General features: G+C 33.1%; 11 protein-coding genes and 3 long non-coding RNA genes across 18 annotated transcripts in view; 6 read left to right on the plus strand and 8 right to left on the minus strand.

Annotated features, from left to right (window-relative positions):
- Positions 1 to 118, plus strand: part of LOC134280118 (uncharacterized) — a 3,675-nt gene extending 3,557 nt beyond the window's left edge. The window contains exon 5 of the long non-coding RNA XR_009994844.1: positions 1 to 118. This exon is cut by the window's left edge and continues 407 nt beyond it. This is a non-coding gene — a long non-coding RNA (uncharacterized LOC134280118).
- Positions 119 to 6,087: 5,969 nt separating this feature from the next.
- LOC134280131 (dual specificity testis-specific protein kinase 2-like) lies at positions 6,088 to 23,135 on the minus strand. Its single transcript, XM_062762558.1, has 10 exons — positions 22,517 to 23,135; positions 19,081 to 19,202; positions 14,202 to 14,250; positions 13,337 to 13,486; positions 12,184 to 12,266; positions 11,373 to 11,457; positions 9,714 to 9,797; positions 9,169 to 9,255; positions 8,919 to 9,027; positions 6,088 to 8,671 (listed from the first exon to the last, which is right to left on the minus strand). The coding sequence occupies exons 1-10, from the start codon at positions 22,745 to 22,747 to the stop codon at positions 7,824 to 7,826; spliced, it is 1,848 nt and encodes a 615-aa protein (XP_062618542.1). The 5' UTR covers positions 22,748 to 23,135; the 3' UTR covers positions 6,088 to 7,823.
- Positions 23,136 to 23,348: 213 nt separating this feature from the next.
- LOC134280128 (ribonucleoprotein PTB-binding 1-like) lies at positions 23,349 to 33,339 on the plus strand. Of its 2 annotated transcripts, none has more exons than XM_062762551.1 (16): positions 23,349 to 23,543; positions 24,717 to 24,786; positions 25,057 to 25,278; positions 26,514 to 26,764; positions 27,044 to 27,226; positions 27,640 to 27,754; positions 28,268 to 28,348; positions 28,717 to 28,832; positions 29,292 to 29,345; positions 29,591 to 30,088; positions 30,333 to 30,389; positions 30,524 to 30,556; positions 30,700 to 30,756; positions 30,965 to 31,246; positions 31,361 to 31,459; positions 31,899 to 33,339. In XM_062762551.1, exons 1-16 carry the CDS (start codon positions 23,349 to 23,351, stop codon positions 32,070 to 32,072), a joined length of 2,487 nt encoding a protein of 828 aa, XP_062618535.1. In that variant the 3' UTR covers positions 32,073 to 33,339. The 2 variants fall into 2 exon arrangements, with proteins under 2 accessions (XP_062618535.1, XP_062618536.1); XM_062762552.1 differs by having other exon boundaries at positions 23,351 to 23,543; positions 30,965 to 31,245; positions 31,357 to 31,459.
- Positions 32,796 to 37,942, minus strand: LOC134280137 (uncharacterized). The gene is made up of 5 exons (XM_062762565.1): positions 37,869 to 37,942; positions 36,923 to 36,971; positions 35,868 to 36,032; positions 35,677 to 35,793; positions 32,796 to 32,909 (listed from the first exon to the last, which is right to left on the minus strand). The coding sequence occupies exons 3-5, from the start codon at positions 36,003 to 36,005 to the stop codon at positions 32,796 to 32,798; spliced, it is 369 nt and encodes a 122-aa protein (XP_062618549.1). The 5' UTR covers positions 36,006 to 36,032; positions 36,923 to 36,971; positions 37,869 to 37,942.
- A 2,628-nt stretch (positions 37,943 to 40,570) lies between these two features.
- On the plus strand, positions 40,571 to 100,053 carry LOC134280124 (multiple epidermal growth factor-like domains protein 10). The gene is made up of 6 exons (XM_062762547.1): positions 40,571 to 40,776; positions 47,647 to 47,805; positions 57,341 to 57,586; positions 79,391 to 79,528; positions 99,194 to 99,346; positions 99,719 to 100,053. Exons 1-6 carry the CDS (start codon positions 40,713 to 40,715, stop codon positions 100,051 to 100,053), a joined length of 1,095 nt encoding a protein of 364 aa, XP_062618531.1. The 5' UTR covers positions 40,571 to 40,712.
- LOC134280119 (uncharacterized) lies at positions 63,859 to 69,518 on the minus strand. Its single transcript, XR_009994845.1, has 3 exons — positions 68,478 to 69,518; positions 66,560 to 66,751; positions 63,859 to 64,749 (listed from the first exon to the last, which is right to left on the minus strand). It is a non-coding gene; the product is annotated as an uncharacterized LOC134280119 (long non-coding RNA).
- On the minus strand, positions 89,163 to 95,569 carry LOC134280120 (uncharacterized). The gene is made up of 3 exons (XR_009994846.1): positions 95,506 to 95,569; positions 91,258 to 91,333; positions 89,163 to 90,034 (listed from the first exon to the last, which is right to left on the minus strand). It is a non-coding gene; the product is annotated as an uncharacterized LOC134280120 (long non-coding RNA).
- Positions 100,054 to 105,611: 5,558 nt separating the features above from the next.
- LOC134280125 (uncharacterized) lies at positions 105,612 to 113,519 on the plus strand. Its single transcript, XM_062762548.1, has 4 exons — positions 105,612 to 105,720; positions 112,792 to 112,865; positions 112,989 to 113,087; positions 113,361 to 113,519. The coding sequence occupies exons 1-4, from the start codon at positions 105,612 to 105,614 to the stop codon at positions 113,517 to 113,519; spliced, it is 441 nt and encodes a 146-aa protein (XP_062618532.1).
- Positions 113,520 to 116,424: 2,905 nt separating this feature from the next.
- Positions 116,425 to 118,606, minus strand: LOC134280132 (uncharacterized). Its single transcript, XM_062762559.1, has 5 exons — positions 118,508 to 118,606; positions 117,984 to 118,061; positions 117,620 to 117,668; positions 117,088 to 117,252; positions 116,425 to 116,570 (listed from the first exon to the last, which is right to left on the minus strand). Exons 1-5 carry the CDS (start codon positions 118,555 to 118,557, stop codon positions 116,442 to 116,444), a joined length of 471 nt encoding a protein of 156 aa, XP_062618543.1. The 5' UTR covers positions 118,558 to 118,606; the 3' UTR covers positions 116,425 to 116,441.
- On the minus strand, positions 118,598 to 128,218 carry LOC134280126 (uncharacterized). Its single transcript, XM_062762549.1, has 11 exons — positions 128,001 to 128,218; positions 127,709 to 127,834; positions 127,377 to 127,510; positions 127,127 to 127,259; positions 124,215 to 124,327; positions 123,415 to 123,576; positions 122,789 to 122,863; positions 121,396 to 121,520; positions 120,682 to 120,783; positions 119,048 to 119,123; positions 118,598 to 118,609 (listed from the first exon to the last, which is right to left on the minus strand). The coding sequence occupies exons 1-11, from the start codon at positions 128,131 to 128,133 to the stop codon at positions 118,598 to 118,600; spliced, it is 1,191 nt and encodes a 396-aa protein (XP_062618533.1). The 5' UTR covers positions 128,134 to 128,218.
- Positions 128,219 to 132,817: 4,599 nt separating this feature from the next.
- LOC134280129 (receptor-type tyrosine-protein phosphatase T-like) lies at positions 132,818 to 172,724 on the plus strand. Of its 4 annotated transcripts, XM_062762553.1 has the most exons (35): positions 132,818 to 133,058; positions 143,763 to 143,921; positions 145,056 to 145,301; positions 148,986 to 149,123; positions 151,429 to 151,581; positions 152,134 to 152,427; positions 152,811 to 153,143; positions 153,285 to 153,376; positions 153,833 to 154,091; positions 154,784 to 155,016; positions 155,218 to 155,287; positions 155,411 to 155,517; positions 155,681 to 155,855; positions 155,962 to 156,052; positions 156,151 to 156,427; positions 156,865 to 156,904; positions 157,342 to 157,453; positions 157,724 to 157,824; positions 157,927 to 157,947; positions 159,358 to 159,533; positions 159,624 to 159,711; positions 159,894 to 159,970; positions 160,075 to 160,111; positions 160,195 to 160,292; positions 160,398 to 160,520; positions 160,748 to 160,896; positions 161,148 to 161,283; positions 161,826 to 161,975; positions 162,131 to 162,230; positions 162,366 to 162,439; positions 162,545 to 162,679; positions 165,456 to 165,587; positions 165,996 to 166,153; positions 166,345 to 166,480; positions 172,161 to 172,724. In XM_062762553.1, exons 1-35 carry the CDS (start codon positions 132,995 to 132,997, stop codon positions 172,221 to 172,223), a joined length of 4,797 nt encoding a protein of 1,598 aa, XP_062618537.1. In that variant the 5' UTR covers positions 132,818 to 132,994; the 3' UTR covers positions 172,224 to 172,724. The 4 variants fall into 4 exon arrangements, with proteins under 4 accessions (XP_062618537.1, XP_062618539.1, XP_062618538.1 ...); XM_062762555.1 differs by lacking the exon at positions 151,429 to 151,581; XM_062762554.1 differs by lacking the exon at positions 157,927 to 157,947 and having other exon boundaries at positions 132,819 to 133,058.
- Positions 172,725 to 181,753: 9,029 nt separating this feature from the next.
- LOC134280122 (uncharacterized) lies at positions 181,754 to 195,787 on the minus strand. The gene is made up of 6 exons (XM_062762545.1): positions 195,638 to 195,787; positions 193,342 to 193,489; positions 192,801 to 193,054; positions 192,582 to 192,649; positions 183,944 to 184,278; positions 181,754 to 182,614 (listed from the first exon to the last, which is right to left on the minus strand). Exons 1-6 carry the CDS (start codon positions 195,669 to 195,671, stop codon positions 181,792 to 181,794), a joined length of 1,662 nt encoding a protein of 553 aa, XP_062618529.1. The 5' UTR covers positions 195,672 to 195,787; the 3' UTR covers positions 181,754 to 181,791.
- Positions 190,378 to 191,677, minus strand: LOC134280121 (uncharacterized). The gene has a single exon (XM_062762544.1). It carries the CDS (start codon positions 191,539 to 191,541, stop codon positions 190,843 to 190,845), a length of 699 nt encoding a protein of 232 aa, XP_062618528.1. The 5' UTR covers positions 191,542 to 191,677; the 3' UTR covers positions 190,378 to 190,842.
- A 21,523-nt stretch (positions 195,788 to 217,310) lies between the features above and the next one.
- LOC134280130 (prostaglandin E2 receptor EP4 subtype-like) lies at positions 217,311 to 233,363 on the plus strand. The gene is made up of 4 exons (XM_062762557.1): positions 217,311 to 217,822; positions 227,762 to 229,003; positions 230,622 to 231,382; positions 233,258 to 233,363. Exons 2-4 carry the CDS (start codon positions 228,188 to 228,190, stop codon positions 233,289 to 233,291), a joined length of 1,611 nt encoding a protein of 536 aa, XP_062618541.1. The 5' UTR covers positions 217,311 to 217,822; positions 227,762 to 228,187; the 3' UTR covers positions 233,292 to 233,363.
- Positions 233,364 to 261,189: the final 27,826 nt, after the last annotated feature.

The raw sequence follows: 261,189 nt of genomic DNA on the forward strand, positions 1-261,189 counted from the left end.
TTGCCTCTTGGTTATAAGCTTATTGTGGAATTGAATGCATTATATACTGATGTGACTAAATATGCAGTGAAAGAAATGGATGTAAAATTAATTTCATTTGAAAAATGCAAGATATTGATTTGCCTCTAAAAATGTTAATTGTAATTGGTCAATGTTAAATTGTGATTTTGTTTATGTTCATTTCATAATTTGAAATGTTAAAATATCATGATTTTTTAATGCAGTTGTGAAATGTTGATGTCAAGTTGTGAATTGTTAATGTGAAATTGTGAATTGTAAATGTTAAATTATTTAATCTCATTGGCAAGTTTTGTGCCAAAAAAACAAAACAAACAAAAAAAAAACAACAACAAAAAAAAAAAAAAAAAAAAAAAAAAAAAAAAAAAAAAAAAAAAAAAAAAAAAAAAAAAAAAAAAAAAAAAAAAAACAAAAAAAAAAAAAAAAAAAAAAAAAAAACAATAAAAAAAATCAAAAAAAAAAAAACCAAAAAAAACCAAAAAAAAAAAAAGGAAAAAAAAAAAGAAAAAAAAAAGAGAAAGTTACAAAGAAAAAAAATGGCACAAAACTTTTAATGCTGCCTGCTTGAAATAACATATTTACATGCTATTTCAAGCAGAAGGTTCCAAGCCCTTAAAAGCAGAGGAGAAGTTTTGGTGTTTGTTGTCTAATCCGACTGACACATGTGCAATCCTGTGAATTCCGAAGTTAAACTTCTTTCCCATTTCACTATTTTCCATTTTTTTACTCTGTGTAATTTGACACCCTGTCTATTCTGACACAAAATTGATCTCCCAGATAATGTCAGACAGGTTTCACTGTATGTACATCACTGGATGTATGGAGTGCCAATAGACTCAGCTGATCAAACTTTTTAAAAAATCATTGTAAAATATCAATTCATCTTGCAGTGTTTTGCTGCAATGAGTGCAAAATTATTATTTCCATATGCAACTTTGTTGCTCTCTTCAAATGAATATTAACAATTTTGAGTTGATGCTTATAAGTAGAAAAACAAGAGGCCCATGGGCCACATCACTTGAGTAACTTTGGTGAAGCAGTTCTTTACCAGATTTACCCTCTTCTTTGATATCTATTGTGGCCCTCTATCCCCCCCCCCCCTACGGGGTCATGATTTGAATAATTTAGTTCTACACTACCCCAAGATGCTTCCACCAAAGTTTCAGCTTTCCTGGCCCACTGTGTCTTGAGAAGATTTTTCCTATGTATTTCTATGTAAAACTTGGATTCCCTATTGTGGCCCCGTCCTACCCCGGGGGTCATGATTTTAACAATTTAGAATCTATACTACCTCAGGATGCTTCCACATAAGTTTCAGCTATCCTGGCCCACTCATTCTTGAGAAGAAGATTTTCAAAGATTTTTCCTGTATTATTATTATGTAATACTTTGTAATCTATGTATTACTATGTAATACTTTGATTCCCCATTGTGGTCCTGCCCTACCCCCTGGGGTCATGATTTTACAATTAAGAATCTACTCTACCCCAGGAGCTTCCACATAAGCTTCAGCTATCCTGGCCCACTGATTCTTCAGAAGAAAATTTTTAAAGATTTTTCCTTTATATTTCTATGTAAAACTTGGATTCCCTATTGTGGCCCTGCCCTACCCCTGGGGGTTATGATTTAAACAGTTTAGAATCTACACTACCCCAGGATGCTTCCACATAAGTTTCAGCAATCCTGGTTCACTCATTCTTGAGAAGGAGATTTTTTTTTTTAGATTTTTCTTATATATTTCTATGTAAAACTTGGATTCACCATTGTAGCCCCGTCCTACCCCTGGGGGTCATGATATTCACAATTTAGAATCTACTCTACCCCAGGATGCTTCCACATAAGTTTTAGCTATCCTTGCCCACTTGTTCTTGAGAAGATGATTTTTAATGATTTTTCCTATGTATTTCAATGTAAAACTTGGATTCCCTATTGTGGCCCTGCCCTTCCCCTGGGGGTCATGATTTTAACAACTTAAATTCTACACTACCCCAAGATGCTTCCACGTCAAGTTTCAGCTATCCTGTCCCACTGACTTTTGAGAAGAAAATTTTTCCTATTTATTTATATGTAAAACTTGGATTCCCTATTGTGGCCCCGTCCTACCCCCAGGGGTCATGATTTTAATAATTTAGAATCTACACTACCTCAGGATGCTTTCACATACGTTTCAGCTTTCCTTGCCCACTGGTTACTGAGAAGATTTTTTAATGACCCCACCCTATTTTTGTCTTTTCTTGATTATCTCCCCTTGGAAGGAGACCTGGTCCTTTATTTTATCAATTTAAACTCCCCATCACCCAAGAATGCTTTGTACCAAGTTTGGTTAAAATTGGCCCAGTGGTTCTTTAGAAGAAGTTGAAAATATAAAAAGTTTACAGATGGACAGACTGACAGCTAGACGGACTACGGACAAAATGTGATCAGAAAAGCTCACTTGAGCCTTTGGCTCAGGTGAATTAAAAAGGACGTACCACTATATTGTCTCTGGGGTCAGTTTAGCTGCAGATCTGTAGCTCTCCGAAAAAAATATATTGATAGACCGGAGAGCTACACTGCCACCCATTGAAAAAACTGTATATTTATTGCGCACGAAAAAGTGCGCTCGGTTCTCGATTTATTTCTCCATGTTTTTAAAACTGTAATCTCAAAATATTACTAACCGTGTGTTCCCAACATATTCTTTCGCTGTTTCCACAACCAAACATTCCTCATAATTGTTGTTAATAGTCCTCCTGACCCTGATATTGTAATCATCGAACATTTCGCTTATTTATACTGCCATTTTGGTTTCAAAGATATTCGATCCAATATGCTTCGTTCGGATGTCAACCACGAGAGTACTTGATAGAAGATAAAGGAATTTTTTGAAATCTTTCCTTCTTTGCAATTGAGGTAAGAATTTAGAAGAATTAATCAAGAACCGAGCGCACTTTTTTTGTGTGCAATAAATATACAGTTTTTTCAGTGGGTGGCACTGTAGCTCTCTGGTCTATCAATATATTTTTTTCGGAGAGCTACAGATCTGCAGCTAGGGTCAGTTTAATGGTTTAGAGCAAAAATTAGTAAATTCTGTTTTTCTTGCTTTGAAATAATTTTTTTTAATTACATAATACAAGCCTAATGACCTAAAGAAGATCCATATTAATGTTGAGGCCAAATGGTCAAGGTCAGATATCAATACAAGTGTATGTATTCATAATTGCAAAAAATAGTTTGTCACTGAAGTCAGAGAATTGTATTGTTTCCATATAATCCCCTAAGTTATACCCCTGCTTGAAAAGCAGTAGGGTATATAGTAATTGGGATGTCGGTCCTTATCTGCAACTCCTCTCATACCAATGAATGAAATTTGATGAGACTTTCAAAGAATCTTCCTTACATATTGCTATTGTGCACCTCCTATTTTACTTTTAATCCAACACATATTTAGGGTTCCCCATTGCAAAACAATTGAACGCTGCCATTATATTCATATGGGAGGCTGGCGTATCATCGAGTGAGCTCATTGCTCACAGTACCTTAGATCTAGTTTTATTTTATAATTATTTTTTAAATACAGTATTTTTTAAAGCTAACTTTTACAAAGAATTTTTCAATCAGAACTCACAATGTCCCCCGCTTTTATTGATTTTAAAGTCCAAGGGTCAAAAGTCATAAATTTACATATTGTACACATAGTTTCATGTGACTATTGCTAATTCTCTTTAAAAGAAAACTTGAGGTCAGGAATTTCTCCAACCTTTGGATGACCTCTACTGAAAGCCATATAAGGTCAAGGTTGACTTTGACTTTTCCATTTGCAAATTTAAACCATGAATTCAATCTTTTTTGCTAAAGGCAGGAAGAAATTTCCTGAATTTCAACTAGCTCATCTCATTTTTCATTGATCAAGGTTATTTTTGCTAGGAACAGACAACTGAGTGAGAGAAAAATGAGTGTTATCTCCCCTAGCTTTTGTAGGGAATAAAAAAATCAATCCAGTAATCAAAATAGATAGGTATACAAGTTAAAACAAAAGAATTCTATATATCTTTAATAAACTTTTTTTCTTCAAAAAACAACAATTATTGAATGATATTTGTTTAGTCTCATACAAAATTAATTAACAATCAATTTGGCATTGTGTATTGAACACATGATTATAATATATATATTTATATATAGGTATGTTACAACATAATTTATTGCAATTTCTATGAATTTTGCAGTAAAAAGTATCCTAACTAATGCAATATGCACATGCACATCAGATCTAGAATTTTACATAAACAAATACTTTTGAGGCTGTTGATTTTTAAATTTTATAAGATAATAATTTTGTATAAATTTAGTAACATTGGTTACAATTATGGCCTCAGTTGTAAACCATTATTAAGGGGAGAGGGGGGTTAAATGCAATCATAAGGATGGATTTATTCAAATGGTTTGCATCTTCTTATTTTTTTTTCCAAAGAAAATTTAACTTGAGGCAAACCTCAGCATAATATTAAACACTGTTAAATTGAGCAGTGTGCATGAAATGGAAGAAATAAGTATATCAAATAAGCATAAGTTTATAATATTAAATTAAAATTAAAAATGCCCATTCTCAAATGTTAATATATGAAATTATAGCACAAAACACAAAATGTACAGGAATTCTTTATGAATGCCAATACATCATTTTTTTTTCAGAAAGAAGCAGAGCTGTAATTTTTGGGAGTATAGAGGGGGTAGGGAAAAGGTGGTCCAAATATTGGCACCATAAAAAAATGTTGCACATAATACTGTAAACCAACTTTTATTCGCGTGCGAGAAATTTTCGCGAAGTTCGCGAGAGCTTTGCCATCGTGAATATTTCTCGCCGCGAACCGGTCCTTAAAGTGTATGTGTCTATTAACAACAGACCCAAAACGGTTTGATCGCGAAAATAAATCGTCGCGAACTAGTCTATCCCTGTTAAATCGCGAAATAAAGTAGTCGCGAATAAAAGTTGGTTTACAGTATATAGCACGTATGATAAAACTTTTGTGAACCTTGTCAGCAAACACTAGTTTTAAGCAATCATTATAATATAAAATGAACATATATTTATCTATATCTATCTATACTCTGTAAAGACAGAAATTTTCATGTGGTGTTAAAATTATGCAAATCATTGAAAGAAGATCTAATGCATGGACATGTCGTGGGGTAGAGGATTTTTTTTTAAAGACTGATATGTATATTATATTCAAGGGAGGAGAAAATATCTACATTTACATACAGTTCCTTTTGCATGATTAATTCACATCCACATGTAAATTTCCATGTTTACAATTATTCAAGTTTATCTTAAGATACACATAGAGAGAAATTATAAAACATAACAATGAACACATACAACAGTTGAACAAAAACAAGGGACAATAATTCGAAACAAAATGTATACATATATTGTAAATAGATTACCTATTACACCTGCAGCTAAAGCACACACTCTATAATATCAAATTTTATGTCAATATAATATTCAACAAACTGTCATAACTGTCAATATTATTACATAACTATCTAACTTCAAAAGATTTCTTCTATAATTACAAAATGTCTTATACATATACAGTGTACTATAATCACCATAGATTTCATCTGCAGATTAATCAATTTTTAAAATATTCATTTTAAAATGGAATAATCAAATATGTTATTTCCACCAAAAGATAGCACTTGTTCACATTAAGAAAAATGTTTTATGAGCAAGATAAAAAAAAAAACTCTCAAAGGAATGTATGGGATGAAAGACGTAGAATTAAACACAAAGTCAGACTCAAAGTAATGACAATACTTTTCAGTTCCTGAAAAAAGCCCTACTCTTTCTTTTTCTGGCCTAACAAAATAGGTAAATTTCCCTGAATTTTCAAAATGTTCAAAGAAAAAAAATTAAATAAATAAAAAAAGACTAAATTTCTTCATTATGAACTGGCTGAATGTACCTTAATTTAAATTTAAAAGCTGAAAAAAACCCATAAAAGAGGACTCATTAAAAATCATAATACATGTAGATTGTCTAAGAAAGAACCAAAAAAGGACACCACTTAATTAATCTAAAAAAATGTTAAATATATGAAGTCTAACCTTTTACCTATTTAACAATGAAAATCTCTAATCTATGATTCATATCATTTGATAAACTAATACCATTTTACTTTGACAAATCAAAATGAATATCTGAGGTGGATAAAGTTATACACAATCCCTAAATAGTTTCAAACAAAATCAAACATTGTAACACAGAAGTGACCTTCATAACAGCACTAATAAACCTTATTTTTGATCTAGAAAAAAGCTCAGTCAGTTATTGAAAAAAAAAATTCAATGCTCATTTCATAATGGACAATATGATATATATGAACTGTCTGACATCATATTAACTATACTAATATTGTATCACAAAGATTATATTTATAATATATAAAAGAACCATGCCTTGTATGTTCATATCAAAAAATAATAAGTAGTTTTCATCAATCTACCATTAACTTTAACAAATCCACAAATTTCAAAAAGGGAAAAACATTATCCTAACATTGAAATAAGTTCAGTATGAATCCAAAATAATAGTACATAGGCATGAGAAATGCATGCAATGTTTAAATGGGAAGCCACCAAGCTATTAAATGTTATATGTGCATTAAGAGTTGCTATAAAATCATTTATATTTTGTGACTAACATTCCTTTGGGGAGGTGACATTAATTTTCCTCCCTAATAGAAAAAAAATATTGCATGAAGAGGTAGACGAAAATATAAGGGAGGGGAAGAAAGGGGGGGGGGTTACAGGACCACCACACACACAGTCAACAAGGGGCTAAAGGGTATAGGTCAGGGTTGAATATCCTACCAACTACCAAGAACTGAGTACCCGGTAGATAATAAACAGGTATCACATTCTGTGTCTCGTAAACTCTGTACTATGTTCTTAACAGCTAAAAAATTTAGTTGTATTATGCACTGATCTAGGGATTTCATTTAATGATTTACAGAAACTCTGCATAAAAATTTTGTAGAAATATAAGTATTTAGAACAATACAGAATTGTAATCTAATGATAAGGACTAGAGAAATTAAATTCACACATAACTGGATTGATGTATAACATCTGGTAATGGCTAATTTATAATACATGCATCAAATAGCACTAAGTATCGGTACATATAAATGTCATACATGCAAATTTCATTTTAATTTTTTTTTAAAAATTTTACTTATTATTTCATTTACACTATATATTTAACAAGAGACTTTAAATTCAACAATGAGACATGATAGTCACTGCAATGTACTACAGATTTAATGATGTTTATAATGACAGATATTTGTAGAAAAATATTTCTAATAACAAGAAGCAATCTATAATTCGAATAACAAGGCAATAACTATCTATAACAGTCCCTGACATGATTTTTAAATCATTTTGAACAATTTTTTAACCAGCATATGAAAAAGTTCACGGAATTACATCATATAAATTTCATTTGTTACAACATGTACTGTTTCAGATATTTAGAAAAAAAATCCCTCGTAACCATAATTTTCATAATTCATTTATGCACATAATAGAATACAAGTCCATTGTCATTATTCATTACATATCACAGTTTAAACCTGATATTGGAGGTGATAACACACACAGTATTAGAAATGTCAAATGCTATGAACAGAACAAAAATAAATACTGATAACAGAATGGCCAATCTGAAATGGCACCAAAATGAAATGGATTGTAATACATAAATTAAGCAGCACTCGTCAACAGAAAGAAAAGAAAATAATAGCCCAATAAAACTATAAATGCGTTTCTAGTATTGCACCATCAGAACCGATACTCGTTTTCGAATCCTCCGATATCGTCTCTGAGATGAACGTCATTTTTGAAGTTTCTACCTCCACTATCTGCTCTTCAATGGAGTTGAACGAATCCGTAGAACTTCTCGACATCCGATAACCCTTGACGTCACTCTGATAAGTAGATTTATCACTTCCTCTGTCCCCAAGTCCGTTTGTTAAATCACCGTTGCTGTCTCTATTGCATCTATTAAGTGCCGTGTCCGCACTCAGTTGTCGCAAATATCTCCTCGATCTCTGTCCACTGTTTGTAGATTTCACTGAGTCCTCATTGTAAAATTCACGTTCTAATCTACTTGCCAATATATCTGGCATCACAGATGCACTTTTGGATTTTGGAAAATGAAGGGAATATCTCTTACTGTTAACAGCAGAATTCCGCCGACAGTTAGATCCATGTAAAGACTCCAGATGGAACTGCTCTGCTGCCTTACGTAATAAAACAGGTGAGGAGGGAAGAGACTGAGTCTGCTGAACTTTGCTGTGTTTTTTTCTGAGGGTCCCCTCAGGGGTCATGATAGGGGTCCCAGGAGGGGTATGGGGAAAAGACGGGGAGGGAAGTTCATAACTGTAATAAGAGTCTTTTCCATTTCGGGAATATCCAAGAATCTTGCCCCCATAGGACTCGTAAGCTGTGAATGGATTAGCTCCCACTGGGGAATAGAAGGGGTCATCCTTACTCATTACTTCACCTATCACTTGTGGGGTCATAGGTGTAATGTCATCTGTTGAAGCTGCCAAGATGTTGTCTGCTGACAATGACCTCTTGTGACCATGGCGTCCAGAATCTAAAAATAATTTTTTAAGGTAAATATACGGTAAGGTGCATGTATGCTTCACATTTTAAAGAATTTTTTAACCCAAGGTAAATAGCCTCTGTACTTTATTCATTTTTCATTCAAATTTCCACACAAGTACAAAAAGGCATATTGTTGTAACACAGAAACGATAATTATTATACTAATGAATTAAAGTCCTAATAAACTTGGACTATAGGATATGTAGATCCATTTATTAGATTTTAGATAAACAAACCTTTTCTTTTCCTTGATTTCATTTCTTCTGGATCTTCCTCCAGTAATTTCTGAATTTTTTCTAGTGACATTACAATGTCTGAAAAGGTAGGCCTCTTTGTTGGCTCAATCTAAACAAACAAAAGTTGTGATTACAGTACATGATATTCAACATTAATAAATTGATAAGTTATCATTCCCCATAGTATTTAAATTTACACCCCCCCCTTCTACAGATGAGATTTCTTCACTTGTATACATCTTGATCTTACCTGACAACAAGTGAATGCCAATCTTAGAAAGTCCAAGGGACAGTACTCCACCTTCTCACAGAACGCTATGTAGTCAACACCAAATCTCTGTAATATTTAATTTATACCAATAATACTTAACTAAATATTAATAATTAAATTTCAATTTTGTAAACAATTAATTCTCAGTAACAATTTTAAATATTATCAACTGGGGCACACTGATTTTGTGTACTTAACCCTAAAACGATATGACCTTGATCTTTGACCTTTGGGATACTCTTGGTGTTTTTCCTCTGCTAGGCATAAACTAACATTCTCGCAGGTTTAACTTATTTGTTAATTTATCTTAAATCTAAATATACATTGTATACACATTTCAATATCATACATAGAGAATTTGTAATATAAAGCAAAATTCAAAGACCTATAATGGTAGTGTTTTGCCTATGATCACCTGAAATATCTCCAGTCTTTCTTGACACCTCTATCGCAAAAAGTTACAATCCTGCTTTACAGGAAGAAGAGCAAGCCAGCATTAATTTGTGACAAAGTATCATATTTACCAGTGTCCTTGGCATAATGTCAGGGTCAGCATCTATTCTGGCAGTTATCTCACAGGCGATAATTCCAAAGGAAAACACATCAGCCTGAAAAGAGACAGGTGTGCTTCAAATACACATAAAACAAAGGTGTAATGGTCATCTCAAAGAATGTTAGGCAAGGACTTGCCTTAACAAATATTCTGGTGGTAAGCATCTGTATAGTAAAAGACCTTTCTTTGTTAGAAACCACAACTTTGACCCTTTGACCTTGACCTAGGAGTTAGACCTACTTTTAAAAATCTTTCACTTGGCTATAACTTTTGAACAGGTGGTGCTATGGCTTTCATATTTCACAATTGTATTTCTTGTGAGAAATTTTAAGGTCTTAAAAATCTCATGATGATTTCTATTGAATATATTTTCTTAACAACAGGAAAAAATCTTTCCTGACTGAGAGAAAACACAAAAGATACAAAGAAAAGTAACTGCAATTTTTTAACTAAATCTTGATTGGCTATCTAATGAGAACAATGACATATAAATTTCGTTTTCAAAAACACATCTTAATTTCTAGCATGATTGAGAACATGTGTTTTATCTGGAGATGTTTTTGTGCTACACGGGCCACACAGCTGGGGTGTGAAAAACTGCTTGTGCACGATACAGCTCTAAATGCAGGATAACTACCAACCAGAACAAAGGAACCTTCAGTAAAATAATAAATTGAAAAGGCAATAATTTGATTAAGTCTTCATAAATAACATCATTGGAGACAGAGAAATTAAGCATTCATAAATACCATTACTGATAATTATCAAATTAAGGTAACATTGACTTGAAATCAGGTGGTTTTGCTAACAGTTAATGGCATGCTCATGAATTACATATAATTTCACTGAATGACAGCAGACAATACACATAAATTAATTGTTTAGGCACAGCAGTAATGTTACATCATGCTTTTCCTTATGTATATCAAATTCATACTCGATCTGCTAGCATTTCTACGTTGCCGAAAAATGGAAACAAGTTTTGGTTTTGTAACCCAGTTATCTCTCTTCACTGGGATAGCTATAAGTGTTCATCTACATAAATTGATTCTGTCTTTATTTTTATATAAGCACAGTCCTTGCCCCACCTATTTTTTCCCTCAGATATATGTAATGAAAATCAGCTTTGTCAGAGCTTCCAATATCACAAAAAATATAGTAAGGAGGAGGTAGAGGTGCAACCTAGACCCTTATTGCTGAGATTTAATTCTTGTTTGAAAAGTTTTTTCCCCATTTTGTTTACTTTGTAAAGTTAAAACGATTTAGATCACTTGCAACATGCAGTAGAGAAAATATTTTAATTAAAATAGAAAACAACAGACATACTCATATAGTTTCTATAATTAATTAATATATGCACTGTACAATAAAAAAAATAATTAACCTATCTACCTACACAGAAATTTGTGGGTTCGAAAAAGGCTAACAATTTTTTTATTTTGTCCTTTAAAAAAAGGTGCATGCATTTTTTTTTTATCAAGTACGATATTGAGGAAATAAACTGGGTGAAAATATGAAAAGAGCAAAATTTATAACCAAGAAAGACAAAGAAAGCCATAAAATTTCTTGATGCTACATGAAAAATATCCCATGATTTTCAGAACTTCAGACAAGATATAAAGTTTCATACCTGTGGTCCATACCACAGACCATTCAGGGTTTCCGGTGCCATCCAGTATGGAGATCCCACTATTGGTAGTTTTGTGCTCTTATCCCTGAAGATGAAAATATTTTTGTTTTCGATGAATATAGCAACAAAGTTTGTTGAAATCAAAAACTGATATAGAGAAATCATGTTTCTAAGTACATGCATAGTCTACTTGTGTATGAACTCTTATTGAAATAAACAAAAACTTATACAGAGTTTTGAAAAATTATTAACATAACTGACAGACAGACAGATAGGCATTTTACTATGTAATTATCTGGTCTCTAACAACTTACAAGGGGTAAGCAAAAATACACTTGATATACATGTAATGATCATCAGACACCTTGAGGAAGCAATGATCTTGCTAAGTCAACCACAAATCTTACAATATAACTGTGATAAATAAATGTATGTGTAATTGTTAATCATTCCAAACTGTATACTGTAAACTAACTTTTATTTGCACCTTTTTTATGTAATTTTTCAGTTTGAACTCAAATCAAATGGCTAAATTAAATTTTCATGACTGGGCACACACTCTCCAAAAATAAACAACAAAAGGAATGCTTACCAGCAGTAGTGTTTATTAATAAAAGAAAGTCATGAAACTTGTGGACATATTTCTTGCACATAAGAATTTTTTTTATAGTATTCTGTGAATTTAGATTAAATGCTGTTTAATGGCCAAAAATTGAAAAAGAATCTAATGTTTGCCATATGTTTGGAATATGTATTACAAGTTTAATGAACTTTGCTTGAAATGATTTTCATAAGATTTTAGATATCTCACAAAGGATCTGGAACTTTTGCTGCCAGACCAAAGTCCGAGACCACTGCATGATACACGTCACCTTCCACTCGTAACAGAATATTCTGTGAAAAGAAAAAAGGCATTAATTAATGAATGAAAGCAAATTAATTTTAGTACCATAAAAATATTCATTGTTGCATGTTGTTTTTATCAGCAGAAATTGACCCCCACCCCAACAAAGAATTGACCCCCCACCCCGACCAAGAAATTAATTTCAGTCGTATATGGTTTTAAAAAAATTCTCTATGAATGAAAATAAACACAGTGATCACATGCTTGCCTCAGACAGATAGGATTTAAAGGAAATAGATACAGAGGAAAAGCCCGGTATTACATGGGTAAATCCTGCTCTGAACAGTAAAGAAAGGCTCTCAAGGAAGTTTAAAGAGGAATAGGACCTATTATTATCCATAAGACTTCCTACTGTACCAGACACTACAATAACACAATAACTAACAATTCCTACTTCCCTATTATAAGGCATGAGAGACAGATCATATCGTTATAACTTTACCAGCCTATGTTATTTTGTTCTTTATTAGATTTAATAAAAATATGTAAGGTATGTAGGAAATGCACAATGTAAAAAGAGCAAAAATGAGGAAAAAAATTCTTGAAAATTCATGTACACTAGAAATGTTTATGATGTTTTTCACACAAAATTTGGAAAAATCATCAATGTTTTTGGATATTGGGAATTATTTGAAAAACAAGTTTCTGGGACAGGTTGGGAAATTTCTGGCATATCAACAAAACTGTTAAAGAGGAAATTTATGCCTGGAATAATTTAGGCTATAAGTAAACTTAAAGAGATTTTTTATGTAAATATTACCAATTAGTGAATTACATCTATATATATATACTATCTAGGGAAACAGCCCCACACATATGACTACTTATTCACACAACCTCCTGACACCCTACTTATTTAACAATCACACAACCTCCTGACACCACTTATGCAAAAGCATATCTTACAGGTAAAAGATTACAAAATTTGCTTTAAAAATTTGACCATTAAACCTCATTGGAGATTTATGACACCATTTTTGAAATATTCAACAACTTTTTTTCAAGAGAACACAGCAGAAATTCAGCAGTAATTTTTAGGTATGAAAACCCCAGCAATTACCCTTGATGTGAGGTCCCTATGGAATATGCCCCTGCTGTGTAGATACTTCATTCCTCTGGCAATATCAGAGGACAGATTTATCCTCAGTGTCCATGGCATCTCAATATTCTCATCAGCAATCAGACGATCCAAACTTCCGCCATTCATAAACTACAAAAAATACATATTCATCAAGTTGCTAAAAATCAATTTTTTTCAAATTGTATAATAGACTTTATCATGCACATAGCTCTATGAATGGAAATTAGTGACAATTATTTTAAAGATTTTCATATTTTAAGTTGCTGATGTTTTGAAAGTTTTCAATTTATTTATCTTGAAAAAAGGGAGAGGGACAAGCTACATCTTCCCTTCCTTTCCCAGAGAATTTATCCAACTTATTTGGATTAAACACTAATAAACATAGGAGAATGATGCTCAGCCATTTTTATTAAAACTGCAAATGATAAAAAAATCTTGCATCTACATACTAAATGTACATCGTAATAGAACACTGGTTCTTAGACACATTCATCAAAGCCGTCTGTCTTCTGTGCATACATTGAGAGCAATTTGTGCACATCTTGCAGAAAACTTTGATCAATCAGGTAACTTAACAGTACATTCATCTTATCTTACATCATTCCAATTTTTTTTTCTAAAAGCTTCTACAATTTTGATAATTATAAAATCAGCTCACATTCAGCCCTTTTGTTGTAGTAATGTTTCTTGCGTAGTTGGATGAAATATGCAAAAAATGCTTTACTCAGTTGATGAGAATGCATAAGAGGCAACACATTAAACAGTTGCTTGCACCATTAAATACAATTTTCTCAGAAATAAAACTCAAGATGACCCAATTGATGAGTTGTGGAATTTTGCTTACCTCAGTCAAAGCATGTAGCTGGCCTTCATGTACACATACTCCTAGAAATCTACAACGAAAAAAAAATTATAAAGAGAATTATTTCAACATTTTTGTGAGAAAAAAAAACCCAACCCCCTCTCTGTTCTTTTAGCCTTTAGTTATGCCAGAGAGCATGGGTAAAAGAGTCACAGCTAGAGTGACAAAACTGTTGACCTTGACTTTTCAACAGGTATCATCTCACTGAGACCATGTGAAATGACAGAAGAATAGAATATTCTGAATATATATTTGTGTTAAAAAGTTACTTCTCCTAAACAGACAGACAAACAGACAGAAGACAGGAATTCTTATGTACCCCGGTATCTACTGTGCAGATGACACACACATATACAAACACACAATGTACCAAGTGTTTCTGCCAATTTTGAACAGTCACAAAGAATTTCTGTTAGTAATATATTTGTATGCTTCAAATATTGCATACTTCTTTTATGAGTGGTTTCTAGACAATTGTTTGAAAATAATAACAACAGACTTACAGACTGTTCTGAGCATGAATAATGGTAGGAAATAATGTATCCATGTGAACAATGTTTTACAGATACTTGCATGCACAAGAATATGGCAAGTGTCAAGTTAGCTTTGCAACATGCAAGGGAACTATGTGGATTGAGACAGTAATAGCCCTGAAAAACCTTTTGCTGTTTATAGCTAGCTTTCAAATGATACATCAGAACAACCTAGCATTTCTTTATCTTAAATCCCCCTCTCTGTTAAAGTAAAAAAAAAAAATCATATCTACTTTTCAGATATCAATGATTCTTCCCAGTTATTGTATATTAAGTTGTGAAATTCATTATTATTTTTTCTGCATAAAGAAATTTCATTCACAAGATTTTTATCCTTAAATACCCAGTGGAAAATGACTACTCTAATTTACTCAAATTCAACAAGTTCACCAACAGCTGTCCTAACAATATAGTTATAAACTTATGTATAGGACTTCACTTCCATAATATTATTACCCTTTAGGAGCTGCCAATGGCCTGTCATGATTTTATCTGCCCACAACATTCAATTTAGATAAAAGTAAGTTCTAAACCCTACATATTAAGTGGTAATTAAAGGCCTATAGTGATCTAGCATAGAAAAAACCATGAACAAAATGACCTCCTATGGCTAATAGACTTTCAACAGGTATATTGCTTTTCCATTTAGTGTTGTGTTCTGGGTCAGTGCATTCTAACGAAGAATGTAAAAAGGTATACAAATAATAATAAAAAAAGATCTAACACTTTTGCTTTCAATGTATGTACATATTTTAAAACAGGTGTCAGAAAAATTTCAATTTTTCTTTCTGTTTAAGCCCCTTGAAATGAATTCATAATACAACAAGCCTTTATAAAAATAATGCGTATTGGCGTTGATTAATGGTCAACATGCATAGCGTAAAACAAGTACTACATTCAATTTGAATATGTACAGTATGCATGTATATATAAGAACACACTTGATGTCTAAAGATGACATTCATTGCATCCTGTTTGTGTATATTTAATTCAAGATGAATGAAACTAGGTTAAGTATAAAACTGCGTTCACAAAACCTACTTCATAACTTAACACAATTTTTCAACATGTCAAGAGGGATTTTTCTAAACATGTATTTGAACGATTTAATATGTCCATGCATATCTTGGTGTTAATAAAATCTGTTTAATTGTTATAAAACCATCTGCATTAAAATGGTATTTTCATGCAAATCACCACTCTCAAATAATATTAACAATCTTATTAACATTCTGAAAGAAGAGAGGTTCTATCTTGTATATAAAATACTGAATTATGATATCAATTTTATCTCTAATTCTCTTCCATTTTGCCTTTTCGTATAGATTCACATCTGGGTTTCCTGAATTTATATTGCTTGATAAAAGATAAAACACACACAATCGCTACAATAACAATGAGAACTTCATCCCTCCGATGTGGATGTACGTAAAGTCACCAGTCTGATGTTTTTGTTGTTTGACCTTGACATGCGGAGGGGGGTTGTCTACAGAGTTTTCCTTCGTAATATCAGCCTGCTTTAATGTAACAATAAAGATCATCTACCTCCTCATCTAAACAAATTCCTAGCAGGAGCTGATGAGGGTACCGTACATAACAACACTATAACGCTGATCTAAAGACTGAGTGGAAAAAATGATTTCCAGTGTAATGATGAACAAACAAGATCGAGGCAATTTCGGTTATGGCTGCCTCTATTCAGGAATGATCATTCCTGCAACTTGCAAAATCAAAGGTTTCTGAGAAATACTTGAAAAAATAATTTTAGCACATAACAATGAAAAAAAAGACCAAGTCAATTCAGATATGACATAACTGCACGTGTTGAATCTGCAAGTTGCATGTAATATCCTCAAAGTGCAGATCAAGGCAGTCATTATAACTTACAACTCTCTCAGTACATGAGAATAATACATGCAACTTGCAGATTCTAAAGGTTTGTAAGAAAAATAGCTAAACTTGTTATAAAAAATTTTTCTGAGATGTTCAGCATAAAAACGAAAAAACAAGATTGAGTCAATTCAGCTATGGCTGCCTCTGGACTTTGAGAATCCTTGCAGAATCTGAGAAACAGAGGTATATACACTTTCTTGATTAGTAGTACAATGTATTAGTACCGGACCAAAGTACACCTTTAATGAATTAGTGGTACTAGTACTTGGGGGGAAACAGATGGTTGCTTTGACTGATTACTAAATGACTTACTACTTTGGGATTGATCTATATTTACACCCTCCAGTACAAGTACCGTCAACCACAAAATATATTTGTAAATACATGTACCATCATGTGAGAGTTCAAGTATCAATGTTCCAGATATACTTTAATACTAATAGTTACTTGTATTTGCAGTTGCCCAAAAATGTAAACACTCAACATTGATTTTACGGAAAAATTTCAGGTTACATATTTCAATTATTTAACATTCAAGAATTTACAAAAATGGTTTACACTTAAAACTCAATGGAAAAAAAACTAAATAAAATCTAAAATTCTCCTTGAAAGTGTCATTTTCTTAATGATGATTTTGCAAATGGAAAGCATTATTACAAACATGCAGACAAAATTGCAACTCTCCAGCCTTTACAATCAGATTGCAACCATAATGAAAAGAACTAAATAATTCTGTTGATATATGAACATGTATATGTACATAAAGTGTCTATCTGAATGTGACAAAAAGTGCTATTGTGTACATGTTCTGTGACTGCATTTCTATATATGCCTTCCTTACCCCTTCAAATGATTTCCTACCACACTTCATGACAATGAGGATGTGTAATTTAATTCTTCCACTGGAGCATGTGTTCAGATAAAAATTGAGGTGTCAACTTCCCTGACCATGTTCACAGTTGAAATTCTCACCAATCTTGTATATCATCATGATCAGAAGTAAAAGGACACATTTAATTTGAGATTTTCCATGACTTTTGTATATTTTTCTTCAACAAACAGAACTATCAAATGATCATTCAAATTGAGAGGAATGGTTTCATATATTTTGCAATCAAATAGGGTAAAACTTATTTGATACTTAGACAGATATATATTGAAAGCCAATTTATGGATAAGAGAAGTATTTCTTGTAAAAAAAAATCAATTACATGTATTACAAACTGGTTAGTCAAATTGTTTTGTGTCAAAATAAAGTTGAAAGCAATGAACACTACATTCTGACAGTTAAAATGTTTGAATCATATTAAACTTTTTTTTTTATTTTCTTTTTTTTTTAGTTTTCCCCCAAGACCAGCAGGGGCTACCTATTTAAAAAACACAAAATCTGTTTTGCTCATGTAATACAAATTGTTATTTCTGGGGGGAAAATAAAACACCTTTTTCTTGTTTCTCTAACTAATTATAAATTGTTGATAAACATGCCCCACTTAAAGATACAGTCTTATTCACATCAATGCAATGATCAAAGTCAGGAGCAAAGCCTCATGAATTATTGGCCTGATAGGGGAGGAAAAAATTATCAATTTTGAAGCATGCCAACAAGATATCACCAGAAACTGTCCAAAATTCGAGCTTCCATTTGCCCAGTTAATTGTTTGTGTACGAGCTGATAGGACAGATTAAGGGATATTTAGAGAATGGTGATCGATTAGTTTTGACTCCTGTTTGTATCCGTGTTTCCTGTTTAATTTGGAAACCTGTATATCACTCAACCTGTACATCTTGATCAACATTTGGTAACAAACCCCTAAGGATACCATTTAAGAAAGTGAATTTAGGCATTTTACTAACAACCCCTCCCCCCCCCCCCCAAAAAAAGTTCTAAAAGTGCATTCAATTATTGTCACTCCTATACAACAATTCTCCTTCCTCCTTCCTTCATGCTAGCTAATAAAATATTCAATTATAATACTTTTTCTTTATTTCTCTTTCATTGACATGGCTATATAATGAAATATTTATTTATTCACAAATCAAGGGCCCTCAAGGTTTAATATAATTTTGAATATAACAGGTAATGGCTGCAATTGGTGTACATGTAATATTGATCTGATCCTCACTTGCAAAAGTTTTCACTAACAAATTACTGGTATGGTTCTCAATGAAATATAAGCCTGAGAAATAAATAAGAATTATATCTTTATGTAAGTTGCAAACAATGTGCACATTCCCCCACCCCTATTCTTTTTTATGTGATATATACTCAATCAACGGTACTGTTCCATAGACTACATCTAAAATTTTTGAGGACTCTACAGATTGACGTATTTAGCAATCTCTGCAATTTCTCTGAAACTCCAAAGATTATCCATAGAAATTACTCCATGCATATTACATGTATTACATACTAATTGTTTGACTTCGAGTTATACCTGAGTATATTGGGGTGAGACAGTCGATTCATGAGCTGGATTTCCTGCAGCATGTTGTAGCGGTTACTGGAGTGTATGTTCATCTTTAGTGCCATCACTTGACCAGTCGACTTGTGGGTGACCTTTAGGAGGAAATAAACACATCTCTCATTAACGCAACAACAATTAATTATAGACATGATGAGAATACACATACAACGTTCATTTCATTGCCACCTTGCACACATTCAGATTATGTACACACCTTAATACATTACATGAACATGCACTCTTAACATTAAATAAAAATCCTGCTGATCTGTAACTACAATTCATGTACTTCAAAAATTCATTTTTTTTTTTTTACAATTCATTTGTGGTCAGCATCATTACAACATTTAATTGAGAGTGTGAATACTAAATGACTTTTATTATGTCCATCCAAACACATGTATATTAGATAAAGAAAGTTAATATAAAACTACAAGTTAAATGTGATGTATACTGTAAAACACTTTTTATTTGAGAGAACTTTGTTTTTGCGTAATTATGCAAGACAGTGTGCTTGTGAAAATATCTGATTCTTGCGTATTTTAATTTTGATATATAGATTATATAGAGCAATACCCACGATTCATGAAAATTATGTTTTGCTAATAAAGAGCAAATGACTTTTTTTTTTTGCGAAAATAAGGTGTCACAAAAATATAGTGATCTAAAGTATGTAAGGTACTTAGAGAATTCCTTTCATTTGTTTACATGAGATTTATTACCTGTATTAATTAATAAATGTGAAAGTTTTTGAGCCAATGACTTGATGAGCATAATGATCGTGTATCAACTTATGATAGGTGTGTCCAGTTTGCCTGAACCTTAGTCAGACTTTCAGCTGGTAAACGACCTTCTCAAACTGTCTAGTCAAATAAACATCTGACCCAGAAAACTCCTTGGGGATTAAATGTAATAAATAAAAGGCAATATATTCTTTTACTGGGTCATATCTGTCCTTAAAATTGTTTGTGTATGCATAGCTCTATCAGCCGGCAATGTAGACACACTTCTTACAGGTAGCAGTTTCTACAACGTCTATAGGCAGAAACCTGCACCTAGAAATGTTTATATACTTATGTACCAGGCCACTTTGCTCCAGTGGCAAAAACAGATACATCGGCACTGTGTTTGTCACTTGTCGGGGAACAAGGAGATGCCTGAGACAAGAGGGGGATTACATCATAAACATCTAGACACTGGGGGAGGGAAGAAAAATCTCTGACTAACCTGCTCTTATATAGAATTGTGTCAATAGCAGCATTTACATAGCCTGTGTTTTATGAACAGGCAATAGGTATCTAGTCACCGTTTAAGTGATATATATATGCATGTACTTTAAATATTTCCTATCAAAAAGTTATTGCATCTACCCATCTCATGGTCAAACTTGGAGACACAACTTCAAGTATATTGGCTTTACAGCTCTTTCGTATGGAGAGATGCACTGATATGTACATTGAACAAATATTAAATTTTTCACTATTTGAAGTCATCAAGTGGCTATTTTCCGTGCACATTTACAGTGTTTTACGTACATGAGGGTAAATGTTTTATGAAGCAGACTACAACCTAGTGAAATATGATATAATGAGTAACCTTGTTGGTTAATTAATACATGTTCCAGTAAACCATAAATCTGACCCATGGGAAGGGGGATATGACCCATAGTTCTTTATATAATCCTTTATGATGGCAAATGGGCAGAGAAACACTTAATACTTACTACATTAGGTATACTTTTTAATAGATATGATATGTGTTTTACTTATGAACTTCTGCTTTTCCAATATAGGTAGGTATGATATCAAAACCAATAGGGCTGGGACGATATATCGAGATATCGATATATCGTGATACGTGTTAGGACGATACGCATATTGATACATATGAAGAAATATCGGAATATCGCCCAAAAAAATCTTACTTCTGTTTTTCTTTGTTTATTTAACTTTTGGGGTTTAATATATAAAATAAATAAGCTAAATATAAATATAAATATGAAATAAATAATAATTAACACCACTTGAGTAAAATATTTTTGTTTTACAATATGTAAACAATTATTTTGAATAAATTATTCTTATTTGTTTATTTCAATGCAAAAAAAGAATTTATCAGCAATCAAACATATCGTGATACATATCGTATCGTGGCTCAAATATCGTGATACATATCGATATAGAAAAAGTTGTATCGTCCCAGCCCTAAAAACCAAATAATTGTTAAAACAGACAACTTGGATTTTATTACATGTACTCTATCATATGATATATTTCTACTCTCTGATTATCAAGAATTTCAGTCTGGAGACCCCCTCTAGTTCATCTCAAATTCATTTTGAGCATGAAGAGTTTATAAATCACATGTAAAGCCACTTGATTTTCATCACCGGGTTGCTCTTGCTGTGAAGTTGAATTTCAATATTCAAATGTGTTATATACTTGATTTTCAAGCTTTTGAACTATTACTAACAAAGTGAGTGAACTAAATTTTGAGAACTGGGTTTTTCTAACCAGACTATTTTTCAAATTTTAAAATTGATACCAAAAGAGATCCTTATAAATTAAAAACATTCAATATACTACATAATATGACAATTTATAATTATATTAAGATTACATAACGATAGATGCAGATAGCCATATACTAATGAAACTTTTTCAATGTTTCCTTTATATATCGCCAGTTTTTATAGACAAATCTGCATTTCTCTGATTTACTTTTACCCCTCTATATCTTAATACACTGACCCTTAACCCTGATCTCAGTGAGATTTGTAGAAAGTAGAAACTAAAAATTTTGGCTGGACGTCTCTCTGCCAGTCTGGATCTAAGGGAGAGACTTCAGACCACTATTTTTAGTCTTTACAAATCTCACTTAGATGACCTTCACCCCTAATCCTGATCAATCATCTTATAATCTTTAAGTTAATTTATATCTAATAATCTTCCAAGTAAACTCATGTCATATCATGAAAATGTAAAATTTTCATACAGATGATCTTAATTGTAAGTGTTTGTTGTTTTCTCAATTTACCCAGAACTTTGTGATTTATTTTACAGACTGATAAAAAAGAAAATTATAAATTATAAGAGTAAAAATAATAATTGAACTTTAGTCTCTACCGAGCAATTTATTTTTACATCATGGCTGCAGAAAAATGAAAATGGACAGTTTAAGAAACTGAAAGCATGCATTACGTATTAATGTTGCATACAATCCACTGCAGCAGCTACATGTGACAAGTTGGCAAAAACATACTGGTAGTCTGAATGTACATATTCTGATTTAGGAGATACTGAACTAAAAGTTGTGCAGATACATAAAAGGCTGAACCTATTACAAGTAAAGTGTTTTTTGTCAAAATTCTTTTCATTTGCATTGTAAATTGTTTTTAAAGTTATACCTTGAAGACTTCAGCAAAGAACCCCTGTCCGACCTTTTCTAGGACGAAGTCATCAAGTCTCGTCAAAGCCGACACTGCATGCTTCAGGGCCTGACAGGAGTTTGACGCGGGGCGGAACGATTCAGGAGAGTTTTCTTTTTCCTCCACCCCTGAAGAAACGTAATCCCCCTCCGCAATGGTCCGGGATCTCCGCAGGTTGGATTTCATGGATGTCATCTTCTCTATCAACATTATGACCTTTTCTCAAGTTGAGAAAAAGATTGAACACATGCACTCATGTCATCGCAGTAATTTTTGCAAAAATCTAAATAAATAATATTCCTAATCACAAGTTATTATGCTCAATGCATAATTTAGGGAAGCGAGGAAATGTCATTGGCCATGTGCCAACAAAGTACCCGGCAAAATTTCTTTTTCGTCATGATAACATCCGTCATCAATATAAAGACGGAGAAAATTGTGCAAATGTCACATCCATCAATTTGTTAAATCACTGTTTTTAAAATACTGCATGTTGATGCCACAGTGTTTGATATAACTCAGAACAAGTTTGAAAGCACTTTTCTTCGTAATGATGTTTACTCCACAAATGTAAACTTTCTACTGAATGATGGGAAAACTAAAAGCAAAACGGAAGGGACATAATCCGGATCCTGACATATAGATCATTAAAATTTTATCCACTGTCTGGTCAATATAAATTTATATGCGTGTCCATTTTGAAAAGAAGATGACTCAAGACTAAATCAACTCGGCTAAATATAATTAACGTCATTTAAACTTTTCCGGAATAAAAACATTTTTTTCTGGTTTCAAATCTTATAAATCCAACATGGCGACGGCCATCAGTGGTTCCCAAAATCCAGATATGGATAAAGAAAAAACAGAAACTTCACCGAAGATTTCTTCAAATCGCAATAGCAGTTCAGCGGGAAAATCTCCTACTGAGCTTCTCCAATTGTCTATGGAAGAATTTTACAGAGATCGACCAATATTGATCAGCAATTTGCCAGTTTCTGCAAATGAAGTAAGATGGTCAATCAAGGATTCAATGTTAAAATCTGCACCTTATCACTTAGGTTCAAATATATTCTATTGAATGCTACAGTGATTAGGAAATCAGACCTTCCAGAATTCTTAGAGAAGTACAATGCAATAGGAGAAATGAGTTGAATATTCAAAATGAAAGTAAGAGTTATCAAAAATGAAAATAGTTTAAGTCCAAAGGCTATTGTACAGATGTTTCCATATATGAATTAGTATGAAACTTTGTATGCATTTACAACTATTTAAGTAAAGTCTATCCAATCTAACTGCTGCATCCTAAAAAAATAATGTTTTACGGTTTGACAGTTTGGGCAAGTGCAGAATCGTACTGTTTACACTTAAGTTACTTTTATCCGACTCTTTAAACTTCAAACTGCATGAATCCCTTTGTGGTCATGAGTTCGAATCTTGGTTATGACTGACCTAAGTCAATAAAAGTAGGTAGCAACTGTTATTTCGCTATGCCCTCGAGCTCAGTACTTTGAACAGTACTTTGAAGTGGATGTTGTGGGTCCTTTGGATGAGTCCTTAAAAACCAAGGCCCCATAATGGCATGTCACTGTAGGGATTGGCACGACAAAGATCCTTATCTGCAGAATGCCTTGAGTGCAGAGTAAAGGTCAAAATTTTAAGCCCTTTATTGGGATATGGTGATGTCTTATTGCGAGTTAAAAATTCTCGGGTGGGATTTAAACAACATTTAATGCATGAATGAATCAAACTGTATGAGACAAAATATAATTTCTAATGTCACATGATGTGTTTATAAATTGCTTGTCCCTTAAAGAGTAAAAAGACCAAGTGCAATATTTAAACAAAAGCATGCATCAATTTTCAAGCTCCTTGCAAAAAATTTTAATTTTATGTAATTGAGGGCATGCTACATTTACCATTATTGCATGAAATCCTGGTAGTAAAGTAAATCTGGGAAGGTTTTACACATAATTTTTTATTTCAGTTCAGATTTTTTCTGTTCTTATAAGAAAATGTTAGTCTATTGAGCTTGCTGGATTGCTATAATGATACCTAATATTTTTTTTAAGATGAAACATATTATTTAAAAGATGAAATAGATATCTTATTAAGTTAAGCATAAATATGAGATAGACTTTTAAAGATATATATATTAATATTCATAACTATTATTTTTCAGGATGACATAAATGTGCTTTTAGGGGCATACATAGCAAAGAGTATTGAAATCATTCCAGGGCAAAGAAAAGGTAATTATAATTGTACTGAATTTACTTGTAATAACAACCTCATGTACTGTTTTTCTGAAGCTCTAGAGTAAGTGCATTAGCTCTGTGTACTTAGTCTGTTAGTCTTGGAGTCAATAGACTGCCAGTCGGATCCTGTCTCGTTGTGTTGACTATTTAAGTTATGCATACTGGATATGTACCAAAAAAAGTAAATTGTCCTTTTATTAAAATAACAAAATGATATTTATATAAGATTTGAATGCATAAAGATGCATGTTTTCTCTTTTTCAGCTGTGGTTGTACTTGAGAGTGGGAGTGAAATTGAACAGTTAATGTTAGATTTACATAACACCAAATTCCAAGACTGTGTTATAAGTATAGATCGATGTGAGACTGAGAAACTTTTATGTTGCGCTCATCTGCCTCAGGATTACACTCTACAAAAATTCCGAGCCCTTGTGTCTCCATTCTGTGCTGTCAAAAAGTGCTTTCTCTATCGAGGCCAAACTACAAGTAAGTTCTTTTCTCTTTAACTTATTAAATGTAATGATACATGAATGCAGAAATCAATTATTTCTAAGAACAGCTGATCTAATCTAATCTGGACAATATTGGCCAGATTAGAAAGCATTATGGAATTGGAAAACATTTTTAAACAATTGACTAAAAGGGACTTACCAGTAAAGTTTACTTCACATTAGGCAAGATTTTGAAATATGTAACATCTTGAAAAGACAAGTTTCACCGTATACATGTATTATACTCAGTGTTCGAAATTAGCGTCGGTCCGTCGGTCCTGCGCCGACGTACAAACGGAAGGACTCATGTATAGTATAACTAAATGGGTCCTTGAAATGATTTTGGGCCGATGATGATTAGCCAAGAAAAAAGCCTGAAAAATGTTTCTTTCCTATAACTCGACCGACACATTCAAATTACTACCATATCTGTGTCGGTTTCAATCAGCTGATGCAATTTTTATAAAGAATGTTAATTGTAGCTTAGTATAGTTGAAATATAAATATGTTATCCTTGTCAACCTGAAGAGGAATGATCATTTTTATATCGTCTAGCATTTCCTCCCCCAATATTTGTTTAGCTTCGTTTTCTATATCTTAAGACAGCCATGTTGGGTGTCTACTGTAAATATCCCACCTGGTTACTTCAGTCCTAGGATGTTTGGCCCTATTTATTTAGATATGTAGGGAAAGTGAAAATTAATGTTTTAAATGGAAACTTTATTTTGCTTCAATATCTGAGATCGTACAACAGGCAAAAAAAAACCCCTACATACAGACCCTGTTTTTTTTTTTTTTTTTTTTTTTTTGGGGGGGGGGGGGTTGGGGGTTACAGGAAACAAAAAGTATGTTTACATTTATACAGTAATATTAACTTTATTTTTAGTTAGATAACAGGATTTTTTTTTATAGGTAAGGAATTGATAAACTTACCAAGATTGTTAATGAAAGTTTATTTTCCCAAAATATTTGATGGTATTTTTTTGGGGCCTATTCTGCCTTGGAAGGACTTGTGTAGACCCTTTATCAGTGGGTCCTTTAGACCCACAAAAAATAATTCCGAATTTCGAACACTGATTATACTGGTACATAAATTATGGTAAATCACTTATATATTCATAAATTAAGAACTAAATGATAATTTTCTGAAGATCCCTTGAGGTGACTTATTTTTTGTGTAGAAAAACAGATGAAAATTTAATTCTTGATGTAATTTGCTTTGTTTGACAGATGACTTTAAATTCTGTGGAGTTGTGGAATATAGTGCTCCTCTCACTCAAATATCGAGTATACGTACAGAACTGGACTGGAAATTAGTGGAAGGACACCATATACACTGTGATTTTCTGGACAAAAGTCTCTCCTCCTACAGGAAATTAAACTCCAAGTGTTTGTTTGTGGACAATTTGCCTAAGGATTTCACTAACACGTCAGAGTTTAGGGATGTCTTTAGTGCTCTCTCTAGTCCACTCTACTGCCAGGTATAGTTAAAAGTTCCAGATTACAAAAAGGAATGATTACTTAATTGATTTAGCCTCTTTGTTAATTATAAGTTTCTGTCAGCAGAAAGAATTGGTTTACATACGAAAATATATCAACTAAATGTAGTATATTAGGATAAATTGTTTGTCGCAATGACTATATGATATCAGAATTCAGATATATCATTAACTACTTTTTGAAATTAGGGAAAAAATGACCATATTTAGGCATATGATTTTCTGTATATTCTTTCTCCTATACGTACTTCATCTTTTTAGATTGTGATGAAAGATGGAAAGTCCTTAGGTTATGGAATAATCGAGTACAGGTCTTGGCAAGAGGCAGAAAAGTCCGAAAGACACCTTAACGGTCACAAAATTCTGGATGTGCCAATGAGGATAACATATTGTATTCCAGGGATCTCAGCAGTCACAATATGTTCTAGGCTTATGAGTAAATTTGTAAGTTTTCCCAGTATTTGCATAGATATCCATGCATAAAATGAAGATTTCTGTCATAAAAGGAAACAATTTTCACAGACTTCATTAAACATATATTTATTTTTTCGTGAAGATTATAACTTTCAGTGTATTTTATGATTCATCAAACCCAAGGGCAAAAGCCGAAAAGAGGCTGTTTTCCCTGAAAAAAAATTTCCCAAAATTTTAAAATATTTTTCCAAATTTTTTTTTTTTTACATTTTCAATGTAAGATTCTTTTAAAAATAAATGAAAAAGGCTGCTTTTGAAATATAAAAAAAAAAGAGTTTTGAAAACTCATTAATTTGGATTTTAAGAACTGCAGCTATAATGAAAACAAGTTGTGATTTCTAATCTGGATTTATAGTTCTGTTTTTGTGTGTTTGTATATACAGGACAATCCTGCAGACAACGTGTGTAAGCCAAGCTTGTTACCAGACCCTGTACACCCCTGTAAAGAACTACTGTGTAACCCGCTCGTTCAGCGCCTCACTTCACAACATCCTACGTGTGAGTATTCAACTGAAACTGTCTAGATGGATTTTATTGAGTTGGACAAACTGAATTCAGTTTGAAGTCTTAACTGTTTTCTTGCCCATTACCAGTATGTTTGTAAACTTTTCTTAATTCTATTTTACCTGAGATAATGGTACCACTGCTTTTTGTCAGTCCAATTTTTAAGGACTTTGCAAATTTTCATTCCTAACTGTTCATACTTGGTGTTCTACCTTGATACAAGACAAGGCGTAGAATTAGTATAAATGAACAAAGAGAGATAACCTCTGAAACACTTGATCATGCAATCTTTTTATTGCTCTGAATCCCCACCCCATCCCTAATAAAGGTTCAAATGTTTCATTATATCAGATAAGGACAATTCTTTGGACTCTCGATAGAATATCCAATATTTGGTTTAATGATTTGCCCTGTCTGATTTTATTAGCTAAAGGGTATTTGAATTGTAATTATAATGAAAATATTATCTAAAAGCCAATGTTAATTTTTTTATGCTTCAAATTTCAGTGATGAAAAAGTTTGAAGAGGCATTAGAGAAGATGCACAAGACCTACATAAAACAGCTGACCTCCAACCCAGAGAAACCAGGTAGGCTGAAAAAATTAATAAACATAACTCAATAATTCAGACAAATTCAAATTCAAATTCAGACTTCTACAAATTCAATGAAAAATACAAGTATTTTTTTTTTTATTCACTCCATGACCTATGCATCAACTCTTCTAAAGAATTTTTTTTATGTTTGAACAACAGATGCTCAAATAAAGATTTAGCAGACATGATTTAGAAATCTTAAGATGATGTTGAAATTTCAGTTTTCCATCATTATACTTAATCTGAATTTAATACCATGCAAGTTTTGTTCTTCAAAAGTGACAAAGCATTGTAAAGATTTAATGTTAGCTTTAGTGTAAGCAGGGACTGAATATTGATGTGTATGCTGACATTTGTTACAGGTTTACTGGGACCTGCTCCAGCCATGCCATTAAGTCCTCTGATGAACGTGAATGTACAGCTAGGGCTGTTTATACTGCTAGCATTCCAACTCCAGATACAAGCTCCCAGCAGTCAGGTCAGAAAACAAGGCCAAAATATACCAGGATTTGGTGAATTCTTTACAAAATTGCCTCTTGAAATTGAATACAAACGTAGCTTTTGTATACAGAGAAATTTTTGTTGTACATCAATTCATGTAGAAATCATTTGAACGTAATTTGTATTCAAATTGATAAAAAGAAAACAAGTTAAAGTACAACTTGTCTAATCTTTTTGTTGTATATTCCAAAACCTTGCTTAGTACAATGTAAATTGCAAGTTCCAATCAGTAATTTCATATTTAAAATGTGATATTCAGAATGTTGTCTGATCCAACAGATTGCTATGAAACCAGTGATATCCAGACTAAACAAGTTGCACTTTGTATAGATTTGAAATTGATTTTTATCTTTGAAATGTTGAATGATTTTTTTTAGGCATTTTCCATAAATATTACAGAATTCTTCATCATTTGGGTTATATTGTATCTTTGCAGTTTTTTGATGTAGATCTTGCAACTTTAATGTCAAAGAAGGTCAACAATAACCAGGTATAACAGGAGCACCTTAACATGAAAGAAATATCAGTGTTGATATTAGGAATTCATCAACCAGAAAAAGATGTACAGCTGTACTTATAAACAGAATTTGTTATATAAATTTAAAGTTGTAAGAAAGAACAGTTCTTATTCCTCTGTTCTAATTCTCTGGTCCTAACATTTCAAGAGATTAACTGACTTTTTAGACCTGGATGTCTTATATATAATTTGATAAATTTTCTTTTCCTGAATTTCAGACCGAGAAGCCGTCATTGTTGGGGGACCCGTATGCCTCCCAGTCCAACATTATCCTCCACAGTCTCCTGTCCAAACTGTCCCCCGGTAAACCAAATCAGCCATACCCGGGCTCTGACATCAGTTCCATGTTATTATCAGTGTCACAAAACCTACAGAACATTGATGTCAGTGGCCTGACAAATATAGGTCAGATCGCAGTGCAATTAGGTCATGATCTCGGCTGCACCTCAGGGGAAGTTACTCCTCTCATGGATTTGAAAAATTCAAAAGAGGGATTGCTAGGGGCAGCTCCCCCAGAAATTCTTGGATTAGTGCATAGAGGGCTACCACCAAAGAAAAGTTTGTTTGCCAGTCAGCCCAATAAAGAGGGGGAAGTTAAACAGTCCCTGTTGGGAGAACCTCCTCAGAACCTGATGCCTGGCTGGGGAGGTAGACCAAAAGGTGGAGGCCTGCTGCCAAACCCAGACACTACACATACTCAACAAAGAAATCCACAGGTAATAGCATTGATTTACTATGGATTTTTATAGGTCATTTTATAGGTCATGAATTGTGAAGACAAAGAGATAGAGGAAAAAATATAGGAAGATTCAAAAAAGTTGGTTCTTGATACTCATGTGAAATATAGACAATATACATCTTGTTCATTTCTGAAAGATCTAAATTACAAATACTAGTTGTAATGTTACAATTTCTTTTGAGGAAGGAATTGTAATGAAATATGAATTTATATATAATTAGGGAGGAAAAGGAGAACTGAGTGAATATGATCAGTACTATGGATATACTAGTAACAGGGTAAGTTTGAAATCCCCCACCCCCTACTCCTTCTCATTCCCTGTTCCATAATCAAGATGAGTTTGTAAATATTTTTAGCAAAAATTAGAACTGCATTTTGAGGTACCGATTAATCCTCTCTTTACATATTTTAGGGTGATGGTGGATATTATAATTCTAGTTATCAGGTAAGACATTTTATTATTATAACAGAATTATTTTAATCATAACAGAATCAAGACAATGCTAATGCTAAAAATTACCTGAACTCTGAAGAATATGTCAAATAGTTAATACATTTGTTGCATCTAATTTCTTACATTTTTTGCAGAATCAAGGAAGCACTTATGATTATGCAGAAGAAAGTTTTAACTACAACCATGATCAGGTAACATCAGTGTTTCTCAAATTCAGATTTTTTGTAAATTTCCTCTCCAAAACAAAGTATTGCACTTCAATTTTGATGAAATTGTTTATAAATTGTGCTTTGTTAAATAAAAATAAGATCAAATTCGCTGCATCCTTGGAAAATATACTGTATTGTACCAACAAAACTCACAATTAAAACATATTGAAACCATGTGAATAAATTCCAGCATTACCAAGATATAGCAGCTAAAGCAGCGGCCTACGCCGCTTACAACCAACCTGGTTACAGTTACCATGGTTACAGTGGACATGACGAATCGTACAGCTCAGGTTACGGCAGTGTGTCGGGTCAGGATTATGACGACTCATACAGTTACAGCAGTTCCGATTATAGTTACAGAGGACACACAGAGGCCACACCCACTCATCATTCAGCGACATCGCCTCAGTCCAGCTACGAATCATATCACCCCTATAGCTCATCCTCTGCCGAACCACTTCCCAAAAAGGTGGGGCATAAATTCAGAAAATAGTGTCATGGTACAATGTTTTAATCCAAATTAGCATGCATTTCTGTTTAGATAAGGTATGATGCTCAGACAATTGTTTTCTTATTTTTGCAGACCATAGATTATTACCATCAGTCTTCAGCACAGTCCCAGTCATATAAAGAACCAATACAGCCTCCTGGTACATCTAGGACAGAGAATCAACCTTTACTGGTATGTTAATTAAAATAAAAATACATTTGACAAGTTAGCCTTTCAGGACAGCCAAACTTGCTTCTTTTTTTTTTTTTACTTACATGCAAACTACGATGTTTCTTTTTACATTTAATTCTATTAAATAACTATTATTTGAGACAACTTTTTTTTTTAGATAAATCGAGTGAAATTTGTTCAGGACTGTTAATTTTGTGTCCCAGGAAAATGAGGAAATACTCCTTATATATACACAGTTACTTACAAATAAATGGTTCATGGTGATGAATTTGAATCAAATAAGGTTGTCAAACTTGCCAATATTTCACAAATTAAATTTGGAATATAATATCTTAATGTGCAACACAGGCTGGTTAGTAAGAAACCAATAAAATGGATTCTAAAATCATTCCGCCTGAAGTTTGACATCAGTTAATGATGAACTTCTTTTAAATTTCAGAAGACCCCACAAGGCCAGAAGAGAAGTTACAGTCACTTGTTACCAGCCCCAGAGCCCAGTCCCGAGGGGGAGTATGTGGGGCAACATTCACAGGGCATCGGGGGGCATTACGCCGCATCGTACACCAATAAACGACAAAAAGTATCGCACACACGATTAATGATGCAATATTAATTACTACATGTATTTGTAGCATTTGAATTTCATCTCGCAAATGTTGTTTGTTAGGGAATCATTTTTTATGGGCAGGTACATCATACTAACTACAGGATATGTATATTTTTTAAAGTTTAATTTCATTCCATTGCATTGTGTACATTTTGAAGTGTTAAAAATCATTTTATTTATTTTTTGTTGATTAGGAATAATTACTTAATCATGTAAAAAGTTAATTGAGCAGAAACAAGATAAAAGATAACAGATTCAATTTTAAATCGTATAATAAAAAAGCAATCGGTAGTGCTAAGACATTATTCAGAAAGAGAAAGTGCCATCTATATTTTGTTACAAGATATTGACAAAATTTTGTTATTGAAGAGGTTTTATATTCTAAAATTGATTCTATCCTCTTTTTAGAGACCTGATTTAGGAATATCAATAATTTGTTGGTTGTTTTAACTGGAAATTAGGGGGTATTTTGTTTTGATATTTAAGGTGTGGCAGATATTGTTTTTGTTTATATTTTGTTAATAACCATTCCTAGCTTTACCCCGCACCCCTTCCCCTCAGTAAGCTTTAAAGAAATGGGCATCTCTTGAAGTATACAAAAGTGCTGAATAAAAAAAATTATGAAATTTGTAAAGGTTATTAATTTTTTTTTTTAATAAATTCAATATTTGTTTTAATGATTAGAAAATGTTACTGTTTGTTTTGTTTTTGTTTGGGAAATATATAGTTTCAAAATACACATCGTCGGTAACCCCTGGGTGATTCACGTCGATTCTCTCTATCATCACTGAGGAAGCTTGCGGACTCAAAATCCAGGTTTGCGACGATGCAAAATACACTAACCTATGAAATACACAATGTAAATGTATAGAAAAATAAAAGATGCTTAGAAAATGACTGTTCTTTTAATAAGAGTTTCATTTTTTATGAAATTCAAACAAGGATTAAAATATACATCTTCAAAAAATAAAATATATATTTTTCCCATCCATTTTCACATTGTTAAATATCTTTGTAACAAGATGCTCAGAAAATGACTGTTCTTTGGAGATTGCTTTTTCATGAATTTCATAGGAGGATTTAAATATTTCCCAAAAAAGAGAAGTATTTTTCCCTCCATTGTTATATTTTTTAAAAATTTCTTTGTAATTTAAAGCCCCCCCCCCCTCCCCACCATATTCTATATCACATGATTGAGTATCAATCATTGTAGAATGACTTGATATATAATTATTATGCACAGAGAAGGTGCTTTCAGAAATGTTATTATTGTATATACAATGGATAAGTATATTTTCATCTATGTGTGAGTGAAAAGGATATCTGTATGTGTTTTTCTTTCTTTCTTTGTCTTTTTAATTTTTCTTAGCATTGACTTTTTATATAAGATGTTATCTAGGAAGAAAAAAGGATTTTTTTCTTGGTGAAGTAAAAGCACCCCTCAGATTTAATTTTTTTTTTTCAATTACTGTAAACTTTCTTCTTGAATGGGCGAATTTAAGATGGAGCAAATTGAAATTACACAGGATAATTTCTTAAACAGAACTATGATTGGGCGAATTTAAAACGGGGCAAAACTGTTCACAAGTGCAAAAGTGCGAAAATAACACGGGGCGAAAATAACCCTGTATACAGTATATGGGGCAGCTCAATTTAGATGTCAGATTTTGTTGGTATAAATTTAGTTTTCGATTATAAAGAAAAGAGAGATGGGTAGAATAATTTTGAAAAGTAGACATAGACAAAATATTTGTATTCTTTTAGATTACTGTTCCCCTAAAAATGCTCTATTATACCCCCCCCCCCCCAAAAAAAATTATAACAGTAACTAGAGTTTCATTACATAAAAAATACACAAGATTAGGGCATTTTAAAGTTGTAATACTGCATCCTACAATGTGCATTTGGAAAGGAATAATTGCTTGGCAACGGTCTTAAATTCACTTGTTAGAATGGAAGAAATGATGAACACTTGCCCTATCAAAAGCAGTTGTGTAGTTTTATCATCATTTTCAATTTCTTTTAAAAATACTGTAATAATTTTTTTTTTTAGCTGAATTGTTTAAGATTTTGTTTATTGTTAGCAGAAGCTACACTAATCATCAGTTTGTTTTAACTGAGTGTATATATGTAATACTGAGAATCATTACCATTAGGTATCAGAGTACATGTATCAGAGATTTAGAGAGATTTATGTTTGAATGTAACAATTCGTTTACATTTACTTATCTTTCTGTTCAACAGAAAAAGTATTTATAATGGATATGTTTATAACAAACATTTTGTCCATTAAAATCATTGAGAATGATTTAATCATTTTGTTCTTTTTATAATTTTGATGATGAAAAGATTCAGAATGAACAAGATGTGTTTGTGAAACACTATGCTCTTAGCAGCAACATAGTTTAAAAAAAACTTATTTTTAGCATATAGGTTGTAGTCAAGATCACAAGGTCATTGATCTTGGTGTCATTTGAAAGAAATTGATTAGTGAAGTATGCATACCAAATATGAAGTCTCTATCTTACATGGTTCAAAAGTTATGGGGAAGGTTCAAAAAAGCTATTTTTAGCATATAGGACACAGAGAAGGTCGCAAAGTCATTGACCTTGGTGTCATGTGAAAGGGCTTATTTTGTGGAGTATGCATGCCAAGTAATAAATCTGTATCTTTCTCGTTCAAAAGATATGGACAAGGTTAAAGTTTGCAGAAAAAAACTATTTTTAGTGTATAGGTCACAGTCAAGGTCACAAGGTCATTGACGTTGGTGTCATTTAAAAGAGCTTAGTAGTGGAGTATGCATACCAAATATGAAGTCTCTTTCATTCATGGTTCAAAAGTTATGGCGAAGGTTAAAGTTTGCAGACAAGGACAGGCAGGACAAAAACAATATAGCCTCGGATCTTTCGATCCGGGCACATAAAAATCTTGGGGGTGGGAAGTTAAGAATTTAGTAGATTTGCAAGAATATTTTTAAAAATACCAACCTTGGGTATGCATTTTCATAAAGTGTAAACTGAGCAATGACTGTAACTAAAGGTATAAACAAAACAATGTATTTTCAATGTTCAGCAGCCTGTGCTGCTAGCTATATGGCTATTAAAAAAATTAAAAATGTATATCATATTGGCTTTATCATGCTGAAAAGTTAAAATTCTGGTGTTGGCATCCAGGATCCAAGGAATTTTATTAACTGATCTCAACAAATGTTTTATGACCTTGATCAAGAATGTCAGATTTATAAAAAATAACATTTAATATCTCAGCAAGGAAATGCAGGTTTATGGGAGTTATGATTCTTTACACACTCAATTCAAATGAAGTCCAATTCAATAATGGTGACAAAAGCTAAAAATCTAAATGACAAGTTTAAATGGTATAAAACAAGTATAAAATTGATATTTAATTATTTATTGATAAAAAAGTAAGCAAAACAAATAAATCAGTTTTTCATTATTTCCAGGAAGTGTTTAGAAATTACATTCATTGAGTAATGAACCTTTTTATGTAAACAATTAAATCTATCACAACCATGAGTAAATCCACTAAAATTCAAAATGAGGTTATATCTCTTAAAACTATAAATGAGGATTATTCCTGAAAACTCTACATATCTCCTTCTCTCTTGAATGACTTCCTCGTAAGTCATAGGGGCCGGTGCGACTTTGTTGTGTCGTGAATGCACACTTTCACTGGAAGAGCCTAGGTTTCCATCTAATGGAGTTATCTTAAAATGAAAAAGATGATAATTATGAAAAATAATGCAATGACAGAAAGGTCTTAAAATTGGGCAAATCATACCTCTTCAACTTTTTCCACTGGAGTAAAAAAAATCATGACCACCCCTATTAACAGTGTCAATCCAATACATCCCAGAACCAGATACTCGAGGGTGGGAGTGTTTGCTCCCAGGGTCACCAGGAGGGGTACAGACTGCATCAAACCTACTGTCAGGGTGGACAATATCTATGTATAGGAAATCAAACAATTTGTTTATTTATTATATATCCACAATAGTGTTGCCCTCTCAGATCTTATTTTAATCATGTCTTATTTGTGTAAAGGGGGAGGAGAAAAATGCAGCGGAACAGACCTGCATTCGAACCCGGCCCCTTAATCTCTAGTCATGTGCTCAACAGACTGAGCTATCTGTCCACTGGGGACCAAACCCAGCTGATTGCCACATTTCTCCCACCTTAAAGGTCTATGGTCCCTCAGAGACCCTAACCCAGGCTCATCCCCATCAGGCCTCTCACCTGTCAGTTCCAGGGCATGGTACGGCACCAATTGTAACAGGAGAGGAGAAAAATGCAGCAGACCAGACTGGGATTCGAACTCGGCCCCCCTGAATCTCTGGTCAGGTGATCTACCAAATGAGCTATCTGGCCACCTGCGTTCGAACCCAGCTGACCGCCACATTTGCTAGAAATTTATTATTGGGTAATTACGACAGAGTCAGAGAGACAGTAAGACTTTTTGCTCAAGGAAATTTTATTTTTGTAAATATATACTGTATTAGAGAACCTCTTCAGCTAACAAGTGTTCAAATTTAAAACAAGGTGAATTTAAGTTCTTTCACAGAACTGTCACTGGGCAAACTTATAAGGGGTAAAATTGTTTTTATACTGAGAGAGTGTGTGATTATAGTTTTTTATACTATTAAAGTTTATAATTATACATAATAACCAACTTTATGAAAATTTAATTGGTCTTTCTTATATATTCCAAATAACATTTCTCGTGAATATAAGGAAGGAAAAAGCCTGTTTAATAGTTTGTTTATTATGGTTCAACTGATGTTGAAACTACATATTTCATCATTTTGTGACAAAAAGAATATATTATAGAAATTTTACCTCAAAAAATGTGTGTATCTCTGTTTTTCTGGTACCCCATACAACTGACCTAACAAGAATCAGAGAAAGATAAAAAAATTAATCAGTATAAAAAACTAAGTAGTAAAAAGTTACAAAGCTAACCTAAATAAATGTTATCTATAAATAAGAAAAATGTCAGTGAAATTATTTTCTTAAATTAAGAGCATCCTGAGAGCAATATCCATCCATGTTAAAACAACAACTTGCAACCCCCCCCCCCCTTCCACCCCTCAATGTATATGTTCTGATTACGCCTGCATGTGTATTTATTCTAAATAATGTGAAATTGCCCACTATTTGATTTATTCACCTATAAATAAAAAGTAAAAGGAGACAAAAAATCAAAACAAACACAAGAGGCCTATGGGCCACATCGCTCACCTGAGAAGCTTTGACTATGCTATTCTTAGCCAGATTTCCCCTTGTAATACCTATTATGACCCCACTTTTCTGGCCCAGTGGTTCTTGAGAAGACTTTTAAAGATTTTTTCAAATATATTTCTATGTAAAACTTTGATTCCCTATTGTGGGCCCGCCCAACCCCCCGGGGTCATGATTTGAACAATTTAAAATCTACATTACCCCAGGATGCTTCCACATAAGTTTCAGCTTCTCTGGCCTAGTGGTTCTTGAGAAGAAGATTTTTTAATGACCCCAACTATTTTTGTCTTTTCTTGATTATCTCCCTTTGTGAGAGGACCTGGCCCTTCATTTTAATAATTTAAATTCCCCTTCACCCAAGAATGCTTTGTAGCAAGTTTGGTTAAAATTAGCCCAGTGGTTCTTGAGAAGTCAAAAATGTCAAAAGTTTACAGACAGACAGAGAGACAGCTAGACGGACGGACAACCAACAAAATGTGATCAGAAAAGCTCACTTGAGCCTTCTGCTCAGGTGAGCTAAAAACAAAAAGGATAGGTTGGTTACCTGTATGGCCTCAGTAGAATGAGGAGAATGAAATACACACCAGTTGTTGACAATTGAATCAGGCACTGTATAAAAATACTGAAAATATTAGAATAATTCATATTTTGAAATAAAACTTGATAAAAATGCTTAAAAAAAAAAATACTGTCACTTTGGCATGATTTCCTCATAAAACTGTGTTTCCCCCCAATAAATTGAAAAGCTTTTCTTTTAAACATATTATACATGTGTGTCACAGGTTCTATCAAATTATGTAGGCCTATAAAAACATAATCAAACGTAAAAAATATCTTTGTTTCCTTAAAACTAAGTTAAATGCAAATTTAAGATAAGTGAGGTCAAAATCACAGGAAAATTCAAGGTCAAAAGTTTTAATGCAGTTGAACAGGTCTCACTTTAAATTTTAAAGTAAGAAAAAGCATGAAAAGTTAGGTAGAAATATGATTTTTCATGTTTTATGTCAAAATTTAGAAAATTGAGGTCAAGGTCAAAAGAAAGCTCAATTAAAAAAAATGTTAATGCAGTTGAAAAGTTGACATTAGTAAACATATGTATCAACATATGAAGTTTGACTACACTTTCTTAAAAAGGCTCCTTAGAACTGAGCTAAACACTAATTTTAGAAAAGTGAGGTCATAGTTAAAGGAAAGGTGAAGGTCATTTTTTTTTTTTATAAATTGAATATATTTTATCAATATGTATCAGCATATGAAATTTAATAAAAATATCTTGAAGAGTTTCTTTGAAAACTGAGCTTTGAACTGGGCTGAACACAAAGTGCAACGGAAGGAGAAATACCGGATGGACGGAAGACGGACCTGATCAACTTTATATGCTTATTTATAACGGAAAATAAAAAGAAATCAATCTTGACCTTTCAGTTTTTGGCCCCAAAACCAACAGGACTTCATTGCGATTGCTTTAGAAAAATCATGAAAACGATATGAATTATGCAATATAAACCGGTATTACAGACCTTAAACTTTGGACCTTGGGGAGTTGTAAGGCCATCCTTAAAAAATTGTTTGTTTGGAATTGCCGCCTGAAGGTTTTCAGACAGAGGAGGGAGGGAGGGAAATTTTTTTTTGTTTTAAATGGAAGAAAAATTTTAAATTTTTTATAAATATCTCTGAGTAAACAGTAAATACATTTTCTGACTTTAAACAAAAATATCTACAATTAACAAAAAAAAACAAACATAATTTTACATAGATATCTACACTATATTTCAGTGTTTTGTATGGTGCATGTGTTACATGTAATGGGCAAAAAAAATTGATTAAATAAAAAAAAAATCTTCCTACTTTTGATCAATAAAATTTTTTCAGGAGGGGGCATTTCAATGAGGCGAGAGGCAATTCCAAACAAACTATAATTTTATTTTGGCCTAATATAATATTTTATTACAAAGTCTGGAAGTGTTTTAAAGTTGACCTTTTAATCTCAAAATCAATATGGTTCTTTTTATTCATAGGCTTATACATGTATAAAATTTCAATTGCAAAACCTTAAAGGCTTCTTAAGAGTTGTCCAGAAACAAAAATGTTTCACACAACATCGAGACGGACGGACAGACCTAAATTTTTTTCCAACATCAAGTAAAATGGGTGGATAAAGACTCTAAGAATCAAGTTGAAAAAAAAAGATTTGGGAATAAAATATATACGATTTATCATTTATCAATGATCGCAAACGGCTCTTTAAACAACCGTTTTACAGTGAAGACAAAAATCAATTTACTGTAAATCTTCCGTGTAAAGCTTGCTTTTAAAGAGATGACAGAATTAAATCAGTAATGGATTTTTTTCACAGACATTTACTTTCTAATCCAGCATCACCTTCTGTCCTGAAATGGTGTTGAAACGTCCAGCTTCTAATTGAGTTATATACTCGTTTCGGAAGCCATCTAACGTAACTGGGCTATCACGTGACTTTATTGGCAGGATCATACCATTATTTACATTTTTCTTATGCCCTGTTCACACGACGAGTTTAATTCGCAGTAAATTAATGCGAAGTAAACTAATGCGAATCAAATTAATGCGAATTAAATTGCGTTCACACGACAGCTCATGCGAAGTAAACTAATGCGAATTAAAATTCTACTTCTACGGCCAGGCGTCAGTAAGGCTATTATGACGTCATTTGCAAATCACGTCACCTTATGCAGGAGCAGATGCATTTGACATAATGTTACAGTGTCTGTACACACATTTTAGTGATTAACACACTTTTCCTTAGTTTTTCACTCAAAAATAGCACAAATACTCCAAGCTGACCACGGACATGTGGCATTTGACCTACTTTTGCCATTACGCATGCCTCAAAATTTAATTCGAATTAGCTTCGCTTAGCGTTCACACGGAGCTAATGCGAAGTAATTTAATGCGCAGTAAACTAATTCGAATTAAACTAATTCGCATTAAATTCTCCGTGTGAACGCTAAGCGAAGCTAATTCGCAGTAACTTTACGTTTAATTCGAATTAAACTCTCCGTGTGAACAGGGCATAAATTTCTCATAATCTACAAATTTATTTCCCATGAAAGATTATATGTCCCATATATTTATATATAAGCATCCTCTAAATCAATGTCGATCAAAATTTGCTCTGGTTTTCTGAACAAGAGTCTAGTTTTTAATTTTATATGGCTTTTTAGCACCATGACGCACGCGCGTTGATTATTTTCATGCATCTTTTTCATCCTGTCAGACTGAGGAAATTAGAATAACATTTACAATGTAGAGCAGGCTATCCTTTGGTGTTGTTTTTTGTACATGAAGTCAAGTACAATTCAGTATTTTTTGTGATGGATTTTCAAGTTATTTATGCCGAATCCTGAGTATGTTACATATTGGATTATTACTTTTCATGTTTCTTGTGAATCCTATTTCAACCGAAAACTCTGGTAAGTATATATTTTTACTTATCAGTTTACGGTAATGTATGTAAATCAGTGCTCTATCTGATTCTGGAAACCTTTTTCACTGGGGGTTGGACGAACTTCATCAATACATGGACGTTGAAATAATCAAACATCAAGTGGTTTGATTTGTTTATCCCCTTTGTAAATCATGAGAAAGAGAAAGGGGAAACATTGTAACATAACAAAGCACATACCGGGCCCAACTCCTAGTATAAGATAAAGTTGCCACCCGGCATCACGTGTGCCGACAGCTTCCCCCCTCCAACACTTTTACTGAACAACATTTCATTTTTTACTTTTTGGCAGTCAGTTTTCCCTGATAATACACCTTTCAAAAACCATTTCAAATTTATACGACTGGTAAGGTTTATTCAGATTTTAATTCTGCTTCTCTCTTGTATTTGGCTAGGACTAAATTAAATGCAAACAATTAATGAGCTGTATCATTTTATCAGTGAATCATATAATAAAACAATTACTGCTGTTTTTTCGGTCAATACAATAATTTAGCCATCTTTGAAGTATGTAATATTCACGTTGCCCTTCGGGCTCGGTGAATATTGTACTCCTCAGATGGCTAAATCATTGTATTGACCTCAAAACACAGCAATAATTGTATAATATTATAAAACTCGCGTACATTAAATATAAGAGAATTAAAGCAGTTTCGAAAATTTCAATTAGTTCCGGTTATAGCCACTTATCGGGATTATTAAATTGGAATTGTATCAAAATTCATTACAAATGATCAATTTGTAGAGAATTCCATACAATGAGACCTTAACATGTAATTTATGTTTCTATACACTTTCTCAGACCTTTTGAAATCAATTTAATTATTTACAAATATTTCAATGAAAAATTAAATTATATTTTTGTCCTTTTTAATTTTTGTTATAAATCTTGTATTAATAAAGCGCTTCTGGTACATAACATTAAGCTGTTAACATGGAAAGAGAGACGGACTTTATGATCTCGCTTAGGCTAGGGAAAAGCATGCAAAGCATATATCAGGAAACAGGTGGCTGTCAATTATCCAATACCCTACACAAACAGGACAAGTACCAACCATATGGAAAACAGCATCAGTATGTCCAATATACAAAAAAGGGAAAAATTATGAAGCGATCAATTACCGACCTGTCTCCCTAACCTGTATAACATGCAAAATAATGGAACATCTAGTTACAAGCAACATCATGTCACATGCAGACAGACACAATATCCTTAATCCTTTACAACATGGATTCAGAAAGGGCCTCTCATGTGAAACCCAGCTTGTGGAATTTATTGATGACATCACAAGAAACATCGATGAAGGGAAACAAACGGATTGTTTAATCATGGACTTTAGTAAGGCATTCGATAAAGTGAGCCACAGCTTATTAGTCATGAAATTGAGCCACTATGGAATTCAGGGTAAAACAAACAAATGGATTGAAAACTTCTTAAACAACAGAAGACAAGCAGTAGTTATAGAGGGAGAAACATCAGAATACATAGATGTGGAATCAGGAGTACCCCAAGGCTCTGTCATCGGACCAAGTTTATTCTTGTTCTACATCAATGACATGCCGGACAACATAACATCAACTGTCCGCCTTTTTGCCGACGACACCATCATGTACTTGACTATAAAATCACAGTCAGATAGCCAACAACTACAATCAGACCTTGACGCACTAGGAAAATGGGAAAAGAATTGGATGATGAATTTCCACCCGGATAAATGTAATGTCTTAACCATCACAAAGAAGAGGAAACCCATTAAACATCAATATACCCTCCATGGACATATCTTAGAGCAAGTTACATCGGCTAAGTATCTAGGGATCACCATAACGTCAGACATGAAATGGAACACACATATTGCCAACATATGTAAAAAAGCTAACAACACTCTCGGCTTCTTGAAAAGAAATCTAAACATCAGTAACCCTAGCTTAAAGGAAAAGGCATACAAAACGCTAGTCCGACCAACATTAGAATATGCATGCTCAACCTGGGACCCATATCAACAAAACAACATCAACAAACTGGAGGGAGTTCAGAAAAGAGCGGCTAGATACGTAAGAAACAACTACAACTACAATAGTGCAACATCAGTGTCCAAAATAGTGAAAGACCTAAACTGGGCAGTACTACAAGACAGAAGAAAGAACACACGACTATGCCTATTCTACAAGATCGTTAACAACAAAGTGAAAATAGACCCTAGTGATAAGCTAATACCAACAGGAAGAGCAAGCAGAGCCCATAATGGCAACTCATTCAGGCAACAAAAATGCTCAACAAATATTAGACGGGATTCCTTCTACCCGAGGACAATCAGAGACTGGAACGCCCTCCCCTCCAGTACAGTGTCCGCAGTGAGCCTTGAATCCTTCAAGACTCACCTGGCTGCCTAGTTTATTCTGCTCTGTTTTTAAACTCACTACTTGTATAGTTGCACCTTTTTTTAACGCGCACACCCTACACAGTGGCAGAATAATCAGCTTATTGATGGCGGCCGCTTTCCGGTAGAAGTAGAAGTAGAACAAACAACCAATGCGCTTTCTCTCATGCCACGTGCAGTAACTCTCCCAGCGCGACTAAGTGACGGTCGCCCCGCCCACTTCAAACGAATAAGTACAATTTGTACCACAAAACAAGACGAGCAAATGATTTAAGCTCGCACCTTGGAGAATATTAATTCTCCTTGATATTGTCTTATTCATTGACATTTTCAAACCATACAGCTTTTTATTCACAAAGCTTAATTAGTGGAATAGAAACAATACATGTCCACTACAATTATTGATCATTGCATGAAACACCATGCTAGAGATCTTATACAGCTAAAATATATTAACTTAATTTGGGTTAGACCTCTGACGAGTGGCAGACCCTGGAACATTCCTAAAATGTGCCCGAAACACCGATTCAGGTGTCAAGTCCTCTTCCGTCGGCACACGTGGTGCCCAGGTGGCAACTTTATCTTGCACATTCAGTTATATGGACTCGTTTCCGCCGGGAAAGATTAATAATTCGTTTTCATAACTTTTTAAAATACATTAACTTAAAATGATTTTATTTTTGTGATCTAGATTTGCTGGTCAGTGTTTTCAAAATGTTATTTCAAACCCTTTATTTGAAGTTCATATTTTTTCTATGATTGAATCAAAATAAAAATGTGTAATCGCTATGTCTTTCAATGCATGTTGGAAAACATACCGCCGTTCCCACATGAGAGTAAAATTACTTAAGTATGAGTGTTTAATTAAGGAATCACTGTCTAGTTAGGAGAGTATGCCAGGGCATCAACAATAGTGGAAAACATGGGATAATTTGAATAACGGGCGAAGCCCGTTATGCTAGAATTATCCCATGTTTCCCACTATTGTTGATGTCCCTGGCATACTCTCCTAACTAGACAGTGATTCCTTATATTTTCATTTAATTGTGAAATAAAATGATAGATTTAGACTTTAAAAATGCAGACATAGACTTAAATTACACGAGGACTTCCATGCCAGTTTCAATAGTCCTCACCCAATGACATCAAACACCTAGGCAGCAGCACGAGATTTACATGCACATTTTGCCTCCTTATAGCGTCAGACACAGAGACAGATGCGCACGAGATTTGCATGCATTTTAGGCCTCCTTAGCTCCTGACCTATCAACCTGCCTAATTTACATTCCGGCAGAATTATCAAGAAATAAACTCCGACAACTTTCAAAGAGATATCGCAGAGAAAAAAAAATTAGAAATGGAAATATTTATAAAGAAACCTATATATCATTACTGGGAAAATATATTCGCATGCATTGCTTTGTGTCTATCAATCCTCACCGACAAATCTGTTAAGAAATTATATATTTAAACAATAAAATGCTTTTATTGTTTGTTATTACTGGAATTAACGGAAGCAGCTGTTGCAGAAAAAATACATAACCCGCGTAAGCGGATTATATAATTTTTTTTTCTGCAATAGCTGCGACCGTTAATTCCAGTATTAGTAATAACAAACAAAAAAGCATTTTATTGTTTATATTTATATCTGTTTAAATAATCATTCAAAGTAGGATTAAAAAGATTAGTTATTGTATTAATGATGCGAACGTCTTTATATGTTACATTGATGGAACAGCGACTGATCAAGAAATCTTGATCTTTCTACAACTTTGAGTAGGGCTGATGCATGATGAAAGAAACTTTTTAAAAAATATTGAAGACAAAAACTAAAATATTGAAGGATAATATGAAAATCTTGCAAGGCTTGATAAAAAAAAACCCTATTATTTTTTTAAAAATATGTTTCTAGGAATTTGAATTCTAAAAATTGAACAATATTCCCTTTGTTAAAGAGTGAATATATAAAACGCGCATTATTAAAGATAATGAATTATTCGATTTTTATTCTAAATCAGATACCTTAATCAAAGTATACGTAATATTTTACCCAATATAACTAACATAAGACAGTAATAGAGGGTTGTATAAGTATAAAATAGTTCACAAATATTCAAGATAATGTGAGCATCATTTTCAGTAAAATATAATGAATTTCAACATCACCGTGCACTGCCATGGTCGTGGAGCATTAGTCCAGTGATCTATTGGTATCTGGATGTGTGAGAGAGGGTGGGGGTATTTGTGTTATTGCTTTGGTTCTCGATCCTTTGGATGATTGTTTTGAATATATTTTATTGTGTGATATAGGTATATACAAAATGATTGGCTACTAGTTCTTACTATTTAGTAGATCCTTTTCTTATTATGCATATATACACATGTACACACCAAATAAAATGAGTGTCCAAAAATACATCAAAAAATAATAATGCTGTAGAAAACAAGAGGCCCAAGGGCCTTGAATCGCTCTCCTGATAAATTATACAATCTACCCTAAGACCCAAGATGCATCAACTGACAAAGTTTGATGATTCTTAGCCAGTTAGGGCTGAAGATATTTAAATGTAACTATAAAATACTATAAGTAGGTCATGAGTGACCTACTTTTTGATTGAAATTTTCTGAGGACACAAGATGCATTAATTGACAAAGATTGATGATTCTATGCCAATAAGTACTTGAGATATTCAAAAGTGGGTCGCAGTGACCTACTTATTGGTCATCATTCTCCGAAAACCCAAGGTGCGTAAACTGACAAAGTTTGACAATTCTAGGCCAATAAGTACCCTAGAATACTTAAATATAGCCATAAATGTCACAAGTAGGTCACAGTGACCTATATTTTGATCATCATTCTCCGAGAAACCAAGATGCATCAAATAACAAAGTTTGATGATTTTAAACCAATAAGTACCCGGAATACCTAAATATAGCCGTAAATGACAAAAGTAGGTCACTGTGACCTACTTTTTGATCAACATTTAGATGCATCTACTGACAAAGTTTGATGATTCTAAGCCAATCAGTACCTGAGATATTCAAAAGTGGGTCACCGTGACCTACTTTTTGGTCAACATGCTCCGAGAATCTAATATGCATCAAATGACAAAATTTGATGATTCTAAACCTGAGATACATTAACTAGCCATAAAATGTCAAAAATAGGTCACTGTGACCTACTTTTTGGTCGACATGCTCCGAAAACCCAAGATGCATCGAATGACAAAGTTTGATGATTCTAAGCCAATAAGTACCTGAGATACTAAAACATAGCCATAAAATGTCAAAAGTAGGTCACCGTGACCTACTTTTTGATCGTTAATCTCCGAAAACCCAAGATGCGTCAACTGACAAATTTTAATGATTCTAAGCTAATTAGTACCCAAGATACTTAAAACTAGCCATAAAATGTTGAATGTAGGTCACAGTGACCTATTTTTTGATAAATATGTTTTAAGGCCTGTAGATGCATCAACTTACAATATTTGGTGATTCTAAACCTTTTGGTGTCTGAAATAATGGGATTAAATGTTTTAGGAAAGATTAGCCATAAAATTCAAAAAGTAGGTCACAATGACCTACTTTTAAGCTGATGTTGTTTGTGGACCCAAGATGCATCAACTGAGTTTTATCAAGTTTCATCAAGTTTTATGATCATAGGCCAAAATATGCCTCCAAATCAATTTAAAAACAAAAGCTGGTAAAATTTAAAAAGTAGGTCACATCAACTTACAAGATTTGATGATCCTAGCCTTTCAGTAAGCAAAATATCAACGTTTTTAATAAGTGTAAATTTTGGTCAACTTTGAAGTGACCTTGAGACCACGCCCTTTGCCCCAGGGTCATGCCTTGAACAATTTATAATCTTCAACATATCCCGACCCTTGTATGTAAGTTTGGTGAAAATCTGCCTGGTGGTTCTGGAGAAGATTTTTTAGCAACCAGTACTTTTGGTTTTATTTTCGTGATTATCTCCCCTTGTTTTAGGGTCCCACCCCTGATTTTAGCATAAATGGTAGCCCTTGGGCCAAGGATACTCTTTGACAAATTTGACAATAATTGGCCAAGGGGTTCTTGAGTTATGGCCCATATTCTAAAAAGTTAACGCACACCGCACACCGCACAAATGGCCATAGCATTAGCTCTTTGAGCCTTTGGCTCAGAAGAGCTAAAAATATTATACGTATTAAATGCACATGTACATGTATATAAACGATATTTTATAAACATATGAAAAGGATTTTTAATGGTAAATAGTTGATATGATCAAGATTTTTATATGTGCTTAATAAATAATTAAAATACCCAATTCATGGAAATTAAGCATACGTACTGCATTAAGCTTTTTGGCCATAAGCATGCAATCATCAATTTTAACAATTCTAGAAAGTGCTTAATTTTTTAATGATAATTTTTGACTTGCTAATATTAAAAAATACACATTTATTTTGTAGATTTAGAGGCCTTACAATTACAATGCAAAGACGGAACGTTTGGGTATCGCTGTTTGTTCACCTGCCGTTGCTCTAGAGACCGAGTCTGTGACAAGGAAACTGGAAGATGCCCACGTGATGAGTGTGCCAATGGATTCTGGGGACAGGGCTGTCAGTTAGGTTAAATGAGATTAATTCAAAAAAAAACATTATAATACAGATCATAGTCCATTTATTAAAACATATTGTTGCACTTTCCAAATTTCTTTACAAACTACATTATACATAACACAAAGAGTTTTTAGCTCATCTGAGCCAAAGGCTCAAGTGAGCTTTTCTGATCACAGTTGGTCCGTTGTCTGTCGTCGTTGTCGTCGTCATCGTTGTAAACTTTTCACATTTTTGACCTTCTTCTCAAGAACCACTGGGCCAATTTCAACCAAACTTGCCACAAAGCATCCTTGGGTGAAGGGGATTCAAGTTTGTTCAAATGAAGGGCCACGCCTTTTTCCAAAAGGAAATAATTATGAATTAGAGAAAATAAATGTCATTTTTAGCTCACCTGAGCCAAAGGCTCAAGTGAGCTTTTCTGATCAAAATTTGTCCGTTGTCTGTCGTTGTTGTCGTCGTAGTCGTTGTCGTTGTTGTAAACTTTTCACATTTTCATCTTCTTCTCAAGAACCACTGGGCCAATTTCAACCAAACTTGGCACAAAGTATCCTTGGGTAAAGGGGATTCAATTTTGTTCAAATGAAGGGCCACGCCCTTTTCCAAGGGGAGATAATCATGAAATTGTTAAAAATTAATGGCATTTTTAAAAAATCTTCTTCTCCAGAACCGCTGGGCCAGGAAAGATGAAACTCATGTGGAAGCATCCTCAGGTAGTGTAGATTCAAGTTTGTTCAAATCATGACCCCCGGGGAAGGGTGGGGCCAAAATGGCCGACCCAAGTTTTACATAGAAATATATAGGAAAAATCTTTAAAAATCTTCTTCTCCAGAACCACTGGGCCAGGAAAGATGAAACTCATGTGGAATCATCCTCAGGTAGTGTAGATTCAGATTTGTTCAAATCATGACCCACGGGGCAAGGGTGGGGCCAAAATGGCCGACCCAAGTTTTACATAGGAATATATAGGAAAAATCTTTAAAAATCTTCTTCTCCAGAACCACTGGGCCAGGAAAGATGAAACTCATGTGGAATCATCCTCAGGTAGTGTAGATTCAAATTTGTTCAAATCATGACCCCTGGGGGGGGTGGGGCCAAAATGGCCGACCCAAGTTTTTCATAGGAATATATAAGAAAAATCTTTAAAAATCTTCTTCTTAAGAACCACTGGACCAGGAAAAATGAAACTCATGTGGAATCATCCTCAGGTAGTGTAGATTCAAGTTTGTTCAAATCATGACCCCCGGGGCAAGGATGGGGCCAAAATGGCCGACCCTAGTTTTACATAGGAATATATAAGAAAAATCTTTAAAAAATCTTCTTCTCCAGAACCACTGGGCCAGGAAAGATGAAACTCATGTGGAAACATCCTCAGGTAGTGTAGATTCAAGTTTGTTCAAATCATGACCCCCCGCCCTGGGGATAGGGTGGGGCCAAAATGGCCGACCCAAGTTTTACATAGGGATATATAGGGAAACCTTTTAAAATCTTCTTTTCAGGTACTTCAAAGCTATGATTAGTGATATTTATATGGAATCATCCTCAGGTAGTGTAGATTCTAGTTTGTTCAAATGATGAACGCCTTGAAGGGGGGGGGGGGAGTAAATTCAAGCCCGATGTGCTCAGGTGAGCGCTGTGGCCCCTGGGCCTCTTGTTAAAAAATCTTCTTCTTAAGAACCACTGAGCCAGGAAAGATGAAACTCATATGGAATCATCCTCAGGTAGTGTAGAATCAATTTTTTTCAAATCATGACCCCGGGGGTAGGGCGGGGCCATAATGGCCGACCAAAGTTTTACATAGAAATATATAAGAAAATTCTTTAAAAATCTTCTTCTCAAGAATGACAAAGCCATAATTCATCATATCTATATGGAAGCATGCTCAGGTAGTGTAGATTCAAGTTTGTTCAAATCATGACCCCCGGGGGTAGGGCGGGTCTATAATGGCCGACCAAAGTTTTACATAGAAATATTTAGGAAAATTCTTTAAAAACCTTATCTCAAGAATAACAAAGTCATAATTGATCATATTTATATGGAAACATCCTCAGGTACTGAAGATTCAAATTTGTTCAAATCATGACCCCCGGTGGTAGGGCAGGGCCACAATGGCCAATCAAAGTTTTACATAGACATATATAGGAAAATTCTTTAAAACTCATCTTATCAAGAATAGCAAACCCATGATTGGTCATGTGACTACTATTGGATTTAAACTATTTAATAAACCAATTTCTACATTTTCATAACCACGTGCTCAGGTGAGCGATGTGGCCCATGGGCCTCTTGAATTCTTCATAGTTAATATACATTTCAATAGTTGTAATATTTATGGTGTTTCTTTCAAAATGCCAAATTTTGAACCAATATCTTAAAAATGAAGTGAAGCCATTATAAAATTCATTCAAATTTTGTTCCTTCTTAAAGACTTTTATTGTCAGTAGTCAGTTTGGTTTTATTGAATACCGGTACTTGTGACAAAAAATAGTAGTAAACTAAAGTCTTTGTAAATGAAAGAAATTCCTCGTGTTCGAACAAATTTCGTTTTCCTCTGTTACTTATATATAAGCACCAAACTTTTCCATAGTCAATAGAGCCTGAAAGAAACAGAAAAGCAGCTGTAGGACCTGTTATTTAGGGACTTTGAATAGGCTTAATCCTCGTCACCAATTGTCTGTGATACTTCATAATGTAACATTGATAAAATGGTAATCTGTGCCTTTATTCTCGTTATGACTTTGAATCGTGAAAGAAATAACTTAAAAAAAATAGAGCTAAAATTATCAAGAATGCCAGATGCTCTACCAAAAATATGAAAATATTTAAATATAGATTTGTACGGAAGCCCGTTGAGGCCAGTCCAGGGAAAGAAATATTATTTATTGCGTTTAAACGCAACAATTATTGCGTTTAATCGCAATACTAATTGCGTTTAATCGCAATAATAATTGTGTTTAAACGCAAACGTATTGCGTTTAATCGCAATAATCATTGCGTTTAAACGCAAAACACTTTGCGTTTAATCGCAAAAGATTGCGATTAAACGCAATAATATTGCGATTAAACGCAATAATTATTGCGTTTAAACGCAATAATATTTTTGCGTTTAATCGCAATAATATTTTTGCGATTAATCGCAATACTTTTGCGATTAAACGCAATACTTTTGCGATTAAACGCAATAATTATTGCGTTTAAAAACAATAAAAAATATTTCCTTCTCTGAACTGGCCTCAACGGGCTTCCGTAGATTTGCGATTCAATGTCAGGAATGTGTGATATCTTAAAATTGAAAATTATCATGATTCTTCTATAAAAATATAATCAGCATACCGTATAGTGGCTAATTTTAGCGGGGTGCTAATTTTGGCTTATTTTTGGCGTTTTGATGGCACTCCGCTAAAATTTTAATCGCTAAAATAGTCAGTCCTTTTCTTAGTGTTCATATGCTAAGGGATGAAACCCTGTGTCCGCTAAAATAAATTACGCCAAAATTATTGACATATCTTTGAGCAGGCAAAACACCAAATTTTACACCCGCCAAGAAAACCCGCTATACGGTATATGATTTGGTTTGTTTCAATGGCAGTCATAAAATGAGGGATTTATTTGATTGTGTATTAACTTGACTTCATTTCTGTCATTTCAATATTTTTTTATACCTCGTCTTAAGACGGGACGTATTATGTTATAGGCTTCATGTCTGTCCGTCTGTTAGCTTTTTCGTTTCCGGCTCATTACTTAAATACTATTAGGCCTAGGATTATCAAAGAAGTCGGTTCACTTTATGCATAAAATGGCCCTGTTAATATACCAATTAATTGATCAACAATTGATTTTCTATTTGAAGTATTAAATTAAAATAGAGACTTGGTGCTTTAATATCCTTTTAAAAAATTTCTTCTAAAAGTCCAGGTCTAGGAGAACTGGCTTTATGAAATTGCAATGTTCTTGAATTTGTAGGTAAACAGGTAGAATTGAGTACTTTCAGTAAAGAAAAATAATAAATATGAGCGCACTCTCTGATCTAAAAAATAGAACATGTCCATTAATCCTCAGAAACAGTTCTATCATTTACTAGTTGCATATTTTAGATCAGAGATTGCACTCTATATGAAATATAAAAAAATGGCTTTAAAAATTGGCCATTTTTGGAGACTTTTTCAGAATATGAGGAAATTGACGCATTTCGTGACGTCATAATGCATTGACTAACCAGAAAATGACGTCATTTTTGATAGATACGCACTCACCAAAGATCTAAGTGATATTTAATGCATTTTAACTAAAACTATGCAGTTTAAGTTTTTCAGAAATTCACAGGGCCAAATAAGGCAAAAGTGAACCTTGTTCTTTGTCATCTGATGTATCTTGGGTAGAGGGTGTGTCGCGCACAAAAAGTAAGTCGCTCTGACCTTTACTTAAAAAGTTATAGACAAGTAGAGCTTTTTAAAAAAGCTTACCGTCTTTAGCAACAATCTTAAACAGTAAATAAAACTGATCTACATATCAGGCCTTATCATTTTTAGCCGGGCTTATTGCTCAAAGAGCAATTGCCGGCTTATGTGATCCTGTTCAAGGCAGGATGTTGACCCCATAGTCGCCATTTTAAAGTTACGCGCAAAAATATAGTTCTTACTCTCAACCGCTTTTGAGATAATACAAACGCTAAATAAAGCAACAAAAATAAAACGAAGTTTTATCTATATAAAATAAACATTAGAAGTAATGACTTTGAAAACTTCATAAGTCAAAGAACATAGTTCATTAGCGTAAGGATTTTTGATAATCAGTGTTACCTTAGTTCTCTACACATACGAGGTAAAGCAGGAGAGGGGACCAGACTGGCCTGTTTGTTTACATTCAGCTGTGGTACCAGATTAATTCTGATTCTGACGAAATCGGACCGTGGTATTAGGATTGAAAAACTCACTGTCAGTGTCTTATCATTTATACTGATAGTTTTAAAATAATTTTTTCATCAGAATAGAAACGTGATTCATGTAAGAAATCCATTCTACTCTGTAAATGAGCCCGGCTCTCTGTACTTCTGAGTACTTTGATTTTTCTTGATTTTGTATTTCTATATTAGCTTTTTACTGGCATTTGCCCTACCGCAGTTGTCGCATGTTATTATTTAGCATGTTATTTAGAAGTAATTGCTGCTGATTTTGTTCTTCGTTTTGTCATTTTTTAAGATTGAAAATCTTGCAAAATTGTTAAGTTGTACGAAAATTAGATCATCAGAAAGTTATCTCCCTTGTTTTGAACAGCATTTCAACCAATGAAATAATTGAAAATTTTCACATCATGCAATTTCTACCAATCACAAAAGAGAGGAAGTGCATAGTCCGAAGACTGTAAAAAACTTCACCTATATAATACCGTCTTCCTTGGAAGACGGTAACAAATATGGAAAAATCCTTTCCGGCCCATAACTAGAAAACTATATGAGTTACAATCATCGAACTTGGCCAGTTTATGCATCTTAGGTAGAAGTTGTGTCGCGACCTATTTCAAGGTCACTGTGACCTTTAATTTAAGTGAAATTAAAAAAAAAAATTTTCTACTATTTGTTTACACATCCCAAATAATGTAAGAGTACTGCACTGTCCTTATTAAAACAAGAGGCCCATGGGCCACATCGCTCACCTGAGTAACTTGGGTGATGCAGATCTTTTTAAAAGATTTGTTCTATATATATTTCTATGTAAAACTTGGATTCCCCATTGTGGCCCCGCCCTATGCCCGAGGGTCATGATTTTAACAATTTAATATCTACACTACTCAAGGATGCTTCCACATAAGTTTCAGCTTTCCTGGCCTAGTGGTTCTTGAAAAGAAGATTTTAAAATATTTGTTCAATAAATTTCTATGTAAAACTTGGATTCCCTATTGTGGCCCCGCCCTACCCCCGGGGGTCATGATTTTAACAATTTTATATCTACACTACCAAAGGATGCTCCCACATAAGTTTCAGCTTTCCTGGCCCAGTGGTTCTTGAGAAGAAGATTTTCAAAGATTTGTTCTATATATTTCTATGTAAAACTTGGATTCCCTATTGTGGCCCCGCCCTAACCTCGGGGGTCATGATTTTAACAATTTAATATCTACACTACCCAAGGATGCTCCCACATAAGTTTCAGCTTTCCTGGCCTAGTGGTTCTTGAGAAGAAGATTTTTAAAGATTTGTTCTATATATTTCTATGTAAAACTTGGATTCCCTATTGTGGCCCCGCCCTACCCCCGGGGGTCATGATTTTAACAATTTAATATCTACACTACCCAAGGATGCTTCAGCTTAAGTTTCAGCTTTCCTGGCCCAGTGGTTCTTGAGAAGAAGATTTTTAAAAGATTTGTTCTATATATTTCTATGTAAAACTTGGATTCCCTATTGTGGCCCCGTCCTACCACCGGGGGTCATGATTTTAAGAATTTAATATCTACACTACCCAAGGATGCTCCCACATAAGTTTCAGCTTTCCTGGCCCAGTGGTTCTTGAGAATAAGATTTTTAAAGATTTATTCTATATATTTCTAGGTAAAACTTGGATTCCCTATTGTGGCCCCGCCCTACCCCCGGGGGTCATGATTTTAACAATTTTATATCTACACTACCCAAGGATGCTTCCACATAAGTTTCAGCTTTTCTGGTCTAGTGGTTCTTGAGAAGAAGATTTTTAAAGATTTGTTCTATACATTTCTAAGTAAAACTTGGATTCCCTATTGTGGCCCCGCCCTACCCCCGGGGGTCATGATTTTAACAATTTAATATCTACACTACCCCAGGATGCTTCCACATAAATTTCAGCTTTTCTGGCCCAGTGGTTCTTGAGAAGAAGATTTTTTAATGACCCCACCCTATTTTCGTATTTTCTTGATTATCTCCCCTTGGAAGGGGTTTTGGCCCTTGATTTTAACAATTTAAATTCCCCTTTACCCAAGGATGCTTTGTACCAAGTTTGGTTAAAATTGGCCCAGTGGTTCTTGAGAAGAAGTTGAAAATGTGAAAAGTTTACAGACGGACGGACGGACGGACGACGGACACCGGGTGATCAGAAAAGCTCACTTGAGCTTTCAGCTCAGGTGAGCTAAAAAGTGTTAAATCAAGAAAATACTTATTTTTTTAAGCTTATACTTGACAGCAATCTATAACAAATATAATGTATGTTAGAGAAATCCTACCTCTCCCCAATCTCTCACCAGAGGGCGTTTTTACGCTCCGCTCCGGAGCGCGCCCTCTGGTGAGAGATTGACCTCTCCCATGAGTGTAATTATCAAGCACTGGTCAAGAAGAATTTTGATAAAAGAAAATTGCATGTGAAATTAGAGAGAAATTAATGAGTTTTGAGTGTGAGGAGCTAACTGATAGAGCATCGGTGTTATCTATATCCCTTGAGTATTGGGCAAATGGGTAAGCCTGTTGGATTTCTTGTTGGCTAGCCTAAATTTTTTTTAAAATGAATTTGATGAAAAGTAATTAAAACTAATTTGATATTGCATAATATACAATCTGATATTATATACATGTAATATTATTAATTTAAAAACTAGTTTTATGGGGTGGGGTGGATTCAGCATGTCCATATGAATTACATATTAAAACCTGACATTAAATCTCAACCAAAAAAAAAATCTTTGTGTATTTTATGTTTTAAAAAAATCATGGTCGAAAGTGCAGACCCATTCATCTCTTCGTAATAATGAATAGACAAGCATCCAGTTAAAGATTAATTAATGAGTTTAATGTAGGAAGGCTAGCTGTCTCAATGACTCTGATCAAGCAGTCTTATCTGTATCCTTTGGGGATTAGACAGAAGAACTGCTGGTCAGTTTATAGCATATGTCACTTGATAGCCAGCCTTTTCTTTTTGTCCCCCCCCCCCCCTTGAAAAGTGGGGGATATTAATTTGGGTCTGTCCGTCCATCTGTCTTTCTGTCTGTCTTTAACGCTTTCGTTTCCACAGATATCTCGAGAACCTCTTAAGCTTTCGCAATGAAATTTTGCATAGCAACTCCCTATGGAATAAAGAAGAACACTGTTGATTTTGAGGTCAAAAAGTCAAAGGTCAAGGTCATAAATTAGCAAATTCTGTTTGTTAAAACACTTGCGTTTCTGCGTGATATCTCGAGAACCCTTTGAGCTTTTGCAATGAAATTTTACATAACAACTCCCTGTGGCCTAAGGAAGAACCCTATTGATTTTGAGCTCAAAAGGTCAAAGTTCAAGTTCATAAATTTATAAATTATGTCTGTGTGTATAACTACTATTTCTAGGCGATATTTCAAAAACATTTTATACTAAAACTCTCTAAGACCTCTCTCACCCCTCAAAGTGTCCCCCGTTTGTTTTATAAGTATTTATTGTATTACATGTCAGCACAGGGGCATGGGGAGAGTTATTACGTATAAAACAGGTTCTCGGCTGACTTTATATTCTTATTACATCTATTAGAACTGTTTAATAAAGGTTAAATTAGACACAATGCATTGTATAAAATTTTGACAATAGGGATCGAACGTGAATATATATATAATGAATGTGACTTCATACTTGCACATAATTTACATTGGTGTAAAGCGGATCGGTGGCGCAGTAGTATGTCTCTCGCTTCATGTGATAGAGGTCCCGGGATCGAATCTTGAAAGATCTGTTTTCTTTTTTTTTCGAAATACTTTTTTTTTAACTAAATGATAGTATTCAGCATGTGAAATGAAAAATTTATGAGGTCTGGCTTGTACAAACTCATAAAATCATCATTACAGTGTGATAAATATTCCATATGAAACGAAGCTTCTGTACATATAATAAAGAATAAGCAATCAATTCTTTATATCCATATTGGCATATTTTATTTGCTTCAGTATACATTTAATCATTCCACAAATTCAGTCAGGGTGATCCGACCCCCCCCCCCCACCCCCCGCCGAACTTCACATGGTTTACTTTTTTCCTAAGCGGGGGGACACAAATTCTCTGAATTAGCTTGTCAAAATTAATTTGGTATAGATTAAGTTGTTAAGACTAATTTGATATTGTTTAATATGATGGGCATTTGACAAGGTCTAGCACAACCAGTATAGAAATCTATCAATGATGTAATATTATAATTAATGCCTACATCACAGGGGATGCATAAATATTTTAAGGAATGGAAAAATCATGGAAATATTAGAATCAAGGTTGACGTGATTTTCTTGCACACTAAACTGTTCAAGAAAATTGTAATTTCTTGATGGGCGTAACATGCTGTGGCGCGGCACTTTATTCTAAAATGAATTACAAGAGTGATGGATACATGTATATTCTCAAAGAATTTATTTTGAAAAGATCAGTGCCATGATTATTGTAAATAATTTGATTGGATTTTAGGCTTTAATCAAATCATTAAAAAGTTGAAATATTTAAATCAATGACAAAAAAAAGTTTTTAAAAAAATGATCAAGTATTACTAGTATTTTAGAAAAACGTCCTCTGTAAAAATCATTAATCGTGAAGATCAACATTTTAAAATGCAAATAATAACAATTTCATGTAATCTTGTAGACAACAACTGCTTTTACAATGGCCGAGCACGGAGTTACATGGGGACTAAGTCGGTAACAGACAGCCAGTTCACTTGTCAACGATGGGATTCACAAGTCCCCCATAGACACTCGTATAATGGAAACGACTTCCCGGACCGCAGACTTCCGGACAAATTTTGCCGGGCAACAAAAGACGCCTCCAGACCTTGGTGTTACACATCAGACAAAGACAAACGATGGGAGCATTGCAACATCAACAACTGTAGTAAGTAACAACATAGAAACAATCACATAAACAACTCTAGTAAGTGACAACATAGAAACAACAACATAATTAAACAGTGTAGAAATTGACAACATAAAAACAACAACATAAACAGCTGTAGTAAGTGACAACATAGAAACAATAACATACACATCAGTAAATAGTGAAGACACAGCATAAACAGCTGTAGAAAGTGACAATATATAAACAACAACATAAACAACTGTAGTAAGTAACAACAAAGAAACAACATAGACAACTATAGTAAGTGACAACAAAGTAATGATTACATAAACTTTTGTATTTGTAAGTGACAGCTAAGAAACAACAACATAAATAGTAAGTGATAAGATAGAAACATTAACAAACACATCAGTAAAAAGTGAAGACACAGAAACAACAACATAAACTGTTGTAGAAAGTGACAATATAGATAAAAGATATTCAATGTTTTGTAGTTGAATATGGAATTTATTTCACGAGTGGGACAGGACGTGCTTCGCACTCGTAAAAATAAAAAAAAATCCTGTCTCACGAGTGAAATAAATTCTATATTCAACAACAGAACATTGAATTTTCTTTCCTTTGCCTCTGTCTTTTTGTAATACAGTCATAGGCTCGTGATGTCATAGTTGAGCGATTGAGACGTCATAGCTATGTGAAGTGAAAACACTAACCATGGATTTAGCAACATATTTTTGGTAATTTTACAGTTTTATTCGCTGTCAGAATGGTTTATCTATCTCCATCTATCTTATAATAGGTCAAGGAAGATTTTTTTTACAGCAATGTTCGTTATGGGAAGGGAAATCGAGAGTTTTCCCGCACTTCTGATATTCGTCACACTATGACAGGATATCATTTTGATATCCTTTCACACTGTGACAGGATCATTATTATTCAATGAATAAATTACAGTATTTCACGGGTAAAAATGTAATAAACACAACATACACAACTGTTGTAAGGGACAACCTAGAAACAAACAACAGCACAAACAACTGCAGTAAGTGACAATATACAAACAACAACATACATATCAACATACAAAAATGTAGCAAGTAACAATGTAGAAACAACAAATTAAATACCTGTAGTAAATGACATCATAGAAACAAAATTGCAAACAACTAGTCAGTGACAACATACAACAATAACAACATAATCAATTGTATTAAGTTACAAAATAGAAGCAAAAACAAATGACAGCTTTAGTAAGATACAACACAGAAACAACAACTAAAAACAACACTGCAGTGAGTGACAACACAGAAACAACAAATAAAATAGCTTTAGAAAGTGACAGCATATTAGAAACAAAATCACAAACAACTATAGTAAGTTACAACAAAGAAACAATTGCATTAATAGCTGTAGAAAATGACAACATAGAAACGACAACATACACAGATATAGAAAGTTACAAGATAGAAACAACAACATACACATTAGTAAAAAGTGAAGACATAGAAACAAGAATATAAACAACTGTAGTGAGTGAAAATCAAGACAACATACAACATAGAAACAAATGACAGCGAAAACAACTGTAGAGTAAGTGAAAAAGTAAACAACTGTAGTAAGTGTTAACAGAGATAAACAAACAACTGTTGTAAGGGACCTATTTAAAAAATGTTAAATTAAGAAAATAATATTTTTTTTCATTATATACTTTACAGCAATCCATATCAAATGTTATTTTATAAGAGATAATCTATCTCTCCCAAAGTATAATTTTCAAGCACTGGTCAAGGAGAATTTTGATAACAGAAAATTGCATGCCTTGACATTAATTAGTGGACATGCATCAGTCAAAGATTAATTAATGAGTTCAATGTAGGAAAGCTAGCTGTCTCAATCATCTCTGATGAAGGAGCTCTTATCTGTATCCTTTGGGAAGTAGACAGAAGAACTGCTGGTCAGTTTAAATAGCATATGTCATTTGATGGCCAGCCTTCTATTTCTAAAAATCAATTTGTTATAGATTAAGTTTTTAATACTAATTGGTTAAATTGATATATTAAAAAAATTAAAATATCAAGTGACAATTTTCAGAGCATCATGTCCCACATGAAAGATATATGCATATGTGTGTGTTTGTGGGGGAGGAGCATCTGTCAAGCTATAATGCAACCATTTGATGATTATTTGTTATAATTAATGCTTACACCACAGGAGATGTTTAAACAAATATCATAAAGAATTAAAAAAAATTATGGAAATCGTTTGAAAGGTTGCCATGATTTCCCCTCACTCTAAACTGTTTATAATAATTGAATGAACTAGAGCAAAGCTCGTTGCAAAGCAACGAGTAGGTCTTGCGTCCTGTTTGACCGGAAGTAACTTTTATTTAAAAAAAAGAGAGAGAAATGACGTCTCTTATGATTTAAATCTTCCAAATCTATGTTGAAAATTGCAAAAGTAAGCCATTTTTGGTACTTCCTGTTTGACCGGAAGTGACGCCGACGGACGGAAAATTAAGTTTTATGCTTCCAGTGACAAATATTTCCCCAAAACATGTCAAAAACGGCAAAAATATGCAGTTTCGAACTACTTCCGGTTTGACCGGAAGTGACGTCACAGGACGTATTTTGAGGACATCAGTAGATTTTACCAGAGATTTTCAACAACTTTGCTCCTTTGATGTATAACAAATTTTCAATACTTTTTGAGATATCTGGAAAAAACTTTTGGCCCCTCTAGATCCCTTAATTTAGGGGCCAGCCCTTTTTCCGTGATATCATTTGAAAGATCTTCTGATTCTGCACAAATTATGTTCTATATATTTTAACAAAATATTTTTAGTTTAGAAGATAAAAAGCAAAATATGAGTAATTTTTGGCTCCTTCAAGCGTTCTAATTTTTGACCCCTATATAGCGCCATTTTGAATAGAGAAATCGAAAAACAAAAACCGATGTGCACAACTTCAATCCTTCTATTGTCTAAAATCAGTAGAATTTCTGCTCCAGCTTTAGCCGTCTCTGAGCCTTTGTCTGGAAACGAAAGCCTATACATTTTCGTTTAAAGGGAAATAACTCAAAACCGGAAGTGACTTTTTGAAATTTTAGACAGCATTCTGATAGAGTTTAGTAACTTCTAGTACCTCTGAAAATTTGAACGAAATCAATTGAGAAATGAGTGAGATATGAGGCTTCAAAGTTGGCGTCTAGGAAGTAGAAGAAAAAAAAATCTTTACCAACAGAATCAGTAGAAGGTCTTCCGTTGGAAACGGAAGACCTTAACAATATTTGACGGGAGTATCATGCTGTGGTGGGGCACTAGTACTTTATTATTTTTAAAATGAACTTGATATAAAGTTATAAAGATTAATTTGCTTCTGTATTATATTTTTTTAACAATTAATTTGCAGAGTAGCATGACAAATATTTGCAATTTATTTTTTCAATGAAATAAAAAAAAAAAAAAAACAACTGTTACAGTGTATTAGTATTGATGTTTTATTTGGTTGCACCTTAGTTTCATAAATTAAAAAAAACATAATGAGCATGCAATTATATTTTCACCCAATTTGTTTTAAGACAATGAAACCTCTTAATAGATCCATAAAATATTTGTGAATTGGCACCTACTCTGAAAAACCCAGCGGGGGTATTTGTCCCTACTGGACAGTTCTAGTTGATTTTGATGAACGGTGTTGCCGTTGTTACTTGAAATAGAAATTTCTGTGAAAATCATTCAAATCACTCATCCTACAGTTTTGGTCTGATTTCAATATAACTTGGCACACAAGTAGACTACACTAAGATACATAATTCTGTGCATCGGTTTTTGTCATTAAGGTCTTCCGCTCTGGCGGAAGACCTTCTACTGATTCTGATGGTTAAGATTATTAAGGTCTTCCGCCTGAGCGGAAGACCTTCTACTGATTCTGATGGTTAAGATTATTCCTATTATTCTTTTTTTTTTTTACCTAGATGCCAACTTTGAAACATCGTAACTCGCTCATTTCTTAACGGATTTCGCTCAAATTTTCAGAGTTTTTAAACGTTACAAAACTCAATTAGAATGTTTTCAAAAATTTCAAAAATCCTCTTCCGCTTTTGAGTTATTTCCCTTTAAATGAAAATTTGGTACTGTTCGTTTCCAGACAAAGGCTCAGAAACGACAAAAGCTGGAGCAGAAATTCTACTGAATTCAAATACTAGAAGAATTGAAGTTGTGCACATCGCTTTTTCTTTTTCGATTTCTGCCCTCAAAACGGTGCTAGATAGGGGTCAAAAATGAGAATGCCTAAAAGCGCAAAAATTTACATATATTTCCATATGTATCTTTTAAACTAAAAATAATTTGTTAAGATATGTTGAACAAATATTGTGCATAATTTTAAGATCTATCATTTGACATCATTAAAAAGGGGCTGGTCCCTCAAATTAGGGATCTAGGGACCTTGAAAGACCTTGAAAGTTTTTGCTCTATAACTCAAAAACGGTAAATATTTCGATATGGTTATCGATATGAAATGGGTTCTTTAACATCTCATTGATCTCATGAAAACGTTATTTTGTTCTAGTGATGTGCTATTAAATGAGCAGAAAACTTTATAATCCATGTACAGGTAAGTGATTTTATACGGCAAGTGAAGAAGAATTCTATGTGCGTATGCGTATAACACGTATATAACTAAAATAAATGTAATAGGGTGGACAAGAATAATATACCTATAGCTAAATTGAATGTTTAACTTTGTTTAAATAAGTTTTTAACGTATTCTCTAGCTGGATGTTATACAGATATTCAGAGACAACTTTCTCCTTGTGTTTAGTTTAAATAACAAGACGGGGGAGGTAAAAAATACTTATCATCTTTCCTTCGATTAATATTCAATGTAGCATTATCATTATTACAAATGTATTTATAACTAGAGCAAAGCTCGTTGCAAAGCAACGAGTAGGTCTTCCGTCCTGTTTGACCGGAAGTAGCTTTCATTTTTAACAAAAATGAGAAATAACGCCCAAAAAATGCTTTGAATCCTCTAAAGCTATGTTAATTAATGCAAAAATAAGCCATTTTTTGCTACTGCCGGTTTAACCGGAAGTGACGACGACGCATGGAAAATTAATTTTTAAGCTCCCAGAGACAAATGTTACCCCAAAACTTGTCCAAAACGGCAAAAATACGCGTTTTCCGACTACATCCGGTTTGGCCGGAAGTGACGACGCTGGACGTATTTTGACGACTCTATTAGATTAAGCTTGACATTTTCAACAACTTTGCTTCTTTGATGTATAACAAATTCTCAATACTTTTTGAGATACCTGGAAAAAACTGTTGGCCCCTCTAGATCCCTTAATTTAGGGGTCAGCCCTTTTTCCAACATATCATTTGAAAGATCTTCTAATTCTGCACAAATGATGTTCAATATATTTTAACAAAATATTTTTAGTTTAGAAGATAAAAAGCAAAATATGAGTAATTTTTGGTTCTTTTAAGCGTTCTAATTTTTGACCCCTATATAGCGCCATTTTGAATCGAGAAATCGAAAAACAAAAACCGATGTGCACAACTTCAATCCTTCTATTATCTAAAATCAGTAGAATTTCTGCTCCAGCTTTAGCCGTCTCTGAGCCTTTGTCTGGAAACGAAAGCCTATAAATTTTCGTTTAAGGGGAAATAACTCAAAACCGGAAGTGACTTTTTGAAATTTTAGTCAGCACTCTGATAGAGTTTATAAACGTCCATAACCTCTGAAAATTTGAGCGAAATCCGTTGAGAAATGAGTGAGATATGAGGCCTCAAAGTTGCGGTCTAGGAAGCAGAAGAAAAAAAAGAATAACTAGAGCAAAGCTCGTTGCAAAGCAACGAGTGGGTCTTCCTTCTTAGCAATAAGCAAAAAGTGAAATGTTCAAATGTCAACTTTGCTACCATTCTTTATTTCTTTGACTCAAACAGCAAAAACCCTTTCTTAAAGTCTGATTCTGGAGTGAGCACAAGGATAAAAAATCTAATGGTAATCTCTCCAACACCATTGAAACTGTACCTACAAAATTTATACAACCTCATATTTTGACTTTGATTTGTAGACATATACTAGTATCACCTATGATGCAATCATAGTAGTGAAGTGTTTTATGCTACGGATATATCATCAGCTTAAAAATTGCTTCAAAAACATTTACACCGTATAATTAGATAGTATTATAATAGAATGTAATCCCAATGTGTTACTGATGAACTATCTCCATTTTTTGTCAGTCAGAAAAAAAAACCAATACTTTTACAAAGAATGTGTTGTGCATGTCTCTAATTTGCAGACCTCAACTGGCAAATGGTGGTATCTCAATAAGAGTGTAGTAAAGTTCTCTGAACAGGACATTCAACAAAGAGATCTCCTTTTAAAAGCACTGCCCTTCATATGAACAAATTTTATTCCCCATCACTAAAGAATGCTCTGTGCCAAGTTTAACTTAAATTGTCCTGTGGTTCTGAGAAGAACATGAAATTCTGATGAATTTAATTCAAAGATGATAATGGGTGACTTTTATTTAGAAAAAAAATTACTACAGCATTTAAGCTCATATGAGTTAAACTGTATACAGATTTAGTGCTTTGTTGACTTTGAAATATGACTGGACATCTCTTTGATCTTATGTTTGAAACAACATGTACATGTCCTTTGTGCTGAAAAATGCACATATGTTAATGGTGTAGTTGTTTATGCCAAAATAGTAACTTTCCTTCAATAATACTGTAAAAATACACATATTATATCTTAAATATTGCTGCTGAAGACAGAGCTTTATCATCTTAACCATTAGCATTGGTATGCCTTCCCTTAGAAACGGAAGACCTTAATACATATCTATGTAAACATGCAAGATCTGACACATTTAACAAGAACATTTATTCCAAACTAAACATACTAGATTCTGTAACAAAATCTATTTCTCTTGAAAAACTGAAAGCAATTGATATGTTCATATTTGTCAAATTGTGGATTTGTCTTTTTCTCAAATCTAAATTCGAATATGCTATATTTAAAGTCATCCTCTTAAACTGAGACTGTTTCACATGACAGTTTCAATTTCATTACGCTGTTTATACTTTGTCATCTGATCTCCCAACAGATGCTCTTCTGGCAAATCATGATCAAATCATTGCTTGGCAGCAAATTTCAGTACTCAGATGACAGTCACAGTCACACCTATCAAAAAGAAATTGAAATTTTTCATTGATTTTTTTTTTTAAGTGCAACTTATAAGATAAGATAAACCATCAAACTGAGTTCAAAGATAGTATCACATTTTCTGCATGTGTATTATTTGTAAAACTACTCTATAATAATTATGAATATAGGTTTATAAGCAGTCATTTGAGGATGTTTTAAAATAACACATTAGATTTTCATGATTTCAAATAAGGGAAATGTACATTACTTGTTCATAAAAATTTTTTTAGGAATGGTAATGGTTAACAGTTGTTTAATGATTAATCAATCAGAAAGATGGCATTTGATTATAATTTTTATGTATCAAGATATATCTATTTGTAAAAGTGTTACATTAGGCACAGTGTGCTAATGAAGTAACATAAGTCACAAAAATTTATCGCATAAGGAACGATGAGCTAGCGCAAAGTAAAAATGCGGCTCTAGCTCCTTTATAACACCATGCTATACAAAGTTTATGACAACATGCTAGCTGGTTTAATACACTTGCACGCTAGCTTGAAGTAAAAATACACTACAACGCTTATGACAATCGGCTAGTGTGTTTATGACGACAAGGTTTCAAAAATGTTTCAGCAGGCTGTTTACACCACACCGTCAACCTTACACATAATAGACTGTGTAAAGTTTTGTTACCATGGAAGCATGTTTTGTGTGCATGTTGTTTTAAGTTGCCTTTGCCTGACAGTGTTGCGAACACTGTGTTGGCACATTGTTCCTAACACGCTGTTACACTTTTACAAATCGTCTTATCAGGACACAATAATTTTCATAACTCCTTCATTATATGGCAAAAACATTTCCCAGACTGTAGACTGTAGTACATTTTTCTGCGTTATGTTAATTTACTCTATGTACGCGGTCACACATTTTCCTCGGAAATTTGTCCAAGCGTACTTAATGTAAATGTAAGGCATACAGTGACTGTCTAAAAAATCTGCATAATTTTCTACCCACAGATTAAACAGAAATTGAGATTCTGTGGAATTATGACCCCGTGGGAAAAAGTACATCTATAGTAATTTATGATAATTATTTCAACTAAAAAAACTCAAATTAATGATTTTTCAAATAGCGTTATTCAAATTAACGTCTGTCCTGTAAGCGTTCAATATAACATCATTCTGATGACTCAATTGAGTGATATGATTTGCTTAATGGGTTTAATACGCACAAAATTTTTAGTAAATAATTTCATTTTGTGTGAAAAATAAACACATCTTATGTAAATGCCACTAAATTTCGTTAATTTAGCTCTGAGGATTTGACTAGACAACTTTTTTTGTTTACAACGAGGCGTTCGATATTGAACGCTCGTATGCGGAATGTTTCGGGCATACTTATATACGCTATACAAAGTTAGCGTTCAATAAAACGTCAATGCTAAAATTCTCTAGATTGTTGGTTGTATTTTATTAGAGACTAATCATTAGCTATATAATAAAACCCAAATACATCATTGTCTGTTATGGTAGCCTAGTGGTAGGGCATTCGCTTTGCAAAATCATGAAGCTGGGCTTGATTTTAATTCACTGCATCAAATTTAAGACATAAACATTTACGCAGTAATGTTCCTTAACAATGCACCCGGCATATAAAGTGAACGAGACATTAAAAACCTCACAGTACATGTTCACTTAGGACAATGACCCTGAGTTCTAAGTAAAGGTCTAAATTGATGCTTTTCAACTGTTACAGTACATATTAACATCTCTAAATATGTGAATGAGTGAAATTCTCAAATAAATATTATCAATCAAAATATCAGTAAGAAGCTGAAACTTACGTCACAGGTTCCAATCCCATTGCTAAATGCTTGAGACAGGTTACTCCGATGAGACTGTATAAACCAAGATTCTGACGTGTCACGGCAGGTGTTGGCAGAAAGAGGATCCCATACTTCTCAAAGGCAATAAGTGCTGAGTACAAATCTATATTTGCAGCTAATACTATCCCAAGTGGTGGCACCATAAAATGACTGAAAAATGTTTGATAGGCCAATAAACAAATAAACCATTCCTGCAGTCTTATCATACAAAAAAGCAAACTTTCTATTATTACATTTTTTTTTTTAAACAAATTTCTTTTGCAATTTAACTGAGCAATATTTGTCCTTTTTTTGTCAATAAAGTATGATATTAATTAAGACTTTGAGAACATCTATTTATAGCGAGTCCAGACAGCAGAACAAATCCCTGCTCATAATGCGAGCTCTTATGATAACACCTTGGCAAAAGAAGATTGTGACTTGCACATTGATCCATATAATGTTTCCGCAGTTAACTTTGGACCCACAGTGCTTTGCTTCTTTAACATGTTTAAGCTACATTCTTGTAAGAATTAATTACCAAAATATTCCAAAAAATAAAACTCACCTTAATTTAATGGATAAATTGAGATAAATAGTGAATAAAAACATTGCTCTGACATTAAAATCAGCACTTATATTCAAGCTTTAGACTGGTTATGTAGTAAGAGTGGAACGATAAACCGTTTGACGGTATACCGCGGTTTATTTTTCCCCTGTTCGTTTCACGATACCTCAAACTGTTATCACAGTTCGGTTCAATCGGTCCGCAATTATATAAAATTGTCTGTTTTGGTTCCTCATTTACAATTTTAAAATGGCTTCTGCATGAAAAATGAGGTCAATGAAACTGCAGACATGGCAGTTAAACCTGTTTCCAGCCTCATATTAAACGGGTCAAATGATGTTATCACTTTCCCAGTGTTAGTTTAATAAACATTTGATGAAACCTTTGAGTTTAAAGTATATGATGACAAACCTCTGACTCTTTAACACAATATGTCACGTACCGTGATACGTATCGTGAACTGAATACCGTGATACGTATCATACCGTGGGGTAGGTGTATCGCTGCACCCCTATTATGTAGGCCTAACTTAGTCACTTACACTACGACGACATGTGACTTCAGAGTCTATTACCCTGTTCACAAGTAGAGTTGAATTCGCAGTAAATTATCACGAAGTAAACTAATGCGAATCAAATTAATGTAAATCAAACTGTGTTCACATGACAGCTGATGCGAAGAAAACAAATGCGAATTAAAATTTTACTTCTACAGTCAGGCGTCAGTATGGGTATTATGACATCTTTTACAAATCATGTTACCTACAGCAGAAGCAGATGTATTTGACATAATGTCACAGTGTCTGAACACCCATTTTAGTGATTAATACTATTTTCTTAAGTTTTTCACTCAAAAATAGCACAAGTACTTTAAGCTGACCACCAATATGAAGCATTTTGATTTAATTTTGCCATTACGCATGCCTATGCGGTTTGACAAGCCTGATCTAAATTAAAACTGAATAAGTATCTGCCCTCACCCGAACAGTCGCACTGTCAATATATTATTAGTTGAATATATACTGTAACAATAAGTGTAGTTTGAATTATAGAGTATGATCACTATGATAGATAGTATGACTGTTGTGTTGGAATTTTTGCATTTTTGGTTTTGAAAGCGAGACTTAAGTGGAAATTACATCCTCAATTTTAAAAAAAAAAATAAAATATAAAGCTGTGGGGATTGACAAGGCTAACAGAGAGCGTCTGAACAGTAAAACAGATAATATATCGGTGTGTCTGTGTATTTCTAATAATATCAATGCTCTATTACTAAGCTGTCATGTAATCAGTACTGTAGTGTAAATTTTAAGTAAAAAAATATTCTAACCTTCATTTCAATGGTCCAAGCCAATCATACATTAAAATGTCGCCGTCAGCTCTTTCAGCACTCGATACAATTATCACTGGGAAATCCCAAGCAGAGTCGAGAGTGTTCATCCTTGTTAATGTGACAGTCGGAATTTCCTCGTAAACAATTCACACAAGATTCTTAGAATATATGAATCGGGATAATTCTGCTTAGAATAATGTCCCAGAGGAGTGACAAAGTACTTCGTAGCTGCAGATTAAATGTGCGTGAATGCATGTCTACATACGGCCTCTATGATGAGAAAATGTTCAACTTCACAAATCATTTCTATTTTCAGTTTGTAAACATGTGTCGACTCGATGGGGCACACTAAAAACGGGATATACTAAAGATCTGATATTTACCTGGCGTTTTAATTTTTAATTAAATGATAATATTGAGTATTTTAAATAAATTATGTAAAGACTTTATGACTTTGATGCATTATGCTATACAAAAATTCAATTGTTTGGAATATTTACAGACAATTTTGAATCAGGTCAAATCAGTTTTTAGTACATCGCGTCTTTAGTACCTTCCTATTTCCCACAATGCCGCGCGTTGTTTACAAACAAGAGACCCCGAAAAAAATCCTCTAAACTAATTATTGTTGTGTACATCACCACACTTTAAAATTATTTGAATAAAAAGAAAACAGAGAAACACCGAATCAAAACTATATCTTTCAGATGCATCAACTAAAACTGTGCACATGCAGTAAAGGCTTGGCTGGCTATAGTAGACAACTTGTTCCTGAAGGGTTTCTCACATATTTGTTTTATTACAAAAAACAATTAAATATAGCTTGAAGTTTATTTCTTTTTATATCAAATGACAAGATTTAATAAGTTCGAAATTATTTCAGTCAAACTTTTTCATAATATACCAATATTTTTAGCTATCAGAAAAAAACGTGTATGAGCTATTAACCCCTAATTATAGGGGCCAGCCGCTTTTCATTAATCTAATATGAAAGCTCTCGTAATTACACACAACTTTTGTTATATATCTCTTACCAAATTATTCATGGTTCAAAAGTTATTACATAAAAAGTAGCAAAAATTCAAGGAAAAAAAAATTACTAAAATTTGCCGTTTTATAGCTTCCAAACTTTAAGAAATCATCTTATAATTTTATCGTTCTGCACATCTACAATGTATTGGCAACAAGTTGTCTAACTTTCGTGTAAATATCTTATTTCGTTCTTGAGATTTTTAGTGGAATTAACGAGACATCAAAAATTATCAATTAAAGGGCAATAACTCACAAATAAAGGCATGCATCAAAAAATTGAAAACAGGTGTAAATAGGTTTAACTACAAGGTATCTAACCTGAAAGTTTCATAAAAATCAGTCCAAAGGTCTTTGAGAAATCGCCGGTCAAAAATCGAGCGGGAAAAAAAAAGAATAATAAGAAACAATAGAATAACAGTAGGGTCTTCCGAAGGAAGCGAAAGACCCTAATAATCTTTACCAACAGAATCAGTAGAAGGTCTTCTGTTGGAAACGGAAGACCTTAACAAAAAAATAATTCAAGCTTAAGATAATTCACTGTCATTTAATTCATGCATCGTGAATTTTCCGCGGACCCTGACTGTTGTGTGTGTATACTGTTATGAAAGCCGTTGATCGATCGCACATTCGTGAGGTCAACATTATCGCTCTTTGATTTTCACTCGAGTCCTAGATTGTTAAAAAATCAAGAAAATATGTTATTTGCGTTAATCGTAAGAATATTTCTAGACACAAATATACAGGTTTTCTTGAACGTGTATGTGTATTCAAAGATTTAAAAGTGTTAAATGTCGGATTCTTTTCTTTGACGAATAAAATGTGCTGCTGCTCAGGTATCTGGACGAGTTCATTGGTTACACTGATAGGTGACACAGGATGACCTATCGATAACTGCCAATTTTGATAGTGAATTTAATTGATAGTGAATGTGTCTAAATTAATGTTAAATTCTACCCTTGTGAAGTCCATTATAGTCTCGTTATTTAAAAAATAACGAGACTATAATGGACTCGTTATTTAAAAAATCGGGGATATCAATACTGCAACTTGTTTTTGATTTGTACGGGTTATTCTATTATTGGAAAGGAACACATGTAGTACGAGAATTTTTTAGGCCCCGTCTCCCCCTCCACTTTGAAGTAATTGCAATCGTTACACGCATACGGGCCTATATAAAGTTATTCTAATTGCTTTATATCAGAAAAATTTGCGATGTTGTTTAAATTAGCAAATACAAATAAACATAGCAAATGCAGGGGCGTAGTATCAGGGGGGGGCCAGGGGGCCAGGCCCCCCCCACTTTTTCTGCCGACATTACCTTTAATATAGAAAATGTTTACTGAAAGGAAGGTTGGCCCCCCCACATTTCAGCAAAGGGTAGTGTTAGAAAGAAAATGTACCCCAAAAAGTTTGAATTGAAAGATAGTTGGTCTTGAAAAAAGTTAGCCACTAACCCCCCCCCCCCCCCCCCCCCCCCCCCCCCCCCCGAAATCGGATTTTCGACTTTGGGCAATTTAACTTTTTCCTTTTTTTTTTTTTTTTTTTTTTTTTGCTTGTCAACTTTTTCAGGTAAGTAAACAAAAATTTTCTCAGGTTGGCCCCCCCACTTCCAAAAACGATGCTACGCGCCTGAAATGCGCACCGTAAGTGGAAGTGACGTTTCCAATTCTCATGAAAATCGAAAATTAAATGTAGCAACTTTGAGTTTTGCATTAATTGATACATAACTTATAATTGTATTGTACCGAATGTATTTCTTTATTTCCTCGAATAAAAAGAATATCACTATGACACGTTTTACGGGTACATGATTGTAACTAAGTACATGCTGTTTTACACGGAAGAGCGCCTAAAATATATACATTCCGAGCTTTCAGAATACGAGAGAAAAAAATGAATAATCAGAAATTTTTTTAACAAATGCAAAATTGTTTCCGAGAAAGCCATGTAGTTGCATACAAATATTCCAAGCCATTCTTTCGTGTTTATTGGACTGAAAGAGATTATTTAAAATTTTCCTCTCATCGCGATACGTAACCCCCCTTCCCTCAAATGATATGTACAATGTTTTCCTTCAAAGTCGATGTTAATTGGTTAGTTTGTTCAGGTACGTACAGGTCAGGACTGGTGTTGAAATCCATGATTAATCCATAACCTATTATAATGTTAACCAATAATCATACGCGACATTTTTTTTATTCGCAGGTTAACAAATAAATGAAAAAAAGGTTAGTATGCGTCACTAAACTTTCATATATATATAAACGTTTTAATTTCTAAAACTTGTGCCGATTAGAGTGTACAATCGAGCATCGAAATGTGTACATGTACTACATGTATTAGTTTCTTTGGGTAAGTGGAGGTACCAGTTTTTGCTGCATTTGATTTCCGGAATTTTGCATTGCATTTCCGACAATTAATAAGTCATTTCTAACATTCTTTATTTTCATTCTGGATTTTTACACTATATTTCTAGCAATTTAAAGTTAACAAAGAAGATGGAATCATTATTTTAATAGAATATATTTGGTTAAAGTAACACAAGTTAACTTTTGATGAAAATTTATTAAACGTAAGTCAAGCAATAAAAAGTTAAAGTTTGTATTTTGAAAAATAAATCAAATCAAGTCACAGAAAACAAAGACATGTTGTAAAGCTCACACACAGACACACACACAAACGTATTGGTAACTCGGAATAGTCCAGAGTAAAACTATATTTTCTTGATGATGGAATGTCCAGTACATCTAATGTTTACGTCCGGGATAGTCCACGGCGGATCTAAAAACTGACTCTCTCACACAACATACGGGATTCACTCAAATTTCAGTTAACACATTTACGCAATTTATATCATTCATACAAGTCAGACGCTCTTTGATGTAGAGGATTGACACTAATTCCTTAGATTGATTGATTGTATACTATTTAACGTCCCTCTCCAGAATATTTCACTGATATGGAGACGTCACCATTGCCGGTGAAGGGCTGCAAATTTAGGCCTATGCTCGGCACTTACGGCCTTTGAGCAGGGAGGGATCTTTATCGTGCCACACCTGCTGTGACACGGGGCCTCGGTTTATACGGTCTCATCCGAAGGACCGATAAATACTGAGTGACAAATTCCTTTTTAAGCGGTTAGCTAGCTAACCGCTTTATGGCATGGGCCTCCAAAAACCGGAAACTTCCATAAGGCGCTACCTATCGACATCGCTTTATGGCACGTAACCTTATCCTTCTGCAACCAAAACCGGAAACTTCCACAAGGCGCTACCTATCGACAACGGTAACTTCAGCAAAGCGCTTCCTATGATTTGTATACTGTTGGCGTAATACGCCCCCTGGTGAGAGATTGACAATAAGCTGTGTATGAAGAGTGGCTATTATAACGATTATATCGAATTCTTATTAGTATTTACCAAAGCATTGACAATACTTAGAACACTAACTTCAAAGAACTGAGAATTTGGTCCTTATTACATGTACATCGTGCGATCGCGATTTATAGCAACTGTTAGTTTATTTTTGAAAGTTGAACGATGCGGTTAATTATACAGCAGGTTGAAGGTTATTACAGACTGCAAAAACATCAGCAAATCTCTCGATCGAGTTTGATTTTCCTTGCCAAAGTATTAAGAAACACCATTTATTAAGTTTAGTAATACCTGAAAAACGCTTTTATAAAAACACCGAATACATCTGTACGTTTTACACTTTTTGTAACGTTTTGGAAACAATAGGATTACCTCCACAATGAAACGTTTGTTTTCTTCTCTTTTCTTCTCTGTCTAATAAACAGATTATAAAAGCTCTGCTCCCAGGGGTAAATTCTCTACTCCGTCTTTGATAATTTATGACAAACGATCATAAGGGATCACTTACTTTTAGTTTTGAAAAAAAATAATGGGGCACTTAAAGTAGTAAAATTAATTTTGAAAAAAAATGGATAAATATATATTAACTTTAATCGGCATTGTGATTCTCTTCTAAAAATCAACCGATATTATTATTCACAGAAGAATAAGGTATGAAAAATCTTGGCAATCAGCAAAAATTTAAGATATATACTTAATGCTTATTTATAAGTTTTGAAAATTTGTTCAATTCCTAAGGAACGTATTATTAGCTGAGAAAATACTTTTTAAATTTGAATTTGTCCAATTTGTCGATTATTATTTTGAGTGTTTAAGAAGAATTAAATTAAAATACAGGTGTTTAGAGGCACATTGTTAGAAAAGAAATCAGTGTATATTGTTTATCCGACATATTGAAGAAAGTGACACTGATAACTTCTTAAGTTACACTGACTTTTAGTGTACATTTGAATTTTTAAATACTAGACTGTATTGATTGATTAGAAACTTTCCTTTTCACATGTTTTATTTGAGAACAATATTGCATGAAGAGTATATGGCAAATACACCTTATATGTCCTTATCTAGACATATTGTGCAAGGCTTCTTTTAAATGATTCTCATATACCATTTACTTTATTCGAACATTTACTTGTTTGAAAAGTCAGTAAAGTACATTTCAAAAAGCTTGATAATCTTGTTTACTCGCCAGTCTTCCCGTAGAAGTAGTAGTTCATAATATTACTAAACGGAAGTATTCAGTATCTGTATCAAAATACAGAATGATCAATGATCGATTTAAGATGAAAAGCTGATTCCTGAAAGTTCAAGAGATGGGATCCGTTGCCTAGAAGAAGTAAGCATCCCTCGTTTACAGGTTACACCCGCAGTGAGCCTACACATCTGGAGCTCTCTGATATCAATTCATTTACAAAGTCTCTGCTCAGCCATCCTTTTTTCTCTGACTAGCCAACTGTAGATCTACACTACTCCAAATCCATTAATCTAAAGAATTTAACTTGTCATTTTTTTAGTTGTTTGCTATAGTAGGCTTTACAATTACCTAATTTCAGATTCAACAGAGCATGAAAGACAATTAAATTTTCAGCATCAACATAATTGTTTTCATCCAGAGAACGATTGGATGCCACCAAGAGAGAACTTTTAAAAATGCACTTCCTGTCTTTCAAACTGAAGAAATCTCATGTTTAAATTTCAAACATGCATTTCAATCTAATTAAAATTTATTTAAATGTTCCAAATCCGCTACCGCTTCTCAAACATCTAACATCCCATTCGGGGTCACATCAGAGCGACCTTTCGATTATGAATACATATACTAGTAAACACAAACACTTTGGCCATGTAGATTCAAGCCTCGGTAAACAATTCTCAAATTAATTCCACGGCTACATAACATCGTTATTGATGCTGTCTTACGTTGAATTAAAGTAATTTTGGAATAAATTTCATGTATAGTCTGCAGTCTGGCATCTGAACGTGAATAATGCAAACGAAAGAGCACAAACGGGTGTTTTGGTTCGGTGGTGAAAACAAGAAACCCATCTGAACTATAAGCCAAGATTTCGGAGGAACCATTTTGTTTGGCTAATCGAAGATTCACTCTTACATGACCCCAAATAGGATGTTGTTAGATGTTTGAGAAGCAGTAGCGGATTCGGAACATCTAATTTTAATTAGATTGCATCCATCTGTGACATCAGTTTGGAATGTTATTGGTTTTACTATTAAGTAAAGTATTACAAAAACAGAATGTCTGTTTTTTTTGGTTCTCTGATGACATTGGACAAAGATATGCATACTTAAATATCATCATTTCATGCACATTTTCGGTACATATTAGATGAAAGCATGCTAAACGCTTTTCAGTACTTTCAGTACTTTGATTACTATTTAAACTCAAATTCATTGGTAAATAATTTAAGCATATGTCAAAAATAAGCATTTAAAATAATTCTTTTCATAAAATTAAATTCTGTTTAAACAATATAAAGCACTAGCAGCGCAAAGACGGACTTTAAAAAAAAAATCAGAGGTGGAATCAGGCGAATTTAATCCTTTTATGACATCACCTACCCCGTAACGAGACAGTTGTGTATATGTTCTCATCGAAATGACCGGTCTCCGCGTCTTGAACCTCCAACGTACATGTTTTGCATGTACTTGAATAATATGTATTAATAAGTCTTTCAGGAAATCTCATGTAGGAAACCTGATTTATATTCTAATATTTTCTAATTTTTTTTAAATTATTATTCGTATTTCTCAATTTATCATGTTCGAATTACATGTATTTATTTTTTTTAGAGAACATTAAACCTTATTCGTCAGCAAGTCTGTCCATCTCTCACGAGAACTTTAAACTTGATAATAACTATTGAATGAGTTGAAATAAGACTTTGATATTTCAAATGTGCATTATTTGTGACATCTGATTTTCAAATATACTGTGATTTTTGACCCTGTGACCTTGATCTTGGAGCTTGACCTACTTGCAAAAATAACATTATTACTTTAAATTGACCTAACTTTTGAAAGCTTCCATTTTATAAAAATGTATTAACTGTGTCAATACCTTTCAAAACTCACTGATTTTTTACCCTTTGACCTTGAAGTTTGACCTGCTTTTCAAAAACATTAACAATACTCATACCTTTTGAATGAGAAGAGACAGGGCTTTTATTTTATCCCTGTGTATTACTTAAGACAACTCTTTTCTAAATACACTGACTTTTGACAACTTGACCTTGAGGCTTGATCATAACTTTTTAATGAGAAGAGATAAGGTTTTCATATTACACAAACATCACATAATTATACGTAGCCTGTGATAAAATTATTTCAAATACTAGTCTATCATGAACTCTGACCTTGAAGTTTATCCGGCTTTTCCAAAATTTAAAAATTGCTTATAATTGACCATAACTTTTTACACATGTATATTAGCTGTGACAAGGTCTATCTAAATAAAAGGTATGGCTTAAATCATGCAAAATGTGTTATGGCCTTAAATCAAGGTCATTTATGATAAGATATTTTGGCTGGATGCGTTGTTTGAAAAAACGTGTGAATTTGTCAATACGGTAGCACACAAATGGGATATGCTCATCACCAGCGTGTGTCATGGTGTGAACCAAGGTCATTCTGACAAGGTCAAGGTCGCAAACATTCCTTTAATATCCTTTTTATAATAGTAAAACATAAGATGATATCTACCCTTAAAAGATTGCTTTAAAATTAGAACATGGCATGACCTTGACCCAAGGTCATTTCTCTCTGTCCGCAGCTCCGACGGAAGACCTACTCGTTGCTTTGCAACGAGCTCGGCTCTAGTTATTCTATTTATTGCTTTTGTAAAGTTTTAAGTCCCAACTGCTACTTTTCTCTTTCTTTATTATAAGTACAAACCAGTAGAGCTACAGTCTTGACAGCGACTTCTGGTTACATTTATATTATGTATTGCTATCTTATTTTGGTAAATTACTACATGGTCAATCTCTAAAACTGTTTATATTATTATATGAAGATATGTTTTACGTTTATATATTATATATAAATGGAAACATTTAAAAACTTAAAAACTTATTTAAAAACTTTTTGAAGCCACAGCCAGCGTTGTGAGTATTTTCAAACTGTAAATTTGAATGCCTAATAAGAATCTTCATGGCAATATTCCTTTCGAGTCTTATTTTCATTAATTAAAATTATCACCTCAGTAATCGAGACTAGATTATGTACATAATGATAAAAGAATAAGAAGTGAAAAACATCAGGGGAAAAACCACAGACACATGTAGGTGGCACTTGCGTGTCACAAGGCTGTCAAGGCTTCTTTCTGCAGTTTAAATATCCAGCATCAGAACCTAGCTTGATGCGTGTCTGAAACCATTTCTGTATGTCTGACATAAAAAATCCCTCTATCTCAGAAAGAGAAATAACTGACGTTTAATAGTGTTATTTTATGATCCCTGAATTAAATGAACATACTTTTCCTATGTGATGTATCTTCCCATCTAGTCTTTAACATCGTACTTGATAGCCTTTTAGGGAAGGTTTCACAGTAATCCTAACACATGGATCCGTATTTCACTTAGTTATTCACTCCTTTTCAATGGGATATTGCACATTATTAACTATTTTATCGTCAAAATGCTGAACCTCTCTGCAATTTTACATTAATAACAAACTGCTCTTATTTCCTTTTATAGGTCACCTGAGTCACTCAGGTGACCTATTGCTATTCGTTTTCGTCCGTCGTCCGTCGTGTGTTAACATTTGAACAATTTCAGCTTCTTCTCAGAAACCACTGAACCAATTTCAACCAAATTTGGTATACAGCATCTATGGGTGAAGGGAAACATAAATTGTGAATTTTATGGTTCCTGCCCCCCTGGGGCCTGAGGGGTGGGGCCAAAACCACCAAAATTAATGAAATCTTTAAAAATCTTCTTCTTTACTCCTGGACATCAAGCAGGCAAACTGTTGGCATGAATGTAATGAGCACTGAGTCCTCTACCAAAATTGTGAAATTCATGGCCCCAGCGTCAGGGGTTCTAGTGCTAGGGCGGGGCTATATAGATTATATGGTGAAAATGCATTATTTCTTTGAAAATCTTCTTCTCTGCTCCTGGATATTAAATAAACTAACTAAGTACAAAGTTATGATGAGCAAGAGTGCCTCTTCCAAAATTGTGAATTTCATGGCCCCAGGGTCATGGGTTCTGGTGTTAGGGTGGGGCACTATTGATTATATAGTGAAAATGCATTAATTCTTTGAGAATCGTCTTCTCTGCTCCTGGGTATTAAATAAACTAACTAAGTACATAGCTATGATAAGCAAGAGTGCCTCTTCCAAAATTGTGAAATTTATGGCCCCAGGGTCAGGGGTTCTTGTGTTAGGGCGGGGCTCTATTGATTATATAGTGAAAATGCATTAATTCTCTGAAAATCTTCTTCTCTGCTCCTAGGTATTAGATAAACTAACTTAGTACATAGTTTTGATTAGCAAGAGTGCCTCTTCCAAAATTGTGAATTTCATGGCTCCAGGGTCAGTTGTTCCTTTGGGGTGAGGTGCACAACTGTTTATAAAGTGGAAGTGCATTTTCTCTTTTTTACTCTGATCTACCTCTGGGTATTAAGTAAATAGAGTAAGCATGCTAAGTTTATAATTATGATAAGCAATGGTGCCTCTTTCAAAATTGTGAATTTCATGGCCTCTGGTTAAAAACAGAACCAAATTCAATTGTTGGAAAGTTGTTACATGATACTCAGGTGACCTATAAGGCCCATGGGCCTCTTGTATGCATTAACGCGTCTGTTGTTATACATGTGTTCCCATTTGTATTCGCTAACTATTCTTGTTGTGAATAATTTTTAGCCGGGCTTATTGCTCAAAGAGCAATTGCCGGCTTATGTGATCCTGTTCAAGGCAGGATGTTGACCCCATAGTCGCCATTTTAAAGTTACGCGCAAAAATATAGTTCTTACTCTCAACCGCTTTTGAGATAATACAAACGCTAAATAAAGCAACAAAAATAACACGAAGTTTTATCTATATAAAATAAACATCAGTAGTAATGACTTTGAAAACTTCATAAGTCAAAGAACATAGTTCATTAGCGTAAGGATTTTTGATAATCAGTGTTACCGTAGTTCTCTACACATACAAGGTAAAGCAGGAGAGGGAACTAGACTGGCCTGTTTGTTTACATTCGTCTGCGGTACCAGATTAATTCTGATTCTGACAAAATCGGACCGTGGTATTAGGATTGAAAAACTCACTTTCAGTGTCTTATCATTTATAGTGATAGTTTTAAAATAATTTTTTCATCAAAATATAAACGTGATTCATGTAAGAAATCCATTCTACTCTGTAAATGAGCCCGGCTCTCTGTACTTCTGAGTACTTTGATTTTTTATGCATTTTGAATTGCATAATTGTAATATGGCAAGGAGCATGTATAACCAAATGACATATCTTATATGTATCTGTTCTGTCTTCAGATTGTCCAACATGGCGCTTCGGACCAAATTGTGAAAAAGAGTGTCACTGCGCAGACATCAGTGAAGCGTGCGACAGTATCCTTGGTATCTGTTCCAGCGGCTGCGCACAAGGCTGGGAAGGCTATAACTGTCAAATTTGTAAGTCCTCGGACATTTTCATAACCTCATCATAACTTAACCTGCAGTCTAGAAGTGAAATATCTGTCAAATCTAATAATATTAGCCATTTTCCCGAGAAACTTAACTTCCTGAAATAATATGATGTGATAGGAGAAAATTTCAAATACAAAAACCACATGCCTGTGATTATAGGCAACAACGCTCTTACATAAGCAACGAATTATATTAAGCACATGTATTCTCTGATATATTCAAAAAGATGAGAATATAGTTTCTATGGGAAACTATAAAGTCTATTATTTATAGAAAATCTATTTTTGCGAAAAATTTATCAGAGATGTTATTTTATAGTGATATGTTTTATTATTGCTTTATGTAATTGGGCAAAACTCTTGGCATGGAAACTCTACTCTTTTTTGTTTGCATATTGTTTTGAAAGATAGTTCAGAGTTTGCCAACAAATGTCAAATGTTTTATCTGAGAAAGAAACTGTATGGTCAAGACCCCCCAACACGAATGTAGCATAAACAAGCAAATTCAGAGAATTTGTGTCCCCCGCTTAAGGAAAAAGTAAAACATGCGAAGTTCGGGGGGAGGGAGGGGGAGAGTTGGATCCCCCTCACTGAATTTGTAGAATTATTAATGTATACATGCATGTATACTGAAGCAAATAAAATATACCATTATGGATATAAAGATTTAATTGCTTATTCTTTATCATGTGTATAGAAGATTCTTTTTAATATCAGGTTGGGGGAAACGTAAATTCCGCTATAATAGTGGTATATCACTATTATAGTGAAATTCCGCTATATTTTCAGCCGTATTTACCCTCAATATCATCAAATAATATAAACTTTATTTTGGTAAAACCGATATGTCTCGTCTAAATGTATGAATCCGTATTAGGTCAGGCCAAAAAAAATAATAGTCTTGTTTCCTGCTACCAGCCTAAAAAAAATAGGGTAGGTAGGTAGGAAAATTATTTTATTTTATTTTTTTATTTTATTTTTTTCCGACGGCATTTTTTGGATATGAACTGAATACATGATCAAATTAAACATATCACAAGTCACTCAATATAATCTTTTACAATTAAATTTCATATCTTGATGCACAACAACTCAAGAGGTATTTTATAATATGCAGTACACTGTGTAGAAAGCTCTTTTAGTTTTCTCAGAATTTTTTTTTTCAGTTATGGAACATGAAGGTATTTGTCAAGTAGATAATCGAACAATCATTCCTTTAAAAACTCAGCGAAGGACCATATGTGTTACAGAAACCATGAACTTTGTTAGATTACACTGTATTTGATTTCTGAGCAGGTTAATTTTATCGTTGTTTACTATTTGAAATCTAAAACAAACAAAAAAAAAACAAACAAAGATGATGAATCTGAATACATGTACATTTGTAATTTAAGTGAAATATTTTAGTGAACAGGAGCTAAATCAAGTTAGAACAAATGTTAATTGAAATTTCTTTTTTAAAAAGTGGAAAATAGTATTTTGTTTACATTAAACAATATAGGACTATTGAAACAGAATGGAAATTAATTTTTTTAATAAAGTCCATGCAATGGGTATTTTACTGATATTAGTCCCACCTTTCATTTAATATATGTATGTATTTATTTCTTAAAATTAGTTTCAGTTAGTTGAAATTGCAAGTTGTAAAAGTAATTATCCAGAAGTTAGACATGTATTTATGGTGATAATTACGTTTAAAGATTGACTAGACTAATTATGTTTTCCTTTACTTGCAATATTACCGTTTCCTGGTATTAGTCTAACCCCATATTTAATCATGGCGGTAAAAGTATCTACAAGACACGGGATCCTTCCATGTTTTAAACATTCATCACTACTTTTATGCTCTTTGCACTTGGATTTGGTAATGAAATTAAAGTATGACAATTTTATTTTTTGTTAGCGATGTCGGCGACATTTATTTTTAATATAATCGATGAGTAGCATCGAAGAGCTTCTAACAACTGACAATCGATCACTAGCAAAGATATCATTTAAAGTGGTAGTACTCGAAAAGGTTGTTATTACGCTTGTTTTTGTGTCCTTGTAGCGACACCGTTCCAAAATAACAGAGAGCACATGAGGCTGGCCTCTTCCAATGGCAGCCGCAATTTTGTTTTGTATTTATAACATGGGAGCCAAAAACGGTGACAGAACGAATTCCGGAAATATTTCATTTTTTTTCCGAATCGAAAAAAAACTTTAGGGTCGGCCCCCAAAAATAGGGTCGGTCGGGTAGCAGGAAACAAGACTATTTTTTTTTTTTGGCCTCACTAACTGACTGTGTAACGAATTTATCCCGCTGAAGACCTTTTTCGACTTAAAAAAAAATATTTGTGCATATTATGAAAATATTAAGTTTTAATCCAATAACAATGAACATAAAATATCATTACAGTAACAAGAAATTTAACTAAACTACCTACGTAAACCGTTTCTTAGCCGCCATTTTTATTTACAACAACAACGCTTCGAACGGAATCGCGTGCCCGATTTTCATATTACGCCTCGACGGAGACGTAATACGGAAACGGAGACCTAATACGGAAAATTTCAGGGCGTCACGTGATTAGCTTTTATCCAATCAGTAATCGACAAATTTGTCTGAAGCGGGATAAATGTGTAATTATATATTCATATTCGGTATTGTCAAAATTTTACACAATCCATGGTGTTTGATTTATTTAGCCTTTATTAAACAGTTCTAATAGATGCAATAAGAACATAAAGTCCGCCGAGAACCTGTTTTATACGCAATAACTCTCCTCATGCCCCTGTACTAAAAATAGCGACATGTAATACTATAAATACTAATAAAACAAACGGGGCGGGACACTTTGAGAGGGATGAGAGAGGTCCTAGGGAGTTTTGGTATAAAATTACATTGAATAAGCTCAAAATCTTCTTGAAATATCGCCCGGAAATGATAGTGTTACACACAGACAGAATGTGTAAATTTACGACCTTGAACTTTGACCTTTTGACCTCAAAATCAATAAGGGTCTTTATTGGACCACAGAGAGTTGTTATGTAAAATTTTATTGCAATAACTCAAATGGTTCTAGAGATATCGTGTGGAAAGCGTTACAGACAGACAGAAAGACGGACGGACGGACAAACCCAAATTAATATCCCCCACTTTTCAAGCGGGGGACAAGAATCACTTGGCCACCACCGTGACTAAACAATGAAAAAAGATATCCATCATATGATAGATATGGCACGCGCCAAATTCACAAAAATGAGCTAATCGTAGTTTCACAATCGATAAAATAGGTTTATCGGTTGTAAACTATAGTTTACGGACTGTAAACTATAGTTAACAACGTTAATCTATATTTTACATCTGTAAACTATAGTTAACGCGATAATCTATGTTTCACAACCGTAAACTATACTTAACACCGAAAACAATCATTTGCGATTGCAAAACATAGATTATCTAATAGATATTAAGGGGGCTCTCTACAACGTCACAACATGGCGTACTTCCGTAAAAACGCCATTTTGATCCCAAATGATCAGATTCAAATTCACCTAACACCGATAAATCACTGAGTTATATAACACAACATGCGATATTGTGGATGGAATGTACATTATATCACATCAATTAATATGTAGTGTATTGCCCAATACGTATCCTTTCTTTAAAAATGAATTGTTTGTCAATTTATTCCATTTCTACTTATTTAATTATTAAATAATACATTTACAAACTTATTAGAATAAGATTTTTAGGTAAGAAAAAAATGATATAAAACATGGCTTGTCCATATGCTAATTCATTATTACGTGTCAAAACGCCATTCACTCAGAAATTTCTTTCTTCAATAAGCATATATGCTTTCCAGAAAAATATATCCACCCAAAAATGCAAATTTGATCAGAAAAGACATGTATTTTCTTCCTATAGACTAGAGGATACTCTGTTCACGATTTGTATACACCCGAATGAATCTTGATGAATGGTTATACCCGGTGAAATTTCGCATGACCCAAACGTTTGATCAACATTGTCAGCTGTTTACAAGTATGGGAAACGTGCAGGTTTTAGACGAAGTGTGCATTTGGTTATAGGAATTTCTTTTACCGCCTTTGGCCATTTACCATCTTAACTTGTTTTGTTATATATACCGGTAGCACTGGATAACACATGCAAGTTGGATAAAAACGGTAAGTAAATCTACCTTTCTCAATACCATGAATTCACTAAATACATGTCTTTGTCATTGACTGGAAACGCGATGATTTTCGCTTAAACTAATTGAAAAACAATATAAGTACAATACGAACTTCTTTCAATGTCCTTGCGTGACATTAATTAATACTTGTGCAAGTATAGTTTATTTGAAGTTTATAAAAAAAAAAACAGTACCAAGATATTTGAGTCCACTCTTAAAGCGGATCGCTCACACCTGAATTTTTGTGATGTTTATAAATTTTTGACAGTTTTTCATTTTTTTTTCAATTTCTTTTTTTCATTGTTTTTACCCTTTGATATTATATATCTTTTCAGATATTGAAGAGGATCCAACCAGCTATTCTCAAGAAAATGCTGTTTTACTTTTTCTTTTGTCTATTTTTGTAAATTTAAATAAAAATTATGTTGATTTTATTTTTAACTTTGTTGGTTATTATTTCAATATTTTATAACACTAAACTTTAAAGAGAAATTTAAAGCAATGGGCATTTAAAAAAATTGATATGAGGGATTTTAACAAAATAAATAAAATATTTCAAATATTTCTAAAAAATAAATTAAATACTTTGGAACCTTATTTTATCGGATATGGGGCCTATTATTAGAAACAAATGCATGCAACAAAAATCAGTTATACTTTACAGGTGTAGAGATCCTCCTTAATTGGTTAACAGCATCATCAAATAAGTCTTCCTCAAAGGTTTCTAGTTAAAAGAAAAAATAATACAACGAACTTTTGGGTTTAGAGGAATATAATTTTCCAATCAAATGACAGATACGGAATTGTGAGATGCACACAAAGATTTACAAGGAATTAGGAAATCTCTATCAATGATGATCTATCTCGCAAGCTCGTGCATTTGAACAGCCAACTCGTGCCAATATTCACTAATATAAGTTCAATAACCCTATATGATAAATAATGATAGATCAATATTAAATTAAATGGCAAGCTCATCTAGCAAGTTTATTTCAAATTTTACATTATATCGCTCATATTTATCATGCAGCACTTAAGAATCGCATTAAAAGTGGCAAAATTATAATTCTGTTTTTGTTGATTTGTAGCTTTACTGCTGCAGATATGATTTTTTTGAAAAGTGGGGGACATTAATTTGGGTCTGTCCGTCATTATGTCTGTCTGTAATGCTTTCGTTTCCACATGATATGTCGAGAACCCTTTGAGCTTTCGCAATAAAATTTGTCATAGCAACTCCCTATAGACTAAAGAAGAACCCTATTGATTTTGGAGTCCAAAGGTCAAGGTAATAAATTCGCAAATTCTCTCTGTTATAACACTTTCGTTTCTGCACAATATCTCGAGAACCCTTTTAGCTTTTGCAATGAAATTTTACATAACAACTCCCTATGGCCTAAGGAAGACCCCTATTGATTTTGAGGTCAAAGTTCAAGGTCGTAGATTTACGCATTCTGCCTGTGTATAACACTATCATTTCCGGGCGATATTTCAAGAGGATTTTGAGCTTTTGCAATGTAATTTTATACCAAAACTCCCTAGAACCTCTCTCACTCTTCTCAAAGTGTCCCCCCCCGTTTGTTTTATCAGTGTTTATTATACCCCCCGCTTGAAAAGCGGGAGGGTATATAGTAATCGTTAATTCCGTCCGTCCGTCTGTCTGTACGTCCGTCCGTCTGTCCGTCCGTCTGTTACGCTTTAGGGTACCCATCTCTTATCCGCAACTCCTCTTATACCACTGAGTGAAATTTGATGAAACTTTCACAGAATCTTAATTACATATTGCCATTGTGCACCTCCTATTTTACTTTTTGATCTGACACATATTTTGGGTGTCCCGGCCACGGCAAAACATGGACTTTGTCATCAGTTATAACGATATGGGAGGCGGGGGGTATCATTTAGTGAGCTCATTGCTCACAGTACCTCTAGTTGTATTACATGTCGCTATTTTTAGCACAGGGGCATGAGGAGAGTTACTACGTATAAAACAGGTTCTCGGCGGACTTTATATTCTTATTTCATCTATTAGAACTGTGTAATAAAGGTTAAACAAGTTGCTGTCCTTTAAAAAAAGGCTACAATACGTGGACCATATGCATGTGTTTCTAACCGAAATTTAATTAAAGAAAAAATGTCTAGGGTTAGTGAATATTCATGTAGGTTCGTTCATATTTTCTATTATGATCTGCCCTCTTTGACTGACAGTACTTCATAGCAAAAATTTTAAATGTTATCTCCGATTGGCCTATATAGTTTTGTAATCTGGCATTTGTTTTGTGCATCAAGGCTCGCAAAAATAATTTGATATAGAGCATTCCAAATACAGTTTGATACAGGCCTGTTGCAACGTTTTCCATGTGGAGGAAGGGGGGGGGGGGGTCTGAAAATTCTGCGTACTACAGAGCTGTGCTACCCGTGTATTATGAGATCCATTTTTCCAAATATAGATTTCTTCCGTATAAATCCAGAACAGATGTAAAGTCCCAGCCATTGTGGGTTACATGTATAACTAGAGGTACTGTGAGCGATTAGCTCACTAAATGATACCCCCCGCCTCCCATATGGTTATAACTGGTGAAAAAGTCATGTTTTCCGGTCGCCGGGAAACCCAAAATATGTGTCGGATCAAAAAGTAAAATAGGAGGTGCACAATGGCAACATGTAATAAAGATTCTGTGAAAGTTTTATCAAATTTCATTCAGTGGTATGAGAGGAGTTGCGGATAAGAGATGGGTACCCCAAAGCGTAACAGACGGACGGACGGACGGCCGGACAGACAGACGGACGGACGGACGGAATTAACGATTACTATATACCCTCCCGCTTTTCAAGCGGGGGGTATAATAATTAACGATTACTATATACCCTCCCGCTTTTCAAGCGGGGGGTATAATGAAGACATTCTATATTTTGAAACCAAGAACTATTCGTTAAATGAAGTTCTTAATTCAAGTAGATATTCTATATTCTGCAAGTCCTTCTTATTTTTGGACCATATGCATGTGTTTCTAACCGAAATTTAATTAAAGAAAAAATGTCTAGGGTTAGTGAATATTCATGTAGGTTCGTTCATATTTTCTATTATGATCTGCCCTCTTTGACTGACAGTACTTCATAGCAAAAATTTTAAATGTTATCTCCGATTGGCCTATATAGTTTTGTAATCTGGCATTTGTTTTGTGCATCAAGGCTCGCAAAAATAATTTGATATAGAGCATTCCAAATACAGTTTGATACAGGCCTGTTGCAACGTTTTCCATGTGGAGGAAGGGGGGGGGGGGTCTGAAAATTCTGCGTACTACAGAGCTGTGCTACCCGTGTATTATGAGATCCATTTTTCCAAATATAGATTTCTTCCGTATAAATCCAGAACAGATGTAAAGTCCCAGCCATTGTGGGTTACATGTATAACTAGAGGTACTGTGAGCGATTAGCTCACTAAATGATACCCCCCGCCTCCCATATGGTTATAACTGGTGAAAAAGTCATGTTTTCCGGTCGCCGGGAAACCCAAAATATGTGTCGGATCAAAAAGTAAAATAGGAGGTGCACAATGGCAACATGTAATAAAGATTCTGTGAAAGTTTTATCAAATTTCATTCAGTGGTATGAGAGGAGTTGCGGATAAGAGATGGGTACCCCAAAGCGTAACAGACGGACGGACGGACGGCCGGACAGACAGACGGACGGACGGACGGACACACATTTGGTTATATATTGGGTACATCAAGTCCAAGTCCTATTGGATACTGCTTATTGGATACAAAAAAAGTGTACACACGAGAGAGCATTATTTGGGTAGTTACTGTTCAAATATTATTGGATATTAATCCTCGTGTCCGTATTTTATTGGGTTTTTTCTTATTGTTTTTTATTCATTTCAAATTTATTATATATTTAATATTTGCTGGTAAATTCAGACAAGACTGAAAACCTTTGGTTTTGAACCCATATTTTTGTCAATTTCTGTTATATAGTTCTTTTATTGTAACACCTAACTAATTTGTTCTTATCAATAAGGATATACACCTGTATATTTCAAAATAACTAATATTAAAATATATGAATACCTAACTGCAAAAAAAACTGAATTGTGAAAACACAACTCAACACATCTCAGACTCTGTTCAACCTTTCTTGAATAACAAAATTAAGTATTCAAGGAGAAACCTTTTTGAGTCATGACCAATTAATAATAAGCAAATGCCCATTACATGTTGGACAGAATGAAGGTATCCAACAGGCATTGGACAGGTGTCCTATACCTGTTGGGTTGTATTTTGACGAAGGGATTAAACTACCCAATTACAATTGAACATGTGTACATTGTCCAATTCTATTTTGGGTTTCTTGAATCTCCTCATCAAAATACAACCCAACAGGTAATGGACACCTGTCCAACTCCTCTTGGATATATACATCCCACCCAAAAGGTAATGGACACATGTCCAATTCTTCTTGGGTTTCTTGAATTGTTTCATCAGAATACCACCCAAAAGGTAATGGACATCCGTCCAACTCCTCTTGGATATATACATTCCACCCAACAGGCAATGGACACTTGTCTAATTCTTGGGTTTCTTGAATCTCCTCATAAAATACAACCCAACAGGTAATGGACACCTGTCAAACTCCTCTTGGATATCTACATCCCACCCAACAGGTAATGGACACTTTTCCAATTCTTCTTGGGTTTCTTTAATCGTTTCATCAGAATACTACCCAACATGTAATGGACATCTGTCAAACTCCTCTTAGATATCTACATCCCACCAAACAGGCAATGGACACTTGTCTAATTCTTGGGTTTCCTGAACTGCATCATCAAAATACAACCCAACAGGTAATGGACACCTATCCAACTCCTCTTGGATATCTACATCCAACCCAACAGGTAATGGACACTTGTCCAATTCTTCTTGGGTTTCTTGAATTGTTTCATCAGAATACCACCCAAAAGGTAATGGACACCTGTCCAACTCCTCTTGGATATCTACATCCCACCCAACAGGCAATGGACACTTGTCTAATTCTTGGGTTTCTTGAGAATCCCCTCATCAGAATACTACCCAACATGTAATGGACACCTGTCCAATTCCTCTTGGATATCTTCATCCCTTCAATAGTATATAAACTAAAAGGTATTGGACATTCTTCTTTGGTTACTCAATTTTTTTTTCATAAGAAAGAAAACCCAATAGGTATTGGACATTGGTTCAACTCTTCTTGGATATTACATCCCAACATTAGAATAAAACCCAACAGGTGATGTTTACCTGTCCAATTCTTCTTGGGTTACTTATACCCTTCATTAAAATTGTCAAATTTGTCTTGGATATTTATACTTTTGCATTAGATTGCAAACGCAATAAGTATGACATTTACCTTCCCTAGTTGAATTCAAATTTATCTGCATAAGCATACATAAGTCCCAAACATATTTAATACTTTAATTCTAACATTCCACATCTCATTCAGTGTACACATTACAAATGATAGGAAATATATAAAAATTTTGTGCCTAAACTATTTGGCTTTTAAAGAATTTTATAACCATGTTTGCAAAATTTAAATTTAAATATTGGAACTTGGAGCAAGTCATTACAGGTAGAGCAAGATGCTGAAAACCATATTGATAAATAGATCACACCCTTGATAAAATATTTGCCTTCAGTTGCTAAGATTGTGTTGTATTACATGGAAAGTTCCTATAATCCTGTTTATTACAGATACATGTACAATGCATATTTTCCCTGTAATAATAAAAATACTTCTGAGATGTAAAAGAATGGATTAAATAGTTCATGTTAAAAGATATAACATGATCTCATTAATCTGGTTTGGAAATCACAAACTTAGTTTTGAAGCCGATAAAACAGTGTCGCACCAGAAAACTCAGTTCAGGTACAAGTACAATGAATGAATTCGTTGTATCAAAACTTTAAAATAATTGATGCACTATGTCCAAATCTTTTCGACAAATCGGGATAAAGATATTAAATCAAATCATCACTGTTATAAGTCTTAGAGCTAGAGAAAAGTCATTACATGCCCAAATTTTACATGTAAGACTTTGATCCTATATTTCAATAAATGTCAAAATTCTTTTATTTTTGTTTCTGTTCAATACTTTCTTCTTCAGGGTCTCTCATGGCCTATACTGTTTGATACCCCCATTGACCCTGCTCTTTTATATTGCCATATGTTTATCCAGTAGCAGTGGTTATGCTCCTAGTGACAGGCAATCTTTGAAATATTCCTCATTTCATGCATCTCCTTCAGTTCTGCCTCTGTCCATTTTATTCATTCTGCAATTAGATAAAGGCATTTCTTTGCTGTATGAAACATGTTTTTCTTGACTACAGCAAGATCACCCTTTATGTTGATCAAACCAAACCAAGAAGTAGAAGTATATTTCTTATTTAGAAATATGTATTGATAAATAAAATGGAAGAAAAACTAAATTCTATGAACTCTTTTTTTTCTTCTATGTCTAACTGCATCTTCATCCTACCCCCCCCCCCCCCCATCTGCCATAATTTTATCAAAATGGAATCATCATTCAACACACAAAACAAACGATGTTGCATATTAATTAGACAGTATGTTAGTTTCTGATTGTTAAGAAGTAGATTTTAAAAAGATTTTACACCTATTCCTTGCAAATTTTAGACTTCTAATGTAACACTATCAGTACATTAGGGGTACATAATCTTCAAAAACATCTCTACACTTAATGAAAAAGCTTTCACATTAGTATTGTTTTTAGCCCAATGGTTCTGCTAAAGAGGATTTAAAATTGACCCAAACCTTACTAACTGCTTTGAAAATATATTGACAGGGACAGAGACACACTTGACACTCCATCCCCCCTTCAAGGGGATTGCTTTGCACAAAATTAAATTAAAATTGACTAAGCTGGATAGAAGTTGAAAATATGAAAAATTACAGTAAAACAGATTATGAATAACTTTCAGCACATCAGCCATGAAGTAGTGATCCTTAAATAAAGTACACCTACAAGATGAAGCTGTTTTATTCCTTTGAAGTGATATCTAGTATTGTTTCTTTTCCTGTATGCCACCTCTATCAGAACAAAATGTTATACATGTATTAACATAACCTATGACCGTATAGTACCCCAGCATTTACTTTACAATTAATTAAGTTCTGGAACCAACCCTCAGATGCCCTTAAAACAAATGATTCTAAACTGGCAAAGGTAAAGGGCATCTGAAGAATTTAAAATAAAATGATAGTACAAAAAAGCAAACAGTGTGCATGAAAATGTTGGCAAACACTAGAAAAAATACTAAGGTACTTTCTCAAACTTAACATGAATACTAAAGAGGTTTTATGTAGCTATATTGCACATACCAAAAGCTTTCCTGCAGTTAAAGGTTGGTTGCCTAGTAGTTATGTAGTATGTACAAGTTTTTCCCTCTATCTCTTCTAATTTAAGAAGCGAAAATGTCTCTAAAAATCTTATGGTTGACATGAAGTAATCCTGTTCATTTTACTGATTACTTACAATTGTCCTATTTCTGAGGGTCATCTTCTGATGGGTGTGTTCTCTGCAATGTTCACAACTGAAGTTCCTGTTTGACCTGTTATATATTGAAAATCCTCAATGAACATGATTATGGTTTTAATTTCCATTGTAATTATTGATTACTTTTATAAAAAAAATCTAAGCAAATTTATTGTAACATAATACTTAGGAAAATATTTATGTAATATCAATGGAAAAAAGGAATCATTACCTCCAGTTATCCTAAAATCAGTACCCCGAGTAAAAAGTGAAAAGCCCAAATATAGAGGCAAAAATTAAAAAGTAACATTGAAAAAAAGTTCATCGTGAAAAAAGTCAGGGGCCCGTTTCATCAAAAGTCGTAAAGTTAAGCCTTAACTTAGGCGTACTTCCGGGGATTCCGCCAAAATTTAGTCGGGCGTAATTTGCGTTTCACCAAGTGGCGTAAGTCTAGTCGTAAAAGATACGCTTAGTCACAGAACTAAGTCCTTGACAACGTTGCATTGCGCAGGCGCAAAAACATAAACATTGTCCAAAGCGTACAAACATGTTTAAATTGTAGCACGTCAAAGTACAGAATAACACAAGTTATAGATAAATTAATACTTGCACTAATTGAAACATGCATGGGTTTATAGTGTTATGTAAGAGACATGCATCTTTTAAGAGACAAATTTTAGTTTTTTACTATATTTAAATAATAAAAGTCTAATAAATTGAAAGGATGAAAAGGACAGTACATGTACTTGTATTTCGGAATAAAGCAAAACTATTCATTTTGGAAATTTAATTACAGCCATACCCCCTCTTCCCGAAATTGATACAGGTTAATAACTTCGCCTTTGATAATAATTTCATGATTCGATAAATACTGATTCTACTGTAAAATACTAATAATTAAGTTTGAGACAGAATAAGATTTAAAAATTTTAATAAGAAATGTATATGCAAGCAAAAATAATGAAAACAAAATGCAAACGGTTTACATATGAACACATTTTGAGTCAAGAAATATATTTTACACGTTTACTACTATGGTACATGTAAGATAATCCTCTCTGTATTTATTAATTTTTTGTCAATTCAATTGATTCATAATTGTTCAGATATAGAAAAAAATTCTTTACTATCTGCAGATTAAACATGATGTACCGTTTTAAAAGTACGCAGAGAGAGAGAGAGAGAGAGGGTTTGGAAAATGACTACAAAGATAGTCTTACAAAAATTCTTTGCTTGTGTGGTCTCTGTCTTTAAAATTTAGTTACATCTACTCTTTATTTCGTTTTCATTAAAATGTAAGTAATGCAGGAAATCAAAAACATGTATATTTTCATCTTATATGTGCTTTATTTGCGCTCAGATTTTCTTATACTATGTAAGATTTGCTCTTTTAAACAAAATTGTGAAAATTAAAGATGTCTTCTGCATCAATGTTTGTCTGAGAAAAAAAAAATTAGGAATAATTCATTCTTGAACTTAACTGTGTAATTATCACCGTCTTACATCAATATTATAAAAGCAATAATTTATTACCACTTTCAAAAATCTCTTATTGTCTATGAGACCCCAAACCCCTCCCTGGGTTGGGGTCTATGATTCGCCGGGAACATCACTTGTCCCAGATACCTAGGAAAATAATTACTTTCGTCCTTAACTAATTAATCTACATTCAATGTTAATTAATCTGCAAATTCGGGAGATTCTGAACCCTCTCTCCGATCCCCTCTGGATCCACGCATGTGGACGAGAAGTAAATAAGAAATGGACTCTTCAAACATGACAAAAACTATTTGGTTTTAAGATTTTTTTTTTTTTTTTTTTGTAATTTTTGTTTTTCAGAAAATATGCTGTTGGAAAATATTTTTCAAAATAGACAATTTTAATGGGTCTCTTTTTAGTAAATGAAAAAGAAACTAGAGGTACCGTAAGCAATGAGTTCAATAAAAGATATCCCCCCGCCTTCCATATAAATATAATGGCAGTGTCCATATTTTGCTGTGGGAAACCCAAAATATGTGTCGGATCAAAAAGTACAATAAGGCACAATGGCAATATATAATAAAGATTCTGTGAAAATTTCACCAAATTTCAATCAGTGATTTGAAAGGAGTTGCGGTTAGAGATGGGTACCCCCAAAGCGTAACAGATGGACGGACGGACATCCCGATTACTAAATAGTATATACATGTACATATACATGTACCGTCCCGCTTTTCAAGCGGGGTGTAGAAATACAGTTATATATGTAAATTGATTTACAATACCTTAGACATACAATACCATAATCAAATGTGTATGAATGCATTGTCAAAACGTAAGAAATCTCTAATAAGACAATCTTTTCTTCTCAGCAGAAATTTATCAAAATATTATTTGAGTACGTTATTACTCAAATCAACTACGTCCCCAAGTAGTTGTAACAACCCCCCCCCCTCTTCATAATATGTATAATTAAATAATGCATTGTTTGTATTTTAAATTCTTCTTAGAACCTTACTTTTTCTTTAGAACTCGCTAAATTTAATATTTTAACTTTACGCTCTAACTTACGCCTACCCATGAGTAGACGTAAAATTTTGGCCTAAATTTAGTCAGGAGTAACGATACGCTCTTTAATGAAATGCAAATATTCGTGCTAGTCCCGACTTTACGCCGGCGTAGCGCTACGACTGGGTGTACGACCTTTGATGAAACGGGCCCCAGGGTATTAACTACAGATGATTCTTTTTAAAATTAAAGTTTAATTTAATTTTCGCTAGTAAAATTTGATCATATATAAATTAATGATTTAAAAAATGAAAGAAAGATTTTAAATATTCCTTTTCTGGTCATTCACTAGTTCGTCTAATTAAAACGAAGCAAAAATCATTTTGTTTTCATCCTGAATCATTTAAAGCCATATATGGCTTATGTACAATGAAAATTATTAGACTAGAATTATAAGAACTTATTATTTGTATCATTTCTTTATATAAACATGATTAAGATAGAAATTTCCCGTAAATTACAAAATCTCAGTCAATTTCGTTATAAAGATATTAAAATTTAATTTGGATTCTCGCAATTTTCTCCGACTTGGAAGAAAATACAAAAAATTTAAATAACACATTACAGAGAAGATAAAATCGTGTTATTAGATAAAATGAGGTGTTCTCCGGGTTCCGAATTGTATGAAAAGCTTTAATTTAAATGTATTAACTATATTTCTTTACTTAATTTTGTATGTTTCAAAAATAAACGCTACATAATTGCATGACACTTATCATTGAGCTGATTTAGTGAATGTATATAATTTAATAATGAAATATCTGTGAGGCATATATGTACAAGCAAATATTGCTATATTAAACAAAGGAAAGGGGGGAATTCAAATTAGGAAATAAAAGATCGTTTTTAAGTAAATCAGTCTTGTAGTACTGCAAAATGGATGCAGTTGTGGAGATTTATGGATAATATGAGCATGCTGTCTGGAATTTTTCCATATTAGGGAATTTAATAGCAAAAAAGAGTGAAAATACCGGTTGTGCTTTTCATGTATTACATGTGTATTTTAAAATTCCTAACAGCCCAAGGGGATTCCTCAGTGCAGAAAACCACTAGCCCCATCCTCAAAAATGTTATAGTAACCCTATATAAATTTCCGTATTATTTTAAATTAATTGAAACAAATGAAAAAAACAATAATTTAAAAAAAAATCAAAATAAAGCTGACATTCAGTCAAAATCAAAGACAGAAAGAAGCACTGTTTTGACTGAAAGTTTTTCAGTAATACAATGAATCTCTTAAGTTACATATCAGATGAGATAAACTTACATACAATTATTAAGTTGTTGTCAATTATCCCATTTATCATCATCTCAGCTCACTTTGCGATTGTAATACTGTCTACATGAACCGATAATTTACAGCTGATTTATGAACACACAATTGTTAAAATTTTCATTTCCCTTTCCAATATACATTGTAAGAGCATACTTAGTTGGTTATGATATAAAATCAAATAATAAACACTTTCGATTTATTAAAGGTTATCTAACAATATACGATCATTTACTATAAATACTTCTCGCCCTCAAGAGAGTTAAAAAGACAGAGAAAATTCAAAATACAAACAAGTGCAACTTAGGATTAATTGTTCCGATATATCTATTTTAATTTTTTGCACAATTGTTTTCAAAATTACATTAAAATTTATTTTCCTTAAACAAGAACCCAGCAATGGACAAATATTAATCGAATAAACTTACCTTTTCTTTTGTCAATCGGAAAATCTTGTTGACATATTACGTGTTTCTTAGTCGCCATATTTTTTTCCATGAAAACAAACGTTGTCATGATCAGGATCAACGGAAGTTGATTTTCGGAACTCTCGAGAATTTAGAGTTCCGAATGTAAAACTGAAACAACAAAACACGGTGCGTCCGTGAAAGCAACTTTTTTGGACACTTTTTTGGACAAATCGTCGTGTCCAAGTTTTGTTGGGTACTAACCTGCAAATACCCAATTAGGGCGTTTTAAGCATATTCAGCGACACTTCTTATTGGGTATACCCAATAAGCAAAAAGTACCCAATTAGTACAATCTTGGCATGAAAAATACCCAATAAATGCACTCTCGTAAACACGGACGTACAGACAGACGGACGGACGGACGGAATTAACGATTACTATATACCCTCCCGCTTTTCAAGCGGGGGGTATAATAATTAACGATTACTATATACCCTCCCGCTTTTCAAGCGGGGGGTATAATGAAGACATTCTATATTTTGAAACCAAGAACTATTCGTTAAATGAAGTTCTTAATTCAAGTAGATATTCTATATTCTGCAAGTCCTTCTTATTTTTTTAAAAATGCATCTGCCATAGAATCGTTGTTTAGTTTGTATAAAAATGTATATGTATGGGAAAGAAATTCGAATTCTGCAATAAATTAATAAATGCGATATGCAGATTCAAAAGCGAGATTTGCCGATGAACATGGTATATTCTAATTCGTATAGGACATTTTGAATTATTCTACGGGTAAGCAGTCCTAGTGTGGCAAACTCTCCCAATCGCAAATTCTCGGGCCTTTCCGACTGGCGGAAGATGTTTTTCCGACTTCTGACGGAAAGACCCGAGATGAAACAATAGCGAACTCTCCAGCATTCTCGCGCATGTGTAGCCTGACGTATGCCCATGGCATCCGGTTTAGCTTCGCTTATATATTTACTGCGTGGACCGCAGGGTCCACGCAACAAGCAAATTCAAAGAATTGTGGTCCCCCTTTTTCGGTGTCTTTGTGGATGAGATGTCATTTTTAATGACATATTGTGTCTAATATGAACAACCTATCATATGTCATTTACTAGTATTTAGAAATTATCACTGACAGAAGTTATGTGAGGAATAAAAACCCTAACCCTAACCGTTCAAAAGTTATGGCAAAGATAAAAGTTTTTGAAAGTAGGTCAAACTCCAAGGTCAAGGTCAAAGGGTTAAAGTTTTTTGGTATCCAATGAAAGGTCTTCTCACAAGAATTACCGGTACATATTTGAAGTATAAAAGCCCTAGCCCTTACCATTATGTTATGGCCAAGGTTAAAGTTTTTTCAAATGAACGTAAATCTCCAAGATCAAGGTCAAAGGGTAAAAGTTGTTGGTATCCAATGAAAGGTCTTGCCACAAAGAATACATATTTGAAATATGAAAGTCCTAGTATCTACCGTTCAAAAGTTGTGACCAAGGTTAAAGTTTTTAAAAAGTAGGTAAAACTCCAAGGTCAAGGTCAAAGGGTAGTACGTGAAGTATGTGAAGTACGATAGCCCTAGCCTTAATTGTTAAAAAGTTATGGTCAAGGTTAAAGTTTTAACATAAGTACGGAAATCTCCAAGGTCAAGGTTTAAAGGTCAAAGTTGTTGGTATCCAAGGTAAGGTCATGTCATAAAAAATACATATGTAAAATATGAAAGTCTTAGTATCTACATGTACCGTTCAAAAGTTGTGACCAAAGTTAAAGTTTTTAAAAAGTAGGTCAAACTCCAAGGTCAAGGTCAAAGGGTCAAAGTTTTTGGTATCCAATGCAAGGTCTTCTCACAAGGATTACATATTTGAAGTATTTGAAGCCCTAGCCCTTACCATTCAAAAGTAATGGTCAAGGTTAAAGTTTTTTCATGGGAGAGGACTATCTAAGTTTTGGAAATTGTGTCCAATCCCTTTGACATATTGTCAATAAAATATGTTCAAAACAAAACAAAGTTTTTTCATAAGTACGGAAATCTCCAAGGTCAAGGTCAACAGGTCAAGGTTATGGGTATCCAATGAAAGGTCTTGCTACAAAAAATACATATGTGAAATATGAAAGTCCCAGTACCTACCTTTTAAAAGTTACGACCAAAGTAAAAGTTCAGAATTTTTGTGTAAAAGTGGGTAAAACTTCAAGGTCAAGGTCAAATTTGGTGGTACCCAAAGAAAGGCCTTGTCACAAGGAATACACATGTGAAAAAAAAGTCATAGCTCAACTAAATCAAAAGTTATGGGCAAGGTTAAAGTTTTTGTGACGGACAGACTGACGGAAAGACGAATGAGAATTTAATGTCCCCTCGCTTTCGTGAAAGCGGGGGACAATTACAATGAAGCGCATTGAAGTGGTAAAATTTTCCGTTTGGATGAAAAGTTATGAGTCATGTTTTGAACTTCAATTGTAACATAATGACACGCCCATATTTTTTGAAACGAGAAAGAAATATTCGTCGTAGTGTTAGGACACCCCATTCTTCGCGACAAGCATCATGAGTTACACTGAAATGGAGCTTTTAAAAAAATTAGAAGAGGGAGATAGAGACTCCCCGCTTCTGTAAAACACAAATTGCAACGAATATGTACATATTTTTTTAACTAATCATGTCTATTGAAGTCACCACAACACATGTTTCGGTCGAACACGTGTTTACTCGGTGCTTATTTAGATCCTCAATTTGATTGGCTATTATATTTATGGAAAACCTGTTCTACAGGTATTTGAAGAAACAACTTGACCGTTTTATCCATTTCTAAAGAAATGGGCGTGTCATAAGATGACAATAAACACTCTAAATATAGCTCAAAACGTTCCATTCGAACGGAAAATTTTACCACTTCAATGCGCTTCATTGTAGACACCATGAATTGTGTAAAATTTGACAATATCGAACGTTAATATATAGATGTGTGTGACTTCATTTTTAGCATATATTTTTAAGGAATGTAAAGCAATTCAGTGGTCTAGTGGTATGTCTCTCGCTTCACTTGTGAGAGGTCCAGGGTTCGAATCTCGGATGATCCATTGCCTTTTTTTCGAAATATCTTTTTTTTTTTTTACTAAATGATAGTATTCAGCATGTGAAATGAAAATTCAAACTCATAAAATCATCATTACAGTGTGATAAATATTCCATATAAAAAGAATCGTATATACACATAATAGAGAATAAGCAATCAAATCTTTATATCCATATTGGTATATTTTATTTGCTTCAGAATATATGAATACATTTTACAAATCTACAAATTCAGTCAGGGTGATCCGACTCGATCCCCCCTCCCCTCGAACTGCGCATAGTTTACTTTTTCCCTAAGCGGGAGACACAAATTCTCTGAATTAGCTTGTTTTTTTTTTAACTTTTGAATAGAAAACTAATAGAACATGATCCATTAGATGCTGTTGTTCAGTCAGTTTTCTTAGATTTTTCATTTTTGCATTTTACTGAATTTTGTTATTGTTTGGAATAATCCAAGTACAAGTATCGTCATTTATCAAATGCATGACAGATTTTTAATCATCATCTAAATGAAACATGCTTGAAACACAACAAAATTCACAGCAACTGGTATGGATCTTTAGATGAAGAATTTTGATGTGTGCAAATTGGCTGAAGCTTTAATTAGCAAATGGCTGTGATTTGATATTTTTATAGCTACGGCATGTGCAACTAACAAGTATGGATTGAACTGCACCAAAACCTGCTATTGCAAAAATCCACTCCACTGCAATCGTTACACCGGACCTACAGACAAATGTGAATGCAAAGAGGGCTACTTTCACCAGGGGGATGGCTTCTGCCAAGCAGGTAACCCCCTTCGAGTTTTCCCCGTTATCAATTCTCTTCATTATTTTTTGTACAAAAAATTGAAATAATTGGCTAGAGCTCAGGACAAAACTATCATTATCAATCTTTAATCAGTAGTAGGATTTCCTTTTTAATGCTTTATTACTTGATGTAAATTTCATTGGAAGATTATAAAATACATCTTCGCACGAAATACATCAAAACAAGGAATAAATGAATTCCACCCAAAAGTGATTAATGTAAAAGTTTTTCATTTTATTATCATTAAAATCGGAACGTAAACCCTAATTTTAATGCCATTATTTCCCTTGAAAATCTATTACATTAAGACTATCAGAAAAATCTCTAAATTTATAATCTGATTTCATACAGTTACGCCCCCTGAAATCCTTTATTTTAACAACGACAAGGTCAATCCCGGCCAGCCAGCTATATTTAACTGCACTGTCACCGCCTACCCCACCCCGGGGAAAGACGAAATCAGATTAGAAGGGATTTCATCCGACCGAAAAGTGGAACGTCTGCAATCCAAAGAGCTGAACCCGTATCTGTACACCCGGTTCAACGTCTGGAAGGTGGACAGCGTTAAAGAGGAGGAGACAGTCACCTGTGCCGTGTCAGGGAAAGCGGGGACCAAGACTCGGACCATCAAGGCCAATGTTTACAGTCTGTATCTTATCGTCTTCTCCCATCTTATTAGACTTTAACTAGAGAAACACCGACATCTTACGAACGATCGTAACTCTCGATAACTTCCCGTATCTCGATAGTTTTCTCGGGACCAGTGATTGTACCCATATAATTATAAAGTTTAAAATCGGAAGAAATAAGTATATGTGTAAAATAGAACGGATAGTGTTTTAACCACTTTGTATTTGAAAATTGCTCATGTCAAATTTTTGTAATCACTTAAAATGTTTTGAAAAAGCGAACAAATAGAAGAAAATACACCATAATACTTTAGACGGATTAGGAAACATGTTTGTCATGCGTCAGTGATTAAACGTATACAAACTACTCGTAGTGTGCGCCTAGTTCATATGGGGAAAAGTTACTTAAAAAAAGAAATCCATGCAATCAAGTAAATAGGTAGTGCGCTTTATACAGTGTCTTGTAGAGAGAGAGAGAGAGAGAGAGAGAGAGAGAGAGAGAGAGAGAGAGAGAGAGAGAGAGAGAGAGAGAGAGAGAGAGAGAGAGAGAGAGAGAGAGAGAGAGAGAGAGAGAGAGAGAGAGAGAGAGAGAGAGAGAGAGAGAGAGAGAGAGAGAGAGAGAGAGAGAGAGAGAGAGAGAGAGAGAGAGAGAGAGAGAGAGAGAGAGAGAGAGAGAGAGAGAGAGAGAGAGAGAGAGAGAGATATTCTTTTTTAAATTTATTAAAATATCACTTCAAAGAAATAAAAGAGCATTCATGGTAGACAGTATCTTCTTACTAGATGATGACTGTATATTAAATGGTGATCTTAACTAAATTATCTTGGGCCTGAAGCAAGCAATTTCAGTTGGGGGGCTACAACCGGGGCATCTTATCCACTCTGTTCTCTGCTTCACATATATATTTATAAAAGTTATGGTAAAACACGTGTTTTTGTTATGTATGCAGATTAAGTCCATCGGTAATGGAGATCGACTGGTTGCTCATTGTTTACGGGTGAATAGGTTGAATCCGTGCTACGCATGATTCAGTCACGTATAAGGTAGATTTTCGGGTGTTTTAAGTCATTCGAAGTTCGCTACTACATTGCAACACACCAATGATCGCTTAGATCGGAGATAGAAATCAGTCTATACCAGACGAGCCTAGTTTCTACTCATGAAGTCATGCAGAAACAGTTGCTGATTATGCACAAACAAACAGAGCCGAGGTTCCGGACATCTCTGACACGTTGGGCCCCATTTTGGGGGAAAATTTGAAGGTGCAGCTACAAACTGGTAATTTTCGACGTTCTCTAAGAAAGAAACGACCGTCTGTATAAAAATAACATTTGAATTTGAAACACTGTTTTATACGATTGTTTACGACAATGTAATGGGGACCATATAAGCACCCTCTGTGTTTTTCACATTGAGGCAAAAGAATTCATTCTGTTAATTGTAATTTTCTGAAAGCTTGAGTGATTGAAACATTTGTCAATTTTTCATCTTCTACCAGTATTGTTTCTGTCATTATTACTAAGCTACGACTCTAACAGCAGATAAAGACACGCACAGAATATATAGAAAATCTGGTAAGCACTTGGACACAGATTATGTCCGCATTTCAGCTTGAATTTAGCTCCAAAAAAAAAAAAAATAAATAAATAAAATAGTACGTGTGTAACTTGAGAATGAGTATAGTTCTGGGAAAGTCATGGTAGTAATTAATACACGTATGTACATGGTACATGTATTATATAATTTTATATCCATATGATGATGGGTTCGAATTTGGTAGAAATTATGAAAGTTCCAATGTTTCTAATTCATAGTTACGAGACACACTATTTTGGAGAATATTTGTATTTGAATTTCATTATATGGTTTGAACAGTTCTAAAATTTTACAATTCTAGGTTGCATTGTGCCACATTGATGCATATAACTGCATGTATAGCTAGTTCATTGCTCTGAAGCTATTTTCAAATCTTGGAAATAATGTAATTGAATATATAGTTCCTGATATTAACTCGTAAAGTGATGAAACATCGTTTTATTTAGTTAAAATTTTTATTCGATTGAAGTTTTGTTTAGCCACAGTGGTTTTATGCTCCTATTTATAGACGTTTTAATACATAGAAATGAAGAACATAAGGTAAATGCATGTTATTGATGCTACATAATCTGTGCATTATGTATTTCGATGCTGATAATTAAATATGTGCCTGATTCGGTTAAGATCATTTGTTTAAGAGTATTGGTTTGAGAGAGTTTTTAAAATAGCCTTGATTTTGCATATGGCATGACCTAATTTATTTAGTGTTTTCTATCTGTTATGAAGAAAATGTGACTCAAAGTTTGATATTTTGATGATTTTTTGTAAGACCTAGTACTATTGATGTAATGCAGACAAAACCGTACCAAAGTCAGTAATTAGCTTGTTGAAGCTACATGTCATGGTCTGAGATGTTATATGATGTAGACAAGGCCCTTTTCAAGTTCTGTAAGTAGCTTGAAGAAGCTGGCATGGTCTGAGATGTAGTATGATGCACACATGGCCCTTCTTGATGAAGCTGGCATGGTCTGAGATGTAGTATGATGCAGACAAGGCCCTTTTCAAGTTCTGCAAGTAGCTTGAAGAAGCTGGCATGGTCTAAGATGTAGTAAGACGCAGACAAGGCCGTTTACAAGTTCTGTAAGTAGCTTAAAGAAGCTGGCATGGTCTGAAATGTAGTATGATGCAGACAAGGCCCTTCTTGATGAAGCTGGCATGGTTTGAGATGTAGTATGATGTAGACAAGGCCCCTCTTGATGAAGCTGGCATGGTCTTAGATGTAGTAAGATGAAGACAAGGCCCTTTTCAAGTTCTGTAAGTAGCTTGAAGAATCTGGAATGGTCTGAGATGTAGTAAGATGCAGACAAGGCCCTTTGCAAATGCAAGTTCTGTAAGTAGCTTGAAGAAGCTTGTATGGTATGGTCTGAGATGTAGTATGATGCAGACAAGGACCTTTACAAGTTCTGTAAGTAGCTTGAAGAAGCTGTCATGGTCTGTGATGTAGTATGATACAGACAAGGCCATATAAAATTCAGTTAGTTTAGGAGGCTGACATGGTCTAAGATGTAGTGTATGAATGCAGGTTAGACCATTTCAAATTCTGTAAGTAGCTTGAAGCTGGAATGGTACATGATGTACATTGTTCATACAAGTCTTTTTTGAGATTTTAAATTTTCGACAAAGTTTGCATTTTTGGAATGTATTATTTTTAGCCAAAGACCTTTACAAGACCTGTAAGTATCTTGATTCTTTTATTTTTTGGATATGTAAGCATTTTATGAAGTTGTTTGGGAACTGACATATCTGACATATGAGCTATTCATGATCATGTATGCATGCATTCATTATGTTGGTATGGTCTGGGAGAATGGGCCTTGTATATTCAGAGAGGGGATGTATTATTCACAAAGTCTCTTTCAAATCAATATGTATCTTATCAACGAAGTTGGAATGGCCTTAGATTAAGTTGTCTTCTTGCCTTTTCAACATTTGTAAAATTACAGTATCTAATTGAAGCTGGAAACCCGTTTTAAATACAAGTACATTTTAAAACTTCAAAAGATATACAAAAGTATACTGCAATTTGTTCCGAGATGTATTTGCAGACATAATAATTGAAATTTTCAATTGATAAAGCGACACTGCTGTACGTACGTATTCATTTTTTAATAGCTTAACTACTAATAAAGCATTTTCTTCATTATTCTGTAGAGAAGTCCAGATTGTAACGGTGTGTTTAATAGGCTCAAGCTATGTTGGATTCTAAACGTGTAAAAATGTTTTGGGAATAATAAAGCAGTTTTAAATCATAATCTGATTTTGAAACTTTGGAGCAAAGTTTTTTCCAGATATCTTTAGCCAGGACAGACATGGTTTTGCAGAACTTTCATGGAAGGATTTGTCTGAAGAATTCCAAAGCTCCGTTTAAAATCAAGGTTCGGACAAATCATCTCTATAGTCAAAATCAAAGAGGACTAATATTTCCATTCTGGTAGGTGTGGTTCAGTTCATTTGTCCTATTGCTAATTGCTATTGCTATTGGTTAATAATAGTGTTTGATCAGATGAATATAATTTATGATTGTATTTAGATTTATTTCGTATTGTAAAAGGAACCTGGAATATTGTACCTGGAAGTCAAAGTCTTGTACAAGAAGCAGAAATTCTGTATGCACTCAAAGTTATAAGTTTTGACGTATAAGTAATTTTATTCTTCATAGTTTTTTAACGAGGTTGCTTTCTCAACTGCCTATGTTAACATGTATGATTCACTGATCAAAATCAACGTAGAAGGCTTTTTGAGTTCATCTGAAGGCGTTATGGTAAAAAAAAAAAAAAAAAAAAAAAATCTCTTCAGCCGGGAAGGATAACTCTTTAACTGAATGTTTATTAAAAAGTAATGAAAGTCTCAAAAGGAAGCTTGAAATTGAAAACTTTATAGACAACAAATTACATTTCATGTATCTTAAGGTTCATTGATACTCTGATAAGAGAGATAACTCTGATTGACATAAATGTCTAATATTTCTATATATACTCGCAAGTTGAAGTGTCTTTTTTGTCCATTTGCTTGTATTCTACTTATAAATATACATTTTTTTTGGAAAATCATTAAGGTTCAAGCAACATTTCATATGAGTGAGCAGAGAATTTATGAACCTTAATGTACTTGAAGTTTTTTGAACATATGTACAGAAATGTACTCGATCCAGCCTGAAATACTAATTTTTCAAATTTGATACGAATTTACAAGTGATTTATGAAGTTTCGCATTCATAGCAAATGCTTTATAAACTTCATGTATGAATAATAATACCAATTTTTCAAGTTTGATATGAATTTACAAGTGATTTATGAAGTTTCGCATTCATAGAAAATGCTTTTTAAACTATGCATTATAATAAATGTGCAGTATATAGAAGACGTTAATTTACCGCAGAATTCAGGTATAAAAATCTGCAGTTTTTGTCAAATGCTTGAAAACCTATAATTTTTTAACATGAATATAATTGTTCAAACATTTTCAATTGGAAAATGCTTGCTATATGTGGATTCATTTGCATTCCTGAAAAGTTATATATATTTATACTGACACGCAAAAGAAACGCAACTAGCAGTAATCTACAAATGTTTGATTTTTTATCTCATGATTTTCAAAAGCGAATAAAGTAAGGATTAACTCACTTTTCAGAACATCAGAGATTTGATAAAAATCATAAATGTTTATCTGTTTACTTTACTAAAAAAAATATGACTGTTAAAACACCTCCCTCCCAGCCATTCAAGTAAAACGCGCAAGACTGCCCTAAACAACAATTGCAGCTTAATTTCTACGATACAATAGGTTCATTAATATCGAGTTCTGAGCGAGGGAATTATCCTTTGGCATTTTTAAATGCCCGTTTTTCTGATGATTAGGTCGAATTTTCTCTAATTTAGAGCAGTGTGGCCACCCTTGGACATCCGGTACAAGGATGTCCTTAATGCATATGATACGTAAGACCCTGTTGAGGCGTAATGTAGTGAAATTTCGCATCAGCAACTCTCCATCACCTTTACATTGAAATTTTCAAGCTAGAGCAATGGTAGTCTCGTTTTCCCCAGATTCTCGCTCTCGAGACATTGCCCGAGCTCGGGCAAAGTCTCGAAAGCGAGAGTCTGGGGAAAACGAGACTAGAGGAATGGAAATGCGTACACAAGCCATTTTCAAGTAGCCTTAGCATCGTTACGGGAAACGAAAGGAGAGTTTATTTTTTGAAATATTGCTGCATTACTTATGATGAACAGTAAAAAACCCTTAAAACTCCATTATATTGCCAAATGTTTTGTTAAACATGAAATTTTTGATTTCTGTTAAGCAGACTCTAACTTGACTTCCGGTTATGGTATGGAAATCGTTCAACCGTTAATTTACTGATGTTTCCCAAATTGAAGATATTCATAATTTTAAGATACAAAATTCTTTACTTTACATATTTATTTCCCCATAAAGTCGGGTGCTGCGTTTCTTTTGCGTGTCAGTATATTTTCCTATATAATATTATTTAATTTTCATTATGGAGTTTGAAGAATGACTGTCGGTAAATACGCATTACTTTGAGAATTCAGAGACATTTTTATGATAATTTTCAATTAACCAAGGCCTGGTTTGAAAAACGTAATAATTTGATTACCTTGAAGTCTTGATATCTGGGGTGGGGTCATATACGTTTTTATAATTTTATGCCAATGCTTTCTTTATCGTCGAAATCTGTTGCACTCGCGCATGCGAGCTCATCCTATTTAAAGTGTTTTTGAGTTTTATTTATAAATAATTTATGTTCGTTTGAACTGGTGAATTTAGAACATAAATATATTTATAAAAGTTATGGTAAAACACGTGTTTTTGTTATGTATGCAGATTAAGTCCATCGGTAATGGAGATCGATTGGTTGCTCATTGTTTACGGGTGAATAGGTTGAATCCGTGCTACGCATGATTCAGTCACGTATAAGGTAGATTTTCGGGTGTTTTAAGTCATTCGAAGTTCGCTGCTACATTGCAACAGACTAATCCCCCGCCCCACCCACCCCTTCCAGTATCGTTATTTCCTACATGTTATTCGTATCAACGTTGACTTGTCGCTTTATTTGAATCTTTTTCTTTTGTAGAATGATAAAGATTTCAGAAGATAAATTAAAGACTGTGCTTTGTATACTGTATACACTTCATTAAAGTCTGTTGCACTCGCGCATGCGAGCTCATCCTATTTAAAGTGTTTTTGAGTTTTATTTATAAATAATTTATGTTCGTTTGAACTGGTGAATTTAGAACATAAATAAAAATACACTGTGTATTTTTACATGTGAAGTAGAGAACAGAGTGGATAATATGCCCCTGTGCTACAACCAAAGTTTAGAGTCACTAGCAACCAATTCCTTGGGAAGCCAAAATGAAAGATTTTTTTATTGAGGGGGCACAAGTATACAGTAGCTAAGTTTTCTATAATACCGGTATTACATTGTTTCTTTATCGACTTCATTGGGGGGGGGGGGGCTTATCCCCAACCCCGTTCCTATATACGACCGTGTGTACATGTATATCTGTTTATATGTATGGACTATAAAAAAGGCTGAAAATATGCGTTTATGTAGGTTGGTGCATTTTTCTTAGTAAAGTTCTTTTCTTTGTCTTAATGTTATGCTCCACTATGTCATTGTTTGTTAACCATGCAATATTTATCAAAATATAAAATTAGAAGATACACTTTATACTTTTGACCACACACAGAGTTATTTTGACCGAAGGTCCAATACACATATAATAAAAACTATAACCGAAATTTTAACTTGCTTCCTTTGTAAGGAAAAATATATATTCACCATCCTGTTGTAAATCAATAAAAAAGATTGATTCCAGAATACGGACAATAATATACGGACTTTTAAAAGTGTGAATAATATGAAAACGTAGTTGTCACTTAGTTGTCAAGGCATCCTTCAAAAGTATGTGCACACATCATTAGTAATATATATAAGAATAGTCAAGCATGTGTGAAAATTGGGAGATTCTTCTCGGATCCATTTCAAATAGCTATAGGCGTCCGTCAAGGGGATAATTTGAGCCCCTCCCTATTTAAAATATTTATCAACGACTTTCCATCATATTTAGATTCATGTATTGATGAAGTATCGCTTCAGACACAAACTGTTAATTGTTTAATGTATGCAGATGACATTGTTATTTTATCCTCATCAGCTAAAGGTATACAAGCAAGACTCGCTAAACTTGAAAAGTATTGCTCTGATTGGTGTTTAAAGGTAAACATTCAAAAAACAAAAGTCATGATCTTTAATAAGGCTGGTCGTAATATTACACAAAAACTAATGTTTCAAAATAATATGTTAGAATGTGTGCCTAGCTACAAATATCTTGGAGTCCACCTAAGTATTTCTGGAAGCTTTCATGTAGCAAGATTAGAGCTTTATAACAAAGCATTAAAAGCATATTATAAGTTAAGAAAGGATTTTATTGATTTGAACCCTGGGATTAAAACCAGTATACATGTATTTGACTCCACCATTAAACCAATTCTTTTGTATAATGCAGAGGTGTGGGGTGCAAGTAATATAATTACTAAAAAATTCCTAAACTGCCAAAATTTAACAGTTGAAGACTGCTTTAAAAATCTACCCTGTGAAAGAATACACCTTAAATTCTGTAAATATATTCTCGGCGTTCATAAGAAAAGCACGAATTTTGCAGTACTGTCTGAATTGGGAAGGTTCCCCCTGCATTATGATATTGTCAGGTTGTTGATTAAAAGTTGGTATAGATTTGAAAATTTGTCCATAGAATTTCCTTTACTTAAAGATGCATATGAATGTAGTAAAAAGCTTTTCGTGAATGGAAAGAACTCATGGTTTGCATTTATACAGAAATTAAGAAAATTACTGAATATTAAAGATGAAGTTATTTGTTAGGGGAAATATAAATTTAAGTCATTTTGTCATAAAATTTTATTAGATTTTTATGTGAAGAAATGGTATACAAGTCATAAAAGTTATACTGATGGCAAATTATCCACATATGTGAAACTCAAACAAAATTGGGGTTATGAGAATTATTTATCAGTTGTTAAAAATTTTCATCACAGAAAATCTCTATGTAAATTAAGAACTTCCTGTCACAGATTACAAATTGAAGTGGGAAGATTTACCAATATTCCTCGAGAAAATCGATTATGTAATAGATGTAATTCTAACAACATAGATGATGAAACTCATTTTTTAATAACATGCAAAAAATTTGATCATCAAAGAAAAGAAATATTTCAGTTAATTAATCATAAATTTCCACTATTTTCAGCTTTAGATGATGAACAAAAACTTTATTGGTTACTCAATACAGAAGATAAGGAAACTCTTAATTTTGTGGGCAAATTTATAAATGATAACATGTTATAGTAGCATTAGTCTTTTACACATACATGCATATTTGATGTATTCCTTTTAGACAGGATTATTGTTAAAATGATTTATGTCAATTACTAATTGTATAATTGTTTTGCTATTCATTGGCTTATCTTTTCCTTATTATTATAACAATCTCATATTTGTCTGTTATGGGCTCTAAATTAGTAATAAAATGTTCTGTTCTGTTCTGTTCTGTTCTATGCTTATCACAAGTGCTTGTAGACCAAACAACCTCCCAACCCCAACCCCAACATACATACCTGGTCCCAAGATATTCATATTTGTCTGCTTTCATAAATTAACTAGTACATATTTACAGTGTATTTCATATGAAAAATCCAAAAGGTACATAGAATTTACTTTTTATTTTAAAAAAAGTTTTATATGTTGTAAACTGTAAATGTTATAAATGACAGAAAGCCAAAAAAATATCTTTGGACCCGGATTTATATATATTCCAGGGGTTGGGGGAAGGGGGGTGGCATAGGTACTATGATGGCATGCTAATATGGAACTTGCTCTCATATATCTTAAATCATGTCAAAAACACAATTCACTAAACATTAGTCTGTTACACATACATGCATATTTGATGTATTCCTTTTAGACAGGATTATTGTTAAAATGATTTATGTCAATTACTAATTGTATAATTGTTTTGCTATTCATTGGCTTATCTTTTCCTTATTATTATAACAATCTCATATTTGTCTGTTATGGGCTCTAAATTAGTAATAAAATGTTCTGTTCTGTTCTGTTCTGTTCTATGCTTATCACAAGTGCTTGTAGACCAAACAACCTCCCAACCCCAACCCCAATATACATACCTGGTCCCAAGATATTCATATTTGTCTGCTTTCATAAATTAACTAGTACATATTTACAGTGTATTTCATATGAAAAATCCAAAAGGTACATAGAATTTACTTTTTATTTTAAAAAAAGTTTTATATGTTGTAAACTGTAAATGTTATAAATGACAGAAAGCCAAAAAAATATCTTTGGACCCGGATTTATATATATTCCAGGGGTTGGGGGAAGGGGGGTGGCATAGGTACTATGATGGCATGCTAATATGGAACTTGCTCTCATATATCTTAAATCATGTCAAAAACACAATTCACTAAACTTCCATTTTTGCGCTGACCCCCCCCCCCCCCCCGAAAGTTGGGGATATTAATTTCGGTCTGCCCGTTCGTCTTATAATTCTGTCCGTCTGTTACACTTTTGTCTAGAGCAATATCTCTATAAGCCTTTGAGCTTTTACAGTGAAATTAAAAAATTGCTTTGGGTCTGGGGTGTAAAAGGGGGGGGGGGGGTCCAGTCCACTATCATCCGTGAGAATTATATGAATATTTTTAAGATACATGTTTGTAACGACAAATAACGAACGGGCATCCCCCTGCTATGAAATGGCTATAATACCTGTGTATTAAAGCCATATTAATTTTATTTTTCGCAGCATATAGTATTTTGAACAAGAATTTCTTTAAAGTTTTTGGGTTTTTGCAATTTAATTTTAGACCATACCTCCTTATTGTCCCGACCGCCCTTTGTAAAGTACCCCCCTCCCCCCTTCAGCCCCTACTAGATCCGCACATACTATTATTTTTAATTTCATGCCACAGAATGACATTTTTAAAAAAAAAATTTCCTTTCATTTCCCTTCTCGAACCCGGGGGATGTATCTGGAAAGTGGGGTTGTTAAGCCAATGACCCAACAATCCCCAAAACAATGGGTCGGGGGTATGGGGGCCGCCTTAGGCCCCCATTGGGTCCAGGGCAACGCCCTTGATTTTACAGTTTTGACAGATTCTCCAGTTTATGTAATTTTTTCTTCAGTTTGAAATTCCATGCATTTATTGTACACGTGTGTTTATATTCCAAATCATATTGACCATGTTGACAGTATATAATTTATACTCAAGTAAGTTGAAAAGCACTAGTTAGGGGTTCTGAAAAGAATTCAATTTTTAATTTTTTTAGTGTTTAAAAATTTTGCACATTAGTTGTATCTTGGAAGTCAGCTTGACATTCGAATAGATTAATTGTAGGTGCATTTAAAGTAAAGACAACTTGAAGTCAACTGCTTGTATTCCTAAAATTGTCAGATTTAACAATTTTTAAAAGCAAAGTCTAGAGTCTAATGTTCAAGTTAAATTAAATTGAAAATATTTTATTAAAAAATTGTGATGATCGGCCTTTAAAAAAGCTACAAAAAGTACCCCAAAATGCTGGAAAATGCACTAATTTGAACCATTAAAAACAAGCAAATTCAAGGAATTGTGGTCCCCCGCTTTCGGTGTCTTTGTGGGTGAGATGTCATTTTTTATGACATATTTTTGTTTCATATGAACACCCTATCATATGTCATTTATTTAGAAATCATCACTTAACTCCAAGGTCAAGGTCAAAGGGTTAAAGTTCTTGGTATCTAATGAAAAGTCTTCTCACAAGGATTACATATGAGAAGTATGAAAGCCCTGCCCTTACCATTCAAAAGTTATAGTCAAAGTTAAAGTTTTTTCATAAGTACGAAAAATCTCCAAGGTCAAGGTCAAGAGTTCAAGGTTGTTAATATCAAATGAAAGGTCTTGCCACAAGGAATACATTTGTGAAATATGAAAATCCTAGTATCTGCTGTTCAAAGGCAATCTAATTAAAATTAGATGTTATGTTCAAGGTTAAAGTTTTTTCATTAGTACGGAAATGTCCAAGGTCAAGGTCAAAAGGTCAGAGTTATTGGTATCCAATAAAAGGTCTTGTCACAAGGAATATATTTGTGAAATATGAAAGTTGTAATACCTACCATTCAGAAGTTATGGCCAAAGTAAAAGTTTGGAATTATTTTGTAAAAGTGAGTCGTACTCCAAGGTCAAGGTCAAAACGTCAAATTCGGTGGTACCCAATGAAAGGTCTTATCACTAGGAATACATATGTGAAATATGAGAGTCATAGCTCCACTAAATAAAAATTTATGGGCAAGGTTAAAGCTTCACCCCCCCCCCCCACCACCACCACATGAACTTCTGGATCCGCTACTGCTAAAAAAAAAAACCAGGTAATTTTATACCTACATTAGTATTTATATCTATAAGGCTTGCATGAGTAAGAAACTAAACAGAAAAATTGTACGTTATTATAAATGTGAGGTGTATGAATTTAGGCCGGGGAGCATATTTTATTTGTTTTCTTTATAAATGAGCACAATTTCTCAGAAAACAGTGTTTATTGTTATTCATAATGTATTTAAAACTAATTACATCAAAGTAGTGATTCTGTTTTGGTACTTGTGAATCAAAAGCCATTTCTGCTGATATTTGCTTTCATTTCCTGCGCTCTCTGTATTAGTGTGTAAAACTGTATTTTGTGTTGCCCCGACATTATTTCAAAGTGCGCCATTTAAAAAAAATATTCGTGAAAATCGCGATGGTGCAGTTCAGATCAATCCCAATGAGTGGGGTAAGAGAATTCGTCATAACTTGGCGGCACGTCGATTTACCCAAATGGAACCCAAATGGAAACACAAATGGACCCAAATGGAAATCAAACTGACCCAAATGGAAATCAAATGGAATATTAAATATGTATCATCTTATTTTATTACTTATTTAAAGTGATAAAAAAATAAATGAACTTATATACAGTTAAAATGGAGTTTAAATAAATTCCAACATTGAATTTTGAGACATGAAATTGAATTATTTTTTGTCTATATCATAAAGAATGACTGCACTTAAGCTATGAGAGTTGGATCCCGATGTTTTGCGCAAAATAAAATTCCAACATTCATTTTCTCATCATTCAGCGACATTGCCTCAGTCCAGCTACGAATCATATCACCCTCATAGCTCAGCCTCAGCAGAACCACTTCCCACAAAGGTGCATGGGCATAAATTAAGAAAATAGTGTGAAGGTACGTTTTAATTCTGTATTTCGTTTTATTTCTGTATTTCTGTTTTGGTAAGTTTTGATGCCTAGACAATTGCTTTCTTATTTTTGCAGACCATAGATTATTACCATCAGTCCTTAGCACAGTCCCAGTCATACAAAGAACCAATACACCCTCCTGGTACATCTAGGACAGAAAATCAACCTTTACTGGTATGTTAATGAAAGTAAAAATACATTGTACACATGAAATAGGCTTTTAGGAAAAGTAAACTCACTTAATTTTATTAATAAACATGCTTACTTCAGTGTTTTCATTTAAAAATTCTATAAATGAACTATAATTTTAGAAAACTTGGATTTGTGATCAATCTTTTGAATTGTTTGAAAAATCATCACAGATTGGTTAGTAAAGGAACATTGGAATGAGTTTTTTGATAAGCCTTTTGAAACCAGTCAATGATGAACTTGTGTTTTAAATTTCAGAAGACCCCACAAGGCCAGAAGAGAAATTACAGTCATTGTTACCGGCCCCTGAGCCCCGTCTGGAGGGGGAGTATGTGGGGCAAGATTCACAGGGCATTGGGGGGCATTACGCCGCATCCTACACCAATAAACGACAAAAAGTATCACACACAAGATTAATGCATGATGCAATATTTATTACAATTTGTAGCATTTTAATTTTATCTCAAATGTTATTAGTTATGGAATCATTTTTTATGGGCAGTTACAATGTACTAACTACAGGATATGTCTACTTTTGAGGTGTAATTTCATTCCATTGCATTGTGTACATATTGAAATATTGGAAATCGTTTTATTTATTTTTTTTGTTGATGAGGAATAATAACTTAATCATGGACAATTTGGCAGGAATTACATGAAAGCTGACAGATTTAAATTTTAAAAATTGTATAAAGATAAAAGAAATCTATAGTGCTAAGATGTTTTCAGAAAGAAGAGTGCCATCTATATTTTGTTACAAGATATTGACAAAAGTCTCCTTATTGAAGAGGTTTTAGAATCTAAAATTGATTTTATCCTCTTTCTAGAAACCTGATTTAGGGGTATTAATAATTTGTTGGTTGTTTTATCTGGAAATTAAGTGGTATTTTGTTTTGATATTTAAGGTGTGGCAAATATTGTTTTTGTTTATTTTTTGTTAACCATTCCTAGCTTTAACCCCCCTCCCCTCAATAAGCTTTAAAGTCCTGTCTATGATCAAGTTGAGTTTTTGAAGTACCGAATGAAAAAGTGTCCCAGGCAGGGATCCAGGGAAATAGGCATCTCTTTAAGTGTACAAAAGTGCTGAATTAACAAAAATTAAAAAAAAATTGTTAGGTTATTGAAATTTTTTCTATAAATTTCATATTTGTTTTTATGATTAGAAACTGTTTCTGTTCTTTGGAGATTGCCTTTCTCATAAATTTCTTAGGAGGATTAAAATATACATTTTCAAAATTAAAAACAAGAAAGAAAGAAAATATATTTTCCCCTTTACATTATTTTAAAATTTCTTTGTAACCCCCCCCCCCCTTTAATCTGTCTCACCTGATTCAGTATCAACCATTGTAGAATGACTTGATCTATAATTATAATGCACAGAGAAGGTGCTTTCAGAAATGTTATTATTTTATATACAATTGATAAGTATATTTTATTGAATTTATTCATCTATGTGTGAGTGAAAAGGATATCTGGATGTGTTTTTCTTTCTTTTTTTGTCTTTTTAATTTTTCTTAGCATTGACATTTTACATAGATGTCGGGATGAAACACAATTTTTTTCTGGTTGAAGTAATATCATCCATCAGATTTAATTTTTTTTTAAAAAATTTATGGGGCAGCTCAATTTAGATTTTTTTGTATAAATTTAGATTTAGGTTATAAAAAAACAGAGATGGGGTAGAATAACTTTGAAAAGTAGACATTGACCAAAGAAAAGTATGTGTTCTTTTAGATTACTGTTCCCTTAAAAATGTTTTATCATACCAAAAAAATAAAATAGATGAATAAACAATTATAATAGTGACTAGAGTTTCATTACAAAAAAAAAAAATAAACAAGATTGGGGCATTTTAAAGTTGTAATACTGTATCCTACAATTTGCATAATTTTGAAACGTATAATATCTTGGCAAACAGTCTTAAATTCACTTGTGAGAAGAGAAATGATGAACACTTGCTCTATCAAAAGCAGTTGTGTACTTTTATCATAATTTTCAATTTCTTTTCAAAACACTATAATAAATTGTAATTTTTGTAGCTGAATTGTTTTAAGATTTTTGTTTCTTGTTAGCAGAAACTATACACAAATCATCAGTTTGTTTTAAATGAGTGTATATGTATTTTGAGAATTGTTACCTTTCGGTATCAAAGTATCAGAGGTTTCAGAGATTTATGTTTGAATGTAACAAATCATTTACATTTACTTATCTTTCTGTTCAACAGAAAAAGTATTTATAATGGATATGTTTATTACAAACATTTTGTCCATTAAAATCATTGAGAATACTGTAATCATTTTGTTCTTTTTTTTATTTTAATGAGGAAAATATTTGGAATGAAAAATCTTTGTGGGGGTTCAGACTTTATGAGAAGTGCAAGATTAAAAGAATATTTTAAAGAAAGTGTAAACTGAGCAATGACTGAAACTAAAGGTATAAACACATTTCATCAAACAGTGCATTTTTAATGTTCAGCTACTTTTGATGCTTGCTACATTATTAGACTTGCATTATTTTTCTTTTTAAAAATTCACATCATTGGCCATATCATATGAATGCTGAAAAGTTAAAATTCTGGTGTTGGCCTCCAGGGTCCAAGGAATTTTATAAACTGATCTCAACAACTGCTTGATGATGATCAAGAACATCAGATTTATTATAAAGAACAACATTATCTCGGCAAGGAAATGCAGGTTTATGGGAGTTATGTTTCTTTTCACACTCAATTCAAATGAAGTTTAAAGCAACAAAAATGGGTCCTATTTGATCTCATGTTTGACAATTTTATTGTTCATTATATGTTCAGTAATTGTGAAAAATGATGAATAATTATTGTAGTATAAAATTTAGGGCACTGAAAGTGCATGTTTATGCATACTTGTATATCTTTAGAAACGTTGATGAATATATAGGCTAGATTTAAATGTTTATTTTTAAACTAAAAATCTTTTTTCTTGTGCAGTATGCACTCTCCTCTCATCCAATGTTCATAGAAAGCTAAATGACAAGTTCAAATGGTATAAAACAAGTATAAAATTGATATTTATTGATAAAAAAGTAAGCAAAACAAATAAATCAGCTTTTCATTATTTCCAGAAAGTGTCTAGAAATTACATTCACTGAATAACGCACCTCTTTATGTAAACAATTAAATCTATCACAACCATGGGTAAGTCCACTAAAATTCAAAATGAGGGTAATCCCCTAAAATTCAAAATGAGGATAAGTCCCCTAGAATTCTAAATGAGGATAAGTCCCCTAGAATTCTAAATGAGGATAAGTCCCCTAGAATTCTAAATGAGGATAATTTCCTTAGAATTCTAAATAAGGATAAGTCCCCTAGAATTCTAAATGTCCCCTTCTCTCTTGAATGACATCTTCGTAAGTCATGGGGGCTGGTGCCACTTTGTTGTGTCGTGAACGCAGGCTTTCACTAGAAGAGGCTAGGTTTCCACCTGATGGAGGTATCTTAAAATGAAAAAGATGATAATTATGAAAAATAACTGTAGAGCATATCTCGATGCAATGGCAGAAAGGTCTCAAAATTGGGAAAATCATTAGAAATACTTTAATTATATACTGTATACAGGGAAATTTTCGCCCCCGTTTTATTTTCGCCCCTTTCGCCCTCTTCTTGATTGGGTGAATTTAAAACGAGGCGAATTCAAATTAAACAGCATGATTTCTTAAACAGAACTATGATATGGCGAATTTAAAATGGGGCAAAATTGTGCAAGTGCAAAAGGGCGAAAATAACACGGGGCAAAAATAACCCTGTATACAGTATATAGATATACTAGTATAAAAAATAAAATGATATAAGGTTCATTCATAAGCATGAATTTCTACATTCATTAGTTCTTTTCATGCGAATCATGACAAAAATGCAAAGCAGAATTACCCAGTATTTCTGCATTTTTCCCCATAAATATGAATTAGACAGCAAGAGTGAGCCATTAGGAACATGATGTTAAGAAGCATTCACCTCTTCAACTTTTTCCACTGGAGTCAAAAAGATCATGACCACCCCTATTAACAGTGTCAATCCAATGCAGCCCAGAACCAGATACTCCAGGGTGGGGGTGTTTGCTCCTAGGGTCACCAGGAGGGGTACAGACTGCACCAAACCTACTGTCAGGGTCGACAATATCTATTTATTGGAAACCAAACAGATTTGAATTCATTTACATACATGTATCAGCCATTGTACTAGTATTTGCTCTCCAGTCTTATTCGCTAGAAATTTTTATTGGGTAATCACTAGAGTCTGGTTGCTCAAGAAATTTTTATTCTTGCAAATGTATTTTTTAAATGTATGCATTAAAAACAACTTAATGAAAATTTTATCTTGCTTACATATACATATGTATGTGTATTCCAAATAACATTCTTCAGGAAAATAAGGGGGAAAAAAAGATTAGAGCTTAAAACTATTGTTCAACTCACTGAACTGATGTTGAAACTATATATACATATTCCATCATTTTGTAACAAAAAGAATATAATAGAATTTTTACCTCAAAAAATGTGTGGATCTCTGTTTTTCTGTTACCCCATACAACTGACCTAGCAAAAATCAGAGTCTGGAGTTTAAAAAAAACATAGGTAAAAAAGTTTATCAAGCTACCCTCAATTAATGTTAAATAAGGAAAATATCAGTCCAATTATCTGGTATTGTTTTAAGTTAAGAGCATCCTGAAATAAATATCCATTTCCACCCCCCCCCCCATCACAAACACACCTGTAATTGTTCTAATTACGCCTGCATGTGTATTTATTCTAAATAATTTGAAATTGCCCACAATTTCATTTATTCAACTTTAAATAAAAAGTAAAAAGAAAAACAAACAAAAAAACCCCCAGAAAGGACAGGTAGGTTACCTGTATGGCCTCAGTAGAATGAGGAGAATGAAATATACACCAGTTGTTGACAATTGAATCAGGCACTGTATAAAAATACTGAAAAAGTTAAAATAATTCATATTTTGAAATAAAACTTCATAAAAAAAATTGCTTTTATAAAAAAAAAACTATTGTCACTATATATTTCCTCATAAAATTGAAAAGCTTTTCAATTCAACCTAGCATGTAATGCAATTTATAGTACATGTAGTACTAGTATTTGTCACTAAATTTAAATCAATACTGAATCACAAGTGATGCAAGTAACAAACATTCTCCAATTTTTACATTTTTTTTTATCAACAATAAACTGTTTTTATATAAAAATTCAAACTTTTTAACATTTTTAAAAAACAACTAAAATTTTGCACAGATGTAGAGTGTTCCGATGCATCATATTAAACCCCAAATTATTAAATTCCAAAAGATGATATGTATTGGCATATAAAATTTCAGATAGATGTTTTACACTTTAGCTAAAACCTTGAATAACTTTTTATCACCTTAGTGGATAAACATCTGTGATCGCTATGCTGACCAGTTTCCGGATCATCGGAAATGCTTCCCAAAAGCAGCAGCGAGGGTGATAGGACTCATATAATGGTCTGGAAGTAACAATTCAAAATTTTTATTATAGGTACTGAAGAAATTTAAAATGAGAGAAAGTGAGAGAGAGAGAGAGAGAGAGAGAGAGAGAGAGAGAGAGAGAGAGAGAGAGAGAGAGAGAGAGAGCATAATTCAAGTATATCATGCATGTACAATGTACATATTACCAGTAATAGGGCTTTGGACAATTGGATAATGTGTTGCATTTCCAAACTTCTATTAATTGTATCAGAATTTTAAATATTTTGTGCCAAGTTTTGTTGAAATTGGAATTATTTTATTTTTGGAGAAGAAGATGAAAATGTGAAAAGTTTACGACGACAACGACGACAACCAATACTACGAAACACACGAACAACGAACAGACAACGGACAAATTTTGACATAGAAAATATTACCTGTACAGGTGATTAAAACAGAAAGGACAGGTAGGTTACCTGTATGGCCTCAGTAGAATAGTGAATGAAATATACACCAGTTGTTGACAATTGAATCAGGCACTGTATAAAAATACTGAAAAAGTTAAAATAATTCATATTTTGAAATAAAACTTCATAAAAAAAAATTGCTTTTATAAAAAAAAACTATTGTCACTTTTGCATGATTTCCTCATAAAATTGAAAAGCTTTTCAATTCAACCTAGCATGTAATGCAATTTATAGTACCGGTACATGTAGTACTAGTATTTGTCACTAAATTTAAATCAATATCAGGGCCGTAGCTACCATTGAGGCAACGGAGGCAATTGCCTCCTCTAGATTTTCTTTTTTTTTTTGGTTTGTTTTGGAAATAAGAAACACAACACAAGCAGCTGGATCAAGATTGTTCATTTATTTGTCTGATTATAGCCACCTGAGCAATTTTTCAGCTATCCAGTGAGTGTCACTATTACTTATGCTCGGCATTCAGGGCCTTTGAGCAGAGAGGGATCTTTATCATGCCACAGTTGTGACACGGGGCTTCGCTTAACTTTATGCGGTCTCATCTGAAGGACCAGTCCCCATGTCCCATAACGAAATTCGAACTACGGCTATCGATTATTTTAGAACTGCATTTAGTACAGTGAAAACTGATTCCACAGTGTAGTGACGGGTAGAATATTCCCAGATACCCCTATTGACTTAAATAATTTTATCTTTTTCTTGGGAAAAGTCAGTTTCGTATTTATCATTGTTTATACATGTATTTACATTCAGAAGTGAAAATTCAGTTGAAGCATCAGATGAGTATTGTGAGTTAACGTTAGTTGGTTGGTTATTGACTCAAGAATTTTTCACTTATATGCCATAACAGTGTATTGACAAAGAATATTACCTATGCTCGGCGCTCTGAGGGCCTTTAGTGAGGAAGGGATTATCGTGACACACCTGCTGTGACACAGAACCCGTTTTTGATTCCACAGTGTAGTGACTGTAGAATATTGCTTCTTACAACACGTCATATAAGTGAAATATTCCACAGTGTAGTGATTATACAATATTACCTGGACAGCTGATTAAGTAACTCAGGAGGACCACAGTGTAGTAACTCAGATCATTTCGGGTCCCCATTCAGTAGCCTTTTACGATACACACTCCCCATTCAGTCGCCCCTTACGACACACAGTGTGAATTACGATTGGAATTTATTTGATCATATCTATCCGAAATAGTACATAAATAGGTAATATAATAAAGTGGTAAGCATTCCAAAACAGGAAATGGTAAAATTAGCCGTTTACAGCAATTTTTTTAGGGCTTCGCCCCCCGACCCCCACATCTCTGTAGTGACATAGAATATTACCCCGCCTGAACCCCTGATTCCACAGTGTACGGACCCAGAATATTGAATCACAAGTGATGCAAGTAACAAACATTCTCCAATTTTTACATTTTTTATCAACAATAAACTGTTTTTATATAAAAATTCAAACTTTTTAACATTTTTAAAAAACAACTAAAATTTGTACAGATGTGATTAACTTCTATTAAACCCCAAATTATTAAATTCCAAAAGATGATATGTATTGGCATATAAAATTTGAGATAGATGTTTTACACTTTAGCTAAAACCTTGAATAACTTATTATCACCTTAGTGGATAAACATCTGTGATCGCTATGCTGACCAGTTTCCGGATCATCGGAAATGCTTCCCAAAAGCAGCAGCGAGGGTGATAGGACTCATATAATGGTCTGGAAGTAACAATTCAAAATTTTTATTATAGGTACTGAAGAAATTTAAAATGAGAGAAAGTGAGAGAGAGAGAAAGCATAATTCAAGTATATCATGCATGTACAATGTACATATTACCAGTAATAGGGCTTTGGACAGTTGGATAATGTGTTGCATTTCCAAACTTCTATTAATTGTATCACAATTTTAAATATTTCTTCTTCAAGTCTTTCAATTATAGTCAGGAATAATTTTATTTGGTTTCTGAAATCAATGAAACCTTATTTCTGATTTAGCCCTTCCACTGAGTTTATCAGCTGTGAATACCAATATCCCTGGAAACACACTGTGAGGAAAATGAGGAACTGAACCCCTGATTCCACAGTGTAGTGACATAGAATATTACCTGTACAGCTGATTAGAACTGAACCCCTGATTCCACAGTGTAGTGACGTAGAATATTACCTGTACAGCTGATTAGAACTGAACCCCTGATTCCACAGTGTAGTGACATAGAATATTACCTGTACAGCTGAACCCCTGATTCCACAGTGTAGTGACGTAGAATATTACCTGTACAGCTGATTAGAACTGAACCCCTGATTCCACAGTGTAGTGACGTAGAGTATTACCTGTACAGCTGATTAACTTCTGACAATAAACTCCACTTCTTCTGCCTCAGTGTTATAAAGACGATTAGAACCGGAATGAGTAGAACGTAGAATATCAGGAAAATGGTGCCGAAAAACTGAATATTCTGCAATAAGAAGATGATAAAATCCATTATATATGCAGAAAAGTTTATCCACTTTGCACCCTCTTTAAAAACATAGGATTTATATGTAATCGCTCACCTGACATACACTAGAAAAAAGTAGAAATTGGTTTATTATTGAATTGAAAAGTTTAAATCCAAAAGAAGTCCCATGACCAATCATGGATTTGCTATTCTTGAGAAGATGATTTTTGAAGAATTTTCATATATATTTCTATGTAAAACTTGGTCAGCCATTGTGGCCCCGCCCTACCCCCGTACATGACTTGAACAAACTTGAATCTACACTACCTGAGGATGAATCCACACGAGTTTCATCTATCCTGGCCCAGTGGTTCTTGAGAAGAAGATTTTTTCAAAAATGCCATTAATTTTTCACAAATTCATAATTATCTCCCTTTGGAAGAAGGGGTGGACCTTCATTTGAACAAACTTGAATCCCCTTTACCTAAGGATACTTTGTGCAAGTTTGGTTGAAATTGACCCAGTAGTTCTTGAGAAGAAGATGAAAATGTGAAAAGTTTACAGACAGACAGACAAACAGGCAGACGGCGGACAAATTGTGATCAGAAAAGCTCATTTGAGCTTTCAGCTCAGATGAGCTAAAAATGAATGATTTCAAGAGCAGGGGCCACAATCTTTATTATGACTTGAATGAAAATTTGCCCCCCAAAAAAGAGCTTAATTTCCTTTCTATTTTAATTTGTAAAAATAAATTTCATCTTAAAAAAATATTAGGACATTTTTATGCATGCAATATTTAACAGGATAATTCATTCTGCAAGATTTTTCAGTCAACAGTTTTTTTTGTCAACAATTTGTAGCGTTACTGTTCAATGACATTTTAGCTTGTTTACTATTTATTTTCTCTGAATTTTATAGGATGCTCTTTTGCAAAAGGTGCCCCGGCCTGTTTAAACCAGAAATTCAAAAAATATTACAGAACTTTATTAAATTGACACATTCTATAGTTCATTCCACTTTAATTCCTTCTTTTTAGGGTCATTTACAATTTAAATTGGTATAATGTAAACTCCCCTGGGAAATATGACCTTTTTATGACAGAAGTGTCTCCTTGACACATTTAACTAAGATATAATTGCTGATAAAACAAGCAAAACCTAACATTCTAATGTAAATGTCAAAAAAAAAAAAAAATTAGAAAAGATAAATATATATTTTTTTCAAAATGCCTAACCAATCATAGATTAACTTGACAACATTTTGATATCTAATTGAAAAATGGATACCTGGAATATAATCTGGTCACAAGATTCATCTTGGAGGTAGAAAAATACATTTTTTTCTGCATTTAGTGTAACTTTCTAGGGAAAGAAAATTAGAACTACGGTATATCAAAAAGAATTGTGTACCAAAAACTTTATAATTTGCATATATAGCTTTTCATTCATCATCTCCAAAATATAATGTGCAAATATTCTTTGAAACTTTCAAGTTAGCACAATCGTTGCTAAACACAGCCAAAATGTACAATCCGTGAAATTTTCGCTCTGTTTTACTTTTGCCCCTTTCACCCTCTTCATGATTGGGTGAATTTAAAATGGGGCCATTTCAAATCACACAGATAATTTCTGAAACAAAACTTTGGGTAAATTTAAAATAGGGCAAAATTGTTCTCAAGTGCAAAAATTACACAGGCCAAAATAACCCTGTATACAATTTCTTGTGGAAAAGAAAGTGTTACAGACAGACAGAAATATAGATGGATGAAATGACAGCTAGATAGATTGACTGACAGATCCACTTAAAGTAACGTCACTAAAGCATGAACATTTTTGAAAATTGTAATTGACAGCTCACATCTTTGACAACAGATAATATTTTCTCCTCTAGAATTTTATGAAATTATACTAACAGCAGGAATTATCCCAGAGCAGAGTGAACTATGGACCACAGACAGAGTTACAGGCATGTACATCACTACTACCACAAAGAACGCCATCCTCAAGAAAGTCACTTGATAACGCCATCTCTTCTGTTTTCTGGCTTTATTTGTTTTCTTTTGAATTGCAGTACCCTGTTGAAAGAAAAAAGACTGTCTTTCTAGTTTTAAATTCATAATTTCTTGTCCTTTACAAAGAGCATGAAAAGACGAACATATTTCTGTATAAAGTTTCCTTTTTTTATTTTACAGATAATATAAAAAATACATGTATGTACCAAATTCTTTGATTAGATATATCAAATATATAATTAAATAATAGATCCTATTTCTGATTATTTTTATTCTAATATTCTATTACAAAGCTAAGTTGGAATTCACCAGTAAATTAAAGAAAATGCCAATATTATTCATTCCCTTCTTCAGAAAGGTTGAAATTCAATGCAATGGTTTATTTCACATGAACATGTATATATTTGGCAGTCTCTTAATAAAATTTTGTCAGAAACTGTTAGAATTCAATTTAAAAAATGACTCTCACTTATGAAGATTGAAAATATCAATATAATAATATGAAGTTAATTATCTGATTTAATTACAACAGTATATTAATTATTTGTTAATCAGTTCATAATGCCCTCATTGTCATTGAACAACTCAGACCAAATCGTCAAATCAACCCTCTCACTCAACCTAAATCTCTTACATCTGGTCAAGTTATGAGGATCAATAAATATTCCTTGATCGAGGGCTTAATAAACAGTAGGGCTCACCAAACTCCTGTCCACTAGGACTGTAATGAGGAAAATAATGACCACAATCAGGAAGGAGCTGGTCCACTCTAGGTAGTGGATACTTAGGAAAGAGAGAGATGGAATCAAACATTCTGTAAATAATGAAAATACAGTGAGATCACTAAATTTTGGGGGTGGGGGATGTGTGTTAATTATGTTCCCCAAACAGAGTTTGGGAACATATTGTTTTTACTCTGTTTCTTATTATTATTATTATTATTAAGGTCTTCCGACTTCCTTCGGAAGACCTTATTGTTATTCGTCTGTTTTTTATTATTATTATTATTATTCTTTTTTTCATAGTTAGGGCGATATCTCAGCTGTGCGTGGATGGATTTAAAAGATTTTCACAGGAATGATGCATCATGAGAAAATCTCCAGACGTGTTTTTCATTTTTTCGAAATTAACTTTCGTTCGCGATTTTGGGGGATTTTTGTTTTTTTTAAAAGGCATTTTGTCCAGCAGTTTTCTCGAGAACGGCTAAAGCTATGAAAGTGAAACTCACTGAGGTGATAGAACATTGAACTCCATTATGGGGAACGACCTTTATTTTCCGTCATCTGCACTTCCGGTCTCAAACGGAAGTGAATTCAAAAAGTCCCTTTTTTCAACTTTTTTGTTTTTCAATATGTTTCTTCAGGATTTACAGGGTTTATAGTGTTTCTAATGAGAATTCTAAATATATGTTCAGTATCTTGATGAGTGCATTTATTGAAAAGATATGACCGAACCAATCTTTGACCCACTGTCGAGGGTTCGAATCCCGCTGTGGGCGTTTCCAAATTTTTTCTTTGTTTCTCTCATTTTTCAATTGCAAATGACTTTTCTCACTTTTATAACATGTATGAAATATTTTGCCGATTTTTAAAAGCTATATTGAAAAACATTTTGAGGTTTACCTGTAATAATCATGATATATGTTGAGAGACTGCTGTAAATGAATGTAAACGAAAAGAAAACATTCTGAAATCTATTTCATGGAATGATGCAGCATAGATCTCTAACGAAAAGTCGGTCGGAAGACCGCTTGTTGCTCTAGCAACAAGAACGCATCTAGTTATTATTATTCTTTTTTTTCTTCTTTGTTCTCCGGTACTTTTTTTGTCCGCGAGTGTTCTCAGAAACTGTTCACCCAACTGAGCTAAAACCTTTTTAGGGTTAATAGGTGTGTAGTGTAGGTGTGCAACACGAAGGTTATTTTGCGCGCATACGCATGCACGTGCGGGCGAGTGAAATGAGTGAAATGACGGATATACTTTATATAGCCATAACTTTAACATTTTTTGATGAAATATTTTAAAACTCATTTAATAAGGATATATTCATAGTGTAGATAATGTGACACTGTCAAATTAGCACGAACTCACGCGCATGCACGTGCGCTTCGCTCTGATTGGCTGAAACAGAAATCTCAATATCTTTTCTGTTTTTTGACAAAATGCTATGAAATTTAAAATATAGGCATACTTTAGGATGTTCTACAATATGATATATAACAATTGTCATGTAAACATGCGCATGCACGTGCGCTGCAATCTGATTGGCTTAAACTTTAAATGGCTATAATTCCCTTGTTTTTCAATGAAACAGCATGGGATTTAGAACATAGACAAACATAATGGACTCCCACAAGGAGGTATGGTCGTCATGCACAGGCATGCACGTGTGCTTTGCTGTGATTCGCTGAAACAAAAATCGCAATATCTTTTTTTTAGTTTTTGACGATATGCTTTAAAATTTTAAACATAATCATGCATTAGGATGTCCTACAATATGATATATAACAGTTTTTGTTAAAACATGCGCATACACGTGCGCTGCAATCTGATTGGCTTAAACTTAAAATGGCTATAACTTCCTCGTTTTTCAACCAAACAGGATGGGATTTAGAACATAGACAAACATAACAGACTCCTACAAGAATATATGGTTGACATGCACATGCACGCATGTGCGTGCACGTGAAATGAGTAAAATAACAAATACACTAGATTAAAACGTATTTTTTAATACTTGTGGATAAAACGCTGTAATTTCTAGTATATAAATAGTGTAGACAAGATTATAAGGTCATTACGCACATGCATTCAAATGCGCATGCGTGCAATGCATAAATTTGAATATTCTTAATATAGGGAAAACATTGTTATAGTCTAAAAGGCATAGAGTTCGTCTTATTTAATGAAGCTTACAGGGAGTAAGGCACTAACAGGGAGTTGGGGAGCGTTTGGGGAACATCTGTAACGGTTCCCGTTACAATTAGCCCTAGTTTTTGTTGTTTTCAATGTAAGAAGAGACACACAAATTTATGTCTGCCATGAAATGATAAATTTTATAAGCAAACCACAAAATCAAATCTCCACAAGTAATACTAGTATCTTTTCCTCAAAACTTGAAAATTTGAACCCCATGAAAATATGTGATTTTACAGTAATCTTAGATCTGTAGCTTATGACTTCAAACACTACATGGATATCAGGGATTTGGATGGTTTGTGTTTTTCTAAATCATACTTAAATCATACTACTACTGATCGTTCAAGGTTTCATAAACATATACTTCTTGAAATTTAAAAAATGATACAATGTCATACCTTTTTCTATCAATTAAGTTCCACCATGACACCAGTCATTGCAAAAAGACATTCTTAATTTGATTAAATCCACTGTTACCCTATCTCTTAACCTCTATATGCTATCAGCAGAAAAAATGTCAAGATCTTTGATTAGAAAAGAAATGTTTACTCTCTTTAATATGTCTTTATTGGTGGTCCCAAGGTAATGATTATTCTTTTACCACTGTGTTTGATTTATATCAAAACATCATTATGTATATCAGTGGAAACAAAGTCATAAATAACTACTTAAGACAAAGGTTTGACATTTCTTACTAAGTGGAATGATATTGGAATTGAAGGTAACAAATGCCAGGCCCATCACTGTTTTCTGAATAAGCACTGGCCACTGGAGCTTGATGAGAAATGTCAGGTACAGCATCTGGAGAAAATGGCATATAACTTTGAGCTGTAAATAAAATAAACATATATGTCATCTATCTTTTTAAACCCTTTTCTCTCAGGAAAACATCATGTATTGGAAAAGTCTGTTTGGGGCCTTTCAAAATGTGGGATGAATTATTACCTTTGTACAGAGAGAGCAACTGAAGCCATTGGTAATGACTGCCATTATGAAAAGTATGACATAAATTCCGAATGCAATGGTGGTCACTGGTATAGCTTCACATGAAATACAGGTATTCCCTAATCTATAATTGTCTGAAAATGAAACAGCCCAATTCATTAATCATTATCAATATTCTAATTATCAATATTCTAATAATGCAATATACAAATATCATCACCCGTTTGATCTTTGTGTTCAGATAAAAATTATGTTTTACGGGTATATAAAAGAATAATTGGTTTCAATAAAAAAGCAGATTGCACCTTTAAAAATTCAGGAATCATACATACTCATAGCACTGCTTCCAAAACTAAAAGTGCACTGTTCACATGTATTCCCTTTGGTTTCTTCTTTACATGTGTTGTTGGCCAAACAGTTTTGTGGAAAGAAACACAGAGTACATTCTGTTTGGTTTTCTAATGAAGTAGAAAAAATCTACCTTTACTGTATACTTAGTGTAATGCACATGTATCTCTAGATTGAAGTCTCACTTTTCAATTGTAATTTTCAATTAGAGTAATGCACATGTATCTCTACATTGAAGTCTCACTTTTCAATTGTCCCGAATATTTATTTGCCTACCATTTCCTGTTTGGTTGAAACAGTGTCGTCCTGCAAGAGTAGTTTCATCTCCTCTATAGGCAGCTGTGTTTGTGCTATGCCACAATACAAATAAATGAATTCTAGAAAACCACTTTTGATATCGCATGTTCATTTTAGCATTAGGTCTACATATCAAATGTATCACTGTTTTACTACTTTAATGTTATCTTCATAAAAGCGTTCACTCGGCAAGTTTTCATATCTTTTTACCTCTTTCTCGAAAGAGCGATTCTTCAAGGTCAAATTCGAGTTATCGTTCTTTGGTTGTCCAAGACGTTGTTTGCAATGTCTCTACTCGAAACCAAAAATAAGAAATATTTGACATTTTTCGTGTAAACTTTTATTATGATTTAAAAATTGTAAAAAAGAGACGCGAACCAAGCGCCGATTTAGAAGTTTTTCAAAAAAAAGGGGGGGGGGGGTTGAAGGGGAAAAGCGTTATTACAACGTGTGTTTTACACATACATGTAGTGAAATAACTCAATAGGATACCGGGTGGAGTATGATTTTTAAAAGTGGGAGGTTGATCAACCTGGGAAAAAGTACTTGTATGAATTACTTGAAAGTTTTTGAAAAAGAAACTGAGGAAAATATATCTCCGAACCCGAAAATTCTATTTTATAAAGGGGGTGGTGTTTCATTTTGTATTCACAACCGAATTTCTTTATATACATGTATTACAACATAAGCCTTTCACTGAAAATTTTCTTTAGAAAAACACAACAAAAATTAAGACTTTCTTCTTTCTCTTTTCTTTCTTTCTTTTATTTATGCAAATCCAAAGAGGGGGGGGGGGGAAGTTGCAACCCCCATAACTCACCCTCTGGATCCGCCACTGCAAACATTTTCCTGCAATCAAATATCAAAATTGAGAAAAACGCCTCGAAAACGTCAGATATTTCATGCTACGCTAGCACTTACAGGTGCAAGGTACCTGCAGGCCTGGTAAATATAGTCAAAGACTAAAATACTAGTATATCTTAATGCAGGTAGATGGAATGTATTCTCTTTAGAGAAGTGGACATTCATATTGATGTAGGCGAAAGCCTGTCCACTTCTCTACAGAGCCTCGGAGTATGGAACTCAGCGCCACTGCTCAGTGAGGGAGTATTCTGATCTTTTAATAGCCAGCGCTGGTACTGACCTAAGTAGTACTGGACGCGGGATTTTAAAATAATTGGATAAAAACTATCAAAATGTATAAGTAAATAAACTTACATAAAATATCTTTGTTTCTTTAAAACTTGGTAAAATGTAAATTTAAGAAAAGTGAGACCAAAGTCACAGGAAAGTTCAAGATCAAAAATTTTAATGCAGTTAAGGTATTTCCATCCTCCTGTGATGTCAAAGGTTTTTGCAAAAACTGTTATCAATTTAAATTCATACCCAGTAGAACATTTTTTGATATATTGCTTCTCAATAGGTGTAATTATAACTATTGTTAAATGATAGAAGTTTAAAAATGCATATTTTCATTATTTAATCAATTATTTAGTCTTTGAAAAAATTGTGACAAGGGCAGTAACTCCTTCTCAGATATCTTCATTCATTTTCTTTATTTTCCTTTTAATGTATTTAATATTTTCCCTGATATTCATATTTCAAAATCATCTTATAAGTAGCAAGTATTTTGGAACTCTTAGTATCATAATTATGCATTTGAACGAGTTTTTACATAATATATACAATGCTATTTTCAATAAGATTAGGATTTTTCATGTTGACATACACTTCTGTTTATTTATGTCCCCCGTCTTAAATAATATGGCGACCTATAAATTTTTTGCGATAACTGGTCAATTAAAACTATAATAAATGAAAATAAATGCAGTTTTTGTACTTTGAATAATTAAAATTGCGAGGTTAGAAAAACCTTAATTAGGTCTCACTAATAAGTATTAGCTTTATGCAAGCTGGATATAAATATCTTTAATGTTTTATTTCAAACTGAACTAACACTAATTTAGAAAATTGGGGTAAAGGTCAAAGGAAAGTTTAATGTCAAAAATGTTATATAAATGCAGTTGAAGAGCTTATAAATATCAGTATGTACTAGTATCTGTATATGAAGTTTGATTGCACTTTCTTAAAAGGATTCTTTAAAAAACTGAGCTAATCACTCATTTTAGAATAGTGAAATGAAGGTTAAAGGAAAGGTCAAGGTCAAAAAATGTTGGTGCAGTTGAATAGCTTACTTCAGCATATGATTACACTGGAATCAGCTGAATGGTTTAATTAAAACTGGGATACTAGTAAACACCAATTTAAGAAAAGTGAGGTCAAGTTCAAAAGAAAGGTGAAGGTCAAAAAATGTTGATGCAGTTGAATACCTCTTATCGATATGTATCAGCATATGAAATTAGATAAAATATGTTGAATAGTTTCTTTGAAACTGAACTAAGAACTGAACTAAGCACGAAGTGCGACGGAAGGAAAAAGATCGGATGGACGGATGAAGGACATCAATCTTAATTTTTGGCCCAAATTCCACGGGACTTTTTATAAAAAAGTTAAAGTAATTTATTGCAATCGCTTATAATTTTTTTTCTATGAAAACTAGCTATACGCATTATGCAGTAAATACCGGTATTACAGACCTCGAACGTAATTTGGACCGTCAGTTTTTTTAAGGCCATGAGGAGTTTTAGTATAAAAAATCAAATTTTAATATCAAAATCAATATCGGTCTTATTATACATAGGCTTATACATAAAATTTCATTGCAAAACCTTAAAGACTACTTAATATTTGTTCAGAAACGAAAATGTTTTACTCAGACATAAATACATCGAGACAGACGGACAGACCAACTTTAATATACTCCAGCTTAAAGTTAAATGGGTGGACAAAAACTTTAAGAATCAAGTTGAAAAAAAAGGGAATAAAATATAAACGATTTATCAATGATCGCAAACGGCTCTTTAGGCAACCGTTTTTCAGAGAAGACAAAAATCGATTTCCCGTAAATCTTTCGTAAAGCTTGCTTTTAAAGAGATGACAGAATTAAATCAGTAATGGATTTTTTTCACAGACATTTACTTTCTAATCCAGCATCACCTTCTGTCCTGAAATGGTGATTTAGTGTTGAAACTTCCAGCTACTAATTGAGTTATATACTCGTTTCGGAAGCCATCTAACGTAACTGGGCTATCACGTGACTTTATTGGTCCCAAGAAAATACTTTACCGCCTGAAAACCAGGATCATATCATTATTTACATTTTTCTTAATTTCCCATAATCTACAAATATATTTCCCATGAAAGATTATATGTCCCTCATATTTATAAGCATCCGCTAAATCAATGTCCATCAAACTTTGCTCTGGTTTTCTAAACAAGGGTCTAGTTTTTAATTTTATATGGCTTTTTAGCAGTATTTGGTATATCGATTCAAACTTGTTGATTGCTATCTGGAAAAATTTAACAGCCCTTGCCATATTTGTAAAAAGATACCTCGCAGCTTGATTCTGTTTATCAACCACACGCCATTATAGTCTCTGTCACTTGTCACGGCTAAAGGAATTTACCGAGTCTTGGGAGAAAAAATTGATAACCTGCGTTGGCATGTTGGAACTGTAAATAAAGATGAACGAGAAAACTCGACAAGATTTCTCCAACTCGACGGGATCTTTCTCTCTCTCTATCTCCATCTTGACAGGTTTTTATTTCTGTCTCCAAGATGGATATTGTTGCATGGGCATTGGCTTTATTTGGCTGTTTTTTTTTTAAGTCCAAGTTGTATTGTGAATTTAATTAAGTTCCATTCATTAATTTATTTTGAATATTTTGAACATTTTGAATTTGATATTTAAGTTTTTCAATATTTTCTCTATGAAACTTAAAATTATTAAATTAAATTTATATATTATTTTTAAATTTATATTACATTTAAATTATAAGGCAACTTTTTTTTTTGAATTTTAATTTTCATTTCTGCATACAAAAATTCTTTTCGGGATTATTTTCCTTTTTGAAAATATATAACATTAACTGTGAAACCACTTCACAATTTTAAATACATCAAATCTAAAATTTGGACCAGATTATGATATAATCATGCATATGATACATTTTCTGCTTTCTTGATTCAGCTAGCTTAACAGACAATATGAAATAAATATGCCATGGTCAAATAAATAGAAATATTAAATGAAATAGATCTAGATAATTTCAATTCATAACGCCAAGGGAAAAAGTTTTATCCTATATTAAGTATTCTAGTGGTCGACTGTATTTAAAATCGACGTTTAGTGTAACACTAGCAATTATAAATGCCTCATTTAATTGCAGCCATATCATATCAATCGATAAAGTAAATTTTAATAGTACCAGTTACTTAAGAAGGCGGAGCATTGATTAACGAATTAACGATTTAATCTCTGGCCATGCATTTTTTTCCCTTCAGCGTAAGCATACAGTGTCTAAATACTCGACATGATTTTAAATGGTGAAAAGAAATTAAATAACCTTATAGTAGTACAGTCTCACATTGCAAGCATATTTTAAAACAGTCAGTGTGAAGAAATTTCAAATGAAAGGTGAAGAGGATTAAACAAAAATTTCAGTATCTCTGATCAAATAGGACGGACGCATTTGATATTTATCAACTACATTTTTTAGTTTTCGGAGTAAAATATTATTTGTCAAAGTTGATCCTGTAAAATCAATCGATTCTTCGAACAGATGCTTGTCTGTGAACAAGGTGCGTGTCCGGTACCTACAGCGCGCGCTCCAGCGGTCGTCTGCTGATAACCAGTTCCTCTTTTGGTTTTGGATGCTGAGGAGGAAGGTCATGACGCACGCGCGTTGATTATTTTCATGCATCTTTTTCATCCTGTCAGACTGAGGAAATTAGAATAACATTTACAATGTAGGACAGGCTATCCTTTGGTGTTGTTTTTTGTACATGAAGTCAAGTACAATTCAGTATTTTTTGTGATGGATTTTCAAGTTCTTTATTCTGAATCCTGAGTATGTTACTTATTGGATTATTACTTTTCACGTTTCTTGTGAATCCTATTTCAACTGAAATCTCTGGTAAGTTATTTTTACTTATCAATTTACGGTAATGTATGTAAATCAGAGCTCTATCTGAATCTGGGAACTTTTTCATTGGAGGTTTGGCGAACTTCATCAATACATGGACGTTGAAATAATCAAACATCAAGTGGTTTGATTTGTTTATCCCCTTTGTAAATCATGAGAAAGAGAAAGGGGAAACATTGTAACATAACAAAGCACATACCGGGCCCAACACCACAGTTATAAATAAAGACATTTATAACATAGCTTTCAACTAGAACGGTATTAAATATTCAAGATTTTACGATAGCCACGGAGTAAGATTCAATCTTTATATGAGCAATATAATGAATGGAATTAAAGAATTTTCTGCGCAATTAAGTAGGTTACCCACTGCGATACGATACAGCTGTTGGTATATTATGTGTTATGTGCGTTGCACAATGTAAAATTATAGATAGGAGTAAATGGAGATGATAGTGTAATTGAGCAGGGAATATCGAAGCAAGTTCACATTTGACACCGCCCAGCTAGAATGTCGATTTACTTAATGTTTTCCACGTGTTTAAGTACATTCTATAAATCTCTAAAACCCTTCTAAAGATATGTCCAGAGGCTCCCGTGCTCCGTGCATCTTCATGGTCCAGTTACAGGCATAGACAAAGTACTGCGCCCCCGGGACGTAGCAACTGAAGGCCATTTGTTAAAATGTCGGTTTGTTTACTAGACAAATATTTTTTGTCTGTCCATTCATACCACATAAATACCAAAGTTAAGAAGATGAAACCTTGACCAAAACTCCAAAAAGTTATCACACAGGTGCGTTTATTTCAAAAGAGTGTACAGCGACACATTAGTGAAAAAAAACATGAAAACACCATTAATCACTTTTCTAAGGATATGAAGTCTTCGCCGTTAATGGGTGCGTTCACAGTTCTGCCGTTGGTAGACAAAAGTTGCCGTTGGTAAAATTAATTACCAATGGCATGCCACCGGTACCAATGTTTTTTGCCAATGGTATATTTTTCTGCAGACAATCTAGAGTGTGGTTAATGTTGGTAAATGATGTCACAGCTAGTTATCGACATGGCAACAAGCTAGAAAGACTTGGATCTCGGATTCACAATGATATAAACAATTTTTCCTCTAAGCCATTTTAACAAATGCCAAAATCACATAAAAATCATATCAAACACTTAAATTCATGATTTTGAAGTATGAATTAGACATGATCCATTAAATGGATTATATAAAAATCATAGATATGGCAACTAAAGAAGTGTGATCCTGATGTGGTTTGTTTCTCGGCTATGAGTCTGTTATGATTTTCTTGCGATTCTGGCATGTTTCAATAACTTAGAAGACAACGAAATCTGTAATTCAGTATTACCAACGTTTTCATTGGACTCCCATAGTTAACATTGGTAAAATCGTTACATTTGTATGCCAATATCCGTTCAGGGTTTATTGGTACAGTTGTTACCATTGTCAAATTATTGCACCAATGGTATATTGAAAGTTGGTACTAATGGTAGAACTGTGAATGCACCCATTGTTTAATTGTGTACACGCGGAATGAAGGGCTATTTATATATTGATACAAGTTATAAACAAGCTGGCTTGAAGGGTTCTGTCAGCATGCGGCCGAACAGTGCAGGCATTCTGTTCTTTGTCGGTTCTTCACCATCAAGAATCTCCCTCTCTATAACAGTTGTCTGGGTTTATTTACCCCCGCGATAATTGACCAGTAAACACTTCGGAAACATGTGCATCTGACAGGCAACAGAACCAAGTGATACTTCATCAAAATGAATAAAAACGGGTACAAAATGCACCAACTAGAGTGACTCATGAACCCTCGATCAAGTATAGGTCTCGCTGATTGCACTGGTCATTAACACAAAAACTCTTGTCAGTGTTGAAACGATGGGGGCCCCAGAATTTTGATGAGGCTTGTCATACCCCTCACGTCCAGAGATAAGAGAGATTAAAGAGGATATCTTGTTTCAGTATCATAACATGTGCAGAATCGCCGGTATTAGCCAGGGTATCGTCAGGGGAAGATTGAGTTACATGGGCTCGTTTCCGCCGGGAAAGATTAATAATTCGTTTTCATAACTATTTAAAATACATTAATTTAAAATGATTTTATTTTTTTGATCTAGATTTGCTGGTCAGTGCTTCTCAAAATGTTATTTCAAACCCTTTATTTGAAGTTCATATTTTTTCTATGATCGGGGGTAAATTAAATCAAATGAAAAATGTGAAATATATATACATGTATGTCTTATAATCGGTATGCATGTTGGAAAAATACACCACCGTTCCCATACGAGAGTAAAATTACTAAAGTATGAGTGTTTAATTATAAAGAAACCTATATTATTACTGGGAAAATATATTCGCATGCATTGCTTTGTGACTAACAATCCTCACCGCCTCTTACAAGTGAACGCTTTACAAATCTCTTAAGAAATTATATCATAATATTGTTAGTTCTTTAAGTTACTACAACTTTGAGTAGGGCTGATTCATGCTGAAAGAAACTTTAAAAATATTGAAGGCAAATACTTAAATATTGAAGGAAAATATGAAAATCTTGCAGACTTTAACCTTGACAAAAAACCCTATTATTTATTCTTTTAAAAGACCGTTAAATTAACTCACCCAAAAATATGCAATTCACTTTTATGCTATTGAAATTAACTATTTAACACATTTTTCTAGAAAAAATTTATTATATAGATGTTTAATTCTTATTTGTTAACATTTGTCTTCTTATTTGTTAACATTTGTCACATGTTTCAATGAATTTAAGCCTAAAGATTGAACAATATTCACAATATTCCCATTTTTAAAGAGTGAATATAAAACGCGCATGATAAGATAATGAATTATTCGTTTTCTATTTTAAATCAGATACCTCAAAGTAAGTATACGTAATATCTTATCCAATATATTTAACATAAGACCAACAGTTATAGATAGTTGTATCAGTATAAAATAGTTCACAAATATTTAACACAATGTGAGTATCATTTTCAGTACAATATAATTAAAGTCAACATCACTATGGTCGTGAAACATAAGTCCAGTGACCTATTGGGATCTGGATGTGTTAGAGAGGGTGGGGGTATATGTGTTATTGCTTTGATACTCTACCCCTTGGATCATTGGTTTGAATATATTTTATTGTGTAATATACGTATATATAGTATGCAAAATGATTTGCTACAAGTTTTTTTTTAATTTAGTAGATCCTTTTCTTATTACACATACACATGCACACACTAAATGAAATACAATGAGTGTCCAAAAAAAAAATAATAATGTTGTAGAAAAAAATGCATGTATATTTTATAAACATGTAAAGGACCATTAAAAAACACATCAACGTCCTTTTCTTTGTACTTAGTACATCCAAATATTATAAAATTCTGTAATTTGATGACAAGTACTGATCCAGCAGTCTTACGAAAATTGTGTATATTTATCACCAAAATTTTTGACACTGTCTGTCCTCCTGTAATTTCTGCTCGTTCATATTTATTGTAAATTTGTATATATGTACCTCTTGTACCATACACATGGTTTTTGAGAGAAATAAATGAATGAATGAATCTTTCTTAAAAAGTAAAAAGGTAAAGGGAAAATGAGAAAGAAAGCGAACGTCGTTTTCCCCCCTTCTCAATGTATTTAATGGCCGTCATGTCCCATTGATTTACGCTTTTCTTTAATCAGCAGCTAAAACACACCGCGGTTGTCATTTGCTTCTGTAATTACGTCCACAAAAGCAAATAAAGTGTAATTTGAAAGGATACAAATAGAAATCACATCACGTGACAGTGGGTCCTCGGACCCTAGAGATTCCAAGAGGTTTCTCCAATAGCCCGAATCAAAGAACAGGTATTGATGATATTGAGGAATCGACCATTCACGCATCCGTTCCATTGTTTCGAAGATTTGTCTTATGGCTTGTGAACCAACAGTTCACACCAAAACACCAGTTTTTTTCCTCTTTTTTGTGAGTGGAAACAAGAAAGAGAGTATTTGGTCAGCTTTCCGAAATCAATATTTTTTTTATATATCGAGTAACATGAATGAATAGTGCATTATCTCTATTATGCTGTAAATGAACACCCAAGTCCTTTTTTTCTGTCTCTCAATATAGCCCAATTTCCATACAAAGCACATCTGGAAAGAAGGCGCATCGAGTTACAATGAAATTCGTTTACATACTTTATTAGCGCATGGGACTAAGGCAGGTTCGTTATTGAAATCAATAGCGTTATAAAATGATGTTTTCATGATTAGCTATGGTAATTCCTAATCCCTACTGAATATCCACTTAACAAGAAATAAACTGGAAAATTGGCGCCCCAGACAAAGAGCTGTGGAAGGATGGATTTATGGTCCCCTGCATGTGATTCTTCGTCTAAAAAAGATTTTTGGTCGCAAATACTTGTTTTCAGGAACTGATTTGAAAGTACATCTTGTAATAACTATTCAAATTGCAGGATAAGTGATATTTTGTGATGTTTTAGTATAAACATTTCTTTGAATATGAGTAGAAGAAAAACTTTTCTGTTTGCAATTTTAGCTTCATTAGACAGAACGTCAAGCACACAGTTACAACTTTTCTTCTAAATAGCAGTTATTAGAAACACTAAATTTTTCAATGAATCTTATAGAAAAATTCTTCCTTTATCATTGTTTATTCTAATAGAATATTGTCTCATATAGTATAATAAAGAATTTAAAAATGATTACCGCACGGTCATTGATTTATGACAAATTCTTTTCTTTGACGTTCAAGTTATGATGCTTTATAACCAGTAGTGACTAGTGAGGACCATCTACAAGTTTCTGTTTTTGATTTTGCACCGGTAATCGGACCCTCCATGATATTTGATAAATCTCCTGTTTCTCTGTAGAGGTAAACCGTAAGGTACACACGCTGCCTTAGAACAAGATAACCTGGTGCAACTTCTTCGGAAATAAAATCATGTAGTTGAGAACTCGTTGAATTCTTAGATAAGTCTAAAAACTCCGAAGTTCTACCCTGTCAGTTTGAGAAGTGAAGAGGAACGAACCTAATCTGAATTCTAGAACGATGATGCACCTTCTCTTAATAAAATTTACATTTTTATACAGACTTCTAAGATAAGACAGAGATTCCTCTAATACCAGAATTGAACTTAACTGCTCTGCCATGTTTTTGTAAATTTACCTGAAGACTTTGTGGTTAAAGTTATGGGGAAAGAAGAAAGAATTTGAAAAAGAGGTTGCAGGGTTTATTAATAACCCATCCAGTATTAGTCATATTTTTGAAAGGAAAAAATGAATTTGCTACATTAACCAAAAATCAATTAATTTTCGATTAACAAGAGACAGGTTGTCATTCGTCTCTGTGTGTCGCAGGAAAACATGATTGCATTGACTCTTGGCATTCATCTTTGACATATACAAAGAAGCGCTGAGCATTAATTGTGCTCCGTATCTTTTCACTGTCATGAACTCTGCATGGTTGTCATGAAAGCATCAATAATGTGTTAAAGAAGTAAAAACCAGGGTATTGATAAATACATGAGGAAATTAGAACGTTAATTGGTGTGATAAAATCAACGATGAATCATAGAACCTATACACTATGGGACCATAACCTATCTGTCCAAATCCACGTTTTTCTTTCCGCGTGAGTAGTTCTTTGATTCTGAAGCTCATGATATTGCATGATGGCCTGGTGATGGAAAATACAGAATAACAAAGACAGGTACTATTAACTGCGGAAATAAATTCTAAAAAATGACCTCACCAGCTCTCAGCGGAACAGTTGAAAATATGGTATTATTACCAACCAAGAAAAAAAAGGAAAAATGGTTACAAATGAATTTTTCATCAGACCCCGGTTTTGGGGATAATATCATATTGGAAGTTCGTAGACGTCAGCTATGATATAGGAGGCAATACATCTGTCTCGATGTTTTTCATAAAGAAGAAAAGAAAAGCTTAGTCACAAAATGCAACATATGCAACAGTGGTTGTCAATACTGATTCAACGAGACGTTTTCGTCCATTATACGCTAAATTATAGTACACGGTTTGGCGTTACGATGCGTGCTACTTATAACCCCAGATGTTATATGCATGTTATTTCAGATGTATTCGATAAATGTGTGTGAAGATGGAATGGTGGTTCTTGTTAATATGCCTAATAGATTTGTTTTTCTGATTAATTGGTTCCCAGACCAAATAATCCCGAGATGGGAATACCTCAAAGACTGAACGTATTAGCATGTTGCAAATAAATATGGTTGTCTCATTTACATGCACTTTTTCGATGAGTTTTCATTACCACAAAAAATCTAAAGCCTTTGATAATCTATACCATACAGACTGAAAAAGCGACAAAAAATTCATTTCAAATCGTAAATTTTGAATTTGCTGGTTTGAGGCAATTTGATATTATTTTACAACAAGATACATTTCCGAGGAATTGACATTTCTTTCCGTTTAAAATGTACCTATTACCATTTGCATTAAAGCTGGGCCATATGGTCACAGTGTACATGTACCGCACACTGTAGTATGATACCTTTGTAAATGTTGCTTTGTCATGGTCATTGTCAAAAAGAGTCGGATCGATTTACATGAAACATACATGATGTTCAAATTTCATATTCAAGTGCTCTATTGTTACAGAGAAACGGGTACTTGTTCACTGAAACTAAATATTTTACTTGGTTTGGAGTTTCAGAAGTTACCTCTTGGTCGGAATAAATATTCAATTATGAGAAAAAAAATCGTATGGGTTTGAATTCACCCTATATGACTCAGTGTGCAACATATGACCTTTCAAAACACCAGAGTTTGCCGGAAGTTACAACCATTTCAATGCTTTATTGACATTACACTAGTAATCATATCATTTTTTGCTGTATTACTGTAATTTCACTCACAGTAAAAATGATAAGCTATAATTTAAAAATCAATAATGTTTAGTTTAGCTTCGATACAGCGAGAAGAATCTGGTATATCTGACGTTTCTAGTTGGGGGAAAAAGCTGCTGAGAAAATTTAGCAGAATTTCGATGTTAATATCTGATTGAAAACCATTTACTGATCAAACAATATAGAAACTATTAAGACTGCTATGAATCAGTAACGACATAAATGACCGCATGATTACGGGCTATGTTTCAAATTACGCAAGATATCAAATAAAAAAAAATCTCTCTTCAGATTTATCATTTCCATGCAGAAGAAGCAATTAATGTCAATAAAACAAACAAATTCGGTTTGACAACAAACCCTGTCCCCTGCCACATGTTTGGTTCAGAAATCTCCTGGGAGAACCAAATCCTTAAGTTGATAATACTGTAGCGGCAGCTTGATTGAGGGGCTCAATTGTGACTTTACGTGTTGATTCAAGATGTCGTGCTTTAATTGCGCTTCTGCCAGGCCTTACGGTCGCATTGGGTTTTTTCTTAAGTTGTCACATTGTCTTTTTTTCCCTGTAAATGAATTGCGAACCTTAGGTGGCGACACTTTGCCGCAGAAAAAAGCCAATATCTTTGACGTTCCAATTAATGGAAGCGATTAACTTCAGACGACTTTTAGTCAGATCACGAAAAACACAGAAGAAGAAATGTAATTGCATCTGCATTTGATCTGCAAACAAATTGGAACCTTAATATGCTCAGTAATTTAAGTCTCTTCATCCAAACTCAAAGAAAAAAAATAAATTTTACACTTTTCAGTATGCTGTATTCAAAGTAAACTAAATAACCTTTTGTAACTTCAGTTTGGGTGTATATAAACATTTTTTTTTCAATACGAAGAGACAAGACAATGGATAATTTCCCTAGCGTACGTTCTACCAAGAAAATGGCACTTCGGTAAAAGTGGTTGAAGGTCGATATATTTTTGTCTACGAACTAAGACACAAGGTTATGGTGAACTTTTACTTAGATAAGCTATTTAAAAAAAACCCAAACTCCCTGAACACATTAATGATCATAAAATCTTGCCGTGTCTAGGGAGCATCCGGAAAATGAAACGGTTGCGCTGAATTTTCCCGCAAGTGTTACTTTCATACATTCCAAATACGAATGTCATATATGCCCATGAGTTACTGAGTAATTTAAGCGGGAGTCAAAACAGCATCAATAATTTCAAACGGGGGATTGTTTGAATTTTATGAACGTGATTTATGGACAATAATTTTTTCTTTTTGAAAAAAGTTTATCTTTTTAGTAGTTAGCAGCTAACATTTTGATATCAAAACATAAATGTCTTAATTCCTGAATTCAAAAAGGAAACATTTGCAAAAGTATAAATTGTGTATGATATCTGATGATAGAGAAAATGTATCCATAGTTGAGACCAACCTGCAGGAATATGTCGGTATCGTGACGAGTCTATAGTGTAAGACCAATGGCGTTAGTTAATAGCAAAATGAGGCAGGGCAGAAAGTATGGATTAAGAATATGTTATTGACAGAAAGGACAAATACATTGATGTATGACTGAACCTATGCAAGCGCAGTGCCAGAGATTATTCTCTGTTTGATACACAGTAACAAAAAGGTTCATGTTTGTTCATGACAGTTAAATATAGCATGCTCTTCTCCACAGACGTAGGTTTGAGTACCAGAAGAACTTTGTGCATCCCTTGCCAATTGTACTTTTCGAGATTTTATCTTTTGGATATATAATAAGTGTACCTTCTGTACAAAAGTGAATTGATTAATTGAAATGTTTTAATATTCTTTTAATCATCGGGGAACTTGTTTTTTTGCTTTTTCAAAATAATTTTGGCAACTTATTGAATGTACATGTAGACTTGCAGCTCCATCAAATCGTTTCGAATATAGAATAATCACATAGATGATTAAACTTTTAGATGAAATTTAATTTATATAAAATAGAAATTTAAGAGTTAAGAAATATTAAAGAACTAAAATGTAAAGTAATGTTTCCTTTGTTTTGCTTCCTCCCATGCATAAAAACTTCTTCTTTGAAAATTATTGCAATTTCAGCTCTTTAGTTGCTTGTGAAAAATATCCAAAATCAAAGTTGTAGGACAAAATAGAATCTTCAGTCGCCATTGAGTAACAGGAGCTGGGTTCTTTCAAATAAATTAGTGATTTTTCGTGTTAAGTCTGTTTCTTTGAAACTTCATACAGTCGTGTACTTTGATGCACTATTAATTGCACAGAGCAATTCCAGCGCAGCGGCCCCCATCGAATCTTCTATGTGGCATCATTGTGATGGTATTGCGCGATTTAAATTCATTTCAGCCATAACGCAACAGAAATATGCCGCAAAAGCAGTTTGCCAATGATTAAATTGCCAGAAATTAACAGTTGAAATATGTAAAATGCAGATATTAAGGCCGGTTTACACTATGCATCTTGACACATGCATCTAAACTCATGCTTCAATTTTGCCTCATGCATCTTCTTATTTACACTATGTGTCTTGATGCATGCATCTTTAGAATACTTTGTAAAGATGAAATTTCTCTGCTTAAAAAAATAACAATACCTTCAAATTTCATTTCCAGATTTATTTTAGCTGAACAAATCATTCTTAATTTCCTTTTTATGATAGTTCTTGGAAGATATAATTTATATTTATTCCAAAACAAAAACTCTGCTATATTATAATAATCAAATAAGTTTTTCTAATTGTAGTTTTAATCAGTATTTTCTGCTTTTGTGTATCTTGGGAAGCTATTTTTGAAAATATATGAAAAAAATAAGGCTCATGATTCAGTATCAACTCTGACCTTTCTTTTCATTGGTCAGTTCCATGCATCTTGAAGCACGGAATAGAACAAGTTCTATTCCATCGTTCAAGATGCAACACCCATTTAATTTGACACAAGGGGCTTTTACACTGTGAATCTTGACACATGCATCCAAGATGCATGTGTCAAGATGCATAGTGTAAACCAGCCTTTAGAGCTCCAAGATAAAATCCCGCCAAACATATGTAAGGGAGGACGTTACAGCTCGTTGACAAGATTGAAGCGTGAGTCCTTAAAATAGAGCACCGAACACGAAGAGAAATGGCTTCATGAAATAGATAAGAAAAATTCCAAGATAAATAGAAAAGGCAGAAGACCCATGCGCTAACAAAGAACCTGATTCAGAAAATTCCTCCACGGGTTTTGTTTTAATCACCTGGCTTTTGACTCTTGATTGAAATTTCGGTTGAACAGGTGGAAAATCTTTCTTTTTCCAAATCGTTTTTTCTCTTGCACAGTTTTTAAAAATATGGTAGATAATTTAACTGGATTTGCGTTGTTTTAGTAGACAATTATTGTATTTTTTAAATTCAGCTTTTGTCCCTTGAAACAAAACAAGTCAATATTAAATGTTGAAGAAACACCCTTGGTGCAATTGGTACAGTAGTCATGGTAATATGCGACAGACACTGAATTTTGCAATTCAGCGAAAAATGATATGTGCTATACATGTATATACAATATCCTGTCAATACTTACATCAATAGTTGATATGATCAAGATTTTTATCTGTGCTCAATAAATAATTAAAATACCCATTTCATAGAAATTAAGCATAGTACATTAAGCTCGAAACATTTTGGCCATAGGCAAGCAATCATCAATTTGAACAATTCTAGAAAGTGCTTAATTTTTTAATGACAATTCTTGACTTGCTAATATAAACAAATACACATTTATTTTGTAGATTTAGAGGCCTTACAATTACAATGCAAAGACGGAACGTTTGGGTATCGCTGTTTGTTCACCTGTCGTTGCTATAGAGACCGAGTCTGTGACAAGGAAACTGGAAGATGCCCACGTGATGAGTGTGCCAATGGATTCTGGGGACAGGGCTGTCAATTAGGTAAAATAAGATTAAATAATTAAAAAATAATAAAATATTCTAAATACAGATCACGGCCAATATAATATTAGAATACACATATTGTTCAGCCTCCCAAAATTCTATGCAAACACAAAGTATTTTTTTTTAGCTTCAAATAAAATTAACCTTAAAATGATTTCTTCATAGGTGAAAATATACATTTTTTATTCATCGGGTTACTATCAAAATGCAAAATGGTTTTGTACCAATATCTTAACAATGAAGTGAGGCCATTGTAAAATTCATTCAAATCTGTTCCTTCTGAAAGATTTTATTCTCAGTAGTCATTTTAGTTTTATTGAATACACTTGACAAAAAATATTAGTAAAGTCTGTAGGAATGGAAGACATTCTTCATGTTCGAACAAATTTCGCTTTCCTCTGTAACTTATATAAGCACCAAACTTTTCCATAGTCAATAGAGCCTGAAAGAAACACAAGTATTTTTGGAAAAGCAGCTGCAGGACCTGTTATTTAGGGACTGTGAATAGGGCTTGATACTTCATAATATAACATTGATAAAATGGTAATATATGTCTTTATTCTCGTTATGACTTCGAATTTTGATAGAAATTACTTTTTAAAAAATAGAGTTAAAATTATCAAGAATGCCAGATGCTCTACCAAAAATATGAAACTATTTAGATAGATTTGCGATACAATGTCAGGAATGTGTGATATCTTAAACTGAAAACTATCATGATTCTTTTATAAAAATCTAATCAGCATACATGATTTGGCGAGTTTCAAAGGCAGTCATATGCATAAAATGAGGGATTCATTTGATGTGTATTAACTTAAGTTTATTATTGATTTTTAAATATATATTTTAAAAATGCACAAGAGTGATGCACGTATTACATTGAAAAGACCACTGTCATGACCATGGTAAATACATATGTAATTCTTTTGTAAAGAAAATTACAAAGAAAAAATAATTTTTATGCTTTAGGCAAATAATTTAAAAGTTAATGTAGAATCAGTGATTGAGAATTAGAAGTAAAAAATATGTGGCAAAGTATTATCAATAACCGTTCCTTTTAAAAATCATTCATCTGGCATGAAGATCGAAATTTTGATATGCAAATAATAGCAAATTCTTGTAATCTTGTAGACAACAACTGCTTTTACAATGGCCGGGCACGGAGTTACATGGGGACTAAGTCGGTAACGGACAGCCTGTTTACGTGTCAACGTTGGGATTCACAAGTCCCACATAGACACTCGTATAATGGAAACGACTTTCCGGACCGCAGACTTCCGGACAAATTTTGCCGGACAACAAAAGACGCCGCCAGACCTTGGTGTTACACATCAGACAAAGACAAACGATGGGAGCATTGCAACATCAACAACTGTAGTAAGTAACAACAAAGAAACAACAAGATAAACAACTGTAGTAAATTACAACAACAACAACAACAAAAACCAATCACATAAACGACTGTAGAGAGTCACAACATAGAAACAACAACATAACAACTGTAGTAAGTTACAACCAAGAAACAACAACAAAATAAGTCTAGTTAGTAACAACAAAGAAATAATTAAATAAACTTTTGTAATATTAAGTGACAAGATAGAAACAACAACAAACACATGTGTAGTAAGTGACAAGATAGAAACAACAACATAAACAGATGTAGAAAGTGACAATATAGAGACAACATACACAACTGTTGCAAGGGACAACATAGAAGCAAACAACAGCACAAACAACTGCAGTAAGTGACAATATACAAACAACAATATTCACAAATGTAGTTAGTGACAATATATAAACAACAAATTAAATACCTGTAGCAAATGACATCACAGAAACAAAATCACAAACAGCTATAGTGAGAGACAACATACTAAACAGAGATATTAAAACACAAACAATTCTATTAAGTGACAAAATAGAAACAAAAAGAAATAACAGCTGTTGAGAGACAACACAGAAACAACAACTATAAACAAGTGTAGTGAGTGACAACTCAGAAACAACTCTATTGAGTGACAACACAGACACAACAAATAAAATAGCTTTAGAAAGTGACAACATAAAAACAAAATCATAAACAATTATAGTAAAGTAACAACAAAGAAACAATGACATTAACAGATGTAGAAAATGACAACATAGAAACAACAACATACACATGTGTATAAAGTGACAAGATAGGAACAACAACATACACATTAGTAAAAAGTGAAGACACAGAAACAACAACATAAACAACTGTAGTGAGTGAAAATATAGAGACAACATACACAACTGTTGGAAGTGACAACATAGAAACAAATGACAGCAAAAACAACTATAGAGTAAGTGACAAAATAGAAAAAATAAACAACTGTTGTAAGTGTTTACAGAGATAACACACACATTTGTTGTAAGGGACAAAATAGAAACAACAATTAAAGTTACATGCTTGAATAAGAAGTATTGAACAACAACAATTAGATAAAGTCAATATACTCAGGTTTATCTATATCCAAAAACAACAATGCAATAAAGTTATCATATTTAGATTCACCAGTATCCAACAACAACAATGTAGTCAAGTTATCACATTATGGTTAACCAGTATCCAACAATAACAATGTGATGAAATTATCACATTATGGTTAACCAGTATCCAACAACAAAAATGTAATAAAATTATCACATTATGGTTAACCAGGATCCAACAGCAACAATGTAATAATGTTATCACATTATGGTTATCCTGTATTGAAACAACAAAAGGGTAATAAAATTATCACATTATGCTTATCCTGTATCCAACGACAAAAATGTAATAAAATTATCACATTATGGTTAACCAGTATCCAACAACAAAATTTTAATAAAGTTATCTCATTATGGTTAACCAGTGTCCAAAAACAATGTAATAAAGTTATCATATTTAGATTCACCAGTATCCAACAACAACAATGTAGTCAAGTTATCACATTATGGTTAACCAGTATCCAACAATAACAATGTAATAAAATTATCACATTGTCTTTCACTAATTAACAATTTTCAATTGTCAATGAGTACATGACTAATTGACAATTGAAAATTGTTAATTAGTGATGGTTAACCAGTATCCAACAACAACAATGTAATAAAGTTATCTCATTATGGTTATCATTTAATGAACAACAACAATGTAATAAAGGAATCTCTTTTAATATGGTTATCCTGTAGTCAACAACAACAATGTAATACAGTTATTACATTAAGGTTAAAACATAGAAACCAAATTATAGTTTTAGAAAAAAATAGGATACGTTACTTATTCATTATCTTTAATAAGCTATCCTTACATAAACATTTATAATATATTAAAATATATTACAAAAAGAATACAATAGCAATGTAATTACATGTAAATTATTGTATGACAACACAAACAATAGTATAGTTAGTTATTGTATGTCAGCATCAACAACTAGTAGTTTAATTTATATCTTTGACTGAATGTAGGCAATGTTAAGCTTGAAAAACATTGATGACGATTTAACACTCCGAAGCCAATGAAGGCAAGAAGTCGTGTTATATGAACTCAAAAGTGAAAATTAATACACACTTCATCGAAAATAGTGTGATTCTGTTATTATTAAGCCATCGTAAGAGATTGATTTTGCTTTTAATACCGTAAAAGTAATTGAAATGAAATTTCAAACTCAAACACGGTTCCAAATGAACAACAGGCAGATGTTACCAGACAATTATAATGGTTCATCTTAACTGTTAGGATTCCATAAAAATTCCAATGAATATTAAATAAACACAGATGCCACCATATAAAGAATTAAACCAACAAAAGAATTTTTTTAGAGTTAATTTTAAAAAAATACAATGTATGTTCTTTTATGAATTTTAAATATGTGCTTTTAACAAAAGCAGGCTAGCTAGAAATTTGTTACTTTCTCCCTGTTTCGTGCCATTTAATGAAAACCGAAACATTGTACATTTCCCAGGGGACTATAAATTGTTGATACAAAGTGCATTTAATTTGATCAAGGCTTTTAACTTCCTATTTATCATTGACAATGTAATTTAATTTGCATTTTAATCTAGAGAGAAAGTTACGAAAAAGAATCATGACAGCACTGACTTTATTGCAATTTGCTGTTGGGTTAAACGTTGTTATACTCTAGTTCTACATTTACATAATGTATTGCTATTGTTTTGGTAAACTACATGGTCAATCTCATAAAAATGTTGATACAATTAAATGAAAATATAGTTTGCATGTACGATGCATAAATGTAAAAAAAATATTATAACTTATAGAAGCCACAACCAGCGTTGTTTTTTTTTTTCAATCTCCGTTCGAATTCTGAATGTCTAATAAGAATCTTCAGGGAAATTTTTCTTTATTCTTATTTTTGTATAATTAAAATCATCTCCTCAGAAATCTAGATTATGTACATAATGATAAAAGAATAAGAAAAATATCAAGGCAAAAAAAAAAAACAAAAAAACCGCAGACACATGGAGATGGCACTTGCGTGTCACGAGGCATCTTTCAGCAGTTTAAATATCCAGCATCAGAACAAAGCTTGATGCGTGTCTGTAACCATTTCTTTATGTCTGACATAAAAAATCCTTCTATCTCAGAAAAAGAAATAGCTGGCATTTAATAGTGTTATTTTATGATCCCAGAATTAAACGAACATATTTTTCCTATGTGATGTATCTTCCCATCTAGTTTTTAACGTCGTACTTGATAGCTTTTTAGGGAAGGTTCCACAATAATCCTAACACATGGATCCATATTTCAATTAGTTATTCACCCCTTCTCAATGAGATATTGCACATTATTAAATATTTTATCGTCTAAATGCTGAACCTTTCTGCAAAAGTACATTAATAATAAATTGTTCTCATTTCCTTTTCTCTTTTTATGCATAATGGAATATATGCCCATGTGTACATGTATTATCTACAATATTCTTGTTCTTAATTAAATCCTTTATATATAATGAAATGCTTAATTGTACTATGGGCAAGGACCATATATTACCAATAAACATGATAAAGATGTGTCTGTTCTCTCTTCAGATTGTCCAACATGGCGCTTTGGACCGAATTGTGAAAAAGAGTGTCATTGTGCAGACATCAGTGAAGCGTGCGACAGTATCCTTGGTATCTGTTCCAGCGGCTGCGCACAAGGCTGGGAAGGCTATAACTGTCAAACTCGTAAGTCCTCGGACATTTTCATAACCTCATCATCACTTAACCTGCAGTCTAGAAGTGAAATATCTGTCAAATCTAATAATATTAGCCATTTTCCCAAGAAACTGAACTTCCTGAAATAATATGATGTGATAGGAGAAAATTTCAAATACAAAAACCACATGCTGATTATAGCAACAGCGCTCTTACATAAGCAACGAATTAAGCACGTAGTCTCAGATATATTCAAAAGTGGAGGATAGTTTCTATGGGAAACTGTAAAGTCTATCCGTTATAGAAAATCTATTTTTGCGAAAATTTATCAGAGATGTTATTTTATCGTGATTTGTTTTATTATTGCATAATGTGATCGGGCAAGACTCTTGGCAAGGAAACTGTACTCATTTTTTGCATATTGTTTTGAAAGATAGTTCAGAGTTTGCCAACAAATGTCAAATGTATTATCTGAGAAAGAAACTGTATGGTCAAGACCCCCCAACACGAATGTAGCATAAAGAATCACTTGGCCACCACCGTGAGTAAACAATGAGAAAAGATATCCATCATTTGATAGATCTTAAAATTGGTTAACAGCATCAACAAACAAGTCTTCATCAAAGGTTTCTTGTTAAAAGAAAAAATAATACAACGAACTTCTGGGTTTAAAGGAATATATTTTTTCCAATCAAATGGCAGATACGGAAGTGGAAGATGCACACAAAGATATGCAAGCAGTTTGGAAATCTCTATCAATGCAATAAATTACATCATAAATAATGATAGATCAATATTGCATTAAATGGCAAGCTCATCTAGCAAGTTTATATCCAAATATTACATCATATCGCTCATATTTATCACACCGCACGCAAGAATCGCATTAAAAGTGGCAAAATGATAATTCTGTTTTTGTTGATTTGTAGCTTTTCTGCTGCAGATATAACTTTTTACTTTTGAATAGAAAACTAATAGAACATGATCCATTAGATGCTGTTGTTCAGTCAGTTTTCGTAGATTTTTCATTTTTGCATTTACAGAGTTTTATCATTAGGCCATCCTTAAAAAAATGTTTTGTTTGGAATTGCCGCCTGGGGGTTTTCAAACCCAGGAGGGAGGGAGGGATTTTATTTTCTTTTTTTTTACAAATTGAAGCAAAATTATATAAAATAAAATTTCAATGAACAGTGGTAATTTCCATTTACTATCCTCTTTCTTTTATTTTATTAATATTATTTGGTCCGATTTTGAAGAAAAAAGATATACACAGAACGGTACTCAAATATTAATCTCGTTTAGATGTTAAGATTATGTTCATTTATTAATAGTTATATTTCAACATCAAACTTCTAGTTTATTTAAAGAATCTTATTTAAACAATACTTTTATCAGACTATTTCGTAGTATTTCTCTTTGAAATTTACCCCTTTGTTAAAACAACGCTTGCAAACAGTTTGAACCACAAAAATTTCTTAAGAATAGTTGGGATGTTTTGTGTAGAACTGGGAGGGGGTACTTCATACGTTCTCGAGTTTTCACCATGCATGCAGCATCAGTTTTAACATTACGTTTCAAAGACTTGTCATACTGACAGATAACATTTTTCCTTTAGTATTTGGGATAAAACGTTTTTGATCCATGTAATTTTTTAAGTGGGAACTGAACGATCTTTTTTTTTCAACATGACGGACTTAACTTATCAAGTTCAATGTGCAGTCTATTACAATAGCTCTTTCAAGATATCGATGTATCATTCCATTTAATTTTTTATTCACCTTTATTTTTATAGAGATGCATAAAAGTTCAGCTCTTCAAAACAACGCTTGAATGTTTCCAACATCTTGAACAAGGTGTGACATTTTGGCGGCTTTTATTTTGTGAAATCGCCACCTATAATCGCTATATCATAAATACTATGAAGAAAGCGTTTTATTGACCCGAGTTCTTAAATTAATGTGAGCTCAAACCCGACTTTAAAAAGCTATTTCGACGAACGAACTAACTTGTACTAAACAATGTAAGACGATAAAACGATAAAAAAAATATTATCAATATTTTGCCAATAAATTTTTTTGAGCGGGGGGTATTTTAATGAGGCGGGCGGCAATTCCAAACAAACTATAATTTTATTTTGGCCTTATTTGGTATATTAAAAATACAAGTAACATCATTTGTCAAATAGACAGATTTTTAATCATTATCTAAATGAAACATGCTTGAAATACAACAAAATTCACGGCAACTGGTATGGTTCTTTAGAAGAAGAGTTTTAATGTGTGCAAATTGGCTGAAGCTTTAATTAGCAAATGGCTGTGATTTGATATTTTTATAGCTACGGCATGTCCAACTAACAAGTATGGCTGGGATTGCACCAAAACCTGCTATTGCAAAAATCCACTCCACTGCAATCGTTACACCGGACCTACAGACAAATGTGAATGCAAAGAGGGCTACTTTCACCAGGGGGATGGGTTCTGCCAAGCAGGTAACCCCCTTCGAGTTTTTCCCGTTATCAAATTCTCTTAATTATTTTTTGTACAAAAAATTGAAATACTTGGCAAGAGCTCAGGACGAACTATCAATGTTGTGCGCAGATAGGATAGCGGCGTTATTGACATAGCAACAGATTGTTTGAACTTCGTCTGTAAATTTCTGAAGCACTTCCTCCAACGGGGAAATATACAGTTTGATTTGGGTTTCCAAACCACTGTTCATGCAGACATCATTATCAATTTTTCCGGAAGAATAATTGAAACCCTGCATATTTCATTATCAATCTCTAATCAGTAGTAGGATTTCCTCTTTAATGCTTTATTACTTGATGTAAATTTCATTGGAAGATTACATCTTCGCTCGAAAAACATCAAAACAAGGAATAAATGAATTCCACCCAAAAGTTATTAATGTAAAAGTTTTTCATTTCATTATCATTAAAATCGGAATGCAAACCCTAATTTTAATGCCATTATTCCCCTTGAAAATCTATTACATTAAGACTATCAGAAAATCTCTGAATTTAAAATCTGATTTCATACAGTTACACCCCCTGAAATCCTTTACTTTAACAACGACAAGGTCAATCCCGGCCAGCCAGCTATTTTTAACTGCACTGTCACCGCCTACCCCACCCCGGGGAAAGACGAAATCAGATTAGAAGGGATTTCATCCGACCGAAAAGTGGAACGTCTGCAATCCAAAGAGCTGAACCCGTATCTGTACACCCGGTTCAACGTCTGGAAGGTGGACAGCGTTAAAGAGGAGGAGACAGTCACCTGTGCCGTGTCAGGGAAAGCGGGGACCAAGACTCGGACCATCAAGGCCAATGTTTACAGTCTGTATCTTATCGTCTTCTCCCATCTTATTAGACTTTAAATAGGTCTCTCTCTAGATCTGGTACTGCGATAAGTATACGAATTCAGACACAAAATGGTATACATCTGTCATAACCTTAATCTGAATTTGCTAAGATAATGTCGTTACAAAAGTTAGTTGTATGATCCAACAATTTCAGGATTACTTAAAACTGATAAAGAAACTCCTAACATCATTGCTGAATGCATTTGCTACTCTTTGTTTTTGGAGTAACTTTGCTGTGTGCAAAATTGCAACATTATAAGCATAATTGTTTCGCTATTGTTTCATTTTCCCATCAATTACATTTATTTACGAACTAGCATATAGGATATTCATGTACAAAACTATTTTACCTCACAGAATTACCTGTTTTGTCCCAACCCCCCAAAATTGCAAAAGAAGGCCCTGGGGTAAGAGAAGTCGTCATAACGTGGCTCCCGTGGAGTAAGGCTAACGGGGATGTGGGGGAACCGCCCATCATGTGGTACAGCATCTGGCTCCAAAAACTCGGCACCGGCCGGGAGGAGAAAGTTGGTATAGTGACACACTTTAATTGTGGCAAAGAGTGCAACTTTACCATAGACGAATTAGAACCAAATACGGAGTACGCGGTGAGAGTTTCAACACGCAGGGACGGAGAGGGAGGCGAAGGACCCCCTGGGCCGCCAAGGAGGTTTAGAACGCTTTGTGGAGGTACATCTTCTTTTCTACTGCTAGATAATTTGGATGAGTAATTTTGAGTTATCAATCATATCTGTAGAAATGTTTGTATAACTTTTTTGAAGATTTATCTGGGGTAAATAATTCTGCTATTACTGTCTCTTTGTGTTGTAGCTCCCAGTGAGCCCCCGCTGATCGAATCGGTCACCAGTACCTTTGAGTACAATTCCTCCTTCCCGGAAACACAATTAATAGTCATGTGGAGGGTATGTTTTCATTAAAACTTGAAAGAAGTGATATCAATCTTTATACTGATTTATTCTTCATTTCTGTCTCACAGATGTGAAAGAAGATTTCTTTTAAAAATTGTTAAGATTATGTCTAAGCTTTTCTTGAGGGTTTACTTATATCTTATGCAAACAACATTTGCTTACATATTTTATATGTCGAACATTAGAATTTTATCCACCGAAATGTAGAATCCATAATCATTGACAAAAAAACTTGGTTAATAAATATCGTTTTATAAAGAAACACAAGAGAAAATGGAATATTTTTTTTACTTCAGTATTAAAAAGCATTTCATACACATTCAGTTGTAAAGGTATTCCTGTTGTGTAAGACGTCATTTTAAAGTCACTTAAGAGACATTAAGAATATAAAAAATATTCATACTTTTAATTATATAATAATAATAATATTTTTTTCAATTTAATTCAAAGGATCCTCCAATGCAGACCTGGAATTGTAACAATATCAGTACCTACCTCATTCATCTAAACAGTAAATCTACCGACTACGGACAACGTAACGCCATCTTGGTTTCTGGTGATACACCGGGAAATTTCAAAAATATCAAGAGTGCTGTCATACCTGACCTAATTCCTGCCACGACGTACTGTGTCACAATGAGCTTTGCTAACGGTCAGGAGATGCATAGCCCGAAATCCGAAGAAAAGTGTTTAGTTACTTTACAAACAAGTAGGTCGTTATGGTTTTCATTTGTCATACCTACACAGTTTTGAATATACAGTTGTAAATGCTAAAATTCTAATAGCAATTTAGCAAGGAAATGTTTAATTTCTTCAAGAAAATTTGAAAAATTCGAGTTTTCCTTTCACAACTGAAGTGTAGAGGTATCAAAATTTGACTATAAGGAAGTAATTCAAAATAAATAGAATGGAATTCAGAAACGGTTAAACCAGGGACCGATTATCTTAAACTGTTTTAAATAATTATGTTTTATTTCAAATGTACCGTTTTAATGTAGGTGTAATACAGTAACGGACTCAAATTTTGATGTTAAATAATTCCATTTTTTAGCCCCTTAATGATTTGTCAATTTTTTACTGTAATAATATCATAAACTCATTAGGATTTTATTATCAAAGATTATTTTAGTTATAGACTCTTTAAATAATTTTATTATCTATTTTTGAAATAAAAAAGACACGGAACAGATTTTTTTCTTGAAGTTCACGTCATGAAAACAGATATAGAACGCACTCTAGACACAATAAAACGCATAGGCATTTCATGTATGTCACTTTTATCTAAAATATAGACGTCTAAACTTATAATTCCACAAATCATAACAAAATCACACCTGTGGGTATCGCGTTATCCCAGCTTATCTTTCACAATGTCAGTGACCATGTCATTCTTTAACATAGCACCTGCTGCCCCCCGAAACCTGAAGTTAGTGAGGCGAAGCAGTGCCTCAATAACAGTCACGTGGGAGGCCCCATTGAGGAGTTCCAAAGGAATAAAGGCCTATATGATTATCCTGTGGAAGGGGTTCTGGAAAGAAATGGCCCAGAATACGAAAATAGAGGTCCGCCCTATCTCCAGTAAAATGGAATATACGATTGAAGATCTGGAATCAAACACACAATACAACATACAGGTGCATTTCATTAAAATTGCCTCATTTTAAAATGGAAATACCACATGATTGCTATGATTTTTTTTTAATGGAATTTTTTTTCTTTTGGAATGGGACAATTTTTAAGGCTATGCATGAAAAAGAAATTTCGTATGATTTATAGAGTACATCTCTGTCTTTTATTCTGCCCAAATTTGCATTTAAAAAGTTCACCTTTTATAGGTCATGGCCGTTAATTCTGCCGGTGAAGGTGACCCCACGCCCACTCTTTCCGTGACAACTTCAGAAGGAGGTAATAAAAAAGCAACAGTTGAATGTTCTCCCTCAATGCTAGCTTTTTCTTATGCACAAATGTAAAATGTCAGTCATAAAATCTTCAAATATTATTTACTATTATGTCTGGTTTCCATTCTAGTTCCTTCTGAAGTTACTTCCTTCAAAAATGAATCTCGGACTGATAATTCCATATCGCTTGTTTGGAAAGAGCCAACCCTTAGTAATGGGAAAATCAAATCCTATTTGGTGAGTTTAAAAAGTTTATGCAATCGACCATTCATCAATGAGTTTTATCAACTTTTCATGAATTACATACGTTTCTGAGGGTCAAAAACCTTATAAAAGATATTGTTTTACCGTGTGCTAAGAATAGATTATTCAAGGTTATTGCCTCTTATACTCTTTAAAGGTTTCTTGTGGATATGGGAACTCTAAACTCCAAGAGAAAATAGTCCCGAGCACCGCCAACCGTGTTACTATAAATGGATTAAGGAGTGGGACCGTGTATAATTGTAGCATCAGCGCCGCTACCAACCAAGGATACGGACCTACCAAATCAGTCTCAGTATGGACCAAGAGCATAGGTACATTCTGTCATTTCATGGATTCTTTCTCTCCGACAGCAGCCTCTAGACTACCAAAGTTTAATTCTTGTAATTTATTTTTAATGCGTAATTTATTTATCAACAGATCCTATCCAACCACCTGCTCCTGTTATTTTGGAACGAACGCCTACCACAATGACTATATCCCTTCAGCCTCTTAATGAAGAAAACATAAGGTCTGATTTGCTCTAAATGTATTAATGTAACATGAATTTCTTTTGAAAAAATTCAATAAATTCTTACATACAAATGTATATTTTTTTTCAAATCACAGTTTTTACCGAATCATAGTAGAAGAAACATCGTCCGCATCATCCTACAGAATTTCAAAACGAGGCGTTGCAGATGGAATACGTGACGTCAGATTGGATTTCAAACGTGCAAAAGAACGTGATATCAGAGCCTATATTGCTGCTCAACTACCACGTGATCATTCCTACCAGTTGTTTATTGTTGGTGACAACAACACATATGAAGGCTATTATAATGCACCGTTGGAGCCTCGTCGCGAATATTCCATTTGGTATGGCGCCTACACCATACTGGACGGGGTAAGATTTGTCTTGCATCATTTTCTTTTGGATATGTATTGGCAACAGAAAGCAAAAGTCACTAGTTCTGGTACATAAATCGCCTGATGGATTTTTTTGCGTCTGCTAGAAATCATTAAAAAGACATGTTGATTGTTAAGACTGATGTATTAGCCACGAGTTGAAAGGTTGTATCAATAAAATGAAATCTGATTATCGTTCGGGGAATGTTTCGAACGGTACAAATGCAATTTTCTTGTAATTACAGAAGTCATGACAAAAATTGCATTCGGCAGCGTATCAATCTTTTTGAAATGCAAAGTGATAATTGTCCGACTTTTAAGTTCTTATTTGCAAGGATAAGACGATATGCGTTGGCATTATTATTGGCATGGTTGTCTCAAAATCATCTAATATGAAGAAAACTCGATTGTTCATTCTTGTTTTTTGTATTTCAGATGGAGAAAAAGTCATTCTCGCTTGCCTTAAGTGAAGAGGGTAAGTTGTTGGTTTTCCCCTCCAAAATACTTGGACATAAAACATTAAAATTCCCAAGACCCAAAGCAATTTCGTCTACAGCAATTTAACTTAGAGTATAACCCGTTCTCTGTGCTATTGCTCATTACACCAACTTAGAACTATTACAGAATTTTCCTCTGAAAGCAAGAAAATTGAAACAAAACTTTTGCCATTTTTGACAAATAACCAATTACTTTAGCCATCTTAAACTGTGTGCATGGCCTGATCCTATTTCCCCATAGGGAGCGTTAACAAGCCCAGTATTTTATCATTTCCATTAAATGACTGTTTTTGAAATGCACACAGTGTCTTAAAGAGGGTGAAAAATGGGAATAAGAATTGAGTCAATTTATAACTCCTGTTTTCTCGTGATGCGGGGCATACTAATGACCGGGATCCTTAATTGTGTTTTGCAGCACGGCGAGTTACAACGGCTCCGGAGAACAACCATGTCCCGGTCATTGTCGCAGTCATCGTCGTTTTCATCTTACTCATTCTCGTCTTTGCTCTGTTTCTCTTCTTGTGGAGGTAGAACTTTTAATCTGAGAATTAATGCATTATTTTCAATTTTTATTTTTAAAAGGAATTTCGAAAAATCTATTTTTAACCAAAAGTTGACAAACAAGGGTTATTTAAAAGTTACCATTTTTGTTGTCATTCTGTTTTGGGCTTTTGAAGAAAAAGTATAAGTAGTCGTAAAATTGAATTACTTAATTTAACTTTAAGAAACGACAGCCCTAAAAATATAACAGTTACATCCGTTTGTTTTTGAAGTAATTTAATGTACAAAATATTTAGGAAACGACATATTGCATCCGAGAGAGAAAAAGCAGAGATGCCCAATTTTGGTCCCACCATCATTCCAGAACCCGACACTTCCACCCCGTCTACGCCCGTTGGTAAGAAACAAACTTTATATGTTGTCATAAATTGGCTTCTTTTATTTAATTCTACAAACTGGGACTTCAAAAAAAAAGTAAGAAAGTGTTTGTGAATTTTAGAATTAGCACAATGGTACAGAAGTAAGTATATATTTTTGTGAAGGTGTATTACAGTATACCAGAAATGGTTTCCGTCCTTTGGAAGTTCCCATTATGCTTGTATTGAAACAAAACGCCCCCCCTCATGTTCCTTTTTCTTTTTCAATGCATGCTGATTTTTGAAATAAAAAATCGTTATGAGGTGAGGGAATTAGTTGTTGTATATTTAACTTTTACGGGTGTTGTTTTTCCTTGCCCAGGTCAACGTCGCAAACATGTTTTTTTCAAGTTTTTTTTTTTCATTTATTTATTCAGAGAAATTAGGGCATGTTGATAAAAGACACCTTGATTAAAAAAAAAACTTTCGTTACAATGGGAAATACAAACAGAGCGTGAACTTTTACTTCCATGCAGATAAAATAAGCTTAGAAGGAACTTCCGATCTATATGCACCCATTGTAGAACATTAAGTAATTATCTAGGAGAAAAACTCAACATCTGTGAATTAAGAAAAAAAAGACCGATTAAATTTCAACCATGGTTGTAAACTTTATTCGTTTAAATTGCTTTCAGTCAGCCTTTTGTGCAATTAAATATTTTTCTAAATGTTGTTTTTAGCATGAAGAATTATTAGTTTACTCTCTAAACATAAAAAATGGGGAAAATTTGCACCAATATGTTTTTGATGAGTGTATAATTGCTTTCATATTTACCATTTCCTTCGTGTCATTTCGTAACAAAGAGAGCATTACGAGTTCAAAAGGTCAAAAAACGAAAATCTGCTAGAAAGAAGCGAACAAACGTTTGAGAAATGAGAGGCATGCGTGGTGTTCATTTCTGTGTACATTTTCCGTTTATTTTGCATGTGGTTTTGTAGCGGGCACGGGAGAAATAAATGGGATCGCACGGGAGTAGTGGCAAGCAATGTCGCCTGCGATCACAAAGCATGGAGATATCTCATCAGTTTTAACGGACAAATCCCCATTGTGTTCTTTCCGAGATCGATGTTGTGTGGCACGCTTTATGAACAGCATTTGAAAATATTGAAATTTATGTTTATTTTTTAAGGAAATAAAAAAGTATATTGCATTTATTTATGATTTATTAATTCGTATTGGAATGCCTTTATTTTTGTTTCTAGTAGAATCATATTGTACTACTAATATTAAAAATTAAATTCAAAATTCTTACAAAAATATTTCCATAGTTTACTTTTAATTTCAGTTTAAAATGTATGCGAATGATGCACCAAGTCTTATATATGTAAAAAGCTATCGAATAGATTGCTTGACACAAAGTAATGAATGTATAGGTTAATTTGCTACATAAACTCTACATTTAATTCTTTTCTCATTCATTTGTACTTGCATCTTGGATTTTATTTTTCGTTGTACATGTACACTTAAAAATGGCCAGAAACATATCTGAATATCAATTTTCCATATGTTGCAGACGATATAGAGATAGAACCATTAATTGAGCCCAGTTCCGGTACGGACGGGGACTCAGAACCAGTTTATGGCAATGTAGGTCTCTGTACGATTGTTCCGGTCAAGGTCGAAGATCTCTGGGATTATGTCAAGGCCAACAAGATAAACGAAGCAGAGGGCCTCAAACGCGAATACAGAGTGAGTAGTCAACAAGAGACCTATGCAAATTCAAACACTCTCTATTCTACGGAAATAAGCTTATGAAGTGTTTCCTGTTTCTATTTTTAGCTGATTCCTGCTGGTTTGACGGCAAGCTGTGAAATTGCCAAGAAAACAGAAAACAAAGACAAAAATCGTTATGGAAATATCATTGCTTGTACGTGGTATATATTTAACCCCTGGAAGCTATAACGGAACACAATTATTTTAAGATCTTGCTTGAATCTCTGCCTGAAAGTACATCTGATTCAGTCTTTTTGATCCCAAACCATTATGATTCAGCTATTAGTTGAAATTCATTCAACTCTCTGTTCAAATTCGTTCAACCTTATATTTCAGACGACCATTCACGTGTGATACTGAAACCTGTAAATGGCGATATCCATGACGATTACACAAATGCTAATTTTATCGAGGTAATTGGAAAAAAAGTTACGTTTAAACACTCTAGTATGAAAAATCTTTCCTATTATAAAATCGTATTACTCCGAAATTGAAATTGTCTAAATTCAATTTTCAGGGTTATAAAAAACCGAAAGCTTACATTGCAGCACAGGGTAAGATGTTCTCTCCTATTTTATTTGTTTCTTAAGCTTAATCTTATTTTAGATATTTGCTCATAATTTCTCGTTATTTTAAGGGCCAACAAAATCTACAATGAACGACATTTGGAGAATGGTTTGGGAAGAGAAGTCAAAAACAGTTATTATGTTGACCAACCCAACAGAAACGGGAAAGGTAGTGTCTTGTTTTCTGTATTCTAAAACTTCAAATTTTTCTGTCATCCAGGATTTTTCCTCATTTCATAGATATAAAAACTTTGTATATTATTTTTTTTTACAGAAAAAATGTGAGCAATATTGGCCAGATGCTGGGGAGACAAAAGAGTACGCCGGCATTAAGGTCAAGCAAGTCTCAATCGAGAGTCTACCAGATTTCTCAATAAGAACATTCCATATACAAAAAGTAAGTACATACGTTTTTTGCTCTCTTACTATTTATCTTAAAGGAAGTACATTCATATGTCAATTTTAGTTAAGAAAAGAAAGGGTTTTGGTTGTTTGGGGTTTTTCATGCTCCGTGGCTTTAAAGATGTTTGATATTACTTGGAAGAAGGAATATGTCTCTCCTTCTGATTCAAAATCTGAGGCGAATGTACTAGTATATCATTTGTTCTAATCTTTCTTTACAAGGATGGTGAGAATCGAACCATTAAACAGTTCCATTATACCACTTGGCCAGATCACGGAGTTCCGAGGTTTGGACACTCCTTATTGCTGATGAGACAAAAGATCCGCGCCTATGATCCATTAAATAATGGACCGCCAATTGTCCACTGCAGGTTAAATTTTTTTTAATTTAGGAAATATTAAGCATACATCTATTTTATAACGACAAAGCATAAAATTGACCTATGTTACTTTCGTGTTGATCTGTTTTAAATGTACTTCCATGTTGACCTATTTTACTTCCGTGTTGACCTGTTTTACATGTACTTCCATGTTGACCTATTTTACTTCCACATTGACCTATTTTACTTCCGTGTTGACCTATTTTACTTCCGTGTTGACCTATTTTACTTCCGTGTTGCAGTGCGGGGGTGGGGAGGACAGGAACCTATATAGCTGTGGACGTGAACCTAGAGGAAGCCAAACACGAGGGAATCATAGACGTTCACAATTTTGTCCAGTTGATGAGAACACAGCGAGTCAACATGGTTCAAACACTGGTAGGCTTATACAGGTCCTAAAAAGAAGATGAATTTAACTGTAGTAAACACGGAAGGAAAAAGGTTTTGAAATACGAAACTATTAGTCACCAATTTCATCGTGTTGAGCCATGTCAAACCATTTGCAATGCGTAAACCTTTTTATATCAAATCAATTATTTCATAACTTGATTTGAAACCGTTTCTAAGTTCTGGAAAAGTAACCTTTATACAGGAGAGAATTTCATATCGTTATATTCTTAGGGGAACAAACAGAATATGATATATCGTGAATTTGGCAGAATGCATGGGAATTGCCAACATGCTATCAGTTAATGTTAAAAAAAATTAGGGAAAAAATAAAACATTCAGTTTTCCCTTATGATCTCTCCGTTGGTGAAAGATTGCAAAACAAAAAAAAAATCCCAAAATTAGCACCATTTAATAATCGAGGAAATGCTAATTGCTTTAGTTCCAATCACTTGTTTTTTTCTGACATTTAGATGATAAACGCGTTTATCTCTCGCTCAACCGTAACTCGAATGATTCGGTTTTTTTTGCAGGAACAATACATCTTTGTGTATGACGTTTTGCTGGAAGCCTTAATATGTGGGGATACTACAATCTCCACGTCCACTTACCCCGAGGCCTTGTCAGAAATGTTGGAATATGATCAAAGCATCGGCAAATCTAAACTCGAGGAGCAATACGAGGTTCAAAAACTTTCTGGCACTTTTTCTTAGAAATTGTTTTTTGGTTTGCTCCATGTTTATCAAGGTTTTTGAAATTATACGTTGCAATAACTGAAACGTTGTTTAAGTATTTGTCTATAATTTGATAAAAACTGGGGCATCCTGTTTTTCTGTAGGTATTAAATCTGATATCATCTACAATGGAGAAAGAAGACACATCTGCTGCCTTAAAACCAGAAAATATTTTCAAAAATAGGGACAAAAACGTTGTGCCAGGTATTGTATTTCACGAAATAATTGCTGCTGCTGCTGCTGCAGAAGTGCATAAGTATTTTAAGTTTCTGATTTATTTTTCATGGAAGAGCAATTGTTTTTATGCAGTGATATAACTATGTTTTTGTTGTGTCTTAGCCAACAGATGTCGCCCCTACCTAGTTACACCCGTGGAAGATTATAATAACTACATTAATGCAGTCTTTCTGAACGTAAGTCACGCGCACCTGTTACTTTTTTCCTCATTCTAGCAGTACTGAATCTCTCTGATCAAGATAACAATGTTATGAATTTTTGTCTTCTTTTTTCTTCTTCAGAGTTATCGGCGTAAGGATTCCTTCATTGTAACTCAGATGCCCTTGCCAAACACTGCCGTGGATTTTTGGCGAATGATTTACGATCAGAATTCTTACTGTATCGTCATGTTGAATGAAATTGAGGAGAGCGATGAAGTACGTCTTGGCTCTAAGAATTGATAAATATAGTAACAGAGCAGGAAGAATAACACAGATAAATCTTATACTTCCCTCAAAAGTTCAACTGAAGAAAGAAACACAATGAATAAGAAAACAAACACACAAAATAAAAGCAAACACAATTCACTTTTATTCCTTGTTTTGTCTACTTTTCTTAGAAAAGGAGTGAAGAACGAAAATATGAAGCATATCAAACATAGCAAATTTTATGAACGGTGTAAACCTCTTTGCCAAGAAAAATACTTTTCAATTCTTGCAAAACATAAAGTGATTGGTTTTTTTTTTAAAATGCTAATTAAAACATGATCTTGTGCACGTTTCTTAAAAATATACGGAAGCACTTCGATGACCTTTCAATAACGTGAATTTGATAAAATTAATTGCCCAATTTACTTAAACGAATTTAATTCTGTTACACATATTTTTGATTTGGTGATAACGACTATCATTCATTCAACGAGACCGGTTTCAAGAATCCAAAAAATTGTTGCAACAAATTTAAATTATTTTAATGGATGTAAACGAACTCTAGAATTTATCATTCAGATACGAATTGAATTTTTTTAAACAAATTTAACAACTCGTTCTATTGAAATCATGAATATTATTCTAAAGGTCAAGAATGATGCATTAAATAAAATGATTGTTATTCGTAATAATATATTTAAGAATTTGATTTGGAAAGGTCCGAAGTGATAAACATAAAACGTAGGAAAACATACAAACAATAAAGAAAGAACAATAACTCTATCTACCCTAACCCTAACGAAAGTTAATTCAATCTAAGTATATATTAGTGTGTTATTGCAAAATAAAATGATGAATTTACCTGTTTCCGATAGACTCTTGTTGTTCTGTACTCACAATTGGCAGAATTCCTTTATTGCATTGCGCATTTGCTTTAGCTGACAAAAACAAACACATGATGAAGAAAACGCAAACACAATTCACTTCTTTTATATCCGTATTTTGTCTTCTTTTCTTGGAATAGAAGCGAAGAAAAAAGATGAAGAATATCAAACATAGCACAATTTATTCAGGTCAGACGATACGTTCCTCGGATATCTGTTTTGTAGATCTTCGTAATATAAAAACAAATATTTAAAATTTTAATTACCTTGTGATTTCTAAACTGGTTTCTAATTGTCTTTTCAATTTACAAAGTTAAAATTATTAAATTTTTGCAATTTAAATTATTTCCATAAGGATTATATAAGCAACTTCATCATCTGTTAGTCACCGTATATTGTACAAAGGCCTGGTAAGGTACCTCAATTTTTCATGAACTTAAGCTTGTTAAAGTAGCATTGCTTTATTGACAAAATCTTGGAAAATTTTATATATTATTATACCCCCCCCCCGCTTGAAAAGTGGGAGGGTATATAGTAATCGGTATTTCTGTCCGTCCGTCCGTCTGTCTGTTACGCTTTGGGGTACCCATCTCTTATCCGCAACTCCTCTCATACCACTGAAGGAAATTTAATGAAACTTTCACAGATTCTTAATTACATATTGCCATTGTGCACCTCCTATTTTACTTTTTGATCTGACATATATTTTTGATTTTCCAGAGCAAAACATGGACACTCTCATTATATTCATATGGAGGGCGGGGGGTATCATTTAGTGAGCTCATTGCTCACAGTACCTCTAGTTTAAGAACGTATCGTCTGCCCTTCACAGCACTACTCTTTGCCAAGGAAAATTAACTAAACATAAAGGACCTGGTCTTTCAATAATACTTAATAAACTTGATCTTGCATACTTTTCATAAACGTAGCACTTCTAGGTCTCTTGAAAACAATTTATTTTCAAATTATCATTTTTTTTTTTAAAAAAAAAACGACTATAGTGCGAAAAAACATTTTTTTTCGATTTGTGATAATGAATTTCAATCTTTTTATTACATGTATTTTTTAAAAGAATTCCTTTAACAAATACTAAAAGTTGTTAACGAGTTCTTGAATTTTATTACGAATTAATTATATCAATTTATACTCAACGAAAGTAAAGCCACTCTAAGTACCACTAGTATGCTAGTAGTACAAAATAAAAAGTCCAACAGAGATAACTTTACCTGTTTCTTATCGTTCTATAATCACAATTGGTCAGTCTTTTCATGATGCATTGCATTCTCGCTTTGGCTATATATCGCCCAGATATACTCATTTTCACGAACAAATTCCACCCTTTATGACTCATTTTGAGAAACATTACTGTCTTTGAAATTATGAAGACAATAACGAAGAACGATTTGAAGACACTCTTATCTGCGAACCGAACATAACATGTAACTTGAAGTTTTTACATCATAATCCAAATTTGGCAATTTATAAATATATTTTGGACCACAGGTGCTTGATGTTTTTAACCTTTCTTTTCATTGATAAAAATATCCCCTTTACTCAAATAAATTATTATTGTAATATATGGGATACTTTTATTTATGAAAGAAAGGTTAAAAACGTCAAGCGCCTTTTTTAATGACATATTTAAGATATTGTCACTTATTTTGTTTAAAAGTCACAATCAGGCAAATATAAAAGTATAAGTCACAAATGTAAATATAAGTAATAAGGTATTTTAAAACATCTATCGGGCTATAAATACGGGTTGGTACTAGATTAAATTCATCATAAAACTCTTCGGGCTTCATGGAATTTTATCTCGTGACCAACCCATATTTATATCCAGATAGATGCTTAAAAATGATACATTATTTCTTAAATAAATGTAATGCATGTTTTCGTAGATGTGTCAACAGTATTGGACATTAGAAACCTGTGGTGAGAAGTTTGGACCTTTCATTGTGGAAACGACAGCCGAAATCAAATCTGATCCAAGTATTAGTGTGAGGGATTTCACCATCACAAATACTCTAAATGTAAGTTATTATAAAAATTATATATTTAATGTAATATCTACATGCAAAATTCACACATATCGCAAATTCTGCACTTTTCTCTTCCATAGTACATTTAAAATTACCGACGACGATAAAGTGAAAGTAATGGATATATGCCGAATATGGCCTAAAATGAAGATTTTCTAAAAGCACATTGAGAAATGAATATTAAATATTTCAACACATAGAATTAAATTGAAAAAATGTTGCGTAAAATTATTATAATAAAATTTTCTCAAAGTTGGTATCATTTAAATATTTTAATAATTGCATTTAAACATTATTTAAAAATGTCTGAAAAGAGATTTAAACAAAGAAGTTACCAATAAGGATTTTAGAGTATCATCAACGATATTCTTTGATATCAATACGGGTCTTTTTTATCAGCCACAGGAAGTTCCACGTGTGGTCCGTCAGTTTCACTTCCATCGCTGGCCCGAGGGTTCCCCCGTCCCTAACACCAAAGCTTCTCTACTGGACCTGCTAGAGAACGTGGAAACGTGGCAGAAACAGTTCAAAAACACTCCCGTTACTGTCCATTGCATGTAAGATTTTCTTCCTGTTCTTCAGTAAATCATTTAGAGAATGCTCAACGATCGTGTACATTGCACATGTAGATAGATTAAGAATTTTCTTTTTTGATAATGTAAAGTTCATAATGTTTATTGCTGGAAATTAATTATTCTCAGAAACGATATACATGTATTCATTTTTGGAGTAAAATGTGGATTATTAGGAATGGGGTTGACCAGAGTGGTCTGTTTGTGGCGGCCAGTTGTATTGTGGAGCGGATCAAAACCGACAGAGAGGTGGATGTATTTCAATCTGTCAAACAGATGCGACTTAATCGATCTCAACTTATTTGTAACATGGTAAGTGTAATAGTCTCAGTCTTTTGTCTGTGAAGTCAACTACTGGTAGGTGCTTTCCTAAGACAAAAACACTCCTACATAAGAGTTTCCTTTGAAGCCTATCCACTGAGACCAAAAAATTTGATGAAGCATGGATTCTCTATAAAAAGGAGGATTTTATTTGTTAAAAAAGATATTTTAATTTTTCTGCTCACAATTGGAATACTCGATGAAAATTCTAAATACACTGCACATCGGACACAATTTTTTTTCATAAGATGACTAGCAGGCGCGTAGCTGCCTATACGCAAGTACGCAAGTGCGTACACATCATTTTCAAAAAAAAAAAAAAGAAAAAAAAGAAGAGAAAAAAGAAAAAAGAATAAAAAAGAAAGAGATTTATTCGGAGAAAAAGAGGCACTATATCTGTCTTTCAAATTATTTTACGTCTTATTGTTTCTATTCAAATTTTGTTCAGAATATTGTTAAAATCCAGTCTTTTATAAAATGAAATCCAAAATTCTTTCAGCAAGAAAATATTGTTGCACCAAAATTTTCAACTGTTAATCCGCGTAATCCTGATTATCCGGACAAATACACGTATATATTTGATGAAGGAAAGCGATCTAAGTGACATTGATCTAAAGAAAAAGTTACAAGGGTTTTGGACAACTATACAAGAAATTCCGTTGAAGTAATGAATAGATATCGATAAACCAAAAAAAAAAAAAAATGGCAAAATTCAAATTACTGAACAAAGTATATATAAAAATATAGATCATTTATGATTGTCGCATATCTGCGGTGATTTTCTTTGATCTTTGTGTGGTGATATATCCCATATCACATATGCGATAATACTTTCCACGCCCCTTCATATATCACTGCAGGAGGCAGAAATCAGGTCATGAGAAAAAAAAACTAATTTTATTTCACAAGTTCATAACTACAGAAAAATGAACATGTTATGCTTTTTCTTTGCCTTTAACTAAATTAAAACACATGTATTTAACTCGGTTGAAAGTTCCCAGTCGTTCAGAAAATTAATCCATTTTGAAATTTTGAAAGTTACGGAAAAATTGCCAAACTTTATATCGTTAAACTCCTTGATAATTGCTTCTGTGATTTCACATTTGTCGAGTGCTAACCTCAAAAATAAATTGTCAAAATCTTCAAACTCAATTAAAAAGTCAAAGACAAATTCACTAAGCTGCTAAGAACGTCCGACATGTTGGAGAACTAGCTTGAAATGAATTTTAAGTTTATGACTCTGATTACATTTTTTAATTTTGACACTCTCAGTGAAATTTACGTCATCAGACATGCGACAAGTTGCTTACATCATAGATGCCTCGTACTATTGGTTATATCGTTTTCATGGGGCGTGGAAATCTCGGGCGCTCCGCGCCCTCGATTTCCACGCCCCATGAAAACGATATAATCAATACTACTCGGCTTCTATGATGTAACCTATACATATCTTCTTTTACTGATGTTACCAATTTATAGAATTTAAGTACTCTCACATTGTTTAAGCTATCAGAACATAAAGGTTATCAAAAGACCCATATCCCCGTTTACTAGTATATTTTGAAATACTTTAACTCCAATGATAACTTATTGAATTACTTCTCTGTTTTATCTTGTCACACTTGGAAACTTTTTTCCAATACCAATATATTCGTTAATTAATTTGATCAAATTATCCTTCTCCTCCTGAAGTATCCATGGAAGTATAACTTAGCTAAGTGTTTGTTTGAGAAAAGAGATGTAGCGTGATTTCTTTTAAAGGAAAATGACTGAATAATTTCGTAAAATCCAGAAGCTTCCGGGGGCTTCGCCCCCTGGCCCCCCACCAGGGCTTCGCACTGGACCCACTGGGGGCCTCAGGGCGGCCCCCAGACCCCCGACCATTTTCTGCGTACACTTCATTTCGATGCTGGCTACGCGCCTGACTAGAGTACTTCGCGAAGTGTTATTGGAGATGTGAGAACATCGTTTTAGTAGAAAAAACTGTTCTTTTTTTATCCCATGGCCAAGTTGTCCCTTAGGGAGAAAAAAACTGAAATTACAGAACATTGCGCCCCCAATGATTTGACTACCGTTTAAAATATACGAAGAGTTTTGACACACCATTTGTATAAAATAAAAGTCATTTTTATACGCCCGTCTTAAGACGGGACGTATTATGTTATAGGCTTCATGTCCGTCCGTCCGTCTGTCCGTCTGTCCGTCTGTCCATTCGTGTCCGGCTCATAACTTCAATACTATTAGGCCTAGGATTATCAAACTTTGTCAACTGATACTTCTTGGGTAGACGGTGTGTCGCGCACAAAAAGTAGGTCGCTCTGACCTTTAATAAAGATGCTATGGCCAAATATGGAAAAATCCTGTCCGGCTCATAACTAGAAAACTATTAGACCTAGAGCTATCAAACTTGGCAAAAGTATACATCTTAGGAAGAAGGTGTGTCGCGACCTATTTCAAGGTCACTGTGACCTTTAATTTTAGTGAAATTTTTTAAAAAACTAAGTTTTTTAAATTTTAAATTTCATAATCCTAAAAATGTAAAAAATAGAGTTGTATCCTTATTAAAAAGTATTAAATCAAGTAAAAACTTATTTTTTTCATCATATACTTTACTGTAATCTTAAACAAATTTCAGTGTTAATGAGAGGAATTCAGTTTGTCCCATGGGCATAATTATCAAGCACTGGTCAAGAAGAATTTTGATAGCAGAAAGTTGCATGTCAAATTAGAGAGAAATTAATGAGTTTAGTGTGAGGAGGTAACTAGTAGAGCATTGTTGTTATCTCGTTCCCTTGGGTATAGGGCAAATGGACAGCCAGCCTAGCTGATTAAAAATAGCTCTTGTTGGCTAGCCTAAGTTTTAAAATGAATTTGATGAAAAGTAATTAAAACTTATTTGATATTGCATAATAAACTAATAATCTGATATTATATAATATTAATTAATTAAAAACTAATTTTATGGGGTGGGGTTGAATCAGATTTCCTACTTGTCCATATGAATTAAATATAAAACCTGTCTGGTATTAAATCTAAAAAGAAATCATGATACCTCAGAAGTATTTTATATGTTTTAAAAGTGTTTTAGGATAAAAAGTGCAGATCCATTAATATTTAGGGAGTAATGAGTAGACAAGCATCCAGTCAAAGATTAATTAATGAGTTCAATGTAGGAAGGCTATCTGATCAAGCAGCCTTATTTGTGCCTTTGGGGATTAGACAGAAGAACTGCTGGTCAATTTATAACATATGTCATTTGATGGCCAGCCTTTCTTATCAAAGTTAATTTGGCATAGATTAAGTTGTTAAGACTAATTTGATATTGTTTATTATGATGCCAGCATTTGACAAAGTCTTAACACAAACAGTATAGAAATCTATCAGTTATGTAATATTTGTTATAATTATGCCTACAGCACAGGGGATGGATAAAGAAATATATTTTAAAAAAAAAATCATGGAAATCTTAGAATCAAGGTTGACATGATTTTCTTGCACTCTAAACTATTAAAGATAATTGTGTAATTTTTTGACGGGCGTATCATGCTGTGGCGTGGCACTTTATTAAATCCTAGTACCCAATTGTAAAAAATATAAAAAAAATAAGCTTTCACTTACAAAGAATTACATAAAGCAGTTATTAAGAAAGATGATATTAGCTGCTACAAAACTTTTAAGAGAAACTATATTTTGTACAAAAACGTTGTATTTTGACCCCAGTTAGCATTAGGACGAAGATTAAAACTGTTAAAATTTATAGCACATCTTCAGAATATAACCATTTATATGTTACATTTTGACGAAAAAATATACTGACATTCAGACGGACACACGATCTAGGATAGCAATTATACTAGAACTATCTTTTGATAATTGCGTGTATAATAATGAATAAAGATTATTCTAAACATGTTGGAGTTGCACTGTAAAGTACGACGTCGTATTCATGCCATTTTAACAATGTCGAAAATTTTTTTTAAATCGTTTGAACGATTTAAGAAAACGTTTGTACGATTTAATAAATCGTTTGTACAATTTAATAAATCGTTTGTACAATTTGTTTGTTAAATCGTTTGTACAATTTATTAAATCGTACAAACAATTTTTTAAATCGTACAAACGTTTTCTTAAATCGTAAAAACGGTTTCCTAAATTGTTCAAACGATTTATAAAAATCGTACAAACTATTTTGATAAATCGTATGAACGATTTAATAAATTGTACAAACGATTTAACAAACAAATTGTACAAACGATTTATTAAATTGTACAAACGATTTATTAAATTGTACAAACGATTTACTAAATTGTACAAACAATTTATTAAATCGTACAAACGACTTATTAAATTGTACAAACGATTTATTAAATTGTACAAACGATTTATTAAATCGTTTGTACAATTTATTAAATCGTACAAACGTTTTCTTAAATCGTAAAAACGGTTTCCTAAATTGTTCAAACGATTTATAAAAATCGTACAAACTATTTTGATAAATCGTATGAACGATTTAATAAATTGTACAAACGATTTAACAAACAAATTGTACAAACGATTTATTAAATTGTACAAACGATTTACTAAATTGTACAAACAATTTATTAAATCGTACAAACGACTTATTAAATTGTACAAACGATTTATTAAATTGTACCAACGATTTATTAAATCGTACAAACGTTTTCTTAAATCGTTCAAACGAATACGCCGTCGTAGTAAAGACAATACTTATTGAATATTTATTTCCCAACTAAAAGATTAATCTAACGATTTCTCGCAATGCTTATCTCTCATCTGTCATTTACCATTCATACAACTTGGTAGTCATTATACCTGCACTAAAGAAAGTTCAGATTTTGTTATTGCATTGTCCTTTCCTCCGTCCGTCCGTCTGACTGTCTTTAACAATTTTAAAATATCTTCTTCTTGTAACTCCTCTTACGTTTTAAGTTATAGTCAGTCATCTTTTGAAATGTGTTTGATGGATTCTTGTAGATGCGCAATAAGTTTATGCAATTGGAATATTCTTTTTTAGTCAGATCATTTTTGACTGACATAAATGATCTGACTAAAAAACTTTTTTTACATTCCATGACAGAATATTCTTTTTCTTTCTATTCCTCTTATACCGTCAACAATTAAGGTGAAAGTTTCTGGAATTTTTTTTCCAACCTACTTACCGACAAAGGAATTCTACAGGGAGTCTGGCGAGCTAATGCAAACAAACTTTATTTTAAAGATGGTATTATTTATAAATTGTATTATACAATGTTACTCAGTACAAAGATCACTTTGTATCCTTATACCATGGCTAGAATCTTAGCCAGTTGAGAATATGGAAGGGTTTGAGCTCACATCGTGTTAGTTTGTTACAATGTCTTTTTGTCATATTTAAAGGTCAGTCTCTAAGATCAAGGTTAGAGAACTGATTTGTTACAATTTTCTATTTATATTAGACCAAAGTAGTCTAATTTTAGTCATCTGTTTCCAATATCTGAGACATAATATTATCTTGATGCAAAGTCAAGGACGATAAAACCTGATTGAGGTAAAAAGAAAAACTATAAATATAAATATAGAAATATATATATACACAACCAATTATACAAGATCAAGGGAACAATAAATCCACATCAGATGTTTTGCTATTATTTTTATTAATGAATTGCAGGAACAATACCGATTTTGTCACGAGTTGGCACTGGAATACGTACAGTCAACGTCGGCATCATGACGTTATTTGTGACGTAAGGGGATTTTTGCTGATCAAAGTTGAAAAAGTGGTGCTGGCGACTTCAATACCAAAAATTCAAGATTTCTGAGTCGCATACTTGGAATATATGGTGCTAAGTGTCAAAGAAATACAACCAAATTTGGTTCCTATTTTTCTAACCAAAAGGATTTGGTGACTGTAAGCGAATATTTCTTCATGAAAATCGTAATGAATGTTGTTTATGTGTTCTCTTCTGTAATGGATCGAGAAATAAATGACAATGGTTTTATGTGAGGAATAACATATCTCTCATCCTTAGAAAAAATGAGAAAATGTTCATGATATTAAATCATTACATTGGTAACTGCTGTATTTTAATGAATGCTTTGTATCATCGTTCAATATCTGTGATATATTTTGACAGAAAATGTATTTAACTCATCAAATCTAGTCGAGAAAATGTGCAATATATTACAACACGAAAGAATGATATTGTAAATAAAAGAAAGTGACGTTTGTGAAGAGTATGTTTTCAGTCAAGAGTACAAAATTACGTTAAAGCATTTTGCATATATATTACTTGTATCAGCATTATATATGACAATTTTAATTTATAAACGGTTTTCGCTAATGAGTTTTTGCGAAACTCTAAGGTAATTTATTTATAACACAGTTGTATATTTCCTGGGTAGCTATATTCAAATGCTGCAGTTGGGCAGTAACTACAAAATCGTAACAATGGACTTCATAAAATTGAATTTCTGACTTATTTCACCATAAAGATTTAACGTTGTAATTGAATGGATGATTAGAATTTATCGTTGAGCTTTCAGTTATTTCGATATGTACATTTACATGCAATATTGTAACACTGTACAGAGTTTAACTATTATACAATATGATTATGTACATGTATGTACTTTGTTTTATCATGATCTATTCAGTATTGTGTAAACGAAAATAAATAGATTTAAAAAAAATATATGCATTTTATTGTTGAATTGTGTATATATTTATATATAATTTAATTTTGCTTGTATTCTTGCCTCTCATTGGTTGATTTCCAAAAAGGAACGCATAGACGTCGCGCACGATGTTGGTGTCAAAAGGTAAAAAAATTACTACTGCGGCGGCATTTGCCCTATTTTCATAATTTTAAAACAATTCACCATATGAAAATTATATATCATTCGGTCGGTAATTGTATACTTAATACATTTTAACAAAAATATTTTACAAAAAATTCCATTTATCCAATATATCAATTCGTTTAATCAGTCAATTACGTCAAAAAACGCATGTAGACGGGTAACAGGAGCGTCGCACATGCAATAACAAAATGTTGATAACTTCCATAAAACAAACAATACAAACATAAAATTTGGCAGAAAAATTCGAAATATGATGTAAATGATGTAAATTCTAACTATTGTGATTTCATTCTATCCGTATGCTCTCAACGCGTCGCTCAAAATCCAAGACAGAGGTGTAGACGCGCGTAAATCGACGAAATATGGGATACACATAGAAAGTCTTCGGGTACTTCAAAAAATAATTTCATGAGCTTAATCAATTTTGAAATTGCATCTTAATGATCCTTTTTGTGTGCAAGGAAGTATATTTTAAATTAGACTGATCGTTTGTGTGGATATGTATGTTGGTTTTCTGCTATTAAGCCGATTAATTTTGAATATATGGAATAAGATGGTGTGTCACAAAGTTTGGAGGTTCAATGTCACAAAGTTTTTAAGATTCGTAAAATCCCCAATTTTGTAATGCTGGGTGAAAAATTAATGTTGAAATTTATTCTAAATTCTACAAAATGTTGCCATGTTATTAAGGAAAAGATCTCTAGACAGAATTTTAACTTGCGGCATCTTAAATTTTGATAATAATTGCCATGTCACATATATGTACAACATGGAGCTATATGTCACAATTGAATTTTACGGCAAAAACGTCACATTTAAATGCTTCACTCCATGAATTACTTTCATGTTAAAAATGATTTTTTCTAATTTGCTGCAAAACAACATTTATTACAAAATGTGCAAAATCAAAACTTTACGTAGATATGAAAATGAATTGATTCTATAAAGCAGTATTTGTTTTAGAGGATTTTTACAAAGTCAACAATAAATGTCACACATTGCCCAAAAGTAATAAATATAAGTATAATTGTATAAATGTTGTGACATAAATCGTATGAGTAGTCATTAGAAATAGACATATTGAAAATTAGAGGATTTTCATGAAATGTGCATCTCTTCAAAACGTTATTGGTATATTCCAAATCAATTTCAATGGAATGGTGACAAAATCCTATCAAAAAATAAAAGTCAACATGTTATGTCACAGACGTAAAAATATGGCGTTTTGGCGTACGTTATTACGTTCAATGCATAAAATGTAATCTAAAACGTAAGAAGATTTTTTTCTCTCCAAAATTTTACTCATTGCTAATGAGCCTGATATGGATAAAAGAAAACTATACCAATAATGATTAATTTTAAGAATAATTTTAAGTTTTGAAAGTCGTATTTATATATAAAAGCAAAACATGTACACTGTATACTAGTACACTGTATCAGTATATATCCTAGTCAAAAATCTGTACAATAGTACCATTCAGAGTTCGAATTAAGACACCGGGCACTTCATCAAAAATTCTTTTCATGGACAAGTTAAAGTGAGGGAGGGGTCAATTCTTAGATTCGATTCCTCTCCTTTTTTTAAACTGAATTATTTGAAATATTTAGATCTACTGTTAGATACAGGTACTCAGTATGTAAGGGTCTAAGTGATGGCAAAGATGGGATGGGAATAGGGACTTGAAACGGAAAAAAAAATTCAATGTTAAATTAGCAACATATCTACAATCATATAATTTACTGAAAATAAAGGAGTGGTTCTAGCGCCTACTGATATGATATGGAATTGTTTTGAATTTATATCCATAAAATAAAAAGCATGTAAATTTAAATTGCGATGTCGAACAAGTTTTATTATTCCTACCAAGCTTTTTATTAACTGAAGCAAATTATGCCTATATTTCCTAGATTCCGCAAAATGCTTGCAAAAGGGCAGAGAATTTAATTACATTTAATTTTCAATGAACTGCATTATATAATTGGCGGCATTACTGGATTATTTTTTCTTCATAAAAATGTAAGCAAAAAAGTAACGTCAAATTTATTTTCTAGAACTTCACGTAAAATAACGTCATTTTGACGTTACCGAAAATGACACCAACACCGTGCGCTACGTCATAACATTTTGTATAATCTGGTTTGGTATGGGAACACACCCCCTTGACAACCAGCATAATCAACTGTATAGATCTATCAATCCCCTCATTTCCAGTCCTTGGGATTCATGGAAAATTCCAGATTTAATGAATGTACCTTTAATTTCAAACAGTTACTCGATCTTACCTCATGTAAACAAGCATCATGGCTGCTAGATCTATGTATCAGTTTTTACCTCCCCTCGCTTCCCATCACTTCCGTTACTACGGTTGTATTATTGCGCGGTAAATTTGAACTCATAAAAACAACACAATTTTACATCTCCAGTTGTTTGATTATTTTGAAATTAAATTATAAGGAATGACTCTAATTCTTGGCCAAATTATCGAGTATAATATGGTTTGGGTCAGTTTACGCTTTTTTATAATCCGCTTCGCGGATTATAAAGCGTAAACTGACCCAAACCATATTATACTCTATAATTTGGCCAAAAATTAGAGTCATTCCTTAAGAAATTCAATGTTAAGAAAATTTGGTAAATTTTCGTTCTTGTGCAGAGCATTGCATACAATTTCAGTCACGGGAATTAAAGTTCATTGTAAATACGATAAAATGCATATGCAATGTAATTTCCTGGACATTTATATTTACCCAAGGTAAGTTACGGAAAAAAATCTTTATTAGGCAAAATACAAGGGCTGTTCGGAAATTATTGAGACATTTACTTTAACTCCATATTTAGGGCAGAGATAAATTCGAAAAATCGTCAACATTTCATAAAGAACAAATTAAACAATTATGCAAAATTTCTAATTTATAGAATAATTAGATGAGTTCCGGTGAAGTCAAAAACATGCATATGCCTATCGACCTGGAGCAGCATCGCTACGTCATTTTAACGTCACGTCAGACGGAGTTAATTTTGCATGTGCAACGATCAGAAAGCCTTTACTCTTCTTTCTTTGTTATAGATCAAACTGTCTTTTTTCTTAAACGATTATTTGAAATGTTTGCTGTTGCTACACCAGCGTTAAATTTTTATGTCATAGATATACAGAATGCGTTAGCATCATGCACAGTTCCGTTTTATACTACACGGGTCAACTTCATTATTTCAGTTAGCCAAAAATTGATGGTCGTCCGGGGTTTTTGATTTTACTCTGGTTGAATTATTGGTAAGAAAAAAATATAACACTGAAATAACAAATCCTTCAACTTGATTTTTGTCGTTGTTATTTTTTAAGCAGGTTGGTCATTCTGGGAAAAGAGTTCTTCATATCACTATGCAAAATTTTAGGTCTTTTGTACCCTACGGCTTTCCATACTTTTGCTGCTCCGCCTTGACGTTTTTCGTCATTATCAGATTTCTTTACTGCGATTAATTTTTTTTAATGATCTCCGTATTTCTGATCAGAATTCGTACAAAACTTACACAACATGAAGTAAAGAAAAAAAATGAAAAACTATATACATAAACTAAACTATTATGGGTCCACCGGGAGTTTGAACGCTGGTGTTACATATTTTCAGTATCTGATTTCGTGACTGCACCGGATACCCCTACCATTGACACATTTATAGACCATTGAAGAGAAGGAATTTAATGTTTGTAAAATATTTTTTGCTTTTATGAATTCTTAATGTTTGTCAATCGTATATTATGCAATTTTTCACTGAAAGACATTCATTAGAAAGAAAATATATAAAATTTCCCAATATTTTCCGAACAGACCTCGTAGTGACAAATTGAAAAATATAAATAATATACTTTTCCATGTATATCTTTGTGAAAGATAATGGATTATTTGGTGGCGTCGATAGAGCAGAGTTCGACCGTCTTCTACATCTGTACCCAGCATCCTATCGAAATCAACATTTTACACATCCAATGGTGTCAGTTGATGCATATACGCACAAAGAAAAGAGAAATCAATATATTTCTTTGCAAGTGCTTATATTTAGTCATAGCATAAAAATAAATTGCATCACATATTTACAACTAGGGCTAATTGTAACGGGGACCGTTACAGATGTTCCCCAAACGCTCCCCAACTCCCTTTTGGTGCCATATTTCCTTAAACTCTATCAAATAAGACATACTTTGTGCAATTTAGACTTAAACAATGTTTTCCCAGAAGACTATGAAATATATTTAAATTTTAGCATTACATGCGAGCTCATGTGAATGCATGTGGGTAATGATCATATCATCTTTTCTACACTATGTATATATATTCAAATAGACTTAATATCAAAGCATTAAATCCAGAAGTATTAAAAAATACACTTATTCAAGCATATTTTTAAATTACTCATTTCACGTTACAAGCATGTGCATGATGACCATACCTTCTTGTAGGGGTCCATTATGTCTATCAATATTCTAAATACCATCCTATTTCGTTGAAAACCAAGGGAGTTATAACCATTTAAAGTTTAAGCCAATCAGATTTCAGCGCACGTGCATGCGTGTGATTTAATGACAATTGTTATATATCATATTGTAGGACATCCTATTGTATGCTTATGTTTTAAATTTCGTAGCATTTCGTCAAAGAACGGAAAAGATATTGAGATTTTTGTTTCAGCCAATCAGAGTGAAGAACACGTGCACGCACGTGCATGACGACCATACCATCTTGTTGGAGTCTATTATGACTGTCTATGTTCTAAATCCCATCCTGTTTGGTTGAAAAACAAGGGAGTAATAGCCATTTAAAGTTTAAGCCAATCAGATTGCAGCGCACGTGCATGCGCATGTTTTCACGACAACTGTTATATATCATATTGTAGGACATCCTAATGCATGACTATGTGTAAAATTTCAAAGCATTTCGTCAAAAATTAAAAAAGATATTGCGATTTTTGTTTCAGCCAATCACAGCAAAGCACAAGTGCACGCATGTGCATGCATGTGCATGACGACTTCACCGCCTTGTAGGAGTCCATTATGTCTGTCTATGTTCTAAATCCCATACTGTTTGGTTGAAAAACAAAGGAGTTATAGCCACTTAAAGTTTAAGCCAATCAGATTGCAGTGCACGTGCATGCGCGTGCTTACATGACAATTGTTATATATCATATTGTAGTACATCCTAAAGTATACCTATGTTTTAAATTTCATAGCATTTCGTCAAAAAACAGAAAAGATATTGAGCTTTTTGTTTCAGCCAATCAGAGCGAAGCGCACGTGCATGCGCGTGAGTTCGTGCTAATTTGACAGTGTCACATTATCTACAGTATTAATATATCTTTATATAATGAGTTTCAAATCATTTCATCAAAAAATGTAAATGTAATAGCTATATTAAGTATATCAGTCAATTCACTCATTTCACGCGCACGCACGTGCATGCGTATGCGCGCAAAATAACCTTCGTGTTGCACACCTACACTACACACCTATTAACCCTAAAAAGGTTTTAGCTCAATTGGGTGAACAGTTTCTGAGAACACTCGCGGACAAAAAAGTACCGGAGAACAAAGAAGAAACTAGTGCTAATTTTAACGGGGACCGTTACAGATGTTCCCCAAATGCTCCCCAACTCCCTTTTGGTGCCATATTCCCTGTAATATCTATTAAATAAGAAATACTTTATGGAATTTAGAATTAATCAAGGTCTTCCCAGAAGAATACAAAATATATTTAAATTTAAGCATTGCACGCGTGTTCATGTGCGTTTTTTATCTTGTCTACACTATCTATATATTTTTATATACTTAATATCAAAGCATTCAATCCAAAAGTATTAAAAATTGCACTCACTCGAGTGTATTTCTAATTTAACTCATTTCACGTGCACGCACGTGCATGATGACTACACCTTCTTGTAGGAGTCCCTTATATTTATCTATGTTCTAAATCCCATCCTGTTTGGTTGAAAAACAAGGGAGTTATAGCCATTTGAAGTTTCAGCCAATCAGATTGCAGCACACATGCATGCACGTGATTTCATGAATTTTTATCTTTATCATATTAAAGGTTATCTTAATGAATGACTATATTTCAAAATTCCAAACATTTCGTCTAAAAACAAAGGAGATATAGCCATTTTAAGTTTCAGCCAATCAGATTGCAGCAAACGTGCATGCGCGTGACTTCATAATTTTTTCTATAACATATTGTAGGATATCCTAATGCATGACTATGTTTTAAATTTCAAAACATTTCATCCAAAAACAAGGGAGTTATAGCCATTTGAAGTTTCAGCCAATCAGATTGCAGCACACATGCATGCACGTGATTTCATGAATTTTTATCTTTATCATATTAAAGGTTATCTTAATGAATGACTATATTTCAAAATTCCAAACATTTCGTCTAAAAACAAAGGAGATATAGCCATTTAAAGTTTCAGCCAATCAGATTGCAGCAAACGTGCATGCGCGTGATTTCATAAATTTTTTCTATAACATATTGTAGGATATTTTAATGCATGACTATGTTTTAAATTTCAAAGCATTTCATCCAAAAACAACGGAGATATAGCCATTTAATGTTTCAGCCAATCAGATTGCAGCACGCGCGCATGCGCATGCTTTCATGAAACTTTTTATATATCATGCTCTAGATCTTCATAATATAGGACTATGTTCAAAATTTCAAATGATTATGACAAGAAACAAGAAAGATATTGAGACTTTAGTTTCAGCCAATCAGAGCTAGTCGCACGTGCATGCGCGTGAGATCTTGCTATTTTGACCATGCCATCTTGTCTATACTACTAATATATCCTTACATTATGAGTTTCAAAACATTTCATCAAAAAATAGAAAAGTTACGGCAATATACATTATATTGGTCATTTCACGTGTTGCACGTGCGCGCTCTTGCAAGCACGTGCGCGCAAAATGACCTTCGTTGGGCAAATCTACATAACATGTCTACTGACCCTAAAAACATTTTACCTTAGTCCAATGTGTAGTTTACAAGATCACTCGTGGACAAAATTTTCCCAGGAAGAAGAAAAATAATAATAATAATAATAATAATAATAATAATAATAAGAAACAGAGTAAAAACAATATGTTCCCCAACTTCGTTTGGGGAACATAATAATAATAATAAGAAACCGAGTAAAAACAATATGTTCCCAAACTCCGTTTGGGGAACATAATTAATACTTTTACAAAACTGTTTATTTTATATAAGAAAACGTGGTTGCGAATGAATTTTTCTGTGAAAGTATGAAAATGTTTATGACAAGAATTACATTTCGAAAAGATAGCCATGTAAAAGAAACAAATCAGGTGATAAAAAAATCACAAAACTTGTAACAAAATCTATCAAAACAACGAATTTATCGACATCCACTTCTGCTTTTTTCCATTCCCTCCATTTAGTAGTATAGCGTTTACCATTACCGATTATAACTCGTAGTTGTAACAGAGACTATGGTTGCAGCTAAGTTGGATCACTTGAATAATGTTTTAATTGACACTGACAATTAAAATGAAGTATATGGAGATTACGAGTTTCAGCTACCTGTAGCTCAAAGACAGTTTGGGAGTAAAACAAACACGGAGCTCCAAACATCAGAGGCGGGATCAGGTGCCATTCAGAAGTAAGCATATTTAATATATTATAAATTCATGAAATTCTTCGCCATCGACATAATTTATTTCGACATCTGATCCCACTTCTGGAATTCCAAGGGCCGTGTTATAAGCCCTCTTCACATATTTGTATTGTTTGTGGATTTTTCTTTTAGATTGATCCCTGTTTGTTTTCTTACCTTTTATATCAACATTTTTCAACTGAGGTAGCAGAGGACAGGTCTTTTTGACAATCAAAGCGTTAAGCTGACGTTTTCCCTTAATATTAAATTGCTTGAAAAATGTGCACTGAAAATGTTAAATTCTCTCTACAAGTAAAAATAGTGCGGAGTAGTCCTTTAAGGAATTTGAAGCTTTTTCATAATTAAACATGTACAACTTACAAAATGAGCCAAAGTGATCAGATAGCACAGGGACAATCTGAAAAAAAAATATGAAAATTTAGCCTATTTTTACTATTTCGCCTGATTCGTAACGGTTTCTAGGCCCGTACTTATGTCATCAGCTACCACATAAAATGAAGACCAACACCTGTATATACTATTGAACAACAAGAAATAATGACTCAACCACCACCTTATGAAACTATAATTCATCCCATTGTCTTCGGAAATCTTTAATTTTTAGTTTAGTATTCCTAAACCCTATCCCATGATCACTAAAGTGTCATATTTTCAATAAAACGGCCACCTGTTCCCTCAAAATAAAAATATAAAATATATAAAAAATATATAATTGATTGCAGTCATCTGAAAACAGTATATTTCTTGTCACAAATATTCAAATTAAACGGAGTCCAAGTTTAAAACTTGAAAGTTTTCATATCCTTTCTTAAAACGTTGAATTGCATGATTAAGGCTAACAATAACAGTTGTTTTGGGCGATACTCTCTGGGAGCTATCCCGAGATTCCAATTTTCCACCATACACAACACCAATTGCGAAATGTTGGTCCTTGATTCTTGTAAGCACAATGGCACCGCTATCTCCCTCTTCCGCAAAGTTTTTATCGTCATCTTTATGTGCTACCAGGGCTACATCGGTTGAGTCAAATAAAGACATACTATCAATATCCTGTATAAAGCCACGTGTAAACTGAGTTGCGGCAACATATTTGAAAACTCCTCGATTTTTCAATTCTAAAAGCTTTCTTGTACAAATTGCAACATCATTTCCAATACGGTAAGAAATTCTATCCACCATATTTCCATCCAATTCAATGACAGCAATATCTGGAATATTCGTTTGGGATTGCGTCACAATTGGCCAAATGCATGTTCCCAACTTTGCAAGTATGTCGTCGATATGAACCTGGGCGAGCTGGCCCTTCTCAATAACGTGCCCACCTGTAACTGCAACTGGCGAACCATCTAAATGACCAAACATTCCGAGGGTTCCGCCGCCTTTTGGAGAAATTATTTCTCCACCAGGCATAATATTTGAATAACCTTTAGGGAAACCTTTGTCAACAAAAATTTCCTCGATCTTACCATTAAAATTATCTCTGATATTCTTGATCAATGACTTCAAATCATTACATTGCTTGTCTATATACAATGTCAAAACTCCATCCATAAGAACATGGCCAGTCACACCTAGTTTTGCACCTCTGAAAATTGAGGAAATTTAAATTATTTTCATAATTCAAACTTTACCAGAATACTAGTATGTTATGTACATGTAATTATATTCACATTTTTATTTGTAAAAAGACAAAATTCAAGGAACATTTATTTACTAGTACATGGAATCAGTTATGGTTACTTGTTCGGTTGAAATTTATAATTAAATTTTTATTTAAGATAAATAAGATATCCAGATAAGTTCAGAGATAAAGGACAAGGTAGGGTAACAGTTAAATCTGACCCCTTATTTGATGTAAAAATCAGAACACTGTTAAATTGGTGATAGTTTGCAGTTTAGAACTCAAAACGATTCTTGCTTAAAATCCAGTACTAACCTGGATTCAAAGCTTACATTGAAGCCACTACAGGAGGCAGAAGTAGGACATTTTCCCCAATTTCCTAAATTCTGGTAAAATTTCATCATACTGAGTACTGTAGATCACTAAATTTTCGCGAGATTGTCCTTGACTCTTTGTAAGCGAGACCTAATTTTCACGAATGGTTGTTATTCATTTATATAATCATAAGGAATACTTTTATACGCGAAAATTTAACTTTCGCGAACGCATTGTCTTTACGCGTAATTACGCGAAAATAAAGTTCTCGAGAATAAAAAGTGATTTACAGTACTTTGAAATACTTTTCTCTTCGTAAAACATAGAACACAAGCTTGCCTATCTGAGATTTTTACACATAAACTGCATCTGATACTAGTTTATAAAATACATAAATTTGGTAGGTTGGCAAGCTTGTGCTTTATGTTTTCCGAAACAAAATGTGCTGTGAAATCAATGAAAATTTGCATCAATTTAAAAAAATTTTTTTACCTCTATGTGACCTTTATCTTTATCAAAACCAATACTCATTTTGTGACATGGATGACAACAGTTGTTTATGGGTAAACTGTTGCATCATTCTGAAAGACCCCCAAAATCAGGGACCAAATTTGGGTCTTAGCCTATCTTGTCCTTCTTAAGATATCGATAGAATAAATACAAAATAAATAACTGCATTCTGTGAAAACTACTGTTCACGTTAGTTCAATGATGATCAATCAAACGTGATGTAGCTAAAAATACATCGTCGCATACCATGACAATTCTCTCTCATTCTGATATAGGAAAGAGCTATATACAATCCCAGACTGTGGCTTGAGACGATGCTTAAAATAGAAACTTGTACAAAGCAAAAATTTCAAATACATGTACCTAAAAAAACTAGTATATTCGATTAACTATGCACACCAATCGGAATACAATGTACTTCAAAAAGTGTGCAAATTATACATTTCAAAATATTTATGAAAAACATACTTTCGAACAAAATCCATGCACGCCACTGAAAGAGTGCGACAAGTCTTTTCTTCCCCTTTGTGTAATCTCCCTTTTAAAACTTCCAGGCGGTCAAAAAGGTACGAAGAATCTTTTTCTGTCATCAGGGTTAAACTTCGTTCCAAGTTACCAATGCAATCTATCAGAAACCTGTGACAGGCACTGCGCAGATAAGTAGTTCTGCCACCAGACAGAAAATGATTTGCAGGTATAGTTCTGAGAAGATTACTAGTTTGTTGCTTTGGGGGTGAATTATTTTTGTCCATGAACGCAAATAGGTATTCCTTGGGAACTTCAGAAATGCTGTGTACAGTAATCTGTTATAGAATCATGCATTTCGTAAGTTAAGTATAAATGACAGACATTGCATACATTTATTTTTGTATGATCAAATGAATAATGAAATAAATTATTATGTCTTCGATCTCTTCATGGTTGCTTCTGATGTCAATTATAGTCACCCTAAACCCATTATCTTTTTCTAAAACAGGAAAGAAAATTTCGTTACACTATTTATACTTGTATTGTCAACAACTCATAAAATGCTTCATTCTCATAACAGCAAACAAATGTTAAGATTTGGAATGAAGTAAAAATTTTTTTTCTTCAGGTTCCTACCTTTACATGAAATTGGCTCATTTGGCTCATGCACATTTGGGGTGCATTCAAATATAGTCTTGCCACAAATAGTTGCTCTGTTTTCGTCGTTGGCGATTATGCAAAATCTAAACTCTGGATCCTCCAGGCCTGTGACATGTTTGATTAACTTTGTGGATATATTGTGTAAACGGCGGTAAATATGATTAATTTCATCCAGATCTGCTGGTTCATATTCAAATGAAACCATATACTTCTTCATTTTATTTCTCTGTTAAAGAGAGAACAGTTGAATAAATTATATCCATGTTGTTTTTAGTAAATATTAAAAACGTTCGAAATACAGACGGTTGCACACTTTCTACTATTTTTACTTAGATAACAGAATTGCCTATTTGTGCACTGCGATTGCTTTTGTTTTTGCTGCATTAATTAGAAGAACTTTTTACGAAGTCACTGTGTTGTTAAATGAACTCTAAAATCTATGTGAAAAAGATTTCACTTTACTTGCCTTGAATCTTTGCTGTTGTTAATTCTGTCGATAGATCTAGGTATGAGTTAATGACGAAATTTTTTTACATTTTGTCTTCGTCAAAATCTGATGTTTGACTTCTCTGGAAGTATGGTGTTTTGAAGTAAATTCTGATATACAACATTATATAGTTGTGGACTGGGGTAATTTGGGGAAGGGGAAACAATCGATCCATTGGTGGGGAGTGCAAGCTGTTTCCCAAAATAATTTTTACTGATATTGGTCTATACTAATTGACATCATCTGCATTTCTTTTTTTGAACGGGTGTAACCTGGGCAATTTTCCAAATATATGGCGTGTTCCATTGTTAACTGATATGTAAAATAGTTTTATCAGAGGCTTGTTGATTGATTGTGCAGTGTTTAGAATTCGACGTTTACATACCCGGTATATTAATGATTTATAACTAGTCTAGTACTTCATCATCTTTAACACCATATGGTGTTAGGGGGAACCTGGCCCCGGGATCATGAAACAGACTTAGACTTAAGTCAAATTTTCAATTTTCTATAAAATCTTTAAAACTTGTTATAGGAAACTCATAATTTGCATGTAACAGCAAACTGATGATACAAAATCGGAAAGCATTTTCGTTTTGGGCTGCTTGACCTCTAAAAAATTTCAGCATCTAAGGCATTTTTTGACTTAAGCTTAAGATGCTTCATAATCCCGGGGACAGGTCACAATTAAATGGAAATATAAGGAATCAATGTCTGTAATCACCGCCCGTTATGCAAATTATCCAACGTTTCCAACTATCGTTGCTGCCCTGGCATACTCTTCTATCTAAACAGTGATTCCTTAAAGCTGGAATGCTAGTAATAATCAAATCTATACATGTACCCGAATTGGTTGGACAATTAATATTCTTTTTAAATTTAATTTTAGTAGCATTGATATGAAACTGCTTCTTTGATCTGACAGAACAAAAGCATTAAAATCCCCTAGAAAGAACATTAGGACATTACATTCAAGTGCCTAATCGAAATTTAAGCAAAATAAATATCAATAGCTGGGCAATATAAAATACATGAAAAACAAGGATATTCAAAGAGTTGTGATCCCCTGCTTTCGGTGTCTTTGTGGGTGAGATGTCATTTTTTGTGACATATTGTGTCAAATGTGAATTTTAACGCCCTATCATATGTCATTTAGAAATTATCACTGAAGTTAATTTTTTTTTTAAAAATAGGGTCTATCGTAAATGTCAGGATCAAGGCGTCAGAAATCATAGCTGCTAAGCATGCTTTGAAATATCTTGTCACAGGTAATGTACATGGCAAATATGAAAGCCCTATCTCTTCTCAATATAAGGAACAAGATGTGTTTGTGAAAAACTGATGACCCCGTATGGCAACATAACTAAGATTTAAAACTTTTTTAAAGCAAATTGAATATATTATTACCCAAGGTAGGGTCTTCTCACAAGAAATACAATTGTGAAATACGAAATCATTAGCACCAACTGATCGAAAGTTATGGCCAAGCATAATTTTTTAAATATAGGTCAAACTCAAAGGTCAAAGAGTCAAAGTTGTTGGTTTCTTAAGAAAGGTCTTCTCACAAGTACCGGTATTACAAATGCGAAGGATGAAAACCCTAGCCCTTACCGTTCAAAAGTTATGGTCAAGGTTAAAATTTTGGAAAATAGGTCAAACTGCAAGGTCAAGGTCATTCTTGATATCCAATGAAAGATCCTGCCACAATGATTAAATATGTGAAATAGGACAGCTTTAGCCTTAATCCTTCAAAAGTTATGGTCAAGGTTAAAGTTTTTAAAGTAGGTTAAACTCCAAGGTTAAGGTCAAACGGTCAAAGTTCTTAGTATCTTATGAAAGGTCTTTTCACAATGATTACATATGCAAAGTATGAAAACTCTAGCCCTTACCATTTAAAAATAATGCCAAGGTTAAATTTTTTTAGTACAGAAATCTCCAATGTCAAGGTCAAAAGGTCAATGTTGGTATCAAAGGTATTGCCACAAAAAATACATCTGTGAAATACAAAATTCCTGGTATATACCGTTCAAAAGTTGTAGCAGAGGTTAAAGTTTTTTAAAAATTAGATCAAACTCCAAGGCCAAAGTTCTTGATTTCCAGTAAAAGGTCCTGTCACAAGGATTAAATATGTGAAGTATGAAAGCCCTAGCCCTAACTCTTCGAAAGTTATGGTCAAGGTTTGCTTTTAAAAGTAGACCTAATTCCAAGGTCAAGGGCAAAGGGTCAAAGTTCTTGGTATCCAATGAGAGGTCTTCTCACAAGGATTACATATGTGAAGTATGAAAGCCCTAGCACTAACCATTCAAAGGTTATGACCAAGGTTAAAGTTTTTAATGAAAGTATGGAAATCTCCAAGGTCAAGGTAAAAAAGTCAAAATTATTGGTATCCAGCAGATTTAATGTCCCCTCGCTTTGGCGAAAGCGGGGAACAATAATTCTAGGGTTATTTATCGTTCGCGGCATATCCCGAACATCCATTATTATGCTTATTATAAGTACTTGTGATATTATGCTTTCATTTTGTTTGCTGCTGCTTGTTTTAATTTGGGGTTGTCCTTTACGCTTTGCGACCCCTTGCTGATTTTACAAATGCAACGACCATTAAAATCATGTTTATTCTATTTTTTAAATATAAATAATTCAATTTACCGCCATTTAACGTAAGCGGACATGTATTTTTTAGCAGGTCCTGGGCCGACAGTCGGGGAACTGTTGGACTTTTGAAATCTAGAAATTATATAGAGACTGTTTAGTAGGGGTATAACAAATGATCTTAAAAAAAGCTTTTCACAATTGTTTTCAATAAGTGATTTCATATTATATTTAAATTAAATTGATGTATACTTCTTTATCAGGTAGGGTACACTACCTTATGTGGAAGGCAATTTTCAACACATGACTATATTTTCGTCACACCTGTTCTCCATTTAACTAAATCAACTTATACAACGGGTAACGCGGGGGAGTCGCTAAAAATATGGAGGAGTCGTTTTCAGCAACTGGGGCCCCCGAGGAGTAGATTTTCGCCGCTTCGGAGTCAGAAGAGATGTGGGTCACGTCTTTTTTCCGGTATATGTAAGATGTATTTACAAAAACAAATACCCTACGGAAGAAGGCAATAGTTGAGCTTTGTATTGATCATTGTCCGGTTATGATATACGTGTGGTATTCGCAAACACTTCGAAACTATTCGACAGATTTCATATTTACGTTGATCGAGTAGTCAAAACATGCATCATTTGCACAATCTACGACTCCCATAGGGCTTCTGACAGTTAAAACAGTTGCTTGATGTTTCTGAGGTCCGTTTTTGCTCTGCTCCTATATTGTATTGTTTGTGGACTTTGATTTTGAATACTGTTCGTTATCTCCATACACTCATCTTGCAGGAACAATGCCGATTTTGTCATAAGTTGGCACCGCAAGGTTCCTGCTGAGTCAAAGTTTTCAAAGATGTGCTGGCGACATTATATCATACCAATTAAGATTTCTGAGTCGCATACTCGGAATATATGGTGCCAAGTATCATTTGAAGAAGAACAACCTTATTTGGATCCTATTTTCTAACAAAAAATGATTTGGTAACTTTTAGCGAAAACGTCTTCATTAAAATCATAATTAATATTGTTTATGTGTTCTCTTCTGTAATGGATCGAGAAATAAACGACAGTGTGTTTTTAATGGAATAACATATCTCTCATCCTCAGAAAAAAATGATAAAATGTTCATGATATTATATCATTACATTGGTAAATGCTGCATTTTTAATGAATGATACCACATGATAGAATTATATTGTAAATAAAAGAAAGTGACTATTGTGAAGAGTATGTTTTCAGTGAACAAAATTACTTCAAAACATTTTGCAGATTACTTGTGTCAGCATTATATATGGCAATTTTACATAATGAATGTTTTTTGCCAATGAGTTTGTGCAATACATTTTAAGGTAATTTATTTAAAATACAGTTGTGTATTTCCTGGATAGCTATCTTCACATGTGGCTGTTGGGCGGTAACTGTTAAATCGTAACAATGGGCTTCTTAAAATGAAATTTCTGAATTACTTCAACTTGAAGAAATAACGTTGTACATGTAATTGAATGGATGATTAAATTTATCGTTAAGCTTTCAGTTATTTCGATATGTACATTTTCGTGCAATATTGTACCACTATGTATGATTATGTATGTACTGATGCCCGATTTTCATATTACTCCTTGACGGCGACGTAATGTGGAAAATTTCGAGCGTCATGTAATTAGCTTCTATCCAATCAGTAATCTACAAATGTCTGAAGCGGGATAATTTGTTTGATCATGATCTATTCAGTATTTTGTTCGATCGAAAAAGAACTTTATGCATTTTATTGTGCAATTGTGTTTATAATTTTATGAAAGGAAAAATTTCATATAATTAAATTGAGAAATTTTCATCTTAGGACAGAGCATTGGATGCAATTTCAGAAAGAGAAATTCATAAATAAATAAAAACGAGCTTTGCAATGTAATTTCCTGGACATTTATAGTTATCAAAGGTAAGTTAATAGAAAAAAATCTTAATAAGGAAAAATATATACTTTTCCATGTATATCTTTGAAAAGGATATTGAACTTTTTTGCTGGCGTTGACCGAGCAGGGATCGAACGTCATCTACATCTGTAACCAACACCGTATCGAAAGTAATATTTTACACAGCCAAACGTGTCAGTTAATGCATACATGTACGAACAATGAAATAGATATATTTATTCGAAAGTGCGCATATTTTATTATAAATTGAAAATAAAATTGCATCACATATCTACAATTAATTCTGTTACAAAACAGTTCATTTTACACAAGAAAAATATGGTAGTTGTTGCGGATGAATTTCTGACAAAATATGAATATGACATTGAATATGACAAGAATAACATTTAGAAAGATGACAATGTAAAAGAATCAATGATACGGTAAAAAAATCACAAATCTTGTAGGAAATTTTATCATTACAACTCAACAACCGAAGTTATCGACACCCACCTCTCCTCCATTTCGTAGTATAGTGTATAACATGCCCGATTGCAAGTCCTAGTCGTAACAAACACGATGTTTGTAGATAAGATGGATCACTTGAATAATGCATTGACATTGATTATCAGAATAGAATATGAATATTAAAAACAGTATTCAAGTCTATACAAATTACATGGGAACCTAGCAAACACGGAGCTCCAAAAACATCAGATGCGGGATCAGGTGCCATTTAGAAGCAAGTATATTAAATACATAAATTCATAGATGAAATCCTTTAACTGTCAACAGGATGCTCTTCTTGGACACCTGATCCCACCTTTGATTTCCCATGGATCCGTGTTCTGTTCCCTCTTCAGATATTTGTATTGTTTTGGAATTTTTGAGACTGTGTTCAGTGCAGAATTTAACAACTTAAACATAACTGAGGACGGACTGACAACATCGAAGTGACGAAATTTGCATTGGGATCAATGTCGAATGCCGCCATTATTTATAAATATGCTCTTTTGCAAGGGGATGCTCCGCTTTGCGGTGCCCTTGTTGTCTACGACTTTGTCGGTTTACCGAATTATGGCATACGATACTTGTGACAGAGCGACAGGATCTGTTTACAGATGCTTTAAAATGACTATTGCAGTAGATTATTGCTCGTTTACTTCATAGTTTCCCTCTCCGGAAAAGTTAAGAAAAAATAGGAGTGGCTCACAATATTTCATCTCAAAAATTAACTGCAGATTACAAGGAGTCTAGGCTTAGAACTTGACAATTTTCGTATCCTTCCTTAAAACGTTGAATTGCATGATTAAGGCTTACAATAACAGATGTTTTTGGCGATACTGTTTTGGGGCTATTCCGTGGATTTAAACCCCCACCGTACACAACACCAATTGCAAAATGTTGGTCGTTGAATTTTGTAAGCACAATAGCACCGCTATCTCCCTCTTTCGCAAAGTTTTTATCGTCATCTTCATGTGCTACCAGGGCTACATCAGTCGATTCAAATAAAGACATGCTGTCAATATCCTCTACATAGCCATGCGTTAAATTAGTTGTAGCACCATATTTGAAAACTTTCCGATTTTTCAATTCTAAAAGCTTTCTTGTATGAATTGTAACATTATTTCCAATTCGATAGGAAATTTTATTCATTATATTTTTATCTATTTCTATGACAGCAATATCTGGAATATGCGTTTGGCATTCTGCTACTAAAGGCCAAATGCATGCTCCAAAGTTCACGCATTCGCCATGAATATGAAACTGCGCGAGCTGGCCTTCTTCTATTACGTGTCCACCCGTTACTGCCACTGGAAAACCATTCAATTGACCAAACATCCCTAGAGTTCCACTACCTTTTGGAGATATGATTTCTTCACCGGACGTAATTTTTGAATAGCTTGTAGCGAATGTTTTGTCAATCAAAATCTCCTCCATCTTGCCATTGAAATTATCTCTGATATTCTTTATCAATGACTTCGATTCGCTACATTTCTTTTCTATATACAAAGTCAAAACTCCATCCTTAAGAACATGACCAATCACACCAATTTTTGCCCCCCTGAAAATTGAGGAAATTTACATTATTTTGATAATTCAAACTTTACCAATATATGTTATGTACATGTAACTATATTTATATTAAATTTTGTAACAAGACAAAATTAAAAAAAACATTTATTTAAATGGAATCATTTAAGGTAACTGGTTCGGTTTTAAATTTATAGTTTTAAAATTGTTATTTAAGAAAAACCCGGACATCCAGATAAGTTTCGAGACAAATTTAAAAGGTATCGATTGAATTAGTACAAAATAAATATTTGCAATCTGTGAAAACCACTTTCCACGTTATGTCATTGGCCAGTCAAACGCTAAAAGTAGAAATGTGTACAAATCAAAACTTTCACTTACTAGTACTTGAAAAAACAAAGAAAGTACTCGTATGTAGGTATTCGATTAACTATGTACACCAATCAGAATACTTCAAAAAGTGTGCAAATTTTATATTTCAAAATATTTATGAAAAACATACTTTCGAAGTAAATCCATGCATTCCATTGAAAGAGTGCGACAAGTCTTCTCTTCCCCGTTGTGTAGTCTCTCTTTTAAAATTTTCAGGCGGTCAAAAAGGTACGAAGAACCCTTTTCTGTCACCAAAGTTAAACTTTCTTCTAATTTAGCAATGCAATCGAGTAGAAACCTATGACATGCATTGCGCACATTAGTAGTTCTTCTACCAAACAGAAAGTGATTTTCAGGTACATGTATAGTTCTGAGAAGATTACTAGTTTGATGCTTTGAGAGTAAACTATCTTTGTCCGTGAACACAAATAGGTATTCCTTGGGAATGTCCTTGACCAATGTCAAAATGTTGTATATAGTATTCTAAATAACAAAAGCATAAATGTCGTAAGTTCAAAATATGAATGACAGAGATACATGTACTATTTTGAAATATGAATAAAGAATTAAATTACCATGTCTTCGATCTCGTCTTGTTTACTACTGATGTCAACTATAGTCACCCTATACCAATATTCTTTTTCTAAAACAGTAAATAAAATTTCATTTCACTAAGTACATGTATATTGTAGACAACTTAAAAATTGTTGCATTCTCATAATACCGGTAACAACAAACAATCGTTGAGATTTGTAATGTAGCAAAATGTTTTTTATATTTCTTCAGGTTCCTACCTTTACATGAAATTGGCTCATTTGTTCTTACATTATGCAGATTTGGGGTGCATTCAAATATAGTCTTGCCACAATTAGTTGCTCTGTTTTCGTTGTTGGCGATTATGCAAAATCTAAATTCTGGATCTTCCAGGTCTTTGACATACTTGGGTAACTTTGAAGATATATTGTGTAAACGGCGGTAGATATGATTAATTTCATCCAAATCTGCTGGTCCATATTCAAATGAAACCAAATACTTCTTCATTTGTTTTCTATGTCGAGGAAAGAACAGTTAAATAACTAAAATAAATCTTGTTTTTAGTAATTATTTAGACATACTGATGCATCATATGCTGAATTAATAAAAAAATCGAAACACAAAAGCTTGCACATTTTCAGCTAATTTTTTACTTAAATAACCGAATAGCTAATTTGTAGATTGCAATTTTTTGTTTGTTTTTGCTGAGACAAAATCATTAATAGAAGAGAATTTTAAGTGGTCTTTACATAGTTGAATGAACACTATCTAAGTGAAAAGGATAAATATCACGAAATTTACCTTAAATCGTTCATGTATATTTCATCGGCAGATCTACGTATAAGTTGATGACAAAATTTTTCTGCATTCTTTGTCCTGTCTCCATCAAAATTTAATGTTAGACTTCTATGGAAGTGTGGTCTTTGTGTAACTCCTTCTGAATCCATTTCTGATGTGAAACAAATGACTTCAGTTAAACCATTTATCCAGTTGTTTTTAATTAGCGATTTGATATGATATACAATTGCAAAATACATTAATTTCTACTTCTTTGTATCAACTGTTTTGTCCAGTTTTGTATTAATCTTTGTTTTTTTTTTTACAATAATTTTAATATATACAAATTAAAAATTTGTAGCCGTATTGAGCTTTTCTAATCACCCGTCGTCCTTCTTTTCATCCATCTATCTCTCCGCCTGTAAACCTTTAGCATTTTTGAACTTCTTTTTTAAAAAACGTGATACAGGGCATCTTTGGGTAAAGGGGGACTTAATTTGTTAAAACGAAGGGTCCAAGGTGAGATAAGCAACAAAAGACCATAATCGGTTGGGGCCATTTAAAAAAAAATCCAGCCTTCCCAAGCACCACTTGGCAAGAAAAACTTGAACTTGATGTGGAAGCATTCCGGAGTCTGAATTGTTCAAATCATTATCCTCGGGAGTTGGACGGAGCCACAATAAGAAGTCTTAATTTTATATTGAAATATATATGAAAAATCTTTATTGAAAAACTTCTCAAGAACCACTAAGCTGGAAAAGCTGAATCTTATATGAAAGCATTCTTGGGTAGTGTTGATTCTAAATTGTTTAAATCATGACCCGTAGGGGTAGATCATTGCCACAATACGGAATCATGTTTTATTGTAAAATATTTAGGGAAAATCTTTAAAAAGATTTTTCTTCAAGAACCTTAGGCCACCAAAGTTGAAATATCATGACCCCCAGGGATCGGGCGGGTCACAATAAGGAATCCAAATTTTAGAAAATTTCTTCTTTTCAAGAACACCTTGGTCTGAAGAGCTGAAACTTTAGTGCACGTGGAAGCATCCTTTTGAGACATGAAACCTTCGCTTCTGTCTTTAGGGTATTTAGATACAATTTCAAATTATTTCGTGCGAAAGGATCTGATGACCCCTTATACATGTATGAATTATCGTCCTTTAACGTCTTTGCGCTTACCATTACATGTAAAGCTTAATATATTAAAACTATACGTCGAAAAGGAATGGGGTTATTGCAATATGACCCTTGACCTTTGACCATAAAAATTTTCTCAATGTTAAAGGTCAAGGTCATTTTAAAATTTTCATTGTTATCTTTTGAGCCATTTCTGTTTTTTTTAAAATGAAATTTAATTTTAAAGAGATAAATATCAATTGAAATTCAAAGAAGGTAGAAAGACGTTTAATTGTTCGAAAACAATAATCATTAGTCTCCTAGTTGAAAAACTTAATAGTTCTGATACTGGATTTTAACGTTATTCCAAAAAACGACCCCCTATGTTTGAACTTTTACCCTTCATGCAGTTATTGCCCCTTTTACCATAAAGCTTGTCATCGCTACTCCTCCAAAACCTTTACCAATGTCTTCGACTAATTAAGAAGACTATTCAATCTAACATTGTGAAAAGATTCGTAAGCCCCTTCAATGAGTTGTTGCCCCTGAAAGTTTTTGAATTTTACAAATAATTAAAAATTTACAAAACGCACCAACTGCATAAGATTCATTGACCGTCACTAATGTCTTCAGGGTCTTAAGGCAAAGCTCCAATCTACTGGAGTATTCAGTGCGAAAGGATCCGATGACCCCTTATATGAATTATTGCCCTTATTGCCCTTATTGCCCTGTCTGAACTTACAATTTACCCATAAAACTTTAAAAGTAAGTCCTAGAGGCATGGATTAAATTGCAACGTGACTCTTGACCTTTAATCTTGATTATTTCACCAAGGTCAAAAGGTCAAGTTTAAAGTTTTCAAATTTTCATTTTTATCTATCTTTTAAGCCATTTCTTCTTTTTTTCATGAATTTAAAATTTTAAAGAGATAATTATCATTTGAAATTGAAATTCAAAGTAGGTGGAAAGACCTCTAATTGTCTCCTAGTTATTCCGGTTTCTTAATAAGATGAATTATAGGCTGTAGTATAAGTTTTGCGTTTAATAAATTATTTTCAAAATAGTCTGACACAGGAAAAACTTCCAACTAGAGAAAATGACGATTTTAACTTTAATAATTTTTCCAACTTTGATACACAAACAGTTACATGTAATATTTTGATTTAAAAAAAGATATTTGTTTTAAAAATGTGTAGACTTACGGTATACATGTATCGCGTCATCCACTTTTGGCATAAATATAACCCACACAATCAACTAGTGTAATAATTTGAGCAGAAGAACGATTTCAAATCAGAACATAATCTTTAAATCATGACATCACGTACATGTAAATTAATAAATCCCTCTGTAAAATGAATATATTATATATGATTTAAACTCCCTAAAAATCACTACGAGCACGACAAAGGTTTCTGTAACTGTTAAAATAATAAGGTAACTAGACTACATTAAAGCGTAGATATATATTTCAAATTAAATTTGTTATCTGTTATTTTTATCGAAACAAACTTTGTTTGTCCTCTCACGACTCAAATATTGGGTCGATAGATACAATGTAAGTAAAAAAAAATTTATCAGAAAATTTCAACATACGTGTATTTGTTGACTGGATAAAAGGAAGATATTGTGTTCTGAGTCGAACGTTTTAGTTATAATTTAGTGTTGCGGGCGAATAGTTCATAAAGAAAATAAGACTTCGGTAGTAGGAGTACTACTATTTTCTTTAATATTTTTGAGACAATTTGCATACTTGAGACAATACAGAATACCCAGTCTCTTATTGTGTGGGACTTGTATCTAACAAAGAAGATTGGGTATATAACCAAACATTTTCACTTTTCGGTTTTGACAAGCAAAAAATAACGGAGAGAGAGAGAGAGAGAGAAAGAGAGTCCAGCGTATGTTTATTAGCTGAAGGCTCTTGTAAGTGAGCTTTTCTGATAAAACTTTGTCCGTTGCCTTTCGTCGTCGTTGTTGTCGTCATAATTTTTCCCCAGATTCATCTTCTTCTCAAGAACCACTGGGCCAATTTCAACCAAACTTGCATATAGTATCCTCATGTGAAGGGGATCCAAGTTTGTTCACATGAAGGGTCACGCCCTTTTCCAAGGGAGATATAATGAATTAGTGAAACATTTACAGCAACTTTAAAAAATCTTCTCAAGAACCACTGGGCCAGATAAAAATGAAACACATATGGCAGCAATTCCTCATGTAGTCTAGATTCAAGTTTTTATCTATCTATTTTCGTCCGTCGTCGGGTGTTAACATTTAAACATTTTCAGCTTCTCTGAAACCACAGAACTAATATCAACTAATTTAGACGTTAAGTATCTAAAGGTGAAGGGGAGTAAAATTTTTGAATTTCATGGGCCATATCCCCCTGGGGCCTGAGAGTTGGGAGCAAACACCACTTAAATTAATGCAATCTTTTAAAAACTTCTTCTTTACTCCTGGACATCAAGCAGTCAAACTGGTGGCATGATTGTAATTAGCATTGAACCCTCTACCTAATATTCTGAAATTCATGGCCCCAGGGTCATTAGTTCTGGTGTTAGGACGGGGTTCTAACGATCATGCAAAACAAACTATATGCATAGTTATGATAAGGAAGGCTATCAAAATTGTGAATTTCATGGCCCGGTTCTGGTTTTAGCGTGGGGCTATAATGAGTATATACTAATTGTAAAAATGCATTTATTCTTCAAAATTTCTTTTGTTACTGGGTATTATGCTGATGATCTGAGTAAAAAGTTATGACAAGCAAGCTTCATAGTGCTTCTTCCAGATTTGATAATTTCAAGGCTCTTTGGCGGAGGTTCATGGGGATGGATGGGTGAAAGAATCTAATGATCTAATGTTCATATACTGAAAATGAATTAATCCTTTGATATCAGCCTTTTAGGTATGACTCAAACATCTGTGATGAGCAAGAGTGCCTTTTCAAAAAATGTGAAATGTGTGGCCCCAGGGTCAAGGGTTCCTATGGGATGGGGCATTACAGCTTATATAGTGGAAATGTATAATTATTTTCTTTGTTCCTTTGCTCTGTCTCTGGGTATTAAGTAATCAAAGTAAGCATGTCAAGTGTATAGTTATAATGAGCAATGGTGCCTAATTCAAAATTGTGAATTTCATTTCAAAATCATTTGTTGGAAAGTTGTTACATGATACTCAGGTGACTTAAAAGCACGTGGGCCGCTTGTTTCAAATTATGATCCCCGGATTGTAGAATGGGACCACAGTGGGGATTAAAGTTTTACATAAGAAAAGATAGGGGAAATCTTTTAAAATATTCTTTAAAAAACAGCAAATTCATGATTGGTCATATGTGGAAGCATCCTCTGGTAGTATAGATTCAGATTTGTTTATATCGTGAACCCGGGGTAGAGTTTGGCCTCAATATTGGTTCAAGTCTTTAAAAATCTTCTGATGAACAGCAGAATCATGAGCAGTTATATGGAAGCATCCTCAGGTAGTATGGATTCAAATTGTTCAAATCATAACCCCTGGGGCAAGGTTTCTCCATAAAGGTCAAGATTTTACAGATGAAGTTATTATATATAATGGATTATTAAAGTTGTACGATGAAGACATAGGAATCTTTAATAATTCTTCACAAGAACAACAAAGCCATGTTTAGTCATAAATATATAAAAGGCATGAAGTCTAGATTTAAGTTTGTTTTTCCTCCATCCCCGAAGCTTCAAACATTTCAATACTGAACTGATTTTTTGCTTTTTCATAGCAGAAGTGCTCAGGGGAGCGATGTGGCCCCTGGATCTCTTGTTTTTATTTTGTTGAGTTATCAAAAACATAAGGAAATTTTTAAATATACGTTGTCCATGATTATAGTGAGTGACTCATCTATATGTAGCTGATCAACGAGTAATGTCCTGAACACTGTGACATACAACATAGAAATTTATATATCATAATATACACCTGTTATCTGTGGCAGTTATTACCTTGACCAAATAAATATATTATATCTGTAAATCTAAAATAAAGATAACAGTCCAATTTGTTGAGGAAAAATTTAAACTTTATAAGATGAAAACATTGTCTGGTTAAATGTTTTATAAAAATTTATTATAAAAATTTTTAGAAGAGAATAAGGAAGAAATTCCCCCTCCCCTAAATTCAGGGGCAAAAACACGTTATATTCATTTATACATCTTTTCCCATCATTGAATAAAATACACTGCTTCCAAAAATGACTGATTTTAAGATTGAATAGGAATTTGATAGCAAAAATGATGTTCATCTGCCTTTGAGTCAATATTGTAGAAGTAGCTAGGACATATGAATCCCGGTAGTTTTGAACACTTTGAAGTAGGCTGTTTCCATCTTGTAGTTTGGCGTTGTCTATTCCTTTTTCAATCAGTAAGTTAGGATAATGCCTTTATTGTAATAACTCCCTTAACTCATTAAGTCTGAAATTTAAAAGACCCTTGTCCGATATTATGGTACAGAGTCGTCTGGCTAAATCATATGGAATATTGTTCTTGATCTGTGTTTTGGATGACAGAAATCGTAGAAAAGGTATTGTTTTGTGTCCGTGGCCTTGTAAAGTACATCAGTTACGATTTTCCCACTTTTAAGTGACCATTACATCTAAAATTGGTTACTTATTTTCATCACTTTTCCATTATAAATTTTAAGTTGGGGTTCATGTTGTTTGAGGTGTTATAGAAAGTTTGTAATTCAGATTATAAAACAACAATCATCCAAATATCTCTTCCGGGAATTTTTAATAAAACTAGAGGAATTGTAAGCGATGAGCTCACTAAATGATACCCCCCGCCTCCATATATTTATAATGGCAAAGTCCATGTTTTGCTGTGACCGGGAAACCCAAAATATGTGTCGGATCAAAAAGTAAAATAGGAGGTGCACAATGGCAATATGTAATAAAGATTCAGTGAAAGTTTCATCAAATTCCATTCAGTGGTATGAGAGGAGTTGCGGATAAGAGATGGGTACCCAAAGCGTAACAGACGGACGGACGGACGGACGGACGGAATTAACGATTACTATATACCCTCCCGCTTTTTAAGCGGGGGGTATAATGAATAAAAGTTTTACATTCAACTCCAAAATATTCTTCCACGGTTTTGTATGCTTTTCCCTCAAGATATCACAGCGTAAGTGTGGCATATGTCGGGGAATTTTGGTTCCCATTGCTGTTCCACGTTTTTGTCTGTAGGTTGTTCCATCTAAGTTCATAAAGTTATTTTTTAGTATGAATTTTAAACTATCTAGAACTAGAGGTATTGTGAGCAATGAGCTCACTAAATGATACCCCCGCCTCCCATATGGTTAATATAATGGCAAAGTGTATGTTTTGCTGTGGCGGGAAACCAAAAATATGTGTCGGATCAAAAAGTAAAATAGGAGGTGCACAATGGCAATATGTAATAAAGATTCTGTGAAAGTTTCATTAAATTCCACTCAGTGGTATGAGAGGAGTTGCGGATAAGAGATGGGTACCCCAAAGCGTAACAGACGGACGGACGGACATACCGACTATAGTATACCTACCCACTTTTCAAGCGGGGGGTTTAATAATAATGTAGTGTAAATCGTGTTTAAGAGGTAAACAGTAGATAAGAATTATAGATAGTGTAACTAGAGGTACTGTGAGCAATGAGCTCACTAAATGATACTCCCCGCCTCCCATATGAATATAATGGCAGTGTCCATGTTTTGCTCTGGAAAATCAAAAATATACGTCAGATCAAAAATTAAAACAGGAGGTGTACAATGGCAATATGTAATTAAGAATCTGTGAAAGTTTCATTAAATTTCCTTTAGTGGTATGAGAGGAGTTGCGGATAAGAGATGGGTACCCCATCAGACGGACGGACGGACGTACAGAATTACCTATTACTATATACCCTCCCACTTTTCAAGTGGGGGTATGAAAAACATTGAACGGGTGAATCTAAACAGTTACTGGCTTTCTCCTTATCAAACATTCAACCATGAATCAATTTTACTGCATTAAACCATAATGAACATTAATATTTACGTCTTAATTAATTGTTCTTTCATTTTTGAAAGTTTTCAGGTTAGATTTTTGCAAAATTTTCAATCGATCAAAATTAATTTTGGGTTCTTAATGCAAAGAATAACATCTCTCATCCTTGGAAAAAGAAATGAGAAAATGTTCATGATATTAAATCATAATTTACACTGATAACTGCTACATTTTCATTAATGCTTTGTATCATCGTTCAATATTTGTGGTTTTTTATTTTAACAGAGAATGTATCTAAATCGTCAAATCTAGTCGAGAAAATGTGCAATATATTATCACATGATAGCATTTTTCATACTACAGGTACATGTATCAGCATTATGTAGCTATTTTACATGAAATTTACTCGCTGAACGAGAATGTGCAAATACTTTTTAAGCTAATTTATATATTATAAAGTTTTGTATTTCTTAGATAGCTATCTTTATATGTTGTTGGATAGAAATACACGAACTTTCTGAATCTACCAAATCTGTTAAAGTTTAACATTTCGAATGAATGATTGACTTTAAAATGCATCGTTGAACTTTCAGTAAATGCGATATGTACATGAACATCCATTATTGTAACAATGTACAAAAAGTACAAAAAGTAAAACTGATATACAATATGATTATGTATGGGTTTTTTTTGTTTTTTACCATGATCTATTCAGTATGATGTAAACTAAAAATATAAAGATTTAAAAACTAAATTTGTTTGTTGTTGAAACATTCATATATTTTAATGAAAAAGAATACTTTATGTATTCAATCCATCGGTATTTTAGATGTAGCAATATTCTACTGTCAAATGCTTATGGTATATTTATGTCTCCCCGACTTTAATGCTACTCAAGAGCTTGCTCTGAGTACGATCAGTCTGAAGGGAAGACATGCTACTCACTGATAAGGTGATGTTAATTCTGTCTTTAAACAACATTGCGAGCATTTCGTCAATTTTATGATCGTATTAATGACTTTGTTAACAAATATTACATACCATTGTCTCGTGTTTAGACTTATTTTTGTATTTCATACTTTAATTGTTAGGTCTTTGTTTTAATCCTGACTTTGCAAACCGAACGAGCTGGCACTTCTGGATGCCTACGTATAATTGTAACAAATCAAGAAACTTTTGTAATAAACTGTCGTCAAAGTTGTCTTTGATACCCTCTCTAGGAATTTCGATTGGAAGATTTCTTTTCTATAAACAAAGTTAAAACACCATCCCTTAGGATGATCAATCACACAAAAATTAAATTTTGTACCCCTTGAAATCGGTGAAACTCAAAAGTCTATTGAGAGATTAATAATCTGGAGGAGAACAGACACGGATCTGTAAAAAAAAAAATCAGAGGTCTGATCAGAAAATGAAAAAGTAAGCATTATCTGCCTTGTCTTGATTGAAATAATGAAAAACCTGTAGACAATTTATTGTGTAGATAAAAGCATAATAATTGGATGGAAAACCACAGTCGACTCAATGATAAATTGTATTTACTAATAAATATTAGATATTTGGCCCATTAAACTCTGTTATACCATTAGGTAAACTTCTAATTGTTACTTTTCCAAGAGAAGAAAGAGAACTAGTACTCTTGGTGTATTTTAGAGGAACTGGGATTAAATTTTACCAGTGGAAATCCAAATAGTTCATACAGACCCCTTTCTTGGAGAAAATTCTTCAGAACCATGTCAGTTTAATATTCTTAATTTTCCAAAAAATCAAATTGAATTTGAAATACCATGCTTATATAGGGCTCCTCAGCAACATAAAGTCTTAAGAAAGAAAGATACAGTAAATGTTCAACAAAAACATCTTTCTTTACTTCTATCTGAAAAATCTACAGCAGTGTAAAAGAAACTACTGCAGGAATACTGTCAACAATATATTTAAGAAGTGGTGTTAATCAGATGTGGATACTTAGAAACTCCAAGGAACTTTTAGAAAATATGAAAGCATAATTTATTTTTAAAAATCAGTAACAGACCAAACCTGTCACTTTTGAACATTATGTACAACAAATAATCTTAAAATAAGTATAAAGAATTCCTTTGGACATCATGGACAGCTACTTTTTTCAATAAAGTGGAACTCGTAAATATTTACCTTGTCATTGACAATTTGCAAATGTATTTTGTTTTAAAAAAAATCTGACTATGCGCAAAGATACTATGAAGTTGAAATAAAAAGATGCCTGTGTTTTTGTTTGACAATATCTATATAGTTTTTGGAGACCATGCTGTCGTAATTCTAAAGGGTGCTGATTTCACCGTGTTATCACAAGACCTATATTTGCATTCATATGACCCAGATTTTATTTAACATGTGTAAAAATGTAAACATTCGTGAGATGAATACACTTGCTGAGGTCATCAACTGAACTATATAAATATCGAAGTCCTGTCATTAATTAACAATAGCAATTTCTATTCATATGTTGACTCTCTATAACCAAGTGAACTTCAACAAAAATGATTCCTTGGAGTCTGACACCTGTTTCATAATCAAATATATGTCCAGAAATATCGTCAATGGTAACTTAACAACAATAATTAAGTAGTAAAATATCCTTATTATATCTGTATGGAGTTTTGTCTTCCAGTTGATTCGACACGCCAAAGCATGCTCTATCCACAAACAATTTCTAAAACGAGCAAGCTACATGTACATAATAAATTTTGATAAAACAAAAATATCAATAGCAATTTCTATTTTTGCAAGTTCTAAGGTCCATAAAATGATCTCGCCAACCAAGCAAATATAATTTATCGTTAAGTTGAATGTTGACTCAAGTTATTATTTTAACACTGATATTTCCTCTGCCCAATCTTAGCAAATAGTCGCGATCCCACTTCCCATGATCATGAAACAGATTTAGACCTAAGTCAAATTTTCAATCTCCTGTAAATGAAGTATTAAACACTAAATCTATCTCTAAATTTGTAGATAATAAACTTTTGTAAAGCAATTTAAAAAAATTTAATTTGGGTCTGCTTACTTTCTACAACCATTACCAATAAAATATATGGAAATAGCGAACAGTATTCAAGCTCAAAAGTCCATAAAACAATTTAAAATAGGAGCAGAGCAAACACCGGACCTCCAAAACATCAGGAGCCATGGAAGAGTGAACATTCCCTGCAAACCTGTCAACCCACCGTGTGCACCTTGACATGATCGGGAAATACACGAAAAATCCATCGTCAATTTAGTTTGTAAGTAATGGACTAACAATTGGTATGAAAAACGTCAGTCAGCATTTGACTCAATAATAAATTGTATTTGCTGACAAGGTCATAGTATCGATCATAAAACTTACGAAATGATAACTTTAAACAAGACTGCTGATATTCTTCTTTCATCAATTTATTTGTCAATATTAATAATTTCAGTTAAGTGTGAATTTTTGCATTACGTCACAACCTATGATGACAGCTGCACTCTAGGTAAAAAGAACACGCCTTCTAACCGTAAGCCCTTCGATTGGAAGTTTTTTTTTTCTAATTCATGATTGGTTGCTCGTGCAACAGACTATTTCCGTGTCAATGTTGATAATATGAGTTGACCAATCACTCAGCAGGGGCGTGAATTTTTTATGTTGGATGCATCTGTCGAAAAAGATCGTGATATAACGCAAAACTTCACACGTAACTAAAATTACTAATAATTTATCTCGTTTTAGAAATTGTACAAACATTGAACATGCTGTTGCGTATCGAATCAACTGAGAGATATAAACGTCGTATGCAGGTGATGAAGGTATATTGCTGCATAAGTAATGAAAGTTGACGATTGAAAAATTAAACTCATCACAACGAGCTTGGTTGTTAGATTATCATTAGCATCTTTTTCAAATAAAATATCCAAATATGAAACAGATGTGTCAGATTCTCTGACACATAACCGGGATATATCGTATCGACATAATTATGGAAATAACCATTGTTTTTTGACTATACTTCGTCGATATATCTAAATTTCGAGTTGAAGGCCACAGCAAGTGGTTTCATCTTTTCACGTATAAGAGTTTGGACTGATTCTGCTTCATATGAATACCGATAGTTTTGCTATTTATAGGGCGCAATTGGTTGTGGAAGACTGATCTCCAAGAACCACATAGGTATTGTCAATCAGAAACTCAAGCATAAATCAGAATGTTTTTCAATGAAATAATTTTGCAAATGACCAATGACAAAGTAAATAAATTTACGAGTTCCATTTTTATTGAAAAAGCAGCTGTCAATGATATCATTTATTTATTTTCAAGTTTTGAAATTTTTCTAGAAGCTCGGACTTTAATTGATCGTGGGGAATAGTTGTGTATAGAAATGAAAAGTCGAAATTTTTAAGCTTTTGATTTTGGTAAAATTTAATGATTTCAAATTGTCCAAAAGTTCCTTTGAATTTTTAAGTATCCACATTTGGTTTACACCACTTCTCTAATATATTGTTGCAAGTACTTTTGAAGTTTCTCCTTCGCTATTGTTAATATTTTAGTAAAGAGTACAGAAAGAGGCTTTGTTGAACATTAACTGGAACCTGCTATGTATCTTTGTCTGTAAGGACTTTAATGGAGTTTCGGAATCCAGTATAGACATGGTAATTCTGATTCATTTTGGTTGTTTGGGATTTTAAAAATATTCAAAACTGACACATGGTTTTGAAGAATTTCTTACATAAGAATGGAACTACGAGTATTTGTTGAATTTTTAAAACATATGTAACATAAAAAATTGAATTAAGCTGAAGAATTTCCAGGATCCCTCTTCCGATATTTTTGAAGGCCCGTGTTTCTCCTGCTTGCGAATGAACTAGAAATAAAAATTTTGTTTTCGGGTGTCTGTTTTTACATTTTACTCAATAAAAGATTCCTAATTACAATTAAAGAATTATCGACAAAACAGGCAATGTGGAAATGAGAACATTTGTTTGTGGTATACATCTTTTGAAACAACTAAAATCATCTGCGATTCTAAGAAATATAAAATCATTTATTATTCTAGGAATAAAAGACCCGTACCAAGGATTCTATGAGGGGCATCTCCCTCCCAAGCGTCCTATCTGGGCCTGAAAAGTCATTATAACAACGAAATGTGTACAATCATGTACTCCATTGTCTTATCAGAGATACATAGTGTATCCTAAGGCTTTCCCAGAAAACTTTGAAGTCTCTACCGAAAGAGAGCAATGTTTTCCTAACATATCTTTGTAAATTATTAAAGAACTTTCGATTTCCTTTTCATTTCCATCAAGGAACACGAGAACAGATTTATTTGTTTTATTACTATATTGAGGAACTTTATATCCAGTTAATTCGTGGGGTTACCATGGATGAATATAATAAACCAAAGGATAATATGAAAAACACATTAACAGGTCGCCTTTGCTCAAACAAGAAAAAGTTTATTACAGAATTTTATACCTTTGCTTGATGTAAATCAGTTTTTTACTCATTTATAGTTGTCCATTCAGAGGAACATAGTTTATCCGAGAGCTTTTCTTTCGAAACAATAATGTGATCCTTAAGCTTTACTCTAAGCATAATTTATTTGGATTTTATTCCCAAATAGGAAATTCGAAAGGGAGCTTATACATGTAAATAGCTTGAACTCGTATATTCATTCTAACGCGGAAAGAAAATTAAGGTGAATTATTCATTAAACTCACGTATTTCTTTATATGTGGTACACTACCTATTTGTTAATTTTTCTGGTCTCTTCTGTCAAGAGTATTATACTATTTACATTACTTTGAAATATGAAAGGAAAAATTAAGAGCTCTCTGTTAGCTTTTTGTTCATTTTCGCTAAAGAAAAAAACAAAATCAAATTTTATCGGTTCAGAGACTACCAAGCTAAACTCATTGATATTTATTTTAAAGCGCCGCTATTCCTTCAACAGATATTAAACTTATAAAGTTTATTCAGGAAGACATATACACATAGACTAGGAAAGAATCGCCTTCCATAGGAAAAAACAAATGAACAGTTTATTTAGGGGTTAAATATAGATCTTGACACGGTTTTAGAATGGGATTTAAAGAGTTCATGGGTTTGTAGGAATTCATGATCCCTGGATGTTCTTTTTGTTTTTCATTAAAAAAATAATAGACGGTCCGATTCTTTGAGTCTAACACCAGTAAATCGACAAAACATTGATTTATTTCGCAGTTATCTCCGTTAAGTTCACCATAAACTGTTAATACACATCGCCTTTCCCCCATCAAACTGGATTAGATTACGTGAAATAAGAGTAATCAGGACAGCTCACCATTCCATCTGAGACACAATTTGTTTTAATTGTTCTTTGTCTTCAAGGCTGCTTCTTTCCTCAATACCACAAACAGGTGTTCATGTTACCTCTTCGGGTATAATGTGTGTTTCGTGATTCTCTCATTTTAGGTCTGTGGTGTGAAGTTTTAAAATGATGTGTTTCTGTAAATAATAGGATTGTTCTGACTGTGCAAAAATTATAAAACTTTAACAATATTTTAACACCTACAATCATGTATTGATTTTCTGACTTTCTCATGCACAATTATGAGGGGTGGTGTGGTAAAAAGGGATGTCTTTCAACAATGAAAAAAATTTAATTGAATTTTTGGTTTACATGTTAAATAAATGAATGAAATATCTTTGGTATAAAATGAAAACCTTACTTTGAAAAAAATAAAATTAAATAAAATCAAGTTTTAAAAAATACATATTTTTAAAACTATAAGTGGAAATAATTCTGCAGTTATCTCCGTTGAGTTCAATATAAACTCTTACTAAACATCGCCTTTCCCTCATCAGACTGGATTAGATGACGTGTAAGTAGAGACATCAAGTCAGATCACCATTCCTTCCGAGATATGTAAATTGATTTGATTGTTCTTTGTTTTCGAAGTTGTTTTTTTCTCACTTAAACAAAAAGGTGTTACCCCTTCAAGTACGTATATATTGTGATTCTCTCATTTTTGGTCTTTGGTGCGAAATTTTATGATTAAACAGTGTTCTTTTTGTAAATACATGCATGTAATAGGATTTGTTCAAAACAACAAGATGTGTTTGTGAAACATTGCTGTCCCCGTATGGCAACTTATGGCAACGGTTAAAATTTTATCAAATGCAAGTTAAACTCCAAAGTAGAGGTCAAAAAATGATCATTGTTGGTAACCACTGGAAGGTCTTCCCACACGAAATATGTAAATCTGTGAAATATGAAAGCCTTATTTCTACAGGTTCAAAAGTTATGGTCATGGTTTAAGTTTTTCTAAAGGGAGTTAAACTCTGAGGTCAAGGTCAAAAGATCAAATTTTGGTATCCAAAGGAATGTCTTGCCACAAGAAATACACTTGTGAAATATGAAAGCCCTAGTTCTAACGGTCCAACAGTTATGGTCACAGTTAAAGTTTTTACTCAGTGTGTCAATCTCTAGGGTCAATGTCAAATACCGGGGTATTTTAAAACCCAGTGAAAGATCTTGTCATAGTGAATACAAATATAAAGTATGAAAACCTTAGCACCAACTTTTCAAAAGTTATGACTAAAATATATATTATTTATTTAGGTGTGTCAAACTCCGAGGTCACGATGTCAAATTTGAAGGTACTAAAAGAAAGGGTTTGTCACAAGGAGTACAACTATGAAAGCCATAGCCCCCACCCACTCAAAAGTTATGGGCAAAGTTATGTTTATTTTTAAAAAGTGGATCAAACTCTAATGTTAGGAAAAGAGGTAAAATTTCATGGTTCCCAAAGAAAGGTCTTGTCATCAGAAACACACCTGTGAAATATGACAGCCATAGCCCCACCCACTTAAAAGTTAAGTTTTTGAGGACACACAGACAGAGAGACGGACGAACAAGGGCAGAAATTATATACCCCCGAATCTTCGATTACGGGGGCATATTAATAAAAAATGGAAATTATGTCGCAGTTATCCTCATTAAGTTCACCCATGAACTGTCATCACACATCCCCTTTCGATATCGATCTGAATTAGAATACGTGAAATTATAGAAATAGGACAACTCACAATTCCCTCAGAGATAAATCAATTGTTTTATTTGTTCTTTGTCTTCAAGGTTGTTTTCAATACCACTAACACGAATGATGCCTCTTACGGGTACGTTGTGTATCGTGATTCTCTCAATTTAGGTCTTTGGTGCGAAGTTTTATATTGATCCTCTATTTTGTTGATGTTCTTGTTATAAATAATAGAATTGTTCTGACTTTGAAAAATTAAATTTTATCTCCTACAATCACGAACTAACTTGCTGACTTTCTAATGCATAATTATGAGGCTTGTTGAGGTCAAAAATGGATGTCTATAAAAACATAGAATTTTTGGGTAGAGGCGTTAAATCAATAAATATCTTTTAAATAAAGTACTTTTTTTCAAAAATTATATTTTAAAAACTAAAAGTGGAAATTATTTTGCAGTTATCTCCGTTGAGTTCACTATAAAATGTTACTAAACATCGCCTTTCCTCCATCAAACTGAATTAGATGACGTGTAATTAGAGAAATCAAGTCAGATCACAATTCCTACCGAGACATATAAATTGATTTGATTGTTCTTTGTTTTCGAAGTTGTTTTTTCTCACTTAAACAAAAAAGTGTTACCTCTTAAGTTAGGTATGTATGATGACTCTCTCATTTTAGGTCTTTGGTTCGAAATTTTATAATGATACTCTAATATTTTGTGTTTGTTTTGAACATATTTTATTGTATAATTTATACAAAGGGATTGGTTACGTTCTTACAACTTAGAAAAACTTTTCCCTGTAATATATACAATAATTATAATTAGTGATTGCCAAAAGAATTATTAACAATTGAAGGTGTAATGTTATACATATACATGATGTATACAAAATATTTCAAATTAAGACACTTACTAAAGATTTAGAGTTCTTACAATGTGTAAATCTATAATGTTACATATAAATGATTACAATGCCAACAGTACAATATTTTGTGAATGATAGGATAATTATAATTGTAATAATTAAAACAATATCTTTAACACCTAAAACCCCTAAGTGATTTTCAGACTTTCTTATGCACAAATATCTTGAAAAAATTAAAATAAATTAAAATACGTATCTTAAAAAAAATAAAATTGTTATATATATGTAAGCTTAATAAATTATAAATCTTTGGCATTAATGAAATAAAAACTTTACTTTAAAAAATCGAAATTAAAAATAATCAAGGTTTTTAAAATTATATTTTTAAAACTAAAAGTGGAAATTAGTTTGCATTTATCTCCATTAAGTTTACAATAAACTGTTACTACTACACATTGCCTTTCCTTCATCAAACTGGATTAAATGACGTGAAATTAGAGAAATAAGGACAGCTCTTCACTCCTTCTAAGACATGTTAATTGTTTTAATTGTTCTTTGTCTTCAAGGATGTTTTTTTTCCTCAATACTACAAATTCTTTTACCTCTTAAGGTACGTATGCATCGCGATTCTCTCATTTTAGGTCTTTGGTGCGAAATTTTATCATGATACTCTATTGGTTTCGTAAATAATAGGATTGTTTTCACTATGAAATTTTTTTTAATAATATCTTTATCATCTACAATCATGAATTAGTTTTCTGACTTTTATATACAGTGCACAATTATGAGGCTTGGTGTGGTCTTAAAAAAAGATGTTTTCCATAAAAATAGTAGTTTTTATTAAATTAAAATCTTCTTTAAAAACTCTGAAAAATCCAAATTAAAAAAATCAAGTTTATTTTCCTGAACATATCTTAAAAAACTAAAAATGAAAATTATTTCGGAGTTACATGCATTCTCGTTAAGATTACTATAAACTGTAAACATACATCGCCTTTCTCTCATCAAACTGGATTACATTACGTCAAATAAGAGGAATCAGGACAGCTCACCATTCCTTCTAAGACATACAAATTGTTTTAATTGTTCCCCGTCTTCAAGGTTGTTTTCCCCTCTCTAACACAAACAGATGTCATCTCTTTAGGCACTACATGTATGTATCATGATTCTCTGCATGGTTGTTAGATTACTATTAACGTCTATTTCAAGTAAAATATCCAAATATTAAACAGATGTGTTGATAATAGGATTGTGATTGTGAAAAAAAATTAAATGCTGGGTAATATCTTTAATCTTTAACACCTACAATCACGGACTCATTTTTCTGACTTCCTATATATGCAGAAAAAATTTCCAGGTTTGGTGTGGCCAATAAAATGGGGTCTTTAAAAAAAAAATAATAGAATTTTGGTTATATATTTTAGATCAATAAATTGGTTTTTAAGGAAAACCTTATAAAAAATAAAAATTAACGAGAATCACTTTTTCTCTCCTTAACTCTTTGATAATTATATTTTCTGAACTGAAAGTGGAACTTACAACGCATTTATTAGTAAATACTTCGGGCGTCTTGAAAGAAAATGTGGGTATTGTTAGACATAAAGTTTGTAAATAGTCGTATTTGTAGTTGGTAGAAATCATTCAGAAAAGTAAGATAAAAGAATGGTAGTTTCAGGTGGGATGAGGTACCATAAGGTAGTAAGCATCCTTTGTCTTTCAAAACTGCAGACAGAAATTATGCAGACAATTCAGAATGTAAATAATGATTTAACAATTAGTATGAAAAACGGCAGCCAGCATTTTGACTAAAAGATATATTGTAATCGATTTCAAGTCTTTGTAAAATTACCAATTATGTAAAATGGTAGCTGCAGAACTGTGCAATTCTGTGTGATATCAAAATGGTCAAATATTTATTATTAGAGCTCTGAATGATTAATATGTGTTTTACTTTCTCTCTCTCTGCATGTGTGTGTGTGTGTGTGTGTATTTATCATATAACATGTAGGTTAAATTATTGGGTGTTTTTTTTTAAAATTATTTATACACACTTTTGAGTGAAAAAATTAGGCCTACAACTTTTCAACTCCGCAACATCCAAATGAATAGATATATTTAATTATTTATTTCTGAAGAATTGCTCATTTAAATCGTGTAAAAGTACATTAAATGATTATAAAACTTCTTCTATTTGAGTGTATTAATGGCAGGACCGTGATATAATAGCTGACATTTTCATTAATGTTTGTAATGAAAAATGGTAAAGAAAACAAACAGTGGTTGATCCCAGAAAAGACAGACTTCAAACAATGATAAATCTGTAAAAAAGGCTATAAATGGATCCCTAGAAAATCCACAGATTGAATCAAGTGCCAAGGAGGAATAAACATCCCCGGTTGACCGTTCACATCCGCCGTATGTGCTCTATGTATTAATCAGGTCTAGACGGAACTTAACTCAGTCAAATTCAGAATAAAAACAAAAGCTTAACAACAGGTATGAAACAAATCAGCCAATGTACGACCCGTTAATATAGATTTATTTTGCTAATGAGGTCATTATAACAATCATAGAACTTATGAAGTGCTAACTTCATATTTTGAAATCCTTTTGATATTAACTTATGCATGAGAAACCTGCCTGGGTAAAAAAAAAATCACATTCAGAACATGCTCCTGAGTAGCGAATAAGCTGGGAGGCAAACGGTGACAGCGGAATATTAATACATTCATAACGGAAATTCTTGTTGGAATTCTTAAGTCATCTCGTTTCTTATCAATTCAGTCTTAGTTGGCATGTGAGGTCTATGGTCAAAAACATCCATATATCAAAGAGATGAGACAAACTGTGATGTCCTTTTATTTCAAGTTCACTGGAGTAAATCGAGTCAACGTACAAATGAAAATAGCTAATTAATTTACTAATAGGGGAGCACAATTAGTGCCCATGGGCTATCCAACATTTGTCGGAAGACATTGTCTTCAAAAACCACATAATTGTTGTAAATGAAGATCTCTGTAAATATCAATAATTACATGGTATCAGAACGATATTTAACAAAGTAACGTTGTTGCTGACAAATCAAAAGATGTAATACTTTTCAGTTCCATTTTTAATGAAGAAGCAGTTGTAATAAAGCGTAGTTTTAATTTATCTAGAAAAAAATAAATAATTTTTTTTAAATGGCGATTTTAAAATAAATTTCTCTCAGTTCTCTAGAGTTTTTGAGGATCCACATCTCATTTGCACTATTTCCAGAGTATGCTATAGCACAATGCATGTGCGTCTGAAGTGCACGTCTCCTTAACAGAAGTTAATATTATAAAAAATATTCGCTAAAATAATGGAATGTAATAAATCCAAAACTAACTGGAAGCGCATGTCGTTTGAGAAATATGTTTCTGCTAAAAATCCTGAGTGTGCTTTCGTGCATTGAGAGACTTTGACTAATCCTTGCCAGAAGCAACAAATTCATCTTGGTGTTCTCACATTTTCTCATAAGGGTCTTCACAAGGATTCTCTCTGTCTACGCGAATTAAAAAGTTTTATGAGTGATATATAGATACTAGTATGCTTTCCCCGGTGAAATATGCCGATTTTTTAAAACTCTTATAAGCAAAAACTACAAACATGTAGATCAATATTTCTGAATATTTTTTTAACAACAATTAATCGCAAAATTTTCTGAAAAAACTTTCAAGCATTGAAAAATAAGCAGGTTGTAATAAAAACTGATTTTTATTTCTACCAAGTAATAAAATCGCACAGAACACAATTTATCAATGTCTTAAAACCTAATCGTCAACTGTCCTGAATGTTTTTTGCAGTTTTCATGGTTTGCAATTTAACTTGTATGGCAAATAAACTGATAACGTTAGTTATTCCGATTTTTTTTTCTTTTACAAACAATAAATTTCTCTGGCATGTAGAAATCTTGACAAATACACATGGACCGGAAACCGCATCACCTTGAAAGCTTTTGTGCGCAAGATTATTCTTGCACTTTTTCCAGCGGAATTTTGTAACAGAACATTAAGTGCAGAAAAAAGCTATTTAGTGTTCGATTAATGGTAGAAAGAGATAACTTCTGTAATAGACAGGTTTAATATTCGATGATATTACTTGATAACCTTCTTAATGAAGAACGACGAATAGTTTATTCATCCTACTTCTGTTTTCGTTTTGGCTGATAGTTCATCCCGTATAGAGATAGTGAATGTGTTTGTCGAAAACAAAACAGAAAAATAAATATCACAAAACATATTGACCTGACCGCTAAACAAGAGTCTCGAATTAGAACGTCTTCAAATGTCTAGCAGTTGCCAGCTGTTGGTTTAGTGTTAACAGGTTACAAGGTGAAGCAGCTTAGCCAAGCCTGGCCTGGTAAACATTCTATGTGTACAAGTAATAGGTGAAACTGGTAAACACAAATAATACGTCATACTGATAAACAGTAATTAAGAAACGTGTAAACATTCTGTTTTTTTTTTGTACAGTGTACATGCATATATGTACACAAGTATTCTGTGTTTTAAGTAACTCGCTCTGCTGGTGAAGTGTTTTTAGATGTCCAATTACTGAGGTAATTATTGACAAACAAGGATGAAACAAGAATATCAGCAGTCTTGTTTAAAGTCCAATTTTATACATGCACTACTAGAGGTAAATTATTGAAAAACTTAAGTTAGGTTATGAACCACAAGACTATCAACATTCTCGTTACATAATTAGCTTCTTAAATTTACACAACTATCCTTCAATGCACTGGAAATATACATAGGATACACAATGGCCTTGTAAGCAAATACAATATATCATTGAGTCAAATGCTGACTAACGTTTTTATTTAAATACTTTTTGTTAGTCCATTATTTATACACTGAATTGATAACGAATTTTTTCGTTATTTCCCGATCATGACAAGTAGCTCACGGCGGGTGTGACTGGTCGGCAGGGGATGCTCACTCCTCCATGACACCTGATCCCACCTCTGATGTTTTGGAGGCTCGTGTTTGCTCTGCTCCTATTTTCTTTTGTTATATGGACTTGTGATCTTGAAACTGTTCGTCATCTCCATATGTTCCATTACCCTTTACATGTATAACTACTTGTAATGTTACAAAAAAATGGAGGGCAACCGCCCTTTCAATGAAGATTTTATAATAGTATATAGTTATATTTTGAGGTCGGTTGTAACAATAACCACTACTTAGTTTATGTAATATATTTTATTTATACTTTTTTCCCCTGTCTTTTGTGTATAAGCGCTTTATTTGTTTTTTTTTTTTCAAATGAAAACTGTTATTGTATGCCAACTAACAGAGGAAAGGAAGAACGTCATGCAACAGGAACGGTTTTATAACCATCGGAACAAAACCGTAACTGAATTTTTTTGTCAACATTTATACTTTAATAATTCTAAAAAATATATAGAAGTAATAAAACCGTTATATAAAACTTTTTTTTGAATAAAGAAGAATTTTTTTTTTACTTTTACAAACGATAAAACAAGCATATAGAGTATACAAGGGAATTCACTACAGGATTCATGATAGAAAGCTCGACTTTCGTCACGTAGACACAATTTTTTGTCATTTTCCAAGTGGTTCCACGTCAGAGCATCAATCTCATCATAAAAAAATAAAACATAATTAAAAACCAATTTATCAAAAGATTAAACAAGAGTATGAAATTTTTTAATTAGTTTTATATTAGAACCCAAATAAATACTCTCCCAAGATACTGAAGAAACTACATAAACTCCTAAATCTCATAGAAAATTATTATAATCCAGATAAAAATTTATCCCTCTTTTTGATACCTTGACAATAGCTATGTCATTTTGAGCAAAGTCTTGTCAGGCTGTGATTGAGATTGATTGTAACATGTTCTTTAAGAAAGGTTTTTCTGCATTATTAGTAAGGAAAGGCAGAGCGAACTCGGCTGGAAGAAAAAAAAACTCAAGATAAACAGGTGCACGTTCTTTTTCATTTTTAACACATCGATCTATGTATACAAATATTCTAGTCTTCAATTATATTGCTGTTATATCTGTATACATGTAGTTGTGAAACATTTAAAGTTTTTTTTTAAAAGATATCAGATAAAATTTATCATTAACAAGTTATGATTAGTTTATTTAGGTAATGAGCATGAAATTTTAAATAAAGTAGCACAGTAAAAAGGACGGGCTTTGTTTTCCCTGGAAAAAAAATATTTCTGTGTACCGAAAATCTTGATGATAAAAGAGTGTACGTGTAATACAAGTACATATAAGCAAGCTAACAGACATAAAATCATGAATCTCTCCTTTCAAATAAATGAAAATTTTAATATTTATTTGGATTAAATCAAATGCACATGATTAAACAATATATATATATGTACAAATATCAGATATTAAAATTAAAAACCTCTGTAATTCAATTGAAGAGCAATATTTTTGTGTTCCAATTTTATTTACTCACGGAAAAAATTCATCGTCTCTAACCACGGTTCAGAGTCCGCATATAGCTCTCTTCTCCCAGAAAGGGAGAAAATCGTACAATTTGGCCTTGGTGTGCGACGAGGACTATTCACTGATTTAGGGAAAACGGGTCAATTTTCACAAAATTGTCATGTTGTAAATTTTGAATTTACCATTTTGTATTTACGGCCAACTGGTAAATTCAAAATTTACAACATGACAATCTGTATTTACTGCCACCCGGTAAATTCAAAATTTACAACATGACAAAATGCAAGTGTGACGAAAATTTCTTTCCATGAAATGCACTTTATTGTCCTTAATGTTATACATTTTAGGAGTGCTAAAATTCTTAAAAAAAAAAAAAGAAGAGAAAAAAAAGTGATTCATCATATTATTTTTTTACCTCCGGGTGTGGCTACTCCAGATAGTGTATCAGGTGCTATTGAGCTTGAAGTCTTATTTGGACAAATCAGAAGTCTGATAAATTTTTATTTTGTCAATTCTTATCAGAAAGTACAAGAAGAGGATGAACGATTATAATTAAACACGTAATTAGATATTTTTGAAATGACCTTTAATATACCGGTACTAAACACAGCAGCAAAAGTTAAATAAAGAAAGCCTTCCTTTGTAAACATTGATTTTAAAAGAAGCGTTTTGATGATCAAGCGTGGACCACTATAAACTCCCTCATTCTAAATAAGTCAAATCAAAGAGATAATTAAAAACCTGTAGGATATGATTTCGATTTCTGGTTATAAAAAGCTTTTCCATGCATGATTCTTTTTAGAAAGTTTTTCTGTATATCTGAGAGAAAAAAAAACCCTCAAGTACGAAATAAGACGAATATAATCGAACGTAAACTCTGCGATTTTTGTTTTGTTTTTGATGCTGAGATTGAATGGGTGCTGGTAACATTATATCTTTGTGCTAATTAGCGATTTGAGATACAGTAAATGTATAAATTAATGTAATGTTATTTAAAAATAATTAATCAAGTTATGATAAAAGGAGAAAAATGGCAAGACAAACACGAGAAAGCATGTGAAATGTAATCAATATAAAAATTTTGTTTTGCATTGGAACCCAGACATTATAATTGAATAATCGTTAATATTTAGTGGTTAAGCATTGAAGTACAACCTATTCTACCTCATTATATTGAAGATTTTTCAGTGTAGTCGATACTTTGATAGGGAGACCAGCAAAATATTTTCATGACAGTAATTGTTGTATTCTCCATAAAGCTTTGGATACTCTTCGTAACTACGATTTTTTACTTAACGATGAAGTGAAAACACATGAGATAATTTTCACAGTGAAAATTGTTGAACCCAAATCACTCGAGTTTATTCAATATAAACAATTAGCAATGCGAGTGCCAAAATTTCCATGAATGTTTACAGACAATATTTTTACACAAAGAACAAATTATCAAAATCTCTAAATCTTACAATTTGTAAACTTATTTATATTTTTTGAAAGGTGATAACCGGATAAAGTCTCAGAAATCCCTCAAGAGCTTACCACTGATTTCTTCTTCATTTGCCATTGCCATTTTTCTAGAGTCTACGACATCGGAATTGAATTAGCTCTTATTTTGCGACAAACGTATCACATTTTCTTTTCAGAAAACCTCATAAAAGGAAGTCAACATCCGTTGCATACAGATTAAAAATTTACAACTAAAAACTGCAGAGAGATACATGAAAAACCTTCACCGGAAGTTAACTGTCCTCTCGTGCGATCACACGAGACTAGGGAGAAGGAGGTGTGCAGTAATCAGAACTTATTTAATTCTCTAACCTGGCGTAATTTGTCGCATTTCATATTAACTGAAATCGATTCCGGGTAAGGTCGGGATAAGTGCAGCTCTGTGCTCTTTTTTAACTTCTCTGAAGCTCTTGTCAGCAACAAAAGGCTGCAAACCAAACGTTAGAAATAATGTTCACTTGGTGAAAGGGAAACATTTATTGGACGACGCTGTTCACTGCTGGTGTTAATAGTCATTGGAGTAATTTTTCTGATTCAGATGTAATATTTCACGATACAGGTAGGTCTACAATTTCTTTCTTGCAGTAAAGATGTAATGTATACTTGATTTTTATTTTAATCATTTAAAAATAAAAACTTTTATTTTTTCTTTTTAAATAATAAATACTAGTACCTGTAATCGACATTGGTATTATTTTTAAGTATTCTTTTAATAGAATTTTCCCATGATTAATAACGAGAACATGCTTTATTATTTCTTTGAAGTTTAAACGAAAACTAGCCGTATTCATGCTATTCTTCTTTCTTTTTATGTAGCTGAAAAAAAATCAACAATTGATCTTAGGCAGGATAAAGTTCTAATAAAAGTAAAGTCAACGTCTTTCATTTGTTGATATGTGATTGCCTCACATGTTTAATTATATACCATGCTACATATATATCGGTGAGATAGAGATCTTGATTTTCAGAGATTAAATTTTCAATGTTGTAGTTACAAGTATACAATATTTAGAAATACATTTATATCATATTGAAATTTGACGTCCGGGTCGAAAATTAAATTTTGTTTGTTGTTTTTGATTTTTGTTTTGCACAATTTGTCACCGTCCGTTTTGTCTGTAAACTTTTCACATTTTCGACTTCTTCTAAGAACGCGGCCAATTCAACCAAACTTGCCACAAAGTATCTTTGGGTAAAGGGGATTCAAGTTTGTTCAAATGAAGGGTCACGCCCTCATTCAAGGGGAGATAACTGGGAATTAATGAAAATTTGGTGGCATATTTTAAAAATCTTCTTCTCAAGAACCAGTGGGCCAGGAAAGATTTTTGGAGAAAATTTAATAACAATTCTTTCAAATCATGATAATCCTTCTTACACAAAGTTTTAAAAAATATATAGGAAAATTCTTTAAAAATCTTCTTCCATAGAATGACAAAGCCATAATTCATCATTTTATATTTGAGCATGCTCAGGTAGTGTATTTCAAGTTTGAATCTGAAATGACGGGGCCAAAATGGCCCCAAAGTTTTACATAGAAATATATATATAGAAATATTCTTTAAAACTTGGCCAAGAATGACAAAGCCATAATTCATCATATTTATATGGAAGCATGTTTATTTGCTTCTCTTGTTCAAATAATGACCCCCGGGGGTAGGGCGGGGCCAAAATGGCCGACCAAAGTTTTACATAGAAATATATATATAGAAATATTCTTTAAAATTCTTCTTCTCAAGAATGACAAAGCCATAATTCATCATATTTATATGGAAGCTGTTCAGGTAGTGTAGATTCAAGTTTGTTCAAATCATGACCCCCCTGGGGTAGGGCGGGGCCAAAATGGCCGACCAAACTTTTACATAGAAATATATAGGAAAATTCTTTAAAAATCTTCTTCTCGAGAATGACAAAGCCATAATTCATCATATTTATATGGAAGCATGTCAGGTAGTGTAGATTCAAGTTTGTTCAAATCATGACCCCCGGGGGTAGGGCGGGTCCAAAATGGCCGACCAAAGTTTTTAAAGATATATATAGGAAAATTCTTTAAAAATCATTTTCTAAAAAATAGCAAATCCGTGATTGGTCATGGGACTACTTTTGGATTTAAACTTTACAATAAAAAGCCATTTTCTACTTTTTCCTACCCTTTGTGCTCCGGTGAGCGATGTGGCCCATGGGTCTCTTGTTTTTTGCTTTGAAATTGTCTGATTTGAACTTTTTTTTAAACAAGGGTCCACAGAAGGGAACACACCCTCACAAAGAGCATAAATTTACATCAAGACAACGTTCGATATTTATCCCGATGCAAATTACGCCACTTTTGTTTAGCAAGAGGACAAACTAACACACCCTTAAAAACAAAACAGGCGCGTTACTAAATCCCCTCATACTCCGTTGTAAGGGAGTTGCAAGGGGATATTTTATAAAACATGGTAATCATATTCATCATCTAAATGCATCATTACATCGGTTGAAAAGCCGTTTGTGAGAATTTAAAGTTAAATAACGCTTAAATTGGCCCGAACATTCCTTCAAAGGAAAAAAACCCATGAAGCATTTTTCAAAATTTAATAAACAATTTTTAAATCATATTTGTTGTGTTAAAATATATATTTACAATTTGTCCAACTCCTATTAACTCGAGGTCTTAAACAAATTTTTTTTTATATAAATTGTGAACATATTCACAATGTATATTTTGCTGAATTTCCATATAAGTGACCCTTTTGAAAATGTAAAAACATGGCCATGAGGCCCCTGATAAATTTACTCGATTTGATTTGCTTCTCTTACTTAGACGCATCAATAAATCGAATCTTTCTTTAGATAGAAAAAGTGAGCAATTGACACAGTGCATATGTTACAAGTTACTTGTCACCGAAATGGTTTATCTGATAACTTGAGTGATAAGAAAATTACATTGAATGTAAATATTATGAATTACTTTGCGTTAAAAATTATTTTTAAAAAAAACCAATAACGATATTTTAGGCTAAAATTGACTATTTTCAATTTGTGACAGATGCATTTCTAATTTTTCTTGACGTGCATATATAAATTTTACATGCATGTAAATACCTCATAGATTAATAAGATTGTGAAAATATGTAATTTTTTCTAGATATCTTTAGTGGTTCAAAGGCCAATTAAACAAGCATTCTGAGAGTATTGCATAAGCAAATGTATGTCCCCTACCGGCATCCCCTTTTCTCTTTAGGATACGAAGCTCGTTTGGAACATTAATTTAGTGCATCACGAACCCGATTGTAATCCCAATTATGAAAAATTAAAAATGTCACAATTCCGTCAAAAATCAATAACGCGAAATGGAAGTGAAATTTGATCTGTAACTCATTAAAATACACTCAATAAAATCAGTTCAATTTAGGAAAAAAAATTTGGAAAACCCAAATGGGACAGACTGACAGACAGACGGAAAGACTCAGAGGAAACCTATAGTCTCCGCCGGTTTTACCAGTAGGGGACTAATAAATACCTGTGCATGACAGAAAAAATATATCATTAACTGATTAATATTAAAACTTTGGTTTGTGACACTTAGGTAACATAGAAGATGAATTCCATTTGTGTGAAAATGTCCACATTACAACACATAAAGACAAAAATACATTAAAACCTACTACTCCCGAATGTAGAAGAATTATGTAATCTAGGAAAATTTTTGCAATTAGCGAGTGCATCAAGAACAGTCTCTTTCACTGATTTATAAATTATTGAAAATGTTATATGTTTTGTACATGTTGTAAGTTTATTTCATTATTATATGTGTTAAAATGTATGATTGTAAATATTGTCTATGAGGTGTATGTCTCTTGGCTTCAATAAACATAACTGAACTGAATAATTTACTTCACGCTGACCCAAGCTGTGAAGAAAACGAAGATGATGGGAACTCTATGATTTTGCAGGTAGTTAATTAGGTTCCTTTAATTGTATTTTCTTAGCATTTTTATCTCTCCGAACCACTTATTTGACCAATGCTACAAATAAAATTGCTTTAACAACCAAAAGCGAGAAAATTGGATTCATTTAATGTATATTCCCTACTTCATTTCTAAGATCATTTTGAATTCAACGGATCACAAAATCCAACAGCTCCGAAGGAATCTTAAAAACACCAGTACATCGATATTTTAGAAATTATCACGCTACTTGAAATTTTCTTTGTTGTATGTTTGCTTTTGAGTTATCGAAAGGGTTCGTTATACTTTGCAAACGGAAGTTTTAGAGAAAGCGTGGGAATAATTCCATTCTTTAACAGTTAACTTCGACAACTGTTGCAACGACAAGCATGGTGGAATTTTCTTGCAGACATCTATAATGCATCCCGTGAACGACGCAATGTATGCGGACACATACTAGTCCCTTTAAATTAATTGATTATCTTATGTTTTTTGTGTTACTCTCCTAGAAATAGTTTGATTACATTGTTTTAATTAGTTCTTAGTAATTGGAAAACTTTCCAACGTTTATTTGTTTATGAAGATCAACTGACATTTGATATTTGCAATAATATTGGTTACAGTATCTTTATTCATTCCCTGGATTCAATTAGAAACCAAAAAAGTCACGTTTGTAAACTTTATTCAAATTTGTCATAAAAAGTAGGTTGAACACGATTGTAAATAAAGGAAAGAATTTTAAAAATGATTTACCCCTCCACAAATTGACTTTTAAACAGATTTGTTTAGTTAAGTGATACATGTAGAAAGGAATGTATTTTCACCCTTAAGGAAAGGACAGATGATGCAAACAAGCTCATTTTCCCCCAAACATCTTGATATAACTTCCATTGTTTAATATAGTTTAAAGAAGCAAAACCGCATGAATTTAATTTTCATTAAAATTTTCATTGTTATGTTTTAGAAAAATAAAATGAGGAAGACGGCAAAAAGGTAAACTTATCTTTTAGCATCATAGAAAATTGATCTATGTGGATCATTTTCAACCAAATCATGTCCAAAAAAAATAATAAAATAAACATTAATTCAAGCAAAACATTTTTTTTTTTAAGTAATTTTCATCTTTTCTTAAAGTGATGGATTTCATTTCAATGATATATTGAAATATTAGAAGAATAAAACAAATATAATTCTATATGCTTCTTTAGAGAATTGAAGTGAAACTAGATTTCAAGCATTCTCTAATACTGCATTTGAATCAATACTGTCTCGTACCCTTCCTGCATGGTCCCCTTAAAAATCAAAAAGACTATATGTAATTCCATTAACAAATCATGGAAGCAGAGAAAAATACTTAGTTGATCTGTAACTTATAAAACATACAAAAATTAGTGTTATGTCTGAACGCCCTCAGGAAAAAAAATGTGGAACTACATGTGACAAAGAGATGGAGGTACACACTTACAGACAGACGGGGTGGAAACATAGAGACGATTACAGTGTGGGGGTCTGAAAATTCACTTTTCTTTACAGTAAAACACGAATTTCACAAATACGAATTACAGCGATCACCTGCCTTTGACGAAATCTCAATTTAAAAAAAATAAAGTTTGAAAAAAAATATCAATCGTACAGTGGCGATTTGACTGCCCCAATTCATTTATAAATATACATGTATACAATTGTATCATAAATTTACAAAGCATACTGTTCATTTTGTAATCTGACAATTTTTTCATTTGCCCATTGAATAACTTGCACTGTGTATCGATTTAAAATCGAGAATAATCCCATGGACGAAAGAGTTCAGCTTTTGTGAAAGCAACTTTTTTCTATCTGCTTATAAAATCGTCACAAATCACAACTCTAATTTTTCTAATTTGCAACAATCAAACCAGAAGTGTCCTTTTACATATGGGTGCGATGCAGTAAAATTCAATTTGCCTCAATAGCTTACGATTCACTGATGTCTAGATATTGGGGATCAAATTGCGTAGGACCAACAAAGTTCTAGATAAGCTTGTTAAATGAACAAAGTGCCATGGACGTTGATGTCTAGATTGTGTTAACGTTTTGTCTCTGATTTTTTATGCAGAAATTTGCTAAAATGTGAAGGAAAAAATGAAGAAAGAAATGCATATAAGCAAAAAACAAATAATTGCTAAATTAAGCCTGTAAATAGTGTAATCATAAGGGCTATTTTTAACCCCAACAAGCCGGATTTTCCTGTTTTCGAATAGGTCCTGTTACAATTTGCAAAAAATAAGCCTATAAAATCACCTTCCTGTACTCTGGAAATGTTTTGCAAAATAACTTTTAGTCATGAAGTTTGTTCTTCGTGAAATTGATCGTCATCAAAGATTAGATTTTATTTCTTACAGCTGATTTTCATCTAATTTGCACTTTTTACTTTCTTCAGCAACATTTCTTTGAGGAAAATATACCAGTGGCATTAATATCAGAAGAACATGATAAAAGCATATGGCTGTGACAATCAAATCACGCATCTTTTTCTTAGAAACAGAGAGTGTAAGATATACCGAATGATAACTTCTGTACAAGAATTCCTGATTAATACTTACAGCTTCGTGGGCGAAGAGTTGTTCAGTGCGATACAAAGAGTTTAATTTCGTGTATAAACACTTAGTCTAGTATATATATTTCACTAATCTGATACCAATACATGTAATATGCTGCATTTACCCGGATTATTGCAATTTTAACTGCAAAAACCCCTTTATCTACAATTAAGCATTTTTTAAAATTGAATATAGATTTTTGTCCCTCAATTAAGTAGGCAATGTATAGTCCATTTGATAAGACGGCCGAAACCCCTCTAATAACTCCACACAGTAGACTTTCCTGTGCTTCTGTTCTTTTCATGCTTTAACCTTTTTTTCACTTTCACTTCAAGTAACACAACAATGAGTCAAATTCATATGTTTCTTTTAAGATAACTGTAGCATACACAGAAAGACATGAAACTTATGAGTATATAGTGAAGATCTATATGACAATTAAACTAATGTAAAGCAAGAAAAGACTGCACGATATTAGTGCCTGAAAAACAAAGATTCTGCAATATCTGTTTCGATGTTTTCGTGTATGTCAAGATCACGCCACTTTTATTTTTAGCTCAAACTTGTAAATATTCAACTGGAACATGCAAAGGTGAGTTATATGTTCTAACAGTTTTATAAAGAGATTGCATCAACATTTTTGGTCTATTTACATTCATTCCTAGGTACTTGAGACCATGGTAACTATGATAACTTATTCAACGTTTCTGCGCACGCGTACAAAAGGAAGGGAGAAGTAAAGCAATATTTATGTGTTCTTATGCTTATGTGCAAGCTCACCGCAGCTTGGCTTGAAAAGCTATGATACGTCTGTCCGTCCGTCCGTCTGTCCGTCCGTCCTTCCGTCTGTCCGTCCGTCCGTCTGTTACGCTTTGGGGTACCCATCTCTTATCCGCAACTCCTCTCATATCACTGAATGAAATTTGATGCAACTTTCACAGAATCTTTATTACATATTGCCATTGTGCACCTCCTATTTTACTTTTTGATCCGACACATATTTTGGGCTTCCCAGCCACAGGAAACATGGACTTTTTCACCAGTTATAACCATAGTATCATTTAGTGAGCTCAGCTCACAGTATAGTTTTTCTAATTTTGTATAAGTCAAATAAAACACTTTCATAGAGATCATAATGTCATTTATTAAAATGATGGTATAAATTGAACAATTTTTTCACAAGCTTTGATTTACGTAAAATATTTTCTGATCCCCCAAAACTGACTAGAAAAAAGTATCTGTAAGACAAGACAATGAAAACTTCATATGAAAGGGTCATACTGAAATTATTTTTACTTTTATTTTTCTCCATAAAGATAGATTTTTTAGGATCTGAAACCTGTATTTTTTCGGAAACCTAATACTTTTAGGTATTGATCAAAATTTACTCGGGTCATGCAAAAATTCTATGTTTGTCAATTTTTCCCTTTGTGCGTCACGGTGTCTCTTTGAAGAGAATTTGAATTGGAGGGTTTTAATTTATTGTTATACAAATAAAATTCCTAAATTTTATCATTGTTAGATGCATTTAAATAAACAGTCATACATTTAAGGACTAGACAAACATTTGAGAAAAAAATTATGCAGATCTCTTGTTGTATCTGGCATCTTTTGAAAACAAACGAGGATCTTGCTCTGTTTCAACCTTTAGCATATAATAATGACAGAGTTGTGCCAAGTGCAGTCTTTCTTGACAAGGCGTGTTATACAGAATGTCAAAAAAGATCATTAAATATAGTGTGTAGGCAAAGATGGAAGTCTCCAGAGATTTTGTTAGAATTCAAATTCCAATCAGTATGCCTAATTCTTATTTTAATATCTGTGTAAATGGAGCCTACTCTTGGGACTTTGGGTTTCTCTGTGGCTGACCAAATGGGAAAGTATTTGCAAAGTGCAAATAGTGTTTGGTAAATAGAAATAATTTTATCCATTCACCTGGGAGATTAAGATGACCTTTCTTTATATAAAAAAAACGTGGATGTAATATTAAATTGGCAAAACCGGCAATGATTCGCGACCATTTCGAAAAAAAGATGCAATTATAGAAAAAGCGATAAAAAGAAATGTGTGCCAATACGTTTAATGAGATTTTGTTTTTTGTATTCAATAACTGATCAAATGTCGAAGGTTTTTATATAGGTTATCTGGAAAAACACACAAATTCTTTCTTGAACTCAAGTTGTAAAAAAACAATAAGAAACATTTCTTCTATCTCTTTCATTTGCTTTCCATAAGCTTTCAAAGTTTTAAATATTCTCTAAGAATGTACTAGGAGAAAAATAAATTCCAAATTTTAATTTGTATCACCCCTTTATAAGCGTGGTTTTGGAGCTCTTCTTGCTGTCATTTTGCAATCGCAACTTCTCTGGCCTTTCCGACAAGCGGAAAAACAACTTCCGACCTCCGGCGGAAAGACCCGAGATGATGCGATTGGTCATTTTGTTGTGTAGATCTATAAGGCTTAGGGTAAAACATGGACCGGGGCTGGGTGGTCACAGAGTCTGTTTCAAAAAATAAAACAATAAGTCACTTCTGTAACCATTCAAATTCGGTACTTCCCCATGTTCGACCTCTTTAAGTCAACACCCTTCTACCGTACAGTACGAGTGAATGTGCTGCAATTCAACACAACCTGATTGTACTACCTTAACTGTATATATCGATGTTAAGGCTCCGTCATCATTACAGGATGGAAATTTTCCTGTCACAAGATGATAACATTCCAATCAAATACGGGGATATCACTTCATTATTTTAAAACTACAAACTGTATCACAGGAAAATAGTGAAGTTGGTTAAACTAAGAATCAGTTATCTTGAATTAAAGGCATTTTTACAACGTCAAATAATTTGGGAATTTGAAATTAGCTTCTAGAACATATTACCTAATCTATAAAGTCAGAGATAGCAAAAGCGTTCACCCAACCAATGTGGGCAACCTAATGACCAGCTCAACAAATTTTTGTATTTTTCTGTTTTTTGAAATGCATACGATTGCCGTTTAATCTGTGCCTTGAGGAAGGAGTGTATAAGTTGCTAGGTCAGATTTAATCAACTCCAATTTTATTGAAAACAGATCCAGAATATCTCAATTAAGCAGGATGAAATCGTATATCCCTTTCTAAATTTCATCTCTTGCACAAAAGAACCTTTTATTTTGAGTGCATATAATTGCACTGATATTTCTTTTCGTTTGAAATCAAAACCATTGTTTAATTATATCTCTTTGTTACAGGGTGTTGGCCTTAAATAAAGTGATGTTTTACTATTTTCAAACACCTATCCCAGGAATTAACATCTCCACTTAAATGCCTTTACTTTATACTTTTGCGTGTTATATCATTTTTACGGCCATGTTCTATATTAGTACATTTTGAATGTTAATGTGGTGAAATTTACACATCTCACATATGATAGAAATGCGTCATCAGTTGACACTCTCTATTTAGTACGATGAAGCTGAAAGAGAAGTTTAATAAAAAAGATATATAATAACTAATAATAAAAGTTAATTTTTAGGTTGAATACATAGATAGATTAAATATATAAAAAAAATAAATCAATAAAGATTTTCAGAGAACAAAGTTGGTACCAAATCACAAGAACATTGATTTGATGAGAAAACCAACCAAACAAATAACGGTCCATGAAAATTCCTGGAAAATATCGGTAAATGCTATTCACCACACTCTAAGTGTAACCATAAATTTTAAGGCTATTACTGTTTGACGAGTTTTGGAGAAGTGCCTTCCCGAACCTCATCAACCCCCACGCAAATTACGTCATAAAATTAAGGTAGCTAAGGCAAAAACTCCTAACAGACCCAATATGGTTATGGAATAATAATAAAACCTCGGGTCATTCCTCCGTCATTTGGTTGATATAAATCGTTGTAAGGTGGTCCTTTGAGAATTAGATTATTTATAAGCTGGAACTCTGTTATTGATTGACATGTCACACAATTTGATACAATTTTGATAAAAACTTTTACAGGATTCATCTTATAATTATGGACGGTGATTCCAGTTATTGGAGATTGACACGTCGTGTGGCCGCTAGTAGTCACTAATTATCATCATGATGCCAGATGTCAGGAACAATGCGGAAAATGTCATTTTAATTTGGAGACTAATTTGAAATATTGACAGTGATCTGCAATATCTATTACTGAACTCAAACCGATAAGGCTAAGTTCCAGGAGGCAAGTGTGATGGTATTTGTGCATAGCGCTTATGAATTTTCCTTGATGCATTTCAATTCCCCAAAGCCAATAGAAATGGACCCAAGTAACTCAATATAGAAGTTTAATTCTTGGAACCAAGTTTTGGTGATACAGCTTGATTATTTTATGGAATGAATTCGGCAAATATTTGACAAGGGGATATACTTTACGAAAGTGATTAGTTTAAATTCGGAAAAATGGAACCGTTGATCTGTAACGAAACCTCGGCAAACAAAACTGCCACCAGATCCGAGGCCTGGGGAGCAACGATAGTATCTCCAGTAATTATGTTTATAGCCGGTACACTCGGAAACATTCTTGCTCTAGTTGTTCTTAGAAAGGGAAGGTCTTCAAACAGCATCTTTTATACAATGGTTGCCGGATTGGCATGGACGGATTTGACCGGTATTATTCTTACCTCCCCTGCAACCGTTGCCGCTTATTTAAACGATCGGAAATGGTTTGGAGGAGACGAGTTCTGCCGATTCAATGGGTTCGTTATGGTGTGTTTTGGCTTATCCACACCTTTGATTGTTAGCAGTATGGCAATTGAACGCTATTTATCCTTGCGTTGCACTTTTACACATTCAAAGCTATTCAATAAAGGGCGAGCAAAATTGACTCTAATTGCTATATGGTTATTTGTGATAATTATCGGAATTTTGCCGCTATTTGGATTTGGAAAGTTTGTTGTGCAGTATCCATGCACATGGTGCTTCTTCGATTTTCACAGCCAAGACCCTTTGTTGAACGGATATGGTTATCTATACGCCTCTCTAAATCTCGCTGTACTTTCAGTAATGATCGTCTGCAACACATACGTCATGTTCACTTTACTTCATGTCAGATATCTTAAGAAAAAGGCCGAGACAGTCCAAGGAGAATTGGAGCACCAGGCCACCTCAGGTATTGCGACAAACAAGAAACGCAAGCAAAGAAACACGGAAATTCAGATGTTTGTCCTCATGTGTTTCTTAACAATTGTTTTCTTGATCTGTTGGACACCTTTTATGGTAAGAAAAGGACGGTTGCTGAATAAAACCAAAGTTAAAAACCTGCACGACAATTAATGAATTCAATCTTTAATGTCAGTGCCTTTGCAAAACGAAGCTAATTTATTAGATATATAGTTTTGTTTCGTAAGAGTTTAGAAAAAAGTTATATACATGTAGCATACTAAGAAATAATGCATTAGTCTGTGATTTTATATTTTATAACGTTAAAGAAATAATAATAAACAACAAAGCTATACATGTAAATCGAAAAGCCCATGAACCAAAATGCTAGATCATGCAGTCAGTTATCTTGCCCAACAGAAAAGTGATCTATAAAATCTTAATACTTTCTAGTCCCTTAATCTTAAGGATGAAGTTTACTCAGATGACCAGGAAATTAAACTCAAATAAGAATAAAAAAGAGCACACATTAACCATTGTAAACATATGATTGTAGTGTTATTGACTAAATTAAACACCTACTTTTCATGCTAGTGGTCCCCTAAATATTTCTCAGTAAAACTCGTTTTATACGAACACTGATATTGCGAATTCACGGATATAGCAAAGTTATTTTGGATCCCCAGCTAAATAAATTTAACGAATTCCTTAATACCGATATAACCAATAACGGATATAGTGAAGTACCCAAAGAAGAAGGAACGGTTTGAGTTTTATTGTGCCCTAAAAATTTAATTTTCCTAATAATAATAAGTATGAAATTTTTGAACAGCAGTTGATAATTTGATATGATAAACTTTTCATGAAAGATTATGACATGAAGAATTTCCTTTCTGGAAAATATTCCAATTAAAAAAAATATAATATACTAATATTACAAAAATCTGCATGACAAAAAAAAAATCTAAAATACACTATCATATTACCCCATTTAACTTTTCTGCCCTTCTTCTGTTGGATTTTTGGATATATTATGTAAACTGCTATGAAAATCACATATTTTTCATATTTTAAAAATCTTTCTGGGCGACTGTCTGAAAGAAAATTCCACTGAAAATTGATGTCTTCTGCAACTTTTAAAAAAAATTACGGGAAAATGCACAAGTTAATGACGTCACAATTAGCATTTTAAAACATTAAGTTTTATAACAGAAAAATTTAACAAATTTGTCCGAATTTCCTCTGCATTTGCATACAGTTACTTAATATGTACTTGCGTATTTTCTTCAATAAATAAATTCATTATCATTATACTAAATTTTCTGAAATTAATACTTAGGGTTAACATATTTATCTTTAATTTTTTTAATTTAGAACAATTTTGATTCAAAATATTGCACATTTCGATTTTGTCAACTGAAACCCTGATATAGAGTCATATACGTCATCCTTGAGAATTATAAGCTTGTTATTTGTTTTGTTTTTTTTTTTAATTTAAAACGACTTAAAATGAGCTGTTTGAAAAAGGTATCAATTTAATTCAGATCTCTTAAATTCGAGATTAAATCTTGCAAATTTCATAAAAATATTTTTATACCTGAGTATTTTATAAAAAGTCCGTAAATAAAAAGTGAGGATGATAAAATAATTTACCTGCAAAAACATTATAGTTTCATTATTTTTGTCATTTATATAATAGTATTTTCTGATTTTAAAGTTCCTCTTACATTTTAAGGTTCACATATTAATTACAATAACGAATGGAAAGCCCAACTACCCAATGGATCTAACAACGGTACGGATGGCGAGCTTTAATCAAACTTTAGATCCATGGATTTACATCATTTTGAGAAGGTCTTTATTCAAACGTTTCAAGAAGCTATTACAAAGATTGGTTTGTTGTGAACAATCTCGCCCGGAAGTGCACAAAAGACATGCGCATGATAATCATTTACGGTGCTACAGGAAGCCATGTTATGCTGCACTTCCGTTTCAGATAGAAGGGCAGGTAACTCCGTCAGGAAGGTGTGTTGTCAAACTCCAAAGGAGACCCCGTAGCTTTAATAACGATATCAAACAGGTGCATTCACTACCAGATGTCATGAAAGACACGTATTCAAAAATACCAAAAGACAAACCTAATCCGGATGTAACAAGCTCACAACATGCCCGTGAGCTTCAGTTTCGTTCAAGTGCAAAAAGGTCTCTTTCATCGAAAAAGGAGAACGACAAAACACCAACAATTAAAGAAGGTTCATTGTCAAACAAGAACAGCTCCCACGAGGATAGTGATTCGTCGATGTTGGAACTGAATGTGTTCAGTAATGACATCAAATCCTCATCCTCCGGAGACGAGGAGACGGCTGACGTCTTTGTCACAAAGATTACAGATCTATCCAGTGATAGTCCAGTGGTGATGAAAAAACTCCAGCGCCCAAAACTAGCTTCGGAAGCCACGTACATGTATGATCGCATGCAACAGCCATGTTCTGACGGGTAAGTTGCTTTGCTGTACAAGGGATTCCACTGCTCGGCGCATGTCAGTCTACATGCATCTCATCTTGTATGAGGAGAACTATTGAGATTAGGAAATTGATGTTTTGCCCATCAAATATTGGTTTCTGTAAAATACCGACCTCGTAACATTTGAACTACTTCCACAAAAGCACCATAGTGTCGAAATAGTGTACACGTATTCTTTGATACACTGTACCGGTAATTGAGAGGTAATTTGTGGTATTTAGCAATGACACTTTTTATCATAAGATATATTTTTTAAATACCAGCATTACACCCCAATCAACCTTGACCTTACGGAGTATATATACTTCTGCAAGAGAATTCTAAAAAGGTATATTATGATAATTATAATACCGGTATTAATTTTATTAATGTTTAGCAATACAATTTATCTCAAATTGCAATTTTGTCCATTATTTATACACTTTGAATTGAGCGGATTTTTTCCGTTATTTTGATCATGACAAGGAGCACACGGGTGTGAGCATATTCATTACACGTTAATTTAGCATTTACTTTCAAAGTATATTATGGACATTAATCAAAAAAACTGATTTTCAATTAAATGTTATTTGTATGAAAATAAAAACAATTTAACTATATTCAATCGGGATCAGTATAAAATACGACCTCGTAGTTCCAGCAAAAATGAAAAAAAAAGTCCCTCGCTTTAAATCACGATTCTGGTGAAATGTGGAATTACACACATATAAGTAATATAAAAAATGTCTTTTTGTTTATTTTTTTTAATTAATTTTTTCTTAGGATGTAAATTTTAAAATTCATACTTTAATTCTTTCACAGTCATACTTTGCGTATTTTTGTCTTCGCACAAGCTAAAACTTACCATGCACATAAAAATATGAATTTTTTTAAATAACACTTTAACATTTGAAAACAATAATTTTATACATGATTGTACCAGGTAATATTAATAGTTTTTCTCTCTTCCGATGCAAAAAACTGTTAGTATTTACTCGTTTTGAATCAACAGCGGATTTACAATGCAGGAAATGCACTTCCGCCTTTTCTGTTTTATTATCTATCAGACACGTGTTACCAATTCATCAATAAAAATCTGTATTATTACGACTTAAGGCAGATTTTTATTGAAAAACAGAAAACATGTCAGAATGACTAGAATAAAATTGAGGGGATTTCTTTAATAGTTACAACGCAAAAAATAAACATGCATCGCCTTTCAAGCTAAGCATACTAGCATTAGTACTAATAATACTCAAGGCAATTTCTCAAAACAATGTTAACCTATACATAGCTATACAGAACTCCCTTGCGGCAAACAAAATTAACCCAACCTCCAAGAAATATTGCTGTTGAATTATTGATTAGGCAGAAAATACACCATATTTTCTGTGGTATAATCAGGATACGACCTATAATAAAAAAGAATAAGTAACCGACGCGTATAACTAATTTCATGATGATTGTTTTAAGAATTTATGGGAAAACAGTTGTAAAATTTGTCAACTTTGACATCCGACAAATTACAAGTAATGGGAAAATTTCAAAAAAAATATTCTAAAACAGTTAACACGATTAAAGGTTTACGGGTGGAGAATATTTATTATTTCTAATAAATACAGTAAAACAGGCTTATAACGAGGTGTCAGAGACGGATGTTTTTGCAGAACGTAAATAATTAAACGTAATTAATTCAATTTTCATCCCATGAGATCATTAGAGGCACGGGGAATAAAACTCACTTCATTGTAAAAGTCAATTCATTATAAACAGGTTCGCTATAAACTCATTTTCTGTATATAGCAAAATTATTTTAATAATTTATTTCATTAATTTTATAAATTTATATTTATTTTTTTTTCTTTTCAGATCACACAAATCCAGATCACATTCCATAACATGAAATATCCAGCGTGGATTCAATTGGAATTTACTACACTACCAGAATTATTTTATAATTTTAAAAACTTTTTTTATTAACTAACATTTAAATATTTTATATAAATGTTTAAAAGGTAAAGTTCGTTGGATAGTTTATTGTTCACAAAAGAAGGGTCAAAGTATGGATGTCGATTTCGAAGACTTGTCAGATAACTATATCTTCTTGTCGTACATTTATGTCGATTTGTCATAAATTATGACGATTTGCTTGAAAGTTATGGCAACTCTTCGGGCAATCCCGTAGAAAGTTGTAAGAACACACTTAAAATATTTTTTTTAGGCATCTGTATTGCGTCCCCTTTTCTTCTAAATGTTCTATTTTACAGGAGTGACCTTACATATTTTTTTTTATTTCAAAACGTTCACATAATTCATAATCCTTTTTAAAAGGGCTATTCTTACGTAATTATCATCAAGGAAAAAGAACGTTAACGCAGATTGGTTTTTAGGTATTCTATCCATAATAGCAACAGATTCAATAATTGATTGATTTATATTGTTTAACGTCCCTCTCGAGAATTTTTAACTCATATAGAGACGCCACCACTTGCCGGTGGAGAGCGGCAAATTCATTGTCCTATACTCGGCACATATGGTCACTGAGCAATAAGGGTTCTTTTTCGTGCCAGCACCTACTGCGACATGGGGCCCAAGTTAATACGGTCTCATTCGAAGGACCGGTCACCACGTCCCACAGTGGGATTCAAACCCGCGACGTAAGATCAACTCCTAACTCCGGGAGTGTAGAGCAGACGTTCTAACCAAGAAGCCACACGGGCGACTCAGATTCAATGAAAATGAATACAAGACAGAATTGAATATATTAAGGTTCATAAATCCTCTGCTCACTCATATAAAATGCTGTTTGAACCTTAATCGTTTTCCAAAAGAGATGTTTTTAAGTAAAATATATACAAATAATTACAACATAGCTTCTGTGGCAAAAATGGACAAAAAAAGACACTTCAACTTGGAAAATCTATAAAGGAATAATAGACATTTATGTCAATAAGAGTTATCTCTCTTATCAGAGTATCAATGAACCTTAACAGATGTGTGGGTGTTGAATATACTCGGTATACATGTATTTATATACATAATTCCCATTTATTTCTTAAGTTAAGGGTGGGATGTGTCCTAATTTTTGTCCTCGAATTTTGATAAAAATTTATATCCCTCTGTATTTAATTAATGAAAAAAAAATCAATTAAAAAAAAATATTTGTTGTCATTCTCCTTCTAACGTTGCAATGCATCTTTCTTTTACATCATTCATATAATCTTTTTATCAAAATTTTTATTTTAAAAACATTTTTCTCATAGAACCTATTTCTACTATAAAATGCTTTAATTTAATATCAGATTATTATGTACTTGATGGATATTTAAGGATAGAGAATTTGGTCCTACGAGTATTAGGGTTGGAAATCCTTAAATTAAAAAAAAGGTCTTCCGCAAAAACTTACAATCCAAATATTTAGAAGATCTTACTTTTTTCTTTTAATCTGCTCACGACCTTGAAAAATTGATTTGCCAAACGTCTTGACTTTGGGAAATTGGAATGAAATTGGTATTGAAAAAGAGTCTGATTTCTGTTAGCATTCAATTTCATTTTCAAGCGATATATTAATCTCTTCAAATTACTCCTAGTCACTAACCAGTTTATTTTTTCATCTTATTTTCACCAATGGCAATGTGTTTGGCAAAAAAGTTATTTCGAAAAATATCTAAATTACCCCGAATCAGTTTTATTGTTGTTCTTTATTACAACATTTTCCCATTATCATTAAAACATGATACTGCAAAAGTACATGTATATCAAACCATCAGTCCAAGTGTTTTGGGTATTAATTTCCTTGCCATCAATTTATTTTAGAAAAAAAGACATTCGGAAAAAAATATGGGGTACATGTACTTGTACCTAAAATCCGATCTTTTCAGATATAATAATATAATACAATCACTGGTTCTCTGCCTTGATTGTAGTCAATCGGCAATCATCCCAGTCACATTTCCAAAAACGACCAACGGCCGACGGGTTTTGAAGCAAAAATGGGATTCTTCGGGTGACAGTCGGCAGTTCATCGGCCGCTGTTTTTCCTGATTTTGACCTCTTTTGTTGTCGGCCGACCAATTTTGTGTCCATCGGTCCAAGTTATAATTTTTTCTGCGTCGGTGGCCGATTTTCCAATTGAAGTTATCCGTCGACCAACCTTCGATCATCGTCCGACCATCGGGAGTCAGTTTATAAAGACGGTCGTCCGTCGTTCGACAATAAAGGTGTTCATTAGTTCGGCCAACGTTTAAAATCAAACTGTAGCTCAGAGCTCGATGATCGGGCGACAATTGGCCGACTTGTGAATATTTAACCTATTAAGGATACATAACACAAACAAATTTTTGATGCATGGATTGATATATATTTTTTGAACGGAAATAACATAAATAATTATTCCATAAGATGTAAAGAAATCTTAAATATTCTTTGCTGCTTAGATATGCACTGTTTGTCGTTTTTATGCAATTCCATACATTTTGCACACATTTTCAACATTGAGTCACAATTTTATAAGATTCTGCCACTCTGCCTTGCAAACATTACTCGCGTCACCTAACTGAATAAGGATCTATGAAAAATATTGCTGATTTCTAAAGAAAAAAGATTGTGTTATTTATCCAAGTTATCGGTGTCCCTAGGAAATAATGTGACTGCTCCGTGTCGCCCGATACTGTGTCGGCCAATCATGTTCTTTCAGCCGACAAGACCAGAAAAAATTTAGTCCCTCGACCATCGTCTTAAATGTGACCTAGGCATAACTCCACTACGTACGCTCCATTCAAACCTGTGATAGTGCTAGGTGGAAGAATACGTGTAAGGTCGTGCCATGAAGTAACTGAGATTCAAATTGTATAACTTGAAAATCTTGGAAAATTATAAAAATTAATGTTAAGGAACGAACCATCCGCCCTAAGTCCGTCTTGCCAACAAAATTGTTTCTCTTAACAACAGAGGTTAAGATTCTCTCAAGAACAGTAGTTTGAATGCAGTCTCATCCCGAAAATCAAAAACCTGGTGTATTTACGATTGATTGTATATTGTTTAACGTCCCTCTCGAGAATTTTTCCCTCATATGGAGACGCCACCACTTGCCGTTGGAGAGCTGCAAATTTTGTCCTATACTCGAGACTGAGGGCCATTGAGCAGGGAGGGATCTTTTTCGTGCCAGCACCTACTGCGACACGGGACCTCGGTTTAAACGGTCTCATCCGATCGGTCTCCACGTCCCACATTGGGATTCGTACCCGCGACGTAAGTGTATTTACAAAAGAACACATCAGATTTGTTAGCGATTCATTTTCACAATTCTATATTTCAAAATTAATCATGTATATTGGACATTATTGACCATCGTTCCAATTCTACGCAGATGGGCTGAAAGACCCAAAGTTTATTTTGATATTGACGTCATTTTCTGCAAAAATCAGACCATGCAGGTAGTAACAACCTTTGATGTGTGTCAAGCAAAGAGTTCTAATCATATTGAATATATTGATTGATTGTATATTGTTTAACGTCCCTCTCGAGAATTTTTTACTCATATGGAGACGCCACCACTTGTCGATGGAGAGAAGATTCTTCTAATGTATGTTTATTAGGACCCTTAATCTTGTGCCCTCAGAATCAACAGGGGCCTTCTATTTCTAAGGGAAGCCAAATTTAAGATATTGAGCTACAATATGATGCAATATTTTCCTTAGTCCAGAGTAGATTGACCTTTGACATTTATAACCTCAAAATCAAAAGGGTTATTTCCTTCTGAGAGGATACCAGTGTGTCAATGTACTTGCTTTTTGTCTAGCAATGTATTCTCAAGGCATTCATGATTGAACATACAACACTTGTACTACCAATCGACAAACCAAAGGATCGACATGCTTTTTTCTTTCTTTTTTTAAAAGGATGTTATTAGAAGTTATTTATTTTCTTCATACATGTACGAGAATATAACTAGTATCTTGAAACTATTTTGGAGAGCCGACCTGTGAATTCAATATGCTTGCTATAGTTCGTATAGACTGGCAAAAATTCTGGATCACATAACCCCGGTTCCTTCGAATCAGTACAAATAAGGCACGTCACCCTGTCTCAACAGAATCTTCTACAACGGATTGATAAATATACAGGAGCATCAATCATTGTCACTACAAAATTGTTGCTTTACTCGTCCTGGAAATATAACCTTGTGGTTTTATATTGGACACGGGATTTGACAATTGCTGATTTGTCAACATTTTTAAAGCCTGCTTTTCGATAAACTAAGCAACTCGACGTTGTAGCGAAAGTTTTATCCTTTACAATTGTCTTGATTGTGCAAATCCTTTTATCATCTGTATTTTAAACAGTTCTGTAGATATGATTGATTCACAAAAAAGATGTGAAGATGCATACAAATATCGCTTCAAATTCTCAACGAAACATCATTTTTCATTCTAAGTAAACATTCACACTATTAAATTTCAGAGCAGCTTCGCCTTATATCTAGTGGAGTGTCCTATATACATGTAGCAAGTTCTCTTTCGCAAAAAAGATACTTCTATATACATGTATAAACAAACTGTGTTTGTGAAAAACTGATTTATGGCAAATTATGGCGAAGGTAGAAGTTTCTCAAATGCAAGTCCAATTCCAAGGTCAAAGTCAAAAGGTTTAAATTGTTCTTTTTCAAGAGAATACACGTGAAACATGGATGGCCTATTACTAACTGTTTAAAAGTTGTGTTAAGGTTTAAGTCGTTTTTCACAAAGTGGATCAAAATCTAAGGTCAAGGTCAAAAATATTTTTACCAATTAAAAAGGTTTTTTTTTACAATGCATACACGTATATCTGAAGTTTGTAGAAAAGCTCTAGCACCAACTTTTCAAAAGTAACTTTAGATAGATTATTAGCTAGACAAATATAAACAACCAAATCTTCGCTTGCGAGGGCATAGAAAAACTACGAAGATAGCACGCATTGGAAGTCAGTTCCATTTAATAGACAATGAATGAATAAAATAGGGGGTGCGAAACAAGAAGGGTTTGTTTTCTTCAATCAAAGAAGCGCAGTGCTCTAATTTTTTTATTTATTCAATGTCAATATTAGTAGAAGTGTCATCATTTTATGCCCTCGCAATCGAAGATCCGGGGGTACACGTATATAATTTTTGCCTTGTTTGTCCGTCTGTCTGTTTGTCCGCAAAAACTCTAACCTTGGACATAACTTTTGAGTGAGTGAGGATATGGTATTTTATATTTCACAGTTGTTTTTCCAATCCTTGTGACAAGATATTTCTTCAATTACCACAAAATTTGACCTTGTGAGGTAGACATTAGAGTTTTATCCCTGGGCCATTTCTTTTGAATGGTTGATGCTGGGGTTTTTTAATACTTCACTGTGACAAGAATTCTCAGTGGGTATAAAAATGTATGACCTTGTGACCTTGATGTTAGGGTTTGATCCATTTTTTTTTAAAATTTAAATCATGACCATTACTTTTGAACTGTTAGTACTAGGGCTTCCATATTTCACAGGTGTATTTCTTGTGACAAGACCCTCCTTTGGATACCAACAATTTTGACCTCTTGACCTTGGAGTTTGATTTGCATTTGAGAAACTTCAACTTTCAGTGTTTCGCAAACACATAGTGTTTTTATCATCTTTTGTCGAAAAATTAATGATAATTACGAAAAATTATTATCTGCCTATCACGAAAAATTATTTAATGAACAATAAAATATTTTGGTTGTGGTGTTCTTCCTTTATTCATTGCAGTTTTTTTAAAATATGAATCTGGTATATGAATTTTGGAGTAACTTTATGTGATTATCTCTTACCTTATACAAGAAAACTACTCCTCAGAAAAATACACATATGTTGTCAACTGGCTTGCAAAAATAAAGCATGTCTACCTTTGATGGTATAGTTCCGTATAACTTGTTGGGTACATTGTAATTACTGACTGAGTATATCAACTTGTCAGATTTTATTTGTTGAATTATTTGAAAAGTATGACTTTTCATATCTTATTGTTGTCACTTATTAACTTGCTTAAATTAGTCAGCATAAACATATGCCCATATTAAGTTTATGCCATCCAATTGACATCTACAACTTTTTTCTGTCAGGTCAACATGTGATCATTGTCCTTTTACACAAAAAATCTTTTGAGTTTTTGCGTAAAAAATAACTTAAGAATCTCTTATGACAAATGTTAAGTGCTTATCACGAACGCATTTTGTAGCTGATTGAACTCAAGATTTTACTTACGGCGGACTTTGATAAAAAGGACTTAGCTTCTTACGATGAGACGGACTTAACTTCTGAAACAGCCTAAACTTTTGAAATTTTTTTGATAAATGAATTGACAATAGATATTGGAAAAAGTCGTAAGGACAAGACACAAGTTCTTCAACTGAGGTAAATGGAAAATATGTCAGATAGACACTTGCACAACTTACTTCATTTTTTAGGGTAAACTTGCCAGTGTAGTAGTATTAGTACTTTATTTACAGATTCCTGGGAAAAATGGGGGCCTATTACGATCTTTATACGTGTACATGTTTATTATTGAGGAACGTGATCTTACAGTAAAACTATTCAGAAAGGATTTGTATTCTCTAAGAGCGATAACTCTATCTCTATAACATCTTCCAAACATACTCAGTATGATGGCACGATTTCAAACTAAAAATATATCGGGAAAATTATCAGTAGAAAAGGTATATTGTAAAGAACATGCCCATGTGCGTTGTGTATGTCTTTAAAGGAGTCAGGCGACATGGCGTGCTTGCAAACGCCTATAACTTCAAATGCTTGAAAGAAATATTCAGTTTGTGACGACTGGGGTGTTATTGTCTAAATACTGCAAAAGCCTACACTGACTTCAGTGTACATGCAAAGTTTCGAGAAAATCTATTTTCTGGGATCCATCTCAAAACACAGTTCCATTTACTTAAGGGATTGCACGGAGAAACGCTTTTCTGCACTTCGGATCAAATAAAAACCCTACAAAATGCATTTTGCTAAAGTTATAATATGGATAAGAAAAAGTATACAATTTCTTCAATATTTGCAAGAAACACAGGATTCTACAGTGTGGTATTAAGAGGGCAACGATTGTCAAAATTTGCGAAATTCTCATCTTTATATGAAGTACTCCAAAATATGACATACATGTGGAAGATAAAACAGACGAGATTTTCATATATCTTGGTTTAAAATTTCAAGAGCAACTAATAAACATTTTTATGACCCCCTTTTAGGAACAGTTTATTACAACTTGACAACTACACTGTAACGAGTTTCATCTACATATATCGTTTAATAAATCAATTTATAATGATGTCACCATTTTTATTTTACCTGCAATTTCTAAATTTTGTTAAGTTTGATAAATTTTGTTGAAAAAAAAGCTTAATAATAAATAGAAAAAAGCATCGCGCAATGAAAACCTTAGTCCTCCGTTAAGTATTTAGAATAAAGAATTTATAATTGGAAAATATTATTTTATTATTAATAAAACTTTTCTGTAGAAATTCTTTCAGCAAAAATCAGTCTGATCTAAAAGAAGTTGGTAATAATAGGGTAAAATAAATATTACTAAGAATCTTTTATTTCTTAGAGACAGTCACTCTATAACTTCAACATGCATACACTGCGCATGTGCAGCTTTCAAAAAAAGCGTGATCCAGTACGAAAAATTGAATATTTTTGCCTTATTTGGCATGTAAGCTTTTTTTCATAAACAAATTATTCCAATCTCTCTTATATTGTTCAAAATTCTGGAGATTTTGCAAAGAGTATACGCTAATTCTAAATATAGATCAAAACATTCCATTCAAACGGAAAATTTTACCACCTCAATGCGCTTCATTGTATCTGAAAAAGAAGCGATTGTCAGCTGTATTCAGTAGCATTTCCCGTTTTCTGGTTAATATATTACTTTTATATGAATATATTGAGATTTATTTGAATTTTATTCCCAACATTTTTATTCAATGAAAATCCTGGGATCCGCTCCTGCAGTCGCATGAAAACCTCATCACTAATGTACCCAAAAGATTTAGCAGGCAGGCCAAAAGATTTAGCAAGCCGAAAGATTTAGCAGGCAGGCCAAAAGATTTAGCAAGCCGAAAGATTTAGCAGGCCAAAAGATTTAGCAAACCGAAAGATTTAGCAGGCCAAAAGATTTAGCAAGCCGAAAGATTTCGCAAACCGAAAGATTTAGCAAACCGAAAGATTTAGCTGGCCAAAAGATTTAGCAGGTCGAAAGTGTTCATGATTCTTCTAAATTAAGAAAGTTTACACAGACCCGGTACTTCATAATCTCATTATTAATATCAGCCCCCGTCCAATGCAGAAATGCTCGATTTAAAGAAGAAAATTCAGGAATTATTTTGCTTCAGCATGTTTTGACGTGACCTTGCCCTACTTTTGCTTCTCGTACCTTTGTTTAGACCAAATTTTAACCATTGACGAATCTTAAAACTTATGGTTCAGTTCGGGGTGACATATGTTTTAATTGTTTGCAATAATATTCTTTTCTAGTTTATGTTTATCTTATTAATGCATAAGCAATGTCATTATGAAGTCGGTCCACAATGGCTACGAAAATAGTCATACGTAAAATAAGAGAAGAACTCACAAGAAGTTAAAATATTTTATTTTTTTTCATACCTATCAAGTCAGTAAATAAAAAGCCTCTAATGTTTCACACAACAAAGTTGTGATTTTAAACATTTCCGAACTTCAGACAGCCTCCACAAATATATGAACGGATTTACAAGAGAATTTAACACACACAGACAAAACACTAAACCATTGGCCTTCGAGGACGTGTCATCATACCATAGTGTTACAAAGAAAGGTCCTGTTAAAAGTACAAGGATAATGATTAATAAACCAACTAAATACAAAGTACTGTTAATCTTTTTCTGTCTCGATGAAATCAAATTGTGGTGACTCCGGAAATTCGATTTTCCTTGACAATTACCATCAATTTTCTTGTTTGTTTTGTGACCGGAAGTGGCAGGTTGCTGCGTCATTTGAATTTGAATGGTGCTTAAATGTGTGGAATTCGAAGCATCCAAAGGATTCACTTTCTTGTATTTTTTAAGAGCATTGCAAACGGTTACAACGTAGAAGAGGAGCGTCAATGACACCAGACTCAGTGAAAGAAACCTAACGTATATCGAGTGTGCCAAATAGTGTCCATGGTATACATACGACAACAAACGGTCATGAGCCAAATTGGAATTCCTCTTTGGCGGTGAAATCAGAACGGAGTTGAAGATTAATACAACGATTGAACTCCCACCACAAACATAGTACTTCCGGTTATTTTTAAATATGCATGAATTCCAGTTTTCTTTACATATAACCAAGTATCTCTGTAAACTGATTAAAAAGGTCTGTAAGAGCGACAAATTCAAGCCACTGGTCATTAAAACAACCTGCAAAACAATTAAAATTTTGTTCCCGTATAAAGAAGGTATGACATAATGGGGACCAAAGAACATGATTCCAAGACCTACGGTAAAATCGCTCACACATAACATAAGTACTAGAAATAGGTAGGGGTTCTTCCGTAAATTTTTTACTTTGATTAAAATAGCAAACACTCCTCCATTTACCACGAGGATCAGAGTGCCAACTATCGTCAAGGAAATTGCAATCAATGGTATCGCATGGTTATCCCGTACACAAGTTAAGTTTTCATTTGTTGTACAGTCTGTAGATGTTATCTCATTCATGCCGCTTCTGTTGTCCATGGTATCTTCTTAATAATTTGCTTTTTTCCATGTGAAACCTTTCCATGTCTATTGCTAATATTGTTCCCCGAACATCTTTATATACATGTATACAGTGGTGAGCTCAAACGAAAACGGTTCAAGCTGAAATTTAAATAAAAAAGGCGTTGAAATGAAGAGAACATGAAATCTTTCCTGTAAATGAAATTAAATGAATAATCTGCAAATAAAACACATTTCAGGTTAAAAAATTTATTTATATACACATATAGTTTTCTATATAACCAAAAGGTTGACTTTATTTTTCTACCCTTACTCTCATTAGCGATGTATGAATCCCTTTTATAACCATTCTTGATACATCTTTAGTGTTTATATTGATAATTAGCAGAGCTAAACAGAGATGCTAATGAAGGTGGATTAAGATACATTGTAATAATTTTTCTGGCTAGTGGGTGTATTGTTTGTAGGTTTTTTGAGATCGATCGATGTCCGTTAGGTCCTCCTTTTTGTCCAATCAAGTTTTATTTAATTAAGGGATAATCAAGCTCAGTGTTGGACATACGTCATTACTTGAAATCTTGATAATTCATAACTAGATATGTACCTGCCTCTTCAATGTGTTTTAGATATAGAATATATAAAATTAGATAAAATTATATCATCTTAGATAGAGGTGAGAAAAACGTATTGATAAAAAAGAACAAGATTCCTATCCTATTGTATCTTATGGTAGGATTGTGTATTTTTGATATGATTAGCAAGTTCAATACATCTCTATGGCACGCCAAATTCACAAAAATGAGATAATCATAGTTTCACAATCGATAAACTAGGTTTATCGGTTGTAAACTATAGTTTACGGACTGTAAATATAGTAACAACGTTAATTTATATTTCACATCTGTAAACCAAGTTAACGCGATAATCTTTTTCACAACCGTAAACTATACTTAACACCGAAAACTATCATTAGCGATTGCAAAACATAGATTATCTGATAAATACAGTTTCACGATTTGTAAAACTATGATTAACAACTGTTAACTATAGTTTACGATTGTAAACTATAGTTTACAAACGTGAATCTATGTTTATCAACAAAATCTATTGTTAACGCTTTATTACAGACAGATAAACTTAGATTATCATTCGTAAACTATAGTTAACAACCGTTAAATATAGTTTTACAAACGAAAACTATACTTAACGAATCGTTAACTATAGTTAACGGTTTGTAAACTATAGTTTACAGTCGATAAACCTAGTTTATCAAATGTGAAACTAGGTTTATCTCATTTTTGTGAATTTGGCGTGCCATACATCTCCTAATTAACAAGCCAGGATCCAAATGGAAAAAAATACGGTTTTGACAGAAGGAGTTTTTAATTAATCAAGAAAAATTTAAGTTTAAATTTAAATTTAGGTTGATGATTTTACTTCCTTACAAAATTAAGGCCCAGTTTTTGTACCAACAATTTAATTTACAAAAGAAGTCCTTGCTCCCAGTCATTTCCTTTGCCTACCAAAGAACGTCAAATTCAAAAGAGTTGGTGCAAAGGGAGACACCTCTTAACTTAAAAAGTCATAATCTTTAATTAACAAGATATGTTTGTAAAACAATAATGCCTCCGTATGGCAGCTCAAATTTTCAAATGTAAGCTAAACTCTAAGACTAAGAGATCGAAAGTTCAGAAGATATCTATAGACAATGTTAATTTTTTTTCCAGATCTTAAGCCGATGGTCGGGCGACCAATTTTTTCTCGTATCGTCGGATGAAAAACATGATCGACCTTCCGTTGCATCCGGCGAAGCGTTTTGAATTTCAACGTCGGCCGACATTTACGAAAACCCAATTCCTGTATACACTGTACACATCTGCCGATGGTTGGACGATAGTCGAAGGTTGTTCGACAGGCTAATTTAAATTCTACTTCAATTTTGAAGGAATCAGCCACCGACGCAGAATAAATTATAACATGGCCCGACAGACACAAAATTGGTCGGCCGACGAGAAAAGATATATCTAAATCGGACAAAACAATGGCTGAGGAACAGCTGACTGTCGCCTGAAGAATTCTATATTCTGTATTTGCTGTTGGTCGTTTTTGAAATGTGACTGTGATTAAACTCAAGTTTGATGTGTTCAAGTTGTGACTTTCTTGATTGTATATAGAAATTGAAAAAAAAAATTATGCCCCCATAATCGAAGATTTGGGGGTATATAGTTTTTGTCCTGTCCGTCTGTCTAGCTGTTTGTCTATCTGGTTGGCCATAAAAACTTGCCCATAACTTTTGATTGGTTAAAGCTATGGTTTTTATATTTCACATGTGTATTTCTTGGAAAAAGACCTTTCTTTGGGTACCAAAGTATTTTATCTCTTGACCTTGACCTTTGAGTTTGACCCACTTTTGTAAAAATTTACCAAACTTTAACTTTGCCTATAACCTTTAAACAGTCGGTGCTACGGCTTTCATATTCCACATGTGAATTCATTGTGACAAGAACTTTCCAAATGTATATAAAACTTGAGTTTGACCACCTTTTCAAAAACTATAACCTTGGACATAACTTTTGAACACTTACATGTAATATTAGTGCCTTCATATGTCACAGGTGTATTCCTTATGACAAGACCTTCCTTTGGATGCCAACAATTTTTCCCTTTAAACCTTGACCTTGGAGTTCGACTTATCTTTGTAAAACTTTAACCTTACCCATAAATTTTAAATAGCTAGTGTTTAGACTTTCATATTTTACATGTATATTAACTGAGACAAGCTTTTTTTCTCTTGGGTAACAAAATTTTTTATCTCTCGACCTTGTAGTTTGATTTGTAAAAGGTGCCATACGGGGGCATCAGATTACTAACACCGTTACATTTATAATAAGTTTCAAGTGTCCAATTCTCCAATGAATATTCATGAAATGTGCGTAGTGCTGATGCGTTGCATATTATGTCGATATTTTATCACTCGAGCAATTTTCATTTTTACATTCGTGTAATTTTCTTATCATATTGTGTAAATATTTTGTTCATTGTGCAGTTTTTCTACAGATTTTGTAAAATTTCAATAGATTCGAGTGTATTTCTACACTGTTTATTTATTAATTAGCTACACGTGTAATTTTGTTTAAAGTCGTGCAGAACATAATTTTTACGAAATCGGAGTGCCATAGGGATACAGATATTAAAACAGCACCATAAAGCTCACTTACAAAATGTCAATGATAAATACAACACGAATCAAACCACAATCTTTTTGTATAAAAAATAAAGGAGATATGATTGATTTCTTGAATCATACGTTGCACTCAAAGCTTTGTGGTCATCAACTGCAAGAAATGCAAATATTCATTTTTTTTTAAATTTATGCAAAGAAAATGGCATCTAAATGAAAATCATCTGCTTTTTGTAAACATGATAATTATGAAATTCGTTGATACTCCTTATTCATTAATTTAAGGAATCACTGTCTAGTTCTGAGAGTATGCCAGGGCATCAACAATAGTGGGAAACATGGGATAATTTGCATAACGGGCGAAGCCAGTTATGCTAAAATTATCTCATGTTTCCCACTATTGTTGATGTCCCTGGCATACTCTCAGAACTAGACAGTGATTCCTTATATTTCAATTTTTACTTGAAATAACCATCTTAAAATAAATTGAAATACCGTCTGATTGAGTAGAATTGAAATGCACGAGGCCCCATGACGTCAAATTTTACTATAAAAAAAATTGTCCCAAAAACACGAAACAAATTTATTGATTATTTAGTTGCCGTAGTAAATATCAACATTTATAAAATAAACAACAAAAGAATGTTAAATTATTATCAAAGTAATCTTGTTAACTTTAATTATATATGTGACCTAGATTTAGGTTGTCGGAAGCACGAATACATATAGGCACTATGTCACTTCGCCGCCACCATATTGAAAGCAATGTTGCAGTTGATGAAACGGGGAGTTGGTCAGCATGGTCAGGAAACCGATTTATATGGATGTTAAAATAACAGAGGAAGTTGAGTTGCTTAAGAAGTCGGGTGGTAATGACTGAGGGACGATGTCTGTATCAGATGATGGAGTACGTGCAGATACATGTAGCAATGTCGATTTCTCCACGTGGTTCATATGGGCTGTTTACGGAAGTGGAGTTCTCGGTCTCGCGAGGCCTCGGTGATAGTGGACAGCGTTGCTCTAGTGACTTGCTTTTGAGCCGAAGATAATTCTTAATTAAATTGTTTGTTAAAAAGACAACAACAAAAAAAAAAACAATTAAACAAAACGTCTATTTTTTTCTTTAGTGTATTTATACGCCAGTACTATACATGGAGGTTGACACCTGACCTTTCAGTAATAGAGAAATATACATACCACGGGTATTACCATCAAATTAACAAGATTCACTTTTGTAATGTTTATCGTAGAGAAAACAATTGGAAATGGAAATATTTAGAGATAAATTTCATTTTTGAGAACTCATCTGGACATGAACTACGACACTTTACGCCTGCATATTTCATGAACTGCGTTGCACTATTTTAGCCGGGCTTATTGCTCAAAGAGGAATTGCCGGCTTATGTCATCCTGTTCAAGGCAGGAAGTCCACCCCATACTCGCCAAATTAAAGTGGCGTGTAAAAATATAGTACTTACTCTCAACCGCTTTTGAGATAACACAAACGCTAAGTCAACCATCAAAAATAAAACGAAGTTTTATCTATATAAATAAACATTAGTAGTAATGACTTTGAACACTTCAGACATAAGTCAAAGAACATAGTTCATTAGCGTAAGGATTTTTGATGGTCAGTGTTATATCGTAGTTCTTACACCGACGAGGAAAAGCAGGAGAGGGAACCAGGCTGGCCTGTCGGTTTACATTCGGCGGTACCAGATTAATTCTGATTCTGCTAATATTGGACCGTGGTATTAGGATCAGTAAACTAACTGTCTTATCATTTATATTGATATTTTTAAAATAATTTTTTCATCAGAATTTTTAATCTGATATTTAATCTTTTTATACAATATGAATGTATGATTCATGTAAGAAATTCATTCTACTCTGTAAATGAGCCCGGCTTTCTGTACTCCTGAGTACTTTGATTTTTACTTCAGTCACATAAGAATGGAAATATTCTTTCTTATCCCATGGTAATTCTTTAGAATATGAACCTTTTCTAATTTACAAAGAATCTTAAAGGAAAATATTTAAGAAGCAAATAGCAAATTTAAAAAATCCAATGGGAATTGAAGTGGGTCGGTCACGTGATCAAATCCTTCAAATTACTAACTACCTCTAAGATCTGGATCAGAGATAAAGCTGAATGTCTTTTACTCAAATGACGTTTTCCCTCTTTTTAAAAAATATCAATGGCATTGCAATATGTAAATAAAAACTGTCAAAAAAATTGTTTTGTCTTTGATTTATCTTACCTCTATCTAAACATCTTCCAACATTTTTTTCTCTAGCTTCCTATGATTGTTTCCAGCAGGAAATACTGCTACTCAGCTGGAAAGTCGCATTTGATCAACAATATATGTACCTACATGAACAAATCGATACAATAGTTTTTCTACCCTTGTTCTTTTTTCTTTAACTCTTACTTTCTTTTCACACTTTTAATGAGACCGAAACCAATAATGACTGAAAATGAATAAAGGTTTTCACAAATGTAACACGTTATTAGAAACAAAAATAAGGGAACAACTAGTAGAAATACAACACGTTATTAATCAAGTACCCGATGAATGTTACATACATATTTTGAGCTTATTCTTGACGTAAAACACGGTTCCTTGGAAATTCCAGAGGTGCGATCAGATTCCCACACTAATTAGGCTATAAACCTAGTACAGTACCTACTACTTTTATCAGGTGCCAGATTGTATTTCACATGTACATTTTACGATGATTTGGGACGCTTTTCCCTTACCTTTCCTGGTTGTACTAACATATCACTTAATATGGTTGTAGCCGATAAGGCTTGTAACGTTATCGTCTTTGTTTGCACGGCTCATAATTAAAACTTGGTTTTAATGAATTCTACTTTTATAAGGTCAACTTATCACTTTCTAAAAATGAAATTCTTTAAAGTCAAATTTCAATAATTAAAAAAAAATTAACATTCTAGTCAACCAAGATGTGTTCTATCTACATTGCCTTTTTTGGATTCCTAAACTTACAATCGGAGATACATCACAGGGTCAAGCAAATGCTCTACTCAACCCCTATTCTTGCTCCTTACAAAAATATTCACAGCTGTTAAGGAGAAATTCCAGGCGTACTCTGCGCTACACCATATTTTAGAAGTAATGAATATCATATGTAGATTTTCAAAAACCCTAAATAAAATTTAGAAAATTTAAAATTGCCAAGAACAAGGTATGGTTTCTATACAGATCTTGCCAGGGCTGTGATTTTCCAAAAAATTAAACTGGTGTAAAAGATGAAAACTAAATGCTTTCTGAGTCATTGAGATTCCATGCAGAAAAACATACGAATCATTTTTCTACCATGTGTTTTTAAATGGCAATTGTGACGTCATGAACATGTGCATTTTCCCGTATTTTCTTCAAAAGTTGCAGAAGACACCAATTTTCAATTGAATTTTCTTTCAGAAAATATTGTTCACAGGCATCGCCCACAAAGGTTTTGAAATATATAATTTTTTGTCGGTTTTTTTTTGCACAACATATCAAAAAATCAAAGTGGGCGACGGCTTTGGACACTATTTTCTAAAGGAAAATTACCTTTGAAATTGGCTAATTTGAGGCTTTTTCTGTTAAAAAATACAGAAATGCATCACATTAATGACGTCATATTGGCAGAATGGTAATCCTCTGTGCCATATTCTTTTCTAATTTATCACAGTCATATACTTAATTAATATTTAAGCCAGTTTCAAAACTTTTTGATAACATAACATTTTTAGGGCACAATTAGGCTAAAACCATACCTTCTTCTTTTTTTCAGTCAGTTTCATCTAAAACGTACGACTTTTCTACACTTTATCCAACCATTCCTCATGATAAATGCTTCTTCAATAAAAAATGGAAGGTGGAAATATAATTATAGATATTTCCTGTGATTGGTCTTCAACTAAATTACTTTGTTAAAAATCATTCTTAGTCTTTACACAATTACTCTAAAGTTCATATTAATTAACAGGATTCTAGAGTTCTTCATTGACAACATTTATATTATTTTCGTAGTGGAACTAATTGTGTCCCTTGACTAGCTGTTCAAAAGTTTTTTTTTAAATTCATATGAAGCAGAATTAATTCAGAAATCTCTAAATACATGAGAGAAAAAACACTTGTTGTGTCCTTCAACTGGACAATTAAAACATATCGAAGATGTATTACATGTATCAATTAACAATTGCATGTAGTTACTTTCATTCATATGTTCGATTCCATATATCCCAGTGAACTTGAAATAAAGGACACCACAGAGTCTGCCAAATCTATTTCATACTTGGATATTTTAGTGACGATAGACGACAAGGGCCATGCAACTAAAATCTAAATTATAAGACAAACGAAATGACTCTTCCATTTGTTCCAACTTTTCCATTGTCAAGTTTCCTTTTTGTGTAGTATAACCCCGCTATCACCGGCTTATCGTGTTAACATCTCTCGACTTATTCGATACCGAGACAGGCTATTGGCAGTTGATGCTACAGAAATTTCAAAAATCTTGTTTAAAAAAATCTTAGTTGATACAAACTACAGAGAGGTTGTAAAACCCATCCGTGATCAGTGTACAACGCTTATGTAAGATTAATTTGGTACTTGATAAAAGCAGACAGGAGTATATATTTGGACTTTTTTGGCAAAATGATACAAATATGAAATTTATAGACATTTTAAGTAGCTCTTCTGTTCCATGGTAGTATTGTGTCTGTCTATATCTTTTTTCGTGGTATTTCCAGTTCAATCTTCTTTGGAACGTTGTTATATAATTATTATAGAGTACCCTCAACGTTATTCTTTACAGGAAACACGATCATATCTACGATAGGATACACGCACGATACGATAGGATACATGCACGATACGATAGGATACACGCACAATATGATAAACACAAAACACGACAGACCTGATAAACGATCTTAAAGAAAGGATAAACGGAAAATCTGATACGATTGTTTCAAAATGCGGTATGTTTTTGACTAGGCGAAAAGATTCTTTTGTTTTATATACTGCAGTATGTTAATTAAAAATACTTGCAAAGCATATGAATAATAAAATATATTTTAAGTATTTTTACAAAACCCGCTTATTTATTTACTTATTAGTAATTATTTAAATGATCGCTGTTAAATGCATTATGTAATTATTTTTATCATTTCTACTCAGTGGTTGAAATTTTATTTATACAACTGTCGAAATTCTCATTTAAGTGGAATTATGAATCGTTTAATTACATAGATTTTAACATCGTGGCTGCTCAAAAAGTCCGTAAACAAGTGTTGTTTCTCAAAGGCACGATATCAATAAATTTATGAAACATATAATTATACAAGGAATATACGATAATAAACAAATAATAATATTTTTTTCAAATATTGGGTATTTTCAGGGACGAAATATGTGTGCAATAAATGATACATTTGTTTTCAATATCTGATGCTTAAGGAAGCTAAAACACTTTAAAAAAATGTTTAATATTGGACTCGGAGAATAAGACTTTTCATTCATTTATTATATAGGGTATGTGTCTTATTTCTGCAGGGAAAATGTTCAAAGACAATGGACTATTTATGAGCAGAAATCGATCACTGCTGTTTACTTACATTGGGAAAATTAAAGAAAATAAATATTTAAACTTTTTATGCCTTGTCTTATATGTATAAGTCTAAAAATATTTTGATCTATTACAAATCATGTACAATTAACTGTAAATAACGTTTTTATAAAAATCTTAAATCTAAGGACAGATCACTCAAGTGCATAAAACTACCCTATAAGTAAGTCTCTTTAGTGTGCAATACTTAGAGCTTTCTTAAAGTCTGCGATGTATCCAAAAATCAAATAGTAAATATGATAGTACCCTTCATTAATACATGTACATGTAAATGAGAAAAACATGATCCGACCAATTAGCCAAAAATAATATTGACTTCTTAAATCATTAAATGATAATTCCTATCCATCTGATTGGCTGAGATCCAACTATGTAGAAAAAATACTATATGACGTTATATTCACCTGTACGTGACGTTCAAGGTGAATATTATACAGTTATGGACTCTTTTGGTATTGAATATGGTTTGTTATTCACCAGAAAAATATCCATATTGACCGAGGCGAAGCCGAGGTCAATATGGATATTTTTCTGGTGAATAACAAACCATATTCAACACCAGAAGAGTCCATAATTGTTTTATTATATAGTCGGGAATAAGACATTCAAGGCTGTGTGTCGACACTATTTTCATTTGCGATCTTCCATTGTTGGAAACAGAAAAAAAATCTCCAGATTTCTCTTTGTAACCTCCGTGTTTTCCTTTCCGAATTTTGCTATATGTAAGACGTCCAAATGTTAGAAAATAATCCTGAAATAGGTTTGAATAATTGTTTTTCTGCTCAGATACGTAGCTCTCTGCGGCCGGTGCAACCATTGTTTACAACGTTGTTTGACGTTATGATTGTGACGTCACAATGCCGTTGCACGCGCAGTGACCCTCCGGTGAATACGGCCACAATTGTTTAGAACGTTGTTTGAGGTAGTAATTGTGACGTCACAATGCCGTTGCACGCGCATTGACCCTCCGGTGAATACGGCCTAAAATCCGGTGAATATGTAGTGTTACGAACTGTTTGCGTTTGTATAGATTACACAGGGACTATTAATAAGACTATATAATAAAAGGATTTATTTTCTGAGATCGATAGATTGGGGCGCATATCGTTTTTGTCCCATCTATCTGTTTGTCTGTTAACTTTAACTTTCCCCATTAGAGATAGAGACTTCATATTTAGTATGCATACTCCACTAATTAAGCTCTTTCAAATGACACAAAGGTAAATGACCTTGTGACCTAGACTGTGACCTACATGTATACGCTAAAAACAGCTTTTTCAAACCTTTACCATAATATTTAAACTATGAGAGGTAGAGACTTCATATTTGGTATGCATACCTCACTAATTACATGTAAGCTTTTTCAAATGACACCAAGGTCAAGGACCTTGTGACCATGACTGTGACCTATACGCTAAAATAGCTTTTTCAGATTTTGTTACCGCTGGGTGCATAGTGTTATCTTCATAACACATCTTGTTACGAGACGTTTTTATTGTAGTTTTTTTTTAAATACTGCAGAATCCTCATTCTAAATCTGAAAAAGAAAATGGATAGATACATTAATTACGTGTATACCTTTTTAATATAATTTCGTACTGTAAAAATAAATAAATAACAACAATTGAAATTCAATACAAAATTGACTTTCCTGTTTATTTTTTTCCAAAGAAGAAAAAATATTTATAATGTGTGCACGTTTTTTTTTTTCTTTCTGTGAAGGGAATGCAAGGCATTGTTTTGGACCGCTTTTATACAATGACAGCTTTATCAGCTACATGTATTAGTCATATAAAAACAAAATCTTGACCTTGGGTTCAGCATTTTGACCCTAATAGTAACATGTTATTACCTACCTGTACACTTATACCGGTATACATCCTTGCTCGATATCCTTATAGGTACTCAAAGATGCAATTTTCATTTTAAAATAAGGGTGATAGAGAAGATGTGTTTATGTTTACTTTTGATAAATTCATTATAATAATAAATATGCATAACTCTGCATAAATAATTGGGCTAATTATTTTTTTTTAACTACGAAGTTTTTTTCTTGTCATTAAATATATGACAAATTGCCAGTTAAATCGACAATAACGGATTAATTTACATAATTAATGTTTCTTTTGAGCTCTTAACAATGTCAAATAGGGCTGTCATCGGGGCCACCTTTTGAACCGCGGAAGGATAAATGTACTGCGTTGTTTCGTGAAGGAATCGTCTTGTGGTTCCTAGATATCCTTCCTCTGTGAATAGACGTCGAAACCCTTCCTTCTCGTGAATAACAGCATAATACAGAAATCATACATCGATGCATTTTGCTGCCATTCTCGAAATTTTAGGGCAATGGATTCATGACATTTACTTACTGCAGGGCTCGTCGTGGGCCAGGTATGCACAGGTAAAAAAAAACGCAAGGTGTCTTGGCAGTGTTAATCTTCCTCTTGTAGCTTTGATGTTACAGCCTAACATGTTTTATTAACCAGCGAACATAGGGCATAGAGGCCATTAAAACAGTACTGAAAGGAATAATGAATGTCATAATTAAACTTTAACCTTTAAATCTTTTATCAGTGTTTAAATTTGTAATCTATAATGTGTAATATGCAAGTTGTGATAGAAATTGACTATAGTTATTACAAACGGACAACAACTGATAGTATTAGTAAGACTTATATATTGATAGGTGATTTACATAGGTCGGTATGTTACGATCCCCTTGTCTTATCACGACCTTTATTCATTGGCTTAACTACCTGTTATCTTCAGGTGTTTGCTCGTCAATTGTAGGTCAGGTAAATGCACCACACAACACAAACTGACCCTATCTACGAGTGAATACCACCACGGCTCAGCTTTTGGAGGGGCGTTAGTTGCAAACGGCTGATAAGGGGCCCTAAATGCTACATAACTGTATTGAACGTTAAATTTATGACTCATGTCGGTGTTTGCATCTTATCTGAAGAGAAAGTTTGTCATTGTTACCATCATAGTTGGACCTCAAAATTTCACACGCATCAAAATCATTTCACGGGAAGAGCGAAAAAAGCAACATAAAAAAGATATGTATCTTTTAAACAAACCTTACTATAACAGAGCAAGTGTTCTGAAGTATTTGACATTTTCTATAGGTATTGGAAGGAATAAAAGTGTTAGATCGTGTAAGATTATTTTTGGCCTAAGGCTAGCATGTCACCGTCATCTGAGGCAGTTCAGGGGCTTTACAGACCTTGATGGATGGCAAATGACGGAGTAGTAATGAATTAATATCGTTTTCATTACTTCTGGTTGATAGATATTACCTGTCCCGCCCCGAGCGGCTTGTTCCCTTCCCCTAAACTAATGTATTCTTAGCTCTCTGCCTTTATGTACTAAGTCTTCTTTGTGACAACCTATTGAATATATAAAAATCACCGGGTCAAAATATGTCGTTTCTTTACGTTTATCTTCATGGAACGCTTTCTTATCACAATTGTTGAACGTTTGATTTCTAACCTTATTAGAAATTCCACCGATATCTTGGTATTGATTGATTTTGTAATACGATGCAAAAACAACCATCTATGAACACGTGGCTAAGATAAGGGGTTGTATAAATCATGACTAAAATGAATTTTAATTGGGGGAAAAAATAAAAGACATGAAACAAACTGTACCTGGATTCCTCATGAGCCTCTACATGTCCTATTTTTATGCACGATGAAACATCAATAGTTGACTCCTTGCAAGACTTCCCTTTACTAAGCGTTTGGAGCCTTAGGAACTCAACGTGTACAATGCCGAATGTACAACGAAGTGACCGGTAGTAAAGTCCAGCGGGCACGATGTCCACTTAGATACGAGATAAAGAAAGGAATGACTCTGTTGCGAGGCTACGACGTTTAGCTCGCTGTTTTCAGCAATTTTATCTTGGCTTTAGATACGAACATACGCTACGAAACAAAGGCAAACATTGCGAGAGGAAAAAACGGCCCGTCACGTGACATTTTGACAAGATCCACAATTCATTCATAAAAGAGTTTAAGAATTTGCTTATTAATGATATACAGTATGGTTTCGTAACAAGCCGATATTAAATTATCGACACTGTTTATACGACGATTGCGCTATTATATTACGCGAATAAAAAAATCCTGATAAGGATATCAACTGGCCATCGTAAATCTATAATCCGATAGTAAAGTTGTCCTTATCTTCTTACAACAAGGTTTACAGAAACAGCGACCAAAGTCCTAGAAAAGGTCCAGTTTTGTTTTCATATTGTTAGTATATTCACTCCTTTGCACAAAAAATTATGAGTAAATGCACATCGTCGGGTTACCGAAATCTTATCGCAGTTTGACCCACTGTGAAAGGCCGGTGTAAACATGGCATCGGACTTTATTAGGAAATGGTCATAAACGAGCAGATTTGCCTTCATAAATGACCCAATAAAGGCTCTAAGCTCAAAAGCGGCATGATTCAGAAAGTATACATATATACTTATAAACGGCGATAAGTATGAAATAAAGTCATACACACAGTTTGGAATTCATTTAATTAAATTATCACAACACAAATCTGTACAAAACTACTTCGATTCGTTTATTGAAGAATTATAGTGCTCATTTAGTTAGGTAAGGAAAAGTTACTGTCGGAATCGAAAACTAGCAAAAACAAGTGTCTTTCACTGATTAAAAATTTTCAATAACCAATTAGTCATGTACTCATTGGCAATTCAATTAATGAAAGAATGAAGTATATTCATTTGCGTCAGAGAATCATATATGAAAATCTTCTTGCTTATGACGTAAACAAAACCTACGACCAGGCTGAAGCAGAAAAAGTAGAAAAGCGCGTAAACTTAATGGACATTTTCGCTATACTAAGAGTGTTTACATAGGTTTGTCAAGAGTCAAGACATGTTCACAACTCTAAGTGCATCGTCGGAAATCCACGACTGATCATGTTTCATCACCGTGTAATGGACAGGGTGATGGAGGGGGCCGTGGGTTTCCGACGATACCAGAGTGGCGGAGTTCAGGTTCATGGACGACATTGCCAAAGTGGAGATAGGTTAAGGATCAGGATGTGTCTGAAGGATTGGCATTTTAAGCAATGTTGAAACGATTTCATCTTCAAAATTGTCCAAAAAAAGTGGATGTGTTCATCGGCCATCTCGTCGCATTCTTATTGCGCTCTCTTTTTCGTGTGTCAAAATTTTCGAGGTTTCAGGGGAAAAAATATTGGTATGGGGGGATTTGATTTGATGGTTGGAAAAATTTTAGTAGTATTTGCATATAAACATTTTACATTTCGTGGTTAACAAAACAATTCTTGGGTCTCCCCATACCTCAAAAACGACGCATTTTAACCCAGAGGAATATTCTGTAAAAGTCTCGTTAACCTTGATGCAGCCGTAGAAAAGGAGTTGCTGATAAGAGATGGGGTACCCTGAGGTGTAACAAACGCACGGAGATCCCGATTACTATATATCTCCGCCCCTTTTCAAGCTGGGGTAAAAAAAAAAAACAATTGGTTAAGACTGAAAAACTTCCCTTAAATTAAAGCTAACTTGGAAAATATCGAAAACAAGCCGAAAACAATCCCTATTTCAAAAGTCAAATACATAATAATACTACATGTATATTTATCATAATAATCTCGACATGTTTACTGGATTGTTAATTTGGATTAATAATTTAAAGACAACAAGCATTCCAAAAAATGTGAATAAAAATATTCCGTTCAGAATACATGTATTTTTAAATCCCTCGTAAAGAAAACTGAATTCGAATATTTATTAGTTTCAAACTTATTTTCAATAAAATCACGTGAAACAAATATGAATTTTTATAAAATCATTTTGACTGACATTGCTTTCTTGTCCAGTGCAATACAGTGGAATTCTTATTAAGATAAGCTATTACAATAGTAATTTTCAGAAGAAATTTACTAATCAGTCAAAGACGAGTGGTAATTTCTTCTGGAGGTTTTCGTATACCCACACTAGTTGTTCGTTAAAGAAGTAGTAATAAATGTACGTAACTTTATTTAAAAGTCCTTCGATATAATTTTTGACTGTAAATTTGATTCATATCAAAGAGAAAAAAATATTTGAAAACTGTGAATTCAAAAGAAATCCCTTTTCTTTCTTTTTTACAGCTTTTTTTTCAGAACACGAAATAAAAATTGAGTTGATTTTGACATTGCATTCTAGCCCAGAGATGTTTTGCTCTTGGAGACCCATAATGTAAAATAGGTGTACAATGGCATTAAGTAATTGCACACATTTGTGGGCACTTTTTCATAAACAGAATATTATTATATTAATTTATTATAAAATGACATCCTAAAGAGAAAAGGGGGACCCGGTAGGGGACATGTATTGCTTATGTTCATTAATTTTCAATCAGAATTTACCGAAAATATGTTTGAAATTTACTTATTTTTTCTATATGATATTATTAAAATTAATGGTGAAGTTTGAAGAATTTCCGTGGATAAAAACACATGAATTTTAGAATTCAGATACATACATATATATATATATATATATATTTTTTAGTATTTTCGGTTATTTAACAATTAAAATATACCATATCAAATACATATATTGCATGTACATTATTTAAAATTCTTCAAGGTTGGCTTCTTACAACTTGCAAGCAACACATATTTCTGATTTAAAACCTGTTGATTAAAATAATTACTAGTATTTTATTTCTCTTTTCAGAGTTTAAAACCAATATAGTTACAAGGGGATGAACAGTCTTTTTGAATGTTATATTTTTGATATCATAAATTATAACTTCTTTAAAGAGAATGGAACTCTGAAATTTTAATATTTTGTGATATAGTAAACTCGTCTGTCGATTTGTCCGTCTGTCACAAAAACTTTAATCTTCTTACAAAAAGCGATAAATGATGGCATCTCCGGTCTATCAATATATTTCTTCGGAGAGCTGCAATTCAACGACAAAAGTATTTTATTCTTTATATGTAATTAACATATTGTTTGTCGCATAATAAGATTTACGATTTTTCAACAAAAAAAAAAATACGGCCTTTTTTCCGAAATTCAACATTCAGATTCCAATAAATATATAATATACATATTTATTTTTTTAAAATCTAAGCATTAACGGCTAATTTTTCCCCATTTCGTGCAAGTAGTGCCACTTTAAAAAGGTTATTGCTAGATGGTACATCGTACAGATAGAAGAACGGAACACGAGTTATCGTTAATAAGTGTGCGGCAATATTGAGAAGATGAATCATATAACACATATTCCCAATTTTCCCCCGCACAGTTATGTACATGGATTATCATGCATATCGAAATCAAGGTTACAGTCTTAGTATTGTAATAAAGTATACTAGGCCTATGTTCCGTCATATTTACTAACTACAGTATTTTGAAATTAAAATCGGTCAATTTTGTCTTTCCCTTAGTTATAAAATGAGAATATTGAAAAGTCAGGAAGACAGAAGCCGAAAATGCTTATATGGTTGACATACATGTACCCTGTTTGCAAAACTGTTTTCCTTTTCCAGAAATCGCAGTATGACTTTTACATGGTCTTGGAGGAGGGAGAAGCCCAGCAATACGTCACACACACGGGTCAAGAAGTCTGACTCCTGTTTTCAACTTAAAGTCAGTGAGGGTATACTGATAGTGTCAGAGGGCAACTTCCCCAGGCAGAGGGGGGAAATTTTCAAAGTTCTCACTGACACCATTCTAGTATTCGTGACGAACTACAATCACCAGCTAAAGCGAGGGACTACATGTACAGTGTATACTATATAATGAGTACCTGTACACTAATCAAATTTTGCATTTCGTCTTTCCTTCGATATTTACTTACTACGTATACTTTGAAATTAAATCCAGAGATTTTTTTCTTTTCTTTTATAATATCGACATTAATTTAGTCGTATATTATTTTTGAGAATTTTTTTTAAAAACCTCATTACAAGTCATTCTCACCATGCGCTCACGATGTCAAGCTTTTCAGTATCAGTTTGTAACTTCACATTTTGGAGTTCAAAAATCACAAAAATATTGTAAGGATGATAACAAGTTTAATCAAGGTACGTATTATAAGAAACGGCTGTAGACAAAATTAAACTTAATCCAGGTTCACTATAAAAGTATGTAAATAATGCATAAATATTAAGGCGGAGATTTTTTACCGGGTGGTAAATTCCAGGTGAGGGAGGGGCTTATTTTGTACAGGTGTGAATGTCTTGGGGGCTAGCAGTCTACCTGTGGTCATCTATCTCCTAATTCCTATACACAGGAAGTGATTTAATACACATGCAGTGAAATACCTAGATGTCAAACTTTACCGATGTTGGGGATTTTGAGATATTTTTAAAATAAGTAGTGAAAAGGTTTATAGACTTTATATATTGATTTATTTTTGACTGTTTGAAAACACCCCCATACATTAAAAAAATAATTAGGATATCACACTATAAATTCTTATATTAAAACAAAGATTGTTTTAGATGTTATTGTATGTGTTAATTTAAAGAAAACAACTTTTGTAACAACCAAATTGGACTTAATTTATTCATCCCAGGATCCCATCTATTAATCAAATGAAAAGAGAGCTGTGTGAACTACATTTCACAAAATATATATATATATATCTGCACTGTATAGGTCTATCCTAACCTTGATAAGATTTTGTCACCATGAAACATGCTAAAAAAGACTGAATATAAATTCTCATATGAATAAAAAAGGAAAAAATTAATGTAAGTGACCCATGATTAGAAACATTATTTTTTAAGTTAATCACTTCACACAGTACTGCTCTGAACTTATCAATAACAATTCCACTTTAGGTTTACCATTTAGCATATTAAAAATAATATCGAAATTTCATTTGAAAAACAGTTTTTTGTACCAAAGGTTTTTTTTTTTTTTTAAATGCATATAATATTTTTATCCTTTCAAATACTAAAGGTATATTTAATTCATATATTATCAATCTAAATTTTTTTTATTGTAATACAGTTTCTATATGCCATGTTCAGTAAACATCAAAAGATCAAAAGTTCATTAGAAAGTCACCACGAGTCCCAATCAAGGTGTACAGGCTATACACAGGGACCAGTAAAATTTTAAATAAAACAAACTTGTGTGAAAGCTGTGAATGATTTTCACAATTTTTTTTTGACCTTTCACATGGCGAGGGAAAAAAATGGAGAGAGAGAGAGAGAGAGAAACGATCATGCAGAAAAAAGAAAATTTTAAC

The sequence above is a fragment of the Saccostrea cucullata genome, unplaced genomic scaffold (genome assembly GCF_032062105.1).
Source record: "Saccostrea cucullata isolate Sc308-1 unplaced genomic scaffold, CSIRO_AGI_Scuc_v1 ctg716, whole genome shotgun sequence".
In the NCBI taxonomy this organism is placed as follows: Eukaryota; Metazoa; Mollusca; class Bivalvia; order Ostreida; family Ostreidae; genus Saccostrea; species Saccostrea cuccullata.

What these genes read in the sequence shown, in the direction of transcription:
- LOC134280131 (XM_062762558.1), bottom strand. Translation starts at nt 22,747, where the DNA reads ATGTTGATAGAGAAGATGACATCCATGAAATCCAACCTGCGGAGATCC. An exon ending in TCTTTGCTGAAGTCTTCAAG is followed by an intron (nt 19,203 to 22,516) that starts GTATAACTTTAA and finishes TTCCTCCTAAAG; the next exon opens with GTCACCCACAAGTCGACTGG. An exon ending in ATAGGGACCTCACATCAAGG is followed by an intron (nt 12,267 to 13,336) that starts GTAATTGCTGGG and finishes TTCTTTTCACAG; the next exon opens with AATATTCTGTTACGAGTGGA.
- LOC134280128 (XM_062762551.1), top strand. Translation starts at nt 23,349, where the DNA reads ATGGCGACGGCCATCAGTGGTTCCCAAAATCCAGATATGGATAAAGAA. An exon ending in TTAACTACAACCATGATCAG is followed by an intron (nt 30,757 to 30,964) that starts GTAACATCAGTG and finishes AATAAATTCCAG; the next exon opens with CATTACCAAGATATAGCAGC. An exon ending in CAGAGAATCAACCTTTACTG is followed by an intron (nt 31,460 to 31,898) that starts GTATGTTAATTA and finishes TTTAAATTTCAG; the next exon opens with AAGACCCCACAAGGCCAGAA.
- LOC134280137 (XM_062762565.1), bottom strand. Translation starts at nt 36,005, where the DNA reads ATGCAGTCTGTACCCCTCCTGGTGACCCTGGGAGCAAACACTCCCACC. An exon ending in CAGTGGAAAAAGTTGAAGAG is followed by an intron (nt 35,794 to 35,867) that starts GTATGATTTGCC and finishes TTTCATTTTAAG; the next exon opens with ATAACTCCATTAGATGGAAA. An exon ending in TTCAAGAGAGAAGGAGATAT is followed by an intron (nt 32,910 to 35,676) that starts GTAGAGTTTTCA and finishes TGTATTTCATAG; the next exon opens with GTTAGTGTATTTTGCATCGT.
- LOC134280124 (XM_062762547.1), top strand. Translation starts at nt 40,713, where the DNA reads ATGTTACATATTGGATTATTACTTTTCATGTTTCTTGTGAATCCTATT. An exon ending in GGGACAGGGCTGTCAGTTAG is followed by an intron (nt 47,806 to 57,340) that starts GTTAAATGAGAT and finishes GTAATCTTGTAG; the next exon opens with ACAACAACTGCTTTTACAAT. An exon ending in AGGCTATAACTGTCAAATTT is followed by an intron (nt 79,529 to 99,193) that starts GTAAGTCCTCGG and finishes ATATTTTTATAG; the next exon opens with CTACGGCATGTGCAACTAAC.
- LOC134280125 (XM_062762548.1), top strand. Translation starts at nt 105,612, where the DNA reads ATGGTAGTCTCGTTTTCCCCAGATTCTCGCTCTCGAGACATTGCCCGA. An exon ending in CAGAACCACTTCCCACAAAG is followed by an intron (nt 112,866 to 112,988) that starts GTGCATGGGCAT and finishes TTATTTTTGCAG; the next exon opens with ACCATAGATTATTACCATCA. An exon ending in CAGAAAATCAACCTTTACTG is followed by an intron (nt 113,088 to 113,360) that starts GTATGTTAATGA and finishes TTTAAATTTCAG; the next exon opens with AAGACCCCACAAGGCCAGAA.
- LOC134280132 (XM_062762559.1), bottom strand. Translation starts at nt 118,557, where the DNA reads ATGATCCGGAAACTGGTCAGCATAGCGATCACAGATGTTTATCCACTA. An exon ending in ACAGATGTTTATCCACTAAG is followed by an intron (nt 118,062 to 118,507) that starts GTGATAAAAAGT and finishes TAACTTTTTCAG; the next exon opens with TATTTTTATACAGTGCCTGA. An exon ending in AGATCCACACATTTTTTGAG is followed by an intron (nt 117,253 to 117,619) that starts GTAAAAATTCTA and finishes TCCAATAAATAG; the next exon opens with ATATTGTCGACCCTGACAGT.
- LOC134280126 (XM_062762549.1), bottom strand. Translation starts at nt 128,133, where the DNA reads ATGAACATGCGATATCAAAAGTGGTTTTCTAGAATTCATTTATTTGTA. An exon ending in TTTTGGAAGCAGTGCTATGA is followed by an intron (nt 127,511 to 127,708) that starts GTATGTATGATT and finishes TTTCATTTTCAG; the next exon opens with ACAATTATAGATTAGGGAAT. An exon ending in GAAGTTAATCAGCTGTACAG is followed by an intron (nt 120,784 to 121,395) that starts GTAATACTCTAC and finishes TGTTACTTCCAG; the next exon opens with ACCATTATATGAGTCCTATC.
- LOC134280129 (XM_062762553.1), top strand. Translation starts at nt 132,995, where the DNA reads ATGTTACTTATTGGATTATTACTTTTCACGTTTCTTGTGAATCCTATT. An exon ending in CTTAATGAAGAAAACATAAG is followed by an intron (nt 156,053 to 156,150) that starts GTCTGATTTGCT and finishes TTCAAATCACAG; the next exon opens with TTTTTACCGAATCATAGTAG. An exon ending in CTGTTTCTCTTCTTGTGGAG is followed by an intron (nt 157,454 to 157,723) that starts GTAGAACTTTTA and finishes CAAAATATTTAG; the next exon opens with GAAACGACATATTGCATCCG.
- LOC134280121 (XM_062762544.1), bottom strand. Translation starts at nt 191,541, where the DNA reads ATGGAGGAGATTTTGATTGACAAAACATTCGCTACAAGCTATTCAAAA.
- LOC134280122 (XM_062762545.1), bottom strand. Translation starts at nt 195,671, where the DNA reads ATGCCAAAAGTGGATGACGCGATACATGTATACC. An exon ending in TGACGCGATACATGTATACC is followed by an intron (nt 193,490 to 195,637) that starts GTAAGTCTACAC and finishes GTTTCACATCAG; the next exon opens with AAATGGATTCAGAAGGAGTT. An exon ending in TGAGCCAATTTCATGTAAAG is followed by an intron (nt 192,650 to 192,800) that starts GTAGGAACCTGA and finishes TTACTGTTTTAG; the next exon opens with AAAAAGAATATTGGTATAGG.
- LOC134280130 (XM_062762557.1), top strand. Translation starts at nt 228,188, where the DNA reads ATGGAACCGTTGATCTGTAACGAAACCTCGGCAAACAAAACTGCCACC. An exon ending in TCTGTTGGACACCTTTTATG is followed by an intron (nt 229,004 to 230,621) that starts GTAAGAAAAGGA and finishes TTACATTTTAAG; the next exon opens with GTTCACATATTAATTACAAT. An exon ending in CAACAGCCATGTTCTGACGG is followed by an intron (nt 231,383 to 233,257) that starts GTAAGTTGCTTT and finishes TTTTCTTTTCAG; the next exon opens with ATCACACAAATCCAGATCAC.